At 38.9% G+C, this 243793-nt stretch overlaps 3 protein-coding genes and 1 pseudogene across 15 annotated transcripts; 1 reads left to right on the top strand and 3 right to left on the bottom strand.

Annotated features, from left to right (window-relative positions):
• Positions 1–2341: 2341 nt before the first annotated feature.
• On the bottom strand, positions 2342–155122 carry SLC41A2 (solute carrier family 41 member 2). Of its 11 annotated transcripts, none has more exons than XM_081249449.1 (11): positions 155099–155122; positions 111018–111742; positions 91821–91928; positions 77106–77177; positions 73705–73849; positions 70382–70528; positions 58455–58602; positions 53183–53262; positions 40769–40900; positions 39592–39740; positions 2342–5997 (listed from the first exon to the last, which is right to left on the bottom strand). In XM_081249449.1, exons 2-11 carry the CDS (start codon positions 111570–111572, stop codon positions 5812–5814), a joined length of 1722 nt encoding a protein of 573 aa, XP_081105575.1. In that variant the 5' UTR covers positions 111573–111742; positions 155099–155122; the 3' UTR covers positions 2342–5811. The 11 variants fall into 11 exon arrangements, with proteins under 11 accessions (XP_081105575.1, XP_081105580.1, XP_081105579.1 ...); XM_081249454.1 differs by lacking the exon at positions 155099–155122 and adding an exon at positions 136378–136519; XM_081249453.1 differs by lacking the exon at positions 155099–155122 and adding an exon at positions 136290–136378.
• Positions 155123–155324: 202 nt separating this feature from the next.
• On the top strand, positions 155325–161533 carry NOPCHAP1 (NOP protein chaperone 1). Its single transcript, XM_081248384.1, has 4 exons — positions 155325–155479; positions 157127–157213; positions 159294–159430; positions 161285–161533. Exons 1-4 carry the CDS (start codon positions 155365–155367, stop codon positions 161516–161518), a joined length of 573 nt encoding a protein of 190 aa, XP_081104510.1. The 5' UTR covers positions 155325–155364; the 3' UTR covers positions 161519–161533.
• Positions 161534–165057: 3524 nt separating this feature from the next.
• ALDH1L2 (aldehyde dehydrogenase 1 family member L2) lies at positions 165058–222955 on the bottom strand. Of its 2 annotated transcripts, XM_081250033.1 has the most exons (23): positions 222797–222953; positions 213821–213965; positions 208299–208533; positions 206416–206581; positions 204620–204721; positions 204318–204407; positions 201728–201862; positions 200448–200573; positions 199580–199671; positions 197085–197232; positions 193067–193186; positions 192357–192484; positions 190704–190854; positions 188411–188481; positions 188229–188334; positions 181891–181978; positions 181320–181413; positions 180049–180148; positions 178962–179060; positions 176376–176541; positions 174390–174495; positions 171466–171665; positions 165058–169440 (listed from the first exon to the last, which is right to left on the bottom strand). In XM_081250033.1, the coding sequence occupies exons 1-23, from the start codon at positions 222842–222844 to the stop codon at positions 169385–169387; spliced, it is 2772 nt and encodes a 923-aa protein (XP_081106159.1). In that variant the 5' UTR covers positions 222845–222953; the 3' UTR covers positions 165058–169384. The 2 variants fall into 2 exon arrangements, with proteins under 2 accessions (XP_081106159.1, XP_081106160.1); XM_081250034.1 differs by lacking the exons at positions 165058–169440; positions 171466–171665; positions 174390–174495 and adding an exon at positions 177364–177537 and having other exon boundaries at positions 176490–176541; positions 222797–222955.
• A 3996-nt stretch (positions 222956–226951) lies between these two features.
• On the bottom strand, positions 226952–227518 carry LOC308624973 (large ribosomal subunit protein uL22-like; annotated as a pseudogene). The gene has a single exon. The product of its transcript is annotated as a large ribosomal subunit protein uL22-like (transcript).
• Between the last annotated feature and the right edge of the window lie 16275 nt (positions 227519–243793).

Raw genomic sequence — 243793 nt, 5'->3', positions numbered from 1 at the left:
TTCATCTTCTCTGATTGCTGTGGCTAGGACTTCCAAAACTATGTTGAATAAAAGTGGTGCAGAGTAGACATCCTTGTCTTGTTCCTGCTCTTAGAGGAAATGCTTTCAAATTTTCACCGTTGCATATGATATTAGCTGTGGGTTTGTCGTATATGGATGGCCTTTATTATGTTGAGGTATGATAAAACCTGGAGATAAAAACTCTGGAGAGTTTTTATCATAAATGGGTGTTGAATTTTGTCAAAAGCTTTTCCGGCATTTATTGAGATGATCATATGGTTTTTATTCTTCAGTTTGTTAATGTGGTGTATCACACTGATTGATTTGCTGATATTGAAGAATACTTGCATCCCTGGGATAAATCCCACTTGTCCTGATCCTACTTCATCAGGACGTCCTTGGCGGTCCAGTGGTTAAGACTTCACCTTCCAATGCAGGGGGTGTGGGTTCGATCCCTGGTTGGGGAGCTAAGATCCCACATGCCTCACAGCCAAAAACCCAAAACATAAAACAGAAGCAATATTGTAACAAATTCAATAAAAACTTTAAAAATTGTCCACATAAAAAAAGTCTTTAAAATAAAATCCCAGTTGATCATGGTGTATGATCCTTTTAATGTATTGCTGGATTTGGTTTGCTAGTATTTTGTTGAGGATTTTTGCATCTATGTTCATCAGTGATATTGGCCTGTAATTTTCTTTATGATATCTTTGTCTGGTTTTGGTATCAGGGTGATGGTGGCCTCATAGAATGAGTTTGGGAGTGTTCCCCTGTAATTTTTTGGAATAGTTTCAGGAGGATAGGTGTTAACTCTTCTCTAAATGTTTGATAGAATTCACCTGTGAAACCATCTGGTCCTGGACTTTTGTTTGTTGGAAGTTTTTAAAATCACAGTTTCAATTTCAGTGCTTGTGATTGGTCTGTTCATATTTTCTATTTCTTCCTGGTTCAGTCTTGGAAGATTGTACGTTTCTAAGGATTTGTCCATTTCTTCCAGGTTGTCTATTTTATTGGCACAAAGCTGCTTGCAGTAGTCTCTTATGATCCCTTGTATTTCTGTGGTTTCAGTTGTAACTTCTCCTTTTTCATTTCTAATTTTATTGATTTAAGCCATCTCCTTTTTTTTTCTTCATGAGTCTGGCTAAAGGTTTATCAATTTTATCTTTTTGAAGAACCAGCTTTTAGTTTCATTGACCTTTTCTATTGTTTTCTTCATTTCTATTTCATTGATTTCTGCTCTGATATTTATGATTTCTTTCCTTCTACTAAGTTTGGGTTTTGTTTGTTCTTCTTTCTGTAGTTGCTTTAGGTGTAAGGTTATGTTTTTCTTGTTTCCTGAGGTAAAACTGTATTGCTATAAACTTTCCTTTTAGAACTGCTTTTGCTGTGTCCCATAGGTTTTGGATCGTTGTGTTTTCATTTTCATTTGTCTCTAAGCATTTTCTGATTTCCTCTGTGATTTCTTCAGTGATCCATTGGTTGTTTAGTATGGAAATACAAATGTGGAACTCGGGTGAGAGTCTAGATTGAGAAATTTAGGAATAATAGGTATAGATGGCATTTGAAACAATGAGATAGGTGAGGTCACCTAGGGATAAAAAAATAGAGAAATGGTAATAAAAACTGAGCTGTAGGGCATTCCAACACTTAGAGATTGAGAGGTGGAGGAACCACCAGCAAGACAGAGAGGAGGCTTCCAGCGGTGCAGAAAAGAAAGCAAAAGGCAGACTTTTTTGTAAGCCAAGTGAAGAAAGTATTTCAAGGAGGAAGGAGACTCTGTCATATAACTTTAGAGGCTGAGTAAGATGAGGATTTTTATTGAAAACTGATCTCTGGATTTGCAACATGGAGACTGCTGGTGACCCTGACGGGGGTACTTTCAGTAGAGTGGTGGGGACAAAAGCCTGATCTCCCAGAGAGTGAAATGATTAGAGAAATAGGGGAGGCTGCTGGGCAGTTGAGGGTTAACTTGATGTCTGAGGTTATGAATGTAAAGATCTGTCCTAGCAGTCATGGGTTCTTCATGAAACATATTCAGCTGTTCAAATGTAGGCAAAGGATAGGCATAGAGCTGTATTTAACCAGAGCTGTCCAGTAAGTATGAAGGAGGCAGTTGAGGATGTACAGGTTGATGGGCCAAGGAACCTAAGCTGAATAATTAGGAGAGAACCTAACAGTGAAAAAGTGGTAAAGCAATGGAGTGGAGCTCTAGGTATGGTCAGGGCCCAATTTATTATGCTCATAAACACAACATATATACACAGACCACCCAGTCTCTCTGGGTGAGTTCCACACAGGCTCAGTGTTCATCTGGTTTATCAAGAAGTAAGTACAACAAGGCTGGGTAAATATACCTTAAATTTTATTATTTGGTTTACAACAATTCAAAGATGGCAGATGCCTTTTATAAATGGGTATACTATACTAAAGCTATATTATAAGGCAAGGAAGCCCAATTACTGAAAGACTCTTCAAAATGTACTTCACTTGGCTTCATCATTGATAGTCTACGTCGTGGAATTTTTGATGTCTCCCAGAAGATACATTAGCATCAGTTTCTATTTTATTAGGTTTTAAGAAACTTTATTTTTTAAAGAAAAAAATGATTGTAGGGAAAAATAAAAAATGTCTTTGAAAAGACTACCTGTATTTAAATAAAGTGCCTGATAAATTAGTGAAGCGAAGAAGTTCAGAAAGCAAACTTACGTTGTATAAAAATAAATATTGTGAATTCGCTGTATGTAAGACTGATAATAAATGATTTTTGTGGGTAGGCAAAGTTATCTTATTGGTTCCATACTTATGTAAAGGCTTTCAAGAAACGAGTAAAATTTTTTAAAAGGAATTTAAACCTCTTTTATAAATTAATTCAGCTAGTTGGTGACTGATTTTTCCATGTCTTTTTTTTTTTCTCATTACATGTCTTTTAGACATTTTGTTGCTGTAGCCAAGATTGGGTAGCAAAAGAGAGAGGGGACAGAACTCATATCAGTCATCCTAGTTATCTGTTAGCATCTCATGGAAAATGGCTAGATCTGGGAAGGGTGGTGGCAATTAAATATTCTATGAAATAAGGCATTGTTCTTTCTTCCAAAGTATTCATTTATCTTTGATTTCCTTGGTCTTAGGAACATGAATAATTTAGAGTTGGCTATACTTACCATCAAGATATATTAAATGAAGATTTACCTGTCTGAAATTGGAGAGATGTATCAATACTCTATTCTATTTTAGAAAATCCTGTTTCTCTAGTTGATTTCCTCTCAATTAATGAGTTAGGTACTCTTGGTACATTTGGAGGGTCACAGAAATAGAACTGGCTTAGGAGACTGGAGACCTGTACTTAATCACAATTTGGGTACTCTGTAGCTGTGCAACATTAAAAATGTACCTTCTCTGATTTTCAGTTTCTTCTGCTGTAAAATAGAGATAGGAATATCTACCTGACCTATTTCACATGTACTGTTGTGAGTACTAAATAATACATGTCTTTGAATGTGTTTTAGAATATGTAATGCACTAAAGTTGTTGGTAAATGCTTTAAAAATGTGGTTTGCTGTGCACTTCTTTAGGTTAAAAAAATGAAAATAGAAATCACTGGGAAACATAAATCCTTCTGAATCATATAGCCCAAATGTAAAAAAGCAATTTACAAATGCTTTACAATAAAATCAAAGAATTTATGGATATTTTAAAAATAAAAAATCTTGCAGCTAAATATTCATCAACTTAATCATTCTTTCTTTTATAAGAATGTTCACTATGTGACAATATAACTCTCCAAAGGAGAAATTCTATAATTAGTTCAGTTCTCTGCCTCAGTAGCTTCATTATAAGGCAGAAGAGTAGAATAAAGTTTCAAAATAAGCAAAAATATATAACTCTAAACCAGTCCCCTTATTTTAAAGAGCTTAATAGGAACACTCCCCCAATATATTTATAAACAACCTACTACTTATATAATGTTAACACTAATTGACAACTTAAATCACAACAGTCAAAGTCGATGTGCATTTCTTCTTCCCTTTATCAGTTAAATTATTAAATATCTGACAGTCTTGAGAGATTCCACTGCATTTTTTTTTTTTTTTTTTGCGGTACGCGGGCCTCTCACTGCTGCGGCCTCTCCCGTTGCGGAGTACAGGCTCCAGACGCGCAGGCTCAGCGGCCATGGCTCACGGGCCCAGCCGCTCCGCGGCATGTGGGATCTTCCCGGACCAGGGCACGAACCCGTGTCCCCTGCATCGGCAGGCGGACTCTCAACCACTGCGCCACCAGGGAAGCCCCTCCACTGCATTTTTTTAAAAAAATGAACTATATATAATATAAAAATGCTTACCTATTGAATACCTAAGGTGTTGGTCAAATGTTCAGAATACAATCAGAGTTTTAGAAAAATATTTGAGAAACATAGCAGTGTACCTGATAGTCTCCCACGCAGAAGTCAGCCTGTGCAAACAGATGATGTGCACAGGCATGAGCAATAACCGAAGTAACCCCACCAATTTTTCCTTTAAAATGGTAAACCTACAAGTTTCAATAGAGTTCTTAAGAGGAGCGAGTGAATCATTTGCTCATTCTAAATCTTATGATAGCTTGGTTATATTAAATGGTACAGTTTTTTTTAATGAAAAGAAAGTATTAATTATAAGGTAGGTAACAAATACTAAATTCTGGCCAGAAGCAAAATTTTTGCACCGCATGACAAAAGCATACCAATAAAATGTGCTAAAGAATAACCACAGAATGCTAATATCCCACTATGATCTTTGCTATCAACAATTTTTAGCAAAGATTTAGCTCTCCATCAAAAGCTTCTGTCTCTCTTTCACACACCACACACACACACACACACACACACACACACACACACACACACACACACGATTTCTCACATCATCTTGTTTCTACAAACACAGCTCAGGTTATCTCATTTTGGACTATTAAGTCTTCAGAAAAAGATCAACATTCTTTCAACAAATCAATGATCAAAAATGGCCCACTGGTGGGATGTCCCTGGTGGTCCAGTGGTTAGCACTCTGAGCTCCCAATGCAGGGGGCACGGGTTCGATCCTTGGTCGGGCAACTAAGAGCCCGCATGCCACATGGCACGGCCAAAAAAGAAAAGAAAAAAAAAAGACCCATTGCTTTCATTAAAGGCCGTTCTGTGTTTAAGGGGTAGCCTGCCGAGAACTTGCAGAGTTGAAATTAAATTAGCATCAGCACAGGGAAATTCATACAAACAGGTAAAAGTGAGTTTATCTCATACTCAGCAGAACATATTGAGGTCAGGTTAGGAGCAAAGTAATTGGTAAATGGATCCTCAGCTGGCAGAGAGGTGGGCTTAGTTAGAACTATTACAAGTTTGGTTGGGCCCCTTTCATTTTAAAGTCTGCCTTGCAGTACAACACATCTGTGAGACAAGAAAGGCTAAACCAGAACTCTGTTTCCTTTAACGTGGCATTATGAGTTAAACAGTAATACATTACATTTCTGCTATGTCTGTGGTTTTAAAATTATTCATTGTAAACATCCTATATTCTTTCCTATTTATTTCAGAGCTTGAGATTGTGTCTATGTCTATGTCAAATTATCATTTATTCTATGAAAAGCAGCACAAATACTGTTCATTCTGGTTTCAGCACAAATTCTTTAAAAATAAAATGTTAAGGCCATTTAATGGAACCAGGGCCAACTGAAGATTACCCTCGCAGAAGTCAAACTACTGAATTAAAATTTTTGAAAAAGAGCCATAAGTGGTTGTCTTTGTGTTTTCCTTCTTGGCAACTTGAGAGTGGTTTGTAGGATTTATTAGTCTCCAACATCTCCATCTCGATCTCCGATAAGCCAAAGAAAATGAAAACTTAAGGCTAACAAGGCTGTGCCAAGCAGATCACCCAGTGCCGTCAGATAGGGGATGGAGAAGCTATCCGGGTCCTTTCCTTTCCTCCAGAAATGACGGACCATCCAGTCAGCAATCCACAGCAAGGTAAACACCTAGAAAAGAGCACCAAAGATTACTCCCGTTGCCTGGACAGTCCTGGCCCAGTAAACACGGCCGTAAGCCTAAGCCACTGCTCTCTGAAGGGAACAGCATGCGTCTAAGTCAAGAACCTCACTGGAAAAGAAGAAAGAGTTAATTGACAGTAACATGTTCTTTTCACAAGAAAAATACTATGTATTGCTGCAATTAATAAAGTTTTTCTTCAACTTGTCACATATATCTTCTCATTTTCTTCTAGCCTTCCCCAAACCACCATGTTCCTTATATTTAATAGTATTGTACATTTTGCCAAACCACTGTTGTTTCACCTTCTTCCTATATGATAAATCTGTGAAGAAGGAAGAAGACATATGAAGAAGGAAATAAAAATTAAAATAAGGAATAACATTCTCCTATTGCAGGTATAATCAAATAAAATAAAAATGGAGAACTGACCATTTACTTACTAATTATAAGGCCACTGATGGCTTGTCAAGGAAAACTTCGGTTCAATGGTAAGAACAGTCACCAGAAGGTAAGTGCACTGAGGAATGACTTGTTGATACAGATACAGATATATTTATAGATAGACAGGGTCAAAATATTTCAAAGGGCTATTCATATACTAAGGTGATATAAGTATCTTCTAGGATATCAGGAATATTAAGACCTTTGTAATGCTTTGAATTTGGGGATCAGATAAATGATTTTTTTCTTTCATCCATTTAGAGTAAGAGGATTCTCTAATTTTCAAACACCTAAAGTATTAAAAGGGATTTGGGATTAGAGAGGTTAATATTCACTGGTTTAGGACAAGTTGGCAAGTACGGGATACTGGTTAAGAGCATACCTCTATACCTGCTGGCTAACTATAGGCAAGTTACTTAACCTCTCTATGTCTCTAAATGAACATTAGAGATGATAATGGCATCTACTCTCATGAGCATGTTGTGAGGATTAAACAACAGACTGAGTAATTCAGTGCCTGGCACACAATACACTTTCAACAGACGTCTGCTATTAGTTGATTTTAACAGTGTCATTGCTATTACTTTGCTATTTGTGGTAGTGAGAACACTGGTACGTATACGAGGAAGCCTGCCTAGGTCTAGCCGAGTCCAGGGTCTGTGACCTTTCACTACTCTGACAAGTAGGCCATGAAGGTGGGGTGTCTGCCTTGGGTTCCAAACTTCTGCGCTGTGGTTTAGCTCTGACACCTTTACCAGGAAGGATGGTGGCTTGTCCAAGCTGAGAGCCATATACTTAATCCAAAGGAGGGAATTTCACATGTCTTTGGACATCAGTCAGAGAGAGAGGTTGTACTTTAAGTCCTGTTTTCTTTTGTATGAGGCTGATTCTTCCTTAGTGTTTCATGGCAAAGACTGTTTTGGAATCATATTGTCCTATTCTTCAGGACAATCTGTTTTGCATGTGGAGGAAGCACGGAATGTTAGAAATAATCCTGGATTTGGAAGTCATAAGATCTGGATTTGATTTCCACTTTGGCCATTTATCAGCTATATGACTCTGGGCAAGCTTCTTACCATTAACCCTCAATCTCCTCATTTGAGGAGAACAAAACCAAAATGGGCCTGATATCTGCCATACTTACTTTGAGATAATTAATAAGAGCCTCAGTTTAGGAAGATGAAGAGAAAGGTAAAAAGGCAGCACAGTCTCAAGTTACATTAATAAAAGCATAGTGTACAGACCGAGAGAGTGTCACCCACTGGACCCTGGATGGGTCAGGCCACAGCTCGGCAGTGTGTTAGGAACTTGTTCACCCCTGTGCTTCCAGCACCTAGCAGAGTGACTAGCTCACAAAGTAGACCCTTGATATCTGATTGAGGGCATAAAAATCAGCGGGAGACAAGGTCTTTCATATAAGAGACTCCTATGAGAACAAGAACTGTTTGTCCTGGGCAAGGAGGGCAGGAGATGTAAACTTAAGAAGGTTATTGGGTCAGGAGACACTAGTTTATAACACACAGTGTCAGAGGGTAGAGTTTTAGGGTAAAGGGTAAAAGTTACCAAAAGTTATCAAAACAACTTAAAAAAAAACCAATTTGGGCTGTCTATAAATGTAACAAATTATGTAGTAAACTCTGTAATACTGGAGTATATGAAGGTTCAATAAAGAAATTTGTTGATTGTGTGAGTAATACGTGCTGGAGGAAACAAAATTTTTAAAGAGAATGAGGGTAGCTATTTTCTCTGGGATTGGCAGGAAATACAAACAAATAAATCCATATTGTATATTTTTAATAACATTATGTATTTATATATTAATAATGAGTATATTTATATAAATTTATATAACATACATCATACATATGTGATATATAATTTACTAATTCGTGGTATAACATTTACACTGAATGGGAGATTTGTCTATAACAGGGGTTGGCAAACTATAGCCCATGGGCCAAATTCAACCTGCTGCCTGTTTTTTGTAAATAAAATTTTATTGGAACACAACTCTACCTATTTGCTTACTTATTGTGTATTTAGTCTATTATTTAATCCTCACAACCTTCTTATTAAGTAGGTACTGTTATCATCTCTAATGTTCACTTGGAGAAGGTGAGTCAGAGAGGGTAAGAAACCTGTTTTAGTACTACGATGACAGAATTATGTAGTTGGGACAGAGACCATATGGTCCACAAACACAAAATAGAACTAAAATGGCACCCTTACCTCATACTCCCAATAAATTCCAGGTAAAGACAAATATAAAAAGCAATACTTGGACTTCCCTTGTGGCACAGTGGTTAAGAATCCACCTGCTAACGCAGGGGACACAGGTTTGAGCCCTGGTCTGGGAAGATCCCACATGCCATGGAGCAACTAAGCCCATGCACCACACCTACTGAGCCTGTGCTCTAGAGCCCACAAGCCACAACTACTGAGCCGGCGCACCTAAAGCCCGGGCTCCGCAGTAAGAGAAGCCACCGCAATGAGAAGCCCGCGCAATGGAATGAAGAGTAGCCCCCGCTCGCCGCAACTAGAGAAAGCCCACGTGCAGCAATGAAGACTCAATGCAGCCAAAAACAGATAAATAAATAAATTTATTTTAAAAAAAAGCAACATCTGCCTAGGCATATCTTACCCAAAAAAAAGCAATACTCAAAAAGTTTTATAAGAAAATGTAAGAGAAGGTCTTTAAGACCTTGATGTAGGGAATGATTTCATAAATAAAATGCATAATATATTAAAGGAACTGTTTATAACTTACATTAAAGATTCCTGTGGTTCAATAAATACCATAAATAAAGTTAAAAATCATGCCCCAGACTTGGAAAAAGATCTCTGCACTACACATAACTGACAAAAAAATTAGTATTCAAATACTAAGAGAATATCCAGAGAACTCCTGCAGTTCATTAGAAAAAGAAACAATCCAACAGAATAGAAGAGGAAACCTAAAGCTCTAATAAACATGTGAAAAGATGCCCAACCTCACTAATAATATGGGGACGTAAATTAAAACCACACTGAACTCTGTTTCATAACCATCTGACTGACAGAAAGCACCTTTTAAACAACAATAATAGTGAACATTGTTTTTGAAATGGCTGTTTATGGGGCCATGCGGTATTCAAAGAGGTTAACGAGTATGAACTGATTTAATGTTCAAAACATCTCTGTAAAATGCTATCGATTTTTACTATCCCTATTTGAGCTATGAGGAAACAAAGGCATTTATAAAGTATAAGAAGTCTGCCCAAGATCACACAGCTCATAGGGAGTCAGGCTCAAACTCATCCACTCAAGTTTAGTCTAACACTAAAGCCCAAGTTCTCATCCATCAGTGAAGTACATTGTCTTGGTAAAAAAGAACTCCACATTGGCAACATGCACAATTATTAATACTTTGGAGAGCAATGTGGCACTGCGTGTTAAGTGTGAAGATGTGCAGCTCCTTAGTTCAGCAATTCCACTAGAAACAATGATTTTTTCCCCTCTTGAAACCCTAAAAGGATAAAACTATGTAGGCTAAAGAAGGCTAGCCTGAGGGGCTCTGCTGGGCCCAGATCCCATGTGGCTACCCAAGGACCAGAAAGACCAATATCTTGGTGTACTGTATGCATGCATACTAAGAGAAGTGTGCAAGGATATTCACTGCATCACTGTTGTAAAAGCCGAAAATTGGAAATAACCTGAAATGTCTATTGAAACAAGAAGGGCTAAGTTAACTCTTAGGTCATACAACTGAACACTTACATAGAAGCTAAAATGAATGAAAAAGAGGGACTTCCCTGGTGGCATAGTGGATAAGACTCTGTGCTCCCAATGCAGGGGGCACGGGTTCGACCCCTGGTCACTGAACTGGATCCCGCATGCATGCCGCAACTAAGAGTTCTCATGCCACAACTAAGGAGCCCTGGAGCTTCAACTAAGGAGCCTGCCTGCTACAACTAAGGAGCCCATGTGCTGCAACTAAGGAGCTGGCAAGCCACCACTAAGGAGCCTGCCTGCTGCAACTAAGACCCAGTGCAACCAAATAAATAAATACTTGAAAAATAAAAAAATAAAATGAATGAAAAAGAGCTACATGAATCAATATGAGTATGTCTCAAAAGCATAAGGCTGAATGAAAAAAGCAGTATAAATAAATGATTCTAATAAGGTTTATAAATATGAAAAACAATACAATATGTTATAGATACACACATCTGTAGCAATAGTATAAAAACATGCATGGCAACGATACATACCAATTTAGAATGCTAATAACTGCTAGGAAGAGAATGAAATAAGACCAGGAAGGGATATCTAGGAGGCACCAACCATAGGTATGATGTATTTTTATTGAGCATTTTGAAATAGTTGCTTAAATAATTTGCTAATGGTTGATAAAGCTGGGTGGTAATTACATGGTTATCTTATTTCCTATAATTTCCTGTACATTTGTGTTTCGTAATACAAAGTGTAAGCAGCTTGGGCAGCAGCAACTCACTGACTAGGGCTGCCTGGGCCACTATTTAAATACCTACCCAGGGGGATGCCTGAGAAAGGAAGGCAGTAAGTATGCCCTGTAGAATCCATGACAAGTTTGGACTTGTAAGGACCAAGTAGTGCTGAGGCTAACACCAAAGGATTATTATAAAGTCTGTGAATGACTTTTCACGAAGATGGCGCCGCAGTGGAAGAAGGAAGCCCTTGACCTCACAAAGACGAAGCCAAAACAAAGCCTTTGAAGGTCAAGAAAGCAGTGTTGAAAGGCATCCACCGCAACAAAAAAAAGATCTGGATGTCATCTGCCTTCTGATGGCCCAAAACACTGTGGCTCAGGAAGCAGCCCAAATATCCTCAGAAGAGCACCCCTAGGAGAAACAAGCTTGACCGCTATGCCATCACCAAGTTCCCCCTCACCACTGAGTCAGCCATAAAGAAAACAGAAGACAATAACACACTGGGGTTCACTGTGGATGTCAAGGCCAACAAGCACCAAATTAAACAGGCTGTGAAGAAGCTCTGTGACACTGACATGGCTGAGGCCAACACCCTGATCATGCCTGACAGAGAGAAGAAGGCATATGTTTGACTGGCTTCTGACTACAATGCTTTGGATGTTGCCAACAAAACTGGGATCATCCAAACTGTGTCCAGCTGGCTAATTCTAAATATAAAAGTTTTGACTATAAAAAAAATAAAAGTCTGTGAATGGAGTAAGCAAATGTCTGCAATCTCTCATCATTCTTTCAACTGTCCTTCCCAGGTGGGAGAATAAAGGGCTGTATTCTAGAGAAACTGAATGGGAATGACTCAGGTCTCAAGGATACCAGACATTATGAGGTATTGGCAGAGGACGAGGATGAACTGGAAGTCTGCACAGTTAACAGGGGGATTCTTTCAGACCTTTATTTTGTTCCAAGAACAGAGGCAGGCGGAAGTATAACTCCCCAGAGAGGAGGCTTAGATGTTCAAACTTGGAGGGCTCCCCGTGAAATGGCCAACTACCCCCGATCCTCCAACAGTAAAGTGCCCAGTCAACAGACTTCTCCCACCTCCAAGCTACTTAACCTCTCCATGCCTCAGTTGCCTTCCTGTACAATAGGGAAAACAATCCCTCTCTCATAGAGATGATGAGATGAGCATTAAACAGGACAGAGCACTTAGAACAGTGCTGGACACATAGAAAGAACATGACAACTATTTGCTATGAATTAAAAGAAACCAGGTCATATATGAGTAACAAGAATCTGACTTTTCAACAGCTGCACTAGTAGAAAAGGGAGCAATACCTGCAAAATCCTGAGAGAAGAGTATTTCCAGTCTATAAGTCTGTGCCCAATTTATCAACTGAGTGTTGAGGGTAAACTATAGTCATCTTAAGACATGCAGGCACTCAGAAAAATTCTCCCATGTTCTCTTTGGAACTTTCTTGAAAATGTTTTGATGCAAAATGAGGGAGAGAACCAAGAAAGAGAAAGACCTGAGATCCAGAAAATAGAAGTGCCAACCTAAGAGAGAGTGAGGGAAACCTCCAGGGGAAGAGCTGTGCAGTGGGCTGGCAACAGACTCCAGACAGAGCTGGAGGGTGGACTGCTCTGGAAATGAAGTCCCAGGATAAAGGCAAATTGGTAAATTATCTGATATAACAGAGTTGGGGGAAGGGACTAATTATAGGTGGGTGATAGTTGTGAGGGAACACTTGAAAAAAATCAAGGATGGGGCTTCCCTGGTGGCACAGTGGTTGAGAGTCCGCCTGCCAATGCAGGGGACGCGGGTTCGTGCTCCAGTCTGGGAAGATCCCACATGCCGCGGAGCAGCTGGGCCCATGAGCCATGGCCGCTGAGCCTGTGTGTGCGGAGTCTGTGCTCCGCCACGGGAGAGGCCACAACAGTGAGAGGCCCGTGTACTCCAAAAACAAACAAACAAACAAAAAATTCTCTGGAAGGAATCAACAGCAGAATAACAGAGGCAGAAGAATGGATAAGTGAGCTGGAAAATAAAATAGTGGGTATAACTACTGCAGAGCAGGATAAAGAAAAAAGAATGAAAAGAATTGAGGACAGTCTCAGAGACCTCTGGGACAACATTAAATGCACCAACATTCGAATTATAGGGGTCCCAGAAGAAGAAGAGAAAAAGAAAGGGACTGAGAAAATATTTGAAGAGATTATAGTTGAAAACTTCCATAATATGGGAAAGGAAATAGTCAATCAAGTCCAGGAAGCACAGAGAGTACCATACAAGATAAATCCAAGGAGAAACACGCCAAGACACATATTAATCAAACTAACAAAAATTAAATACAAAGAAAACATATTAAAAGCAGCAAGGGAAAAGCAACAAATAACATACAAGGAAATCCCCAAAAGGTTAACAGCTGATCTTTCAGCAGAAACTCTGCAAGCCAGAAGGGAGTGGCAGGACATATTTAAAGTGATGAAAGGGAAAAACCTACAACCAAGATTACTCTACCCAACAAGGATCTCATTCATATTTGATGGAGAAATTAAAACCTTTACAGACAAGCAAAAGCTAAGAGAATTCAGCACCACCATACCAGCTTTACAACAAATGCTACAGGAACTTCTCTAGCCAGGAAACACAAGAGCAGGAAAAGACCTACAATAACAAACCCCAAACAATTAAGAAAATGGTAAATGGAACATACATATCGATGATTACCTTACATGTAAATGGATTAAATGCTCCAACCAAAAGACAGAGACTGGCTGAATGGACACAGAAACACGACCCATATATATGCTGTCTACAAGAGACCCACTTCAGACCTACGGACACATACAGACTGAAAGTGAGGGGATGGAAAAAGATATTCCATGCAAATGGAAATCAAAAGGAAGCTGGAGTAGCAATTCTCATATCAGACAAAATAGACTTTAAAATAAAGACTATAACAAGACACAAAGAAGGACACTACATAATGATCAAGGGGTCAATCCAAGAAGAAGATATAACAATTGTAAATATTTATGCACCCAACATAGGAGCACCTCAATACATAAGGTGAATGCCAACAGTCATAAAAGGGGAAATCGACAGTAACACAATCATAGTAGGGGACTTTAACACTCCACTTTCACCAATGGACAGATCATCCAAAATGAAAATAAATAAGGAAACACAAGCTTCAAATGATACATTAAACAAGATGGACTTAATTGATATTTATAGGACATTCCATTCAAAAACAGCAGATTACACTTTCCTCTCAAGTGCTCATGGAACATTCACCAGGATTGATCATATCTTGGGTCACAAATCAAGCCTTGGTAAATTTAAGAAAATTGAAATTGTATCAAGTATCTTTTCTGAGCACAATGCTATGAGATTAGATATCAATTACAGGAAAAATATCTGTAAAAAATACAAACACATGGAGGCTAAACAATACACTACTTAATAACCAAGAGATTACTGAAGAAATCAAAGAGGGAATCAAAAAATACCTAGAAACAAATATCAATAAAAACATGATGACCCAAAACCTATGGCATGCAGCAAAAGCAGTTTGAAGAGGGAAGTTTATAGCAATACAAGCCTACCTCAAGAAACAAGAAACATCTCAAATAAACAACCTAACCTCACACCTAAAGCAATTAGAGAAGGAAGAACCAAAAAACCCCCAAAGTTAGCAGAAGGAAAGAAATCATAAAGATCAGTTCAGAAATAAATGAAAAAGAAATGAAGAAACAAAGCAAAGTGATAAAACTAAAAGCTGGTTCTTTGAGAAGATAAACAAAATTGATAAACCATTAGCCAGACTCATCAAGAAAAAACAGGAAGACTCAAATCAATAGAATTAGAAATGAAAAAGCAGAAGTAACAACTGACACTGCAGAAATACAAAGGATCATGAGGGATTACTACAAGCAACTATATGCCAATAAAATGGACAACCTGGAAGAAATGGACAAATTCTTAGAGAAGCACAACCTTCTGAGACTGAATCAGGAAGAAAGAAAATATAAACAGAGCATCACAAGCACTGAAATTGAGACTGTGATTAAAAATTTTCCAACAAATAAAAGCCCTGGACCAGATGGCTTCACAGGTGAATTCTATCAAACATTTAGAGAAGAGCTAACACCTATTCTTCTCAAACTCTTCCAAAATATGGCACAGGGAAGAACACTCCCAAACTCATTCTACGAGACCAACATCACCCTGATACCAAAGTCAGACAAAGATGTCACAAAGAAAGAAAACTACAGGCCAATATCACCGATGAACACAGATGCAAAAATCCTCAACAAAATACTAGCAAACAGAATCCAACAGCACATTAAAAGGATCATACATCATGATCAAGTGGGGTTTATCCCAGGAATGCAAGGATTCTTCAGTATACGCAAATCAATCAATGTGATACACCATATTAACAAATTGAAGGAGAAAAACCATATGATCATCTTAATAGATGCAGAAAAAGCTTTTGACAAAATTCAACACCCATTTATGATAAAAACCCTCCAGGAAGTAGGCACAGAGGGAACTTACCTCAACATAATAAAGGCCATATGTGACAAACCCACAGCCAACATCATTTTTTTTTTTTTCTGTATGCGGGCCTCTCACTGTTGTGGCCTCTCCCGTTGCGGAGCACAGGCTCCGAATGCACAGGCTCAGCGGCCATGGCTCACGGGCCCAGCCACTCCGCGGCATGTGGGATCCTCCCGGACCGGGGCACGAACCCGTGTCTCCTGCATTGGCAGGCGGACTCTCAACCACTGCGCCACCAGGGAGGCCTGCCAACATCATTCTTAGTGGTGAAAAACTGAAACCATTTCCATGAAGAGCAGGAACAAGACATGGTTGCCCACTCTCACCATTATTATTCAACAGAGTTTTGGAAGTTTTAGCCACAGCAATCAGAGTAAAAAGGAAATAAAGGAATCCAAATCAGAAAAGAAGAAGTAAAGCTGTCACTGTTTGCAGATGACATGGTACTATACATAGAGAATTCTAAAGACTCTACCAGAAAACTACTAAAGCTAATCAATGAATTTGGTAAAGTAGCAGGATACAAAGTTAATGCTCAGAAATCTCTTGCATTCCTATACACTAATGAGGAAAAATCTGAAAGAGAAATTAAGGAAACACTCCCATTTACCATTGCAACAAAAAGAATAATACCTAGGAATAAACCTACCTAAGGAGAGAAAAGACCTGCATGCAGAAAACTATCAGACACTTAGTGAAGAAATTAAAGATGATAGAAACAGATGGAGAGATATACCATGTTCTTGGATTGGAAAAATCAACATTGTGAAAATGACTATACTACCCAAAGCAATCTATAGATTCAGTGCAATCCCTATCAAACTACCAATGGTATTTTTCACAGAACTAGAACAAAAAATTTCACAATTTGTATGGAAACACAAAAGACCCCGAATAGCCAAAGCTATCTTGAGAAAGAACAACAGAGCTGGAGGAATCAGGCTCCCTGACTTCAGACTATACTCAAAGCTACAGTAATCAAGACAGTATGGTACTGGCACAAAAAAAGAAATATAGATCAATGGAACCGGATAGAAAGCCCAGAAATAAACCCACACACATATGGTCACCTTATCTGTGATAAAGGAGGCAAGAACATACAATGGAGAAAAGACAGCCTCTTCAATAAGTGGTGCTGGGAAGACTGGACAGCTACATGTAAAAGAATGAAATTAGAACACTCCCTAACACCATACACAAAAATAAACTCAAAATGGATTAAAGACCTAAATGTAAGGCCAGACACTATAAAACTCTTAGAGGAAAACATAGGCAGAACACTCTATGACATACATCACAGCAAGATCCTTTTTGACCCACCGCCTAGAGAAATGGAAATAAAAACAAAAATAAACAAATGGGACCTAATCAAACTTAAAAGCTTTTGCACAGCAAAGGTAACTATAAACAAGATGAAAAGAAAACCCTCAGAATGGGAGAAAATATTTGCAAGTGAAGCAACTGACAAAGGATTAATCTCCAAAATTTCAAGCAGCTCATTCAGCTCAATATCAAAAAAACCAAACAATCCAATCCAAAAATGGGCAGAAGACCTAAATAGACATTTCCCCAAAGAAGATATACAGATTGCCAACAAACACATGAAACGATGCTCAACATCACTAATCATTAGAGAAATGCAAACCAAAACTACAATGAGGTATCACCTCACACCTGTCAGAAGGGTCATCATCAAAAAAATCTACAAACAATAAATGCTAGAGAGGGTGTGGAGAAAGGGAACACTCTTGCACTGTTGGTGGGAATGTAAACTGATACAGCCACTATGGAGAACAGTATGGAGGTTCCTTAAAAAAACAGAACTACCATACGACCCAGCAAAACCACTACTGGGCACATCCCCTGAGAAAAGCATGATTCAAAAAGAGTCAGGTACCACAATGTTCTTTGCAGTACTATTTACAACAGCCAGGACATGGAAGCAACCTAAGTGTCCATCGACAGATGAATGGATAAAGATGTGGCACATATATACAATGGAATATTACTCGGCCATAAAAAGAAACGAAATTGAATTATTTGTAGTGAGGTGGATGGACCTAGAGTCTGTCATACAGAGTGAAGTAAGTCACGAAGTAATAAACAAATACTGTATGCTAACACATATACATGGAATCTAAGAAAGAAAAAAAAAAGGGTTCTGAAGAACCTAGGGGCAGGACAGGAATAAAGACGCAGACGTAGAGAATGAACTTGAGGACATGGGGAGGGCGAAGGGTAAGCTGGGACGAAGTGAGAGAGTGGCATGGACATATATACACTACCAAATGTAAAATAGATAGCTAGTGGGAAGCATCCGCATAGCACAGGGAGATCAGCTCGGTGCTTTGTGATCACCTAGAGGGGTGGGATAGGGAGGGAGGGAGGGAGAAGCAAGAGGGAGGAGATATGGGGATATATGTATATGTATAGCTGATTCACTTTGTTATAAAGCAGAGACGAACGCACCATTGTAAAGCAATTATACTCCAATAAAGATGCTAAAAAAAAAAAGGATGAATTGATGTCTCCACAGTCTGTTTTAGCTCTAAAGTACAAGGTTAAGAAATCTGTGGTCATAAACCACATAGTGATTGCTCTCCTTATCTCTGCATTTCTTCCTCCATCCCTCCCACATTCTTAGTCTCATAATTGAATTTAAGTTCCCTTTCCATGCAATTTCTTTTTAAAGGTATTGTGATGACTTAAAGGTCAAGCAGGTTTAAATTTATTAATTTTTTTACAAGTTAACAAGGATATCAGTGTTTCCTTGGAACACTGTGTATAAATGAATTATTAAAAGCACAATAAGTATCAGATACTTCTTAATGAAACATGCTTTATTTTCAAACTAAATGATTATTTAAGGAATGTATGCTTTTTTACTGGGAAAACACATCAAAAATCTAACCAAGCGTAGACTGTATTTTACATGGTCTGTTTGTTTTTTATGAAATATGCACAACTTCTTTGAGTAAATATACCTCCTGAAAAGGCAACTTTGTTGCTCCAGCTAATTATGCATGTTCTAGATGTATTACTTGGAATTTAAATAAATATATAGAACACACGAATATTTATTTGCTTTGGATGATTGGTTCTCTCGGCCAGCTCCTTCTCTGAGCTAGAATCAACATTCCCATCCACTAGCATCCCTTCAATGCCCCACTGCCAGTAACAGCCTTGTGTATCATGTGACGAAAGATGATTTCTTTGGGAGAGGAGTGCTTAGAAATATGATACAAATAAACACCAGGAATAGCAAATTAGTACATTTCTTCCTAAGCCTTACAAAAGCTGAATTCATTTTCCCTATAAAAATATGCTTCCCTAATCCAGTTTCCAGACTGCTAATGCTACTCATTAAAATCTAATATTTAAATGTCGGCTAAGAATTTAGGATTATCAGTCAACAGGAATTCAATCTACTCCTGATATACAGATAAAATGTCTTTTCTTTGGCCTGAATTATTTTTGTGAGGTGGCAGGTGGGGGAAAGTAGGAAACAAACAAACCTTATTTTGAGGAGTCCCTAATAATCACCAAACTTCCCAAGGAGTCCATGGCACAAAAATGGTTAAGACTTTCTGTCCAAAAGAAACCCTCAGTATGTGTTCAGGAGACAATATAACAATATTCACAGCCTTGATTTTTAATAGCAAAAAACTACAAACAACCTAAAAGTCCATTAAAAGAAGAATAGATGAAAAAATCATGGAATATTTATACAATGGAATACTGTATAACTAAAATAGATGAACAACAGTTACCCATATGAATGAATCTCACATACAATGCTGAGCAAAAGAAGAAAGTCACTTAAACACAAATTCATTGATTCCATTCATAAGTTTCAAAACCACGCAAAACTAAAACCATATATTTTTAGGTATCCAAATAAATGTATAATCATAGGGAAGAGCAAAAACTTTTTAGCCATACAATTCTGAATCAATAGTTTGCTTTGGGGAGGAGGGAGGAGCAGATAGGTAGCTTTAGAAGGTATAGGTACTAGGGTATTGGTAGTGTTATAATTCTTATGCTGACTGGTAAGTGTCCTGGTGGTCACTGTATTATTACTCTTTATACCTTGTACACATCATTATTGTTTATCTATTCAATATTTAACATGCAATTAAAAAATTTTAAAGGGAATTCCCTGGTGGTCCAGTGGTTAGGACTCCACACTTCCTCTGCAGGGGGCACAGGTTCGATCCCTGGTCAGGGGACTAAGATCCTGCAAGCCGTGTGGCGTGGCCAAAAAAAAAAATTTTTTTTTAATACAATAATTTTTGGCTGGGAGTTCGTTAACCCTGGCCTAGTGATCCTCCCTCATGTGACCATGTCATTCTGTTCCAATCATGCAAAGAACCAGTGATGGCCAATGTCACTTAATATTATGAAATGACAACCTGAAAATCAAGAAGAAAGTCAAACTAAAGATGTTTCTTAGTTTAGTAATAATAAGCAAAAAAGATGGAAATAAAACATATACAAACTGCTAGAGGAAACTAACATTTATTGACTGTCTCTTACATGCTAAATAAAATTACTTTAATGCTGTTAATACCCATAGAATATTAAGGAAAGATGCAATCAGCAGAGATCAGGCTCTGAACAACTTAGGTGTTCCCTCTTCACCCTCTGCCTGTAGCCCAAAGATGGCTCTACTTCTAATACCATCCCTTTTCAAGTAGGAAGACTTTGTTGCCCAGCAAAACATTTCACTGGAAAAAGGAATATTCATTCATTTAAAACTATTTATTGAATGCCTTTCTAATATATTACTCAAGTTTGAGAAATAATTTTTTGAAGTAGCACAACAAAATATTTGTGGTGGTGGTCTTGAGTATGGGGATTATGGACAATTTTACAATGATGAACATGTGTTGCTTTATAAGAAACAAAACTCAATAAACTAAAAAAATCCCCATAAAACAAGACCAAAAACCACTTCCTTGCCTAAGCTCAGTATGGAGATCTGTTTTTTCCCTTTACTAGGTGAGATATCATCTCAGAGAACAGATTTAAAAGGATAACTTTGAAATCTATAGGAATTTAGTAATGGATATTGCTAGAAAATGAAACTACCTGAAAAAAATTTTAATTGCACGTAAAAGGAAAAGAGTCAGAAATACAGCTCTGAACTTCTTTGACATAAGTAAACAAACCCTGAAAGGAAGACAACTCATTTTTATGGGAGGGGATAAAAGTAAGGGGAAAAGAAATAACTGAGATATTTGAAACCTAGAAAATCAATCTTTTCTTGATACTAGAAGGGTCTAAAGTCATTAGTTAGAGACAGAATATGGAGAAGAGCAGAGAATAGAACTGGATGTACAAAGGCAAGGAGCATGCTTAACTAATTAACATTTTAGAAGAAGCAGCTATGAGAAGAGACAAGTGTCAAAACCCAGATATGATCAACCTGGACTTCTGGAAGGTTTGAGATACAGTATCAGACAAGGAATCATAAATATAATTACTGCTGCTGTTGAAATGCTAGCACACTAAGAACTCTAGGCTAAGCGTAGAGAATAAAAGGATGTTGATTTGGAATCACAGAGAGAAACACATCTACATTAGATTTGGGTGTTCGGCATATTTATACCTGTAAAAGTACAAATACTCATGGAAGTGAGCTGAGATCTACATAAAGAAGAGAGTTTGCAATTTAAAATGGTTTAGAAAAGTTAAGGCTTAAAAGCAGCAAAAGAATAGACATATAAATCAATGGAAAAGAATACAATTTAGAAGTAGACCCACATATAGTAAAATCGTTTTTGACAAACATACTAAGGTCACTGAAGGTGAGGAGGACAGTTTTCCCAACAAATGGTGCTGCAACAGCTGGGTATTCACATGGAAAAATATGAACCTCAATCTGTATTTCACGCCATATATAAAAATTAACTCAAAATGGATCAGAGATCCAAATAAAAGCTAAAACCAGAGAATTTCTAAAAGAGAATATCCCTAAAACTCTAGGGATCGGCAAACATTTCTTAGGACACAAAAAGCACTAACCATAAAGAAAAAATTGATAAACTGAACTTCATTAAAACTGAAACTTCTGCTATTAAAATATATGATTAAGAAAATGAAAAGACAGTGCACAGATTGGGAGAAAGTATTTCCAGTGGCTATATCTGACAAAGGACTTGTATCCAGAATATATAAAGAACTCTTACAACTCAATACCAATTAAAAAAATGGACCTAAGATTTGAACTTCACAGAAGAAAGCATGAATGGCCAATAAATCCATGAAAAGATAATCCATACTATTAGTCATCAGGTAACTGGAAATTATGATCACCATGAGATTACCACCAATACACCCATGGGAATGGGTAAAGGTAAAAAGACTGACAATACTAAGTGATGGTGAGGATGTGAGGCATATGAAACTCTCGAGCTAATGGTAAGGCAGAATGGTATAATCACTTTGGAAAACAGCTTGGTAGTTTCTTATAAAGTTAAACATGCACCTTCCACATGATCCAGTAATTCTACTCCTGAGTATTTACCCAAGGAAAATAAAAACATATGTCTATACAGAGACTTGTACATGAATGTTAATAGCGGCTTCATTCATAATAGCCCAAACTGGACACAAATCAAATGTTCATCAGCAGGTGAAAGGATAAACCAGTTGTGATATACTCATCCAATAGAATGCTAAGGAGCAAAAATGAAACAAATTACTAATACATGTAACAATATGGATAAATTCCAGAAATATATGCTGAGTAAAACAAGGAAACAACAAAGAGTACATACTTTTTCATTTATATGAAATTCTAGAAAAGGGAAACCTAATTTATGGTGACAGAGAACTGATCAGTGGCTGCCTAGAGCCAGGGATGGATGGGAACTGACTGCAGAGAAGCAGGAGGGAGCTTTTTGGGGGTGAAGGTAACGTTCTATACATTGACTGTGGTGGTGGTTATATGGCTGTACACATATGTCAAGACTCATCAAACTCCACACTTTACATGGGTGTATTTTACTGTATGTAAATTATATCTTAACGTTATTTTCCTTTAAATTGCTTTCGTAGGTTGGAGAGGTCATCTTTGTATGTCAAGTAGCAGTGGAGCACACAGGAGAGGTTTGACAAATATCTGTTGAGCTTTTGAACCTGTTTAGAAAGGGAATGCCTAAATATATACAAGGACTCTGGTAGAGTTTTCTTCCCAGCAACAGCCTAGAGCAGGAGTCAGCAAACTACAGCCTGTAGGCCAAAATTGGCCCACGACCTGCATGGCCCATAAGCTAAGAACGATTTTTACATTTTTAAATGGTTGAAAAAAATCAAAGGAAGAATAGTATTTTGTAGCCTGTGAACATGATACAAAATCCAATTTTCAGTGTCCATAAGTAAAGTTTTTTGGGGACACAGCCATGTTCATTTATTTACATATTGTTTATGGCTGCTTTTGTGCTGTCTTGGCAGATTTGAGTACTTGTGACAGAGACCATAGGGCCCGCAAGGCCTAAAATGTTGATTACCTGGCCCATTACAGAAAAAGTTTGCTGATCCCTGCCCTAGTATCCTCTTCCCATCATCCTCCACTAATGAAATTACCAGGTTAAGTTCTTGACTCTTTTACTTATCCTGTGATGGAGTAGACATAACAAAGCCTTTGAAGTAATACAAATCTAAGTTCAAATTTTATCTACTACTTAACTACTTCTATTACTTGGGCAAATTTTCAACGCTTTCAGCTTTTATATTTGTCACTTGAGGAGTAGGGAAGACAATACACATCTCAGAGGACTGCTCAAAGGATTATATGAAATAATGTGAATAAAATACATATTGTCTGGCAGTTAATAGACATCATAAATATTAGTTCATATTCTCCTTCTAAATGAGCCATTTAAGAACAGTGGCTTGTCAAATGGGGCAGAGGAAGAGAAAGAATCTGATCACCCACCAAAAGTTATTGTTCCCTACTTTGCCTCAGTTCTACCCTGGCAGAAGCTAGTTATCAACCTTCCTTTACATTTTTTTTTAGCTGTTAATGCCTATTTCTATACTTACTATAAATGCAATCACATATTATGTGCTCTTTTTGTGTCTGGCTTCAACCTTATGTTTGTGGGATTCACAATATTGTTGTGAATATATTGTTGCACAAAGTGGAGATCATTCATTACCCTTGCCCTATTCATTGTGAAATACATTTTATTTCATTGTGAAACTTTGTTTTTTAAAATAACTTTAAAGTTTAGCATTCTGATCAAAAAGAATAAAATACCTAGGAATAAACCTACCTCAGGAGGTAAAAGACCTGTACCCTGAAAACTATAAGATGCTGATGAAAGAAATCGAAGATGACACAAACAGAAGGAAAGATATATGATGTTCTTGGATTGATTAAAAGAATCAATATTGTCAAAATGACTATACTACCCAAGGCAACCTTCAGATTCAATGCAATCCCTATCAAACTACCAATGGCATTTTTCACAGAGCTAGAACAAAAAAATTTTAAACTCGTATGGACATATAAAAGACCCCAAATAGACAAAGCAATCTTGAGAAAGAAAAATGGAGCTGGAGGAATCAGGTTTCCTGACTTCAGACTATACTACAGAGCTACAGTCATCAAAACAATATGGTACCGGCACAAAAACAGATATTTAGATCAATGGAACAGTATAGAAAGCCCAGAAATAAATCCACGCACCTATGGTCAATTAATCTAAACAAAGGAGGTACAAATATACAATGGAGAAAAAACAGTCTCTTCAATAAATGGTGCTGGGAAAACTGGACAAATACATGTAAAAGAATGAAATTAGAACATTTTCTAACACCATACACAAAAACAAACTCAAAATGGATTAAAGACCTAAATATAAGGCCAGATACTATAAAACTCCTAGAGGAAAACATAAGCAGAACACTCTTTGACATAAATTGTAGCAATAGTTTTTTGGATCCGTCTCCTACAGGAATGGAAATAAAAACAAAATAAACAAATGGAACCTAATTAAACTGAAAAGCTTTTGCACAGCAAAGGAGACCATAAACAAAATGAAAAGACAACCCATAGAATGGGAGAAAATATTTGCAGTCATGCAACTTATAAGGGATTAGTCTCCAAAATATACAAACAGCCATGCAGCTCAATATCAAGAAGCAAACAACCCAATCAGAAAATGGGGAGAAGATCTAAATAGACATTTCTCCAAAGAAGACACATGTGCTTCTCCAAGAAGCACAGGAAAAGATGCTTCTCCAAGAAGCACATGAAAAGATGCTCAACATCACTAATTATTAGAGAAATGCGAATCAAAACTACAATGAGGTATCACCTCACACCAGTCAGAATGGCCATCATCAAAAAGTCTAAAAACAATAAATGCTGGAGAGGATGTGGAGAAAAAGGAACCCTCCTACACTGTTGGTGAGAATGTAAATTGGTACAGCCACTATGGAGAACAGTATGGAGGTTCCTTTAAAAACTAAAAATAGAGCTACCATATGATCCAGCAATCCCACTCCTGGGCATATATCTGGAGAAAAACATAATCCAATCAGATACAAGCACCCCAATGTTCACTGCAGCGCTATTTACAATAGAAACAACCTAAATGTCCATCGACAGATGAATGGTAAAGAAGATGTGGTACATATATACAATGGAATATTACTCAATCATAAAAAAGAATGAAATAATGCCATTTGCAGCAACATGGATGGACCTAGAGATTATCATACTAAGTGAAATAAGACAAACAGAGAAAGAAAAATATATGATACCACTAATATGTGGAATCTTAAAAAATGATACAAATGAACTTATTTTCAAAAAGTAGAAACAGACTCACAGAATCAGAAAATAAAGTTATGGTTACCAAAGGGGAAGGACAAATTAGGAGGTTGGGATTAACATATACACACTACTATATATAAAATAGATAATCAACAAGGACTACTGTATAGCACAGGGAACTCTACTCAATATTCTAATAACATCTATGGGGAAAAAGTCTGAAAAAGAATAGATATATGTTTATGTATAATTGAATCACTTTGTTGTACACCTGAAACTAACATAATATTGTAAATCAAGTATACTCCAAAATCAAAAATTTTTTAAATCCATTAAAAATAATAAAGTTTAGCATTCTGTTTAAGTGGTTAAGATGTTTAAAAAACCTACTGTTATAACACTTAAGTAGTCATTTATAGAATATTTTGTTTGTACTTGTTAACACGTAATATTACGTTTTAAAAAAGCATCATCTTCAAATTGTTTTATGTATATGTTTCACCTCTCCATCAGATTTAGTCTCTATTTTAGATGAGAAATCTTGTCAAATATTTGCCCTATCACCCAAACAAAGTACACTCAATATATCTGGAATCCAATTTAACAAATATTTATTTTTATCTAACATAGAGAACACTGTGATAAGCTTTCTGGAGCATTTAGAGAAGAATAAGACATGGTTATTGCTTTCAGTGAGATCAGAATCTAAATGAAAAAATATAATTGAAACGCCAAAAATAATCCAAGAATAATATAAAGCTGAATATTCATTTTATAAATATTTACTGTACCAGGCAGGGGCTGAATGCTGAGTCTAAGATGATGAATAAAACATAATCCCTGAATGAGCCTGAACTGGCAACACAGACTGCTGTCCTCTGGGAAAAAAACAGAAGAGACCTTTAGCAGAGCTGGAAAGTAACACCATAGGGAACCTAAACGGAAGTTCTCCAGAGCACTTCCCAAAGCAGATGACTCACGGAGGTTGATTATTAACCAAAGATTCTCAGATCAAAGAGATGAGCACACAAAGTAGACAGCTTCCACCTAAGACCAGCAAAGTAACAGTTATGGTTACAGATAAAAGAATGGCTTTGGACTTTCTTTTGGCCAACCAGAACCATTGCCAACACTTCATATTATACCTGAATTAATGTTACAGATGAAATAAAACAATCTGTATCTAAGTGAAAAGAAAAGGCAGTATGGCTCCTAGGGAATCATTAGGACGTGTTTTCTTGGTCAGGCCTGAAAAATCTTAGGTTATGGGAGTGAAATATATTCCACTCCCTTCTTACAATACTTCTAATTATTCTTGTTTATCTCACACTTAATGTTTATTGTCCAGTGTCTCAAATGTTTCAACCCAGCCACTGTCCCATCATATGTTTCAATAAATAATTCAAAGACCCCTCGTCCCAAAAGGAATTACGCTGATGGACTCAAACTGAAAACCAGATACCCCATCTTCAAGAAGAATCAACAACAGAGGTGAAGGTCTGGACAATCCTTAATGAAATCCTGCAGCTTTGACTGAGTGAGGAACAAGAGTGGAGACTGAGAAAGTAAGAAGTTCCCACACTCCCAGGAAAAGACTGATCTTTAGCCATGGTAACAAGAAGCCACCAGAACTGCTTTTAAATTCATTCGATCAATAAACAACTTGCCTTACTGAATGCATTTAGAAGGCAGCCGATCAATGATAGTCCTTGCTTCTGAAGTAGGCAATTAGGAACAAATCCGGTTCAATAAATATACCTCTGAGGACCAACTAACAACAGAAGTCACACCCAAGTATCCATATCTCTACAGTTGACATAGGCCTACTCAAGCTTTTGAATATCTGCCCATCCCTGAACTCCAGGCATCCCTAAAACCCTATAAAAGATCAGTAATTTGCTCTGCTTGGAGAGATTTCCCCTGATCCTTTACAACAGTGAGCAATAAATTCAATTTTGTTTTTTTACTTTGGATATTGAATGATGGTCTCATCATCTTTTGACACCCTTTAAACACCCCTTTTAATAAATGCAAAAATCTTTAGAGACCTTTGCTTTTACACATTTCCCTAGATGGTACAAAAAAACCACAACTTAGATTAGCCTTGTTATGCAGAACTAACACAGACATTTAGCTTTAAAATAAAAAAGAAGTATGGTGCTAAACATCTATTTTTTTAAATAGCAAAAAAATTTAAATGATCGAATCATTCAAGTCAGTATTTTCTGGCTGAATATTCTGGGGTCACAATCAACCAAGATTTTTTTTTTTTTTTCCTGCGGTACGCGGGCCTCTCACTGTTGTCGCCTCTCCCGTTGCAGAGCACAGGCTCCGGACGCGCAGGCTCAGCGGCCATGGCTCACGGGCCCAGCCGCTCCGCGGCATGTGGGATCTTCCCGGACCAGGGCATGAATCCGTGTCCCCTGCATCGGCAGGCGGACTCTCAACCACTGGGCCACCTGGGAAGCCCCAACCAAGATTTTATTCTGGCAAATTTCTTTAAAAATAGTTTTGATGCTTTCCAAGTAAGTGCCTTCACATAGCTGTGTTGTAAGTTTTTTTTTTTTTTTTTCAGATGATGTGAAAATTCCTCTAAGTCATGTCTGCAATTGCAGCAGAACTCGGAGCACAGGCAGTAACATCCTAACCAGCACACTAGAAAAAGAGGACTCGGCTTCCCTGGTCCTAACTGCATCCTCATCAGGCTTGACAGGATGGAAAAAAGCTCCCTTTCTGAATGCCTTGCTCCACAGGGCTCTGGCATGCCGTGCCTCCAATGAGGCAGGTAGTCATTTCATCTTCTGTGCTTACTGGCCTGGAGCCCAAGCATACCTGTCCAGAGAATTAATCATAAATATGGATTTAGGAAAGTGTATCAATTTTAAGACCCTACAACCTAAGCTATAATAGCATAACACACTGTTGTATCACAAAAAGGCAATCCCAGGGCTAAAAAGGAATCTCAAAAAATCACCTGTTTCAACTTCCTTCCTTCACCATATTAATCAACTCCCAAAGTTAAAGTAGCTATTTTTGCAACTAGAAAAAAAATTCTTGGAACTGTAGGTCCTCCCTTTACATTTCCTTTATCATTCTCTTCACACTTTCCATTCAACCCAAGCTGACAGACAGAAACCACTTAAGAGACAGAGGCAGAACAGTCACAGAAAGAATAAAGAGATCCTTACTTTCCCGTTGGAATCTGGTGGACTTAAATCCTGAGGAATGAGTGAAGTCAGGCAACCTGTTAAAATCTCCTGGTTGCTTAGCTCTTTCCTTTGAGATGCCATCTGGGAATAGGATTTGACTCAATGTTGTAATAAAAGAAAAGACATAACCACACCATTTAATAGGGGCCTACTATGTGCCAGGTATTATACCTGCTGTGCAAAGAGGAATCATTATCCTCATTTTACAGGCAAGAACAATAAGACCCCCCAAGGAATTAAGTAACCTGCCCAAGGCTAAGCCAATTAACTTGCTCAGCTATTGGGTGGGTATCCTGGGATTCCAATTATGGCCACGTTACCACCATATGGCTACATTTTCCTTACTTAGAAGAATGACTCCAAGGAATGAGTCGGGTATTAGAATCATGGTAGAGACTCAATGCTAGATTCCACAGGATCTGATCCACTCAGTGATACCCTAAGAGACTCACTGCCCCAGTAATCCACAGCTATTAGAGATGATGATATTAAAATGATAAGACAATAATAGCACCTTACATGCATTATCTCATTTCATCCTTATAACAACCCACAAAGCAGGTCTATTCTTAGCCTCTTTTTACAGCTGAGAAAACAGATGAGAGATTACCTTGATCAAGGTGACACAGGCAGTGGGTGGTGGAAATCAAAGCTCAAGCCCTTCCACATTATATGACACTGCATCAGAGGAATGTGTCAGATCTCTCAAGTTTGTTGGGAGTGGAAAAAATGTTGAAAACCATCGTTCTATAGAATAAAATGAACTCTTCAGTCTGGTCTACAAGATCCTTCATGATCTTGTCACAATCTGTAGTTTTCAACCTTATTTTCCATCACTCCCTTTCATAAACCCTATGCTCCAGAAATTTTCTTAGTATTTCTGTAAATACCCTGAGTCTTCTCATTTACTTAATGCTACTTCCTTTTTGCTGTAGTGGCATTTTCTGTGGATTCCACAAAACAAAATTTTATCCATTATAAAGGTTCCCTCCCTACCTAGAAATATACTCTCCCACTACTGAACTTCTGCAGCACTTAGTCCTTCTCTCAGGACCTATTCACGTCCTTGACTGGATTCCTACTTGACTTCAGTAGGCACAGATTCCATATAAATTCTGTGGAACAAATGCAATTTGGAGGCAAAACACCTGGCTGGAAGAAACATGAAGATCTAATGAAACTAGAGAGAAGAGGCAGCTTTAAGCCTCCAAGAACTGCCATCCTGAAAACGATGACCCTCACTAAGAGCAAAACAAAATGTCAAACTTATTCTTGTAAAACACAGTGGTTAGGATTGTAGACTGGATCTGGACTCCATCTTGCTGAGTGGACTTGGACCAGCTACTCAACTTCTCTCCAGGTCAAGTGCCTCATGTGTAAGTGGGAACTAATAGTATAACTTACCTCATTGGGCTGTGTTAAGTACTCAGTGAGTTCATACATGTAAAGTACCTAAAACAGTGCATGGCTCAGAATAAATGCTATATAAATATTTGCTATTACCATTTTGGAAACTCTTAAATATATATATTGAAAAAGTGGCTCAGAACACCAAACCTCAAGAAGGGATCTGTCAGAGGTGGAAAATTTTCAGAAAGAACAATTTAGGTGATAAGGAGATAAGCCGGCTTTTAATATAAGAGAGCCAGTACTCTTTTCCTCTCAAAAGTTGCAGATCAAGAGGAGATAAAGCTGAACACTATAAAATAACAGAAGTCAAATTATGGCAGAAAGAGGCAAATACAGACTTCTAGGTAAAATACAGAGATATTAGAACACAGAGTGCACCCAGGAACCTGAAAGAGACTGTTTTAGGCTGAACAAATGTAAAAATAGATAGCTTCTAACTTAAAAAGACCAATTCAAAATTAGCTATTTGGACTTGGAATACAATTTTTAAGGAAAACAACATTTTATGTATTGCCTGGGTTCTCTGGCTAACCCATAAAAGCCAATTTAACTTAATATTACCTTAGCAGCAATTATAGATTTTAATATTAAAGACTGTTTTAGTTGCCAAATAATGTTAATATTAGCATATACATTATTAATTATGTACAACAATGCTTTGTAACAAATCACCTTTACTGTAGGAGTGGGAATTCACAAAGTCAGCTATTAGAAATGCAGGGAGGGATCTCAGTGATCACTAGGACCACTCTACTTCCTGGTTTGCCCCGGATTGTCATGGTATGCTTGTGACTCTAATCATAATTATTAACAGCTCCCTTTCATTCTCGAAAGTGTCCTGGTTTGGACTAAAATTATATGGTTACCTTAGTGTTAGTATCTTCACCCTTGTGTTACAAGTGAGGAAATCAAGCCACAGAGCAGGGCTGTGTGTGACTTAGACAAAGTTATGGACTTAGGAAGGGACCTGACTTAGAACCCAGAAATATCTAGGAGTCTTCCTATTACACTGCCTGGACTCACCAGTAACAAGGTGATGGCAATGACTGAGATGGGCAGGATTTGGACACCAGCCACACACGTGAGATATAAAGTCTATGCGAGCAAGGCTCTCCCCATCCTGGAGGAACTTTACAGGGTCAGGAGCTGAGGGCTGAGAGATTTAGGGGATCTTTGTGTACCTAAGCCTGGCCTAGTTCTCTGTGCACTTGTGGCTTCTTGTCCACCACCCCTACTGATGTGGGAAAGATTATGAGGGAAATAAATTAGTTTTGGACATGTTAAATTTGAAACAACATTTCAACATTTAACTAGAGATGTAGAATAGGAAGCCAGACTGGAGATATCAGTTTGGGAGTTAGCAGTGAAAGGGTGGTATCTGAAGCTTAGGGCACTCATCAGAGGAGCAGGAAAAAGAGTTCTGCAGTAAAGAACAGGGGTCAAAAGGAAGGTGAATGGTGAGGAGATGAAAAAGGCCTTAGCGCACTGAATAACCAGCTCCAAAAATGAGAGGAAAACAAAAATAATGTCTACAACAATAATGATGATAAACTGTAGGTACTACCATTACTGGAAACTTTTTACGTTCCAGCAACTCTACCAAGTACTTTATATACATTAGCTTAGTTCTCATTACTATCCTCTGAGGTAGGGAAAAAAAAAGGCCAGAGATGTTAGGAAACTTGACTGAAGTCACAAAATAAGCAGCAGAGCAGAAATTCAGACTCAGCTCTGCCTCTAAAGAGCTCTGTGATCTTTCTACAATGTTCTACATATTGGATCTTATCTTCCCTCTTTTCCACTTTGTCCTTTGTACGTGATGATTTATAAGGCTTATATTTTTCTTCTGTGAAAACATTTATTTGTATGTCTTTGTAGTTAACATAATGACACTGAGTCATGTGAATGTGACGTCAGAACTAAGATGTTGCCAATGCTTCTGTTAGCAAGTACGTGGACCATATTTCTGCCCCAAGCATGTTCTACTAGATGAGAAACGGAAGCTGCTTGCTCTTAATTTGCACTATTTGTGCTGTGGGTGTGTTCATGGTACAAGCATAGGTTTCAAAACAACCACGAACTATTATTTATAAAACAGAAACACTTTTTAGAAAATTCATAATTCATTATCCAGATTATTAATTTTATTATGAGGGTCACTCATTTGCTCATTTAAGTTTGGCTTGGGCTTTGTTGACAATAATTTTTCTTAAGAACACAAACTTGTTGGGAAATGTTAGATAGTGCAATTTGCACATAAGTATAAAATGAAAAAACAAACACTGCCTACTGAAAGGCAGTAATAAAAACTAAGGAGACTTCTGCTTTCAAAATTATATTAATAAGAAGTATAAGTATTACTATTTTGCTAAGAGCAGTTTTATATTTATTGACATTAATTCAAGTTTCTCATCAGCTGCAGTATATATTCTGATCCTCCCCCCCCCAAAAAAACAAAAAACCTATTAAAGCACTTTTAAACAATGAAATCCAGGCATAACCACAAAGTATTATTCTTAAGTTACACAGGAAGATGCTTATAACTTACTGTTATAAGGAGGTAAGTCTTAGGCTCCTCTCTAATTATTTTTTGCATTTAAGTCTCATCTCCCACAGCTAAGAGAAGATCCTAAAGGGCAGGGACAATATCTTCTATTTCTTTTGTACAGTGACTAGCAAGATAATGTGCACTATACAGTTGAAGATAATGTGTTTGGAAGATAATGTGCACTATACAGTTGACAAAATCCCGATATTTATATTTTTAACTTTACGAAATGAGAATTTGTCATTCCACCATTTAAGGGAACCATTTTGCCTCTCCCAATTAAAAAACAGATACAGCCAGGTTTTCCACAAGCTTTCACATGAATTTCCCATGGAATTTGGTACTGCTGGAAGTTTAGAAAAGTTCTTAGTAACCTAATTTTCTATATGAAACAATCAGTGCCTAAAAGAGGGTATTAAAATTTTCATTTAGAAGTGTTTTTGAGTCATTCTTTATGAATTATATTAACAAACACTTCGTTGGAATTTAGTAGGCCTCTAGGACTAGAAAAGCCTCATTTTTCTTTCCTACTGAAATATTTTATAGCAGAAAAAATATTAACATACTCCATATGTGCCTATCTTTTTGCCTTTTGTCATCCAAAGTTTAAGCTTTTATCTCTTCACAGACAAAGGAAGCATATTTAGGAATTCAAACACAAAGGAGAACTAGTAGAGGCTTTAAATTAAGTAGGGAAATGAACTACAATGTACTGCTGTTCCTTCTTTGCTCAAGAGATCATCCATCTGCTTATTTGATTGATAGTTATCATTGTACCTTCTCAGGTTTATTATGCTGTCCAGGTACTATGTCCTTGAAAAAAAACTGCAGGGAATAAGGCAAATAAAAGAATTAGAGACAGAAAACCCTGAGGAAGATATCAAAATTCCCTTCTGTACATCTTACTTTTTTTCCGGTACGTGGGCCTCTCACTGTTGTGGCCTCTCCCGTTGCGGAGCACAGGCTCCGGACGCGCAGGCTCAGCGGCCATGGCTCACGGGCCCAGCCGCTCCGCGGCATGTGGGATCTTCCCGGACCGGGCCATGAACCCGTGTCCCCTGCATCGGCAGGCGGACTCTCAACCACTGCGCCACCAGGGAAGCCCCTTCTGTACATCTTAGAAGGAAGGCCAACAAGGTCCATCACAGCCTGGAATTCCTTATTACGCTTTTGATATCACAAATTAACAGGTTTTGAGCAGTCAATGGAGCATCTGAATAAGAAAGACGTGAAGGCAGAGGAAATGACTGCTTAGAGAGAAAGAACCCAATCATCTCTAAGTTTGTAGAAGAAAGTATACTCTGGTTCTGTGAAATCAAAGTTGTGGGTTCAGTGGGCTAATTTGTTAACACAGATGAAAAATTCTGTTCTAAAGCCAGTGACTGTACCCTTAGCCACAGCTAGCAGTCTCACAAATGCTGACTGATGGCACAGAAAGAAGAATGGGTAATCAGCATGGTCAGCTTGGTGCTGACTCATCATTAATGTTGAAAAAAAAAAAAAAACTCTTAAAATGCAATGTGGTTGGTGGTGTACTAAATATGGATGCCTTTTGCACATTACTCCAGCCTTGACATATTCCAACTACTATGATTGCTCTTGGGCACCGGGCGGGAACATCAGTAAGAGTATAATCCATCACACCTACTGACTGTGGTTCAGTGGCCTTAATGACACATAACAAAAACACATTTATTAGGTTCCTTCTAATTTCAAGACACATAATAAATACCTAAACAATGAAATGTGTGATATTTAAGTAGATTTTTAAATTTAAAAACTAGTTTCAAAAAATGGAGTCAGGGCTTTCCTGGTGGCGCAGTGGTTGAGAGTCCGCCTGCCGATGCAGGGGACATGGGTTCGTGCCCCGGTCCGGGAGGATCCCACATGCCACGGAGTGGCTGGGCCCGTGAGCCATGGCCGCTGAGCCTGCGTGTCCGGAGCCTGTGCTCTGCAACGGGAGAGGCCACAACAGTCAGAGGCTCGCGTACCGCAAAAAAAAAAAAAAAAAAAAAATGGAGTCAGTGTGCACTTAAGATGAACAAGACATGAACTCAACTATTCTAAGTCTCAAACAATTTCAAACTCAAGTTTACTTTATACTTTTCACTTTAAGTAAGAAATAGCTACAGGACCAAAATTAGGAAGTCAATATGCTCTGAAAGGGCTTCCCTGGTGGCGCAGGGTTGAGAGTCCGCCTGCCGATGCAGGGGAGATGGGTTCGTGCCCCGGTCCGGGAAGATCCCACATGCCGCGGAGCGGCTGGGCCCGTGAGCCGTGGCCGCTGAGCCTGCGCGTCTGGAGCCTGTGCTCCGCAACGGGAGAGGCCACAACAGTGAGAGGCCCGCGTACCGCAAAAAAAAAAAAAAAAAAAAAAAAAATGCTCTGAAAAAACCTTGATTTAAATAACTGCTTACTATGCAAAAATTCAAACATGCACAAAAGTACACAGAATACTACACATTATCCCCAAGGCAGTCTCACATTCCATCCTTCAGCTTAATCAATTTTCACCTCATTTCCAATTCCCTTTATCTAAAGCCAACCTTGCACTTGCCCTGGATATCAAGGATGTCATCTCTAAACATTTCAGTAAATCCTTATAATTTTGACTAAATCCTGATAGAATTTGTGGTATTTTGTTTTATTTTTCATTGCCTTTTATTTTATTTCTTATTTAAAAAAAATTTAAATACCTAGGTCAGTGAAAGAGAAAATTTGAGCAAGGAGAAGAAAATTTAGATTTTTCAGTTTTTCTGGAATTTCTAGTACCTAAATACAGTTGTAAACTTTCTTCTTCCTGAAGGGGGTGACAGTGCTAGCAAGATACAGTCATTCAGTATAACAAATACTAATTGAGGACTAGGAATGGGGCTGGGTGCTAGAGATTAAAAAAATGTGTAAAACAAAGACCCTTTCTCTAGAATGGGTGAGACAGACACAGGAACAGGTTATGTCAATGTGAAGTAGAAAAGCTAGGATAATGGTATTCACAAGGTACCATGGGAACAGAGAATAAAGGCACCAAATTAGGTATTCAAGAAAGACTTCCAGGAAGATGACATCTGAGTAAATGCAAAAATACTGCAAAGAACTGTCATGATGTCATTATAATAAATCCAATATAAAGCTTCTTTCAAGTGGATTTCCTTCATTCAGTTGGTTGGGGAAATTAGGTGGTGTGGGGAAATTTCCTTAAAGAACGTTAGTCTGGGAAGAGAGTGAAATATCAAGAATTCAAAAAACAACGACTCTATCATGTCTCGTGGAGGATACCAAAAGAAAAAAGTCTTGGTCTCTCCCCTCAAGGAGGTAGGAATCTAGGCGGAGAGAAATTAAACAGGTATTAGAAAATTTTACTATATAATATTCAATCAAAATATAGAGTCTAGTGATGGGAAGACTGGTGTGGACTGAAATATTTGAATAAGGGCTGGGACTTAAACCAAGGTTTTGAATATAAATTTAATCCAGATCCAAAAAGGAAGTCAGTCAAGTAAAGGATATTAAAAGATGAGTCTTAAGTGGTGAAGGAGTCTTTGTCTTTAAAAAGTACATATTTAGGGACTTCCCTGGCAGTCCAGTGGTTGAGACTTCGCCTTCCAATGCTGAGGGTGTGAGTCGATCCCTTGTCGGGGAACTAAGATCCCACATGCCTCATGGCCAGAAAAACCCCCAAAAAACATAGAACAGAAGCAATATTGTAACAAATTCAATAAAGACTTTAAAAAATGGTCCACATCAAAAAGAAAAAATCTTTTAAAAAAAGTACTTATTTATTCTGTCCATCTTTGGACTGAGTGAAGTAGGCAGGGAAAGGTCAAGATTTTTTATCTCAACCTCAGTCTCTAAAGAGATGTGTGAATGTGTGTGCTCATGTATGTGTTATATATGTCAGTGTCAGAGCATGAAGATTTGATTTGACAATTTACAATCTGATTCTAAGCTATTGCATTGAAATAATGCACAATGTCAGGTGCAAAAACAAAGATCTACTCTGGCAGATTATCTGATTCTTAGGGAGAAAGTAAAAACTAAAACCCATAAAAATGAAAGTTGTAAAAGACACATAAGAAAATTCAGTCAATACTATAAAATTTTTTAAAAATCCAACTGTTATTCAGAGATTAATGGCTCACCATTTACAATTCCATGTTAATAACGATAACAACAACAATAGTGTCAGCTAACACGCATATAGCATCTACTATGAAGCAAGCTTTATGTAATTAATTCATTTAATCCTCAAAAGTGACTATGAGGTAGGTAATACTATAGATCTTCCTTGACTTATGATGAGGTTACATCCCAAAAAACCATGATAGCTGAAAATACTGTAAGTCGAAAATGCACTTAATACAACTACCCTACTGAATATTGTAGCTCAGCCTAGCCTGCCTTAAACATGCTCAGAACACTAACATTATCCTACAGATAGATGGGCAAAACCATCTAACACAAAACCTATTTTATAATAAAGTGCTGAATAGCTCATGTAGTTTACTGAATCCTGTACTGAAAGTTAAAAACAGAATGGTTGGGTACAGAATGGTCTTAAGTGGATCGGTTTATCGGTTGGTTGCCCTCATGAGCACGTGGCTGACTGGGAGCTGTGGCTTGCTGCCGCTGCCCAGCAGCATAAGAGAGCGTCATACCGAATATCACTAGCCCAGGAAACGATCAAAATTCAAAATTCGAAGTACGGTTCCTACTGAATGCGTTATCGCTTTTGCACATCATAAAGTTGAAAAATCGTTAGGTCGGACTGTCTGTATCCCTCCCACTTTACAGAGGCGGTAACTGAGACACAGAGAGATTAATAATTACTCTCCTCAACTCTAGTTTTTCAAACTTTACTGGTCAGAATTTAGGTCAGAGGTTAACAAAAGACATATAGGAATACTGTGAGCATAAGGTTGAAATCTAATATTTTTATGAATTCAGAAAAATTTCTTATATCCTTCATGAACTTAAGAGAAATGATGCATGATAGTATGTTGGCACAGAACCATAAACATCAAATCCATCCATGAAGTGAAGAGGTAAAGTTACAAATAGGAACTTGCTCTAAAAATGAAATGTTTACAAACAGACCAAAGAATAGTCTCTTAAATATTTCCCATAGGATTGAGGAATGCATCTTTTTCATAATACTTACACACATGGAGAACATAAATTATAATAAATGACCATATCATATGTAGCAATAAAGATGGCCAGTAGTAAAAATGCATTTGAAGTAACTGTTGTCCCTACTGAATAGTAGAAAAATAATACTCCCGAGGTGGAGTTAGTTGCTTTTTCTTCCAAGCTCTGACAGCAAATTATGTGTAGCTATTCCCAGCATTTATATTCTATTACAGTATAATATAGTTATTTGTTCATGTAGTAGTCTTCCCTCCAGGCTATGAGTCCTTGAGGATAGGGTCTGAATTTATTCATCCTGGGATTTAAAACCCATCCCGACACCTAGTAGAATGAAGGTTTATTGAATGAATAAATGAATGAATGATTTGATAAGTGACTTTTAACAAAATCTTGGGTGCTATAAAGCATTATAGAAAAGTTTAAAATATCCATTAAGTCATAAGGGTTTTTGTTATTTTATGAGCGGATTCTTGTCTCCTCTGCCTGGCATTTAAGGCCTTCCTACATTGGCCCTAATCTACCTTCTTAACCTCATCTTCTCTTCTTTTAGTTAAATCCTCTGTATGAATTACTTGCTCTTTCTGGCATAAGCTCTGTGCTTTCTCATCTCTATGCTTTTACTCAGTAACCTCCAAAAGTTTTAGCTTATGCAGCCCTTTCAATATAAATGAGTATACTTACGTAACACTGTGCTAATGTTTACTGTAAAGCAATCATAAAAATAGGAGAAAATAGACATTTTAAACAAATGAGGTAGACATATATAAATAGAAGTTTTAATCTTCTCTTTCTGTACACAATGCATTGTTTTGCACGTACTTCACTTTAAAAATCACTGATTTGTATCAGAAGGACAAATCTCAGAGAGTATTTGTGAGAATGAAGTAAATCTGTACATGTAAAGCACTTAGAACAATGCTGGTCATACAGGAAACACAGTAAATGTCAGTTACTTTCATTAACATCATTATCATCAATGCAGTTTCTTTCCACATACTTATCCTCCAGCTCCACTCCTACAAACCCCCTGAAGCGGGGGGGGGGGGGGGTTTATCTTATCTTTTCAAAGAACTATTTGAATGCATCTCTTAAGTTAGGATTTCTCACTGTAGGAGGTACAAAATTCTACAGAGCTTAGCAAGAAGCCATGGCTAAGAAGACAAAATAAAGTTGGAACAGTTAGAAAAAAATTTAGGATGGGTTTATGGAAAATGAGGCAAATGGAAAAAGATGTGATTATTAACCCAAAGAAAAGTAAAATACACAAAAAGGAAATATAATACATTATCTGGCTCTATAGTAAACAATGTTTAGATAGACCCAATAATAGAAACATTGACTACTAATTTAACCAAAAACTGTTATATAACCATATGGGAAAGATATGGCATTATAACAGCCCCCAAATCCTCAACTTTTATTAGCAAAAGTCTAAAGGAGATTAATCATGAACTAGAAATTTAGGCATATTTCTTTAAAACTTATAGATAAATACCAGAAGAAATTTAAGAACAATAGGGAAAAAGAGAAGATTTTCTTTCTAGAAGCTTCTAGAAAGATAAAAGTAGATCTGTACCATGAGATCAGCAGTGAGAATGGCATGCGTTGTTCTTTCCAATGGTAGTAGGAGAAGTTAAAAAGCAAGGAAGCAATGCCTTAAAAATTCTAAAAGAAACAATTCTATATCCAGTCAAGCTATTCATGTAAAAGCATTTTACAAAATGCAAAGACTCAAACATTTTTCTCCTATGCAGCAGTCTTTCTCAGGAATTTATCTGAAGATGTGTTCATACAAAAGAAGAGAACAAATAAAAGGGAAGACACAGAATCTAGGAAACAGGATATTCAACGGTTCTATTGATCAAATCATATTAAAAGTTACTGGTTTTAAGAAAATCAAATCAATATGAAGGCATTCAGCTGATTTTTGAAATGTTAAAATATTTCTTATGCCTTTAGATTCACAGTTACACTTTACATCAATCTGAGCATAAAAGAGATTGCAAGAGGTTTCAACTCTTACCTGTAACACAGCAGCAAATAAGTATACTACTACGAAGATTACAGTTAAAGAAGTGTGACCACTTTTCATCAAATGAATAGTGTAGAGGAAAATTAAATGCCCAGGTATCACTAAAAGCAGTAGAACTTGAGCAGACTTATTATTTACTCCTGTAATACAAAATGCAAAAGTTGTTAAAATCATATTGTGGTGAATAATAGGTCACAGTTGTTAAAATCTGAGGATTACTTCTAGTTACTATATTGCATAGAATCACATAAAATTCAATTGCTAAAAATAAATTTTAACTATTTACAATTCAATTAATTTTTAAAAATTCTCCCTATATGTTATATATTAATTAAATAAAAGGTGGTTGATAAAAACTTGCTATGAAGAACACTGGTCAAACTATAATATCTATTATAAAAACAGAGGGAAGACAAAAGAAAAAATATGAAGTTCTTAAAGTACTGAAATGTGTTTTTTCCCCTACATCATTTAATTCCTTTTTATTGACCATTTTAATGACTAAATGACATCTCATGATCTTCTAATAGAGGACCTTTGGTTATGAAATGTTTTAATTTAAGTTTTCTTTTAGAATTCTTTCACTGCAATTAAAAGACTGGGCATTTCTGATCCTCATTCAAAAGTTACATTTATTACATTACATTTATTTTCATCAGAAAAAAATTTGTCAAGAATTTAAAATTGTGGTTTAGTTTTTTGGACATCATATGCCTGCGACATAATAATGTCCTTGTAACTGAGGTTATCCCCTCTCATTCTGCTTGTTTGGGATCAAATGCTTACATTTAGAAAGGTCCAAAAGATTAATATACAAAAGACAGATGGTATATCTGTCTCCCTAAATCACCTAACAGTGCTTTCTTATATGCACAAGGTTCCTCTTTCCTGACTCCTAAAACAAGATATACCAGAGAAAGAGAAAAGAGAAAAACTATATAAAGCTCCTCAGCAACTGCAGAATTGATCCAAATTGTTTTTTTGCTGTTGTTCACTGAGATTTAGTGAACAAAATCTATTCTAGTATTTAAAATCTATTTAGCTCTCAGAAATGGAAAACTATGCAATATTCACAAACAAAATATGTATTCAACAAATGTTGCCTGCCTATACTCATAGAGAGCAACAGTTCCTGAAATAAAATATGCAAAAATCCACAAGCACCTACCTGGACCAAAAAAAGTTCTAAATGGGTAGTAACCACCTTTGGGTTCATCGGGCAGTTCTCCTGGAATGCTGTGTAAATGGAGGTAAGTAGAAATCCTGCTAGCCTGAATGGCTACCAAATTACCACCAATACCTGAAACATAAGGAAAAATAAACAAGGTAGTTATCTTCATATTTTAAATAATGTGCATACATTCAACTGAATACAAGCCTCTTTATGTCACATCCTGGGCCAAGAAAACAAACAAAGAATTCTTCTGAAATGTTGATTTATTAAATGTTGAGGTAGATATTCCAAAGACATATAATCACTGCTGTGAAAGACTCATTCATTATTTTTTCAGATCTAACTCACTGTTTGGTCTGAAAGCAGAGTAAGTAATTTTTAAAAATTACTATCACAACCAAGATATAAAACTAGGTAACAAGATATTTCATGTTTATCATCTTAATGACAGGGAAAACAAGCTAGATTTATTCAAATAGACAAGGCTTGATACATGTCTCTCAGGTTACTAAAGAAATGGGTATAAGACACTGAAAAAATTACTCAAGAAAGTCATCTTTTAACCTAGATTATCCTCTCATATACTCAGAGGAAGGGGAGTTGATGCCTAGAAGTGAAATGAATTCCAAAGGGTGGTAAGTGCCCCCAAGGTAAGTTGGGACACCCAAACTCTTTCTCCTTTGACAGATTATGGGAGGAAGAGGTAGTAGTCATAAAAGCAAGTAGGAAGGAAACAACTGAAAATTTCAAATTCTTTAATGCTGAGTGTGGGCTAACACCTGGGAACCCTAGACACAAGGGGAGTCTACATTCACGGGTCAACTATTTCTGCAAGCCTCCCCTGGGCACTTGTGAGACAGACTGAGGGAGGACAGAACACTTGAGAGAGCCGACCTTGGTGGCACACAGCAAGAAATCACACCCATTTCTGACTCCCTCTCTCATATGAAACAAAAGCTGCTTGAGGTGATGAAGGAAACACTCCAGCTACCCGACCCCAGGCAAAGATCAACTGCCACTAGAGGAAGAGTAGAAGCAAAAGCTGTCTGCTGCTGGAGAAGTGGAAGGAAATCTTCCTGCTTAAGACCAATCTGAGTAATTCATTGGTCTTAAGAAACATTGAGAAGGCCTCACCTCTGTGGACCAAGTGCATAGGAACAGCCTAAGATTGAGACTAGTGCAAGAGAATCCCAAATCCCATCCCATGCCTTGCACCATGTAACAAGCATCAACAAGCTACCGTGAGAAGAGAAGCAAGAGCACAGATAGTTAAGCCTTTCATGCTCCAGGCATACAGCGCTCCAAGCTTCACACTGAGCATAAGGTAGCAGGAGCTCATTGATAAATCTGAAGTCAGTGGTGCACTGAAGGTAACTATAACAACCACAAAAACCAGACCCAGCTCAACTACTGATGAGACTCACACAGTCCTCCATACTAATGACCTAATAGAAGAAAAAGCCTGCCTTTAAGGCGTAAATAATATTTATCTCAATCTCCAATGTTCTTTTATACACAATGTCCAGCATTTGATAAAAAATTTCTGAGACAGTAAAAAGCAATAAAGAAAACAGACTATTGTCAGGAGTTAAGAAGTCAATAGGACCAGACTCAGGACTCAGGTGTTGAAACTATCTGACAAGAACTTTAAAATTACTATGATTAATATGTTAAAGGATCTAGTGGGAAAGAGGTTACAATATGCATTATTAAAAGATGGGAACATAAATAGGTTAAAAGTAAAGGTACGGAAAAAGATATACCATATAAACACTAGGGGAAAGAAAGCTAGAGTGGCTATATCAATATCAGAAAGATGAAAAAAAAGACTTTATAACAGGGGATGTTACCAGAGAGAAAAACAAACACTGAATAATGGCTGAGGAGGTCAACTCATGAAAAAGACATAACAACCTAAATGTAGTTGCACCTAAAAAATAGATCTTCAGAATACCCACAGGAAAAATTGATGAAACTGAAAAAAAACCCAAAAAAAAACAGACAAGTTGGTATTTATACTTGGAGACTTTATCACTCTTCTCTTATTAACTGGTAGAATACATAGATTTTTAAAAAATCAAAACTATACAGGAGGGCTTCCCTGGTGGCGCAGTGGTTGAGAGTCCGCCTGCTGATGCAGGAGACAGGGGTTCGTGACCCGGTCCGGGAAGATCCCACATGCCGTGGAGCGGCTAGGCCCGTGAGCCATGGCCGCTGAGCCTGCGCGTCCGGAGCCTGTGCTCCGCAACGGGAGAGGCCACAACAGTGAGAGGCCCGCATACCGCAAAACAAACAAACAAACAAACAAAAACTATACAGGAGATTTTAACAATAATAACAACCAACTTGATCTACAGGACGTTTATAGAACACAACACCCAACAAAAGCAGAATACATATTCTTTACAAATATACACATGGAACATTCACGCAGATAGACCATACTATGAGCCATAAAACAAGTCTCAATAAATTTGAAAAAACTGGAACAGATAAAGTATGTTTTCTGGCTACAACAGAAAAGATAGATATTTGAGAATTCCCCCAAGTGTTGGAAAGCAAACAATACACTTCTAAATAACCCAGAGGTCAAAAAAGAAATCACAAAGGAAATTTTAAAATATTCTGAATTTAATGAAAATGAAACACAACATATTGAGATTTGTGCACACAACATATTGAGATAAGTACTGCACATAAAGCAGTCCTTAGAAATTCACAGCATTAAATCTTATATTAGAAAAGAAGAATGATCTATTATCAATGATCTAAGGTTCCCATCTTAAGAACCTAAAAAAAAAAAATTAAACTGAAAGAAAGCATAAAGAAGGAATAAGAAGTATGAGAGCATAAATCAATGAAATAGAAAACAGAAACAATAGAGAAAAGAAATGAAACCAAAAGCTGCTTTGAATAGATCAAGAATAAAAGAAGATACAAATTTCAATATTAAGAATGAAAGAGGAGTCATGACTACAGACTATGCAGGATTAAAAGAATAATATGGTTATACCATGTTCCAGCTTTATGACAGAAAATAATAGCTTGGGTGAAATTTAAAAATTCTTTGAAATACACAAACTATAAAAACTCACTTGGCAAGAAATACATAACATGAATAGCCCTATACCTATGAAGCAGTAGTTCTCAGCTGGGGGTGATTTTGCCACCAATAATCGACCCCCAATCCAAAAAAAAGAGATTTGGCAATACCTGGAGACATTTTTGGTTGTTGTAATTTGGGATGTTTCATTGGCATCAAGTGGGCAGAGGCCTGAGATGTTCCTAAACAACCCACAGTGCACAGGATGCCCCCCCCCCCACAATATGAAATTATCTGGCCTCAAATATCACAAGTGTCAGGATTGAGAAACCCTGTATTGAGGAAATTGAATTCATAGTTAAAAACTTATTCATGAAAAAAACCCTTCAGGGCCTGATGCCTTCACTATCTGGAAACTGAGAGAACATGCCTTTAAATAACTTGTGAATTAAAGAAGAAATCATAATAGAAAATTTTAAACATTTGTATTTGAATGGAAATTAAATATTACATACAAAAGCAAGTGGGGTGCAGCTTAAGCAGTAATAGAAGCACACTTAAAGTCTTAAATGCATATACTTAAAAAAGAAGGAAGACTTACTGACCTAAGCATCCATCTCAAGAAGTTGGAAAAGATAGAAATATAAACACAAACTAGAATAAGAAAAGTAATGAAAGAGAAAAAAGTAAGAAGATCAATAAAGCTAAATATCAGTTATCTGAAAAGAGAAAAAGAGTAGGGACAAACAATAGGAAAAAAAAGGAAGTCATAATTCCAATTACTACCAATATTTTAAAAATAAGATTATGAACAACTTTATGCCATTAAACTTGAAAATTTAAATGGGAAAATATTCTAAAATATATATAACTTAACAAAATTAATTCAAGAAGAAATAACAAAACCTGAATCATTCTATGGCTAAAGAAATTAAATCTAAAATTTTAAATCTTCTTCAAAAAATCACCAGGTCCACATAAGTTGTTTGCTTTGTTGTTGTTGTCTTTTTCAAGTGAGTTCTACCAAATATTTAAGTAACAAATAATAATAAAAAGAATAAATTACAAAATCTTACATTACTTTACAGTATAAAGTGCATGAGTAAGTATATCTAACTCACATAATGAGACTAGCATAACTCTGAGTTCAAAATCCAACAATGACAATATGAAAAAGGAAAATTATAAGCCAATCTTATGAATAAAAATAAATGTAAAAAAGATATCAAACTGTTGGCAAGCCAAATCCAGCAAAATGTTAAATGTGTAATATACCACAACAAAACTGCATTTATGCTAGGAATATAAGGCTGATTTAATCATTGAAAATAATATAATATGGTACATTAACAAATAAATGAAGGAAAAAATAATATGATTATATGAATAAATGCAGAAAAGTTGATAAAATTCATCATTTTATTATTCATTATTAAAAACTCTTAGCAAACCAGGAATTGAGGGGTACTTTTTAAATCTGATAACTAAACATGCACACATGCACTCATACACGTGAAATCTGTGATATACAAAAGAGGTATTGCAGATCAATAAAGAGTGGTATAGATTTTTCAATAAATAGTACCAAGACAGTTATTAATATGCCCCAAAAAACCTATGAAATTGGACCCCTATTCTCATACTATACACAAAAATCAGTTCCAAGTAGATTAAAGGCATCATGTGAAAGGCAAAATAATTAACATAATTAGTGTAGAGACTTATTAAAGTTTTAACCTCTCATGAAGTTAAAATCCCACCATGATCTCATCATGATCACTGGTTATATTTTTAAACTACAGCAGAATGATTACATTGGAATAGCTTCCCTTAATGTCAGAAATGCTTTCTCACTATCACGACATACAATACACGTCTATTAAGAGCAAGTCTATCAGCATTTCTTTTAAATTACTTAAATTTCTCACAGACTAACTGCACTACTAGAGCTAGTAGAGAGCATTTAAACATTGTCACATAAATTAATAACATTAATAAAAAACAGATTTCCAACATACTAAATAATTAGTGAGAGCTTTCAGTATCCAGAAGACCTAATTTCTAAGTGCCTTATTGCTAGAATGAGCTCCACTGATAATAGAAAGTTTGATAGTATGAACAAATTCAGAAGGTTCATCAAAGGACTGCTTTAAAATCCAACTTCATGTTTTATTAAATTTAGAAATATATGTTTCCAGCAAATGTTTAGCACAGAATAGATTTCACACCATAGAATATATTTCAAATTATGTCAATAATTCTTTTGGGCATTCCTAAGGGAACCTGAAGTAAAAGTTCATTTTGTTCGAAAGCAAAGCCTTACAATCAACAGCACAGCAGATCTAGTATCTTCCATATATACCTACATATTTTGGCCGTCTCCACACATCTCTGCATTTTCACCTCTCCTCCTTTCATGACTCTTTATCAGAACTCACACACAGGAACTGCTCTTTTAGTTTCAAGACCTCTAAATGAAGGCAGGTACATTCACCTCTACCACTTCCTTCCAATGTACGTGTCGGCAACCTGATGAGTGACTTACAAGGTCTCCAAATTTTCTGCTTCCCTTACCCTAGATCATGCATTCTTAGTGGGGACAAAAATTTGTTCTTGGGGGGAGAAAAAAATTTTTCACTCATTTTATGTATAAAGCACGGATATACATACAGTATAGAAACGGATAAATTGGATAACTGTGATATTAAAATTTCATGGGTGGGAACATTTAGGGGAAAAAACGTTTTAAATGGCTCCCTCAGAGGGTCATAATGAAAAAAAGGTTGAGAAACACTGCCTCGATCAGAACTTCCCAAACCAGGATGCCTTGAATAGTTTACAGCTGTGTCAAGATACTGGCCTTCAAAGCTCTGCAGGGGCAGGCTGGTTGCCTCTGGTTCCAAGTGGCCTCCTTCTTCTCCCTAGTGTGCCGTCTAATATTACAATTTTCTGTGTGTGTCACAACATGAAACAGGTTTGGAAATCTATCTACCTTCTTGGGACAACTGAGAATGTCATTATAGGTAAGGCCCTTCACCTTAGTCTCTCTTCAGGACTCCTTTTCTTACCACATTGAAGTAATAAGGGGTATCCTTTTTTTCCAAGGCTACTTTGTAGCCCATCATTCTGTGGACTTCGCCCCTCCCTTCTTCACCATCTCTCATGCATCCTCCATCTTTCCTTTTCTATTACTCCTTTGCCTCCTTGTCAATAAACATACCTATATCCCTCCTACCTTGGAAATTCTTCATTTGGACACCTAGCTGTTATTCTAATTCTTTTCTTTTCATAGTCAACCATTTAATAAGAAATCTAAAAGTGCTACTTCCAGGATTTTTATTTTGTACTAAATATTTAATAGATACAGAAATAGTATTTATAAAATACATATAAGCTATAAATAACCATATTGCAAAAACACCCATGTACCCATCACCCAGTTTAAGAAAAGGAATACAGCATGACTTTTACATTTGAAGTACCCTATGTGCCCTCCCCAATCCCATGCCCTTCCTCGTCAATCAGAGTAACTATCCTGAATTGTTTTTCATTCTCTTGTTTTCTGTGTTATGACCACATATATGTGTATTCCTAAACATGCTTTTGAACTTTATAGAAATGGGATAATTCACATATATTAAGTTCCTGAAATTCATCCTTGTTGTTATGTGAAATGTAATTCTTTAATTTTGATTGTTCATAACATTCTATCTGAGGCTATACCTTCATTTATTTAGCCATTGCTACTACTCAACAAAAACTGAACTCTCAAATGACTTTCAAACCACTGAAGAAATGGTTCCTTCTGAATCATTTCCCCTGGCTACACTAACTGAGCTCATCCCTCTTCTAACCAATTGATCTCTAGCTCAACTCTTTCTGTCCACAAAATATTCACTCCTGGGATTGCTAACTTCTTTCAGTATCTAAAGAGCTCTTATCTAAATATTCACTCTGGGCTTTCCTGGTGGCAGTGGTTAAGAATCCACCTGTCAATGCAGGGGACAATGGTTCGATCCCTGGTCCAGGAAGATCCCACATGCTGCGGAGCAACTAAGCCCGTATGCCACAACTACTGAGCCTGCTCCTAGAGCCCGTGAGCCACAACTACTGAGCCCGTGTGCCACAACTACTGAGCCCGCAAGCTGCAACTACTGAGCCTGCGAGCCACAACTACTGAAGCCCACGTGCCTAGAGCCCGTGCTCCTCAACAAGAGAAGCCACCGCAATGAGAAGCCCGCGCACCACAACAAAGAGTAGCACCCACTCAATGCAACTAGAGAAAGCCCGCGTGCAGCAACAAAGACCCAATGCAGCCAAAAATAAATAAATAAATTTATAAATATTCACTCCTATCTAAAAAGCTTGTAGAATATACCAAAGAGGAGGAAATGCTGAGAAACCAATTTCTATGGTTACACGCAGGAGAAGTTGTTAAGGAAAGTAATAAACGTTGCCATCACTGCTAGTTTTTTATACAAATAGTAAGAACCATTTTTCTATTTATTTATTTATTTATTTATTGCCTTTTTTTAATGCACTTCACCAGTTCCTAAGTATATGAAATGTTTCGGGTATAATCTAAGTTGTGTTATTTAATAAGATAACTTCAAATTCGGTGACATGTACTTTGCAGCAAAACAAAGCATGTTCCTTAACTCATGCATTTATTCATCCAGCAATTACCAAATCTTAACATGCTAGGCACTATCTCTAGGCACTAGAGAGTCATACAAAAAAGAATCATCATACAAAATAATTATGTATGTTAAAAGTATGCTGTGGAAGCATAGAAAAGAGAACTTTTTTTTTTTTTTTGGCCATGCCGCATGGCTTGCGGGATCTTAGGTCCCCAACTGGGGATCAAACCCATGCCCTCGGCAGTGAAAGTGCAGAGTCCTAACCACTGGACTGGCAGGGAATTCCCAAAGGGAACTATTTGGCAGAAGAGGTGACATTTTAATTGGGTCTGAATGAATGAGCAGAACTTGGTAAGTAAAAGAAGGGAAGTGAGACAGAGGGAACATCAGGTACAAAGGAATGGTGTAGAGAAATGACATGATCTTTTTGAGAAAGCAACAAAAATTCACCAAGATGAGAATTTTAAGAATTGGTGGAGCGGTGGAGAAATGAGATTAGAGAGGTGATTTGAGGGCAGATTGGGCTTACTGAGTATATTACGCTAGATAATTTGTACTTTATCTCCAGGAAACTTAACTGTGATCTTTAAGTAAGCAAGGGACAGGATCAGCTTTGTTGATTGGGAAGCTAACTCTAACAGCAGTATGGAGGATGGATAGGTTACACTGGGTGATAGCAGAGGCAGGGAGACAATTTATGCAGATGTACCCAGGGAAGATGAATGAACAAAGCCAGGGAGCACGGGGAGACAAAGCGTTGAGACTAACTCAGAAGGTATTTCAAGAGCAGATAAAAAGAGAGAGCATTTAGAGAAAGGGAGTATGTGGCTTTGGGATGTTTTGTTTGGGTAGGTAATAATACCACTAACTGACAGGAAACCCAGAAGGAAGAGCAGGTTTGGGGGGAAGATAATGAGTTCAATTTGGAGCTTTGGATCTTCCATGTGGAAATATCTGTTGAAAGTATGGATCTGGAAGTGAGAGCTGAAGTCACATAACTAAGACAAATGGTTCTCAAACATTTGCATGTGTCAGAATCAATTTGCATGTGTCAAAGTCAATCTACATTAGAGTTTCTGACATGGGAGGTCTGGGCTGAGGCCTGAGAATCTTCATTTCTAACAAGATCCCAGGTGATGCTGCTAGTCTGGGGACCACACTTTGAAAACCTCTGAACTAGTCAATATCCCTCATAAAGAAGGTGAAAAGTGAGAATAGAAGATGATCAAGAACAGAGTCTGGAAGAATACAAATACTTAAAGAGACAGATAGAAAGGAGGAGTTAGTGAAGGAAAATGAAGAAGAATTTTCAGAGAATGGGATGAGAATTGGGAGAGGTGCAAAAGGGCAGATTAACTAGTATCAAACAGCTGAACAGAATGAAGACTGAAAACAAGTTACTGGATAAAGTAATGAGGAGGTCACTGTGGAGCTCAGTAAAAAAAGTTATGTAGAGTGAGAGGGATCAAAAACATTGTAAGAAATTTTACAAGTACAGGCTACACTTTGAAAAGTTTGGTTGTAAAGAGTAGAAGGGAGAAAATAGAAGCTTGAGAAGGCAGAACATTGTGGGAAAGGTGATTTAGAATGAAAGAGTCGAGCACAATTGTAAACTAAAGAGGAAAGATGGAAGAGAGGAAGGTATGGAAGATACAGGAAAAGTTAAGATAACTGGGAGTAAGGATCCCATTGGAGGTGTAATGGTCTTAGATAAAAGAGTCAGCTCTTCTGAGACGGAGTGAAAAAGGTTAAGAGTAGACACTGTTAGAGCTGAAGGGAAAGGAAGGAGAAGGAAGGTGGGAGACACCTGCCTAAAGCCTCTGTTTTCTCTGCAGAGCTGCCCTATAAGAAACATTAAAGGTGCTTCTTCTGGAAGATGGAAAGCAATGCCAGATGGAAATCTGAATCTACACAAAGGAAAGAAGAGTGCTGAAAATGTTAAAAATGTGGGGAAATGTACAAGATACCATCCCCTCATTTTTTATCTTTTTAAAAAATACTTGTTTAAAGCAAAAATAATGTTATAGGATTTATAACAAAGTAAAACGTATGACAAAAAGAGACCATAAGAGTGAAAATCCAAGTATACTGATATAAGGTTCTTATCCTTTATGTAAAGTGATATATTATTATTTGAAAGTAGACTGTGATAGAGATATAATAAGACCTAGATCAGTAGTTCTCAAAGTATGGTCTAGGGTTTAGAAAGAAGATTAGATCCAGAAATTCCAACCCCTCTCTAACAAAAGTACCAGAGGGGAAACTCACAGTATCCTGTGGAAAAGAAATCTTTTTAACCTAATGTTTCCAAAACTTAGCTGACCACAGAACTCACTTTTCAACACCTCAAGAACTATTGTTACATGAAATATATTTTTAAAAAATGTTACTGGTTCTGAGAGATGTTAATAAGCATTAAAAGATACCCTCATCACAGTATCAACACAAATATGCCTTACTTTAAACAAAGTGTGTATTCCTGTATCTAATACAACAGATAAATTAGTAGCTGTTCATTTTGAAGGAAAAAGTCACAGGCCTTGGGATATCAAGCAGATCTGGGTTTAAACCACCATTTGCTAGATATGAGACCTTACCTTTATTTGAGGATTAAATAACATAACATGCGTAAAAGAACTAAAAGTAATCTGCCACAGAGTAAATACTCACTAAATAGCAAATGATGGGGACTTCCCTGGTGGTACAGTGGGTAAGACTCTGCACTCCCAATGCAGGGGGCCTGGGTTCGATCCCTGGTGGGGAACTAGATCACACATGCATGCCACAACTAAGAGTTTGCATGCAGCAACTAAAGAAGTCTGCATGCCTCAACTAAGAAGCCCAAATGCCACAACTAAGAGTCCGCATGCTGCAACTAAAGATCCTGCAGGCCGCAACGAAGACCCAGTGCAGCCAAAATAAATTAATAAATAATAAATAAGTAAATGAATATGAAAAAAATAGCAGATGATGATGATGGTGATAAAACAGGGAGGGGTCTTTTAAATAGTACATCTCAGCACACTTAAAACGAAATTCAATTCTCAGAAGTTACACCTTTTTTGAGAAGCACGGAGTGAATCTTCTCAATCAATGTTTTTAAAGAGCATAATGTAACATAAGATGTGTTCACTGTGATACCCAACTAAGAGGTTTACTTACTGAGATAGAAAAAAGATTTTACCACTATGCCATGCCATGCACAGACTTCCAATGAGGGCACTTTAGCAAACTGTTTCTTGTAAAAGGCAAAATAACAGAGATACTCACTAAAATCTTACTAATAACGGGGTTGTAATTTAAGTTAAATTTCTCACTGAGATGCTGGGCAATAAAGTTCTAACAGTCATTGTTGGGTAATATTCATGCTAGTGAATTCATCAAGTAATAGTCACTGAAGAGGATTCAGACAGGGGGAAAGAAAGTGATAGTTATTCCAGGCAGTGAAAATTAGACCTGTGTATGGCCACAATGCAAGAAGCAAGTCGCAATGATAAAGGATAAAGTTGTGTGCGTCCAAGAGCATATAGAGAGGGCCTTGATAGCTAGGCAGAAGAGTTCTAATTTGATCTGACAGGCAGGAGGAAACCACTGTCAAGTTCATCATCTTAAAACTAATGTAATAAAAACAATGTTTAAGGTAGACCCATCTACTAGTGACGTTCAATTTGCATCGAATAGGGAATGAGTCAGGAAGACTACTTTATTACTTGAATGATGGTTGAACTGAGACATTAGTAGACTACAGTACTAAGACACATTTGTTATATAAATAAATGAACAAGTGAATTATGTTAATGTACAAATAGACAAGATTTGGTCATTATCTCTTCAAAGAGGATGAAAGAGCCAGGTTGAATCAAATGGGTCCATGATGTTAAGGGCAGCTGATGGGGAGAATGGTGCTGCCAGGAAAACTGGGAGGGGCATCTCTAGGGGAAATCTGTTCAGGTACCCCACAATTAAAATGTTCAGTAAAAATTTTAGATATGAAATTAGATTTTAGAGAAGTTGCCTTTATAGAACATATTTCCTTATCCATAAATATACAAAAGTAATACATATTAAATGTGTCATATATCCTGTGATACGGTTTTCCCCAGGTAGCATTATTTTAAATTATATTGGCTTAGGCTATACCGAAATCCAGTTTAATGACTGCCAGCCCAAAAGCCAGTAGGACTGGATTAAATTTGTCTTTTTAAATGGAATTTATATAAAAACCCCTGTGAATTTAAGTATTATAATTCCCATTTTATAAATAAGAAAAAATATAAGGCAGATTTGAAAGGGATCAGCAGAGGAGTGATAGATTTTAATGGAGTGAATTGACTCCAGCAATGCTTAAACATAGCTAACTCTAGTTTATCCACAAAAATTGACAGGGACAGCAACACAGCAGCACAAGAAAGCAGGTAAGCCCAAAGTTAATGATAATAGAATTGGAATATCCTATTTTGCCACAGGAATCTTAAAAATCAGGTATGTCTGATTCTCAAACTAATATCTAGAGATAAGATTAAGTGAGAGTTCTTTTCAAAAATGTGTTCTGCATACTGAGAACATACAGTGTAGTTTCCACCATGAGCAACAACCTGGGATTGAAAATCAAATGAATAGAATGGGAAGGTAGACCTCTTAAAATCTGAACTCAAAGGTTCCTGTTTGTACCTAAGAATATAGAGAGATAGGATATCATTATGAAACAGTATATCTAATTCTTACCATTAATAACTGGTGTGTAAACAACAATCCCAGCCAAGTTTGGATCCGATACAGTTGTGTCCAGAATAAGGCCCCCAATGCTGAAAGAAACAAAAGCATATAATTTAGGGAAGAGGAAAGGAAATGTACTAATTTGAAGTTGTTCTTTATATACAAACACCCCTACTTTTAAACATAAAATATTTAGACATTTTAAAAGTTGAATAAAAAGAAAAAATATTTAAAGTAAAAATCACTGTCAAAAGCAAAATGTTGAAAACAAAACATGGCATAAGCTGTAGCCCCACGTTTCAGGGCTCTCCTTCTGGTCTACATGTTTACATACGTTACATGTAAAAAAGAAAAAAGCATATACTTTAAGTGCATTAAAATGTCTGGAAGGACACTTAAGAAATTATTAACAATGTCCACCCCTAGGGGTGACACTGACAGGAGACTCATGGTCATTTTATATCCTTCTGTACTAATTAGTTTTTTTAAAACCGTGTGAATTTTTTTTTTTTTTTTTTGCTATACGCGGGCCTCTCACTGCTGTGGCTTCTCCCGTTGCGGAGCCCAGGCTCCGGACGCGCAGGCTCAGCGGCCATGGCTCACGGGCCCAGCCGCTCCGTGGCATGTAGGATCTTCCCGGACCAGGGCACGAACCCGTGTCCCCTGCATCGGCAGGCGGACTCTCAACCACTGCGCCACCAGGGAAGCCCCCCATGTGCATTTATTACCTTATAATTTAAAAAAATGTTTAAAGAGTATCTTTTCATATTTGAAGTAAGCAAGCCATTAAAGAGATGACTTTTATATTGTTAAAACTAGATATGGTAGATTACAGTGTCTGACCATTGGTAAATTAAAACAATGAGTTGCAGCCATAGAAAGAGCTGATCTGAAGAACAGAGGTCTGGAAAAATAACATACAGCTATACAGTGGCAAGATATACACTCTCAGTGTCTCAGTGGAGCTTGGAGATTTTTTGTTTGTTTGTTTCCAAGACCATTATCAATTGGTTAACTTCAGTCTGTTGGTCTACGTACTATAAAACAGTGTCAGTCCCAGTATTTCATGGGATCCTGTTGCCAAATCTTCCAGGAAAATGCAATTCACATTACAGAAAAATGAACTATATGCTGTCAGAGAACAGGGTTGATGGTCAAAGTATCAGATCAAATGTTCTTACCACTACCTGATAGTTAATATTAGGAAATTATTAAATCTTTACTATTTTAATTCTTTAATAATATAAATGAATGGCTAAATATGCCTAAACTGCTAGGAGTTCCCATTAAAAGGTATACGATAAAGTCTAAAAAGTCATCCTTAGAAATATTTTACTATGTAGTTTAAAAAAATATGTATTTCATAGAATAAACTAGTTATGTATCAAAGAATAAATCTCCCTGCCAAAACACACATATCATGCTGTGTATATAACATGAACACTTGCTAAAATACATTTTTAAATATTTTTATTACCCAGGTGATAAAAACTTATCATAGAAAAATTAGAAAATACAAACAAAATGAAGAAAATAAAAATCAACCATAGGGCTTTCCTGGTGGCGCAGTGGTTGAGAGTCCGCCTGCCGATGCAGGGGACACGGGTTCGTGCCCCGGTCCGGGAAGATCCCACATGCCGCGGAGCGGCTAGTCCCGTGAGCCATGGCCGCTGAGCCTGCGTGTCCGGAGGCTGTGCTCCGCAGCGGGAGAGGCCACAACAGTGAGAGGCCCGCGTACCGCAAAAAAAAAAAAAAGCCCACCATAGTTACATCATTCAGGGTTATACTGTTACCATGTTGTTATATAGCCTCCCAGACATTTTTAAACATGTGTATATATATATATATATATATATATTTTTTTAAATAAAGTTATTTATTTTTGGCTGTGTTGGGTCTTTGTTGCTGCACACGGGCTTTCTCTAGTTGAGGTGAGCGGGGGCTACTCTTCGTTGCAGTGTGCAGGCTTCTCATTGTGGTGGCTTCTCTTGCTGTGGAGCACGGGCTCCAGGTTCACTAGCTTCAGTAGTTGTGGCATGTGGGCTCAGTAGTTGTGGCTCACGGGCTCTAGAGCACAGGCTCAGCAGTTGTGGCACACGGGCTTCGTTGCTCCGTGGCATGCGGGATCTTCCCAGACCAGGGCTCAAACTTGTGTCCCCTGCATTGGCAGGCGGATTCTTAACCATTGCACCACCAGGGAAGTCCAAAACATGTATAGTTTTAAAAATAAAAACTCAAATTGTAGAAGTAGTTTTCTTCACTTTTATTAAATTTTATTTTTATCAAAATACGTGCATCATTTAAAAGGAGAAAGTACCACAAAGCTTATAAAATAGCCCCTAGCCCTAACAACACATCCTGCTCTCCACTAGCAATTCTTTATAACTTCTTTAACTGTTTCTTCTGGCATTTAACCCTCTATTTCTAAACAGCATGTTTATACTGCTATTTCTTGCTTTTTAATTTTAGACATTTACCTAATGACGTCCACTATGGCAGGTGAGCATTTAGTCTCTCTTCCCCTTCCCTCCCCACTTTAGTCCCTTCACAATTCCCTTCCTTCCTATATCCTGCCAATTTGGTTATATTATAATTTTTGGTGAAATATTTAGGTTTTACTTTATTTTAACAATGAAATCATTATTCACAACTGGGCCACAAAGTGTGTTATGAGATCTCCCCATTTGTACTGTTTTGCCTTGTTTCATATTTTTCCTAATTTTTTAAGGTACTTATTACTAATTCAGAATCAAACTTGGAACAAAGTTAATAAATGGTCTCTGAATACATATTCATCAGGTAACCAATCAGTTCTCCCTTTTTTTTCCTTAGAGACATTCCTTCTTAAGGTCACTGTCTTGCCAACCTGGACAGTTGCTCTGTAGGTCTGATGCTCAGCTGTCATTCTGTACCTTCCCTTCACCTCCCTACGATGGGTCTCGGTGTATGTACGATGACCAGGTCCCAACATTTCATGGGATCCTGTTGCCCAAATCCTCCAGGAAAACACAATCTACATCATAGAAAAATGAACCACATGCTGTCACAGGTTTCCTCATTCTCGTGTCATCTTCCTTCTTGATTATTTCCTCATTTTGATAGACATCTTCTCTCAGCTTTTATATGAGAGGGTATATGGTAAATAAATTTTTTGAGATCCTACACGTCTGAAAGCTTCTTGAGTCTACCCTTATGTTTGCTTGATACAGTGGGCACGTTTTATGTTCAAAACAATTTTCCCTCAGAATTTTGAGGGAATCACTTGGTGTTGCAGCTGGACATCATTCCAATTCCCAATCCCTTATATGCAACTGGACTTTTCTCTCTGGAAGCTTTTGGGATTTATGATAATGTACTTTGCTTGGGGTCCCTCCTACTCATTGTGTGAGGTATTCAGGGGGCCTTTTAAATCTGGAAGCCCATGTTCTTCAATTCTGGGGAATTTTCTTGTATTATTTCTTTGATAATTTCCTCTCCTTATTGTTTGCTCCAATTGTCCACCTCTTTGCTTTCTGGTCTACTTTCCAGGATAGTTCCTCAACTCTACCCTCAAGATTTTTCTTCTGATTCTTTTTGTTTCTACTATTTATACATTTTTAAATTCCCAAGAGCTCTTCCAATTTTTCAAATCCTCCTTATTAGAGCATTCTGTTCTTACATTATAGATGCCATAACTTCTCTAATTTCTCTGAGGATACTGGTGATCGTTTTTTGAGACTTTTCAACTATGCCTGCAATTTTTGGGGAACCTTTTTTTTTTTGTCTCTGTCATGTTAAAAGCCTTAATCAAATGTCTGGTGACCGTTTACTGTCTGCTCCTCCTTAAGGGATACTGCAGAGCATATCTGGAGCTCTCTGTGCACAAGGGCAGAACTTGTCAGCAGGCGGGCCTCACTGAAGAATGATCAGATGGGCAGGTAGCTCTTTCACTAAAGGATCCACAGGGTCAGTTTTTGTGGGTTTTTCTTTTGAGCTGATGAGTTTCCCCAGAAAGGAATTATCTAATTTTTTGCCTGGGGGTAAAACCCAGAGTGTCAGCATTCTATGAGAAAAGAAAAGGAAGTGGGATCAGGTTTTCATTGTTCAGCATGTAGACTTTTCCTTAATTCTTGTTTTTTATACAGTGTTTAATCCATAGCCTCACTGGTGCAGGTGATTCTAAATCCAGAGGCTCTATGATTTAGCCTCTCCAGGGTTAATTCTTGTCTTCTGTAGAATGGGAGGGGGTAGTCACCTGGGTGGTCAAGCTAGCAAAGGGCTTTTAGGTTCTAATTGCTTCTTACTTTAACTTTCAACCAATCTCCTTCATTTCAGCTTTCAGAAGTTCTTAGTGCCTCTAAATCCTCCACCTTTTGGGGTGTCTGAGGCTCAGTTCAGCTTGCTTCTTATCAGTGTCCCCTTGTCCTGCAGGCAGTTAGGTTTTAGCTTTTTTCGTTCTGATAGTTCAGTTAACAACCATAGAACCGATTCCTATCTTACTGATTTTGTTAAATCTTTCACCTAATGTCCTCTCTGCTCCCCTTCTGTTTTTGTGGTTGTATAGCTTTTTTATTCTTTTACTGTCATTTTAATAGCTTCAATAAGGAAGAAGATAAACATGTCAATCTACCATCTTTAATAGGAAATTCATATTCTTTTCTAGCTTTCTCCTTTCACCAAATGTATAAGGAACACCTTTCCACATCAAAGGAATGTTACAATGTTACTCTTGATGGCTGACTAATATTCCATTTTGTGACTATGTCACAATTTATTCAATCAACATCTGATTGCTAGACATCTAAGGTGTTCTCTCTCTTTTTTGTTATTAAAAATTCCACTGTGATGAAGATCCTTACAACTTAATCACTTGCATAGATCCATAATTATATCTTTAGGTCCTGTCGGAGTCCTAGAAGTGGTGTAGTCAAATGGTATGTACATTTCTAAGGTTTTCTGATACTTATCTGAGAATTTACTGTTCAAAATAAGTAATGTCCTTGTCAGGTTAAAACTCACACAGACAAAGACAAACGCCACCAAATTTTAATCATCAATCTGGTAAGGATTTGGTTGGGGAAAAGTTTGAAACTGGTAGCAAATGAGGTTCCATATATCCACTGATTTCAATAACTCTTGTCACTATATCCCTATTACTTGGGATAATAAAGACTGACTGTATAAAATGATTGACCTAAGAAATAAAAACAGGCAATTGGTTTGTTTTAATATATACATAGGTACATGCATATAGAATAACTGCCCCCCACACGCACACACAAACACACACTTTAATACTAACCTACTTATAACCATAGCTGTTATCACAGGCTCCCAGCCTGAGTGGAGAACCGTCCTTGTGGCTGGATGTTTGGCAGCTATTATAATCCAGATAGGAGTTAGAGCCAAGAAAAAGACACCAACTAATGGAGGAATGTAGTAATAGGTCTCTAAAATTCAAAAAGAGACAACATTTCAATCTCTCTTATAACCATGTAGCAAATGTAAGTATTAAAAGTTTACCAGAAGATATGTTATCAAACATACTCATGCTATATACTTTCTATAAATTTCAAACAAAATTGAAAACTATAGATAAGGTAAAAATGTTAAATAATGTAACTGAAAGCTAATACATTAATTCAACATTTATTGAAATAGTTATGTGACCTAGATGTGAACAACAACAGTAATAATAACAAGAATAACAACAGTAAAAAATCTAACATTACTTGGCTCCTACCATTTGCCAAATATTGTGCTAAATGCTTTATGTTCATTGTCTCACTTAATTGTCCTCACAGGTATGAGGTAGAAACTCATTCCTACCTTATGAAGAAACTGAGGCTTAGGAGCTTAAGAGCACCACTAAGAAATAGAAAGAACTGGGAGAAAATGACATCTGTCTGACACTGAAGTTAGTGCTCTTAACTCCAAACTATAAAGTCTAATAGGACATTGATTTTACCCATCAGGATCTTATAGCACAAGCATTCCATGGAATATTGGCCGATGGATTGATAATAGATATCCTCCTAATTCTGAATAGTGTTCCAATATCCAAAATGAAATTGAAATACTAGGTTTAATAAACAGATTTCTTCACTGCAAAATTACTCAGAACCTTTAATATGCGAAGACAGAATACAGTATACTATATGAACCAGAGTTTGGCCAGACTACTTAGTTTTACATCTGATGTTACAACTTACCTTGGATGAGAAATTTAACTTCTAAAAAGAAAAACAATATCGTATATTAACGCATATATGTGGAACCTAGAAAAATGGTACAGATGAACCAGTTTGCAGGGCAGAAATAGAGACACAGATGTAGAGAACAAACGTATGGACACCAAGCGGGGAAAGTGGCGGGGGGTGGTGGTACGGGATGAATTGGGAGATTGGGATTGACACATATACACTAATATGTATAAAATAGATAACTAATAAGAAACTGCTGTATAAAAAAATAAATAAAATTAAAAAAAGAAATTTAACTTCTATAAATTTAAATTTCCTTATCTATAAAATGGTAAAAATTATTATAACTATTTCATGGGGTTATTGTGAGTCTTAAGAGAATTAACACATGTAATTTAACTAGAATAGCACCCAGGCACATAGTTAACATTTACTGAACACTTACTAGCATCATAATCATCACTGCCATTGTTATTAACATCTTTCTATTTGTGACATACTCAGATAACAGATTGCCAGGATTTTTTTTATACCTCTCTGTGGTAGATTGTCTTACTTGAACACAATTATTCATTCTCTCCCCATTCTTGTTAATGCTTTCCTATAAAGAGATTTTAGGAAAGCTTATTGACCTTGGGCTTGGCTATTTGTCTAGCTTTGTAGACATGACGTATGCCATCTCTGAGCCAAATCTGAAATGTGCTTTTGGAAATTACTAGAAGATTTATAAATATATGTAGATAGATAGATAATAAACTGTTTTCAGACACTGACAAGTGGTATTGCAGGACTGTGATCCCTGAGAGAGGGGAAAGAAATGAGATAAGCCCTACAATAGCCTGAGCTTTCTGACTAAAGGCACATTCCAGACCACAGCTCAGGAAGGGAGAATTTCAGCAGAGTGAGTCTAACGCAGCAGGAATTTACAGGGAAGAATACTGGAGAAGAGGAAGCTATTTGAGAGGGAGCTTGCAAACTGAATACCAAGCCATGCATGCATAGGGTGAATTCCACAAGGCTAAGCCAAGACAACTGGGGAGTTGTAAACTAAAAAAATTCCCAGAGTGTACAAAGGGCTAGAAGTCATTTGAGATCTAACCCCCTAGATAGGAGCGCCTCTTTCAAAACTGAGAACATTCAGTGGAGACCAGAGAAGGGACACTTCTTAGTAGTAGGGTTAGCCCTCTTTGAAAACTGATAACATTCAGTGGAGACCAGAGAAGGGACACTTCTTAGTAGTAGGGCTAGCCCTAGTGTAACGGCTACTCTAGATCTATTCCACAATGCAAAGTACTAGCCACTATATGATCACAGCAAGATCTAGTCCAGTGAAGCTTAAAACCAAGCCCTGGGGCTTCCCTGGTGGCGCAGTGGTTGAGAGTCCACCTGCCGATGCAGGGGACATGGGTTCGTGCCCCGATCCAGGAGGATCCCACATGCCGCGGAGCGGCTGGGCCCGTGGGCCATGGCCACTGAGCCTGCGCGTCCGGAGCCTGTGCTCTGCAACGGGAGAGGCCACAACAGTGAGAGGCCCGCGTATCGCAAAAAAAAAAAAAAAAAACCCAAAAAAAACAAGTCCTGTAAGGCTCAAACTAATCCACAAACAGCTGCCTACAAGAACAAAGTCCATGAAAACTATAAGATGCTGATGAAAGAAACTGAAGACGACACAAACAGATGGAAAGATATACTGTGTTCTTGGATTGGAAGAATCAATATTGTTAAAATGACCATGCCACCCAAGGCAATCTACAGATTCAACACAATCCCTATCAAATTACCAATAGCATTTTCCACAGAACTAGAACAAAAATTTTTTTAATTTGTATGGAAACACAAAAGACCCCAAATAGCCAAAGGAATCCTGAGAAAGAAGAACAAAGCTGGAAAAATCACACTCCCTGACTTCAGACTATACTACAAAGCTACAGTAATCAAAAAAGTATGGTTCCAGCACAAAAACAGACTTATAGATCAATGGAACAGAATAGAAAGCCCAGAAATAAAACCACGCACTTATGGTCAATTAATTTACAACAAAGGAGGCAAGAATATACAGTAGAGAAGAGACAGTCTCTTCAATAAGTGGTGCTGGGAAAACTGGACAGCTACATGTAAAAGAATGAAATTAGAACATTCTCTAACACCACATACAAAAACAAACTCAAATGGATTAAAGACCTAAATGTAAGACTGGATACTATAAATCTCCTAGAGGAAAGTGTAGGCAGAACACTCTTTGACATAAATTGCAGCAATATTTTTTTGGATCTGTCTCCTAGAGTAATGGAAACAAAAACAAAAATAAACAAATGGGACCTATTAAACTTAAAAGGTTTTGCACAGCAAAGGACACCATAAACAAAACAAAAAGACAACCCACAGAATGGGAGAAAATATTTGCAAATGATGTGACTGACAAGGGATTAATTTCCAAAATATACAAACAGCTCGTATAGCTTAATATCCAAAAAACAAACAACCCAATCAAAATATGGTTAGAAGACCTAAATAAACATTTCTCCAAAGAAGACATACAAATGGTCAACAGGCACATGAAAAGATGCCCAACATCGCTAATTATTAGAGAAATGCAAATCAAAACTACAATGAGTTATCACCTCACACCAGTCAGAATGGCCATCATTAAAAAGTCTACAAATAATAAATGCTGGAGAGAGTGTGGAGAAAAAGGAACCCTCCTACACTGTTGGTGGGAATGTAAATTGGTACAGCCACTATGGAGAATAGTATGGAGGTTCCTTAAAAAACTAAAAATAGAGTTACCACATGACCCAGCAATCCCACTCCTGGGCATAAATCTGGAGAAAACCATAATTCGAACAGGCACATGCACCCTCAGTGTTCATTGCAGCACTATTTACAATAGCCAAGACATAGAATCAACCTAAATGTCCATCAACAGATGAATGGATAAAGAAGATATGCAATGGAATATTACTCAACCATAAAAAAGAATGAAATAATGTCATTTGCAGCAACATGGATGGATCTAGAGGTTATCATACTAAGTGAAGTAAGTCAGAGAAAGACAAATATCATACTATATCACTTATATGTGGAATCTAAAAAAATGATACAAATGAACTTATTTATAAAACATAAATAGACTCACAGACACAGGAAACAAACTTATGGTTCCCAAAGGGGATGGAGGGGGGAGGGGTGGGGGGGACGGGGGGGAGAGATAAATTAGGAGTTTGTGATTAACATATACACACTATTATATATAAAACAGGTAAACAACGAAGAGCTACTGTATAGCACTGGAAACTATACTCAATGTCTTGTAATAACCTATAATGGAAAAGAATCTGAAAAAGAGTATATATATATATATATATATATATATATATATATATGTATGTATATGTATAACTGAATCACTTTGCTGTACACTTGAAACTAACACAACACTGTAAATTAACTATACTTCAATCTTTTAAAAAAGCAAAAAGGAGAAAAAATACTCTGTAAGGAAAAAACAGTCAAGCACTTAACATTACATTCACAATGTCTAACATCCAACCAAAAATTATTTTTAAGAGTTTGAAATTATATTTGGTTGCATTTATAAACCTAGTTAAATACCCTGAAATATTCTATTTACTTTAGACATTTCACTTATCTCACAAAAGTTTCCTAGTACTTAAAGTAACCTTTCTAAATCTAATAAATTATATGTACAAATACAGTGAGTCTTATGTTTTCATAAATATTCATGCAATGTATATAAATTTGGTAAGATTTCTATTTAACAATCACAAGGATAAATTAATTACATAATTATTACTTTTAAAATGGAATCAGAAGACTGACATGTTACTGTAATGGGCTAAGTAACAAGTATATTTAAAAATGTGTACTGTCTCTTTACCATAAAATCATTCATACCATAAATTTGATTCTCAAATATTTTTATACTTAGTTCTAAGTCTCCCTAGGGTTAAAAGTTGCCTACCCATTCTTGAAACAGTTGCATCATCCCAAGACATTTTTGGTAATATCATTTTAGCTGATCGAGCTTTTATTATTGTCAGACATCTCAGCCAGGACATTCCTGCATTTTTCTCAAGGACTCTAGTACATATTTTGTATGGTAGGGAATCCATAACTTAAACACAGAATTGATCTCACAGTCTTTGTAGCCTACAGCCTTAGATTTAAGTTAAATGTTACTAAATTTTTCTGACATCTCACAAAATTCTTCAACTGTTATTCACACCCTTCTCTTGGACTGAATTTTATATTTTATCATTTTAACATATTTAAAGATCTCCTCACCTATGATTAAGATGTGTAAATTAAATAGAAACTCAATTTTTTTCAAATCAGGTAGGAACAATTACTATAAATATTAAAATAATACCCAAACAAATTTTACACTCATGGCTTTAGCTGGATTTGCCATCACATCTTCAAAATAATTATGCTAACAAAATTCATTTAAATATTTCCTTCCATTTAAAGGGACATGACTAGTGCTACATATACAGTCATTTTCTCCATAGCTTTTTAAAAGATGAAAAAACTTTTATTGGATGGATTTCCAGTTCTCCTTGCTAAACCATTAGATAGGGATAAATAACATTCCAATTAGGAAGCATTCTTACCTCCTAAAACAACTAAGGTTACCAACAATCTCTTTATAGACTCAAACAGCAAACTAAAAGCATTAAACTCCACTAAACACAACTGAAAAGAACTATTCTGCTAGATTGTCTTAGTATTTCATCTTCAGGTAAAGAGAGGAGCACCATGCCAGGCTTTTAATTTATTCTCAACATCACATCTCTGGAAGGACATCTTAAGTTGAAGAAAACTTTCACCATCCTAACTCCAGAATCATTGCCCTGAATTGTCAAAGAGGGGGAAAATTTTCTCAGGAAAGAAATAAAAAATTATGAGTGGGCAGCTCCTCAAAAAGTTAAAGAGTTATCATATGATCTAGAAATTCCACTCCTAGGTATATACCAATAGAATTGAAAACATATGTTCACACAAAAACATGTATAAAAATGTTCAAATGGCATTATTCATAATAGCCAAAAAGTGGGTGCAACCCAAATGTCCAACTAATGGTAAATGGATAAACAAAATGTGATATATCCATACAATGGAATATTATTCAGCCATATTATTAACCCATACAATGAAATATTATTCAGTACTGCATGGTATTCAGAACTGATTTATGCTAAAGCATGAACCTTGAAAACGTACTAATTGAAGGAAACCGGATATAAAAGGTCACATATTGTATGATTCCATTTTTTGAAATGTCTAAAATAGGCAAATCCATAAAGACAGAAACTAGATTAGTGGTTGCCAGTGCTGGGGGGAGGGTGGGATGGGGAGTGACTGCTAAAGTTTCTTTTTGGGCTGATGAAAATATTCTGGAATGAGATAATAGGTTTCACAATCTTTTAACTATGCCAAAACTACTGAATTGTGCACTTTTTAAAAGGTGAATTGTATGATGCAATTGAATTATATCTCAATTTTTAAAAATTCCAACAATGAAAAAAAAGGAGGGGGTACTATATTCTTTAAAAATGTCAACGTTATAAAAGATAAAGAACATACATATATTCATACAGACAGATGGACAGAATAAAAGATAAAGTAAATGGAGTAAAATGTTAACATTTGGTGAACATGGATACAGGGTATACAGGGTTTTTTGTACTATTTTATTTTTGCAACTATTCTATAAGTTTAAAATTATCTCCAAATAAAATTTTTTAACATTAAAAAAAGTGGGAAAACCATGGTAAAATCAAAATATCTAAAATGATTTACTGCAAATGTATTCTATTTCAATTTCCTGCAAATCTAACATGCCCACTCCCACTAAATTAAATCATATGTTTAATTGTATAGGACCCTCTTACCTTTTCCCTGGCTAAATTCTATCCAAGAGTTAGGTGGAAATTACAAATATACAAAAAGGGAAAGGTGCTAAAATATTCCTCTTTTTAGGATATATTGGTGTTTTATAGATAATTAAAGAATTACTTTTATAAACCACTAATGACACAATCAGTAAGAGAACCTGGTTGACTAAAAGCCAACCGTGAACTTCTGCGTTAATATCAAAACCTAAAAGTGTCTGCCTTCTAAATCAAATACACTTAAATGACCCTAGTCAAAATAATATTTTGTATTAATTTCTGGGTATATCATCTTGTGTAATGTGGTAGGCTGAATAATGGTCCTCAAAGACATCCACATCCTAATCTCCAGAACCAGGGAATGTTACCTTATATGGCAAAAAGGGGCTTTGCAGATGTGATTAAGTCAAGGATTTTGAAATAGGGAGATTATCCTGGATTATTTTAGTAAACCCTAAAGTAATCACAGGTGTGTACTTATAGGCAGGAAGTAGACAGGAATTTGACTACAGAAGACAAAATAATGTGACCACAGAAGCAGAGATCAGTAATGTGGCTGCAAGCCAAGGAATGCTAGTGCTACCAGAAAATGAAACAAATTAAGGAACGATTCCCCCTGAAACCTCCAGAAGGAACAAGCTCCGCCGACACCTTCATTTTAGCCTTGAATAACAAACTCATTTTGGACTTTGACCTCCAGAACTGTACGAAAATTAATTACTGTTGTTTTAAGCCACAAGGTTGTGGTAATTTGTTACAGCAGCAATGGAAATGAATACAGGACTATAGATAAAACTGTAGAATTTTAAGCCTAATAAATGTCTGTGTACCTCGGTACTGATTCCATGATATAGGTAAACTACAGAAAGGTAAGGATTAACACAGCTAAAGTGGTTCAAATTGCTATGATTCAACTTAACTGCGAAACATAACTGCCATCTTTTTGATTCATGGCTTTCACATTTATCTAGATTGTTGGTGGCATTTTGTAACTGCTGTTACATAATTTCATTAATAGCATTCATTATTTTCACCCTAAATTCTTCTGAAATATGTGGCTGCTATGAGTGACATTTTTATATAATAGCTGTTTGTGTGCAAACAAGAAAGCAATGGGCATGGAAAGTTGTAAACACTTTTTAAAATGCCCTTTATAATAACCATTAGAATTTCCTCACTAGACTGACCTTCTAGGAATCACTCTAAACTGAGATCAGACGGTGCTACAGAACTCTGCAGAAGAGTGACATGCACAATAATTTTACATTCTACTTACATCACCACATCAAGGCAGTGATACTCTAGAATGTTTTGTAAATAACCAGATGGCATCCCTGTTAGTCTCCACAGGACCCAAGTAACAATCTGAGGCGGACTGTTATTGCTCTTAGAGCTTATTGCTTCTTAGGCCATCTTTTTAAAGTTAACCTTGAGGAATGAGAAATGAATCAACATTTTGCTTCTCAGATCTTGCCTAAAGAGAGAAAAGCTGATAATTTTTCAAATCAGTATATATCATGTACATACAAGAATTACATAGCCATGTAGTTATAAAAAATTGAAAAAGAGTCTTTAAAATCCTCTTAAAATTATGCATACAAGAAAAAGAAAAGGCAACAATCATTGTGTACAGGTATTTCAGTTACTGGCCCAACGTTAGATCCTTTTAATAGTTTTTAAAAATTACTACATGTTTAAAGATTACCATATGGATGAATAAATGCCTTTATACTTTTTCTGCAAGTCATACCTAAGCATATCATAATCTAGAGCTTAGATTACTCTCTAAACTGACTTTCTATTTCCTCTTCTATTTTCTTTTTTTTTAAGATTTTTTTTGATATGGACCATTTTTTTCTTTAAAGTCTTTATTGAATTTGTTAGACTATTGCTTCTGCTTTGTGTTTTGGTTTTTCGGCTGTGAGTCATGTGGGATCTTAGCTCCCAACCAGGGATTGAACCTGTGTCCCCTGCATTGGAAGGTGAAGTCTTAACCACTGGACTACCAAGGAAGTTCCTCCTCTTCTATTTTCATTTGAAATAGATTTTTTCTAGCCACGTGTTGCCATTTTTATTTTTTTATGGTGATACTAATGTCTAGATACTTTCTGCTAAGGCAGTATACACTATTTTCCTAATACTATGTCCTCATTGAAAGGATCGTTTTTTCATTACAATCTATTATGTTATTGGACAGGTACTGTGGCAAAGTCATTTAGAGGGATAACTCTCCTTCATTTTCCATACATATACCACTTCCTGGATAATTTCTATTCACATTAATTGGATGGCTTTCAAAAGGAATAAAACATTTGGTGAAGTGCTATTTATTTAACATCCACTATGTATATGGCACTATGGGATCAACAAAACAAATAAATAAAATAAAGACACAGTTTTGTCCTCAAGAGGCTTATACCATCATAAGGGAAGATACTACATTTACTGAAAAAGCTATAATGACTGGCTAAATATAAAGAATGACTTAAGAGAAGTGTCAATAAAGTGCTATAGGAATTCAGAGGAGAAAAAGATTACCTAAGATTAGGGGAATTTATGAATTTAGTTTTGAAAAATGAGGATTCTGACTGGCCTTCATGGAGGAGGGGAACGACATAAGAAAGAAAAGACAAAAATCACAGGTGGCGTACGAGAATCAGTAAATGGCTGAGTTTGGCTGGAGTACAAGAAAGGCAAGAGGTACAAGAAAGGGAGGGGCAGGCAGGAGCTTGAGAAGGTAAGACTCCAGGAGGCCTGAACACCAAGTTAAAACTTCAACCTTGTTCACTAAGCAATAAAGACTTCCTCAGGGTGACTACAAAAATAAAGTCAGTAACAGTAAACAAAGCTTTGTTTCTTTTGTCCTTTTTTGAACTGGAGAGGTGAGAAGGGGGAAATTCCATATTTACTTCAGATATCAGAAATCAGCACGTTTTATCAGGAGTGAAAGAAAGGTAGCACATTGAATGAATGTAGAGTGAGCCTCAGTACTTGTACCGAAGCTAACAGAATGCCAGGGGAGCTGTTCAAAGTCATTTCTGAATATCCAAAGCTCTAAGTAAGGAGTTAAGTGAGACTTTTCTCAATGTCCAATTCTTTGAGAGCCACATAATTCACGGCCTCTATTTATAACCAAAGCATATGGCTGCCATGAAATCCTCTTTTTATCTCTAAAGACAGCTAAGTATTTCCAGTATAGTTCAGGAATTGAACTCTGTCTCCAAGAGCTAGGCATCCCACTCAGCAGGATGAATGGGATCTTGGAATTTAAATATGCCCATTCCTAATCTCTGTGTTCAGAATACCTCCAATGAGAGGCTTCCAACTGCTGGTCCTATGAGGCCCCCTAGTGCTCAAAATGCAAACACTTTATTGTAGAAATCCAAAACACCTTTAAATTAACTGTGGAATCAATCAGTAGCCCATTAAAAAATATAATTTTAGAGAAACAAATGATACAGATGAAATGTAAAAGATCCTGTTTTAATTAGTTCATCTTGAATTACTTTCAGCCAACTTTCAGAAGACAAGTAAAGGCCTAGAAAAGGCTAAGCAATATTTAATAATAAAATTATTTTACAAAATTATGGTCTCATTACATTTCACTTTTTAAATTTCCTGATCTAGTTAAACTACTAATATATCATCTATAACACTCAAAATATTGAAAGCTTTAGAGAATAACACATTATGTTAAGTCTTTTATAAGGAGTTTATCACTTGTGTAATTTTTAAAAATAAATTCCACAGAAGTTGATTTATCTTATGGAATATCGTAATAGTCTGTATCATTGTAACAACTGTCATATTTATTATGGTAACATTCTTCGGTGGCTTCAACTGGTGGAGACACCCTGGTATTTGGCAGGCAGCTGATATCATGGTAATTTAAGTACCCAAGTCTGCAAATAATATACTTTTCTTTTTTATGGGAACAAGATCTTACATTTGGGCCATTGATCATTTACTGTCTTCTACCTCACTTCAACTAGACACATCTTATCTTCTGTATGAGAATTTTCCTTTAACATACATATCAAGTCTTAATGAGTATTGTTTTTATGTCATTAAATAATTTATGGTAATTTTATATACTACATGAAACTTCTCTTGATATCTCCAAAAGTAGTAGAAAATGACTGCCTTTGACAGGTTAAAGCCCTCTCTTTAGTTCAAAAACATTTATCTGAGACTCTTACTTCTACAAACCAAATATACTTTAGATTTATTCTAAAGTATACCATAAATCTGTCTAGAATCCATGAATATATATGAGGATATGTGATTAAATGTTTGCTTCTGGCTTGGCTTATAAACTCTCTCTCTCTTTCTCTCTGTCTCTCTCACTGTTTTTTTTTTTTTTTTTTTTTGTATTACTGTGGGTTTCTATTTTCTTTTAATTTTTTTAAAATTTGGCATCAAAAAAAATGAAACTACAACCAACTTTTAGCACTAAACCTATGCTCACAAATCATATACATCTACATTGACAATAGCCACACAGTATAAATTTGCATTAAAACAATCCATTACATTCTATAAATACCCTATTACTATTATCAGGAATCACATATATAAGATGACTCCAAATTCACACAGCATTCAGGCTCATTTTCATGGTGATTTTTGGTTGTTAGTATTAATTGCCACATTGGTTTCTGAAAGGTGGAAAAATCACTAAATTTCAAACTCCACCGTAACTTATGTTTTGAGATAACAGTGCAACACATATATCAGAATCCTGTGGGTTGACCCATCAGTGGCTACACATTCAGAGGAAAGGGCAGAATTCACAGACTATGACAGATCTGTGTTCAACCTTCCTACCAACAGTGGGTAACACACATAACCTTTATGATCCTCAGTTTTCTCATCTGAAATTAGAAATCATAATCCTTATCTTTTGAGTTTTAAACTCTTTAAGAAGAGAAAAATATGCGAGAACCACAACACATAGTAGGTGTACAACAAGTAACAGTTATTGTTCTAATCAGCCTCAACTACAGTTCTAACACAGATGAAGGCCACCACGGAGTCATGACATTGCTGCAACAATGTTTATTTAAAGAGACTCTGAATAATGCATTATAGTTAATTTCAAGTCAACTTACCAAGACAGGAGTACAAACCCTGACTTATCCAAGCTAATATGGCAAGAGTTATAAGGTCGCCAAAACTAGCAGCAATGGGTGTAGCAACATTATCGGGATTTATCCCAGTCTTCTTTGAACCAACGATAACCCCAACCATTATTATTCCTAGAAAAAAATAAAGCTCATTACTTTTTCTGCTATAATTTAAAGAAAATCAATCCCCCGAAATATTGAAATACATAGGCTAGACAAACAGTGTATCACTTCCGGTTAGACTGCTTAGATAAGCTGACTAAAGCAAACAAAACATTTTACTTGAATGCTTTGGCAAAATGTTTTTCAACAAATTCCAAGTGGGGATCACAAAAGATCTGAGAAGTTCAATGTTGCATTTAGAGACCTGAAGAGCTACTGTAAAATAACATTAAAGTTCCAAATTTAGTAACATGCATGTCTTAGATGTAATGTATTCATGTGTATCAAAGCCAAAGATTTTATTTTAACCCTCAAATAAAGGATGTCAAAGAAAGGTGAGTCATATTTAAGGACTTCCCTGGTGGCAGAGTGGTTAAGAATCCGCCTGCCAATGCAGGAGACACGGGTTTGAGCCCTGGTCCGGGAAGATCCCACATGCCACGGAGCAACGAAGCCCGTGTGCCACAACTACTGAGCCTACGAGTGACAACTACTGAAGCTTGCGCATCTAGAGCCCATGCTCCGCAGCAAGAGAAGCCACCACAATGAAAAGCCTGCGCACCGCAACGAAGACCCAACACAGCCAAAAATAAATAAATAATAAATATATTTAAAATAAATAAATAAATAAAAAGGTGAGTCATATTTATACACATAGCAATTGGGAAGAAGGCCAACAAAACCAGATTTGTTTACATAGTGGTAGCCAGAAATGCTTGCTTCATTTTATTATTAAAAAGTGTTGAAGTATTAAGAAGAGGGAAGTAATTAAATTTAACACTGCAGGCCAGAATACAAGAAGCAGTCTTTGTAAAGGATATTCTTTAAACCCCAAGTTTCTGTCTATGAACCTATAACAACAGAAGATGAAAATGTGACTGTGTACTTATACTTTTAAATCCTTATATTCTTGAATATAGAAATGGGAGAAAAATGATAGCATAACAGCCATACCCAATTGTATAGATTTTCTCATGCCAACACATTTAAGAGGATGCAGGGCAGAGAAAATTTAAGATTAGTTCATTTATGTCTTAACCATAAATCAATATGGAAGCCTAAATATGGCTATAGACAAAAACCAGAATCTCACTGCATTTTTAGACTGAAAATGACTCTAAATGATTTTATTCTAACATACTCACTTTATAGATTATAAAATTGAGGTCCTAGGAGTAGGTTTAAATTCTTGCATAAGGTCCCATAGCTTGTAAGTAACAGTGTTTTTTCTACTACCCCGTAAAGCCAAATTATTGAAAGTAGAATTTTTGTTCAATGTCTCACGTCTTATATTCTGGAGGCTTTTTCAATCTATGGACTTACCTTTCCCATAATATCATTGTAAACAGAAAAAAACAATAGCAGGAAAAAAACTTAAACATTATACAGTAATCAGTCAAGATGTGATCACATAAATTATTTTTTCAAAATCAGCACATTTAAAGATCAATGTGGAAAGTTCTCCTGTGAAAGAATGCTGTCTATAACTTTTCAGCTGAAAACAAATATTTTGCCATCACGGGCCAGTGGAAAGAGCTGGGAGGCAGGAAATGGGTTTTAATTATGAATTTTCTGTGAACAAGCTGATGAAATTGGACAAGTCACCTTACCTAAGTCAGTTTTCTCACCTACAAAAGGTGGTCAATAGTATCTGCTCTACATATATAAAGGTCAAGTTATCATAAAATTAGAACACACATTATTAAAAGTAAGAAGGCTAACAAATATATTTTTAAAATCTGAATTTTTATGGTTTTAAAAATCCCAGGCAATACAAATACTTGTTAGTCTGAAAAGTTTTAAACAATTTTTTCTAAATGAAACAATATTAGAGAGAAAACAGAAGCAAATGAGCCTAAAGAAACAGAGTGCTAATGCTTTAACACTTTTTTTTTTTTTACCAGAAATTAGTTTCCCAATAGCATAACTTCACTATGCTTTCACCAGTGTTAACACCATTCAATTCTAGTAATTCTATATAAAGACAAGAAACTACCCCTGGTACGATTTAAGTACTAAAATAAAATGCTTGAAAATATTTTGGTAGTCAGGTCTTAATTTTAAGAGTTTCTAAGTTACCAGAACCTAGCCGAAAAAGTTAGCTTTGTTGTATGATCACCTGACAGTAGAGTGTTCGATTTTTAACCTTGCTGATGATCTAAAATGAGAAGATGGTAATAATAAAATAAAAATTACCAAGTCTTTCTGATTACTGTTCCATAATAAGCTAGTTCTCTAGTGTAAAGTTGATATTAATAAATCAATATAAAGAATGATATCCCAACTAAAAAAATTATAATGTAGTTAAACGTTAAAACCTTCTGGCTCTTTAACGTTCTATAGCCAACAATATGCTGTGTTAAGCATATGGTTATACTTGTATTGCCACAGAAACAGTAATTTTTTTGAAATCTGAAACTTAAAAAAATTTCAACAGAGGGACTGCTTTTTTTAAAAAAATTAATTAATTTATTTATCTTTGGCTGTGTTGGGTCTTTGTTGCTGCGCGTGGGCTTCCTCTAGTTGCCGTGAGCAGGGCTACTCTTCGTTGTGGTGCGTGGGCTTCTCACTGAGGTGGCTTCTCTTGTTGCAGAGCATGGGCTCTAGGCGCGCGGGCTCTAGAGCGCAGGCTCAATAGTTGTGGCACACGGGCTTAGTTGCTCCGCAGCATGTGGGATCTTCCAGGACCAGGGCTCGAACCAGTGTCCCCCTCATTGGCAGGTGGATTCTTAACCACTGCGCCACCAGGGAAACCCAGAGGGACTGCTTTTAAAACTCAGAATTCCTGGAATACTTGCTACTCAGATGACAAGCTGGTAAATCCTCTGCACGATTTCCAGACAGGAGATTCTCAATTAATTTAAATTACAGAAACAAATGAATATCTAGACTATTTTCCTGATCTTGTCTGGGAGATGCACCAGGGGACCTAAAGCTGGGACACAACCTCAGAAAGCTTGCTCTATACTAAGGCTTACGTATAATATATATAAATATATCTGAAATAATCTATTTTAAAAGTTTGTAGATAACTTTTCTCTGCTTTTTATCATGAACAAGTACCATTTAAATAAAAATAGTTAACATGGAAAATAAATAATTAGAAAGTAAAATATTATAGAGTAGACATTTATAAATGTACTTACCCTGCAGAAGAGATGCAATGAAGGCAGTTGCTACACTGCTAGAGCACAAAAGTATGGAATGATCAAGATAGTATTTTCCCTCTGGAATCCAGCCCAATATAATGGCTGCCACAGCTGCTAGAAAGCCAACTACTGTTGCTTGAACCTTAAAAAAGTTTTAATGAAATCCAACAGAATTATTCATTTTGAAAACGCATTTTTTATTTTATGATGTAAATATGCATACAAGGAGTCAGAAGAAAGTATGATATACGGTAATTGAGCTGCCTTACCTTTTGAAGAAGCTACTGTATTTTATTTTACTATTCCCTAAGGTGATGGGTTCTTAAAGTGCCCTGATCTGGCAGAAGTAGGTATGGAATGGGATCTAGGAATCTATTCTTAACAAGCACCCTAAGTGACTTGGATGGTGTAACCCACAGATCACCTAAAAACTACCAACCTGAAGACTGAAAAGTACCCAATCCACATAACTAAGTCTGACTCTAGACACAGTATTGGCAAAAGATTGGATTCTACAATCAAATGGTAAGAGTTTGATTCCTAGCTATACCACTTAACCTTGTGGCAAGCTATTGAAATTTATTCATCCAACAAGCATCAATTTAGGATCTACTATGTACAAGGTGCTATGCTTAGTGTTGGGCTACAATGGTGGTCAAAATAGATTTATTTCCTGCCCTCACAGAGCTCTTGGTCAATGGGAGGGACAGACATTAAAAAAATAACCTCACAAATCGTCACTGTTGTGATTAGTGCTATAAAAACCTTAGCTCGTAATCTGAAAAATGATAATGATAATATCGAACATGAACGGGTTATTTTGATATTTAAATGAATTACATAAATATATAAAGTACTTCCCACAGTGGTGGCACAAAGCAACCCTCAGGAGAAAAGAAAAAAATGCAGTTACTCTTAGAATCCTATTAGTCGAATGCTAGAACTAAAAGAAACCCTGAAGGAATCTCCAGTTCACTGATTCTTAACTGTGTTTGTGTCATAGACTCCTTCGACAATTTGGTAAAAATTTTATAGATTCTTCCCTCCACGAAAACACAGATGCATTCAATATTTTGAGTAGAACTTCTGGGTGCTTAGACTCTCTGAAGCCAATCCATGTACTGGAATCCAGGGCTCCAGGTGAAAAACCCAAGTAGTCTGATCTTGTCATAGAGTAAATTAATGGAAAAGCCTGGGCCAGCAAGTCCAGATATCCTAGATTCCAGCCCCACATCTTTCATTACAGCAGATTCAGAGCTGAGAGTCAAGCTGTAAGCACCATTATGGTTGTACCAGTTGCTAAGATACTTCAGCATTCTCTTACTGGTGAGTAAATAATATGGTATGTAAAAGAAATAAAATTAATTAATAATTTAAATTCTAGCACCGTGATTCCAAGGTTTTTCTTAGAAATAAAATATAGTGCTTTTACTTCTTGGAAATGAAATACAGAGTTAGGGAGCCTATGTAAGACTTACAGCATATGCGCATGCACACACACACACACACACCCCTGAGATAAATAAGTCCTATTCTGTAAACCTGCAAAGGAAATGCCCCGTTGTACCCAAGAGAAGAGCAGAGTCTGGGTTAAGGAGTAGCTGGGGAGGTTAACAGGAGCCATAAATACATGTGAGCGCAGGGCACATCCCTCCTGGTGAGGTAATGATTCTTCAGTGGGATTGGGAGCTTTGCTTTATTTGACAATTTATGGACAGGTTGAAGTGGCCACTGTGTACAACTGTGGAGAAATCTGTGACAGATCATCTGCTTAGTGTCCCATTTAATAGTCAGAAGAACACACCCCAGCTAATGCCAGCATGAGCCTCCTCTGTCCTTTCCATCGCTCCCCACCTCTACCCTCCATAACTAGCCGCTAGTCGAAGGAACACTGCTAACCCATCCCACGCCCCTCCCCACGCCATCTACTCCCTCACGAGCTTTAGCGGATAAAGCCTCAGAGATAGCACAACTGCCACCCCCCACCTGACCTTGTTTTCTTCTCCCCTCTGCTTCTGTCCACAGGTAACTGGGCTCCAACCAGTTGCCGCCTCACTGGCTGGCACCGACTATGTCCTGATGGGCCTGTGTGGGGTTCCCTGTTTCTCATGCATCCTTGGTGGAGTGAGACAAAGACACAGACTTCAGGCTGTGGCAACTAGGATCAGTGAATCCCCGGCCATCACTGGCTCCCATCCTGACCAACAGTTGTGGGGAGAGAGGATGACAAGGGAAGGGTAGAGACTAAGAGTGAAAGGAAAAATTAAAAGCAGAGATGGAAAACTATTAGAATAATTTGATGAATAATTTATAGTACAATTCATATAACTTAGTAAGAGTTTAGGGTATTTAAAGAAAAAAATGGAATATATTTTCAAATTTTAATTTATATATTAATTTATAGTTGTCTACTGGTTGTTAGATATTTTGGTTATTACTCCGGCATAGATTCCTACAGTTTTGAGCTGAAAAGGATCATGCACGTCTCTAGTGCAATACTGTGGAAAAGAAGAGGAAAATAAAGCACAGAAAGGTTAAGTTAACAAAGGTTATATAGCTAGTTAATGTTAGAGCTGAGATTAGATACCAGATTTTCTTATTTCTAACCCTGTGATCTTAGAAGCAGTTGCACAGATATTTTTTTAAAGCCTATATTCCAAAACTTCCTTTATTTCTTTGTCTTTGAACATTACATGAAATAAATAGTTTGCCACATGTTCTCAACATTATGTCCTAGTTGAACTAACATTAAAATTAGTGAGCATTTCCTAAGCTTGCACTTGCTAAAGAGGTGCTAGGGGGCTGCAGTCTTGTGTCTTGGGGATAGGGGAGGGTGGTGGGAGAGACAGAGATATTCCCCTGAGATTAGAAAGAACTGTAGGTAATCTATATATCATTCATGTATATGTAATTGACAATTTAATGTGCTCATTTTTATTAACACTGATAACATTAACAAATTAAGGAAAATTCAGCTTAAACAAACATCTTACCATAATATATTTTAAAAGTTGAGTTTAATTAAATAGAGGATTTACTTTTAAAAAAATCAAAGTAGAAAAACAGCACCTAAGCCATGAAGTGCTAAATATTTATTTGTACAGATATTAACTCAAATTCTGGCTCTATTATATAATTATGGTAGAAGAGATTTCATATATTTATTCTATATTTTGCACATTATACATTTTTCATATTTAGAAGAATCTGATCAGTTTCTAGAAAAAGAAAACTTTCAGAAGCCATGGGTATCCATTTATTCTATCACTTGTTCATAGTACCCAATTATTATTTTAGGCCCCCTGAAACAATTAAATGGTAGACTTAAGAGCACTAAAATTTATTCCATTCTTATAGGTAAAACTCAAGATCTGTAAACAAATATATGCATCACTTACCTGTTTTAAAGCCAAGTTGCCAATTATTAAGTTCCACTTTTCAATAGGTGAATCCATCTTCCCAATATTTACCTGTTAAGATGGATAGTTTCATGTATCACTGAATAATCCACATGCTCTGTACTCTTGTTTAAACAGCGTATGAAGTCTTAAAGCCAAAAATAATCCTTTAGTATACTCGGTGAGCTCACATTGCATGTTAAATATAATTTTAAATTCACTACAAGTCTTGCATCTCACACTCAGCTTGCCTGGGACGTTTAGAAAAAAAATTTTTTTTAACTTAATTACTAGCTCATAAGAACTAGTGGGCCAGTTAGTACTATCTACCTGCCCTCTGATGTTATTTTACAACTAACATCAAGTGTCATACTAACATGTCAAATTTTGTCTATTGAGGCCTAACATAAATAATTACATAATTTTTAGCTGCTAGCGTTTAATTCCACATCATGAAACTTATGTAATTTCAAGAATTATTGACCAAAAAACCCAGATATAAATAAATCATTCATATTACATAATTTATATTTGAGTCATAACTAAAATTGTTATCAATAAAAAATTCATTCAGTTCACATATGAATTTTTTTTTTTTTTCCCTGCAGAATGCGGGCCTCTCACTGCTGTGGCCTCTCCCATTGCGGAGCGCAGGCTCCGGACGCGCAGGCCCAGCGGCCATGGCTCACAGGCCCAGCCGCTCCGCGGCATGTGGGATCCTCCCGGACCGGGGCACGGACCCGTGTCCCCTGCATCGGCAGGCGGACTCTCAACCACTGCGCCACCAGGGAAGCCCTCACATATGAATTTTGATAATGTACTTCACTATTAAAATGTATACATCTGTTGGCTAAATCAAAGAATAGCCTCTAAAAAATAATATTATTATTCACATATTCAATTGCTCTGTAAGCTAAATCATACTTCTCAACCACTTAGGATTCAAAAACTGTATATCCAAAACAGATAAGTTTTTCTAATGCAGTCATTTGGAAAGCAAAGCAATCATCATTAAAAATATACTAAGCCAGGTTTCAATGATTCATTATATGGTTGTTCACTGAAGACAGATGAATGGGTAAAGTGGGAGATATATAAGGGTAATTATTTATGGGTAGTTAACCATGGACAAACTAGAGTTTAGTTCACTGGCTTCAAACCAACAGGTTAAGTGCTACATCAACACTTCCTGTATCAATGTGGAAAACAGATTCTATTCTCTAACTTCACTCTCGACTGTAGTCTCAAAGTATCAAGCAAATGCACATATTAAGATTTCTCAGTGTTTCCGAATAATTATTCCTGCTGTCTTTACTTGTATTATTTCCTTCCTAAGCCTGAAAGTCTAAATTATTGAAAAAATTTGCGTTTGCAGCTCTAGCAACCTGAGTCTCTGCTCTAGTGAACAAGGTACAAGCAACATTTAAAAAGTGAACCTATCTTGGGTTTAGTGTTCAAGAAATAGGTATGAGAGAAATTAGTTATTTTTTTATAACTTTTAGAAAGATGTCTGTAGGTATAGGAAGCAATCTAAAATGATTCTGTGAAAAAGTACAAGATGTCAAGACTCCACGACTGCTTGATGATCAATGGAGACACACATTCATCATGGTCTAGGAAAAGATTAAGAAAGGTGAAGGTGACAGAATGAATGAGCACCATGAATTAGGTAAGCAACTGTGCCAGATTCACTTGGTATCAGCACTACCAGTGATGGCTGCAGTGACATGCCTCAAAATCCCCTTCTCTAGAGCTTCAGCTTACAGTCTGCCAGTGAGAAGAACTTGCCTAAGATTTGAAAGGCAGAAGTGAAGGAGAGGCCATTATTTTTGGAAGGTCTCATTGGTCAGATACAGTAGCATCCAGACCTCTTCACTACAATGCACCCATGGCTTTCTTCCCCTACTCCAGTGCTTCAGGTTGTTTCTCTGATCCTCCTACTTCAACTTCTCCCACATTTGTGTAAGCCCAGATTGGTCTATTAAACTCCTTATTGCCACAATACATAACATGGCTCTGTTTCCCTGACCAAACCCAACTGACAGAGCAACTTCACACTACTCAGTTAATTGTATTATAAATGATGATGATCACAATCTCTAAGTCCCTTCCAGTCTAGAAGTCTCTGAACCTGTAATCCTTTTAGTGTAAGATAAATAATAAACAGCAAGTTGATGTATGATGTGAAATAAAATATATTTCATATTTATGAAATATAATTTATGATGTAAAATTTAAAAAGTAGAATATATTCACAAACAATAACTTTATTTTACAAAGAAAAGACTTTTAGAAGAATTTAAAAAAGAAAATAAAACTAGAGAAATGTTGACCCATTTCCATAGTTAGGAAGAACAATTACAGTATGGGCATTAGGGTGGGGTATGGCAAGACACAGAAAATTGACCCTAGTTGCCTCCAACTTGTAAAAACTGTACCAAGACGCAGGCTAACCCACCCTACTGTCCAGAGCCTAGGATTAATGTGAACTATCTATATTTTTTCAGAGTAGAGAGGGAGAAGCATGAATGTTCTATCTAAAGGCCTTTGCTGGATCTATTTTTATTAGATTAGTTGACCTGATGGTGCTCAGCTAGAGAAACTAAGAACTTGGAAGGTGATAAAGCACATTAGGGCAAGATCTGATAAAGACTTTTGTGTAATCCAGATTTATTTAAATTACATCTATCTTAAAGTACCAGAAAAACAGGCCACTATTTCTGCAGATATACTAACTAGTCTTTTAGGAAAGAGTAGAGCTGAGACAGCCAACAGCCTGAAGATGTGCTCTGTTTGGCCAACACAGTGGTTTTAACTTTCTGAATCTGAATGCCTTTAGGTGGAGTCTGCAGTCTTTACTTTTTATAATCCCTACACCCTTCCCCTCCATAAATGTGTATGTTATTTGTCTGACCCTCAAGTATATGAGTTATGGGTAGGACCCAAGATTTATTGGGGCTAAAGGTAAAAGTGGGTTGAGATGACCTTGCAATATAAATACAAATATAGTTATTATCATTGTTATAATACACAAATATAGTTATACATATACAAATATAGTTACTATAATTGATACTAGAAAATGTACATTTAATTTGTAAATACTTGAAACAAGGGTACTGAAAGTCTCCATTGGAGTATTAGTCTTTATTTTTAAATTAAAAAAAATTTTTAAACATCTTTATTGGAGTATAATTGCTTTACAGTGGTGTGTTAGTTTCTGCTGTATAACAAAGTGAATCAGCTGTACGTATACATATATCCCCATATCCCCTCCCTCTTGTGCCTCCCTCCCACCCTCCCTATCCCACCCCTCTAGGTGGTCACAAAGCACCAAGCTGATCTCCCTGGGCTGTGCAGCTACTTCCCACTAGCTATCTATTTTACATTTGGTAGTGTATGTATGTCAATGCTATTCTCTCGCTTCATCCCAGCTTACCCTTCCCCCTCCCCATGTCCTCAAGTCCATTCTCTACGTCTGAGCTCAAAATATAGGTATATTAAAAAAAAAACTATTGTTATTTCTGGGTGATGAGTCTATGGATGATTTTTATTTTCTTAGAGAATTTTTCAAATTTTCATCACTAAAAAAATAATACTGGTATAATGAGAAATTTTATTTAAAAACATTAATTGGTGAATTAAAACACTGGCAACTAGAAAAGAAATAATCTCAGCTTTTTGTCTAAATGTAGGTCTTACAACATAAATAACATTAAAATTCAAAGAGTATTAAGATGAAAATCATGATATAAACTAAGACCACTTTAAAAATATAAGGAGCTGGAGGGTAGCTAAAAAATGGCCTATATCCAGTAAGACACTAAACATTTGGAAGAGAATAATAGGAAGAATAAAAAAGTGGAAGGAGTAGAAGGAAAACAAAGAAATGGGAAGAAAGTGAGGAAAGGCTTTTAGGAAAAAAATGTTGCCCTTTAGAGAAGTGAGCATAAAATGCATATAATCCTTGAGTGTTAGCCACTGATTATTGGTACGTTTTCCCCAGAGGCTGTAAAATCTGCTCTTCTGAAGTTTTAAAACAGGTTGATTCTCATCTATCTAGAAGGACACACTGGCAGTCTTGCACAAAGTATGAAGATTTGACTAAATGACTTCTCTCATGAAGACCACAAATCAAATTTAGAAATATACAAACAGTCCTGTAAAATATTAGTGTTAGTGAAAATGGTACTTCTTGGGTAGTTATGATGTTAAACTTTATTACATAAAATAAATAAGCATAAAGTCCTTTAAAAATATCAGCTAAAATGATAGAAGAAAATAACATAAACGTGGAATCTAGAAGTAGTAAGGAACTACCCAGCTTAAAAAGCCTAAAATCTCTAAATACTATTCCCCACTAAAACCAGGCTCCTTAGAGAAATGGCTGGTTCCAGGGCTGGGACAGGGAAAGTATAAGATGAGCCTGGAATATCTTGTGCCAGAAAGTAACAAAGTGCTCAAAACATAACAAGGGCATGTCAAAACAACACAGGAACCAGTTTGAAAGGGCTTCCCCCTAGCCAAATCTGAGACAATCTGGGCATCAAAATGAATAATAGCAGTAATGGATTATGACCCATTGAATAAAATAAGAGTCTATTGAGTCCATACTGAGAGTGGGTGGGTGGGTGGATAGATAGATAGATAGGTAGATAGATAGAGGTAAGGGAGAGGAGGGAGAGAGAGAGGGAGGGACGAAGAGAGGGAGAGAGGGAGATAAGAAAGACAGGGAGATCTTTTCCTTAGTAGAATGCTAAGTATAAATGTAGAAGGAATAACAGTTAGAAAATGACAATTCAGCAGCCTTCAATGTAAAAATGGATTCAGACAAAAATCATTAACATATGCTAAGATAATTGGCTAAAGTTTGTTAAGTAACAGGATATGTCTGCAGTCTCAAAGTACCTTCCTACAGGTTATTTAGTAATAAAATATATCAAGAGGTAAAATGTAACTTTATAATGAAGAAATCTGGCAAACACTGTTACTCAAATAATCAATGAGAAAAATTATGATACTATTTATATGAAATCCTAAACTAGTGAATGAAAGGGCAGTGATTACCTGAGACCAGAGGGATTACCTGGCAGTGGGATTAACAGCAAAGGAGCATAAGGGAACTTTTTGGGGTGAGGGAAATATTCTATATCTTGTTTGTGGTGATAGTTACACATTTAATATATTTGTCAAAACTCATCAAACTGTATGCTTAATATGGGCATATATTATTACATGTAAATTATACTTCAATAAAGTTTAATTTTAAAAAGATAATTTCATTCAGCAGTAATTGCTTTTATGCTTTTAAAAAATAACATTTATATTCCCACTATCTGGTTTTGTCAAATACTAAAATTTTACCATATTTAGTATACCAATATATCACATATATGTTTAACATCATTATATTGTCAGATATCCAAGGCTTTATTTATATTTATTCAATTTTTTCCCCTCTGTTTTTCATATTGAATAATTTCTATTGATCTATCTTCAAGTTCATGAACTCTTTCTTCTGCTATCACCAATCTGATACATTCACTCATTAAGACACGTTTGCTTAATTCTTGGAACATTTTTTCCCTTTAGTTCTTTGAACATATTTCTACTAGTTGTTTTGGAAGATTTTGTTAAATGCAACATCCAGGCCCACTTTGAGTCACTTTCCATTGACTGAATATGAATCACACTTTTGTGTTTCTTTCCACATGTAGTGATTTCAGTAGAAAACTAGACAGTGTAATAATGTTATAATAACTCTGGATAATGTTATGTTCTTCTGAGGATAACTGGATTTTCCTTCTAATAGTCAGTTAATTTGCCTAGACTCAAACTGCAGAACTGTTGTCTCTTCCACAATGTGGAGCAGCTCATATCTCTGCTTGGTTCCTTCAGCTACCAACTTTTAGTCCAGCCTTTTGGGGATCTCCCCTGCACCTGTGTAGTTTAATGGTCAGCCAAAGATTTGGAGAGAATTAATACTCAGATTTTGGGGCTCATCGTCTCTGCAGTTCTCTGCTGCTGGGATTTCCCCATAAATTTCCACCTGCTCTGTCACCTCCAAGCTCTGTTACCTGATAATTCAAGCCAACAAAACTTCAATTTTCGGCCACTATAGCTGTGCATAGTAACAGAAGGCACTTAGTCAAAAATGCAAAAACTCATACATTTTAGCCAGTGTGTTTGTCTTTCAAGTATGGGACCCTCTCACATCTCTGCCTATTCTTCTTCTTTTTTTTTCATTTGCCAGACTCCCTGACCTTTGCCACCTCAAGCTGGTAAGACTGTGGGTTTTCTACCACATGAGACCCAAGGATTGGGGAATTCCATCAAGCAAAAAAAGCCACAAACTTTGCAACTCTTACCCACTGTAGTTATGGTCTTTTAAGGGTAAACTCTAGTTTCTACCTGCTTTTGATCACTTTCCATTGCCTGCAAATAATTTATTATCCAGATTTTGTAAATGTTGTTCTCTGGGAAGTTTCACTCAACCACTTTATTCTGCCATTAACTGGATTGGGAACGCTATTAGAATTTTACACGCTTGAAATATTTGATAATAAAACAATATACTAAAACATGCACGCACGCACACACACTCACACACATACACACACACACCCTAATATCTTTCTGAATGTACAGGGGTGATGCATCTGTTCACAGTCTTGATTGTGGTGATGGTTTCACAGGTACATACTGTGTACTGAAACTCATCAAATTAAGACTGAATTTGTGTGGTTTCTTGTATGTCAATCATACCTCAATAAAGCTTCAAAGAAGGGAGAGAGCTAAACATCTAGTTGATTGAAACAGTTCTAGATTAAACTTAAGCAGTTCCACTCCACAAAGCTATGACTATGGGTTGGTATTCATAACTTAAGAAACATACCTCAAAATTAAGAACAATAGAAATATGCAATCTCATTTGTATTTAATAATCAGGATATGACAAGAACACATATAATTTAGAATTATGCCAAATTTAAGAAATAATACTGAGACTGTGATGGTACATAAATTATGCCATAGTTATTATGACTCTATTTTTTTCTTTATTTTAGAAGTTTCACAGTGTGAATGGGAGTCTAATGTAAAATTATTAGGGAAAGAGGTTTTTTCCAACTTCGCATGCCTCCACTGGAATGTGAGCTCAACGAAGGCAGGAACATTTTCTGGTTTGTTTATTGCAGAGTCCCTAGCACACGGAGTAGTGCTTGGCATATAGAAAGGGCTCAAAAATATTTTTTCAATTAAAAAGGTAGAATGTTTCAAAGTAATTTCAGAAAATAAAGGTTTGAGGCAACAAAAATCATTTTTGCCTAGATTGGAAAAGTGCTAGGCAATTTACTCCTGGAAAATAGTTTTAAAGACTTTAAAAAAAAATCCTGTCATTAGGACGGTGAGTATCATTCCTGACTCTTTTAGATCTAGCATTCAGAAGCAGAAAATTTTAGACCTCAGATAACAGAACTTAAACCCAGCAATTTATAGAATCACTGTACTTGGTTTATTTTTCAATTATATACTACTGTTATATATCTGTAAGAATATCGACTATAACATAGTAGATAACATACTACTATAACATATATGTACTGTTGAAAAGATAAAAATCTAGGAAAAATTATTCAAGTTAATCATTATACCTTTAGAAATAAATTTTGACTGAAGTAAAAGAGGGAGAGATAAAGTTGATTTGGATTCATCATTATTAAATCTCCCTTGTTAAAACAGGAAACATACTTTATTGGAATATCTTTTTTATCTGTGAACATCGAATCTTTAGCTTCATAGAAAAACAAATTTGAAATACAACTGACCAACAGATTGGGTAAGTAGGCTGTATCTGATATCTTATGTCTTAAGTTCTCTATCTTTATAGGCCTTCCTTAAAATCCTATAAGCTTGTTTAACCTGATTCTACTGCAGACAGTCATAAAAATGAGAAAAGACTTTAATGGAGCAAAAAGATTAAAGTAATCATAGACTGGCCTTCTATAGCTATAATGATTTTTACTCCTACTTTCACAAATGAAAAAAAATTTGTAAGATTTTTAAAAGAATTGCATTTTGACCATAGATGAAAGAGCTGACTTTCAAATTGTGCTTGTTTTAAGTTTTTTAAAAAATTATACTCATCCATCTTTCTCCCTGGCACAAGGGAGTACAGTTAGAAATCTGCTACAGCATCCCAATTAGAGACAATAGGCAACTAAATTAAGGTGGTGGCAGGTGGGGCATAAGGGAAAGGGACGAGGATTTCACAGGTGGAACTGACAGTCTAGAGAGTAACTAGATAGAGAGAGGGGAGGTGATTGGTAACATTAATAAACTGACAAAAATGATAGAAAGCACAGAGTGAGAGAAGATAATGAGTTTAATTTTGAAGGTAGTGAGTGGTGCAGTCCGCTCCGGAGGACAGGAAAGAGACCGGAGATACAAATCTGAGAGTCAGCAATGTGCCAGGATTGGTGGACTACACGAAATTACTGATGGAGAACATGTAAGACAAAGGTACTGAAACTTCAAGAAAACCTCAAATCAAGAGGATGAGCAAAGAAAAAAGTAAACTAAGAAGAAACCATGAAAGAGGTGAGTGAGGAGAGTGTGGGGTCTCAAAGTCAAGGGTAATAAAAATTTCAAGTAGAGAACAGTCAGAGAAGGTGAGGCTTTGGGGTTTTTGTTGTTGAGAAGTCATTAAGCCAGAATTGCTTTAATAGCAAATAGAGCATCAGAGCTGGAATACAGCTGACAATGATTCTCCAGCACTCTATCAGAGTGGTAGTACTCTGCCTAGGAAACTTGAGATCAAATTCTCTAAGCAATTAAAACACCACAAACTAGATGAATATTCCATGTCATTTTAGCTTGATGCCACAAGTTGCTAGCTTTCCATCTTCTAATTTGGTTACTTTTACCCCCCTCAGATCCAGAGAAAATTTCAAGTGACAACTCCTGGTCTTTAATTTCAGCTAGTCAATCAGCCAATTCTGACAACTCTCTTTGAAAATGAGTTCTGGACTTCAACTATGTCTCACTACATCCCCTGTTACTACCCCACCCTGATCCAAGCCAACCTCATCTCTGGCCTGCAGTATTATTCCAATAGACTCTCAACTTGCCTCCCTGCTTTGGTCTTTGGCCTCTTACAGCTCTGTCTCAACACAACAGTCAAAATAATCTGTTAAAAATATCTATCAAATCACATCACTCAACTGTTCAAAACCTTCCAAAGGCTTCCCATTTCACACAATAACCCACATCCTCACAATGACCCACAGGTGATCTCACACCCTGTGATTTTCCCCCTCTCTCACTTGGTCCCAGCCCAATCGGCCTCCATGCTGTTCATGTAACACAGTGGTTCTCAAACTTTGATGTGTATCAGAATCACCTGGAAAGATGGTTAAAATACAGATGTTGAGCCACACCCCAGAGTTTCTGATTCAGTAGCCTTGGAGTGGGGCTGGGACCTTGCATTTCTAACAAGTTGCTGATGCCGCTGTTCAGAAAGACACATTTTGAGAACCACTAATATAACAAATCAACAACAGTCCTGTCTCTGGCCCTGGTGGCAATAAAAGGGACATTCTTATCTCAAATAGCCTCAAAAAATAAAAGTAAACAAATTAGGAGATGGAAAAGTAGTAACTCGTGGCATCAAGCCATGATAACATGGTATATTCATCTAGTTTACGGTGTTTTAATTGCTTAGAGAACTGAGTAATTCCTTTAGTTTACGGCTCAGATATCTCATAATCAGTGACCCAATTCTTGACCTATGGAAAATAGCGACTCCATCCCATCTCCCCAAAGAAAGGTCCAGCTAGATGACCCTGCAGTGAACACCATGAGCTGAGCTTCTAATCAGCTTTGGAGTTCTCCTGTCTTAAATATGAACAGACAAATAAATATAATCAGACATTTGATAAAAATATCTAGTATAAAATATAGGCACCACAACAAATCAAGTTCAAATAAAAAGATTAAGATTAAATTCAGCTTTAATGGTAATACATAATCAAATTAAACAATTTAATTTGCAGCATATTCTTTTTTAACCAGGTTCCCTACAGCATGGCTTATTTCAAAATGGATTGGCATGTTTAATCTGTTATTTGAATCTAGACAAATGCTGGGTAATGCTGAAGAATGTTGCTTTTAGAAATATTTTCTTTGAGGTAAGTTAGCCAAAATTTCAGTTTTCCTGGCAAAGTTATCAAGTTGCTTAAATATTGGTATGCCTAACTATATGTATCAGAACAAAGTTCATTTTCTAACAAAATGTAACTAAAGCCACCTTTTAACTCTCATTCTAATAACTTTCTTCCCCCTTAAATGTTGCCACTCTTGTTTTTCAAGACCTCTTCTTTATTCTCCTCTCCTGTCAAAAAGCCTCTTGGATTGAGTTCTATCTAGGTAACCCATCAGTTCTTAAAACATAATGCAAGGGTAGATCACTGGGAAAAGATGGCAGATGGAACACATGCATGTAATTTCACTAACTTTGAAAACCTTAGTAAAACGACATAAAAGTTTTTGTTTTGTTTTTGAAGACAAAAGCTAGAGGTATACTAGACACACATTCCAGCTGGATGCCAAATGGCCAAGTGTTAAAATCAATATTCAGCTGACACCAAATGTCACCATTATATGATGAACTTCTAGGAGATTAGAACAAATGTGAAATTTAATCAAATTTTTAAAATCTTATTACCACCTTATTATTAAATTTTTGAGAAATAAGTTCTTAGCACTGAGGGCTGCTAGATTGATCCTGTGGTCACTATACTTCATATTTGTAATACTATATAGATGCCCACTTTCAAATGAAGTCATTAAACAATCAAGAATGTTTTTGGCTACTTTTGCCAGTCTAGATACTGCTGAGAATGATGGTGTTATCAAATTATTAGGCTTTCTTTCCTAAATATTATATTAGGAAATAAATATAATTGATAAAGGACTTATATCCTCTTTAATTCCCAGGTTTGACATTTTGGTTAATAGTGATGATGCAATTTCATTGAAATAATTGCATAAACTGAAATTTTGTATATTGCTTGATGATGATGCTTTCTAAATATTTTCAGATGAGTCAAAGGGTGTTGTCCTAACACATTTTTAAATTTTAATGTTTTTACACGTACTTACTGCTTCCCATGATCACTTGAGAAAAATTTGCATTTAAACCTTGGATCTAAAAGTGTAACAACGGAGCCATGTGACTGGCTTCCAAGACACCAGAAAGTAGTAAATTTCCATTTATATCTCAGCTTTTATTGCATTCACGCCAATTTCAGTATCTTCTCAAGAGTAGAATGATAGGACAGATATCATGTAAGAGATACTTGTATACTTCAAGGTACAGCCATTTGGTTACTTAAGAAGGTTCCAATAAAAGAACTGCTTTCTCTGTAGGCAACCACTGGTTATTAGTAAGTCCTGTGACTGCTACCTTCAGAGTATAATATTACAGCTATTTTGCTCAAGCAACCCTTCTTAATATACAACTTTTCCATCCTGTTTTAATATCTTGCAGAAGTACATCACAAGGAAGCTTCTAAATCTCTTCTATGTCATATAATTTTCCTTAGGCTAAGAGAAGTTTTCACTCCTGGAATCTAGAATCGGTAGTTCTCTAATTCTGTAAGAAGGACTTCAGCTCTGAGACCCATGGCTTAGAAGGCCCCACTTTGGCCCTCCTTTAGCTATGCCCCATTCCTTAGGATGAAGAGTGCATAGGGCCCAAGCAGTGTGCCCACTTGAAGCCTGTGTCTCATCCTCTTCTAGGCCACACTCCAGATACCTGGGATCATAAAGCTCCCTGACTAAATGGCCTAGAGCCCAATGGCCTCTTCCTGAAGCCAATCTTCCTGAAGGCAGACCATGCCACCACTGGTGCATGCCCAAGCCAAGGAGCGCTCAAGGGCTGACTGTTTGTTGGGGGTATGGATGAATGTGAGGTGTGAGGTATGTGTGAGGTCTTTCAAAGTACAGGACATAGGGCCAAGGGTGGAGAAGGAAGGGGGCATGTGTCAGACCAGGGGCTGGCTCTCTCCATATCACTATGTTCCAAAATAGAACCCAAGAAGTCCAAGAATTCTAAATTTGATCTTGGACTTCCAGATCATCAAAGGATATACTGTATTTGCCAAGGCAGAAAGATAGAGATTTTTTTAAAAAAATAAATTTATTTATTTGGGGCGGCATTGGGTCTCTGTTGCTGCGTGCAGGCTTTCTCCCTAGTTGTGGCGAGCGGGGGCTACCCTTCGTTGCAGTGCACGGGCTTCTCATTGCGGTGGTTTCTCTTTGTTATGGAGCATGGGCTCTAGGTACACGGGCTTCAGTAGTTGTGGCATGGGGGCTCAGTAGTCGTGGCTCGCAGGCTCTAGAGCTCAGGCTCAGTAGACGTGGCGCATGGGCTTAGTTTCTCTGCGGCATGTGGGATCTTCCAGACAAGGGCTTGAACCCGTGTCCCCTGCATTGACAGGTGGAGTCCTAACCACTGCGCCACCAGGAAAAGAAAGTCCCTAGAATTTTTTTTTAATTTGTAAGCTTGTTGTTTAATTTTAAGCTACATAGACATACGGTTACATGGGCCTCTGTTTACTACACAGACATACAGTTACACAGGCTCAACTGTGAAAGTGAATCTGTACAGAATGCTTATAAATATTTGACATTATTACACTGACATCATTACACTGATTAGATACAATGTAACCTGGAATGGTCGTTTCCAAGATTTTGATATGGCTGACTCACTTTTATTATTCAGGCTCCAGCTTACACACCACCTCTCAGAGAAGTCTTCCCTAACCACCTAATATAAAATAGCTCTTAGGATTCACCCTTCATCACTCAACTGTTCGAAGCCTCAGTTCCTCCTCTGTAAAACAGGAATAGTGTTTATCTCATAGGGTTGTTAAGAGACACCCTTGTTAAGCAGTTAGCACAGTGCTGGCACATTATGAGAGCTCACTAACACCCAATACTTCATTACTGCCTGGGCAGAGTATGGCTGTATGACCTTTTATATGTAAGGAAAGGGCTTAGAAATTTCCATAGGGCATATGTAGCGTTTTCTCTTAACTGAGCAAGCCAATGATAATGTTAATAAAACATTATTTAATGCATTTCCTTTCCAAGCATCTGCTTCACTCAAGAAACCTTAGGGAACTCACAGCTGCCTGGGGAAAAATGGGGAGAGGGGAAGAGGAGTGAAAGAGGGCTCCCATCAACAACATGGTCGTTCAGCTTCCACATCTTGGTTACCTTTAGATACACAAATGTTTTTTCCTACTTCATAGATTCATTTGTTGTACCTTCTTTAAGGAAAGAAACAAACTTCATATACTAACAGCACTGCCATCAGTAATGATGGCTTAGTTAATTTTTGGCTAACATTCCGTGGGCTGATGGCTCACTGAAGTGAACCTCACTATCTACATGGTTTTAATGATAACTTGGCTCCACAATGGTGAACCCCCAAAGAGTGTTATAGTGAGAAAACAATGTCCTTTTCGGCTACTAAAAAGTCTCAGAACCCTGCTGGTGGCAGTATTTTCAAAAGTGTTTAACCTTTATGGATGACAATTCTGCAATATGTGGCTAAAGCCTTAAAAGTATACTTTTTTTTCCTGTACAGTAATTACAATCCTAGAATTTGCCCAAAAGAAATAAGAATGTAAAACTGTATGTATAAGAATATTCATTACAACATTGTTTATAACAACAAAACATTAAAAAGAACCTATATATTCAGTAACAGATGATGGATTAAACCGTGGTAGAACTATACAACAGAAAAACACACCGCCAATAAAAATGAGATAGGTCTACATTTATTGATATGGAAAGATGATCATGATGTATCTACAAATGGATATCACAGATTATAAAAGAGAATTCCAGTTCTTTTAGAATATACAGTATGGAGCTTTCCTGGTGGCGCAGTGGTTGAGAGTCCGCCTGCCGATGCAGGGGACACGGGTTCGTGCCCCGGTCCGCGAGGATCCCACATGCCGCGGAGCGGCTGGGCCCGTGAGCCATGGCCGCTGGGCCTGCGCGTCCAGAGCCTGTGCTCCGCGACGGGAGAGGACACAGCAGTGAGAGGCCCGTGTACCGCAAAAAAAAATAATAATAAGAAGAAGAATATACAGTATGTATCTACATTATGATATACCTATGCATAGGTAGAGATATCCAAGTATACAAGGATATATATCAAAATATTGATAGTGATTATGTCTAGGTAAATAATTGGGGGTAGTTTTAAATTTTCTTCTTGATACTTTTTTCCCTTTCCTGCAGTTTGTATAATAAACATGTATTACTTTTACAATCACAAAAAGTTTAAATAACAGTTTACCAACCATCGAACCATAAAGGATCTCAATATCTGACTTGCCCCATGTTTTAAGCACTGATGATAATTGCCAGAACTCCCTGGAATGAAAGGGGGCAAGAATGCTACTTCTTCTCAGGATAAAGGAAAGCCTATAATCCCCAGATTAGACAACCCAAGGAGCTTTCAGGGCATGATTAACAGGCATAACTACTTAGCATAGCCCTGAGGTTCAGAAATTTACCAGTAGACAGAGGAGAAAATTACTTTCCTGATGCAAGTTCTCCTCAATAGAGAGAAACAGTATATGTTTATGTATAGATAAAACAGTATATGTTTATGTATAGGAAAAAACTTACTGCGGTGGATAATCTGGATGCCAATGTCATTTCCAAGTTCCCTTTGAGACCAAGAAGTGCAGGAACTAAAATGAAAACTTCTGTTACCTTTTTGAACACCTCCCAGTGCTGTAAGAAAACAAAAAAATAGAATTTTCTGACATCCTTTAAAAAACACTTTAGAATAAAGATTTCTAAAAATCTCAGCCTTTTTTTCCGATGTTGCATCTACATTTTGAATAACTACACAGGTCGTTTAATCAGTGAACATTTAGCTTAAGCCATTCTCCAGAGTTCTAAAACCTGGAGTTACTTTAGAAATTCAGTTAGGGTTGGAAGTAATAGCTGATACACTCACTGTATCTCATAGTACATCTAGCTTGCTACACAACTCTGTTACTCTTAAAGTCTACTGTATCTCTTTATGATGGCAAGAGTCAGTGTAACTAGTGGTTTAAAACACAGATTCAAGAACCAGATAACCTGTATTTGAATCTTGTTTCCAACACTAATTACAACCAACTCACAGGAAAATTACAGTAATATTATTAGCTCGTTTCACAAATGAAGAAATAAGCATTCAGAGAAGTTAAAATGATTTTCCCAAGATCAAAAAATGGGACCTAGAATTGACTCCAGGAGTTCTGAGTCATCCCATGTTCTGCTCCCCATTTTAGGGTGTGAGGCAAGGGGCTGCAGAGCACAGGATCATAAAAGAGCACGAAATTGGAAATAAGAAAATTTCTTATTCTAGGCACGGATCTGTCATAACCTGGCTGTGTGATCCTGGATGAGTTATGTACCATTCTGATCTCAGTTTCTTCATCCATGAAATGAAGATACTACCTGCCCTGTCTAGCCTATGAGGAAATACCATAATAAAGAAAACAACAGATAATAAAGTACTTCATAAACTGAAAAGACCATACAAATGGCTGGATAGCACAAAATGCTATTTTACAAGTGTTATTAAGAGGTGATTGTCCCAAAGGAGACTTTAGGGACTAGGCATATTAATTTATGCCAAAAAATATCAAGAATACAGTCTTGTCACTAACACCAAGACAGGTGAGAAAAGTAAGACAAATCCATCGGATAAATGAAAGAAAATTTCAATTTGTCCCCAAAGTTTCCCTAGAGGCTGTTCCAAATAGGTGCAGAACTAGGCCCTAAAGAAGCTTTAGGAAATGTTTATCAGACCAGTCTTTGGTAAAAACCTGGTTTAACAGTTTTACAAGAGAATCCCTCCAGGGTTCAAGTCAATTAAGGATGGGCCTAAAAACAGCACTCGGGGTCCAGTAGCCTCTCAGATTCCTTAACATGTCAAAAAACTAACAAACAATTTTGTCCATGTTTATGATAGGTAAGAATTCTGCTGTGCTAGTGGAATATGCATCCTCCAGAGATGATGGTGATGATGATGAATAGCAACAGATAATATAATAATAAATATTAACAACAGTCAACATTCACTGATTGCTTGTTAGTGCCAGGTACTATTCTAGGCTTAATCATTTAATCTTCACAACAAACTTACGAGATAGGTATTGTTTTTATCACAGTAGACATAATTTGGGATTACCTAGGTCACAATATTAAGACACCTACCTACGCAATTTTAGAAACGCCAGAATATCCAAATTTCTCTATCAGTCACTGCCATCCCACTTTGGATCTGTTGGGATGCATCCCTTTGGGTTACTACCACCCTTTCCAAGTTCAATTCAAATCAAATGCTCCTGTGAGAATTACTATGAAAACACTTACACCTTAGCATTGATATAACAATAAGAACTATCACGTATTGATTTCCAACCTCATGCCCAATAAATTCTGCATTCTTCTCTCTACACCTGCAGAGGTGGGCTTTCAGAAGTTCTCAAACTTTCTCAGCTCACAGCACCTGTAGTATCTCAGAAATGTTTTCATGACAACCCTAGGCCAAAAGAAATATCTAATAGTCCTACTAAGTAGCTAGGTCCAAACAATTTAATAAGTATTTATTTCCTAACAATTTGGTAGCCATTTGAAGAAGTAACACAAATAAATTGAAAGAATAAATCATATTTTTAAGTCATGTAACCACAAGTACTTACTAACAGGATGTGTGTATCTGTTGGGCACTGCACAGCGTCTCAAACCTTGGAATTTGGAAACTACCACCTTCATTTCTTGTTCTGTATTGATTTTTGTGTGACACTTGCTTTTTTTTCCCAGCACCGCTGAAAACGTAGCTTTGCAGAGGTATGTCAGATGGAGTGTGATCTAATGTTGATATGTTGAACCACCTCGAGTCAGTGGTCTGTAGAGTGTCCAAGATATGTCACTGTGTTTCCCTCAAAAATTTAACATATCCCACAGCAACCCTGGGGTGTCCAGACACACAGCTTGGGAAATATGAGAATAGTGAGAAACAGTACAGCACGTTAGTCAAAGAAAAGGGCTCTGGAATCAGATTATCTGAGTTGCAATTCTGATACTACTTTTACTGTATGACTTGAGCAAAACTATGCTTTACTTTATTCATCTAAAATTGGGTCATAAGTGTACCTACCTCATACGGTTGTGCTCAGGACCATGCCTGTACATAGTAATAAATAACAATATTGAGGGTTTATTAGCTATAACACCAAGATATATTATCAGTTAATTTTCCTGTCAGGAAGAGGTAATGTCAAAAAATAAATAAAAAGGTCCAGAAAGGGGATGCTGAGGCAGCCAGTGCCCCAAATAAATTTCACCTACTTATAAATTTTGCCACAATACAGACATGTCCTCTGAGGCTATGTAGATTATTATGCACTGCTAAACTTCTCCACAAGAATCCTCCCTACAGGAAATCAACTTCTAATCTTATCTAATTTTAGATGTCTGTCTATACCCAGAATCTTAGGTAAGCACCCATACCTCAAACATAATGTCAGATTGCTTACATATGTCCTATACTTGAAACCTAAGAATCTATTAATGTCCAAAAGGACAAACAAAAATGAAACTTAAAAAAAAAGAAAAATAAATAAAATTAAAATTTAAAAAAAGAATAAACAAGTTGAGGAATACATCCATAGAGTCCTAACTTAAAAATAAACAGAAAAAGTTTAAAAATAACTAATTGGTAAAAGAAGCTTATGTAACTTTTAAAAAACTTATATATCCCAGAGCTGGAGAAGATTTGTTTCTCATTTTACTTAGTTTTAAAAAACTAAACCCATTCACTTTTAGACATATGACCCAGGGACCAACCTCACTCATAATTTTAAAAATACAAATTAAAAGGTGATCAATTTTCTTCTGTGAGATTAGTAAAGTTCAAAAAGTTGGATAATACTCTGTCGGTAAGAGTATAAGGAAATAAGCACTCCATTACACTATTGGTGAGAATGTAAAGGTTTAACTTCTTTGAGGGAATTCAGCAATATCTATCAAATGTAAAATGCACATAATTTTCAACTCAAAACTCTACGTCAAGGAATTTATCCTACAAATAAAGTTGAACGTGAGTTCAAACACATACATATAATGAGTCAACTTCATCACTGTTCATAATCACAAAAGATTTGAGGTACTTTAAATCTCCTTCATTAGGTCACTTGGTAGAAAAACAATGATACATCTTTGCAATAGAACATACCAATAGAGCTCTCCAGAAAAGACTTTGGTAAATCTGTGTGTATCTATAAGGAAGCTCCAAGATAAATTAGGAGCAGAGTGAAGAGCAGCATTATAGGATGTTTTTTGCTTGTGTTTTTTAGTGAATACACACACACACACATATATATATATTAGCATATATATATATATATGAATGTACATGTATTTAATGTCACTGGAAGGAGACAGAAAAAAATAATACCAGTAAATTCTAAAGAAGGGAATAGGGGAAGGGCACAAAGAAAAGGAGACTTCTGGTAGCTTCAACATGGCGGAAGAGTAAGACGCGGAGATAAACTTCCTTTCCAAAAATACATCAGAAATACATCTACATGTGGAACAACTCCTACAGAACACCTACTGAACGCTGGCAGAAGACCTCAGACCTACCAAAAGGCAAGAAACTCCCCCACGTACCTGGGTAGGGCAAAAGAAAAAAGGAAAAACAGAGACAAAGAATAGGGACGGGACTTACACCTCGGAGCGGGAGCTGTGAAGGAGGAAAGGTTTCCACACACTAGGAAGCCCCTTCTCGGGCAGAGACTGCGGGTGGCGGAGGGGGGAAGCTTCAGAGCTGCGGAGGAGAGCGCAGCAACAGGGGTGCGGAGGGCAAAGCGGAGAGATTCCCACACAGAGGATCGGTGCCGACCGGCACTCAGCAGCCCGAGAGGCTTGTCTGCTCACCGGCCGGGGCGGGCGGGGCCTGGGAACTGAGGCTCGGGCTTCGGAGGTCGGATCCCAGGGAGAGGACTGGGGTTAGCTGCGTGAACACAGCCTGAAGGGGGCTAGTGCGCCACAGCTAGCTGGGAGGGAGTCCGGGAAAAAGTCTGGACCTGCCTAAGAGGCAAGAGACCATTGTTTCGGGGTGCGTGAGGAGAAGGGATTCAGAGCGCCGCCTAAACGAGCTCCAGAGACGGGCGTGAGGTGCGGCTATCAGCGCAGACACCACAGATGGGCATGGGACGCTAAGGCTGCTGCTGCAGCCACCAAGAATCCTGTGTGCAAGCACAGGTCACTCTCCACACCTACCCTCCCGGGAGCCTGTGCAGCCCGCCACTGCCAGGGTCCCATGATCCAGGGACAACTTCCCCGGGACAGCGCACGGAGCACCTCAGGCTGGTGCAACGTCAGGCCGGCCTCTGCCTCCGCAGGCTTGCTGTGGGGCACTCTGTACCCCTCTGTCCCACCCACCTGAGTGAGCCAGAGCCCCCGAATCAGCTGTTCCTTTAACCCTGTCCTGTCTGAGTGAAGAACAGAGGCCCTCAGGCGACCTACATGCAGAGGCAGGGCCAAATCCAAAGCTGAACCCCGGGAGCTGTGAGAACAAAGAGAAAGGGAAATCTCTCCCAGCAGCCTCAGGAGCAGCGGATTAAATCTCCACAATCAACGTGATGTACCCTCCATCTGTGGAATACCCGAACAGACAACGAATCATCCCAAAGTTGAGGTGGTGGACTTTGGGAGCAACGATATACATATATATTTTTTTCCTTTTTCTCTTTTTGTGAGTGTGTATGTGTATGCTTCTTTGTGTGATTTTTCTGTATAGCTTTGCTTTTACCATTTTTCCTGGGTTCTGTCTGTCCGTTTTTGTTTGTTTGTTTGTTTCTTTAGTATAGTTTTTAGCAGTTGTTATCATTGGTGGATTTGTTTTTTGGTTTGGTGGTTCTTTCTTTCCTTTTTTTTTCTTTTTTTAATTACTTTTTATTTTTTTATCTTTAATAATTTTTTATGTTAATAACTTTATTTTTTCTTTCTTCCTTCCTTCCTTCCTCCCCCCCCCACCCCGTCTCTCTCTCTTGCTCTTTCTTTCTTTCTTTCCTTCCTTCTTTCTTTCTTTCTCCCTTTTCTTCTGAGCCATGTGGCTGACAGGGTCTTGGTGCTCTGGCCGGGTGTCAGGCCTGTGCCTCTGAGGTGGGAGAGCCGAGTTCAGGACATCTGTCCACCAGAGACCTCCCAGCTCCGCATAATATCAAATGGCAAAAGCTCTCCCAGAGATCTCCATCTCAACGATAACCGAGCTCCACTCAACGACCAGCAAGATACAATGCTGGACACCCTATGCCAAACGACTAGCAAGACAGGAACACAACCCCAACCATTAGCAGAGAGGCTGCCTAAAATCATAATAAGGTCACAGACGCCCCAAAACATACTACCGGACGTAGACCTGCCCACCAGAAAGACAAGGTCCAGCCTCATCCTCCAGAACATAGGCACCAGTCCCCTCCACCAGGAAGCCTACACAACCCACCTAACCAACCTCAGCCACTGGGGGCAGACACCAAAAACAATGGGAACTATTAACCTGCAGCCTGCAAAAACGAGACCCCAAATGTAGTAAGTAAAGCAAAATGAGAAGACAGAAACACAGCAGATGAAGGAGCAAAGTAAAAACCCACCAGACCAAACAAATGAAGAGGAAATAGGCAGTCTACCTGAAAAAGAATTTAGAGTAATGATAGTAAAGATGATCCAAAATCTTGGAAATAGAATGGAGAAAATACAAGAAACGTTTAACAAGGACCTAGAAGAACTAAAGAGCAAACAAACAATGACGAGCAACACAATGAATGAAATTAAAAATTCTCTGGGGGCTTCCCTGGCAGCACAGTGGTTGAGAGTCCGCCTGCCAATGCAGGGGACACGGGTTCGTGCCCCGGTCCAGGAGGATGCCACATGCCGCAGAGTGGCTGGGCCCGTGAGCCATGGCCTCTGAGCCTGTGCGTCCGGAGCCTGTGCTCCGAAACGGGAGAGGCCACAAGAGTGAGAGGCCCGCGTACTGTAAAAAAATAAAAATAAAAATTCTCGGGAAGGAATCAATAGCACAATAACTGAGGCAGAAGAACGGATAAGTGAGCTGGAAGATAAAATAGTGGATATAACTACTGCAGAGCAGAATAAAGAAAAAAGAATGAAAAGAATTGAGGACAGTCTCGGAGACCTTTAGGACAACATTAAATGCACCAACATTCGAATTATAGGGGTTCCAGAAGAAGAAGAGAAAAAGAAAGGGACTGAGAAAATATTTGAAGAGATTATAGTTGAAAACTTCCATAATATGGGAAAGGAAATAGTCAATCAAGTCCAGGAAGCAAAGAGAGTCCCATACAAGATAAATCCAAGGAGAAACACACCAAGACACATATTAATCAAACTAACAAAAATTAAATACAAAGAAAACATATTAAAAGCAGCAAGGGAAAAGCAACAAATAACATACAAGGAAATCCCCAAAGGTTAACAGCTGATCTTTCAGCAGAAACTTTGCAATCCAGAAGGGAGTGGCAGGACGTATTTAAAGTGATGAAAGGGAAAAACCTGCAACCAAGATTACTCTACCCAACAAGGATCTCATTCAGATTTGATGGAGAAATTAAAACCTTTACAGACAAGCAAAAGCTAAGAGAATTCAGCACTACCAAACCAGCTTTACAACAAATGCTACAGGAACTCCTCTAGCCAGGAAACACAAGAGAAGGAAAAGACCTACAATAACAAACCCCAAACAGTTAAGAAAATGGTAAATGGAACATACATATCGATGATTACCTTAAATGTAAATGGATTAAATGCTCCAACCAAAAGACAGAGACTGGCTGAATGGACACAAAAACACGACCCATATATATGCTGTCTACAAGAGACCCACTTCAGACCTAGGGACACGTTCAGACTGAAAGTGAAGGGATGGAAAAAGATATTCCACACAAATGGAAATCAAAAGAAAGCTGGAGTAGCAATTCTCATATCAGAGAAAATAGGCTTTAAAATAAAGACTATAACAAGACACAAAGAAGGACACTACATAATGATCAAGGAATCAATCCAAGAAGAAAATATAATAATTGTAAATATTTATGCACCCAACATAGGAGCACCTCAGTACATAAGGCAAATGCTAACAGCCATAAAAGGGAAAATCGACAGTAACACAATCATGGTAGGGGACTTTACACCCCACTTTCACCAATGGGCAGATCATCCAAAATGAAAATAAATAAGCAAACACAAGCTTCAAATGATACATTAAACAAGATGGACTTAATGGATATTTATAGGACATTCCATCCAAAAACAACAGAATACACATTCTTCTCAAGTGCTCATGAAACATTCTCCGGGATAGATCATATCTTGGGACACAAATCAATCCTTGGTAAATTTAAGAAAATTGAAATTGTATCAAGTATCTTTTCCGACCACAACGCTATGAGACTAGATATCAGTTACAGGAAAAAATCTGTAAAAAATACAAGCACATGGAGGCTAAACAATACACTACTTAATAACCAAGAGATCACTGAAGAAATCAAAGAGGAAATCAAAAAATACCTAGAAACAAATGACAATGAAAACACGATGACCCAAAACCTATGGGATGCAGCAAAAGCAGTTCTAAGAGGGAAGTTTACAGCAATACAATCCTACCTTAAGAAACAAGAAACATCTTAAATAAACAACCTAAACTTACACCTAAAGCAATTAGAGAAAGAAGAAAAAATAAAAACCCAAAGTTAGCAGAAGGAAAGAAATCATAAAGATCAGATCAGAAATAAAGGGAAAAGAAATGAAGGAAACGATGGCAAAGATCAATAAAACTAAAAGCTGGTTCTTTGAGAAGATAAACGAAATTGATAAACCATTAGCCAGACCCATCAAGAAAAAAAGGGAGAAGACTCAAATCAATAGAATTAGAAATGAAAAAGCAGAAGTAACAACTGACACTGCAGAAATACAAAGGATCATAAGAGATTACTACAAGCAACTATATGTCAATAAAATGGACAACCTGGAAGTAATGGACAAATTCTTAGAAATGCACAACCTTCCGAGACTGAACCAGGAAGAAATAGAAAATATAAACAGACCCATCACAAGAACTGAAATTGAACCTGATTAAAAATCTTCCAAAAAACAAAAGCCCAGGACCAGATGGCTTCACAGGCAAATTCTATCAAACATTTAGAGAAGGGCTAACACCCACCCTTCTCAAACTCTTCCAAAATATAGCAGAGGGAGGAACACTCCCAAACTCATTCGACGAGGCCACCATCACCCTGATACCAAAACCAGACAAAGATGTCACAAAGAGAGAAAACTACAGGCCAATATCACTGATGAACATAGATGCAAAAATCGTCAACAAAATACTAGCAAACAGAATCCAACAGCACATTAAAAGGATCAGACACCATGATCAAGTGGGGTTTATCCCAGGAATGCAAGGATTCTTCAATATATGCAAATCAATCAATATGATACACCATATTAACAAATTGAACGAGAAAAACCATATGATCATCTCAATCGATGCAGAGAAAGCTTTTGAAAAAATTCAACACCCATTTATGATAAAAACCCTGCAGAAAGTAGGCATAGAGGGAACTTTCCTCAACATAATAAAGGCCATATATGACAAACCCACAGCCAACATCATCCTCAATGGTGAAAAACTGAAACCATTTCCACTGAGATCAGGAACAACACAAGGGTGCCCACTCTCACCACTCTTATTCAACATAGTTTTGGAAGTTTTACCCACAGCAATCAGAGTAGAAAAAGAAATAAAAGGACCAAATCAGAAAAGAAGAGTAATGCTGTCACTGTTTGCAGATGACATGATACTATACATGGAGAATCCTAAAGATGCTACCAGAAAACTACTAGAGCTAATCAATGAATTTGGTAAAGCAGCAGGATACAAAATTAATGCACAGAAATCTCTAGCATTCCTATACACTAATGATGAAAAATCTGAAAGTGAAATTAAGGAAACACTCCCATTTACCACTGCAACAGAAAGAATAAAATATCTAGGAATAAACCTACCTAAGGAGACGAAAGACCTGTATGCAGAAAATTATAAGACACTGATGAAAGAAACTAAAGATGATACAAATAGATGGAGAGATATACCATGTTCTTCGATTGGAAGAATCAACAATGTGAAAATGACTATACTGCCCAAAGCAATCTACAGATTCAATGCAATCCCTATCAAACTACCACTGGCATTTTTCACAGAACTAGAACAAAATATTTCACAATTTGTATGGAAATGCAAAAGACCCCGAATAGCCAAAGCAATCTTGAGAAAGAAAAACGGAGCTGGAGGAATCAGGCTCCCGGACTTCAGACTATACCACAAAGCTACAGTAATCAAGACAGTGTGGTACTGGCACAAACACAGAAATATAGATCAATGGAACAGGATAGAAAGCCCAGAGATAAACCCACGCATATATGGTCACCTTATATTTGATAAAGGAGGCAAGAATACACAATGGAGAAAAGACAGCCTCTTCAATAAGTGGTGCTGGGAAAACTGGAGAGGTACATGTAAAAATATGAAATTAGAACACTTCCTGACACCATACACAAAAATAAACTCAAAATGATTAAAGACCTAAATGTAAGGCCAGACACTATCAAACTCTTAGAGGGAAACATAGGCAGAACACTCAATGACATAAATCATAGCAAGATCCTTTTGATCCACCTCCCAGAGAAATGGAAATAAAAACAAAAATAAACAAATGGGACCTAATGAAACTTAAAAGCTTTTGCACAGCAAAGGAAACCATAAACAAGACCAAAGACAACCCTCAGAATGGGAGAAGATATTTGCAAATGAAGCAACTGACAATGGATTAATCTCCAAAATTTACAAGCAGCTCATGCAGTTCAATATCAAAAAAACAAACAACCCAATCCAAAAATGGGCAGAAGACCTAAATAGACATTTCTCCAAAGAAGATATACAGATTGCCAACAAACACATGAAAGGATGCTCAACATCACTAACCATTAGAGAAATGCAAATCAAAACTACAGTGAGGGGCTTCCCTGGTGGCACAGTGGTTGAGAGTCCGCCTGCCGATGCAGGGGACATGGGTTCGTGTCCTGATCCAGGAAGATCCCACATGCCGTGGAGTGGCTAGGCCCATGAGCCATGGCTGCTGAGCCTGTGCGTCCGGAGCCTGTGTGTCCGGAGCCTGTGCTCCGCAACGGGAGAAGCCACAACAGTGAGAGGCCCGCATACAGCAAAACAACAACAACAACAACAACAACAACAAAACCCTACAATGAGATATCATCTCACACCGGTCAGAATGGCCATCATCAAAAAATCAACAAACAATAAATGCTGGAGAGGGTGGGGAGAAAAGGGAACCCTCTTGCAGTGTTGGTGGGAATGTAAATTGATACAGCTACTATGGAGAACAGTATGGAGGTTCCCTAAAAAACTAAAAATAGAACTACCATATGACACAGCAATCCCACTACTGGGCATATACCCTGAGAAAACCATAATTCAAAAACAGTCATGTACCAAAATGTTCATTGCAGCTCTATTTACAGTAGCCAGGACATGGAAGCAACGTAAGTGTCCATCAACAGATGAATGGATAAAGAAGATGTGGCACATGTATACAATGGAATATTACTCAGCCATAAAAAGAAACGAAATTGAGTTATTTGTAGTGAGGTGGATGGACCTAGAGTCTGTCATACAGAGTGAAGTCAGTCAGAAAGAGAAAAACAAATACCGTATGCTAACACATATATATCGACTCTAAGAAAAGAAAAAAAAGGTCATGAAGAACATAGGGGCAGGATGGGAATAAAGACACAGACCTACTAGAGAATGGACTTGAGGATAAGGGGAGGGGGAAGGGTAAGCTGTGACAAAGTGAGAGAGTGGCATGGGTATATATACACTACCAAACGTAAAATAGATAGCTAGTGGGAAGCAGCCACATAGCACAGGGAGATCAGCTCGGTTCTTTGTGACCACCTTGAGGGGTGGGATAGGGAGAGTGGGAAGGAGGGAGATGCAAGAGGGAAGAGATATGGGAACATATGTATATGTATAACTGATTCACTTTGTTATAAAGCAGAAACTAACACACCATTGTAAAGCAATTATACTCCAGTAAAGATGTTAAAAAAAAAGGAGACTTCTTTCTCCATTATATATTGTTTCATACAGCTTAAATATGCTTTACCAGATACATAATGTTTTTCATTAAACTTTTTGAAATAATTATACATTCACTTGTGGTTATTAAAAATAATAGAGAGATCCTATGTATCCTTTATCCAGTTTCCCCCAATGCTAATATCTCGCAAAACTCTAGGACAATCTCACAACCAGGATATTGATATTGATATAGTCGAGATACAGAACATTTCCATCACCACAAGGATTCCTCCTGTTGCCCTTTTATAGCCACGTCTACTTTTCTCCACTCCCAGCCCCTTCTTAATCCCTGGCAACTGCGAATCTGTTCTCCATTTCCATAAAATGTTGATTCAAGAAGTTTTATAAATGAATATAATATGTATAACCTTTTGAGATTTGCTTTTTTCACTCAGCATAATTCTCTGGAGATTCATCTAGATTGTTGCATGTGTCAACAGTTCATTCCTTTTTGTTGCTGAGTAGCATTCCATCATATGGATTTACCAGAGTTTGTTAAACCATTTGACTTTTGAAGGACTTCTGGGGTGTATCCCAGTTCTGGGCTATTATGAATAAGGCTGCTGTAAACATTCACGTATAGGAGTTGTGTTAGCATAAGTCTTCATTCTCTGGAATAAATGCCCAGGAATGCAATACCTAGGTTGTATGATAGTTAATGTTTAGGTTTTATTTTTTTTTTTTTTTTTGCGTTACATGGGCCTCTCACTGTTGTGGCCTCTCCCGTTGCGGAGCACAGGCTCCGGACGCACAGGCTCAACAGCCATGGCTCACGGGCCCAGCCGCTCCGCGGCATGTGGGATCCTCCCAGACCGGGGCACGAACCCGTGTCCCCTGCATCGGCAGGCGGACTCTCAACCACTGCGCCACCAGGGAAGCCCCTATTTTTTTTAAAGAAACTGTGAAAGTGTTTTCCAGAGCGGCTCTGTCATTTTAAATTCCCAACAGCAATATATGAGTGATACCATTTCTCTACATGCTCAGTAGCATTTGATACTACCACTATTTTTTATTATAATCATTCTGATAGGTACACAGTGGTATTTCATTGTGGTTTTCATTTGCGTTCCTCTAATGGCTAAAGATACTAAATATCTTTTCAAGTTTATTTGCCATCTGTACATATTCTTCTGTGAAAGGTCTCTATGCTTTTTTTTTTTTTTTTTTGGCCTATTTTCTAACTGGGCTGTTTTTGTTAAAATGTTGAGTTTTTGAGAGTTATTTATTCTAGCCTTTTGCCAGATGTGTGGTTTGCAAATAATTTCTTTCTCTCTATAACTTGGCTTTTCATCCTTTCAACAAGGTCATTCACAGAACAAAATTTTTATTTGATAAAGTCCAATTTATCCATTTTTCATTTTATGGATCACGCTTTTGGTGTCAAGTTTAAGCGTGTCTATCCCTCCACCAAATACCACAGTCTTGATTACTGTGGTCATTTTAATAAGCTTGGAATCAAGCAGACTGATCCTTCCCACTTTGTTTTGATTTTTAAAAAGAAAATTCTATTTTCTTTCTCTTTGCATATACATATTATTTATTCTATTAAAAAATCTTGTGGAGATTTTTAAAGTTCTGTTAAACATGTATATCAGTTTGGGGAGAACTGACATCTTTATTACGTTGAGTCTTCTAAGCCATGAATATGGCAAGTCTCTCCATTTATTTAGATCTTCCTTGATTACTTTCATCAGTGTTTTGTAGCTTTCAGCATAGAAATCCTGTATGTGTTTTCTAAGATTTACATCTAGGTGTTTGTTTTTTGAGTAAATGTTATTGTATTTTTAATTTCAATGTCCACATACTCATTGCTAGAAATAAAATTTATTTTTTGTATGTATTGTGTATCTTGGGCCTTACTGAACTCATTTATCAGTTCTTGGAGTTGTTTTTTGTTTTTGTTTTTGTTTTGGTAGATTCCTTGGGATTTTCTAAGTAGACAATCATGTCATCTGCAAATAGGAACAGTTTTATTTCATCCTTTCCAATCTGTATGTCTTTTATTTCCTTTTCTTGACTTATTGCACTATGTTGAATAAAGGTAATGAGTGTGGACATCCTTGCCTTGAACCTGATCTTAGGGGAAAACCACATTTGGTATTTCATCATTAAATTAAGTATAATGTTGAGGAAGTTCCACTCCATTCCTATTAATTGACTTTTTAAAATCATGAATGGGTGTTGAATTTTGTCAAATGCTTTTTCTGTATCCTTTGATGTGGTCATGTGATTTTTTTCTTTAGCCTGTTAATATGGTGAATTATATTGATTTTCAAATAGTGCACAAGACTTGCATCCCTGGAATAAAACTCATTTTTCATGGTGTATAATTCATTTTATACGTTGCTAAATTCTACTTGCCAATGTTTGTTAAGGATTTTTTTGGTCTATATTCAGAAGAAGTATTGGTCTGTAGTTTTTTTGGTTTGTTTTTTGCATTGTCTTTGGTTTGGTATCTGGGTAATACCAGCTTCTTAAAATGAATTAGTAAGTGTTCCCTCCTCTTCTATTTTCCAGAAAAGCTTGTGTAGAATTAGTGTTAACTCTGCTTTAAACATTTGGTAGAATTTTCAGGTGAAACTATCTGTGTCTGAAGATTTCTTTTTTGGGAGTTTTTAAAATTATGAATTCAATTTCCTTAATAAGTATAGAGCTATTCAAATTATCCACTTCATTTCAGGTGGATTGTGGTAATTGTGTTTTTTGAGGAAGTGGCCCACTTTAAGTTGTAAAATTTACATGTGCAGAGTTGTTTGTAGTACTTCTTTACTATCCTTTTGATGTCTACAGGATCTGTAGTGATATCCCCTATTTCATTCTGATCTTGGTAATTTATGTCTTCTCTCTTTTATTTTTCATTGTCAGTCTTGCTACAAATTGTCAGATTTATTGATCTTTTCAAAGAACCAGAAGTTAGTTCCACTGACTTTTTTCTACTGTTTTCCTGCTTTCAGTTTCATTGATTTTTGCTTTTATATTTATTATTTCCTTTCTTCTTCTTGCTTTCGGTATATTTTGCTCATTTTTTCTAAGCTTTACTGAGGTATAATTGAAAAATAGAATTGTAATATATTTTAAGGGTACAGTATGATGACCTGATATACATATACATTATGAAAGGAATTCCACCAACAAGTTAATTAACATATCTATCACCTCACAGAGTTACTTTTTTTTTTTTTTTTGGTGAGAATACTTAAGATTTACTCTCTTAGCAAATATCGAGTATACAATACAGTATTATCAACTACAGTCACCATGCCGTACATTAGATTCTCAGAGCATACTTACCTTGTAACTGAAAGTTTGTACCCTTTCACCAACTTCTCCCCATTTCCCTCACCCCCTCAGGCCCTGGCAACCACCATTCTACTCTGTTTTTCTGAGTCTGACTTTTTTTTTTTTTAAGATTCCACATGTAAGTGATACAATGCAATATTTGTCTTTCTCTGTCTGGCTTATTTCACTTAGCAGAATGCCCTCCAGGCTCCCTGCTGGGCCTTTGCTGATGTGGATGTGGGTGAGGCCACGGTTTTTTCTGTAGTGTTTGGCTAGAGTAGAACAGTTATTGTCTAAAACTGTTTTGTCTTGCTAGGGTGTCCCTTTCCTAGTCCTTCAGCTACAAAGAGCAGGCTTTTGTTGGTTTTGTTTTGTTTTGTCTGCCCTTGTTGGCATTTCTTGGTTGCCGGCTTCTTTAGTTCTGAGTCTGGGATATATGAAGCAAAATAACTAGAACGAACCCAACTAAAAATGTAAAAGACCTGTGTTCAGAAACTGTAAAACATCAATGAGGGGAATTAAAGATGACCTAAATAAATTGAGGCTATTATTCCATGTACCTGTGTTGGAAGACTAAACAATGTAGAGTCAATTCTCCCCCTTATTATATCTGAATCACAATCGCTACTACTTTTTTTGAAAACTGACAAGCTTTTATACTAAAACATACATAGAAATGCAAAGGGAAAAGAATAACCAAAGCATTCTTCAGGAAGAATAAAGAGAGAACGTTCTCTACTAGATATCAAGATTTATAAACTAGAGTAATGATGATGGTGTGGCATTCACGACAAGAGACATAAATACACCAAAGGAACAGAATTGAGAGCCCAGAAATTGACCTACACATAAATGGCCAAATATTTATATTTATAACAAATATTTTGGTTATATAACAGTGCAGAGACAATTGGAAATCCATGTGAAAAGGAAAAAATATAACCTCTAACTCACACTCTGTACAAAAACCGACTCCCGGTAGGGAATGATCTAAATGTAAAAGGCAAAACAAAGCTTCAAGGAGCTATTATTAGAGAATATCTTAATTCAGAGGGTATGGAAAGATTTCTTAAACAGGAGACAAAAAGCACAGACCATAGAAAAGTAGGGAAAAGGGGACTGTATAAAAATTAAGAACTTCTGCTCATCCAAACACATAACTGAGAGAGTAAAAAAGCAGGCCACAGAGGGGAAAAAAATTTTGTGATACATATAACTAAAAGGCTTACATCCAGAATATGCAAATAACTCCTATAAATCAATAAGACAAAGATAAACAATCAAATAAGAAAATGGGCAAAGAAACTTCACCAATGATATCCAAATGGTCAGTAAACATCATTAGTCATCAGGAATATCCCAATTAAAACCTCCATGAGATGCCACCCCACATATGCCAGAATTTCTAAAATTAAAAAGACTTCTAATACCTTGTATAAATAATAATATAGAGCACTAGACCTCTCATATACTGCTGTATTAGTCTGTAAATTGGTACAGCCACTTTGGAAAACCATTTGACAAATGCTACATTTAAATATCTGCATATTCTAAGACCTAGAGATTCCATTTCTATATATATACCCAAGAGAAATGCATGCACATGTACAGCAAGAGCCTGGAAACACCATTAGGCCCAATGTCCATCAACAGTAGAATGGATTAAAAAAATAGTAGAATGGATTTTAAAAAAATAGTAGAATGGATAAATTGTGATGTATTTATACACTGGATTACAACACAGCAATAAAAATAAATGAACAACAGTTTCCTAAAACTTAGGTAATGTTGACCAAAAAAACCCAAACATAAAAGAATACATACTCTATACTTCCACTGGATAATTTTTGAAAAGAATTAAGTAAAACCAAGCAGTGGTGCTTAATAATACATGCTTATAAAGACAAAAAAGTTCTTATAAAAATCAGATTATTTAAAAAAAATCAGACTTGATTATCTTTGGTGATGGAGAAAAAAAGGAAGCTATTGGAAGGGAGCACTAATGAAGACTAATGAAGTATAGGTAAGAGTCTATTTCTTGACCCAGGTGATGGTTATCTGGTTGTTCATGTCATGAAAATTCACTGAGCTGTATGTTTTTGTTTTCACTGAGCTGTTTGTTTTCACCCTGTATGTTTTAAATTTCACAATTTAAAAGTTTTAAAAACCTCATTCAAATGAAATCTTTCAAAACATTTACATTATGTCTTTATGACTTTTAACACTGAAGTTTAACACTATAAAGTCCTTAGGGCTAGCAGTATTAAAGTTCATAAAATCATAAAAGGAACTTTTCCCAATTACACATGTGTTCTTCTCTCAAATAGCATCAAGAAATAAGTGAACATGCACCAGAGGAAGGTACATAATGAACTACGTAAATATTCTGCTTAACAGTCTATACTCTAACATATTTTTCCTATAGATGTTATCATCCTATAGCTAAATGTTGAGTGTTTCTTCAGAATAACTGGTATATGAAGAAAAAAAAAGTCAACCCAAAACAGCATATTCATTTTAGCAGCTATGATACTATGGTAATAATTTGAAACAATTATATTTCAAGTGGACAGATAGGTTTGGTCTCCCTAGAGTATTACAGTCTATTCAAAAATTCAATATACTTAACACAGTATATCTTTTCATATCTTTTCTCCATCTGATGGTGGAAAAATTATGTTTCTATTTATGTACGTTTTCCATTTAGATAAAAATGTTATCTGTTTAAAAGTGTCTTAGAGTCACAGATAACCTGAGGTTTCTTTTAGGGAGCAAACAATGAAAGACAAAGGCACATGAGGATAATGTTTCTAACCCTTTTCCAGAGCCAAGCTTTCTCTGACTGATGAATGAAAACTGATAGTAACAGAATGCCACCTTTTAACAATTTACTGCTTTAGAAAGGTAATTATATAATAGGTAATTTTGTAATTTTATATAATACTACATTAAGAACTCCTACAAGTCAATAAGTAATGTACCCATTTTTTAAATGGATAAAAGATACAAAACAGTATATAAGTAATATTCATAGAAAAGGTAAGAATGGCCATTAAACACATGAAAAGATCCTAAGGCATTAATAATAATTAAAGAATGTTAATTAAAATATGATAACATTTTCCTATCAATTGGCAAAAATGAAAAAGATCAAGAATATCCAATGTTGATAAGGGTATGGATAGATAAAAGTACTTATATACTGATGGCAGGACTACAAATTGGTACAAACTTTTTGAAAGGCAATTTGACAATACCTATAAAATTTTAAACACAGCTACCCTAATTAGCTGCCCTAATACCCAGCAATCCCATTTTTAAAATCTATCCTATGAAAAAATTAGTATGAGTGTATAAAGATAAATTTATAAGGATATTTGTTATAGCACCAGCATGGGAGAATGAATAAGTAAATTTTGGTATATATATACAATGGAAATATCAAGCACTCTTTTTAAAATGCTGAATATCTTTGTTACTAATTTGGAAAGATGTCCAAGATACACTAATAAGCAATGCAAATAAACTGCAGAAAAATATATATAGCATTTTTTTTTTTTTTTTTTTTTTTTTTTTGGTGGTACGTGGGCCTCTCACTGTTGCGGCCTCTCCCGTTGCAGAGCACAGGCTCCGGATGCGCAGGCTCAGTGGCCATGGCTCACGGGCCCAGCCGCTCTGCGGCATGTGGGATCTTCCCAGACCGGGGCATGAACCGGTGTCCCCTGCATCAGGCAGGCGGACTCTCAACCACTGCGCCACCAGGGAAGCCCTAGCATTTCATTTTTATTTTTGAAAAAAGACTCTGCACATATGCATGTATATAAGCATAGAAAAAAGTCTGCAAGTATATACAGCAAACTCTTAACAATGGTAACCTCTGGAGGTGAAGAGAGTTTTGGTTTGGAGATGAGGAATAGGAAAGACTTATCTTTTATTTAATCCTCTGCATTGTCTGAATTCATTTTAATGAGCATATATTAATTTTTATTTTTAAAATAAGGATGTATTTAAATATAACATTTATTGAGTTATTCATTTAGCTGATTTACCCAATTTGGGATTACTTTACTATTTAATATTTTATGAAAAGTTACTTTATGGTCAGAATGAGACAATTCTCTTAGAACTTCTAAAGGAAAACAAACAAAAAAACAGAAGTAGCAGATTCTTCACCAAAGTCAGCATCAGTTCATTTTAACTAAGGGATAAATTAAATCTAAATATAATGTTTGAGATTAGCAACCAACACAAAGCACTTTAAACAACAAAGACAGTGAAGTTAAACAAAGATGAAAACTCACCTGGACTATATCCAAAACCATGCCAGCTGAGACTGTTCCAAAGCCAGCTAACAAAAATGGCACAAGTATTTGCAGTGCCATGACACCACTGGACTCCTTTGGTAATTTCTGGTTTGCTTCCACAATGACATCTTCATCACCATCTCTAGATACATCTTCATCTTGTAACATGGCCGTAGTTTCTGAAGCCTCCCTTCCATCACAATAATTGTAGTTGGTGTAGTCATCATACTTTTGGCTACAGCTTGATGGCGTGTGCCCACTGTTGCCATGAAAAGATGGCTCTGAGAAACTGTGATATTCCATGTGTTGTTCAGATCTATTACTAAAAGTTTGTGCTGCAGTTGATAACCCATCTTGCCAAATGCTGTTTCCTTTTTTGTGCCTGTCTTCCTGGTTTTTCTGGTAAATTACCGGAACCATACTCAACAGTAAGTTTAAAAACTTATCAGATTGAATTGTATTTAAACTTAAAGTCCAGTCTACAAAACCTCCTCCACTACTTGGACCACCACTTGTTCTGTTAGTAATAGATCTTCCTTTACTATTAGTCATATTGTCATCGCAAAAGACCCTGTACGCCTTAGATCTCAAGCTTCATGAACCATAGCAGATGAATCAGAACCACATGAATGCTGGTTTAAATTAAGATGTTGACTTCATTGTGTAGAAAACAACGTTTTCACTAACAGAAGATGTTTAGAAATTCCACAGAGGGATTGGATCTGGAAAAATAAAATAAAACAATTTTTAAAAATGAGATTAACTATTTTGATACTTCATAATTAAAGGTATAAAATAACACATGTTCTTAAACCAACCCTCATGTACTGACATTATACCCTTTGGGCTTAACACATAACTGCTTTGTACACAGAAATGTAGTATACAGCTTTTTTGTGTGTTCTATCTTGGTTAAAAATGCTTATCTTTGCATACTTTATGTAATTAATACCCATGTAAAGTCTTCAAATGTCTCTGAAATTCTACAATAGACAAAGTTATTAAATAAAGTAATGGCTTCCATTACTTATACTGAGGTCTCAGAATCAAATTGCTACAACCCTTTACATATGCAGGCACAACAAAGGTAAAGTATATGACATTATATTTTAAACATATTAAATAATAATCCGTGTTACTTTATTTACAACTTAATATAATATACATTTTGTTATTAAAATATGAAGAAACGATGATAATGTTTGCCATGAAATTATTTGATAAATATCCTAAATAGTGTACATGGCATTTACTTCACATGTAAAATTAGGCTGATGTCATATTTGTAGTTTCTGACATACAAAAAATTCATTATAGTTGATTTAGGAATATAATCCCTCTGTTACCTAAGAAATAACCAAAATGAAAAGGGATTACAAATATTCACTTAATCCTATTTTGCAAGCCAACCAAAAGAAAGCTTGCAATGCACTTATTACTTATTGCCCTTCTCAAAGTCAGCTCTGACCCTTAATCCCAGAGTATGCTCCTGATTGGCCGGTTATGGACAAGATTCTCTCTAAAGATCCTGAACTAAAGACACAGACACATTGTGTAAGCTGGTTTGAGAGTGACAGGCACTGAAGTTGTGAGGTCCTACATCACCTGCCCAGGTAGGTGGGACAGCTGCCACCACGTAGGTTTTCAAAGTTATTAGGGTGGGTGGGTCTAAGACCTCAGGTGTTTCTCAGGAATGCCCAGCCCTGTCTTACATTTGTAAGAGCATCCAAGATCAACAAATTGGCTCTGATTTGATAAGGGATAGATGGCCCACTGCCTAACTGGACTGCCCACCCACCAAGCTAGGCTAAGAATTGTTGCTACAATACTGCTGCTTTTAATGAAAACCATTCTATTCTTCAATATTTGTTTTCAGTTTCTTAGAATATCGATCTCCTCTCCTTGGATAGGAAGATCAATAACAAGGAATGGCAAAGGGAAAAAGAAAAGGGGCTATGTTGGGGACAAGTGGATACTAGGATCTGGTTCATCTATTTCATCATTCACTCACTTTCCTTTCTTCCCTCTTGTGATTATGGAGGGGTCTGGGAATTCCTGCTGGGGAATATTCTTAAAATATAGATTTCTAGGACTCTGGACCTACTGACTCAGAATATGTTTGAGGCATATAAACCTTTTTTTTTTTTTTAAGCTCCCCAAGTGATTACAGTACAGACATCCTGTGGACCTGCAGAGAATCCAGTGAGATTAAGTACTAGTTGCCATTTTTGCCACTTGCAGGCTGATCAGTATGCAGACAAAGGCAGTGTTTAAAGAAAATCAAAGGAATGGAAACAATGTCCAGAGTGAAGCAAAGAAGAGCCCAAGCAGTCCACAAAGAGGAAGAAAGCCAGAACAGCTGCCTGAGAACTTCCCACGTAAGAAGGGCTCAGCTGTATGTCTGGAACTTATCAGATTCCCAGCAGCCTTACATGAGTCAGATTGAATGGGTTTCTGTTCCTTCAACCAATTCACCTCTTTTTATTTTTTATTTTATTTATTTATTTATTTTTTGCGTTACGCGGGCCTCTCACTGTTGTGGCCCCTCCCGTTGTGAAGCACAGGCTCTGGATGCGCAGGCCCAGTGGCCATGGCTCACGGGCCCAGCCGCTCCGCGGCACATGGGATTTTCCCGGACCGGGGCACGAACCCGTGTCCCCTGCATCGGCAGGCGCACCCTCAACCACTGCGCCACCAGGGAAGCCTATCACCTCTTTTTAAGTAGTGAGCATTTCACTGCCCCAGAGAGATCTCTAATCAAAAAAAAACAGAACAAACTTCAAAGAGATAAAGCTTTAAGACAAGTCTAAAGGGCCAGTGATGGATATAGGCAATTTCTTCTTCCCCTTGAAGCAGAACTATAAGGATAATCAAAATGGAAATGCAGCGAAATGTAGATAAACAATAAAGGAAGATGACAGTATGTATATCACCATTCAGTCACCATTCAGCTCAAAAAGCATGCTCAGGAAAATTGACCAGCTAACACTAAATAGGAAAATGGAGTGAGGAGGTTAAAAAAAGAGGAATTTCCCCAAACAAGTCATCTCTCTTAGAGTATTTGCAGGACCTGGTTAAGCACATAGTCTGCACTGAGTTGGCCAGCAGGATCCAGATGCAAAGACACATCCAGCTTTTACTTTTGCCCCTAGTATTCTTTCTTTAGAAGGTTAGATGGAGAGGTGGATATTCTGTACACACGGCCACTGTGTACAGAGACCAGATAGAGCCTTTGGGTAAATTTAAAACAGTACCTCCTGGAAAAAGGAAGCCACAGGAATGGAGTCCCCGGCTGGATTTCAGCCCCCCTCCATCCCCTCAGCCAAGCACCTTCAGGCACTGCAGGATCTGCAACAACCTTATACAAGACTGGGCAGTTGGGTGAAATGGTAAACTACACTTAAAGAGCATAAAACAAACAAACAAAAAAACACATTTTTATTGTTGTTTCCTCAGCATGTTTCCCCAGTTTTTCAGCTCATGGTATTTCCATCTCCCACGTAAAACCACACTTGCCCTGTTCCATGAGGTTCTGGTAGGCCTAGTGATCACAGTCCCCTCCCATCCAGACCACATAATGACAAGTGCCTGGAGCAGACCTGAGTCCTACCCTGGAATTTCACATATTTGTTGGCTTATTATTTCCTGAATGGCTACTAGATCCTGAGGTTGCCCCATTAACAAAAGAGGCACTGTTCTTGCTTCAAGGATTTTTCCTTGTAGTGGGGAGGAACAAAAATCAGGTGAGCAAATAAATAAATAATTTGTGGTAAAGGCAGTGAAGGAAACAGTTGATAGAGCAAAGAGTGAATGACTTACAGGGCTACTTCAAAGGGGAAGGCCTCTGGAAGGGTGTTTTCTCACCTCCTTTTGCAATGAAATAATTCTGAAGCTGTCACTCTGTCTTCCTCCTCAAAAAGCTCCCTCTACCACCACTACCACCACCACCACCACTAACACTTGGAGGAAAGCTCATCTATGTTAGAAAAGGATCCACAGAAACAGAGAATCAGAGCTAGGAGATGATGAGAGGGTTCTGACATCATGATGAGAATGTCTATCTCATTTATTTAAAGCCCGTTCCATCCCTGTTCTTCCCAATTATATGGGCCAAGAAATCTCCACTGCTTAAGCTAGTCTGAGTGGTGTTTCTGTCGTAACATCTGTTTTTTAAATAATGCAATTTGTAAGTACTAGGAATTACCTTGCTACCAGTGCATGCCACAGACCACATACCACCATCTTGCACTGAGGAAAATGTGCTTATTTTTATTTATCCTTCATTTTATCCAGTTAATGAGTGATCAGTTACTCTAATGCTGGCATATTGACAAGGTCTATTATCTCCCTTAAAGACTCCTTAAATTTTCTTCCTTTAAAGAAATCACTTAGAAACTCATTGAATAATGGTTACAATCAAAATACTTTGTGGTTGATTTAAAATAGGTAATGTACACATATACCACTAAATAAAAAGTTGGTTGGGTTGCTCTATATTGTTATTCGTCCATGAATGAGTAAAAACAACTAAAAATTTAAAAAATAAGTGAATAGAACTGGGCAAAGTTTCCCGTGGTTTTAGGTGCTTTAAGTTAAAGAATACCAGTGGAGATATTTATGGGTTACTCTTTAGCTACCTAATAGGTTATTTTAATCTAGTACCAACATAGCCGAAAATAAACAGTGTCTTTAAAAGTTTAGGTTTAAAAGTTTAGGTTAGGGCCCCTGGTGGTGCGGTGGTTGAGAGTCTGCCTGCCGATGCAGGGGACACGGGTTCGTTCCCCGGTCTGGGAAGATCCCATGCGCCGCGGAGTGGCTGGGCCCGTGAGCCATGGCCGCTGAGCCTGCGCGTCTGGAGCCTGTGCTCCGCAACAGGAGAGGCCACAACAGTGAGAGGCCCGGGTACCGCAAAAAAAAAAAAAAAAGTTTAGGTTAGTTAGGTTTAAATTCTCAATTCTCTTTGTAAGTTATAAAGCAAGCAATCTCTAGGAAAAAGGAATCCACTACTTTATTGGCTAATGGCCAATGTTTGCACAAAACAGAAGTTTCCAGAAAAAAAAAAAAAGCATCTGCAGCAGGTAAAACAAGTACAGTGATTAACATTGTGGCTTGGGTTTTTTTTTTTCCAAATTGCTACATGAAAAAAAAGTATTATCTATAGTGCTCATGTAAGGTCAATAAAAATATCAGGCATGATTCAAAAACCCTAGATTGAGCGGCTATATCAGATGCTGTTATGTAGCAATTTTGTTCCAAAGATTCTTTAGGTGTTATGTGGAGCCAACACAGGGGCAAGTCTACTTGAGTGTCTTAAACCCTTGTTACTCAAAGTATGGTCCACAGTGCAGCAGCACTGGTATCACCTGGGTGGTTATGAGAAATGCAGGATCTCAGCTCCCAAGCATAACACAACCTACTGAATCACAACCTGTGCTTTTAATAGCATCTCCAAGTGATTTATGTACACATGGAAGTTTGAGAAGCACTTGCCTGAACAGTCAAAAAAGAATCTGATTTACACCCATTAGACTAAAAATTACATGTTGTCAGACTTTCAAATGTGAACAAAGACATGAGAACTGGTAACACATACAACACCACTAGTGCAAGTGTACACTGTACCACCATGTTGGAAAACAATTTGGTATTATTTACTAAAACTGAAGAGGCATATGCCCCACATTCCAGCAATTCCACACCTAAGTACATACCCTGAAGCAACTCTTGCTTTGTACACCAGGAGACACATAAAAGAATATCCTTAGCAATATTTTCACACTAGCAACAAAACTGGAATTAACTCAAGAAAAAAGACAAATGGCGGGAGAGTCACACAATGGAATATATGAAGAAGGGGATGATAAGCAAGCACCAATTTCAAGAGAATGGTTACATTTGGGGAAGTAGTACAAAAGCACACAGGGAACTCCAGAAGTAGTGGTTATATTTTTTAAGCTTGGTAGTAGATACGTGTTTATTATTATTATTATTTTTTTTTTTTTTGCGGTACGCGGGCCTCTCACCGCTGCGGCCCCTCCCATTGCGGAGCACAGGCTCCGGACGCGCAGGCTCAGCGGCCATGGCTCACGGGCCCAGCCGCTCCGCGGCATGTGGGATCTTCCCGGACCGGGGCACGAACCCGTGTCCCCTGCATCGGCAGGCGGACTCTCAACCACTGCGCCACCAGGGAAGCCCCGATACGTGTTTATTATTGTTTTTTAAACATTTTCATTACATCACATGAGTGCTTCAGTCACATGAGTGATATTGTGACAGATTTTCTTACTCCCATTTATTGCTCCCCTCCTATAAGAGGATTGTTTTCTTCACCTGTTGCCATGTTACCTGCAGGGACTATGGGAGGATTATACTGCCTCACGTCCACTGGCATCAGGTTTGGGCATCTGACTCATGATGGCAGCAACATCTACAAACAGAAATAGTTCACCTATGGCTTCTTTTCCATCTGACATGGGAATGACATGTCCTAGGGAAGTGCTGCTTCTTCAGACTGGGTCCTGGGACAAAGATAACACACAGAGCTGCAGCAACCTACAAGCAACATGCAACACGAGAAAGAAAGCTTTGCTGATGAAAGCCACTGAGAGTTCGGAATTGTTTACCTCCACAGCATGATCTAACAAAAGCTAACCAAAAAAGTAAATATTTTAAAGAAGAATCTGACCCACAGATTCCCAACTAGTTTAGTTTAAGAGAGTCTCTCTGATATATGAGCACATAAGGATTCCGTCTATGGTTAAAGAGTTTGAAAACAGCGTTTTCCAAACATTCAGATCTCATTAACCAAATTTCCCCCCAAATTTTACCAATTTAAAAATGATCTTCCTTTAAAAATAAAAATGCAGAAAGGACAAAATCTTGGACTAAAAGCCTTTCCATTGAGCACATTTAGATTTATCAAGAACTCACTTCATGCTCCCTGTGAAAGCTTTGTCATGGGCTAGCATTAATCTATAGACCTGTGTCAGGGAACCACTGACTTAAAGGAAAACAAACTAATACAAAACAATCCTGATGAATTCAACTGTAGTTACAAAAACAAAAAAACATTAATGCTAAAATTACTTGTTTTTAGAAGAAAAAGAATTGTATTTTATGTGTGTTGATTTACTAAATCAGTATCTCGGAGAAAATCTGCCTATCGTGCTGGAAGAGGCATTCTGTTCCATTGCAAAGGTTAAATAATACACTTGAAAAATTCATCAGAGCTGTGAGTTAGCAGGCCTAAGTCACGCCTCATTACTAAGAGAGGCAATAAATGGAAGTTTAACACTTTGTTATCTTCCCATAACAACAACAAAAAGATTATCGCATTTAGTCGAAAATCTCAAAACTTGTTGGGGGGGTATTTTACATTTGCATAAGCACACATAAAACCACAGCACTATCACACACATACACACACACACAAAATAACCTAGAAGTCAAGGCAGCTTATGGTTACTGTGTATTCTTAGTTTCACCACTCTGCAAGTGTGCATTCTGCTTTTTTTAAAATTTATTTATTTATTTTTGGCTGCATTGGGTCTTTGCTGCGCGTAGGCTTTCTCTAGTTGCGGTGAGTGGGGGCTACTCTTCATTGCGGTGCGTCGGCTTCTCATTGCAGTGACTTCTCTTGTGGAGTATGGGCTCTAGGCGCGCGGGCTTCAGTAGTTGTGGCACATGGGCTCAGTAGTTGTGGCTCACGGGCTCTAGAGCGCAGGCTCAGTAGTTGTGGCGCACGGGCTTAGTTGCTCCGCAGCATGTGGGATCTCCCGGCCCAGGGCTCAACCCGTGTCCCCTGCATTGGCAGGTGGATTCTTAACCACTGCGCCACCAGGGAAGTCCCCATTCTGCTTCTTTCATTTCCTCTGAATATATGTCTTCTGTTTCTGTTTGTTATGAAGATGTAGATAGTCACCAAACAGGATGTGTTATGCAGTCAGTTAAATCAGATTTCAGAGTGGTCATGCCAGCCAAAACTAGCTAGACCTTAGCCTATATTGCACAAATTATTTTCTTGTTTTATAAAAAATTTTGGTACATTGTTTTTAATAATATCCAGTAAGTACTTAATTGTTTAACTGAATAGCAGGTTCACACAGAAGGATTATGTCTATTTAATTTGCTTTTTACAGCACTCAAACCGCAGGCTGCCTTTACGGCTGCTCAGTTTTCTTCCACTACGTTCATTTAAAGAATGAAACTTGGGCTTCCCTGGTGGCGCAGTGGTTGATAGTCCGCCTGCCAATGCAGGGGACATGGGTTCGTGCCCTGGTCCGGGTATATCTCACATGCCGCAGAGCGGCTGGGCCCGTGAGCCATGGCCTCTGGGCCTGCGCGTCAGAGCCTGTGCTCCGCAACGGGAGAGGCCACAACAGTGGGAGGCCCGCATACCGCAAAAAAAAAAAAAAAAAGAATGAAACTTGTGTAAACATAAATCCTCACTGATTTCAATGATTAGCTCTTTCCATTTAAGCAAAAACTATTTTTAAAAGTCTCAGTGGCCTTTTAGATTGCAGTCTCACATCTGAACTCCTCAGCTTCCCCATTCCTCATCCCAAACTCCCTTTTCCTGAAGAATTGACCAACAAATCACTCTTCTCAGCACATATCCCAAACAGCTCTGAACTAATCACCCCTTTGGTTTTCTCATGTTCACTTTGACGCCACGTTCTGCTGTCCTGCCATGACCTCACTGACAAACGCTTCTCCCTTGAGAATGCATCAGAACCATGAAGTCACCCTAGTCCCATTCATGGGGATCACAGACCTTGACTACTAAATCGCACTGAAGAACTCTCTTCCCCATTTGAGATAGTCCTACAGCTATGACTAAAACCATTTCTCATTTTTAACCCTTTGATTTCACTATTCTCCACGGGGATGCCTACATTGTTTATTTTTCCTAATTGTTTCATACTGACGCATTGCCTTCTACTAGATTTCCTAAGTCAGCTAAATTACTACCTCTTACTCTTCTCTAAGCTTCCTCTATTCAATCAAATTTCCTTTATTCAGCTTTCCCACCTCTACACTTTCTGCCAAATTCTTCCTAATGTCCAGAAACTTTCACCTCGTTCAAAAGGTCACAATAAAACTTACCACCTCAAAGAAATCTACCCAAATTAATGCAGGGTTGAGGGTACAGAGAGGAAAAAAACAGTCAAAATTAAATGCCCAAAACAGTTAGCAACCTTCCTCAGGTACAGTTAAAAAAAATTTTTTTTTAAATGAAAGGTGTCCATTTGGTCTCCCACTGCCAGTTCTTACACAGCAAAGATGACATCTTGTGTCTCCGATGATATCTGATACATCACTTGACCCTCAAAAGTTAAAAATCAATATGGCACTGTAAAAGAAATCTCCAGAATTCCAAATGTACTACTGCTGCTTGCCAGAGGTATAATTCGATATCCAGTTAAGAATGTATAACTAGAAAAAAAAATGTATGGACCTCTTTTGCTCATTTCCTGTAGTTAACGAAGGAAAAGGAACTATCCCAAGGCAACAATTCTAAAGAATGAAGATGAGTCCAGTCAGTAACTATTCTGCAAACTCCATATGCTGTTAAGTCTCAAACTGGTCCAAACAACAGCTGAGTTATAGCAATACACATACCACAATTTTGATCATTGTTCAGGTCATTTAAAAGTACTTGGAAGGGAATTCCCAGGCAGCCCAGTGGTTACAGCTCCGCACTTCCAATGCAGGGGGCACAGGTTCAGTTCCTGGTCGGGTAACTGGGAACTAAGATCCCACATAACGTGAGGCAGCCAAGAAAAGTACCTGGAAACCGAAATAGAAAAACTGCTACCTCAGGGCTTCCCTGGTGGCGCAGTGGTTGAGAGTCCGCTTGCCGATGCAGGGGACACAGGTTCGTGCCCCGGTCCGGGAGGATCCCACATGCCGTGGAGCAGCTGGGCCCGTGAACCATGGCCGCTGAGCCTGCGCGTCTGGAGCCTGTGCTCCGCGACAGGAGAGGCCGCAACAGCGAGAGGCCCGCGTACCGCAAAAAAAAAAACCAAAAACAAACAAAAAAACCCCTGCTACCTCACAAATACTGTCCTCCCCGATTAAAAGGCTCACCTCCAAAGTGGAATCAACGTACCTCCCCCCTCCTTTTTTTGCTTTGGTTGAAATGCATAGAGTTAGCTCCTAGAAAAAAAAAATGCTGACTTTTTGGCTTAAGCTGGAAACTGTCTAACTAAACTGAATTCAAGCACTCACACAGGTTTCATTTAGGTAACAGGTAGTGATGTCAAGCTTTCTTGATTTGGTAGTCCTGATATTCTTTAACAAACACAGAAGCTTGAGAAATCATGGGCATGATTCAGCTCCTGATATCCCAAAGCTAAAGGACTCCATAAAACAATCACTCATTTCTAAGACTGCCCACTGATAGAAAAGAGTAACATCATAAAATTTATCAATCCTAAAGTTTCTATAGGCCTAAAAGACAGCCAAACATTTGTAAAGAATTTGTTTGAGCCCAGAGAAAGAATCAGTGTGTATAATAAATCTTTGGTATAATAAATCCTCAATACATCTCAAATAATGTTTCAAAGAAAACCAGAACCAGACAACTGATTAATTTTCAGAATCACAACACTCAACCCCACTTAAAAAAATAATTTTTTAAAAAGAATGCTTTATTTGGAAGAAGGATACACCGAAGACAAGCCAATGAATCAACTAAAACAAAATCTGCAGTTGAACCATTTCTGCTTATTGAGAAAATGTTGACAGAATAAATACAGTGTGTGTCCAAAGAACTAAGTGTACTGCATAAACAAAGTACAGTTCATTCTACCAAGTGCACTGACTGATAGTTGGTAGAATGAACTTTGATTATATTTATCCCCTATCAAATCAACTGAAAAGTGAAAAAAAACCCAATCATTTAACTAGATTCTGATTAGATTAATAGCAATACAGTTGTATAATACAGGTAGTAAACAATGACCAGAAATATCACTTAGTACTACTGTTTGAAGCAACTCGGTGAATAGTTGGCAGCAAAGGAGCTAAATCAGAGAACTCTGTTTTGAAACCGAGAAACTGCTTTTAAACAACAAAAAAGTATATTTCTCCCATTTTAAAACATTTCTTACATGTACCTTATTCAAAAAAACTACTTAACCACTCCCTTGCAATTAACTTGCAACTGACATTCCTTAATTTCCTGCAAACTGCTGCTGAGAACATCACCACCTTATCAATCACCCTAGATAAAGTCACATGAAACTACTTAGAAATTATAGCTACAGAAAGCCCTGCTACTGAAAACTGGTCTTTTTCTTTTTCTTTAATGAAGATTGAGCCACCCTTTTATTTTACTTCAGCAACAAGGAAACTTACAGCTACATCTGAAATTCACATCTACGATCAATTTATTCATCTTAATGTTACACTCCTAGTTTTATTTTCTCTGGTACTGGTTTCATAACTTTTTTAAAACCCAATATTTCTTGTAAATGTTATTTTTTATAAAGTGACTCAACACCTTTGTGTAAAAGGTAGTGTACATGAGGATAAAACATAAGTAATACATTTCCTTACTGGTTTTCCCTGGCACTTATAAATCTGAAATAACTAAATTTAGAGACTAGGTAACTGGAGTTCAGCATTTCAAATGAAGACAAACTATTACCCAGAACTCACCAAAAAGTATACTTTCGTACTTTTAGAATTAATACATCTTTATACTCTTAAAGAGAATTCCATTTTTAAAACGCAAATACACTTCTAGGGCCAACTTAAAATATACACTTTATTCTTCGTACAATTAAAGTGAAAACTGAATATAAAATCTTAAAGAATTGTAAAGTGCAGAATGGATAACCATGTGTCAAAGTAAAAATCTTCTTTCTAAGAAAAGGAAAAGGGAAAAATGATTTGCCACGTGTAAGGTTAACATTTTTCTTCTACATTTGAAGACCAAGAGTGCCCCATAATTTTCATGGTGATACCATTCCAAATATTTACTCAGAGCCATTCTCCCCCTCCAGGGGCCCTTCTCCCTCCCCTATCCCTGAGGTGAAGCAGCACGCTACACCCTGCTGAGCAGGCCACATAGAATTACACTGCCTTCTACTAGGTGACGGAACGGAACAGGACAGCTCCCAAACCGAGTGAGGTCTTCCTCAGGTGGTGGCCTACCATCACCTTCCCTCGCTGGGACACCTTCACAATGGTACCACCAGGGAGATGACACCGATCTTCCCCGTTCCCAAACTGTACTTTCCCTCAATACTGCTCCCTGGTACACAGAGCTGTGAAGGCAGGCCAAGTGCACAAACTCACAGCAAGAGGCTCTATTAGATTAGGTGAACCACAGGTACACAGTGTTACGTTACTCAACTATTTTGGCATCAAACTGAAACAATGATCTAACTCTTTCAGTATCTTTACTGTCTGCAATCAAGTCTCTCCCCTACCCTTTGGTCAGAGCTGCGTACTTTTTAATTCAAATACCAGTTTAAAAAAAAAAAAAAAAAGGAGCCCAAGGGCTCTAAGTCCAACTTGAAGTTCAAACTAAAACTACCCTCAAAACCACCCCAAAACAACTTAGTTGCCACATACTGGCCTTTGCTCATAAAAATATCCTGACTACCTTTCTTTCCCAGCTCATTTGGAAATGGTGCTTCTAACATCCACTGGCATAGAGTTCTCTTTTATTGTTTTTCTATTTTTCACAGAAGCGATATGTGTTCAATGCAAAATAAACAAATAAATAAAGGCCAAGGACAAACAAAGTTGTTTATTCTGGAAACCCACCATCCAGAGATAATCACTGATGATATATTAGTGCATATGATAACTCTATTGTTGATATATTTTTTCTATATCTATGTTTAAAACAAAAATTGGTTCATATTACATACAGTTTGGCATCCTGCTTTTTGCATTTCATAAAATATCAAAAAAGAGTGTCTTATCAGTATCCTACAAAGTTATTTTTAATGGCTACTTAAAATTTCCTCTTTCTGAAACTCCCAGGGGCTCTAAAATTTCTTCTTTCTTACTTCTCCCCATCCACAGTTTCCTAGTAGGAACACAACTAAAAGGCAACATTCATTTAATTAATACATCCTAAACACTTCCAGAAAACTAACATTCCGCTGTATTCACAGCAATTATTTCATTTATATTTTATATTGTTAGATGATCATGAATAAATAACTGCATCTGTGCCACCAAGTTCCAAGGCAGGGCCAGGCTGCCATCAAGTCTACAGTGTGTCTCCCCCATGAGCCATGACATATAATTCAAAATGATAACTCCAAACAAAATAAGAGTCACAACAAGGTACAACTTTTCCTAGAAAGACTATTTCATTGTTCCTTTAAAAGTCACAAAACATTAACAGATGGCCAACAGGCACATGAAAAGATGCTCAACAACATATTAGAGAAATGCAAATCAAAACCACAATGAGGTATCATTTCACACTGGTCAGAACGGCCATCACCAAAAAGTCTACAAATAATAAAGGCTGGAGAGGGTGTGGAGAAAAGGGAGCCCTCCTACAGTGTTTTTTTGTGGGAATGTAAATTGGTGCAGCCACTATGGAAAACACTATGGAGGTTCCTTTAAAAAACTAAAAACACGGGCTTCCCTGGTGGCGCAGTGGTCGAGAGTCTGCCTGCCAATGCAGGGGACACGGGTTCGAGCCCTGGTCTGGGAGGATCCCACATGCCGCGGAGCGGCTGGGCCCGTGAGCCACAACTACTGAGCCTGCGCGTCTGGAGCCTGTGCTCCACAACAAGAGAGGCCGCGACAGTGAGAGGCCCACGCACTGCGATGAAGAGTGGCCCCCGCTTGCCACAACTAGAGATAGCCCTCGCACAGAAATGAAGACCCAACACAGCAAAAATAAATTAATTAATTAATAAACTCCTACCCCCAACGTCTTCTTTAAAAAAAAAACAAAAAACTAAAAACAGAACCACCATATGACCCAGCAATACCACTCCTGAGCATATCTCCAGAAAATATGAAAACTCTAGTTCACCTCAGTGTTCACAGCAGCACTATTTACAAGAGCCAAGACATGGAAACAATCTAAATGTCCACTGACAGATGAATGGATAAAAAAGTGGTATATATACACAATGGAATATTACTCAGCCATAAAAACAAATGAAATATTGTCATTTGCAGCAACATGGACGGACCTAGAGATTATCATACTGAGTGAAGTAAGTCAGACAGAGAAAGACAAATATTATATCACTTATATGTGGAATCTTAAAAAATAATACAAATGAATCTATATACAAAATAGAAACAGACTCACAGACATAGAAAACAAACTTATGGTTACCAAAGGGCAAAGGGAGGGAGGGGAAGGGATAAATTAGAAGTATGGGATTAACAGATACAAACCACTATACATAAAAGAGATAAGCAACAGGATTTACTGTTTAGCACAGGGAACTATATTCAGTATCTTGTAATAACCCATAATGGAAAATAATCTGAAATATATATATTAAAAAAACTGAAAAAAATTTACAAAATATTGAATTATTTAAATTTTTTTCTCTCTTTTGGTGCCCCCTTGCTAATGCTCAAACACATGCTTACATTGTCTATTAAGCACTGCCCCCAGGGATTGAGAAAAGAATAGGTTTTGTTCCAAGGAATTATATGAGTTTAAACTCAGATGATAAAATCTACGCACAATCAAAATCCCAGACTTGAGCACACAGATTTCAGTCAAACACATTTTGAAACGGAGATTATTAACTGCTTGTTCAAAGTTGTATTATTCATGTGGAATCACTGGTAAATGCTTTATGCTATGTTTGAAACTGTACAAAGCTTCCCGAGATATATGCAATGTTTTCATTATATGAATAAATCGATAACATGATTTGCATTGAGTGGTTTTACAGGGGAATTTCAAGTGACTTATTCAGCAAATCTCCACACTTCAATTAAAAGCGACGATTTGCTTCCAAAAAATTAAATGTGAAGAAGAATTAAATGTGAAAATTCAATTCTTCCAAAGAATTAAATGTCAACACACTAATGATATTGACAGTAGTTTAGAGGCTAGGTTCTAAAGTCAAACTGCTTTGGCTTAAATTCTGACTTTCACTAGCTATGGGATGTATGCCTCTATACTTTAGTTTCCTCATGAAAAAATATCTCCTCCATTGGGTTACTGTGAGAATTAAATGACTTAATACATGTAAGGTGCTTAGAACAGTGTATCGAGCCTTCAGTAAATATTAGCTAGTTACCATCATCATTATTCATTATTATACATTTTTGTAAAAGGCTCAAAATCTACTTTCCACCTCTTTCTCCCTTTACTAAGGAACAGACTAGACCACAGAATCACAAAAATATTATACATTGCTGTATTAAACCCCTACCTTATAATTTTCAGATCAACTGTTTTGTTCCTACCTTCTTTAAAAAATAAACTGAAGTTTAATATTTACATTGTATACACTGCACTCATCCTATTTTTCATTAAACTGTCAGCATGCTATAAAATACTGTATATCTATAATGACCAGTATATACACAGAACAAATGGTACCTATATATACTGAACAACACAGGTCTTCAGGAAACCACAATGTTTTAAAAGGAAAAAAGAAGATGAAAGCTGGAATAGGAAGTAGCTCTAATACTGTTGTTAAATTTAAATATCATACATAATGTACTTTTTTACTTTTAAAAAGATATCTAAATAACATTTTTACAATTTACAAATAAAACAGACTACCTTAAACCATTACTGTAAGGTTTATTCTAGACTAGAGAACTAAGTCTGCTCAACCAGAACGAGAAATATTACATAGAATCCATCATGAGTTTGCCTGGGGTTATTCTGAAACCTATAATCCAGAAATGACAGACAAGAGTTCTCTGACTTTTTTTTTTTTCCAAAGAGTACTAGAACATTACCATAAAAATTCTTTACTGTTTGTTATGTAAAAGATAGAGGAAAGTGGCAGATAAAATGAAGAAAATAGGCCAGGCTTTGGACTCTGAGCCTACCTAGTAATTTTGCTTTCTTGATCATAGATATAACAGGCTGCTTTAAATCCCAGGAGAATACACTGGTTAATAATGAAAAAGATTTATTTCCCCACTAAATGTTCTTTGGCCTTATTACTTTCCTATATTGTTTATTCATACCTTACCAGGAATATGAAAAGCTTATCAAAAAGCCACTCTCAGAATAAAAAAAAACCACTTCTTCAAAGAACTGAAGTCTAGGGAATTCCCTGGAGGTCCACTGGTTAGGGCTCCATGCTTCCAATGCAGGGGGCATGGGTTTGATACTTGGTCGGGGAACTAAGACCCTGCAAGCCATGTGGTGTGACCAAAAAAAAAAAAAAAAAAAGAACTAGAGTCTAATCCTTAAGTCCTCCCAAATATCTAAAAACTTAAACCCCAAAGAAAGGAGAACAATCACCCATTCTACAGAACATCAAAACCACTGAAAGCAAAAAGAATAGACTTTCTTTGTATGTACTTGTATAATCTTTTCTGAAAACCTAGGAGGTAGACATGTTCATACACTACAGTTCAGGAAACTGAGTCTCAGAGAGGTTAAGTAATATGCTCAAGTTATAAAGTCAGTAAAATAAAGACACAGGACTCAAATTCACAACTTTCTTACCAGTTAATGATAAAGCAGAAATGACAGGCATTCCCTGTACACCAGTGTGAGGGGCCACAGAGACGAGGATTACAGAACAAGTCCTTCAGTGCTCTCTCCCAACTCCATGCCCTACACCAGAATCTAGCAGGTTGGATTCAAGTTATTTTTGAACACAGTTGATTGCTCAAGAATGGAAACAGCTCCCTCCCAAGTCTCACCCCCTAATTCACAGGTGAATTCTCTTCTGCATTATCTTCTGTTAATAAATAAATGAGCAATTATTTACTGAAGACCCAGAAATGTAACCATACCATAAATTGCCCTTTTTATAAGTGCCATATAAGGTAGTGTAGAAGGAAGAGATCACTTATATCTTTAGTATCTGCCCCTCAAACGCTCTTGCTTTATAATACATAATTGCACTTATGTACATGAAGGTTGCTCTTTACTAGTCTGTGAGCTTTTGATACAAAATTCTGCATATCCCCCACTCAGTATTAGTCAAAATGTAGGTGGTGTCCACTAAAAATGTTGAAAGAAGGAGTGAACGAAACATTGACGAGTTGAACCTTAAATAACAACATTTAGAGAGATGGAGAAAAAGAAGGGGAAGTATGTCCTAATGAGGTGGCTGGCAACCAGGCAAACGACTGCTGGGGAAATGGATAGGCAGGTCTGAGTAGAAGATCCGTATCACCAAGCAGCAAAAAAACAGTAAACTGGAAGATCTGGAATTCCTGACTGCGGGGTTAGGACTTCATTTTCTGAATTAGGCCCACCAAGCAGCAAAAAAACAGTAAACTGGAAGATCTGGAATTCCTGACTGCGGGGTTAGGACTTCATTTTCTGAATTAGGCCAACTGTTTTTGAACATTTATTTTTAATGCAGGGGAATGCTTTGTTTAAATTAAACCCTACTCGAAACCCCAATATAGAAAACAGGTAAAAGCAAAGCAGTACCGGTTGAAGCCCCACTCAGTCCCCATCTTACCTAATTGAGAAGCCCCCAAAGCCCCTCCTTGGAGCACAGTTTGAAAACCACTGGGTTAGAAAAAGGTCTGGAAGGACAGATACCAAAGTGCTCAGAGCACTGACTTCTGGAGAACTGGGTTGGCCTAGGTTGAGGGAGCAGGGTAAGGAAGGACTTGAAATACTATTTTCACTTTTTAAGTCTTGCATTTTTTAATATTATTTGAACTTTTGCTTATATTGAGCACTTTTTACTTTTTAATTTAAAAAGAAATAAGATACCATTGATCTAAAAAAGCATTTTGAATGGTTAAATTTCTTCAAGAGAATTGCCACATTTTAATGAATCATTTCCTTATAGCAGGATATTTTCTTGACTCAATTATATTGCCATGAAAATGAACATCTTTGTGCATAAGACTTTCTCATATTTAGAATGATTTTCTTAGGATAAATTTATACAAGTTAATGGTTTCCATTTAAGTTCTATAATACACTGCTTAAAATAGGACTCTCTAGAACATAAAAATATAAAATTCAATTAGTATTTTTTAAAAGTCATCCTATAGGGACTTCCCTGGTGGTGCAGTCATTAAGAATCCACCTGCCGATGCAGGGGACACAGGTTCAGGCCCTGGTCGGGGAAGATCCCACATGCCGCGGAGCAACTAAGTCTGGCCGCCACAACTACTGAGCCCACGCTCTAGAGCCCGTGAGCCACAACTACTGAAGCCCGCGTGCCTAGAGCCCGTGCTCCGCAACAAGAGAAGCCACCGCAATGAGAAGCCTGAGCACCGCAACGAAGAGTAGCCCCGCTCACCGCAACTAGAGAAAGTCCGTGTGCAGCAACCAAGAACCAACAGAGCCATAAAATAAATAAATAACTAGATAGATAGATAGATAAATAAATAAATAAATTTAAAAAGCCATCCTATAGTAGCAAGATTTGATCCTAGCATGCATGTTTAAGATATATAAAATCTAATTTACAAAACTAATTAGCAAAGTTTCCATACCTCAAAACATGTATTAGGGCCTCCCTGGTGGCGCAGTGGTTGAGAGTCCGCCTACGGATGCAGGGGATACGGGTTCGTGCCCCGGTCTGGGAGGATCCCATATGCCGCAGAGCGGCTGGGCCCGTGAGCCATGGCCGCTGGGCCTGCGCGTCCGGAGCCTGTGCTCCGCAACGGGAGAGGCCACGACAGTGAGAGGCCCGCATACCGCAAAAAGAAAAAAAAAAAAAAAAAAAAAAAAAAAAAAAAAAAAAAAAAAAAAAAAAAAAAACATGTATTAAAGGGAAATCTGAAACAGAACTTGAAGTCTCTCTTTCATGAATTTTCCATAACTTCTCTTGCCACTTATCAAAACCATACACTGAAACAATTTTCCTTCACAGTTGGGTTTCACGATCCAATTCTGTGAAGTCACAGTACTGGGACAGTACAATCACTCTCTGGCAACAAACTGACACCATTAAATTCTTAACTGTAAGTCCTGTTGGGTATATGGATGTTCTATTTTTACTTCTAAGATCAAAATCTATTTTCTGTTGCCTCTCCATTAAGCTCATATGATTGATACATTTTCTTTTTCTTGGACAAGGAAGTAGGATTTATTGGTGGGCGTGAGTAAGGAGGGGACAGTGCCAAGGCTCTCGCGAGCGCAGGGCCCGCCATCCGTCCAGGGGGCCACGACGAGGGATGTATTGGACCCCACAGCCATCCGGGATAAGCCGCTTTTCTGCCACCATGTTTTCAAATTTGTCTGCATTAAACTTAGTAAATCCCCACTTCTTGCAGATGTGGGTCTTCTGGTGGCCAGGGAACTTGAACTTGGCCCTGCTGTGGGCCTCAATCACATGTTCCTTGTTCTGTAGCTTGGTGCAGACGGACATCATGACGTGGCCAATGTGGACCCTGACCACTGTGCCCTGGGGCTTTCCAAAGGCACCATGCATACCTGTCTGGAGCCTAGATTGGGGACAGCATGCCAGTCATTAATGTCCACTGGAAAGGGCTGTCTCCGAGGTCCCTTAGGGCAACCTATACAGGCAACAGGCTGCATACACTACCGAGGAGGCTGCTGCTTGCCGCCATTGCGCACCAGGCCCCCATGGGGAAAAGAGCACAGTCGGCTGGATTGGCTGCAGATGACTGATACATTTTCATCAATGTATTCACTTTGTCCCCAGCCATCTTTATAAAACTGCCTTTTGGTGAGTGCTCAGAGAATGCCTATCTGTTCAAACAAAACATAAGTGGTTGCCCGACTGCCCCCTCCTGTGAACAGCCTGCAATGTTCTGTACTTCTTGAAAGCAGAAACCCCAGAGTCAGAAAGTCTGTTGTTCTTTTTCTTATCTCTACTACTGTTTTAGTATAACAAAAGTACTTTTTGTTAAATTAACTTTTTGTTAAATAAGTGAATGGAGTTCTATCACTAATGAATCCAACTGGGCAAAAAGAATTTCTAATAAAACCTTTTTCTGGCTTCCCTGGTGGCACAGTGGTTAGGAATCCACCTGCCAATGTGGGGGACACGGGTTCGAGCCCTGGTCTGGAAGATCCCACATGCCGCGGAGCAACTAAGCCCGTGCACCACAACTACTGAGCCTGCGCTCTAGAGCCCACAAGCCACAACTACTGAGCCCACGTACCACAACTACTGAAGCCTGCGCGCCTAGAGCCCGTGCTCCACAACAAGAGAAGCCACCACAATGAGAAGCCCGTGCACCGCAACGAAGAGTAGCCCCCACTCACCGCAACTAGAGAAAGCCCATGCACAGCAACGAAGACCCAACACAGCCAAAAAAAAAAAAAAATTAATAAAAATTAAAACAACAACAACAAAAAACCTTTTTCTTTTTCCAAAAGCAAGGATTGCTAGAAACATCAAGGTCACTTCTACTACTATGTAACAGTTCTAATAGTCAGGGTATTTAGACCCTATCAGCAAAGATTTGCCTAGTCCCTACTGGGCATGGGGCACCATGCTAAACGCCAGACGTTCAATGTGAACAAGACAGAAGCAAGGCCTTCTCTCATAGATCTTTCCCTCTTGGTGCAAAGGCACTTTGGCAAACCACAAATCTTTATGAAATGAGAAGTTCCAGTACCAAAAATAGAAATATTCTTTAGAAGAAAGAGACTGGAACCAAACTTTGGAATACCCGTAACACTGGGCCGAGGAATGCAAAGTTTATATTTGAGTAGAAGAAAACGAGGTATTCAAAGGGATCCTTAGAAAATATTAATCTAATCAGGCTCTGATTAAACCTTTTCAATGGCTTCTCATTTCCTCTAAGATAAATCCAAAATGTTTAAAAAGGGTAACTAAATCTTGCATCACCATTCCCACCTACCCAAGATCTTTGGCTGTGGTCATACTGTCCTTTTTCTCTGTTTCTTTTATTGTAGGGATTTTATACATCACAATCTAGTAAAGTATCTATGTGTGACATGCTTATTTTCTATTTTATTTCTTTTTTAAAACATGCAGTTCGCAACCACTAAATTAATTTTACAATCTCCTGGTCGGTGCCTAGGTGCCTGCAGCTTGAAAAATACCACCTTGGTATATACCACACTCTCTCTCTCTCTCTCTCACTTCTTGGCCTTTCCACACATTCTTTTTGCCGGAAACATTCTTGCTCATCCTCCTTCTTGCCTTTTTCTGGCTACTTCCTATGCTACTTTGTGACCTGAGCTCTTAAACATCACTTCCCTGACCCTCTTAGATGAGTTCCCCCTCCTCTGCGTTCCTGAAGTGCTTTCTAACATTCATTAAGCTTTACTGTAATTGTATGTGTGCTAATTGTCTTTCTAGGCTGTAAACTCCATGAGCGGCGGGACGCCTTCTTGGTCTCTGCTGAATCCTGAGAGCCTAGCCCAGTGCCTGTTACTTACTAGGCACTCAGTCAATGAGGAGTAAAGCAAGTAAGGAAATGGACTTGAATAATCTATATATTTAACCGCACAATGAAATAAGCACCCACTTAAAAACTGTTAAGAGGTTTAGCCAGTTCAAAGGAAAATATATTCTCAGTTCCAATTATACAAATGGTGATTAAGTTCCTAAGCTAGCCTACAAAACGCTATTACCCACAAGCACTTAACTGATGAGAGGGTGGCTGCTTATTTGCCTCTCTGCAAGGACAAGAGAACTTTCATTCCTCTCAGTAGGAGAAAACAGGATTAAAGGGACACCTTGCTTTCTCCCTATACTATCCGTTCCTCCTAGAGCAAAGTGACTTATCTAATGGCTGAGATAAGAATAAAGGTCAATATTCCAGACAGGCCCCAGCCCTGAGCTCTCACTGGCTCTTGGATTTATCTGTCTTCAAGAAGAGAAGGTTCTCCTTTCCCTCCCAACTCCTATGAGGAAATCTCCCCAAGACAGGAGTTTCCCTGCCTGCAGGGGAGACCTGCAGTTGTTTAGGTGCTCTAGAATCGTGTGGGTAGATAAATTAAGAAGGAACAGAGGAAGTGTGGCTCTAAGCGAAATTCTCCAATCCAGCTTTACCAGAAATGAAAATTAAATGATATTTTAATAGTACTATAAGCCTCATCTGGCTTCTTGAATCTGATCTCAATTTGCAGAATCTGGAGAGAGAAGAGATGTAATCAGCACACTGAAAAGCTCCAAGAGGAATACCAGTCACCCCAGTCTGATTTCTGGGTTCTGATTTCTGAGTAGCACAGAGGAACAAGGTGGAGCAAAAGGGAAGGGGATGAAACGAAGGAGAAGAAGGTTTCTTTCACTTTTCCTCGTTTGACTTTTTCTTGGGCAAAAATGTCTAAAGAAGTTGAACCTATCGTTGTATCCTACAACCTTCCCCTCCAAATTGTTTATCATTCTTGCTTCTCTTTTCTCGTCTTCCAGACCTTTTATGCTGCCCATAGATCTCCATTTTCAACACCCACACTTTTAGAAATAGAGCAAGTTTTCCCCAAACCTCCAAAATGTTCCATGATCCCATACCACTGACGTCTCCTATCCCTCCTCACGTCAAAACTCCCATTTCCTCAGTGCAGCTGATCTGGAGGAAAACAATCTGATTAAATTCGTTCACATTAAGATAAAATAACTGGCTAACAGGCTAGCCAGCCTACTAGAGATACATATATTTTTTATTTCATACACACACACACAGACATTTTTAAGCTAGAGAAATCTAACTACAGTAATTTCAGAGAAAAGATGAGGGGTGCCTAAAAAGCTCCCATAAAGGAGGCAGCTCCGCTCTGATCAGCATTTCCCAGGGATCACATCCCCAAAGTTGTTCCCACATTTTCCCCAACTTTCAGTCCTTAAGTGACACTAAAAACCCCAGGGGGCAGAGAAAGCCAACTTGGGAAAGCATTTGTAACTACAGGATATTTAGTCATCCATTCATTCTATTAGGTAAAACAAAAACATATACTCAGGTTCTATATTGCAATTATTACCTCATTCTACTAATGAGGTCAATGAGGCATAAAGGGGTTAAATAACATTTCCATTGTTTAAAGTTTAGTAGTTGAAGAGCAGGACTGGACGGCTCTTCACCCACTTTGAATCAGTTGTTTATCCATTAATTCCACTTGAAAATCTCTAATTTTATTTTCCATAATGTTTCCGAAATTTGGTAGTGTACTTTAGAACAGTCATAAAAGAAAAATGAGCTTGAATTCCTGGGAGGCAAACATCATGTCTTTTTCAGTGGTTTTTGTACGAAAGACCTGAGGCTGATGCTGAATTTGTGTGTGCTCAGAAATTAAGCACGAAATAGGCAAAGTAGCATTCATTCAGCTGCAAGTGGCTCTTAACTTCAGCGCCATAAAAGATACTTATTTGCCACCCAAATATGAATATAGCTGTAATAAAGACTACACAAACTTAGGATAATAAGATCTTCTACTTTGCCTGAGAAGTATACGAAATTTTAATTGAGTAATTGGTGTTTGCTATTTTTTATTAGTTTGCTTAGCTAGCCACCCAAATAAATTATTTGTAATTAAAGCGATAACTGGGACTTTCCAAACCAAGCACAGAATACATGAAAATGCTAACTGTGTGTGTTCTCTCTTGACTTTGGTCATGAACACACTTTTTGTGGCTTTTCTCAAAATACCAAAAAGGGTAAAGGGGCAGTAAGGCACCCAAGAAATGACAGTTAGCATATTCTGACAGACTTAAATGGCACTTATTCACTTCCCCCAAGTAGAAGCATTATGTTGCTTGGTATCAGGTTGGTTGGGTTTTTCGGTCAGTGCTCGTCCCCCAAACCTAGAATTTTTTAAATATAATTCAACAGTAAAAAGACAACCCAATTAAAATATGGGCAAAAGATCTGAATAGACAGTTCTCCAAAGCAGATACACAAGTGGCCAATAAGCACATGAAAAGATGCTCAACATAATTCGTCATAAAGAAATGCAAATCAACACTACTTCATACCCACCAGTCTGTAATAAAAACTAGCAAATAGTCAATAACAAGTGTTGGTGAGAACGTGAAGAAACTGGAACCCTCATACACTGTTTGATGATAATGTAAAATGGTGCAGCTACTTTGGAAAAGTCTGACAGTTCCTGAAAAAGTTAAATATACAGACCCAAAAGAATGGAAATCATATGCCCACATAAAAACTTGTACACAAATGTTCATAGCAGCATTATTCACAATGGCCAAAAAGTAGAAACATCCTTAATGCCCATCAACTGAAAATGGATAAACAAAATGTGGTATTGTGGTACACCAATACAATGGAATACTATCCAGCCATAAAAAATAAGTACTGATACATGCTATACATGGATAAACCTTGAAAACATGCTGTGTGAAGGAAGCCAGACACTAAAAGCCACATAATGTATGATTCCACTCATATGAAACTTACAGAATAGGCAAATCCATAGAGACGGAAAGGAGATTAGTGGTCGCCAGGGGGTGGGATAAGGGGGGAATGAGGAGTGACTTTTAATGGGTATAGGGTTTCATTCTGGGGTGATGAAATGTTCTGCATGGTGGTGATAGTTGCAAAACTCGGTGAAAATACTAAAGGCCGCGCTTTAAAAGAATGAATTTTATGGTATGTGAACTATATCTCAATTTTTTAAAAAAAATTCTTCATTTACAGAAAGAAATTACATAGACACATAATATACCTACAAATGTATTACATACATATACGTATTCTCTTTCTATGAATCAACGTTTGGGTTTTTTTTAGTTGAGATATATTTCACATATATAAAGAAAGGAATGAAAGAACACGGTGACACGGAGCAATTGTGAGCCCTAAAGCCTTGGATATGGGGTGTGCCCCAGCCTGACTCGCAGGGTCTCCATCCGTCCTCACCTTCCACTCATCACTCAGCCACCACCCGCTGTCCGGTCCACTGTCAGGGCCGGGGACGACCAACCACGGCTGCCCGGCTCCGTTGCGGGCGCCCAGGGCCGGCCAGCCCTCCCGCCCGAGGTGGGGCTGCCGCGGCGGGCCGGGCTCGGGCGCTGCCTGTGGGCCCGGAGGGGACACGGCGGCTCGGGCGGGCCCCGCCGCTCGGCCGCTCCCCCTGCCCTGGCCTCCCTACGCCCCGGCCGCCGGGTCTCAAGCCTCCCTCCAGTACCTGGGATGCGCCCGAACCCCGCGCCGCGGCCAAAGCCGAGACTTTCCCTCCATTATCACCTGCCCCGGAAAGCGGTGCGAGGAGAGGGGACCCCGCCTCCTCAGACGCGACCGAGGCACCGTGGCAGGGGACGGAAGGGGCATTCACCTAGTCCCCCAGCGGCGGCGGCGGCGACGGCTGCCCAGCGTCCGTGGCTCCTTCCTCTGGCGCGCCTCCTCGCGCCGTCGCACCCCGCGCTGACAGCCCCGGAGCCGGCGCCCTCCGCCCGCGGGCTTCCAGCCGCCCGCCCCGCCCCCGCGCGGCCGCCCAGCGCAGGCGCAGCCGCGCCGCCGCCCGGGGGAAAGCGAGAGCCTGGTGATGTGGCCGCCTGGTTGGCGACCTGGAGCGCGAGCGCCGCCTTCTCCCGGACCTTTGGCCGCAACCTGACGAACGCGGGCCGAGAACCCGATAGGGCAGAGCGAAAGGGGACTATTTCAAGGGAGGCTACTCAGCAGAGAAGAGCTGTGGCCTTCCTTGTTCGTCAGCCCCCTCCATCCCCACCGACCCACGCACATCCACATCGCTGGCTGCTCCTCGGTCCGAGCCCCCAAATCTATGACTCATGATTTCTGTTCTCAGACCAGGGACCTCCTTCTGGCTGTCTTCGTATTTCCTTCTCGCAGGCCGGGGTTAAAACTGTGTAAGCCTTTCTTAAGAGCGGTGCAGAATGGACTTGATCCGAGGTAGGAGAGAAGGGGAGCGACCCCCAGGAGAATGAGATTTAGAGCAGCTCCCGGCAGTGGGAGAGAGGTGTACAGGCAAAGTGCGTGAGCCCTGTGGAGGTGTCTGGAATGCCACACTTCTCAAGCTTGCCCGTGTTTGTTTTGTAGTCTATGTAAAAGTGAGCCACAGTTTGCAACGTAAAGCCGAGAACTCGTGTATTTTATTTAACAACTATCTTTTGTAGGTAATGGGCAACGCCGCGGAGGTATTCCAGTGACCCAAACAAAGGTTTCCGTCCTCAGGCTCTTCTTCTAAAAGAGAGACTGTCATTTAAAAAATTAAACAGCAAATGACACTTCCCCCAATCAAAGCTTCCACCAACTCTAAGTCACTCCAATGATTTAGTAGCAGATTTTCAGGTGCTAAAGGATATCAGAGAGTACATTGATCCCGTTTGTTTCTTCTGCTTTGCCATCAGAGTTTTGACCTTCACCTTCAGGGTGCTTCTGTAACAGTCTTGGCCATCTTGGGTAATGCTTTTTTTTTTTTTTTTGCGGTACGCGGGCCTCTCACTGTTGTGGCTTCTCCCGTTGCGGAGCACAGGCTCCGGACGCGCAGGCTCAGCAGCCATGGCTCACGGGCCTAGCCTCTCCGCGGCATGTGGGATCTTCCTGGACCGGGGCACGAACCTCTGTGCCCTGCATCGGCAGGCGGACTCTCAACCACTGCGCCACCAGGGAAGCCCTGGGGTAATGCTTTTTATAATGGCCCATGTAAGTGTTCTTCACCCCTGAACATCATTAGGAAAGAAAGTATAATTGCAAGGAATATGGAAAAACAGTGTTTTGACTGCCTTTTTAAGTGGTTTCTGTTCTTAATGCTTTGAATTGCATATCACTCAGAGGTAATTAGCTGCTGTTGAAAGTTTGCCAGAAGTAAAAGTTCCAAAAAGATGTGTTCCTCCTCTGGGTCCTGCAGTCTTTCAAGATTTCTGCGCAAAGCATACAGAGGAGAGGCCACCCTCTACTGGCTTTGAAAATTCTACCAACATTTCTTCTCAGAGAGCCGATGGCTTCCATTGCCCTGAATTTCATTAGTGGTCATGTATGTAGCAACCTTCTGCTTATACAGCACGCTTCGCTCTGTATGCCACAACATAGAGTATACTTTTTTAGTTATTTTAAGCTTCAAGCTGGAATCCAAATTTAAATTAAGTTTCAACCCTGAAAATAGCTCAGGGTGGAAGCTGACCAAGAGCTACCCCCTTCTGAAAAGTTAGGTCCCGATGTGTGCAGGCAACATCACATTACTAGTTCATCTTCTACCTGACAGCTGGCAACCCTAAATGTGAAGCAAGTGACTTAGAGTGGAGGATATGTAGTAATCACTGTTGGATGATTGCTAGAGAAAAGGCTGGGAGTTATGAAAGTGTGTAACAAAGGAACCTGTCTGTTCTAGCAGATAAGAAAGATCTCTTTGAGGAAGTGACATTTAATCTGAGCCTTGAAGAATAAAGAGGAGGAGGCCCAGCAACAAAGGGAAGGGGGTGGGGTGGGGAGTGTGCCCTTGAAGCTACAGAAACTGCGGATTTGAAGGCCCTTTGGTAGGAAGTGGTTTCACCTGTGGAGGCCTTGGGATAGGGCCACTGTGGCCAGAGTGAGATGGCTCGTTCTGCAGGACAGGCCGGCAGGAGCCTTGAGGGCCACGCTGAGGACTTTGGATTTATTCCTTAAGACAAAAGGAAGCCACTGAAGAGTTGGAGAGGGTCCATTTGGACATGATCAGATTTGTATTTATGAAACACATTGCTGGTCGTAGTGTGGACCAGGAACAGGAAGGGAACAGCAGAGGAGGCGTGAAGACCAGTTTGCGGGCAATGGGGATTAGGAGGTAGTGGGTCAAAGAAATAGATCAGGGTTAGAACTGCAAAGGCTTGATCTTTGACTGTGTGTGGAAGGTGAAGGAGAGGAAAGTGTCCAAAAATGACTCCCAGGTTTCTGGCTTGAGCTTATCTTACTCCCTGAGAGGGAGAACCTGGAGGAGGAAGACTAAAGGGGACCATTCCGAGTTGCTTTGGATATGCTGGGTTTGCAGTCTCTATGAGCTATCCAAGTGAAGATGCTGCGTATATATTTGGAAAATAAATCTGGAACTCAAAGTAGAGATCTGGACTGAAGATAAAGCTAAATTTTAAGAGAACAGGGAATATGATTTGTTTGTAAGAATTTAACCTCTAAGGTTTAGAGAAGATGAGCAGAAGCAAAGGGAATCTAAATTTACTACTTGTGAGACGCTTCACAGAGGTTATTTTATTTAATCCTCACCCCCTATGAGGGTGGTGTTATAATGCCGGTTTTCAGATGAGGAAACTAAGGGTTAAATCCTTGCTCAAAATTACTTAAACTCCCAACTAAATAAGAATCTCTGCGGGTAGTCTTGATGATCACTGAGGTTCAAGAACCACCCTGTGGACTGTTTAAAAGTGGTCCCACAAACCGTATAAAACACTCATAAAGAAAAGAGGATTAGAGGAAAGCATGATTCAGAGGACATGCAGCCCATGTTTGCAGACGTATGTCCCATTTCTTCCCCCTCCCCTGCATCCTACAATATTCACACTCCTCCCAGGAATCTCTAGAACATTCATTTGTTCATTCAATCAACAAGTAGTCATGGTAGACCTACTATTTGCCAAATAATCATAATAGTAGTCATTCATTCATTTACAAATATTTACTGAGCACTTACCCAATGCCATGCTGTCTCTGTTCTGTGCTCTGGGAATAGAGCAGTGACCAAAATGAACAAATGCCTGCCTTACAGAGTTCACATTCAAGTGGAGAAAGACAACAAACAAACAGACATATGCTTGTATATGTATATTGATGGATAGACAAATGTATATCCCATATGGTGGTAACTACTATGAAGACAAAGAAAACATGGTAAGGAGTTGGAGAGTTTGGGGGCAGGTTGTGGGGATGTGTAGACAGAAAGGGAGACTTTCTGTCTATAGGGTGATCCAGGGAGGTCTCACAGGTCTGAACAGAAAGGAGTGAGGGAAGAGCTCTGCTACCTGGGAAGTACAGCAAGCACAAAGGTCCTGAGGCAGAAGTGTGTTTGTTGTGTTCAAGAGACAGCAGAGCCCTGTGTGGCTGGAGTGATGTGATCAAGGGGAGAGTGGTCACAGGTGCAGGCAGAGCAGTGGCTGGAGGCAGGTCACGAGGCTTGCAGGCCATGGTGAGGTCTTTGGCTTTCACTCTGGGTGAGACAGGAGCCACTGAAGGGCTCTGAGCAGAGAAGCGGTTTAGGGTTCAACGGGATCCCTGGCGGAGGACTGAATGAGACTGTGAGAAGAAAGGAGACAGGAATGAGGTCACCTGGTGAGGTCTCGCTGTTCTAATCGCCTTGTCGGGGTGAACTCACCCAGTCTTCGTGACAACTCTACGTTAAGTACTGCTGTTATTCCTACTTTATGGGTGAGTAACTGAACCATTACAGTGTGCCTCAGATTCCACAGCTGTAAAATGGGGATAATAAGACTCCTGAGTTTACCACTGCATTGTCTGTCAGGGAAGACAGACAACTCAGTAAACAATTACAACAATATCTGGAGCTGTGAGGGAGAGTCTGAGGGGCTGCAGTTGTACAAAGCAGCAGCATCTTCCAAAGTTTGGGGGGAGGGAGGACAGGCAGGAGTCAGGGAAGACTTACCGGAAGAAGTGATAGTGAGCTGAAATCTAAAGGATCAATAGTTAAAGTAAAAGCCATTTTAGGAGGTAGGATAGGAAAGGAAGGAGAGTATCCCAGGCAGACGGAACTACTTATGCAAAAAAGGGGGGGGGCTCCCCTGGTGGCGCAGTGGTTGGGAGTCCGCCTGCCGATGCAGGGGATACGGGTTCGTGCCCCGGTCCGGGAAGATCCCACATGCCGTGGAGCAGCTGGGCCCGTGAGCCATGGCCGCTGAGCCTGCGCGTCCGGAGCCTGTGCTCCGCAACGGGAGAGGCCACAGCAGTGAGAGGCCCGGGTACCGCAAAAAAAAAAAAAAAAAAGAGGGGGGACAGGGCTTTTAAGGAATTGAAGAATTTCAGTGTGACATTTGTATCTCTTTTAGAACACCTTGTTGATGGGTCCCTACTGAGAGTTTTCCTCCACGAGCTCATGGTAATGTTTCAAGGGTTCCCTATTCCTGGTGTCTTTAGAACGTATCTCTGAGAAAGCAGAGGTCGGCTATCCTGGAATACTCATCAGGGCCCTGTCGTTCCTCAACCATGCCCATGGGTTCCTGCCTCCCAGCTTCGGGGCTTGGTGTTCTCATTAACTAGGACACTCCATTCTCCCATAAGCCTTCCCGGGTCTGCACCCACCATCTGAACTCAGGGTCTTCGCTCTTTGCTTCCATGACGGCCAGTGAAGGGCATGATCATGGCACTTAATTAAAATACCAGGTTGGAAATGTTTACTTATCTGTCCATCGTTCTACTAGGTTGTCAGCAGGGCCTTTAAATCTCAGACCAGCACACTGTTGTTAGCCTTGAACAGATACTCAATAATTTTCACCCTGAAGTGAATAAATAAATACATTTTAATTGACCTTCCTTTACTTATAGTGGTGCTGCTACCAGCATTTTGATTTTCTGTTCCAGTTCCACTCCCAGCAGAATTATTAATAGATTTTATTTTTTTTATTTTTTATTTTTTTTTTTTTTGCTGTACGTGGGCCTCTCACTGTTGTGGCCTCTCCCGTTGCGGAGCACAGGCTCCGGACGCGCAGGCTCAACGGCCATGGCTCACGGGCCCAACCGCTCCGCGGCATGTGGGATCTTCCCAGACCGGGGCACGAACCCGTGTCCCCTGCATCGGCAGGCGGACTCTCAACCACTGCGCCACCAGGGAAGCCCAGATTTTATTTTTTTTAATTTTAAAAATAAATTTATTTATTTATTTTTGGCTGTGTTGGGTCTTCATTGCTGCGCACGGGCTTTCTCTAGTTGCAGCGAGCAGGGGCTACTCTTCGTTGCGGTGCGCGGCCTTCTCATTGCAGTGGCTTCTCTTGTTGCAGAGCACGGGCTCTAGGCGCATGGTCTTCAGTAGTTGTGGCACGCAGGCTCAGTAGTTGTGGCTTGCAGGCTCTAGCGTGCAGGCTCAATAGTTGTGACGTACGGACTTAGTTGCTCCGGGCATGTGGGATCTTCCCAGACCAGGGCTCGAACCCATGTACCCTGCATTGGCAGGTGGAACAACTGCGCCACCAGGGAAGTCCCTTAATAGATTTTAAAATGTAATTATATATGGCATTGTTCTGGCTTCTTGAATCTGACTTTTCGGATTTTGTTGGGAGACAAGTTTTCTGTAACACTGGATGCTGATGGCTGAGATATTTTTCAGGGACATCTGGGTATTGACTATTATTCTGGGGATGAGGATGTGGCCTTGCTGATACTGTTTGGTTTAAGGACCTGGAAAACCCAATATTTGTTTTTGGGTTTTTAAAATTAATTAATTAATTAATTAATTAATGGCTGTGTTGGGTCTTCATTGCTGCGTGCGGGCTTTCTCTAGTTGCGGCGAGTGGAGGCTACTCTTCATTGTGGTATGCGGGCTTCTCATTGTGGTGGCTTCTCATGTTGCGGAGCACGGGCTCTAGGTGCATGGGCTTCAGTAGTTGTGGCATGCAGGCTCAGTAGTTGTGGCTTGTGGGCTCTAGAACTCAGGCTCAGTAGCTGTGGTGCATAGGCTTAGTTGCTCCGTGGCATGTCACATCTTCCCAGACCAGGGCTCGAACCGTGTCCCCTGCATTGGCAGGCGGATACTTAACCACTGTGCCACCAGGGAAGTCCAAACCCAATATTGTCCAAACCCAATATTGTGACCATTCCCTTAAATAGATGCTCATATATCCCCCCCCACGAAAATACTGTATAAAACCATTCATAGATACAGACTCACATATCTAGAGAACAGACTTGTGGTTGCCAAGGGGGAGGTGGGGTAAGGGAGGGATGGAGTGGGCATTTGGGATTAGCAGATGCAAACTATTATATATAGGATGGATAAACAACAAGGTCCTACTGTATAGCACAGGGAACTATATTCAATATCCTGTGATAAACCATAATGGAAAAGAATATGAAAAAGAATATATATATGTATAACTGAATCACTTTGCTGTACAGCAGAAATAAACATAGCATTGTAAATCAACTATACTTCAATAAAATTAATTAATTTTTTTTTTTTTTTGCAGTATGTGGGCCTCTCACTGTTGTGGCCTCTCCCGTTGCGGAGCACAGGCTCCGGACGCGCAGGTTCAGCGGCCATGGCTCATGGGCCCAGCCGCTCCACAGCATGCGGGATCCTTCCGGACTGGGGCATGAACCCGTGTCCCCTGCATCAGCAGGCAGACTCTCAACCACTGCACCACCAGGGAAGCCCAATAAATTTTTTAAAAAACTGTTCATAGCAGCTTTCTCATAGTTGTCTAAGACTAGAAATAATCAAAAGTTCATCATAGGAGAATGGAAAAACTAATTTAATAATAGAATTACTCCACAATGAAATGAAACAAATTATGGATATGCTTAACAAAATGGATGAATCTCACTGACACTATGCTGAAAGAGAGAGAGCCTTGACAGAAAAAATATACATACTATGCATATTTGTTTTCCATTGCTGCTGTGACAAATTACCACAAACTTAGTGCCTTAAAACAAAACATTTGTTATCTTATAGTTCTGTAAGTTAGAAGTCCAAAATGAATCTCACTGAACCAAAAGTAAGGTGTTAGCAGGGCTGCATTTCTTCTGGGGGCTCTCTTCTAGGGGAGAATCCTTTTCCAGCTTCTAGAGGCAGACCTCATTCCTTGGCTTGTGGCCCCCTTCCTCTGTCTTCAAAGGCAGCAGTGTACACAGTGTCTCTGACCCTCCTTCCATCCTCTTTTCTGACTTTTCCTCTTTTCCTCTTTTGACTCTTTTCTGCCTCCTTCTTCCACCTTTAAGGACCCTTGTGAGTACATTGGGCCTACCCAGACAATTCAGGATTATCTCCCTATTTTAAAGTCAGCTGATTAGCAACCTTAATTCCCTTTTGCCACGTAACGTGTTTTGAATAAATATATTGAGAATAATGAAAGTCAGATTTCCAGTGGTACTCTGCTAAACTGGTTCTGTTGGTGGGGGGGTAAAAAAAACAAACTTGATTTGCAGCATTTGCCAATTGTGATGGTATAAATGCTCCCATAGATGATTTCAGACAACAACCAGCTCACAAAATTACAAATAGCTAGTAATCAGCCCTCATGAGCTGGTTCATGCTGGTTCCAACACATTGCTGCAAGTTTCTCATTCTTGAAGCTTTTAAACATAGATAAATATAGAAGTAAATATAGATATATTGTGGATAAGAGAGTGTATGTGTGTGTTTCCTTGCCCTCTACAATGGGAAGGCCTAAAAGCTAGGACACATCAGTAGCAATTAACACACCTAGCTAACTAACACATTCCGATCTTACTTTCTAAATATCATTCTCAACATTAATAGGAACCAGTGCTCCTTGGAGAAAAGGTTAATTCCAGGGCTGGGACAGGGAAAGTACAAAATGAATCTGCAATAACTTGTACCAGAAATTAAGGAAGTGCTCAAAGAATGATGGGGATACATAAAAAGGAGAGATTTGCAAATTGAAAAGGCTCCTGCTGGGACAATTTTAGTATCAAAATAAATTATAATAGTAATGGATGAAAGCCCATTAAATAGAATAAAAATCCATGAGTCACACAGGTATAAATAAGTGAATAAATAAGTAAATAGGAGAAAAGAAATCTCTTTCTCACAATAGAATACCAACTAATACATAGAAAATCATCTATAGATGTAAAAATTAAGGAGTGAAAGTTTAATGAGACGATATGTTTACATATCTCCCCACAAATACTTGTTAATTGAAAATAAATAACTAGTAATTTGACAGTGCAGAAATTTCACAAACACCTTAACCAAGTGATCAAAGTTAACATCACCAGTAACGAGGCAAAACTACATCATGTGCCTCCTGATATGATGGACTGAGAAGGACCTAGTATCACCTCTGTGGTTTATTTGCGAAAAATATATAATTTGAGTCTAATTGCAAAGAAACAGGAGAGAGACCCAAATTGAGGGACAGTCTATGAAATGTCTGGTCTATCCTCTTAAAAAATGTCAAAGTCATAAAAGAAAAAATGACTGAGAAACTGTCACAGATTAATAGAGAGACTGAATGCAGTGCATGCTCTTGTGCTGGATCCTCGACTGGCAAAAAAAAGTTAAAAAGGACAGTATTGAGACAATTAAAGCTTGAATACAAACAATGGGTTACATAGTGGTACTATATTCATGTTAAACTGTCTGATTTGTTCATTGTACTCTGGTTATGTAAGAAAATATCCTTAGGATTTATACACTGAAGTATTTATAGGTTAAACAGAGTAGGAAGTCTACAATTTGCCCTTGAATTATTCAAAAAAAGGATTGTGTTGTATGGTGTGGGGAGAGAAAGAAAAATATGACAAAGCAAAAAACAAATGGAGCAAAATATATCCATTTTTGAATCTGGGTAAATGGTTTACAGGGGTTATAATACTGTTGCAACTTGTCTATAAATCAGAAATTTTATTCCCAAAAAAGTGACAAAAAATTGAGATGGGGGAACAGGGACGTAAAGAGTTATTTTGGTAACATCCAGCCAGTGCAGAGGTAGAAGCCATACAAAAACGTGCTAGTTCTGCTTCTGCTTTCTGTAGCCACCCCTCTTTTGATACCTTCTGTATTCTTGGCTAAAAAAAAATCAGGAACTTCTAGCTAGTGTGTAGGTGGTCTGTTTGGGCAGCTTCAAAGGAAGACAGCTTCTGTGAAAATGAAAGTATTCATTTCAAAATAATAGAGATCTCTCTGTCCTGGATGGCAATTTGGGGGCCCCGTCATAGTTTATATCAGAATGTCTAAACTTGCAAAGTGTTCTTAACATAAGATAGATGAAAGAGGTAGTGTAGGATGAGAAAAAGGGAACAGTACAAACTGTACACAATTTACCAATGTTTTAAAAAAAAAAATTTCCTTCCAGTCCTCTCTCAGGAGTTAACTCATGGGTGTTACTTTTGGTTCATTAATATTTAGCAGAATTTAACACAGATCTCATTTGTTCCATAGTATGGAAAGAACTTTGACAAAGAAACGACACCTTGCACTGTATACAAAATTCAAACCTTAAAACATTTTTTTTTCTAAATTCCAGCAGGTGCGGCAGAGAATCAAGGTTTAAGCCAGTTTATTTAAGGTGGCTACTCTTCCGAACTAGAAATAAAATCCTGTTCCCCATGCCTCCCTACTCCCTCCCCCTGCGTGAACATTTTATGTTCTAGAAAATAAGGCATTTCTTTGACACAAATGTTTGATTTTATCCGTAGCATGAAATGGATGAATTATGAGGTTAACCAAAATAAATTATTTGCAATGTAATTACACCATAATTTTCAGCATTAAAATATCCATGTCTCTAGAGATAAAATAGTTTTGATTTGCAAAACTGGGTAATTAAATTAAACAGATAATTGTTCCTATGGGCCTGAGAGCCAGGTGATAGCAACTTGAAAAGCTACCAACATAAATAATCAGTTTGGTTAGTCTGCTGAAGATAAAAAATGAGTAAAATTTACCTCTTGGGAAAAAACTCTCAAAATAATAAATCCCAAATATTATTGGCTGCAGTCAACATGTGGATGCCTCCCTAATTTCCTTTGCACCCTCTCCGTATAACAGCAGCTCTGCCTTCTGGGTGATATTGACCCACCTACCCCCAGCTAGAGGGGTAGGCCCTGATTTGCCTAAACTAATTAGGGTCATCTTAATGGTCTCAGCTAATTCAATGGCGAGCCCACAGCCCAAGTTGTTTATTTTACATTTTAACTTTTGGATAGCAATCTTAATTCCAATTTCTTGGACAAGTTTTAAGGTAACACCCAATCAGCAATCAGGGGCTGCTTCCCGTCTCTCATGATTAGAGCTTGCCCATGATAATAACTATAACCTATATGCAGGTCAACCAACAAGTTTCTTATATTTATATGCCTTTTAAGTATCTTAAAATTTAACAGTTCATCTTCTTTTTGTATGATTTTCCCTTTGAAGAAAACAGAAATTTAACCTGTACAATTTCCCATATTCTAGATTAGGCTGATTGCTTCCTTGAGTAGTTTCACTTATCCCTCTATTCCTCATATTTCCTATAAAATGGTAGTTAGAACTAGGCGCTTGATTTAGAAAAGTTGTCATTATTTTACAAAACGTATTAGGTGGTACTGTGCACTTCCTAATGCATTAAGGCAGCAGGGCACAAACTGGTTGGTCACACTTTTAGTGATGTCAGAATGGTTGGCAGATCCAGATTTTGTCAGTTTGGGCTAGTGGGAATTTCTGGAGTTAGTTCCAGATTCCTTTTGACGTGACCCCAATAGTCTTTGAGCGCTTCCTTGTTTTCTGGCTCCATAGGTGTCCCAGGTTTATATTTCCTGACCCAGACTTGAAATCAGCCATTTGTCTAAGAAGCTCTATTCCTTTTAGTGGGGAAAGGTATTTAACAGGCACCATCTGGGCTCAGGGATACTTGTATGGTGGGTTGCTATTTTTTCTAGACCTTCCAGTGGAACAAGCTAGGGAATACGTAGTTTTTCAGAAAGAGAAAAGGAAACCATGAATTTATACAGATATTGCCAATTCAAATTTAAGATTACAAGAGGGTTTTGCTTTTATTTCTTTTCTCTTGAACAAAAAATCTAAGCAGCAAATGGTGTTAATATAATTACTTATTTGCTCTATCTAAAATATTTACATAGCAGTTTCAAAATAGCCATACCAATAGTAGTACGAAAAATTAAGATGATTGAATACAATTTAAGATTCCTCTGAGGGTATGTAGCTATTGTCATCATCCTTAAGATACATCTTACTAAGGATGTACCGTCCAAATATTGAGGTTTAAAGTCGCCTAAAATAATTCTTTTCTGTGTTGTTAGGCCACAAACTTGATATATAGTTAAATTCAGTTATTTCAGTCTGTTTTCAGTTTTGGGTGGGGATTTTCTTTCCTTTTGTATTTAATTTTTTTTTAAGTATAAAGTATTTACATGATTCCAAAGACAAAACTATTAAACAGCGCAATTGGAGAAGGCTAATACCTTCCCTGTTTCTTCCTTTCCCCTATAGGTAACTATTTCATTCTTTTTTGGCTTATCCTCCATTGCTTCTTTTTGAAGACATAAGTATATGGGCATATGTATGTGTGTGTGCATGTATATAAACATATTTAGGTATTTCCCTCATTTTATTACACAAAAGGCTGCATATTATAAACACTCTTGCATTTGCTTTATTCACTTATCAATATATCCAGAAAATCACTCCATAGCAGGATATACATATTTTTCTCATCTTTTACATTGCATAGTATTCCATTTTGTGTTTATTCAACTAGATCCCCAATGATAGACATCTGGGTTATTTTAATTTTTACTATTGCAAATAGTGTCACAGTGTGCATGTTATCTTGAATTTTTTCCCAGAGTATTGATAGGAATTTCTGGGTATAAAGGTAAATGCATATGTGTAATTTTACTAGATAATGCCTATTCCTTCCCATAGCAACTCTACCATTTTGCATTCCCAACATTAGTGTATGACAATGTCTGGATCCCCACAACTTTGCCGGTAGGTATGTTGTAATTTTTTTATTCTTGCCTTTCTGATAGATGAGAAATGGTTCTCCAGTGTCATTTTCTTTTGTGTGTTTGTTTGTTTAATATGAGTTTGAGCACCTTTTTTTGTTATATATGCTTGAGCATTATTTGTATTTCTATTTCTGTGAATTGTTGGTTCATTTCTCCAACCCGTTTTCCCGTGGAGTTATTGGTCTTTTTCTTCTCAGTTTTTAGAAGCTTTTAATGTTATGAGTATTGACACTTTCCAGTGAGATAAGTTGGAAGTCTTGTTTTCAAGCTTGTCATTTGCCTTATTACATTGCTTATGCTGATTTTTGTTATATAAAATTTATTTTTGAATTTTTATATAGTCAAATCATGGATCTTTTCTCTTACTGCTTCTATATTTTGAATGATAGTTAAGAAAAATTTCCCCATCGATTCCAGTTATAAAGAAAATGTTTTCTCCCTCCCTCCCTCTCTCTCTCTCTCTCTCTCTCTCTCAGTACTTTTAAGGTTTCATTTTTTAAATTTGAATCTCTAATACATTTTGAATTTATTTGGATGCATAGTGTGTGGAATGGATGCAAATTTCCCTTTTTTTCCCAAATGGCTATTCTTTTGTTCCAATGCCACTTATTAAAAAGCCCATCTTCTCCCTACTGATCTGAGATGCTCCCATTATCTACACCAAATTTCCCAGTGCTCTGGGATCTCCTTCTGAGTTTTCTTTTTTGTCCCCTCTTTTGTTTGTGTACCAATACTGTTTTTAATTATTATGCAGACTTTATGTTTTTAATATCTACCAGGGGTAGCTCCCCCTTCCCACTATAGCTTTTCCTTTTCAGAGTCTCCCTGCTGCTACTGTTTGTTCATCTTTTTGTATGAACTTTATAATCTCTCAAAGAGAAAAAAATATCTTTTGGTATTTATATTAGGATTGGGAAAACTTCATAGTGTACTTTAGGAGATTGACATGTTTTGACGTTGAATCTTTCTATCCAAGACCATGGATTATCTATGTTATATCGTTCCATTTACTGAAATCTGTTTTTTATATTTCCAGAATGTTTTATGGTTTTCTTCATACATTTTTTGCAGATTTCTTGTTAAGTTTATGACGAGGTATTTTATCTTATTCCTCTTATAAATGGGTTTTCCCTTCCACTATATTTTCCGACTGGGTGGCATTTTTGTGTGTTTATTTTATTTCTTGCTACTTTACCAAATTCTCTTGTTAGTAGCAGTTTTTCTGATGCTTCCCCCACTCCCACCCCCTGGTATACTGTCATAACATCTGCATCTAGAAATAGTCTTACTTCATGCTTTCGAAGTCTTGTTTCTCACTGTTTCCTCTTATGTAACTGTTTTGGCTAACATTGCCGATTCAGTGTTTAGGTACTAGTGAAGACTCTGAACATCCTTGTACTTCGTCTAGAGACTTCAGCAGGAAAGCCCTGTATTTCCCCATTAAGTTAAATGCTGATTTGGGGGCAGAGGTATACACATTTTATCATGCATAATGGGTATCAATTTTCATCTTACTGAATGTTGAATTTTGTCAAACATCTTTTTAACATCTATAGAGATGATTATGTGATTTTTCTTCTTAATTCTGTTAAACTGATGTATTATATTAATGACTATACTACTATTTTAATAAATATACTAATTTCTCCTGGAATCAGCATCTCTTGTATGGCATCTATTTTTTAATGTGCTCTTGGATTCTGTTTGCTAGTATTTAATTTGTTGCATCAGTATTCATAATTAAGACTGGTCTTGAGTAAAGGCTGTCAGTGCCTCACCCATACCATGTTGGCACTTACTATTTGTGTACACATCTGCCCAGTTTTCAGTGACCAGCATTTACAACTCTTTGCCTGAAGATATTCTCTGGCCAGTGGAGCCCACTTAACTAGAGAGCAAGGAGCAGGCCAGAAATGCTGGGAAATTTGCACCCCCTTGGAGCAGCCCTCAACCAATGACTAACATGAGCTGGTGGATAAATACCTAGGCTCACCCAGGATAACTCTGGGAATTTCCCAGCAGGATTAAGTTCCAGTTGCCCTTAGCCACAATTTGCTTGACAGTAACACATTATTGGTTCCCTTCCTTCCTCGTTTCTCTTTCCCCCTCTGGCTCCCAAGCTACTTGCACTTGAACCTCGCCTCTAGATTGGCTTTCTAGGGAAACCCAATTAAGCCAGGTGTATAATTTTCTTCTTCTTTTTAACTTTATTTATTTTATTTATTTATTTTTGGCTGCATTGGGTCTTCGTTGCTGTGCACGGGCTTTCTCTAGTTGCGGTGAGCGGGGGCTACTCTTCATTGCGGTGAGTGGGCTTCTCATTGCGGTGGCTTCTTCTGTTGCGGAGCATGGGCTCTAGGTGCACGGGCTTCAGTAGTTGTAGCATGTGGGCTCAGTAGTTGTGGCTCGCGGGCTCTAGAGCGCAGGCTCAGTAGTTGTGGTGCACAGGCTTAGTTGCTCCACGGCATGTGGGATCTTGCCGGACCAGGGTTCGAACCCGTGTCGCCTGCATTGGCAGGTGGATTCTTAACCACTGCGCCACCAAGGAAGTCCCTAATTTTCGTTTTTGTACAGTCATTGTGAAGTTTGGGTATCAATGCTATATTCATTTCTTAGAACTTGGGAAATTTCCTTTTATTTCCCATACTCTGAAGTAGTTTAAGTAGCATTAGATTTATCTGATCTTTAAAAGTTTGATAGAAATCCCCTTGTAAAACCAACTGGGCAAGGTGTTTTTATGTGGGAGCTCTGAAAACCTTCTCTGTAACGTCTATAGAAATTGCTCTCTTTAGACTTGCTATTGATTCTGGGGAAATTTTGTAAATTATATATTTATGGAACATTAACCATTTCAAATGGTTTCATACAGGTTTTCAGTTTTATTTGCATAGAGTTGTGCAAAGTAGTGTTTATAAGCTTTTATATATTTCCTCTGATTTTATGGTTATTGTTCCATTACCTTTTATTTCATATGTTTATACCTTCAAACCTTCCTCCACTCCCTATTTTGGTTTAGGTTAGCTAGTGGTTTGTCATTTTCTTGACTTTTTCAATACTTAGCTTTTGGGGGACACAGTTTCACTTTCACTATTTCCTCTTGATGCAAGGATTGATTAGCAGTGTGTTTTTACAGTTTTAGGTGGAAGAGATTTTTTTAATGTCATTATTTGCCAGTTATATAGAATTGTGATCACAGAAGGCCCCTTATATCATTTACATTTTTGGAATGTATTGAAATTTTCTTTGTGGACTATAATATGTCAATTTGGTGAATTTTCCATGTGACTTAGAAGAAAGTTTAATCTCTATTATCAGGATTCAGTGTTTACATTTATTAAATCTACTTTGTTTATAATTTTGTTTAGGTCTTCTGTATCCATAAAAATTTTTTGTCCAGTTAGGTCTATTCTGTTCTGAAAGGGTGTTAAAAATTCCAATTATTAGAGTTTCTGCTTATTTATCTTTGCATTCTTTTTCAGTTTGCTTTATAATACTTGTTGCTGTTTTATTGGGCACATGGATATTAATGATAGTTTCCTCTTTGCAAATTGCAGTATTTAGCATTATAAAGTGTCTTTTTGTTTCTTTTTAGGGGGAACAAGGCTGGATTCTTGCTTGTCTAATAATAAAGTCATGACCCGGTTTTTTTTTAATTGAGATATAATTGGCATATAACATTGTATTAGTTTTAGGTGTAGAACATAATGATTTGACATATGTATGTATTGCAAAATGATTACCAGAATAAGTTAACATCCATCACCTCACACACTTAAAAATTTTTTTCTTGTCATGAGAACTTTTAAGATCTATTCTCTTAGCAACTTTCAAATATACAAGACAGTATAGTTAACTATAGCCACCATGCTGTACATTACATCTCCAGGAATTACTTATCTTACTAGAAGTTCACCCATTTCACCCACTGCCACTCCTATCCTCTGGCAACCACCAATCTGTACCTATGTGTTCTATTGTTTTTTTTTTTTTAGATTCCACATATAAGTGAGAACACAGTATTTGTCTTTCTCTGTCTGACTTATTTTGCTTAGCATAATGACCTTGAGGTCCATGCACGTTGTTACAAATGGGAAGATTTCCTTCTTTATATTGCTGAATTTATATAAGTATCACATTTTCGTTATCCATTCACCTGTTGATAGACACTTAGGTTGTTTCCATGTCTTGGCTATTGTAAATAATGCTGCAAAATATGGAGGTGCTGATATATTTTTGAGATAGTGATTTCATTTCCTTCAGATAAACACCCAGAAGTGAACTTGGTGGATTATATGATAGTTCTATTTTTAATTTTTTGAGGAACCTCCATACTGTTTTCCACAGTGGCTGCACTGATTTATATTTCCATAAACAGTGTTCAAGTGTTCCCTTTTTTCCACATCCTCACCAACACTTGCTGTTTCTTGTCTTTTTCATAATAGTCATTCTATCAAGTGTGAGGTGATATCTCATTGTGGCTTTGATCCCCCACACTCTTTTTTAAATTTAGGTTTTATTTAGAATGGTTATAGATATAACAGGTACACTTAAATTTTTTTTTTTTTTTTTTTTTTTTTTTTCAGTATGTGGGCCTCTCACTGTTGTGGCCTCTCCCATTGCGGAGCACAGGCTCCGGACGCGCAGGCTCAGCGGCCATGGCTCACGAGCTTAGCCACTCCACGGCATGTGGGATCTTCCCGGACCGGGGCACGAACCCGTGTCCCCTGCATCAGCAGGCAGACTCTCAACCACTGCGCCACCAGGGAAGCCCCACTTAAATTTTTAAAAACACCATCCTTTTATTTTTACCATTTTAATCTTATATTTTAGGTAAGTCTCTTCTATCCAGCATAGAGTTGGATACTGACTTTTTATCCACTCTGAAAATCCTTTTCTTTTTATAGGTCAGTTAAGCCCTATTGCATGTATTGATACAATTGATATGCTTTGCTTCAGTTTTGTCATAATCATATAAAGTCTTTACTATGAAGTCTGTTTTATTTCTTTCTCTCTATCTAATTAATTTGGGTATTTAGGAATATATTTATTTTGTTCTAATACCTTTACTCAATACCATTCAGTCCCCCCTTTTTTATATTGTCTTACCACTATGAACAATATTGTAATTTGCAAGTCATCTCCTCTTTCTCTTCTCTCCTTTACCCCCAGCATCTAACTTAAAGTATTACCCTTTTAGTCCCAGTTTTTAAAAAGCCAGATTTTCTCTTCATATAGTCTCTGCTTTCTCCTCATTTTTCATATTTGTGTTATATCCGTATTATCAAAACCTATATAAATTAAATACTATTCTTTCAACCTTATTCTCACTGTTTCTCCCCAATTCTACTGTAAAATGCTCACCACCAAAACTTAAGGTGAAATTCTCCAATTATTTTCTGAATCGTATTCTCTAGTAAATTCTTTAAAAAGGATATGGGAACAATATTTCCTGAGTCCTTGTATGTTCATAATGGTTTATGTCTCCAAAACATTATCATATATCTGATAAGAATATGTAAATAACTCATACAATCTGAGTTAAAATGGGCAATGGATGTGAATACACATTTCTCCAAAGTATATATACAAACGATCAGTGAACACATGAAAAGATGCTCAACATCACTCATCATTAGAGAAATGCAAATCAAAACTACAATGAGTTATCACCTCGTACTGACTAGGATGGCCACTGTAAAAGAAAGAAAGAAAGAAAGAAAGAAAAAGAAAATAAGCATTGGTGAGGATGTGGAGAAATTGGCATGCTTATGCCCTACTGGTGGGAATAAGATGGTGCAGTCACTATGGAAACCAGTACAAAGGTTCTTAAAAAGTTAAAAATAGAATTACCATACAGTGAGTAATCACACTTCTGGGTATAAATCCAAAAGAATTGAAAGCAGTAACTCAAAGATATATTTGCATACCTATGTTCATTGCAGCATTATTCACAATATCCGGGAGGAAGCAACCCAGCTATCAAGGGACGAATGGGTAAAGGAAATGTGGTATGTGCATGGAATGGAATATTATTCAGCCTTTAAAAAGAAGGGAATACTATTACTTGCCACAGCATGGATAAACTTTGAGAACATTATACTTAGTGAAATCTGCCAGTTGTGAAAAGACAAATATTGTATGATTCCACTTATATGAAGTACCTGAAGTAGTTAAACTCATAGAAACAAGTTAAAATGGTGGCTGTCAGGGAGAAATGGGGAGGTTGCTCAGTGGATATAGAGTTTCAGTCTTGCAAAAAATTCTACAGATCAGTTACATAACAATGTAGAGTTAACATTTCTGAACTGTACCCGTAAAAACAGTTAAGATGGTACATTCTGTGTTATGTGTTTTTTTCAACCACAATTTAAACAAAAAATAAATGAAAAGGAGGGCAGCCCTACCGTACGCTCTTCAGGTTTAGCTAAAAAGCCAGCCTTGTCAGCTCTTCATCCAATCACAGGGTCTCCAGACCCTCCGCCTTCCTTTTCCCACGATAGGAATGGCCTCCTCATTCTGCTAGGGGCCGCCCTCGCCGCAGGCCACCCTCGCTCCGCCCTCGCCCCGCCCCTCCGACTTTCCTCTAATCATAGTCCTGGCCCCGCCCCCTTTCCCAGCCTTTTTCCGGCATCCGGGGCTGGAGGGGCTGCTCTGAAGACGGGCGAGCAGCATGGAGGCCCACGGCGAATCCCAGTCCGACGCGAGCTGTTCGTCGTTTTCCCGGGACGGCTCCGGGGTCTCAGTGTCCAGGGAGCTGCTGACGGCGGGCAGCGGCGGCCGCGGAGGTGACGGGCGGGGTGGCGGCGGCGTGGGGCGCGCACGTGCGGCAGGGGTCGCGCTGCCGGAGCAGCCGGGGACCGGTCGGCGGCTCCCTACCCAGGCCCGGCCCCACCGAGGGACCCCCGGGGGTGGCCGCAGGACTCGGTGTGGGACCGGGCGGCGGGGGGCGCGCACCCGGCCTCGGGCCTGGGCGTGGTTCCTGTATCCCGCACCGCGGTGAGCGCCCACTGCCGAGCGCCACAGCAAGACACCTCCCCTAAGGGGACGGCCTTAGGGTCGGCTCTGGGTCCCAGCAGTTGACTGGTAAGGGGAGCGGATGAGTATTAACCACCCTTCCTCCTCAGATGCCCACAGAGCCCCCTTAATGCCTCTCTCTAGAGGAAGACGGGTACAGGAAATCCGCACAGGATTTCAGACACCATAATAGAGAATTATAAAGCAAGGATTCGAATCCCAGCCACACGAGTTATTCGCTATGGAACTTTAGGAGAGTTGTTTACATTCCCAACGCCTCAGTTTTTACATTGGGAAAATAGAAGTAGTAGTATCTATAGAATTTGTTTTTCTTTTCTTTTTTTTTTTTTGGAGAAGAATAATATATATAATAATATGCCCTAAGGTCTTGGGCATATTCTCCTTAAATATTATTTTGAAGAAAAGAGTCTGTGAGAATCCAGAGCATCCAAAGAAGTTATAATGATAATAGCCAAAGCTTTCTTAGTGCCTGCTTTGCCCCAGGAATGAATTCACAAATTTAATCCTCACAACCACCCTGTGTAGAAGGCTCTGTTATCGCCATTTATAGATGAGGAAACTGAGACCTGGTGTATCATACAGATGAGTAACTTGCTGGAGATCGTGTGGCTGGGAAGTGGCAAAACTGAGATTTGAATCCAATCAGCGTGGCTCCAGAGCCCATGCTCTTTGCACTAATCCAATTGCTAGGTCTAAGGTAGTAAGCAAGGAATGTTGAGCCGCTGCTCTGAGGGTGAATGGGATTTTTACACCAGAGTGAAGAGATTTTCCAGGTGTTGGAAACACGGTGCGCAAAGCCTTGGGTTTTGAAAGACAAGTCCTGTTCTCTGAGCTCTGATGGGCTGGAGAGTTGGGTTGATTTGAGGAGTTGTGAATGTAAGGCTGAATAGATGAGTTGGGAGTGGGGAAGTTTAAAGAGCTGTTTTGTCTAGGTTGGACATCTTTACTGAGGGGGAACTAACCTGGCAGGCATGTTTTATAAACGAAGACATTAATGCTCAAAAAGCTTAGGTAATTTGTCCAATATAATGCAGCTGGTAAACCATTTCTGGCTTCACTTAACCCTTATGGTACTTTGTGCTGCTTCTTGTGTCCTGTCATTGCCGACCCACATTTGTCACTGATGGGTTTCTGACCCAGAAAGGTGCAGTTCAGTGTTCATTTATTACCAGGCATTGGTGACGCAGAGATGTAGGAGACAGATTTAAGAAAGGGGAGATCTGTGTGCAGAACTAAAGTGTTGTAATGGAACTTGGAGTGCTTCTTTTTTTAAAAAAATGCACTGGAAAGTGAGGAACGAATGGTCAAAACCTGAGGGCTTGAGGGTGGTCTTGGAAAGTTTGCTGATGGGCTCCTATTTCTTTACGCTATAGTAAATGAAGTATGTGTGTTTGCAGGTATATGGGACAGGTTGCTTATCAACTCCAAGCCTAATTCCAGAAAGAATTCCACTCTTCAAACAGTTCGGATAGAGAGGAGTCCCCGTAAGTACTCTTCCCTCTCTTTCTCTCTTCCTTTCTCTCTCTCTCAAGAACCCTCTGTGATGTGAAATTCTGCCTAATTAAGCGCTTATTTGATGGGACAGTACCTGCCTTTGTTGTCAGATATCAAACCACAGAGAGTGAAGCCGAACAAGTCTTACTTGGGAATTACGTTGTGAATTCAGTGCACGGGGATCATACATGACTCCCCTGCTTTAAGAGGGTAACCCTGCCCAGAAAAAATCCTTGTGGGATGGATTTTTGGAAATCAAAACCAATTATTGTTAATCTCCATGGGAAATTTTTCTAGAGGTTACTGAGTCCCGAGTTCAATATTCATGTGTGGGAAAACACTACCAGATCCCATTAAATTGGACATAATTGCTTAAGTAGTAAATGTTCCTCAGAACATAACAGGGCCAGTTCTCTTCATTGATTAACTCTGTCATATTGCTGTACTACACGCTCATAGACCACTCAGACTTTGTTCAGGTAGCATTCATGTAATACTCAGGTTCTGTGTAATTCACTCTGAATGTTTAAAAAAAAGAATAAAGACAAGAAGTAGTAAAAACAATGTAAATGATGCATGAAGTTATCATGTCTATAAACTAAGAAATCATGAGTATTCCTAGAGGGGAACTTAACTATAGTATGCACTAAATCTACAAGAGCTAAAATGGCTGCATGGTGGCTCCCCATGCAAATCCAAGCTTTTGTGTGGACATAGGTTTTTATTTGGGGGGGGGTACATATCTCTGAGTGGAATTTCTGGGTCATATGAAAAGTATTCTTTAATAAAGAAAAAATTGCCAAACTCTTTTCCAAGTTGGGTATGCCATCTGGAATCCTTCTAGCCGTCCTGTTTCACAATTAAAGGCCATTTCTTGACCTTCACCTCGACTTTCTTCTCTTCTTCCATCCTCTGGACATTTCAGTCTGCTGTCCTATGGTTGTATCAGTGACTTAAGGAGTTCTGAGAGCCCATGATGTGCATAGTTATGTGCCGGGCCTCTTTTGAGAGCTAAAGAAATTAGAAATCCCTTGTTCATTGACTCCCCTGTGCTTACCATAGTGCCTGTCAGTTATCATCCCTGTTTTACAGGTGAGTAAACTGAGGTTTTGATTGGTTAAATTAAACGTATTAGTTAGACTTCTGTGGTTGTAAATGACTGAAACCCAGTTCACATTGCCTTCAGCCAAACGATGTTGGCTCATTTTGTTGGGGAAAAATACCCCAGTGATTTCAGGTACGTCTGCATCCAGGTGCTTGGCATCATCTGGGATCTTCTGCTCTGTATCTCTTAGTTCTGCTTACCTAGGTGTTGACTTCATCTAGAACAAGCTCTTCCCCAACGGGTGGCAGGTGGGCCAGTTTATCAGCAGCTCCAGGCTTACATTCAGCAGCTCACTTAGTCATTTACTCGGAAAGAAGGGATATTTCTCTCAACAGTTCCAACCAGAGTCCCAGGGTTATCTTGATTGGCCTGACAGATCACAGTGTCGTTAAACCAAATCACAGTGGCCAAGGTTGTGGAACACGTCGGCATGAATGGGGTAGGGACAAGAGTGACTAAGAGTGACAGAGCTTAAAAGGAAAGTCATCGTTATATTATCAGAAGAAAGGGGAACATATGTTGGGCGGGTAAAAACAGCCATTGCTTCATTAACATGCCCAAGGTAACTCAGATAGTAAGAGGTGGTACTGGGGTTCTATTATTAACATCGTCGGTCTGACTCCAAAGCCTCGGAGCCTCGTGCATTTAACTATTAAGTCCTACTGCCTAGTTATTCAGTTACTGTTTGTTGAATGCCAGCCTTCTAGGAATTTCCAGTCCTGGGCATATATGAGAAACACAAAACATTGAGAAATAATTGCTGAATTGTGTAGTCCTACCGTTTTAAGAATTCAGGAGAGGATGGGAGTTTGCAAAACGGAAGGAATTTGAAAGATTTTATTATAATTATTGTTATTATTCCTGTCAAATCTGGAAGTGTTTTTACAGGAAATTCTGGATTTAAAAATTTGAAGTTTGGCCAAATACTAACATAAATATTGATAAACTATATTTTCTCTCTTTAGTATTGGACCAAGTACAGAGCTTTCTCCCACAGATGGCTCAGGCAAATGAAAAGCTAAGGAAAGAAATGGCAGCTGCACCACCTGGTCATTTCAATATTGAAAATATTGACGAGACGCTCGAAAAAGTTATACAGATGGTAACTATGCTTTGTTTTCATTTCATAATGTAAAATTACCAGTATGCCTCATCACCTGAAAAAGATAACTTTTTAGTTTTAATTCTGCATGTTTTTTTCCTTCTTGCAAAGTCAGCTCATGTTTCCAGTACTGCAGAGATACTCGGTCATTTGATGATTAAGGATCTCATAGGTCAGTAAGCTTCCCTGGGTGAAGTTTAGGAATTTAGTAATTCAGCATCATAGGAAGGCTTTTTCAAGTCAAATAGTACATTTGTTATCTTGAAGCATTTATTTCCTAAGTGTTCTAAATGGATTTTTTTCTTATTTTCCCATCTAAGGCCCAAAAGAGGTAATCATAGTCTGATTCATTGAGAATGCAAAAGTAAATGATGTGTATAACAATAACTGATCACATAAGCCGCATGTGAAAACTGTCTCTCAGTTTAGGCTCATATCTTATTTCTACACTGGAATTCCCTGTATAACACTCGTGTCTGGACAGCGCTGACACCACTGTTAAGAATCATATCTGATTCATCAGCAGATCGGGCAGCTCTACCTCCAGAACACATCCCCAATCCAGCCATTTCCACACGGCATCCACTACCCTTTCTCTAGGTGATTACGGTCTCCCCTCTGGATTATCCCAGTAATTTCCCAGCCAGTCTTCTTGCTTCCACCCTTTCTTCCCAGAGTCTGTTCTTCACCCAGTATGTGTGGCCCGCAGTTTGGGAACCAGGGGGCTTCCCATCACGTTTCTAATTAATTCACAGTCCTTCGTGGGCCTGTGTGATCCTGCCTCCAGTTCTCTGTTGACCTTGTCTCCCACCAAGGACCCTCAGTGACTGCACTGCAGACTCCATCTCCTTGCTCCGGGCCTTTTCCCTCCTTGCAGAATGCCCCTCCCCAGATTCCTGCGTCTTGACTCCTTCCGTCTCTCATCACCTGTCACCTTGAGAGGCCTTCTTGGTGGCTCTATCATTGGCTTTTATTGTTTTTAATTTTCACTGCCCTACACTATGCTTTCCGTGTAATTGTTTATTGTCTTTCTTTCCCAACTAGAACAGAAGTCAGCAAACATTTTCTGTAGGGGGCCATATAGTAAATACATTAGGCTTTGTGGGCCCTACTGTGTCTGTTGTGACTACTCATTTCTGCCATTTCGGTGTCTAAGCAGCTGCAGATGATATGTAATGAATAGGCAAGTTTTATAAGCTTTATTTACCGACACCGAAATTTGAATTTCATATAATTTTCATGTTTCATGAAATATTACTCTTTTGATTAGTTTTTTCTACCACTGAAAAGTGTAAAAACCGTTCTTAGCTCAGAGCTGCACGAAAACAGGCAGTGGGCTGGGTCTGCCCTGCAGGCTGTGATTTGCCAACTCCTCCTCAAAAACATAAGTTCCACAAAGGCCAGGATTTTGTTGTAGTTGAGCCACTAGTGTGGTACCTGGTTCATGTTGATACTTGTTAATATTTGTTGAGTGAATTGTGTTGAATATAATCAGGATATATAGAATTCGGTTGTGGGGGACTTTTTAGACTTGTAGTAAATATAAATCATTATGGCAGACTCTGGCAACTGAAAGAATAATAGTGCCATATTGTATTATGAACTTCTCTTGTCCGGGGGAATTCCCTGGTGGTCCAGGGGTTGGGGCTCCATGCTTTCAATGCTGAGGGCCTGGGTTTGAGCCCTGGTCGGGGAACTAAGGTCTTGCAAGCCACGTGGCACAGCCAAAAAAAAAAGAACGTTTTCTGTCCTGCGTGCTTCTTGGGCTAAAGGTTGGTCCCTTCCCAAAGTTGTTATTGTAACTTTTTAGGGAACTACCCTGAAATAAATTTCCCACATGGTGGTGTTTTGCAGGATGTGGCCTTGTTTGAGATGAATCAGTCTGATTCAAAAGAAGAGGACAGTTCAGAAGAGAATTCACAAGACAATTCAGAGGACAGTTCAGAATCTGAGGATGAAGACGATAGCACCTCTTCTGAAGGTGAAGTCACCATCGATACCATTAAGCTTCCTCATTCAGAAGATGGAAAAGGCAAAATAGAGGTTCTGGACCGTCCTGCCAGTGAAAAAAAAGAAACAGGGAAATAAACAATCTGAGAAACAGGTGATAGATGCCTGCTAATTCTGTGAAAAAGAATGTGGCTTGCCGGTTATTTTGCGTTTCAGATACCTATGGTGCTTTTTTGCAATATTGAATGTATTTTGCTTCTTGGAGAAACAGAAGCTGGCTTTTAAAGAGTTGGAAGAGATAGCATTTGGGGATCTTCTAAGAGCAGACTGTTGTTGATCTCCTGCGAAAGAGATTTAGAAAGCTTAACTTTATGTATGGTGATAAGTGAATTTGTTGGCATCGTCTTTGATCAGCACAGACTTAAGAAATCTCAAACCTATTTTAAAGTAAAGGGGCTTCCCTGGTGGTGCAGTGGTTGGGAGTCTGCCTGCCAATGCAGGGGACACGGGTTCGTGCCCCGGTCCAGGAGAATCCCACATGACGCGGAGCGGCTGGGCCCGTGGGCCATGGCCGCTGGGCCTGTGGGCCATGGCCACTGGGCCTGCGCGTCCGGAGCCTGTGCTCCACAGCAGGAGAGGCCACAGCAGTGAAAGGCCCATGTATCGCAAAAAAAAAAAAAAAAAAAAAAATGGGCAAAAGACTTGAATAGACATTTCTCCAGAGAAGAAATACAAATGTCCAATAAGCACATGAAAAGATGTGCTTTTATATCATTAACATTAGAGAAATGCAAATAAAAACCACAATGAGATACTACCACATCCACTGGGACGGCTATTATAAAAATAAAACACAGAAAATAGCAACTGTTGACTAGCATGTGGAGAAATTGGAATCTTTGTGAATTGCTGGTGGGAATGTAAAATGGTGCAGGCCCTCAAACCAAAAAATGTAGGGACTTCTCTGGTGGCACAGTGGTTAAGAATCCATCTGCCCATGCAGGGGACACAGGTTCAATCCCTGGTCCAGGAAGATCCCACATGTTGCAGAGCAACTAAGCCTGCGAGCCACAACTACTGAGCCCACGCGCCACAACTCCTGAAGTCTGTGCACACTAGGGCCCATGTGCTGCAACTACTGAGTCCGCATGCTGCAACTACTAAAACCTGCATTCCTAGAGTCTGTGCTCCACAAGAGAAGCCACTGCAATGAGAAGCCTGCGCACCGCGACAAAGAGTAGCCCCCCGCTCAGCGCAACTAGAGAAAGCCCGTGCACAGCAATGAAGACCCAATGCAGCCAAAAAAAATAAATAAAATTGAGGAAAAAAATGTAGAATTACAAAAAAAAGAAAAGAGCATAAAATTCATAAATATTTAAAACTAGTGGGTGGCAAAGAAGTTTAAAAGTCAAGGGACAAATTGGGAAAAATAATTTCATTGTAAGGCAAGAGTGAGTGTTATTAGTATATAATGGGCTCTTAAAAATTAGTAAAAGAAAAAAAAAAGACTAATATCTCAATAGTGAAAAGGCCTTAGGACTTGAACAGGTAATTCACAGGAAAAAAATGTTCAGTCCCATTTCTCAAAGAAATGCAAATGAAACCAGTGTTGTATTTTTTACCTCTCAAAGTAGCAGATGAAACAACAGCTAGTACTTAACTGAGCCCTTTTTGTGTGTCAGCCACTATTCTGAGTGTTTTATGTTTAAGAGTTACTGCCACACACACACATAAAAATTTCTTGAGTTACACACTTAACATCGGTGCACTTTATGTGTGTTATACCTTAATTAAAAAGCTGTTTTGTTTGTAAGCAGTGTGCTCTACAGTCTCTTGGAAACTAAATCACCATCGTGCTTTGGTTGGTCTGACCCTATGGGTTCTCTGCCTGATGCTTTGGTGTGAGGTGATGGCCGCCATTTGGAGAACAGTTCTGTTCCTGCTAAGGCTGATGAAATGTTCTCTTCAACCTTGTGTATTATCTTTCTATGGCTCTTTGACAGTCATAAATCAGAAAATTAGGTGTATTGGTCTTTGTAGCAAAAATATTCTTAATGAATCTCCTCTATCCTCCTAATACTTTTAATTGTGCATCAAATACGGTACTTATAAAAAAAAAGTGCCTTGCAGAGTAGCTCGTATTCCTGTGCCTGAGTCCACTACTATGGTAAGAAAGACAAGTAAAGAGGTTGAGTCTTTCATTTGTATTTCCCTCAGTGCCTGGCATGGGGCCTTTCACTCGGAATGTACGATAAATATTCGTGAAACTTTTTTTTCCTCTTGATGCCAATAAAGTAATACATCTTAAACATCAGTGGCTCACAATCCTGAGGAAAGAAAGACAGGTTTACTATCTTTTGATTGGTAGACTTTCCCCAAAAGTTTAACGGTGGAATCTTTGTGGTTGCTTCCCCACCATATGTTCATGGAAGATCCTTGCCAGTGATTGGCTCGGGGGTGGGCATGTGACAACCTTCCCCAAGAGGCACAAGCCGAGTCTTGTTAGTAGACTTTTGGAAAGGAGGATCTCTCATGCCTAAAAAAGAGGTACATGAAAAGATGGCTGCTTTCTTTTGGAACATGGATAACTTGTGACTGGATATGATTCCTTGAACTCTGGCCTAGTGGCCATAAATGGAGCCAGTTCTTGAAGGTACAGTTGGCACGTCAAGGATAGCAAAGAGAAGCAAGGAACATCACTGAATTACTGCATCAAATAACTCTGTAGACCAGACTATCACTGGGTTTCTTGTTTTGTGACACAATAAATTTCCTTTTTGTTTAAAAAAAAAAGACCACCATCTTATGAGATATTCTCTTGTACCTACTTCACAGATTTAAAGAAAAAAAAAGTAGCAGGGAGACGCTAAGCAAATTTTTTTAAAGCCTTAGAATAGGTAACTGGTGGAGCCAACTTTTAAGTTCAGTCAGCCACATCCTGCCATTGTGGGCCTACCAGTCACTATGCCACAAGCATGGGCTCGGAAGCTGGATCGATCCCAGCCCAGCGACTTTCCATTTGTAAAATGGGGATAAGAGTATCTCCCTTATGAGGTTTTAGTAAGAAATTAATGAGTTAATACTCATGTGCTTAGAACAGTGCTTGGTAAGTGTGAGGTATTATGATGCTGTAAGAATAATGCATAGGGCTTCCCTGGTGGCACAGTTGTTAACAATCTGCCTGACAGTGCAGGGGACACGGGTTCGAGCCCTGGTCCGGGAAGATCCCACATGCCATGGAGCAACAAAGCCCGTGTGCCACAACTACTGAGCCTGTGCCCCAGAAGCCCGCGTGCCACAACTACTGAAGCCCATGCGCCTAGAGCTGGTGCTCCGCAACGAGAGAAGCCACTGCAACGAGAAGCCCGCGCACCGCAAGAGAGTAACCCCAGCTCACCTCAACTATAGAAAGCCCGCGTGCAGCAACAAAGACCCAATGCAGCCAAAAATAAATTAATAAATTAATTAAATTAAAAAAAATAATGCACAGTGGTGGCAAAACTTTGGAGAAACTTGGTAAGATTACAGATTGCTATATCCTTTTAATCAGATTCCACCTCTAGGAATTTATTCTAATTAAGCAAATAACAGTTTTGTTCACAAATTTCTATCTAAGATTGACTGTGACATTTAAAATAGCAGAAAGCAAATATAAATGTCCAACAATAGAGAACAAGTTGAATTAAAGCCACTGAACATATGCAGAGGTATGTTTATTGACATAGAAAGATGCTTACACATTGTTAATTGAAAAAAGCACGTAAAGTTATGTACAGTATTATACTAGTTCTAAAAAAAAGTGTATTCATAGAAAAAATCTGGAACATCTCAAATATCATCTGTGGTTATTTGTGGAGAGTATGGTTGAATCTTACCTTCCCATTTTATTATTTTTACAAAATTAGGTCTTAATCGTTTAAAAAATCTGCTTGGGTGTTACTTGCATAATAGGTATAATAATAATAATCCACCCTATCTATCATGTCTCATGTCTGATAATCTACTTATAGCCCAGGTTTCCCTTGATAGCTTCTATTTTCTTAGAAGGGAGGTATGGGGGAACCAGTTTAGTTCCTTGCCCTGTCTCTAGTCATTTCCACAAAAGCTCTTGCAGTTAATGTTCACTCTGCTTAGCTTTTTACTTTGACAAATATTTAACATTTGCCTACTATTCATTACTGAGGGCCTGATTCAGGCATTGGCAGTAACAGCATCTTAGCTTGGTTAAGATACCAGCTTCATTGCTTGAGTGCCTGTTCTGCCACTGAATGGCTGTGTGATCTGGGCAGGTTTCTTAACCTCTTTCATTTGAAAGCAAATATTTATTGAGCTCCTCCTACGCGTTAGACACTGGAGATACGTCCTTGAACAAAAGAAGCACCTGTTCACGAAGCTTACATTCTAATGGGAAGAAATCGATGATAATAACTATGCCGGGTGGTGGTAAGTGCTACAACAATAAGGCAGGAGAAGGAGACTAAAGAATGAGGACAGATGAGGTGTGAATGTGGGGATCTATGTGCTATTTTAGGAAGAGTGGTCAGCAAATGGATCTCTACTAAGATGATGTTTGAGCAGAGACTTGGAGGAAGTAAGGCAGCCACCAGCTGGGGGTGGTGTGTGGGGAAAGAGTTCCAGGAAGAGGCAGTGGTGTGCTGGCACTGGCCCACACTTGTTCTAATTACACGCATCTCATCCCAACTCTGCGTTCAGTGAAGTCAAGTTGGTAGCTTGAAATCAGCCTTGGTGAGAGCATCTGTACACAGAAATCAGCAAATGCTACAAATCAGAGTTTTCTTTTCCTCTCAGAGAGCCACTTGTTAAATACCTACCAGCCCACCACTGAGAAGAAGGAGCAGTAAGTGCAAACGCCCTGAGGTAGGAGTGTGCTTGATCAGTTGGAGGAACATCAAGGCAGCCAGGGTGGCTAAAGAGAATGACAGGGTGGTTGATAGGAGATGAAGTTAGAGGTAGCTGGGAACAGAAATGATAGAACTTTGCAGGCACAGTAAGTACACTGGACCTTATTCTAAGTGAAATGGGGGCCATTAGAAGGTTTTGAGCAGAGGAGTGACACCATCTGACCCAAGCTTTGAAGAGAGCCACACAGGGTGGAATCGGGAAGGCCAGTCAAGAGACTGGCAATAACCTCTTGGTAGTGGTGGAGCCAGGAAAAAGAGCACCTTGATCTATTCATCTTTTCAGATGTTGTGAAGATTAAGTTGGCTTAGCATAGTGACTAGCGCACAGCAGCCCCTCAGTAAATGACAGCTGTTGTTACAGATGCCAATCCTGGGGGTGGGGGAGGGGTGCTCATATCTAATTAGGAAGACCAGTAATTCCAGCACCAAGTGGTAAGTACTATGTTCCAGACAAGTGAGAGGATAGAGGAGAGACTTACAACCAAGTTGGGGGGTAGGAGAGGCCAGGGAGGGTGTATTTGAGCAAAAGGCCAGGGGGGTGGGTGGGTGCTGGGGGCTGCTTTAGCAAAGGCACTGGGAAGTGGACTTCGAAGGAAAACAACTTATAAAAGTGTCTACACCTCCCCAACTCTCCAGTTCGGGGGACAGATCACAGTTTTGTCCTTTAGATTAGCAAAATAATCAGTGATCTGAAGAAATGGTGATAAATTAATTACTCAGTGTGTTAATTAAATCACCTTGTAGGCTGTGCATCCTTATGTTCCAATTCAAATTCACTGGTAATTTTATAAATTCCATGGAGCCTTTGATTCTGGTCAGCAGTCGGATATAAAAACTCAAGCTGCTGAGAACTTTAGAACTCGCTATGGGAAAAGGGAGTTCTTAATCTGGAGGTCAAGCATGGGTTTTAGGAGGTCTGTGAATCTCTTGAAGGTATTTGCAGAACTAGGTGTGTACGTGTGAATTTGGGACAGAGGAGATCTATAGCTTTATTCAGATTCTCAAAGAGGTTTGTGGCCCAAAAACTATTAAAAGCACTGCTACTGAGAGTAATATTAGAGGGTAAAGGTCATTCTGGAAGAAATGGCCAGGTTTTTGTTTGCCATTTCATCTATCATTAAAATATCTCGTAAAGTGATACTTTAAATCACATGAAATCAGTTAAAACACTGCATTTAAAAAGTGGTTCCTTTCTATTAAGAACATTGTCATTTTATTCAAATATGAACTTTCAGTTTGAACCCGGCTGGGTCCGCATTTAGAATTTCACCTGTGCCGAGCTCTGAATGAGCTGTGGTACAATAAAAAACGCTTACAGGCAAAATTTGCTCTGTTGATCATCCAGGATCATGCCTGATATTCTTCCTATTGAATGTTTTCTGCCCCTGATTTTTGTTATTGTTGTTTGTTGATTACTGATTCCCTACATTCTTCTGACATTAAGCTGCCGAGTTTCCGAAGTAACAAGTAATCCCTAAGGGCTTCTTCAAAGCCAAAGAGATAGAGATGTTGACTGAAATTTTACTTTGAAAGGATTCATGGAAATTAATTGCTCTGACCAGCTGCCAAAGACTCTTCAATTCAGGATCTCACCTTCTTCTAATCATACATGGATGGTTAGAATCTACCCACCTACTTTTGTCTGACAATGAGCAATTACGTGAGTACTGCATGGGTTGTAATAATTCCTCTTTCTTGAGTGCAGAGAATGGTCCAAACACCTTGTTGAGTGCGTTATGTATATTATCCCGCCGGATCCTTACAACACCTAATGAGATAGGGACTTTGTCCCTGTGTTATAGATTCCAAATCTGGGCTTTGAGATATTAGGTAACTAATTTGCCCAAGATCACCCAGCTAGTGGACGGCAGAACCAATTGGTAGGAGAATGGAAAACCAAATGTCCTAGAAGGACGAATGAGCTGCAGAAAGAAAAGCACCCTTTTCCTTGTACCACTGTCATTTTTCACTACATGGTATTTTCCAGTGCTGCTGTATCAGGTGCTGGGTCAGACAGTGGAGGAGAAAAGCAGCATAGGAATTGATGACTACTGGAAAGGGTTGTAGGGAAATTAATTCATTTAACTAATATATCTCACTATATTTTTAAAATAGTGATGGGGAAAGCACTTAACTTTTATTGAGTATCTGAGTATTTACCACAAACAAAGCCCAGTGCAAGGTGCTGTACTAAAACTATTGCATTGAATCCTCATTATAAGGCTTCCGAGGGAGGCACTACTGTCCCCGTTTTACATATAAGGAGACTGAGGCTCTGAGAAGTTGCATAAGTTTCCCAAAGTCACATAGATAGCAAGATGGTATGATATGAACCAAGATCAGCCTCCAAAAGCTATTTACTTTATAATACATCATACTGTAAAATCCACTTTAAGAGCTATTGACTAGAATTTAAACTATTTGGGGCCAAAGATCATGTCATTAAATTTTGTATACTCCTCAGGACATAATGTAGTACCTCATACTTGGTAGGTACACAAGAACTGTTTCTGGGTTGGTCACTCATCACAGTGGGTTGAAAAATAGAACATCAAAGGCACAAAGATGTATCTTATTTCCAAAAGGGAAAAAAAAAAAAGAACTTCCTTCACATTCCTTAGAGGATATACTGTTCCTTGAGAGCAAAATTACAGAAAATCTTTTTAACAACCCCATATGCCTGGTTCAGAGGTTAAAACCTGTACATATTATACAAGGGTTCCTAACAATGCACTGTCTGTATTATAACTGCATGATATTGACGTCTGCAAGGTGAACAACCATGACTAGGTTAGTCTTGGTGGGGAACAAAAAAAGCAGCTTGATATTTTAGAAATATGCGTGGTATATGACATAGTCAAAACCCAACAACTACACATCATTTTAAGGTATAAAAGGGGTATTAGAAAATACTCAGGAACATGTGTAAATGCTTAGACACGTGGCCCGACCCTCTTCGTGGTCCTTGTGGTTTTTTACAGCTGGTGGCTGACACCTCCTTCCTCAGCACAGCCCGGCTTCTTCAGTGTGGAGAGCTGTGGAGCGGTGCTGTCTGCGAGGGGTTCCTGATGACGGCACTGCTCTAGTATTCCAGTGTTACGGTCTTGGTTTTGAGGTATTCGTTTAGAGCTTCCTCACCTAGGGAAGAGAAAAGCAGCTGATGGACCACGTTCACAGGTGGATGTGATGTCGCCAGATCTTGGACACAGGCGCAGGCATATCAGTCACCAGGTGAATAGAATGGGGCTGAGGCAGTGCTTCTCAAACTTTAAATTTCATGTGAATCACCTGCAGATCTTGTGACACTGTAGATTCTGATTGGATTAAGTCCAGCAGAGGCCCCAAGATGATATGTTTCTACCCATTCCCCGATGATGCTGAGGCTTGTGGTGCACAGTTTGAGGAGCGAGGGTTTAGACCAGCTACCAGGCCTTCTAAGGACCAGAGTGTTGGCTTATCACTTCCTACCCCAAACCCTGCTCCTTTATTTCCCAGCTTGATGACAAATCTCCATGTCTATTCCTTGCCCATTTAGGCTGAACAGAAGTGATCAGGATACTGTCCTTCCAATTAAATTAAACGAAGCAGAATAGAGCAAAGAAAGTTTGAGATCATTTGGTCTCATCTTATTTTAAAGATAAGGGAAAGGCAGTTTTCCTGACTTACATAGTATGTTAGAGACACAGGGGCATATCCAGGAAAAAAATAAATAGGTCTGCCTTTCTGTTTCTATTCTGTTCCTATTTTGAGCGACCACAGTCATTGATTTCTACATCAGTTAAAGGGCATGAATACCACAGGTGAAACTAATGAGTATATGATTCTGGAAGTTGAGCTAAACCCAGGCTTCTTAATGTTAAATTAGAATCACCTTAGGGAGCTTTTAAAATTCCTGATCCCAGGTCATACCCCAGACCAATTAAATCAGCATCTTTCCTTTTTTTTTTTAAAGCTCCCAGGTGATTCTAATCCAATGTGCACCTGGGAACCACTGGGCTGAGGGAGTTTCAAATTAGCAGAGGAAGAAGCTGTTAGACAAAGTCTACTGCTTTATAATAAAACAGACATGAAGTGTGTCGATCATTCTCTATCAAAAGACAAGTGGAACACTGTTGCCTCGCTTTATAAAAATAATTTCCCTAAGAAAATCTCCCCATGTGTTTTGGATCCAGGGATGAAAGCCAGATTGAAGACATGAAAAAAAAAAGACTTTACCTTCAACTCAATGGAATTTAAAACGAGAGCCACTTTTATTGTTGCGAATACACTGCCAAAAGTCTTCAGGAAAGAGAAAATGTAAAAATACCCCAAATTAACCCAATTTATGTTAGCAGACTGTAATTGCAGTAAATCACAAGCATTTCAATTTTTGAAACAACCTGCCAGACTGACTGTGGGGCGTGAGAACATGGGCTGCATAGCCAACTGTCTGGCTTTGCATTCTCTTTGCCAGTGGCTGGCTGGCTGACTTTGGGAAAGTTACCCCAAATCTCTGAGCCTCATTTCTCTCATCTGTAAAATAAAGATAATAATAGTACCTACACTCCCATGGCTATTGTGAGGACTGCTCGTGCTATTACAGGTAGAGTATCAGAATAGGGCCTGGTACATATTTAGTGTTCAAAGTAAGCTGTAACTGGAAATGTGATAGTGTTACTGCCCACGGTGAATTACATTTTGGGCTCTCTGCAGACTCTCAATCTGAGCTCCCAGATGCCCAGAATACTCTGCCAGTTTCAGTGTTGTCTCTGAAAGACTGCCAGGTGGCTCAGGGACAGGATTTATTCTTGGGGCTAGCTGGTTATTGCCTTCTACCCATTTTCCTTTCTTGGTTCCACTTGGTCCCATGACATCTAAACCAAGTTCATGCTGAATGTCAGGTTAAAAAAAAAAACCTAACATATTTTAGCTAAAAGATATTGTCAGGGTTTTCTTTTCAACATGAATCTTCTTTTTTAAAAGGAAACACTTTTCCACACAATTTGAGTACTTTCCTATATTTACGTTATGTTCAATAAAAATGTTTAACTTTGAAAAAAATCAGTACCCTTGAAAGCCCAGATCCAACTGCCATGTAGGAAATGCCCTTTAAAGCAATACAAGAGTGTTGCATGAAGCGGACTATTCTGTGATGTGCAGTAGAAAGGTAAGGCATATTCATACCTAAGTCTTTTCCAAAGCCAGACTGCTTAACCCCACCAAAAGGGGCTGCCACATCCGTCTTGTTGTAGGTGTTAATAAAAACAGTTCCTGCCTCTAGCTTTTCACTCACATACATAGCTTTATTTATGTCTCTCGTAAAAACCCCCGAGGCCAAGCCGTACTCTGTATTGTTTGCTCGCTGCAACACTCCATCGATGTCCCTGCAAGATGTTTTTAGGAAGACATAAAACCTCATTAAATGCAAAAGCAAAACACTTTCATTTTCTGTTCTAATGTTTTTCCCCTCTGTGCTAGAAACTGGAAAACATTACTGCCAATGTGCTTACATTTTTATAAATGAAATATTCCAGGCTTACACCAAAAGAAACTCCCAATGAAATATTACAACTCTAGTATTATATTTTTCACATATATCATGAAACACCTTTTAAAATCTGAAGTCATCTTTTCAGTCTTCTTCATGGCTTATTCTTCATGACTACCCCATTTGTTTTCCTCTCCCTTGAGCTCCATTTACAGACATATTCTCAGAGCACCCACAGTGTCCCCCCATCTATCCAGATTTTACATGCACATTTCAAGGCTCATCATGCGATGCCTCACCCTGAAGCCTTCCCAGATCCCACCAGTGCCACTGTGTAGGCAGTGTAGTGTAGTGGCCCGGTGAGGAGGCTCCACAGCCAGACTGCCTGGGTGACCTTGGGTGAATCATTTCATCTCCCCTGCTTTTGTTTATTCTTGTGAAAAAATGGAAATAATAATAATAGCACCTGTCTTCTTGTCATGAGGATTCAATGAGCTAATAGTGTCTGGAACACAGGAAATGCTCAATGAAAGTTAGCTATAACAGGGTAGCATATATTCCTACAATTCAGTATTTTGGTTTACCTTTTTGTGTATTTGGTGTTCACCCTCCAACTAGACTGGAACCTCCTCGAGGGCAGGGATAACATTTTACTTTTCTGTATACTAGGGTGTTGCACCATCAAGTGAGAGTGAACGCAATTAATATGCCAATCCAATAAAAGGGTAGTGAAATCATCCCTTAAATGGGTCTGGTGACTTCCCTGCCTTTTTTTTTTTTTTTGTCTGTACGTGGGCCTCTCACTGTTGTGGCCTCTCCCGTTGTGGACACAGGCTCCGGACGCACAGGCTCAGCGGCCATGGCTCACGGGCCTAGCCGTTCCACAGCATGTGGGATCTTCCCGGACCGGGGCATGAACCCGTGTCCCCTGCATTGGCAGGCGGACTCTCAACCACTGCACCACCGGGGAAGCCCTTCCCTGCCTTTTGACTCAGTATGTGTACACATCAAGTAAGTGCAGATGTGAACCTGCTCTTCTCTCAGTTGGGTCCAGTTCCAACATGCCTGCCATAGTGTGAGTATCTCATCTTTATGAGTGTCATACTAATGTTAAAAAAATGCATGAATTTTCTACAACATGGCCAGCAAATGTAAGCCAAGATTTCATCTGGGGCTCTGGCAAAGAAACATGATTTCTGTTCAAAACTGGAGCAAGAATTAGTTGTGCTGAATTCTTTGAGAGACAGCATAGGCTTCAATGTGGTGTCTTCCCAAGGGATTTTCAAAGGTAATCTTGACTATACACAATCTTCAACTCTCATGAGAAATGTGGAATCTAACTTGGAGAGGCCTGAGGCTCTGCTAAAACTCTCACACTTGATGCATTGCACCTGATTGCACTGTGAATACTTATAGCGTGGACTAAGGCTGAAAGATGGCTGTATGCCATTGCCCATTGAGGACTACTGAGACGACATAGCTTCACAGCACACCTTGCCCACTTTTAGACTAATAATGAGTGTAATGACTGCAATGTCACCAACAGCAAACACTTGACTTATTTAACACTTAGAATGACCCCAAAAGGTAGATCCTATTAATAACCCAACTTCACAAATAGATAAACTGCACAAATAGAGAAACTTAATAGAGGAATTAAGTGGCCCAAGCCCACAGAGGTGGTCAGGGCAGACTCTACCCACTGCACCTCCCACCTAGGCCCTCTGGGGTAATTGCCCGTCTCCTTGTCTGTCTCCCCTATTAGATGGTGACCTCCTTGAGGACAGGAACCGTGACTTATCTAGGCTTACATCCCCTAAAACTGGCTTCTAATATCTGCATATTTAACACAAGGACCATCCTATGGGGGAACTTATAATAAGGAAAAGAGGGTAACAGGGCATCCTTGGATCAGTATGTCAAAAGGTTACTCACTACAGCTTAGTGTCCCCAAAGGTCTCACAGTATGTCTGTCCAAGACCAAGAAGTCCTTCTGAACTCTGTATTCTGTTTTCTCTTTGGTTAAAGGAAAACTAAAGCCAGAATTCTGAAGAATTGTGTGCAGTATACCATGAGAGTCTATTGTGTTAAAGATTCTGATATGAGCTCAGTTACTATACGGCCCTCTTTGATATGCTAAACACTGAGCATATCAAAGTTTCAGGCACCATAATAAACCAGTATGTCATTCACGGTTGATTATATGGTGATTGTGGACATTTCTACAAAGAGTTGAGTATTAGGCTTTTGGGGGCATGATCCCCTATGGAGAAAACACTCTTTGGGAAAATCAGATTTCATAGATGCTGCCTTCCCTAGAAATGTAAATGCGAAAACCAGTTCTGTTATTCTCAGTTACTGACCTTATTCCAGAGACACTTCAAATGCTGACTGTACAAAAACTAAAACTTAGCGAACATTCCATAATGTCAGCCATTAATTTAAGCTAAGGAGCAAAAATATATTATAATCTACATTGGTTAGCATTCTCTTCTAATTATTAAGACAATTATTCTTACGGTAGAAAATTATATGTTCATTGATTTTATGCTCTGTACATAGCACAATGACAGAAAAAAGCATCTAGGCAATCCGGTCAAATTATGCCTGAGGAACATACCCATTTTGGAATTTAGAAATGACCATAATAGGCCCGAAGGATTCCTCTTTGGCAAGATACATGTGGTCTTCCACATCTGTGAAGACAGTAGGTTCCATAAAAAAGCCTATTTGAAAAACAGAAGAAAATAACATCAATTAAAGGGTAATTTTCAATTAGTAGTTCTCTTGTTTAATTACATTATAAATTTTTTTCTTCCGTTATGGGTCAGTAGAACCAAGAAGACTTTCATTTTCCTATTTGGTGTTAGCATTCCTAGGTTATTAAATTATTTATTATGATATTACAAAACTTTCAAACATATGTAAAAGTAGAGAAAATAGTATAATGAATAGTAAAATAAATCTTTATGCATATTTTGCCATATTTGATTCTTTTTTTTCTTGCTGAAATAGTTTAAAACAAATTCCAGAGATTACAATTTATACTCCACAAGTATTTCGGTACAAACCTGTAAAAAACAAGGACATTTTATTACACACCACAATACATTATCACACCTAACAAAATTAACGCCAATTCCTTATTCATAGTTTATATTTCAATTCCTTTTTTTAAGTTCCAATTTTTTTTTGCGGTACGTGGGCCTCTCACTGTTGTGGCCTCTCCCGTTGAGGAGCACAGGCTCCGGACGCGCAGGCTCAGCGGCCATGGCTCACGGGCCCAGCCGCTCTGCGGCATGTGGGATCCTCCCGGACCGGGGCACGAACACGTGTCCCCTGCATCGGCAGGCAGACTCTCAACCACTGCGCCACCAGGGAAGCCCTAAGTTCCAATTTTTTAATTGAGATGCAATGACATATATTAGTTTCAGGTGTACACCATAATGATTCGATACTTGTATTCAATTCCTGATTTCTGGAAAATATCTTTTTATAGTTGACTTGTTTGGTTCAGAATTCAAATAAGTTCCACACTGCATTTGGTTGTTAGATAGCTTAAGGTCCATTAACTCTAGAATATTTCTCCCCTTTACCCTGCCCCTTATTTTTCATGCCACTGACTTGTTAAACAGACTGGTTCAGTTGTCCTGCAGAATATTTTATGCATTTCAGATTTGTCATTGCTTCCTTGGGATGATATTTAATTTGTTCCTCTATCCCCTGTATTTCTTTAAATGGAAAATGTGACCTAAAGGCATGATTAGGTTCATGGTTAAACATTTTTGGCAAGAATACTTCATAGGCGATGCTGTGTTACACACTGGATCCCATAGGGCGCACATCATAACCAGTTGTCCTGCTGGTGCTCAATTTACCTACAACAGTAAAACATGAGGTTTTCCAGTTGTTGTTTGTTTGTTTTTCTCTCCTTTTGGGTATCATGACATTGAGCCATTCACATACTTCTGTAACAAGTACTACGTTAGACAACAGAAATGAATCCTTCCCAGGCTAAGCGGGCTAAGATTAAATCTCACATTGCCAGGAATGAAAATCACCAGTGCCTGAATAACACCGTATCCATTACACTTGTTTACTTACGCAGCTAAGGGCCTGTCACATCCATTTTATTTGATTCTAATGGCCTCGTAAAGCAGGATATGCACATTTCATCACATTTTACAACTGAGGCTCAGAAGAACTGTTGTTGAAGGTGTCACAGCTTATAAGTGGCCAAGCAAGATCTAGAAAGTAATTCTTCTTATCATAACGTAAATGACACTACTTTTTTATAATTTTTTTTGGCGGTACACGGGCCTCTCACCGTTGTGGCCTCTCCTGCCACGGAGCACAGGCTCCGGACGCACAGGCTCAGCGGCCATGGCTCACGGGCCTAGCCGCTCCGTGGCATGTGGGATTTTCCCGGACCGGGGCACGAACCCACGTCCCCTGCATCGGCAGGCGGACTCTCAACCACTGCGCCACCAGGGAAGCCCAATGACACTACTTTTGAGGCAAGATGGTGCTGCAACAAAAACTGTTACCGTTTATTCCAACATAAGAAGCCAGGCCCCCAGCATACCTCCTATGGAGGTGGTCTTACCTGGCCTTTGGACTTGTCTTCCTCCGTACACCAAGGTGGCCCCCTCTTTCACTCCAGCTTCACAGTACTGCAAGAGCTTTTCCAGATGGGCCTTATGATTTTGGGGCCCGTGATCAGTAGATCTGTCAAGTGGATCACCAATTTTCATCTTTTTAATTTCTTCCACCTGTATGTCACCCAGTTCACAAAACACAATTGACTGTTAGTAATAAGAATGGATACCCTTGACCGAGTTTCTACTGTGTGATGGGTGTTGTACTAAGCTGTTCAAAGATGTGTCCTCATTTAGTCTTCAGTGGCACTGGAGGTAGATATTTATTATTTCCATCTTATATGAGGAAACCGAGGATCAGAAAGGCTAAGTGACTCGCCCAAGGGCACACAGCCACAAAATACTGTAGAGTTTTCTTGCCCTGAAAGCCCAAGCTTGTAACCGCTGAGTTTTAAAATTATCCCGAATGTTAATTCGTTAAAATAGCAAACCTGATGTTCTGGAATTTTTGTTAATACAGCATACCTACACTCTTCATGGCAAAATAATTTCTAAAATGGCCACATTGCTGTCTTTTTCCTTTCCCCAAATGTGGCAGACTGCCCTTGTGAAATTCTCACAGTACAGCCACACCAGAGGATATACTAGAATATTCCAATGAAAAGCCATCTTTATCGAAGAATGTTCATCACTGACATGTGTTCCTTGGTTATCTTAATCTATTTCTGCGTTTCCTGATGTTAAGTCCAATTCTACTAAGGAGAAAGAAAGGGAGTTACCATCACCCCACAGGGCCATGAATTTGAGTTTAGGTCTGGCAGTAATCCCTCAGTAAGTGCTCAAGAAATACCTGCTGAATGAAGAAATGAATACTGTTCATATGTGTGCAAAACATGTTTGTTGATGGACTGATACAGCAAATCCTTGACATTTCTGGTTTCAGCATTTTAAATTTCAACAAGTTGTTGTGAAAGCCCATGACGTGTAGTGCTGTACCTTGCATTTTACTCAGGCACAAAACTGAATTATGGGGATGTTCATGAGGCAGCCACTGCCCTCCATCTGCCTCTCCATATGACTTCCTTGTTTTCCACTCTCATGAGGAAACATGCCTTTGCTTCTTGGGGGGTGGGATGGGGGAATTGGCTCTGAAGGAAAAAAGGCTGGGTGCTGGTTTTTTAAACAGAAACAAATTCGTGATTACTATTACCATAATAATGATAGAGTGTAGTATTTCTTTTATTAATTAATTAATTTTATTTTGGCTGCGTTGGGTCTTCGTTGCTGTGCATGGGCTTTCTCTAGTTGCGGTGAGCGGGGGCTACTCTTTGCTGCGGTGCGCAGGCTTCTCATTGCGGTGGCTTCTCTTGTTGCGGAGCACGGGCTCTAGGCACGCAGGCTTCAGTAGTTGTGGCACGCGGGCTCAGTAGTTGTGGCTCACAGGCTCTAGAGCGTAGGCTCAGTAGTTGTGGTGCACGGGCTTAGCTATTCCCCAGCATGTGGGATCTTCCTGGACAAGGGCTCGAACCCGTGTCCCCTACATTGGTAGACAGATGCTTAACTACTGCGCCACCATGGAAGTCCCTGTGTAGTATGTTTAGAGTTCATTTTAGCCACAGAATTCATCTTAATAGTTCTATGAATGACGTTTAGTCTCATATTTATGGAATCATGACCAACTACGGGGGTATGTATGTATGTATGTATGTATGTATATATCTGTCTATCTATCTTAGTGGAGGAAATTATATGCTATCATTTAACTGTAAATTCAGGATTTGTAAGCATCTAGTGGTATATCTCTCATAGTCAATTTAGGGATGTATAATAATCTAGGAGTATATCTTCTACAAATATCAAGGATCTAATATACTATAAATGCAGAGCAAGGTATAGGTAGTAATAGCTCTTAAGTATACTTTATCAGGTTTTCTAATATACACCTATAACTTTTTACTATGAAAAATTATAGGGACTTCCCTGGTGGTTCAGTGGTTAAGAATCCTCCTGCCAATGCAGGGGACACAGGTTCGAGCCCTGGTCCAGGAAGATCCCACATGCCGTGGAGCAACTGAGCCCATGCACTGCAACTGCTGAGCCTTCACTCTAGAGCCTGTGCTCTGCAACAAGAGAAGCCACCGCGGTGAGAAGCTCGCGCGCCGCGACAAAGAGTAGCCCCCGCTCACTGCAACTACAGAAAGCCCATGCGTAGCAACGAAGATCCAACGCAGCCAAAAATAAATAAATAAATAATTTGTTTTAAAAAAGAAAAATTATAAACATATAAAAGTAGGTAAATAATATAATGAAACTCCACATACCCATCAGTCAGCTTCCACAACTGCCAACTCATGACCAATTTATTCCCCCACTTACTTCCTTCGCTTTTGTATTATTTTGAAGCAAAGTCCAGATATCATAATCTAATCTATAAATATGTCAGAAAGTACTTCTAAAAGATAAGGATTGTGTTCTTCTTAAAAGATATAACCATAGCACTATCATCACATCTAAGTTCATTAATAATCCCAGAAGTACTTTTAAAGTAAAGGCAATTTCTATACAAATCACACAGCAAATTTGAAGACACTTACCACTCTTGTCACAAATTCATCATGGATGGATTCTTCCACAAACAACCGACCAGCTGCAATACAGTTCTCTCCTTTGTTGAAAAACACTGCTCCCATGCCCTTTGGCAGCAAAAGAGAAAATACTGTTATTGCTTGGGAAGTCAAGATTGTCATAAAATTGCACACACTGAGAATTAGATGTTATTGGAAGACAGCAGACAACACAGAGAAGACAGAGAAAAACACAAGCCCTTGGCCAAGTTAGTGTTGCTTGGAGATTCTTGGTTTTGATATTTTTAGGAATTTTGCTTCTCCTTTCCCCTTTTGGTCCATGAGTACTTTTTAAAAAATGTACATAACATGAAGGACTTAGTGATAAAAAGAGATTTTGTGTTACAAGAAAATTTAGATTATTCTATACATTTAAATGTAATATTTCTATACCAAATTTTGCTTTTAAAAATCTCTACATCAGTTTAAATAAATCATGAATGTTTATAAATCTCTACATCAGTTTTAAAAACCTGGCCTCCAAGTTTCAAAAACATGTTTAATTATAATGACATTATTTTTTTAAATTAAGTGCCTTGAGCAGTCCCAAATCTAAACATAAAGAGAATGGTTTCTGTTTCTGATTAGATAGAACCAAGCATTGGGCTTCCCTGGTGGCGCAGTGGCTGAGAATCTGCCTGCCAGTGCTGGGGACATGGGTTCGAGCCCTGGTCCGGGAAGATCCCACATGCCGTGGAGCAACTAGGCCCGTGCACCACAACTCCTGAGCCTGTGCTCTAGAGCCTGCGAGCCACTACTGCACACCACAACTACTGAAGCCCACACACCTAGAGCCTGTGCTCCATGACAAGAGAAGCCACCACAATGAGAAGCCCTTGCACCGCAACAAAAGTAGCGCTCACCACAACTAGAGAAAGCCCATGTGCCGCAACGAAGACTCATCACAGCCAAAAATAAAATCAATTAACTAATTAAGTAAAAAAAAAAAAACCAAAAAAAACCCCAACCAAGAGTCATTCTAAGGTTCCTGATGAGAAGGAGGTAGAATGTGTTTCAGAAGTGGGCACCTAGTTAGGTGGACTTGACCTACTCTTACCATTCGTACGGCCTTGTCAAGTTCACAGTCACTGAATATTATAAGTGGGGATTTGCCACCAAGTTCAAGGGAAACTTTCTTCAAGTTGCTCACAGCACAGCTAGAGAAAAATAAAGGGAATATGAGCATTTAGTTTGTCTATCAGTTTCGCTCTCTGTTTCCTCAACCATAAATTACTACTTAGCATGGAAAATATAACTGAGCCTCAGAAATATTAAGAAACTTATTCAAAGACAAAACATGAATGGTAGAATGGTGATAACAGTTGAAGCTGGGTGATGAGCACACAGGAGTTCATTACACTATTCTGTAAGCTTTGTGAATATTAGAAATCTTCTGTAATAAAAACTGGTTTCTTTTTAAATTCTGTGGTCAAAGGATTAGAGATTATCATAGGTAAATTCAGATTCTTTAGGTGTAAGAATTTTGGTTACATAAAGGCCTGGCAAAGAATTTAACCTTTAACCAGATTACCGGCACATCGGGGGAAAAAAAATCAATTTTCAGAAGTATACTGTTTATTTATCCCTGTTTGCAAAAGTATTGTTATTTAAAGTGTTTTAAAAATACTCTTAAAAATTCAGAAAGAAGGAAAAAAATCACAGAATTCCACTCCATGGCTCAGTAGCAACTTTTTTTTTTTTTTTTTTTTTTTTTTTTACCATTTTGATATACTTATTTCTGGTCTGTATCCAAGCACAGCCTTTGTCTTATTTAATATAGTTAGGATTACCCAATATATACAATTTTATACTTTATTTTTCTTTCCATTTACCGTTTAACACTCCAATGTTACTAAAAATTCTACGTGACTGCACAGTATTCCATTATGTTAACAAACTTTAACCACTGCCTTATTTTGGACATTTAGATGGTTTGCATTTTTTTTGAACGAATGTTACTGCTTTTTAGGAATTAATTTTATAAATAATCCAGATTTGATTTGTCTTTTGTATGTCTTTTCAATTTCTTACTTATGCTCCAAAACCAATTTGGGCTACAGCTTTAGCACCGAAAATGTTTTGTGCTTAATGATTGTTAAAGCTATCAGAGCTTTCAGTACAACTCTGGTTTTGGTGACTCTGGGCTTTACACTTTGGAAAGTATTTTATTGTATTCAAACATTTCAATACTCTGCTGTGGTAAGATTTCTCTTCTAAATTCGATGTTATTTTTCTCCCTCCAAAAGCACCTTATTCAAAAAAGCAAAAACAAAGCCAAAGACCTGGTTTTACAGGATTTTTAGCAAATCAACGCACTAAAACCAATACCTCTTCATGATCTGTTTGCCAATCAGAGTGGAACCAGTGAAACCAAGTTTGCGGATATCAGGATGTTCAGAAAGGCGCTGTCCTGCTATGCCTCCTGTGGAATTATGGAATAAAACACAGATTAAAACATTATCGAGTTCTTATGGTAAAGGTGGCTTTGAATTCATTGAAGTAGATTTCTAAGCTCTCATTTAAATCTCAGTTTTACATTTTCTATACTAATAACAAAGTGACAAAAATCTGAATAATATCCTCCATGCAATTGTCAGTACCCCAAAGATGGGTATGCCTTGATTTTTTAATCTTCCAAAGCGATTTTTAAAAATTGAAATGGGCCACTGTAGGGTGGTTTTACAATGTTGTACAATTTCCACCCCTCCCACCCTACTCATCTGCCACTGTATTTCCACTTTCAGATTTTAGCACATGGTAAGTATGTTTATACTTAACTGTTTGGTAAACTGTATTTAGTTTTAATATAGTTATAAGTCAGGACAAAACACCAGTGGGAAAACTCAGCTACCCTTGAACCATTCATTAGTTACAGCAAAGTGGGTCCTTGTTGGCTTACCTGAGCCTGGAATGATGTTGATTACCCCCTTTGGAAAGCCTGCTTTAACAGAGAGCTCTGCAAACTTCAAAGCACTCAAGGGCGTGACCTGAGCAGAAGCAGACAGCAATTACCTACTTCAGATTCTGTCCTGTCCTTTAGATCAGCACCCAGCTTTCCTGCTATGGCCATACCAGAGTTCATTTTATTTTTTCTTTTATTGTGACGTAATTTCTGACTTACAGCAAAGTTGCAAAAAATAGTACAAACAATTCCTATGTATCCATCACCCAGATTCCTCAAATGTTAACATTTTACTACGTTTGCTTTATCCTCTTTCTCTCTCCCAATGTTTTTGAACTGCTTAAGAAGTAAAATTTGATGTGTCCCTTTACCTCTAAATAATTTTGTGTACATTTCTTAAAAACAAAGGATTCTTTTACATAACCACAATACAATCACCAAAATCAGGAAATTAACAACTGCTAGAATACCTAATTTACACTCTTTTTTCAGTTTTCACCAATGGTCCCAATAATGTGCTTTATAGAAAAAGAAAATCCAAGATCATGCATTGCATTTAGTTACCACGTCTATAGTTTCCCTTCCTCTGAAAGGGATTCTGAGTTTTCTTTTATATTTCATTACACTGACGTTTTCAATAAAAACAGACCGGTTATTTTGTACAATGTCCTTTTGTCTGGATTTGCTGTTTCCATGTGATTAGATTCAGGTTATGCGTTTTTGGCAAGAACACCACAGGAGTGATGCTGAATTCTCCTCAGTGCATCATATCAAGAGGAACATGCTATTGAATAGTCCCAATGTTGGAAAGGTTAACTTTGATCCTTTGGTAAGGGTGATCTGCCAGGTTTTATCACTGTAAGTTACTGTAAAAAGAAAGGGAGCTACTTTGAGACTTTACTCTTTGTAGTTAATAAATATTTTTTAGGGAGCTACTTTGAGGCTATTTAAATATTCAGTTACTCCTCAAATTTCCACTAGTTTTAGTATCCATGGATGATTCCTGCCTGAATCAATCATTATTATGATGGTTGCTAAGTGGTGATTTTCTAATTCCATCATTCCTTCTACATATATTAATTCGTTGGCTTTCCACTATAAGAGCTTTCCTTCCTATTTAATCAATTAACATCAGTGTGAACTCATGGATTCTTACTTTATTCAAATGGTTATAATCTTTTACTACTGTTACTTTTTTTGAGGTTCAAATTGTTCCAGCTTTGGCTGATGGATCCTGTGTGGATCCTCTGCCTTTCTGACATGTCTCGATCATTCTTTGAGCATTTCCTTGCTTTTTGGCCCAACAAGATGTTCCAGGCACACCTTGTATTTTCCCTGTTCCAACCATTTTTTCAAGAGGCCCAGGTTTCTTTTAGTGCAGAATAGTATTTTAAAACTGTGATATAATGGGAAATATATATTTGGTCTTTGCCTCTGGGTCCTGGCACAGAGTTCCTAAAACCTTGGAATCTCAAATGAAAAATGCCTTCCATATACTAATGAGATGGCTGGCAGCTGGGAGCCCCTTAGGTAGCTTCAGGATGGGTTTTTGTGGCCAGAAAGATCAGGCCATGATTAGAGAGTTGGAACTTTCAGCCCCAAACCAGGGGAGAGGGGCTGACGTTTGAGTTCAATCACCGACAGCCAATGATTTAATCAATCATACCTATGAAATGAAATTTCCATAAAAACCTCTTAACAGTGGGTTGAAGGCTCATTCTATCCTTCTTTCTGTTCATATTTGTAACTCTCTTCAACAGTGAAAAACATAGCTCCCAATATCCACAATATATTTACTTGTTTGCTTAATCCTAAAATGTACAGAAAGTAATTTGAGAATTATTAAGCCATGTCCCTGTGAAAAAGAAGCCTACTAACTTCAATACTTATTTTCAGTGTTTTTGCCTCTAGTCTGAGGACATAGAGTGCAAATGTCATTCACAAGTTACTTGGGTGAGTGCTTCCTCACTCCCTTCGGCGTGGTGATGTTGTTCATTTGAAATTCGGCTTGACTGATTTTTTTTGTATTCGATTTTGGCCTCATCTATGTTGATTATGTTTCTTTTCTTTATTTGTTCATTTGCTGTCTTGTTGAGTATGGGAAACATGCTTCCAAAAGTGAGGACTAGGGCTTCCCTGGTGGCGCAGTGGTTAAGAGTCCGCCTGCCGATGCAGGGGACACGGGTTCGTGCCCCGGTCCGGGAAGATCCCACATGCCGCGGAGCGGCTGGGCCTGTGAGCCATGGCCGCTGAGCCTGCGCGTCCGGAGCCTGTGCTCCGCAATGGGAGAGGCCACAACAGTGAGAGGCCCGCGTACCACAAAAAAATAAATAAATAAATAAAATAAAAAGTGAGGACTATACAAAAGCACATTCAGAGAAGTGTTGTTCTCCTGGCCAACCACCTCCCACCCCCAGTCCTTTCCGCTGCATCCTCTCCAAGTCTTGTAGCTAATCAATCTCATTAGTCTCCGGTTTATCCCTCGAATGTTTCTTTTTGCTCAAATGAAAACATACTTATTTTCCCTTTCTTTTTACCAAAAAATTGGTATAGTTATGGATCTCAGTTTAAAGATCTATTACAGCAATGCATACCTCAGAAGCAAAATGAAAGTCATATTTTTACACTCTTAAAAAGCAATGCTGATGAAGTCTTAAATTAGTACTTGGTTAGCTTGGTCTCAAAAAATTATAGGGCAAAAATTGAGCTGTGAATAGAAAATAGTAGAGCTATTTTATTTTGTATATTTTAGCGGAAGAAGATATGAAATAAATCAAACATAACTAACATTTATTATGTGGCTGGATAATGGTACTCTCACTCTGTCTGAATGAAGGTCAGATGGTCACTGGTCACAGAGGTACGTGTGGTATCCTAGGAAAGAATAGGAGCTCACAAGGCCAAGGGAAAAACAGTGGTTTCCTCACTTGCTCCTGTGCTTTCAGAATATTGCCGTGGGTTGACGTTTACAGGCCAGGTTGCATGGGTTCATAGACTGTTGTTGTTTTAACTAAAGCAAACTTCATAAAATGATCAAGTGACTTAAAAAGAATCTACATAGAAACTGCATAATAAATAATACTAATAGAGCAAATACAAGTAAACAACAAGAAAAAAGCAGGGTTAACATTTTTCCTCCTTCTAGTAACAGGTCCATGACAATGACATTGTGAGGTTTAAAAAAAAATGGCAATCTAGTGAGACTTGACAAGAAATTTCAAATGCCCAAATATTTGAAATTGTCAAGAAGCTATCTCAAATAGTGGATTTATACCTACTATAGTTAAAGACAATCCTAGACCAAAGTGTATATTATTATGCCTTAGTATGAAGTCACCATGATTAGAAAGACTTTTTTAAAAACTATCCTAAATTAGTGATAAGTTTTTTAAAGTAAGAATAAAAAGATTTTATGCCATTAATAAATAAAATAAAACAAATTGTTTCATCTTTATCTCATCCCTTTTCATTTTATTGATTTTCTTCCATTCGGCTAACCAACTGGAATATAGGTTTATACTATGGCAGGATTATAGGTTTAAATGATATAAGTGAAAGCATTTAGCAGTGTTCTGGGCATGAGTAGGTCATTATTAAATATTAGATTAAAAAAGGTGTTAGAGCCTGACAGGCCTGACCAGTTCAGACCATGGGCGTCTGTACTTCTTACTGGTAAAGGGGGGAAAGCCAACTGATTCAGCCCTCCTGCCATTTGCACAGGGCCTTAATACTATCAATGGTTTCATATCATAATAAAAAGATATCTCCCACATAACAATGGCAACTTTGGGTCTTTCATTCTCAGGATTAAAATTATCATCAATCATTAAACTATCAGTTTTAAATTGCAGATAGAGTTAGACTGTAATTTCCACAGGAACAGAAATTTTATGTCTTTGTCACTGATAATATGCCTGGCAAACAGTGGGCACTCAATACATGTCTGTAAATTTTGAACATTCTATGTAATCACTAGGGTTTTCCAATGCTTAGCACTCTCTTTGGATGCCATATAGTGGTTCTCAACCCTGACTGTACCTTAGAAACTAATGTGAAGATTTTAAGTAATACCAATGCCTGGCCTCTGACCCAGACCAATTAAATTAGAACCTCTGCCAATGGGGCCCAGATATCAGTATTTTTAAAAGAGAACTCCAGGGCTTCCCTGGTGGCGCAGTGGTTGAGAGTCTGCCTGCCGATGCAGGGGACACGGGTTCATGCCCCGGTCTGGGAAGATCCCACATGCCGCGGAGTGGCTGGGCCCGTGAGCCATGGCCGCTAAGCCTGCACATCCGTAGCCTGTGCTCCACAACGGGAGAGGCCACAACAGTGAGGGGCCCACGTACCACAAAAAAAAAAAAAAGAGAACTCCAGACGATTCTAATGTGCAGCCAGGATTGAGCACCACTGGGCTAGGTTATCTGCCTTCTCTCTTCACTTTACTAGCTTCTTGCTGTTTAATGAATGTTGCTGCTTGGGAGAAACAGCACTCATACAGGATGCTGGTGAACTGTTCCATTCCCATGGCAGGATGAGCCAGCAGCTATCACACAAACACATGTATCTTTTAACTAAGTGATTCTGCTATTAGGAACATACCACCCTATAAAGATAATTGCACATGTGCATGATGCCATATTTAAAAGGTTATTAACTGCAACATAGTTTATAACAGCAAAAAGATGGGAAAATCTCAATATCTATTAATTAGGTATTGGTTAAATAAAATATTGTTTATCTACACACTGGGAACTGTTTTAAAAAAAGAAGTTTTGGGGACTTCCCTGGTGGTCCAGTGGGTAAGACTCCGAGCTCCCAATGCAGGGGGCCCGGGTTTGATCTGTATTTGGGGAACTAGATCCTGCATGCATGCCGCAACTAAGAGTCCACATGCCGCAACTAAAAGATCCCGCATGCCGCGACTAAGACCCGGCACGGCATAGATAAATAAATACATACATATATACATACATATTTTAAAATTTTTTTAAATTAAAGAAAAAGTGCTTAACACAGCATGTGGCACATACTAAATGCTCAATAAATTTTTTTTTTAAAGTTATTTTTTCCCCCTTTGGTAGTATGTATAGAATACTACTATTTTATTTTATTTTAATTTTGTATTGCATTATGGTTAGAACACTTAACATGACATTTACTCTCTTAAATTGTTAAGTGTACAATACAGTATAGTTAACTACAGGCAAAATGATGTGTAGCAGATTTCTAGAACTTACTCATCTTGCATAATTGAAACTTTATGCTTGTTGATTAGCAATTTCCCATTTCCCCTTCTCCTCCTGTGTGTTTTTTAATTGGTTAAAAAATATTTTTTAAAAATTATTATTTATTTAATTTAAAAAATATGTTTGTATACACAAGAGAATATTTCTGGAATACCTAAGAAACTAATAAATAACAATAACATTGGTGGCCTCTGGGAGGTAAATTGGAGGGCTGGGGGAATAAGAGGGAGACTTTTCACTATCTACCTCTTGGTATCTTTTGAATTAAAAAAATTTTTGAATGTATACCTGGTTTTTTTACTGAAATTGTTTTTAATGAGGAAAACAAGATGGCTGTGGTCACATGACTATGTAGTTATGACAAACGAAACTGTATTTTTTTTAAATCCTAAAAGAAGAAATAAAAGAATAGTTAATAAGTAACAAACTGTAAACTCTTCTTGAATAGAGACCAAGTTTTCTCCGCAACTTGGGTACCTCAGAATGTCTACCACTGTGCACTGTTCAGAGTAAATGCTGAGCCAGGTGTTAAGTTGGCTACCATATTCTTTTCTTGAAAAGCTACTGTAGCATTAAAAAGATGTTTTTGAGAACTCTATCATCTGAATTATTTTTTCAATTATTTCCTCATTTTCCACATGTATATATTTCCACACAGCTGCCACAATTACATGCATTCTTTTGCATGCTTGTCCCTCATCTTGCATAACTTTACAATATTTTTGATAATGAAAATGTGAATGCCTGCAAAAAACTTTTTTTTTTTATATGTCGAAGCTACTCTAAATCACTACTGGGCATGTGGCATTTTGCAAGAATTGAATTGGTTTGTAGAAATTTAATGGATTTCACTGACATACACTATGCCTGCTTCCACTGTCATGGAAGTTCTAAATTTTGGAATCCCCCTAGGATACACTGGGTAGCTATTAAAAATCAATATTTACTAGTATGAAAAGATGCCCATGATATATGAAATGATGTTGTGATATATGATCCCATTTTTGCTTAAAGACATAATATTTGTAAATGTACGTTGCTGGTACATGGGAGAGGAGGAGATGCTGTACCTTGCTCTGCGCGTCTTACCTGCGCCGGCTTGAGCACTAAGGTGTTGCCTGCTGCCAAGCACGCGGCACTCTTCCACGCCAGCATCATCAGCGGGTAGTTCCAGGGGATGATAATGGCACAGACACTGCCGGGGAAGAAAGAGACATCCTCAGTCCTCTCGAACTAACACAAGTCACTCAGAAGCGCTCTCCTTGTCTTACCCAAGTGGCTCCTTCCTGGTGAAGGTCAGATTGCGATTTGGACGGGCCTGGTTGATGGGAATTGTAGAACCCTAAAGAATGAAAAAGGTTGATACTATTTTACTAATTTCAGTGGGTAAAATTAACGAATCCATTTTCTGTCTGCCTCTCTTGCTTTTTCTTAGCTGATATTAAAAAAGCAGTGTTCAATTTATGAGAAATACATCTACACCTAAAAAGGAACTGCTATGTCTTTCTCAAAAGAACTGAGACACAGGAGAAAAAAACATAATTCTAATTTAATCGCCTCCATTCCCAATGACTTGGCATGGCAGAGAATGTTAACTGCCTGAGCAATATCCATTCTCCCCCCCGTTCTTAGTAACAGAAACCCTATATTAATAATGGGAATGGCAACGTGCCCAGATAAACTACTACGTTCCCCAGTTTCCATAGCAGATAGGGATGGCCAATGGAGGACGTTAGCACAAAGCACTGAAAGGGGAACACTCTTTAAAGTAGGCTGACTCAGCTTGGACAAGTGCTCTTTTACTCTTCCCCTCACTCTCACTGTTTCCTTCTTCCTGCTCAGAATGTTGCTAAAAAGGCTGGCACTGCAGTGGTTATCAAGAGACCAAGATGCAGCCATGAGGGTAGAGATCATATGGTATAAGGATGCCCTGGCAAAGAAAGAGCAGGAATCTTTATCTCACACACTAGACTTGATTGCCTGCCTTTAGACTCCTGAAAGTGAGATAAAAACAAACTTCTTAGTTGGGTTTTCTATTATACGCAGCCAAATTTGATCCCAACTGATTCATGACAGTCGTCTTTAACTGAAGCTATACATCTGTTTTGCCACATAAAATATTATTGCTGTTATTAATACAAGTAAGTGTACAGTCTCTTATCTGAAACCCCTGGGGCCAGGTGTGTTTTGGGATTCAGAATTTTTTGACTTTAGAAACATAATATAATGTATATACCTTATACAATGTTATTATATCTATAACCTCCAATAAGGCCTGGGGAAGCCCCCCATAATCAAGCATATTAATATTTATTCAGTGAAATATATGAATATTCACTCTAAGTGATATGAATAAAGATTATAGACTCATCTTGGTTCAGGTCATGTTTTGGTGCCAAATGAGTCTGAACCAATCAAACAAATCAATTTTCAGGTTTCACAGCAATTTGGATTTCATAATTGAGGATGAAGGATGGACTTGAACTGCTCTTACTAAATACTTATATATGTATGATTTTGTGGCTGAACAATAATAAAAATGACATTTATGTGCAAGACCTACTATGGTGTAGACTTTAATCCTCTATTATATAAACACTTGTTTCTAATTCTCATAACATAACTTGCAAGGTATGGATTATTGTGACCATTTTACAGACAAGGAAATTAAGGCACAGAGAGGTAAATAACTTTTACAACAATAGCTGGTAAGTGTCAAAGCTGAGGCTTAGAACCGGTTCTCTCTGATTCTATATTAATGGTTTTGGCAGCAATGTGCCCAGATAAAATATTATGTTTCCCAGTCTCCTTAGCAGAGACAGCCAATGGGAGATGTAAGCACAAGGTGTAGGAGGATCGGAATGCTTTTTAAAGTCCTTTACCTTTCTCCCTCTTCCCCACTTCCTCCTTGCTGCTGGGAATGTGGCTGTGATGGCTGGTGCTTCAATGGTTACCATGAGTCTATGAGTGGCATGCATTCTGCTGTTTGCTACAAGCCCTATTTCCCTCTGTATCCTAATACCAAAGCCACGTATAGTTGCCATTTATCATCACACATGTAATATTTATTTTCTTGTAGAAAAAAGGAAATGGAAATTTTTATCAAACTCATGTCTTTAAAATCTTTTTCTTATAACCAGTCTGCATAGCCCATCTATGTTAGCTCTCTGACCTCTATAGGTATTTGAGTTTTCAATTCCTCCATGATACCAGGCTTCTCTCTATATGCCAACAAGACTGTTAGATGCTCTCAAGAGACATTATAGTAAAGTACAAAGAACATCATTAGATTTTAGGTTCAGAAAATCTTGAGTTCAAATCCTAGCTCTATGGTTTACTTACTGTGTGACCCTAGGTAAGTCATTCATTGTCCTCAAGCCTCAATTTCCTCGCCTGTAATAAGAGTTAATAGATATCCACCTACCTCAGATGATTGTTATAAGGATAAGATGATAAAACCTACATAAGGGGTGGCTCTGACAAAGTGTCTTTACAGACTAATAAACATTCGTCCCTTTTCCTCTTGGAATGATCTACATGGAGACAAACAACATTTGCACTTACTTGAATTTTGTCACACCAGCCAGCAAAATATCTGAATGTTTGCACAGACATTCCAATGTGAGTCTTCAGAGCCAAGGTGTAGACAGCCCCTGAATCGAGGGCTTCGATGGTTGCCAGCTCTTCTTGGTTCTCTTCCAGTAGGTCTGCTAGTCTGTATGCATAAAGAAATTCATTCAACAAATATTGAGTCTCTACTGCATTTAATGCATCATCCTAAGGGCTGAGAACTCAGAGGTGAACACAAATGAACCAGGTCTCTGTCCTCATGGAGAACATGGTCTAGGAGGGAAGACAGACATTCAACAAAAAATTTCATTAATAATTTGTTTTAAGAGTTATAATGAAGAAACAGAGGGTGTTGGAAGTCTGTATCATTTGCATCATAGATGTATAAGCAGTAAAATAGTGATTGAGCCACAGTAATCCAAGGAGATAAATGACAGAAAACAGTGGGAATGTGGATAGTTCATGAATATACTGCGAGATGTTACGGGGCAAACCACACTCATAGAGAACCCAGGAACACTTGAGGATTTCTGGTTGGGACAGAAATATTTCCAACACTAGCTGAAAAGGACAAAGACAGAAAAACATGGAATGAATGATAAACACTGCAACAGGTTTCTGTTTGGTGTCTAGTTTCTTCGGGAAGATAAGTACAGGACTGTCTAATGACTATGGAATAGTCAAAGTTCATCTTTTGTGTTCACCTCCTCCTTTTGTTTTCCTTCCTTCCTTTAGTGGTTCTGAGATGTTCCCTTTGGACCATTCCAAAGTCAGGCTTGAAATCCTCCTCCCTAACGTTTCTTTCAGATCCTGTTCCAAGAAATCTTTGGACAAAGTCAGCGATTTGGCTTTTAGCAAGTAGAAAACTGAATTTATGATCGAATCTGATTACTCTTGGCATACTCAGCTACCGATTTATAATACCCTTTCCGGGCCTTAGTGTTTTTCCTCCTTGCTTCTACTCCCTACACAGGAAGTAGATTTAAAATTTCCCTTTGGAAACAGCAGGGTGCTGGATGCTCTCCCTGTGCTGCTCGTCTCCACCCTGCTCTGTCATCCCTGGAGGATGACCTTTAGAGACTACATCACAGGCTCCCGTGCTCTCTCACTGGGCATGGCTAATGAGGGGCCAGTGGGAGGCACCCCCAGGAGACTGGTGAACTGGAGGATAAAAGGGTCTGGGATTTGACTCCTCTGGTTGCCTCTGTGATGGGCTGTAGATCGGCAGATGCTGCGTCCCATTACCCAAACCCGCTGTAGTGTGGTCTTCTCCTACAGCTATAGATCTTACCTGATTCTAGTAACAGCTCCTTCCTCTGTCCCCCCAGGCCTTGGAGTAAGAGCACCTTCCCCCTGTTCTACCCCTGCCTGGGTGCTTCATTATCCTTTGACGGATTCCCTTGACCTTGCTCACATCTTTACAAATACATAGTCCTTTACTAAACTTCTTCCGGTACAGGGACACTGACTGAAACAAGCAACAGTACAAAAATCAGGAACTCATACATATGGGATTTTATAGGATGCAAGGAGCAAAAGACATGCTATATAACAGGTGCATGCTAGAATGTTCTGAAGAAATTTTTAAAATCTCGGCAATGTTAGTCAGTATCCAAAGGCCACAGGCTGTGCTCTTAAAAATCATACCTGTACATCAATATTCCTCTTTCTCGTGCATTCATTCTTCCCCATTCACCATTTTCAAAAGCATCTTTGGCTGCTGCTACTGCTTTATCAACATCCACCAAAGAGGCGTAGGATACTTTGCATATCGTCTATTTCAAGGTAGGAAAAAATCGGTTCTAGGTCATTTATATATGGAGATATGCAATTAGGTTTCTTGAGATTAATTATTATACTATAAAATTCAAAGAATTTTTATGATGGAAAATCAATACTTCCAGTAATATAGTAAAGAAAAAAAACAATTTTAACATGAAAACTATGAGCCTAACCTTTAGTACTTTGCATGTCACACTACACTATGAGAAGACACATTTAGGAAACTGTATTTCTTCTCTTGCTTTGGGGAAGCTGAATTTCTCACCACGAGCTTGCAAAGTCTGAGATTTTTTTTTCACACATATAGCTTTATGTGGAATTGTGCTTCTGATGTGTATACGTATAGTGATCCATCTAAATTCATCATAAATATTCATTCTTTAAAGTTGGTTACTGTAGTTAACAGCAGCCAGTACCAGAAATGAATAGTTGAAAGAAATGCATGAAGTACATTTATATTAAGTGCTCAGGGGCAGAGTAATAGAATAAGTAACTTTTTAAGACTGTTTTATAACAGTGTATAAATGAAAAAATCCATGATCAGTGGTCACTACACACGCTAAGAAATTACTCACAGATCCATCTGTTGGGTTGATGGTGTCATAAGTCTTTCCATCATCGGCATCTGTGAACTGTCCATTTATGAAACACTGATATGGCATTTTTACTGTCATTTCATTGACCTCCTTTGAAATCTAAGAGAGAGAATTATATTAATAGATTCAATGGATTTCTGTGCATATGCATTTGATACCAAATAGCAATAAAGAAGCTTATTCACTAATGCAGAAGGAGGCGTTAAGTCAATGGGATTCTAGTGCTAACTGTCCAGAAGAGACAAGTGTATGTAATATTTAGGCCTCATGATGCTTAGATTGGCCATTGAGACAGGAGGTCAGCTTCTGTGATGACCAAAGTACTCTAGGGAGAGCTTTATAAAGATCTGTTTTCTTCTTCATAGAGATGAAATATGACTCAGAAGTCCTCAAGATAATGGAAACACCACCATCTAGCGGCAACATCTGTGGAGTGCACCAACTGCTATCATTCAAAGTTTTGAAATTGCCTGTCAATAGGTTTCCTTTTACACTGGTGCCATTTTAAGTTTTCTTTCCAGTGTTCTTCCCCATTTTCCCTTTCCCTCTCTTACATATGTGTTGCTTAAATTGTACTCTCTACTATTAGCTGGCAAGTGAATTTAGATTAGTCCATTAACCTCTATAAATCTCAGTTTTTTCAACAATAAAATGGGGATAATATACCTGCTTCATACAGTTATTAAGAGACATAATTAAAATTATATATGTGAAAGAGCATTATTGGCATAAAATCCCACATCAATGAAGGCATTAAAAAGGAAATTTACTGATTTCAGAAATTATTTTACATAGAGAAATTAATGATGCCTAGAAAAGAAACAAAAAATAGCAAGAGCGTAGCTTGCTCCTCATCATCAGTAAGTATTAGAGAAATACAAATCAAACCTACAATCAGGTACCACTCACATGGGTCAGAATGGCCATCATTAAACAGTCTACAAATAACAAATGCTGGAGAGGATGTGGAGAAAAGGGAACCCTCCTACACTGTTGGTGGGAATTAAATTGGTGCAGCCACTATGGAAAATGGTATGGAGGTTCCTTAAAAAACTAAAAATAGAGTTGCCATATGATCCAGCAATCCCACTCCTAGGCATTTATCCAGACAAAACTCTAAATTTGAGAAGATACATGCACCCCAATGTTCATAGCAGCACTATTTACATAGCCAAGACATGGAAACAACCTAAATGTCCATCAACAGATGAATGGATAAAGAAGCTGTGGCATATATATATGCATATACATATAAACAATGGAATACTACTCAGCCATAAAAAAGCAATGTGCAATAACTGAAATTTTAAAAGTCACTGGAGAGGTTCAACAGTAGATTCAAGCAGGCAGAAGAAAGAATTAGCAAACCAGACAATGGGTCAATAGAGATATCTGGTCTGAAAATAGGAGGGAAAAAGAATTTAAAAAATGAATAGAGGGACTTCCCTGGTGGTCCAGTGGGTTAGATGCCGCACTCCCAATGCAGGGGGCCCGGGTTCAATCACTGGTTGGGGAACTAGATCCCACATGCATGCTGCAACTAAGAGTTCGCATGCCACAACTAAGAGTCTGCATGCCACAACTAAAGATCCCACGTGCCTCAGTGAAGACCCAGCACAACCAAAATAAATTTTAAAAATAAATAAATAAATATTTTAAAAAAATGAATAGAGCCTTAGAAACCTGAAGAACACCATCAAATGTACCAACACATGCATAATGAGAGTCCCAGGAATGAGTGGAGAAGGGGAGAGGGGCAGAAAGAATATTTGAAGAAATAATGGCTGAAAATGTCCCAAATTTGATGAAAAACATTAATCTGCACGTCCGAGAAGCTCAATAAACTCCAAGTAGAAAAATCTCAGAGATCCATCTTAAACACATCATATAAAAATTGTCAAGAGCCAAAGACAAAGAGGGAATCTTGAAAGCAGCAAGGGAGGAGCAACTCATCGCATAAAAGGGATCCTCAATAAAATTAACAGATGACTTATCCTCAGAAACCACGGAGGCCAGAAAGCAATAGGATGATATATTCATAGTGCTGAAAGAAAGAGACTGTCAACCGAAAATTCCACATACAGCAAAAATACCCTCCAAGAACAAAGAAGAAATTAAATCATTCCCAAATGAACGAAACTAGCACATTGCTAGCACATGAACATCGCTAGCACACTGCCTTTCAAAAAGTACTAAAAAGTGTCCTTCCGGCAGAAATGGAAGGACACTAGGCAGTAATTTAAATCTACATGAAAAAATAAAGAACACTGACAAAGGTAAGTATAAGTCAGTATAAATGTATTTTTGTTTTTAAATCCTTTTCTTCTTCTATCTGATTTGAAAGACAACTGCGTAAAGCAATAATTATAAAACTATGTTGGTGGGCTTATAATGTATAAAGATGTATTTGTATGACAGTAATAGCACAAATAAGGGGGTAGGGAACAGAGCTATACTGTAGCAAATTTTTTCTACACTATTGGTATTAAGCCGGTATTAATCTGAGCTAGAATGTTTTAAGAAAAACGTCTCTTGGAATCCTCAAGGCAACCATTAAGAAAATAAAAATATATAGCAAAAGAGATTAAACTGGCAAACTAGACAATATCCATTTAACAAAAAAGAGAGCAGAAAAGGGGTGGAGGAACAAAAAAGGCAGAAAACAAGACAGCCCAGGTGGCAAAAGAACAATCAGATTAATTGGACTTAATCAAATTTTAAAACTTTTGTGTGTTAAAGGACACTATCAAAAAAGTGAAAAGAAAACCCACAGAATGGGACAAAATATTTACAAATAATAAATCTGATTAGGGTCTAGTATCCAAAATATACTAAGGTCTCCTACAACTCAAAAATTAAAAAGACAAATATCCCGGTTAAAAAAGAAGCAAAGGATTTGAGGGAATTCCCTGGTGGTCCAGTGGTTAGGACTGGGCGTCCTCACTGCCAGGGGCCTGGGTTCCATCCGTGGTCAGGGAACTAAGATCTTACAAGCTGCTTGGTGAGGCCCAAAAAACCAAAACAAAACAAAAGAAACAATGACAAAAAACAAACAAACAGGTGAAATATTTGAATAGGTATTTCTCCAAAGAAGACATACAAGTGACCAATAAGCACATGAAAAGATGTTTATCATTAGTCATTAGGGAAATGTAAATCAAAACCAGAACAAGATATCACTTCACACCTGCTAGAACAGCTGAAAGAGAAAAGACAGACAATAGCATATGTTGGTGAGGACGTGAAGAAATTAGAAGCTTCCTACACTGCTACTGGCATTGTAAAATGGTGTAGTCACTTTGGAAAGCAGATGGGCAGTTCCTCAAAAAGTTAAACATAGAGTTACTATATGACTCATCAATTCCACTTCTAGATATTTACCCAAGAGAACTGAGAACATATGTTCACACAAAAACGTATACATGAATTTTCATAACAGCATTATATATAATAGCCCAAAAGTAGAAACAGTCCAAATGTACATCAACTGAGGAAAGGATAAACAAAATGTAGTTTATCCACACAATGGACTATTACTTGGCTAGGAAAAAGGAACGAAGTGATAATCTACTCTACAATATGGATGAACCTTGAACACATTATGCTAAGTGAAAGAAGCCAGCTGCAAAAGGCCACTTATTACATAATTCCATTTATATGAAATGTCTAGAATAGGCAAATCCATAGAAACAGAAAATAAATTAGAGAGGAGAGCAGAGAATGACTGCCAAGGGATACAGGGTTTCTTTTTAGGAGGTGATAAAAATGTTCCATAACCAGATAGTGGTGATGGTTGCACAACTCGGTGAATATACTAAAAACCAATGAATTATACATTTTAAAAGGGTGAAATGTATGGTAACTGAATTATAATCTCAATAAAACTGTCATTTTAAAAAGGTTGTAAATGTAAAAACAAATGGATGAAAGGTACAGCATTCTTTTATAGTACGAAGGTCTTAATGATTTAGGTTTTCAACACCATGGACAGGCTTACATAATCCACCACTAGCTCCACTTCTTGATCTTCTCCTCTCAGTTTCCTCACGACTTTTTGGATGAAGTCTTCAAACTTGGTGGCCATATAAACATCCTCATTCTGTAACTGAAGTCCTCCACATTTCTGTCTTATCTCTTCAACCAGCCTGAAAGGAAGAACCAGCTCATGTTACTTACATTTTTAAAAGAGCTTAGAGGGACTGTGATTACATTTAACATGCTTTGAAGTAAGGACGTATGTCACATGCCTATTTATATCCCATGAGATCTTCTATGATAATAATCAGAGAAATTGATAAGATTGGGGGAAAAATTTTTTTAAGCTGTCTTGAAGGACTGTGGCAATTTTTTTTTTTTTTTTTTGCTGTACGCGGGCCTCTCACTGCTGTGGCCTCTCCCACTGTGGAGCACAGGCTCCGGACACACAGGCTCCGCGGCCATGGCTCGCGGGCCCAGCCGCTCCGCGGCATGTGGGATCCTCCGGGATAGGGGCACGAACCCGTGTCCCCTGCATCGGCAGGCGGACTCCCAACCACTGCGCCACCAGGGAAGCCCTGTGGCAATTTTTAAACTTTTTATTTATTTAAAAAAATTTTATTTATTTTTGGCTTTATCGCATGGCAGGTGGGGTCTTAGTTCCCCGACCAGGGATCGAACCTGTACCCCCTGCATTGGAAGTGCAGAGTCTTAACCACTGGACTGCCAGGGAAGTCCCAGCAATTTTTTTTATACATGACTAGAAATACAAGAAATCAAGGCAAAGACATTTTAATTACTTTCAAGCAAGATGATAATGGGCACATAAAATCAGTTTCTTTGCTTTCAAAATACCCAAGGAATAAGAAATAAGGAAAATGTCTGAACTGTGACGATTATAAGAAACCAAAGTCATACCGTAGAATATTTTCTCTAGATCCTGTGAAACAATAAAATAAACATTTGTTTGTGTTACATGGCTAAGATAGGTACTAAATAGAACCATCGGGAAGGTTAATATAACTTGTAAAGTCCTTTTCAACCCTTTGATTTTTCACTGTTAATTTTTCAAATCATAGCTCTAATTTGATATTTCTTGAGTAGCAAAGGTGTACCAGACAGAGGTGTACTAGAAAGCTCACCACAGGGGTTGCTCAGCCATTTAGTCCCTAAAAGAGATGAGGTGCCTTGGTAGTCCAAGATAATAATATCAGATGATTATGGTAAGTCAGACACTCAAACAGGAAATGGGTAACTCCTGCAGGGGTATCTTGTTAGCAAAAAACTAGAGTTAAAAGTACAATGTTGCGGGCTTCCCTGATGGCACAGTGGTTGAGAGTTCGCCTGCCGATACAGGGGACACGGGTTCGTGCCCCGGTCAGGGAAGATCCCACATGCTGCGGAGCAGCTGGGCCCGTGAGCCATGCCCACTGAGCCTGCACATCCGGAGCCTGTGCTCCGCAACGGGAGAGGCCACAACAGTGAGAGGCCCGCGTACTGCAAAAAAAAAAAAAAAAAAGTGCAATGTTGAAATCTTTAGTTGAGCAAATGAGAAGTTTCTGGGAACTCATGAACCATAGCTGAGAAATCTGTAACTTGAGGAACCAAAACTTTTAACTTCTGATAATGATATTTGCTCTTGAGAGGATTGTTTTTGATGATTGGAATAAAAAAGATCCACGAATGAAGGGACTTTGTCTTGTTCATGACTGTATCCCCAGTGCAAAAAACTGTTCCTGATGTCATAAATGTTCAATAAATTTTGTTAAATACATGAATGAATAAATAAATAAATAGAATGTTCATCAAGAACACTTGCTTTGCCGACATGAAGGATTGTCAAGAGGAGTTTACCTTGTTTATTTAGTAAATGGCCATAGTGTGGCCCTCAAAGAAAAAGCACCTCTGCCAGACTTGCCACTGTTAGGATCCTGGTCTGTGCTTCATGCCATACAGGGTGGCTTTCTAGTCCTCTCGCCCTTTCTACTTGTTTGAAACCTCTGTAGAGAAATTCTGACTGTAGAGTGATTACCCTCACTCTTGCAAGAAGTCTGACAATCCTCCTTCTAGATATATCATACCGGGTAACTTAGGGAGATAGGAGAAAAAGATTGGGGGTAAGCATAATCAATGTTAGGTATCCTTTCAGGTGAGACTATATAGGGAAATCCTTTTTAACATTCTCACTCAGAACTTCCCAATTCTAACTGGAGGAGAATCAACTAAGAAATATGAAGACAGACTTTTAAATGAAACAAATAATTAGAAGCATTATTTTCTAGGTGTATAGTAAATATGAAAATAACTCCTGGTTAGCAACAAAGAGAAGGGAACAAATACATGTATTTGACCGTGGAAACAAACAAACCAAAAACGATGAAGAAAAGAGAAATACAGTAGATGGGTACAATAGAGTGATAACAACCAGTACAAAGGATTTCGATTTGATTTTCAAAGTCAAAGTCAAAGTCAAAATCCCCGGTGGAGGGGTATGAGTCAGTAAGGTGGTGGTTTTACCTGACAACATCCATTGAGCTTGCTCCAGATTTAAAGAAATCTGTTGAATCTTCAATAACAGGGACGTTGCTTAAAATTCCAGCCCAGATGACCTACACAAAGGAAACTTTTATGAGGGAGCTGCCATGTAGAACACTGTGGCAGAGACTAGTTAGCTTCGCACCAAACCTACTTCTTTTCCTGGACTGATTACAATTCTCAGCATCTCTTCAAGTTAGAGGCGGCCGTGTGACTGACTTCTAGCCGGTGAATATGAATATAAGTGACCTGTACTCCCAGGTTTGTCCCATGAAAAACCTCCTTCACACAATTCTCTGTGTTCTTGTGCTCTTCTTGGCTGTCTGGGATGGAGATGACCCCCAGCAGGACCTTGAAGGTAGCCCAGCCTGGGTTCCTGCTTGACTCCACCCCTAACCCTCATGTTCCAGCTTCACCCCTAACCCCCAGGCCAACCTAGAACTGCCTTGGATTATTTATGTGAGGGACAAATGTGCGTATAAATTTTGGCACTGATTTCCTTTTGCAGATAATATGAAAGAGAGGAGATAAAAGTTCCATCCCAACTACTTTGAGGATTAATGGTACCAGTTAACAAAAATGGTTTCGTTTTCCAAGATAAGAGTAACATTAAGGGCTTCCCTGGTGGCGCAGTGGTTGAGAGTCTGCCTGGCAATGCAGGGGACAGGGGTTCGTGCCCCGGTCCGGGAAGATCCCACATGCCGCGGAGCGGCTGGGCCCGTGAGCCATGGCCGCTGAGCCTGCGTGTCCGGAGCCTGTGCTCCACAACGGGAGAGGCCACAACAGTGAGAGGCCCGCGTACCGCAAAAAAAAAAAAAAAAGAGTAACATTAAGAACTTCACGTGTTCACCTTGATGGTCTCCGCCACCTTCACCTCTTCGGCTGTAAGTTCCACCACTGATGTCTCACCCGCTGAAAAGTACTGAGAGGCAGGAATCATTTTTCCATCTTCAAACTGCAGATTTCTCACCATCAGCTATAAAATAACAACGAAACAAGCAGAAGAATTGAGGATCAGGACAATTCAAAAGTGAGACTGGTTGGAGGAGTCTTATATGGGTATAAGAAGCAGCTTATTTGACAAATATAAAAATATGGATTAAAAGCACTCACCGTTATGTGTAAAAGGACTGAAATGGTATTTCAGCCATGGCGGCAGAAAGGAGGAAGTTAAGTCTACGGGTAGATAGATCTCAAAATGGATGATAAGCACCCCCAAAATTGACATTCGGATATAGGTATTGGGTCTAAAGCCTACTGCGACTACCACTGCTACTAGTACAAGTACTACTACTACTACTCCTCCTGCCGTCTTCTGAACACTTACTCTGCAGCATGCACTGTGTTAAGTACGTATATGCTGAAGTATCTTATTCAATCCCATAAATCCTGATGGAGGCAGGTGTCCTTATTATCCCCATTTTACTGATGAGGAAATAGAGGCTCAATGAGATTAAGTACTTTGCCCAGTGCCACACAGCGAGTAACAGAGCTGGGGTTACAACCCAGGACTAGATGGACTCTGAAGCCTTCAATCTTAGTAACTGATCTATCCTGTAAGCCATCAGAAAGTGCCTGTGAGCTGCAAATTCCCTTTTGCTTTCTTCACTGGGCAGCTGCCCAAGAGCCCAGAGAGGCCCAGAGTCCACGCTCCCAAGCACAGGCAGAGTGGGGGGGGGCGCCTGCCTGGTGAGCAGAGGAGGGAGCCTCTAAAGAGGGCCACACCATCTAATCCTCCCAGACTCTGCCAGTGGGAAGGCAGACAGACAAGATCACTCTCTCTGTTTTACAGATGCGGAAACTGCGCCTCCAAGGGGAGAGGCGTCCTGCCCAAGACCAGTAAGTGGCAGAGCAGGGATTCACAACCTGTTTCCTGACTAAACTCCAAGCTCTTTCTACTGTATCACAAACCAGGCTGTGCGGGTCCTCGGGGCCCATCCTGAGAAGCCTTCTTCTCATCAAGGTACCTAGAACCAGATCATCCCCAGAGAGAAATGGAGCACAGACACCTTGAGCTCCCACATCCCACTGCAAAGCCAGACTACCCTGTGAAAGCTAGTCCCTCAATAGCTTGGGTTATCAAAGGAAACCAAAAACGTTATTTGAGAGGTAACCATGTTGAACACTCACTGCTTTTCCATCGTTACCAAAAAGAACAAGGCCGCTTTTGGTAACAAGACCAGGCTTCTTGGCACCTTTAATTTCCAGTGGTTCTCCAGGAGGGATGGAGCTATTCAGTAATGATGAGCTGTAGAGAGTGACCACCTAATAAAGAGATCAAACCCAGGTTGTGAAAGGGGGAAGTGAAGGCTGGTTATAAGGGTGTATGCGAGCAGCACTCCTGGCAAAAAAGCTGAAGTTGCAATTCTCATTTATGACAAAATTAGGGACCCCCCACCCCCAATGATATCAAGCATCTATGGCAATGACACAAAGCAAGAGACAGTCTGTGAATGTGTGATTGAAGATTTAAAAAAAAATGCCGCACATCCAGGTGACATGAGTATACATTTATCATTTATGCACTTTGACACAAAGGTGAATGAGATAAAAGCTCTCACAGACTTTGCAGCCTGAAGGTAGGGTTTGTGGGGGGAGTGGAGGTGTTGGTGGGGTATCAGGGAGGGCAGATGCAGAGTAGTAAACAAACTATTATATTGCAGTGGGATGTACGATGGGAGGTACAGGTGCTTTGTGGGTCGGTTTATGGAAAGAGGACTGGATCCAGACTGTAACTAAGAGAACTGGATGCTAATTGATTTGTTGTTATAATTATTGTTATAAATTCTATGGCCATTAGCTATCATTTATTGAGCAGTATAATATTTAATATTTATTGAATACTCATTCTATGCCAGGGACTAACTACTTCGATGAATTAACGTGTATTAACTCATTTCATCTTCACAACAACCCCAAACCTATAAAGGAGGCACTATTATTAGTCTCATTCTCAATGAGGAAAGCAAGGCACCCAATGGTTAAATAACCTGCCAAAGGTTACGCAGCAAATAGTTGCAAAGCCAGAATTTTAATGGAAACATTCTGGCTTCAGATCCCACACTTTTTTTGTGAGTATATCTGCTTTGAAAAACCGGGTATTATCAGTTGTGGTAAAATATATTCAAATGCTATGATGATGTCACTCTAGTCTAAGATATACACCCAGTACTAACCATGTGATCAAGGGTACATGTGCAAGGATGTCCATGGTAGCATTATTTATTTTTTTATTGAAGTACAGTTGATGTATAATATAAAGTTACAGGTGTACAATATAGTGACTCACAATTTTTAAAGGTTATACTCCATTTATACTTATAAAATATTGGCTATATTCACTGCATTGTACAATATATCCTTGTAGCTTAATTTATAAATAATAGTTTGTACCTCTTAATCCCCTACTCCTATCTTGCCCCCCAGCCCTTTCCCTCTCCCCACTGGTAACCACTAGTTTGTTCTCTGTATCTGTGAGTCTGCTTCTTTTATATTACATTTGTTGTACTTTTTAGATTCCATATATAAGTGATATCATACAGTATTTGTCTTTCTCTGCCTGACTTATTTCAGTTTCCATAATGCCCTCCAATCCCACACTTCAAGCACTGCACTAAACCTCTTCCCTTGGCCCTTCGTTGAGCCCACATATTTTTTTTTTTCTTTTGTGGTATGCGGGCCTCTCACTGTTGTGGCCTCTCCCATTGTGGAGCACAGGCTCCGGACGCGCAGGCTCAGCGGCCGTGGCTCACGGGCCTAGCTGCTCCGCAGCATGTGGGATCTTCCCGGACCGGGGCACGAACCCGTGTCCCCTGCATTGGCAGGCGGACTCTCAACTACTGCGCCACCAGGGAAGCCCTGATCCCACATATTTTTATTGACACCTAATATGCACGAAGAAACCTGTGTAAGTGCTGAGAGTATCAAGACAATAACATGATGCTCTTGCCCCTGAGGGGTTCACAGTCTATGGGGGTAAGAGGGATAGATACATAAAGAGATGCTTATAGTATATAATATACTGTGTCAGAGCTAGGCAGGCAGGGCGTTATGGGAACAGAGAGAAGGGACGCCCAATCCCGCCAGGCTGGGTGTGTGAGGTCAGTAGACTTCCTACAAGAGGTGAAACCTGAGAAGCTGAGTTGAGAGGAGATCCCACAGGGATTAGAAGGTCTTTCCTGCCCCCTGCCCACCGCCCCTGCTGCATCTCTCCCCATGCCTCTCACACCTGATCCTCACACCTGGCGCTACAGCTTCACTGAACTCTACTGCGAGTCCCTGTCCAGGTAACATGCTCTCCTACCTCTGGGTCTTCAACTCTTTGACTCATTCTCTACCTGTTGACCTCTTCTCGAAGTGCAAGCAAAACAGTCAGCTTTTCTAGAAAGCCTTTCCTCAGACACCTGAGTCTGGGCCTCAGTTACATCATTTGTCTTACTTCATTGTGCGTGTTTATTCACTTCTCTGCTTTCTCCATAAAACTCCAGTCTCCCTGAGAGCAGAGGCTGTGCCTAGTGTCTGCTTCACACCAAATGCTCAATACATGCGGAGCAAAGAGGGAGGCGGTCACGTGTACCTAGAACTCTTTTAGCTGGTCACATGTATCTAGAGCACAGACTCTCCTCACAACCAAAGGAAGAACCAGAGGAAGCCTAGACTTATGTGTAATACCTCTTACAAAGGTTATATGCAAAAAAAAAAAAAGGGTCCTAGAACATACCTGTCCATTTATCTCTGTCCAAGCTCCAGGGACTTTATCATGACCTCGGATCCAGTTATGTAAAGCTTCAGCAGACTGATCCCAAGAGATCTAGGAACGCACAAAGCACAGGTTGAACTTCCAGTGTTGCAAGTCTCAAAGGCAATAGAAACATTTCTCTCCACCAGTGGCGGACATGAGTAGGGATGGGGTAGCAGCCTCCCCTGGAGATCTACCTTCTGGTGAGGAAATGGTACACTGAGAACTGCTTAAAGGTGGACAACAATGAACTCTGAAGTGTGTTACTGAGTTGATATAAATACCTCAGCATTTTCCTTTTTCTGGATACCTTCATATGTTGCAGCTTCTTCTGACTGGGGCATACGAGTAGCTTTTCCATCGGCTATGAGCTGGACAGCTTCCACCTAAAGCCAAAAATGTTACCTGTGTTAGAGCCCAGTGGTCAACAATGGCATGGCCTATTTAACTGACGTTTCTGTTGAACAGAATTACTACATATAAATCTGTCCAGAGAGTCAGACTTTGATAAAATAACTACCATTTCTTTGGATCCATAATTATGCCAGGCAGTGTGGTGGCTACTTTATATAAAATATCCCTTGCAGCATCATACCAGTCCTACAACATGGGTATATTATTAGTCCTGTTTTACAGATGAGGAAACTGAGGCCTGCAAAAAGCCTCAAGCTACTAGCTCGAGAAAAAGCAACTAGCTCAAGATCACAGAGATTTCTTGTAGGTGGTAGAAGCAGGATCTGCATCCAGGTCTATCTACTGCCAATATCCATCCTGTACTTTTTAAAATGACCCCTTTATTCAAGCAAATTTCAATCTCCCCTTGGTGTTTCAATGGACATTTCAGGAATATAATTGTAAAATAAGTCATTGTGGGTTATTTCTGCTCCTCATGATGATTCTAGAAAGTCATATTTAAGGAATTCAACTGGCTTTCTAGCTTAGGACACCTGGAATAAAAAAACAATTAAAACTGTCCATGAGTTTGATTGCCTTTGTGTCCTACATCCCCTTCCATGCCATATATACGTTTACCTTGAGTTGAGAGCCTCTCTCCTTCACTGGGAGACCTATGTGAGCTCAAGTTCTCAGTTTTCTCTCTAAGTACTCACAGCTGAGTACTCCAACCTCCACAAGAGGACGTGGTGGGAGCCACCTGGGAACAGGGCCAAGTTTACAGCTCATTCATTCCACCTATTTCTGGCTATAATATCACCAGGTACAGGATCCAGGCTTGCTCGAATGCTACTGAACACACAAAATACTATTTTGATTATAATGATCATTTTGAGCACCTATATGTGCCAGATGCTTTACACAAACGTCATTTAATTTTCACAACAACCCTGTAAGTCAGGCAGTATTAGCCACATTTTATAGATGAGGAAACCAAGGCTAAAGAGGCTAAGTGACCTGCCTATTATACAACAAATAAGTGGTAAATGAGAACTACTCTCTTAATCGTTAAATGATACAAAGCACTGCTCTCCTCTCTCCTAAATCAATGGCTGCTTCTTTATATCATCTTACTGTCCATCTCTGTGTTGTACTTCTACCATATCAAACTATAGAAGACATTAAATGACACTGAAATTACCTTTCAATGTTTTTACAGGTTAATATATTTTTTCTTTGTGGTGCACATGTTTTGAGCCTTTAATCCAGAGCATATCTGAACAAATTAAGCAGTGTTAAATTTCACCCTTTTACATAGACTGATTTTAAATGTTTTTGAAGAAAGCCCAAATTACATATCAAAATTTCTTAAGATTCTGCCGCTTCTTTACAATTAGTCATTATAAACAGGGTTGGAGATTCAAATATCTGGTAAAATGAATGAAGGAGTTTGATTACTACTTTATCCACTTGATCACTGTTCTCAGAAGAACAAGTCAGACTCATAGACTAAGAAATTCTAAAGTGCAGTTTTCCACCCTCAAATACCATCCTACTGGCAAATATAAAATCTAATCTTATTTTGGGGCTTTTTATTTTTAGTAACAAATTCACAGGAGCAAATTCTCAATAAAAGAAAAACTTTAAAGCGTTACTAAATTCTCCTTGATAGCATAAATATACTGACCATCGCCTTGATTCCTTCAGGAAAAAGAAATCGATTATAAAGTGCATCCACTGTATCATTGGGTTCGACATCACATGACCTCTGGAGGAGGATGGGTCCTGTGTCTAAACCATCATCAGCCCAGAAAACAGAAAACCCAGCTTTCTTATCTCCCATGATTAGAGTCCTGGGAAAAGAAGAGTTTCAACTTAAAATGTTGGTTAACTGTATCATAAGGTGATAAATTAGTGACATTAAAGTACAAGGTATTTACAATGGAAAATAGACAGTGAATGAAACTACTGTGAAAACTACAGCAGAGCTGGGAGACGTAAACACTCATAAAAAGCAGAACTTAATGGTACTGCTACTTTATACAACCTCATCTCTGTAGTCTTTCTTGTTAACACATACTAATGACTTATAGTCTACTCAAAAAGCCATTAGAGACCATCACTACTACCCCTCACTGATTCCCAGGTGTCGGCTTTCTACTGCAGCATCAAGTAATTCTGCCCACCCATGTCCAGTTCCTACATCGTACCTGACCCTGTATTAGGCAGAATAAGATAATGGAAGATAAAACAGAAGATGATCAGTGCAAGGTGAAAAGGAGAACTGATTATTAATTTAGGTTGTGTAATTCAGGTACAAGCATCACTTAGAGCTAGAATTAGTTCTAGATTAGCTATAAGTTGCAGTAAAAGATGGTTGGTTAATTCAACTATTTGTATTTTGTATTCTATAAATTTAGCCTCAGAAGAAATGCTGGCCCTACAGACCTTATAATACATACAATAAACCAGATATATGGAAATACATACATAAAAGGATATCAGAGAGCAGGTTAATATAGACAGAGTATGAACTGGTAGGTCAGCCATGCTCTCCATCTAATCATTTTTACCTCTCTGAGCTACTAATCAAGCAAGACCTAAATCAATCAACCAACCAGTCAATCAACCACTCTTTTCAGAAATATTGAGAAATGAATTGGCATTGTGTTATCTAAGAGCCTTGAAAATATTCATGTATTTGGACCCAATGTTTCTGCATGTGCAAGCAATGTGAACTGAGAAAAAAATACATGTTTAAGTACAAAGATATCCACTATAGTTCTATTTACAAGAGCAAAAAAGAAATCAATTCATGTAATTGTTCTTAAAATACAATGAAATGCTTTTTTACCACATTTAAACTAAGTATAGATTTTCTGCCTATCTGATAACTTGACACTAAGAGACAGCTGGGAGATGTGCAGGTAAAGGAGAAAAGGTAGAGAAGGTGGGAAAGCCCCACCTTGACCCGCAGTATAGTATACCTATAGGACTGGGCACCTACAGTATACCAGGCAGTGTTCTTGATACTGGGACATACGGCAGTAAAAATGTTAGACCAGAGTCCTATTTCCCCTCAAGAGGCTTAAAGTAGAATGGGGGAAGTCACACCATGAGAAAGATAATTTCGGGTCATTCAGCATTTCCTGAAATGTACTTGAGATATTCTATGCAAAAAAATGTTCTACGGCCAAATAAGTGTGGGAACACTTTGTACTCAGATTCCCTCTTGGAGATTATGGTGCCCACATTAAAGCACATATTAAATCTCTAAGTCCAGAGATAAAGAAATCCAGCATAAACCAAACTTGTCTAACCATAGGACCTTTTCCTGCTCAATACCTAGTTACAGCTGATAGAGCCAATACTCCATAAATTATTCTTGGGAAACGCTGTTCTGGCTTATGCAGTACCTCTAGATCTCAGGGGGAGTTTGTGCAACAGTAGCAATCAATCGGGACCTCACAATTGTTCAAGCATACCTAGTTCCTTGATCACCTAGGTAAAACACAGAAAGATTACAAGCAATGGGGATGGGACCATCTTGGTTATGTAAAAAAATCTCACCAGTTGATAGCAGAGGCTCCTCTGTGTCTGGGAAGGATAGATGGGTGATAAATGATGGAACCATGCTTAGGGCTGTCAATTACATCCATGGGGATGAACTGTGTGCAGAAGGGAAGCACGTTTAGCTCAGCACCCACGGATCTGTAGGCCTCCGCCACCTCCTTTATGGTCTTGCCCTTGACTCTCCATCTAGGGAACTTGAACACAGGGGTCCCATTTTTCTCTGCAACCAAAGCTGAGCAAGAAAGAGAAGATTATTTTCATCAAAAAAGTTTTAGCCATAATTTTGTATTACTATGGATCTACACATTGTAATTTCATGAAACATTTACAAATAAAACATGATAAAGAACAATTTAGATTCTGACCAGGATTTGACATGATACGATTTTATCAAGATGCATCTATTTTTCTAATGTGATTTTTATCTATATATTTAAGGCATAATATGTTTCAACTCAGAAGTTTGTGGCTAGACAACGTTTTGAGATCTTAACTGAAGCTGCTTCTTTTATAGATCAAAAATTGTACCTTGGGCCTCCCTGGTGGCGCAGTGGTTGAGAGTCCGCCTGCCGATGCAGGGGATACGGGTTCGTGCCCCGGTCTGGGAGGATCCCATATGCCGCGGAGCGGCTGGGCCCGTGAGCCATGGCCGCTGGGCCTGCGCGTCCGGAGCCTGTGCTCCGCAACGGGAGAGGCCACAACAGTGAGAGGCCCGCATACCGCAAAAAGAAAAAAAAAAAAAAAAAAAAAAAAAAAAATTGTACCTTTATTACTGATACAGCCATTTAAATGACATTTGCTTGTTTGTTTCTTATGATTTGGAGTCAAGTGCCAAAACATCACCACCTCAATTAGACGTAGCCTCTGGTACAGATGGAAAACCTTGATTCCCTTCCCACACCTGTTTCCTGGAGGGAAGTCCCTTTTATCACAGGGCAAACTGTAGACTGGAACACACTCTCCCTGCCAAACAGGCAGATCCCAAAAGATAAATGGAGAAAGTGATAGGAATAGAATAAGATAGTTACACAGCTAGAAATCCCACTAGGGGAAGATAGATAGAGAGAGACTTCAGGAGATCACCATAAGCTAGACACCAACCAGAAAATGCCCAGACCATCGGGCAGCTAAGCAACAATCAGAACATTTTGAAACTAAACAGACTTACTTAGGCCAATACCACAGAAAAACAGATATAAGCCTGCATTCGACCTTGGGAGGTCTATAAGATAACAGACGCTGAGAAAGACTGCATTCTTGCATGTAGCCAAGACAGGTAAACAGGTGAAAGGGGAAAGAAACTGGGTGGAAAGGGACATTATACCGAAACCTGAGACAAATTACCATATTTTAGTATATGTTACCACCCTTTTGCTAATATGCATATGATTTAAATAGCGCCATGACAGTCCCGGTTAGACCATGTAGGGTCGAAGGAGGAACTAATGATGTAAGCCTTGACATCTACACAAAATGAGGAAGAAGGTGGTCTTCTCCCCTCCCATTTTTTCTTTGACTATAAAAATGTAGCCCTCTGGGGACTTCCCTGGTGGTCCAGTGGTTAAGACTCGTGTTCCCAGTGCAGGGGGCCCAGGTTCGATCCCTGGTCAGGGAACTAGATCCTGCATGCATGCCGCAACTAAAGATCCCGCATGCCGCAACGAAGTTCCCGTACTTGGCAATGAAGATCCCCCACGCCGCAAGCAGTGCTGCCAAGTAAATAAATAAACATTAAAAAAAAAAAGTAGCCCTCTTTGTTCTTGGGGCCACGCTCCCTTGCTGGCCTGCTTGTATCTCTCAAGCCTCCTATGCTAATAAACTCAGTCTTTGCCTGCCACTTTGCCTCACCCTGAACTCTTTCTGTGCTGAGACAAAAGAACCTGAGCTTCAGTAAGTCCTGACACCAGGTAAGCGGTTTCAATGAAAAGACAGTGGGTTCAAGTCCCCTCCTAGGTCAGGGATTGTGGTTCAAGTCCCAGTCCGAGGTGTGGCTGGGTTTGAGTCCCATCTGAGGAGGAGTGTGGTTTCAAAAGTAGCTGAGTTGAGCTGCGTCTGTCTAGTTCCTTCTCCTAAATTCGCCCCTAAGATAAGTTAGTGGAGGAGAGAGGCCAGGAGTGGAGAACCCATGCTCCCCGAAAGGGTTTGCCCTACTGAAGCAGATCCCAGGCTCTTTGCTAAGGAAATGTTGTCCCTTCTGAAAGGAATGACTCCATCCTACCTCTGTGTGAATTGGAATGGCCCTCCAAAGTACAGACAGCACAAGCTCATTTTTTCCATAATAAAATAGCACTTTTACTAACTATATACCTTACATATATTAAGTATATATATATTTATTCTCCATCAATAACACAAAGAAACTACATTTTCGGCAATATCCAGAAGTCTTAACTAAGGCATTTTACCTGCATGTTCTGGCTTCCTTTCCTTTCTCCCCATCTAATCATCAACATTCATAGACTCTGGAGGGGATGATGCCTCCATGAAGGCTAAAGGCCAAAGCTTAACAAGTCCTAAAATGGCCCTGGCCTTCAAAGTGATGCTTTAGTCAATCCATTTGGGAGAATCTGAGAGACCAGTATAATAATGTTTACAAAATGTAAATGTTCCTAAAACGTTCAAAAAGCTGTGAACAAAACAAAATGTCAGATGATAGGAAAATGGGTAAATGGTGGTGAAAGAAATGTGGTGAGGGCTTCCCTGGTGGCGCAGTGGTTGAGAGTCCGCCTGCCGATGCAGGGGACACGGATTCGTGCCCCGGTCCGGGAAGATCCCACATGCCATGGAGTGGCTGGGCCTGTGGGCCTTGGCCGCTGAGCCTGCATGTCTGGAGCCTGTGCTCCGCAACGGGAGAGGCCACAACAGTGAGAGGCCTGCGTACCGCAAAAAAAAAAAAAAAAAAAAAAAAAAAAAGAGTCTTGAAATTGGGAGAAAATTGTGAAAGGTTAGATTGGGAAAGAAAAATGGGGTGGAAGAGACTTAGAAGTCTTCATTTGAAAAATCCACTCCACTGAGACAAGCTTGAGCCATTCAGGTGTTGCTCCCCCATATTGATTTTTGGCTGCCCCAGGACTATTTTTTGTTGCTCTAGTTGACTATACTGACAACAAAAATCGCCGCTGTCATTATTGATCCTTTTTATGAATCAGGTGCCATGCTGAGCAGTTTACATACATTATCTCATTTAATCCATGTGAGATGGGTATCACTGAACTAAGCTTAATGAGTTTAAGTGACTTGTCCAGGGTCACACAGCTATCAAGTGGCAGAGTCAGAACTAGATTCATGATTCTAGAACATACACTGTTAACCATATGCTGGGACCAGGCACCAGGGAAAAGTTCATTTCCCAGGAAACACTCTGAAAGGAGGTGTAAGAGTCACATGCTTGCAATTCTTCTGAAGTTCACTGTACATGGTAGAGACTCTTAGTTGCCCCCTTTCCTCCTTTACCAAGGATTGCTCTACTTTAGCTGAACACACGGCCACCCCAAATAAAATCTGTATTTCTCAGCCTGTTCTGCAAATAGATTTGGCCTATGACTAAGTTCTAGCCAACAGGATACAAGTGGGAGTAATATGTAAAACTTCTGGATTATGCCCTTAATAAAGGCTTGCCCTCTGCTTCCCATCTTGCCCTTTCTGCTTGCTGGAATGCAGAGTTGATAGTGGGGGCTGAAGCCACTACCTTGGACCATGAGATGGAAGCCCAGTGTTGATAATGACAAGACAACAAACCGAAGTAGCCTTCATTGTGATAAATACCTGGCTGCCACAACAGCTGTGATGGTCAATCCAAACTTGAGAAAGGGACTTCTATCTTATTTAAGCTAATATTATTTGAGGTCCTCCTGATTCAACAGCCAATCGGACACCCCAAATGTAAGTCCTTCCAAACAACCCACACACAAAGCTGGTGGTAATAGATAACGATGAGACAGGTAGTCCCAGCGACGGGAATCTGTCCCCTTCTGCCCTTGGAGCCAAGTATGAATTCATGAGGCAGATTCCCTCAGAATTTCCCAGGTTGAGATAATCTTTTTCTTTTTCTTTTTTTTTTTTTTAAATAAATTTATTTATTCATTTATTTATTTATTTTTTGCTGAGTTGGGTCTTTGTTGCTGCACAAGGGCTTTCTCTAGTTGTGGTGAGCGGGGGATGCTCTTTGTTATCCTGAGGTGCGCAGTCTTCTCATTGCGGTGGCTTCTCTTGATGCGGAGCATGGGCTCTAGGCGTGTGGGCTTCCGTAGTTGTGGCTCATGGGCTCTAGAGCGCAGGCTCAGTAGTTGTGGCGCACGGGCTTAGTTGCTCTGTGGCATGTGGGATCTTCCCGGACCAGGGCTCGAACCCGTGTCCCCTGCATTGGCGGGCAGATTCTTAACCCCTGCACCACCAGGGAAGCCCGAGATAATCTTTTTCTGAAAGACAGATAATTTCTAAATCAAGTGGTTAAATCCATGTGCATATGTGCTCTTGGCCCAACTCTTTTTAGCTTGACTCTTTTTTTTTCTTCCAGTTTTACTGAGATATAATTGATATACAACACTGTGTAAGTTTAAGGTGTACAGCATAATGATTTGACTTACATACATCATGAAATGATTATCACAGTAAGTTTAGTGAATATCCATCCTCTCAGATAGATATAAAATTAAAGGAAAAGAAACAAGCTTTTCCCTGTGCTGAGAACTCTAGGAATTTACTTTCTTAACAACTTTCACATATAACGTACAGCAGTGTGAATTATATTTATCATGCTATGCACTACATCCCTAGTCCTTATTTATCTTATAATGGGAAGTTTGTACCTTTTGACTGCCTTCATCCAACTAACCCAGTAACAAGAACTAGAATAAACCCCAGAGCTGATTCCTCCAAGAAAGAAAAGTAAAATTTTAGGGTTATCACAGATATTGTTTCCCAACCAATGTACTGCATCATACTAGTGATTTATAAAGATTCAAGTCATAAGTCACGATTTCTAGATGCTAGTTCTTATTCCCTACCTGTAGACTGTTTCTTGCACTCCTTCTCAACATAACTTTAGTGTGCAAATCAGAATCACGCTGTAGGTTTGCTCTGAGGATGGCTATTTTCTTTACCTACCTTAATAACCAAGCAGTCATAGCTATAATTTTTTCTGAGATAAATGTATTCTTTATGACCCCACATCAATTGCTATTGTTGGGTGTGGCCTTCCCTGCATTCCTATCGGCACCTCTGCAACAGACATTATTCTAGATGTCCCATAGCACCTTTGGAAAGTCACAAGTGTAATTCAGGAAAAACACATGCTTGGAAATTCCTCTGAGGGTGATTCCTCCTCTGGTGATTATCATGGAGGTAAGTGGAGAAACTTAGTAAAATAGGGGCCGGCATCTTTGTCTTGAGGCCCACAGAGAAGGGAGAGTTTCTGGGTCTGTATCTACCACACAAATAGATTTGGCCTGAGAAGGCCTTCAACAGGCAGAGTGGAGGCCAGTGCAGTCCTTGATCCGGTTGTTCCAAGATACACTCACCCAGTGGGTCAGCTTTTCCATCCTTATCTGGAACTGTGAACACTCCCACAACTCGGTGGCCCTCTTTGCAGAGGTGGCTGTAGACTTCTTGTCCAAAGAGGCTCTGACCAATAAGTGCCACCTTCAGCTTGTTTTTGAAATAAACCTGAGAAGCAATTCAACAGTGACAGGTATTAGTATGGGTAGAAGACATATGGATAATAAACACTCTTTTTTCAATCATACAAGATGACTTGAGCATTACAAAAGGCTCAAAGATCTACACAGTCAAATAGTTATTGACATACACTGAACTCAGACTACATGCTATATAGGTAGTAGTGAAAATAATTTCACACCTAAGTATTCCTCATTTTCCCTTTGCTCTAACTCCCTTGATTATTCATTATAATCATTGGGATTGCATATATTTTTATAAGGCATTTCAACTCCTTGATGAAATGAGGCCAGATGTTAACAAATAAGCATAAGTTTCATAGTTAAAAGGGGTGTAATTCTGAGCAAGATCTACTTCAATATGACAATGCTTTTATGCCCTGCAATTTTTTATGCCCACCTCCAAAAGAGGCCAAGAGCTAACATCTAGTATAACATAGGGGTCAAAAGCAGATCCTAGACTATCTGAGGTCAAACCTAGGGTCACCCACCCCTAGTTAGTTGTGTGACCTTTAGCAAGTAACTAACTTCCATTTGCCTTTTATTCCCCTCATCTGTAAAATTGGAATAACACCAACTCACACAATTCTGATTGAGGTAGATGACAATATGCATTAGGCTTAATGCACTGACACAAAGCACTGTTTAAGTAAAAGCTTTAATAATGTTTTAAAGGCTTTCCTATATACTAGACAATTCTATGTTTTTTCACACGGTCCAGAATTCTACAATCCTTGGTAAGTGGTGTAAACTCATTTGGTCTTAAGACGTGGACTGAACTAATGAAATGTTCTTTATAGTCCTTGTAGGTTTCTTAGAAGTTAATGCAGTCATTTGGCTTCAAACTTGACCTGCACTGATAATGCCACTTACAGTCTTTACTTATAGTATATTGTAATTTGCTGCAGAAAAGTCAATGTGCTTCATTACAGATACTATCCCAGACCCTGCTGTAAATTGTGCATAAGGTCCTATGTGCCATATTGACCTTCTCAAATGCGAATGATTCTGAACCCTACATTTGGCCCCATTGATTTCAGATAAGGAATTGAGGGCTGCACATAATTTCATTTATTTTAATCCTCACAACTATCCTGTTTTCTTATCCCCCATTTTGTACCATTTTATGAATGAAGAAACCAAGACTTAGAAATATCAAGTATATCTCCAAGGTCATACTAGCAAAACAAGGGAGAGGTAGGATTTGAATTCAGGGCCATCTGACTCCAAAACTCGCGAATGTACTTAAAAATAAAATGAGCCACTACTGCCCATCTCTTCCATCTCCTTTTTTAGAACATTAACACTGATGCACAAAAATGCAGTGATTGTCAATAAATATAAACACCACATAGATAAGAGTGGCACTAAAGGAGTTAAAGTTTTTAAGGACGTCTTTAAGCAATTATGCCTTCTGTAAACTCTCCCAAGATGAAACCTTTTCACAAAGCTTAAGGTAACATGTTGACATGATGATTGCTAAGATGGTGATGAAGAGCCACCAGGTGAAGCAGAGGGTCACGACCTCCTATGAGCTTCCCGTCTTGGCAAAGAACCAACCCCAGCTCCCCAGAGTTCTTTCCATCTTTCATTCCTCCACATTAGAATACGTCTCCACAGGATTTGGATTTAGAATATTTTTCCTTCAATCTAAATGGGATTCATTAATGTTCCAGAAAGTCATTCTAACTGAGTAAAGCCTCACTGTTAAAATCTGACTATGAGGAAAACAATTTTCCCTTATTTCCCATTTTCTTAAGGACATAGATGGCATCCCTTTTTAGGCATAAACTTAAAAGCCTACAGGTTCAGGGACTTCCCTGGTGGTGCAGGGGTTAAGAATCCGCCTGCCAATGCAGGGGACATGGGTTCAAGCCCTGGTCTGGGAAGATCCCACATGCCGCAGAGCAACAAAGCCCGTGTGCCACAACTACTGAGCCTGCACTCTAGAGCCCACAAGCCACAAATACTGAAGCCCGCAAGCCACAACTACTGAAGCCCACGAGCCACAACTACTGAAGCCTGCGCACCTAGAGCCCGTGCTCCGCAACAAGAGAAGCCACCGCAATGAGAAGCCCACGCAACGCAATGAAGAGTAGCCCCCGCTCGCCACAACTAGAAAAAGACTGCGTGCAGCAACAAAGACCCAACGCAGCCAAAAAAAAAAAAAAAAAAAAGCGTATGGGTTCACATTTTCCCTGTGAGCTGATAATTAAACAATTAAGGTTCTGGTATAAAAATTCTTTTCCATGGTCAGCCAAAGTTTCTATCCCAAAAGAGCCTAGAGCTTCAACATCTAACAGATTCTTGCAAACAGATTAACTCTGTAAGAACAGCACAATTTGCCTGCAGATAATGCATGACTATTTCATTTCCTCTCATCAAAAATATCAAAATGTTCTGTAAGTATTCTATCTTCAAATCCTATAATTAATGCTGTTGCTTGAAATAGAACTGACCTGATGTGTTGGCTATCTTACAAAATTTGGCTTTACCTCATACCATTACCAACACCAAATATTTTAAGACTTCTAAAATTATTAGTCTTAAAACATACAAGAGCCAAGAGGATGAGCTGACTCAATTGTAATGTGCTGTCAGCTGTCATCTGCTAATTGGGAGTTCAATTCCAGAGTCAACACTGTCCCAGAAAGACAGTGTTTAAAGAAACCATGTCAGTATCTCTGGAAATTCTACATTCACTGAAACACTTTCTGAGCTTAGTGGTAAAACTGAAACTATAAAGGTGAGTTTCTAGCAGTGAGAAAAAATTCAGAGTTTAAGATTTTAAGTACTTATAATGAGTTAGTATAATTCCAAAGAACTGGACTGGGATATTTCACCTTAGTCTTATTTCTCCAAGTATGATCTGAGGGCTGACTGCCCGTGTTGGCAGAATCAGCTGGGAGGAAATGTTAAAAATTTGTTTTTCTGGGCCCCATCCCTGATCTATTGAGTCAGACCCTCAGGAAGCTGGCACCAACTCAAAAGCATATGAGGAGGTTTGGATCCTGCCTCTGCACTTTATTAGCCCAGGAAGCTGCATTTGAACAAGCTCTCCATTGATAGACAGGCACACTAAAGTCTGCGAATCTCTGCTGTACAGAGTGTGTGTCCGCCCCCTACAAAAAAGATTTTGCCCTGGGCAGTTTGGGTCAGGAAAAAGTGGTGGAAGTAACAGCAAACAGTTTAACAAGACCCTGGTATGTGTCAGGTATTTAATATGTGTTACTTCATTTTGATTGCCCAATGACTACCAAGAGGCAGACATTAATAAGTCATTTTACAGATGGCTTTACAGATGAAGAAATTAAAACAAAGAGAGGTTAAGATACAGCCTGGGGATTCCCTGGTTGCCCAGTGGTTGGGAGTCCGCCTGCCAGTGCAGGGGACACGGGTTCCATGCCTGGTCCGGGAGGATCCCACATGCTGCGGAGCAACTAAGCCCGTGCACCACAACTACTGAGCCCACACGCCACAACTGCTGAAGCCTGCGCGCCTGGAGCCCATGCTCTGCAGCGGGAGGGGCCGCCGCAGTGAGGGGCCCCCATGCCGTGGCGAGGAGTGACCCCTGCGAGGACCCAATGCAGCCAAAAATAAAATAAAATAAGTGAATAAAAAAAAAAGAATGAAAGGGCTTCCCTGGTGACACAGTGGTTAAGAATCTGCCTGCCAATGCAGGGGACACGGGTTCAAGCCCTGGTCCGGGAAGATCCCACATGCCGCAGAGCAACTGAGCCCGTGTGCCACAACTACTGAACCAGCATGCCACAACTACTGAAGCCCATGCACCTAGAGCCCATGCTCCACAACAAGAGGAGCCACTGCAATGAGAAGCCCGCGGGCAGCAGCAAAGACCCAACGCAGCCAAAAATAAATATAAATAAAATAAATAAATTTATTTAAAAAAAAAGAAAGAAAGAAAATGAATGGTATTAAAAAAAAAAAAAGATACAGCCTGGAGTCAAATCACTACTCAGTGGCAGCTCTGAGATTCTAATCTAGTTATTACCCCAGTGCCATTGTTTTTCTATAACACCAGCTGTGCGACCTTGAGCTCAGCCTCAACAATTAAAATCTGAATAATAATAGTACCTATCTCACAAGGTTGTTAGGAGGATTTAGTGGGATAAAGCATGTAATGCATTAGTGCAGTGGGTGGCAATAACAAAGGCCCAATAAATGTCAACTAGTATCATTATCATACCACAAGTAATACCCAGGTAAATAAAAATGATGATAATGGATCTTCCCTACTGGGAGTGTACCATAAGGCAGGCACTGTATTGAGCCTTCTTCAGTGATTAAAAAAAATGTATCAAATCCTTATCATATGTCTTTTTTTTTTTTTTTTTTTTTTTTGCGATACGTGGGCCTCTCACTGTTGTGGCCTCTCCCTTGAGGAGCACAGGCTCCGGATGCGCAGGCTCACAGGCCCAGCCGCTCTGCGGCATATGGGATCCTCCCGGACCGGGGCACGAACCCATATCCCCTGCATCGGCAGGCGGACTCTTAACCACTGCGCCACCGGGGAAGCCCAGCCCCTTCTTTTTTAAAAGGAAAATTTGGCGATCGTTTGACAGGTCAATTATGGGAAATAGTTCCATCAGACTTTCTAAGGGAATATCATGGTGGACCTGACACGGGAGACAGCACCATTCATGAAAGGATTAGGCTGATGACGAGAGAACATACTTTAAGGCACTATCAGTGCCTTGTTATATTGGTGAGAAAGACGAAGGCGGCATAAAATGACCCACAGCATTTCTAAATCCGGGTGATAAATGCTGTTATCTTGAGGTTCTCTAGAGATAACATTCTGCCTTAGAAGAGCCTTTTGCAGGGAATAGAGCTTTTGTTTCTTAAACTATCAAATATTGCATTCCCAGCCTATCCACATCCGGGTGAAATTCTTCGGGAAGCAAGTTAATATGGACTCTGATTATGTTCCAATGGTTTAAAGAAAAATACACACAGTCTTCTCTGGAGAACTTAAGGGCACAGTGCTAAGAGTCTGTGCTGATCCGAAGCCCTTTTGTGAAGCAGATGTTACCTTAATAGAACCAACTGAGCAGGATGTAAAATAAGGTCAAAGCTGTCCACATGAGCAATTGTGAGAACTGGCAGTTTTCCTAATGAGAACTGGAACGGAGAAAGGACCTTCCCACAAAAGAATAAAACAAAATAAAATTTTCTGAGACACTGAGATGCCTAACTCTTAATGGACCATCTGGCACATGGTTCCCCAAATCGTGCCTGATGGTGCGCAAGATCTGTTCACCAAGCACGTTTTGAGCATTTGCCAAGCTCTGGGCACAGTGCATGGTGGGGCTGCCATCAGTGGCCTGGCAAAGAGGATTTTATTTGGCCCACAGAGCATCTGCAGAAGAACTGTGGTAAGATTTTTTAGGAGGTTTCACATTAGCAGGCTGAATTTCTGACTTCTCTTTAAAAATCAGGAGGTTTGTCAACCATGGTCGACATTCCCATGTGGAAATGGTCGGCTGCAGCTGAGCAGGGGCTGCTCCCTTTAACTCTGAATGTGGCCTTTCACTCTCTCCAGCCCAAATGCTACATCTGTCTTACCTGTTTGGCCTCGGGGGGTGGGGGGTAGGGGTTTGTTTGGGATCCCTAAGCTCTAGGCACAAGAGTAGTCCCCACCCTAGTTTGGTTGAGTGCCTTTTCATATTTTATTGCCCACTTGTATTTCCCTTCCGTTAGTATCCTTTACCTAAAGGCAAGTTTAATCATTTGTCCCACTAATCTGTGGACCCCTTGAAAGCAGGGACTATTTATCTCTTGTTTATCGTTTTATCCTTTTTGGCTGTGAGACTCTAAAAAAATTATGTAACTTCTCTGGGTCTCAGTTTCCTGATTCGTAGAACAGGCATTATAATAGTACCCACTTCATTGAGATGTTATGAAGACCTAATGAGTATATGTAAAGCATTTATAATAGTGCCTGGTGCATACAAAGTCTTATATCAATGATACCTATTATTATTATTATTATTTCTTCAGGATTTAGATGAAGTGCTCAGTACATAATACACAATTTAATATGGTTTGAAGTTGAATCTGAAGGTCCTAAATCAAATTAGATGCCAAAGCAGAGGGTCAGGCAATAAGGAAACAAGTTAAGGACCTGGTTGCTAGAACCAGCGTATAAAGCCAGTACTTGGTTTCAAGAAGCAGGGAAGGGTCCAGCCTCTTGAACTGGATCATAAAGTAACCCTAAGTCCTGGAACCAGGCTATGAATCCAGAGCAACAGCCAGGCTTGTCCCAGACACTGGCAGAGGAAATAACAGCTAAATAACAGAGTGCCAAATAAATATTAGGGCTAAATAGTTCCCACCCTCGGGAGAAATTAAGAAGCAGTGAGCCAGGCAAGATACTGGAAGTGGACGATAATAACTAATTGACAAAGGGTCTTATTGCTATATATAGTTGCACTAGTTAATAAGATCCAGTCATATCATTAAGCTGAGATCATTAAATATTTCTAAGTCCATTTCTTTAAGACAGAGAATGGAAAAATTAATTATATCAGGAAGTGTTATGAACTAATTTCCTCCTTGGATTTTGTTAAGTTCTGAGAGATTTTTTTTTTCATTCCTCCTTCATTCTGCTTTAATGCCAAACTCAAAAGCGCTGTGTGATTTAAAAAAATTTTTTTCATACGAAGGTACAATTTACATACAATGAACACACCCTTTTCAATGTAAAATTCTTTCAGTTTGGACAAACACACAGTCATGTAACCACTGTTACAATCAAGATAAAGAACAGTTCCATCACCCCCCCAAATCCCCTCTTGTCCCTTTGCTGTCAATCCCTCCCCCTATCTCCAGCCTGGCCTTTTTTCCCATCACTATAGGTTTACTCTTTCCAAAGTGTCAGACAAATGGACTCATATACATATGCAGCCCTTTGAGTCTGTCTTCTTACACTTAGCATACATATTTGAGTTTCATCCATGTTGTTGTATATATCAGTAGTCCATTCCTTTTTTTTTTTCTGAGTAAGATTTCACTATATGGATGGATATACCACAGTTTGCTTATCCTGCCACCAGCTGAAAGACATTTAAATTGGTGATTTGAATAATCCCTTTGTAAACATCCATAAATAGGTATTTGTGTGAACGTAAGTTTTAATTTCTCTTGGGTAAATACCTATAAGGGCAACTGCTGGGTCATTTGATGGGTTTATGTTTAATTTTATATAAAAAAAGTCGGTTTTCCAAAGCAGCTGTACCATTTTAAGCTCCCACCAGCCACGTCTGATTTTGAACAATTCTTATAGAACACGGTCCAAAGGATGAATCTCCATTTTCTATGGAGTAAAATATCCCAAATTCTTCATTTATTATTCCATGTCTTCCTTTGGCCATTGAAGAACCTGCCTTCTTCCCAGCCATATGGCACTGCTCTCCCACATGTATTCCTGGAGATAGACTCAGGGCCCTGACCCCTGACTACACCTGGCGCTTCCCCACAAGGGTGTTTTTGTTTATGCCATTTGCCACCTGGGATGTTCATCCTTTATTACTGAAATCTTTTGTAACCCCATTATTGGCATTTTTCCATCCTTCAGGAATCCCTTCTGCTCCTCCAAAAAAAGACAATTAAATGAAAGGTGTTGACAGAGGAGGCCAATAAAACAGGCATGCACAAGCCCCCCTTGTTCTCTGTGCCATCCAACCCAGATTCCCGTGTGCCACGTGGCAGGAGAAAGCTAGGAGTCCAGAGCTCTGCATAGGAGAGCAAGCAAAATATCTGCCAGAGCAAGTTTCTTTTTGCTTATTTAAAAAAAGGTGAATACTCCCAAAATAACTAGAACTGACTGCACGGGATAAAGTGAATTCTCATTACTTGTGGCTGTCTGGGGGACAAAAGCGTTTTCATTTATGCAACTTTGGGCCAGTTCTTGATGCTACTCAAGACTTCTCTCTGCTCCAAGTTTTTTACATCTGGATATGTACACATGCGCATATGACTTCGGCAGAGAAGAGGAATCAAAAAGCAAATTCTTTTATAACACAGCAAACATGCACTTCGTATAAAAGAGATGATGTACATGGGGTGGACTTTTTCTTCCCTAAACAGCTTGGAGTCTGCCTAGATGCAGGGAGGCATCTCTCCTCAGGCCCCTGAAGTGCTGAAGGCAGCGCCCCATGCAACGTGTCCTCCTCCTTCATTCCGTTTCTGGAGAGGCTGATGCAATTCCAAGGCGCGGGGCTGGGCCAGGGCTAGGTTTTTGCACCATAGTTTACTAATGCTCCAGGGTGGCTGCTTCTGCAGCGCCTGGTGATCCTAGAAATCTTGCCGCCTGCCGCTCAGGAATAATGAGCTTGCGGTCACCGGCTCGGAGTGCCATTATCTGAATGGGCCCTGCATGCCAGTCGGGAGCGCTCACACCTCTCAGGCCGCGGAGGAGGACCCGGTTGACTTGATACCACTCTCCTCCAGGAGGTGGTCTCGGTCCTGTACCTCGGCTCCATCTCGTAACCAGGCAGGGATCTCAAAATTGAAATGAAAACGGAAAGGGAACCGACTCTGTCCCTCTTGCCGAGTGACTGTTTCCACCCTGTCAATCCCAGCCAGACATCCTCAGCCCCGTCCCGGTAGAAGACAATGGCTCGCTCGACAAGCCCCATTCAGGACCCTCCCCGGACCCTTCTCCTCACTCTCCCGGTTTTAAAAACGTCGTCCTGGCCTTTAGCAAAGTAAACACAGCTGCCCTCCCTCAGCCCCGCCGCCCGGCCCACCCTCTCCGGATCTGCAAAGCAGCCCCCGGGTGAGAGCCGGGACGCTCACCTGGCCGGTGGAGAAGCGCCGGAGCGCCTGGTTGCCCTGCCACAACATGCTGGAAAGGAGCGCTCGTGCGGGCGGCGCAGGAGGCAAGCGGGAGGCACGCGGGGACGGCTCAGCCTAGGCGCGGCCTGCAGCCTCGGAGTCCCGGGCGAGTCCCGGGACCTAGTTCGCGGCCCCGCCCCCTCATCTGTCAGGGCTCCCGCGGCCAATCCCGAGCGACTGGGCGGGGCGTGCTCCAGTCTCCCGGAGCCACGCTGGTGCCCAGCCCGAGGGACGGCTTCTGGCGGCTGCCTCGGTGCAGTCTCACTAGCTGTGGGAATCTTCTCCCAGTTACTCACACCCTCTGAAGTACATAAGGATCTGCCTTAAAAGTCAGTCTGACACCCCAGGTCATGCCCTTAACACAGTCCTGAGAAGACAACAGGCAAGTGCGTGGAGCCACGAAAGATAAACGGGTGAGGGCACCTTCGCGACGTAAGGATCCTGATTCCTATCTCGTAGTCTGACAAGAAGATTTAATGAGAGATTGTGTATAAAGCACCTGGCAAAGGGCTTGGCACAGAGTTGGTCCCGAAAGATGATAGACAAATAGATGGGTAGATAGATGATAGACACCCGACAGCCTTTTCCCTCACCTCTCTGAAGAAACGCTCAAGACATGCTTTAGCTGAGCACTTGTCTCAAACAGAACTCCTTAGCCTGGCATTCAAGACCGTCTGTAGTTTGGCACTTACTCTTATTTCTCGCTGCTCTTTTGCACATGTAATTCATTGTGACCACGGTACTTACCTATTCCTTCCTGGACAACGTTTCCCAGGAAAGCTTGCCACCTGTCACTTGTCACCATCTAGGCATGACCAAATTCCTTCTCTTCTTAAAGGTATAGCTCAAATGCTGCCTCCTACAGGTATTTTTCCTGATTCTTTCCTCCCTAAGCTCCTTACTTCCTCAAAGTAATCTTTCACTCCTCTGAACTAGGAAGGATTTTTGTCTATGCAGCTCTTATGAAGCCTCAGTCTGTTACTACTATTTATGTAGCAGTCATCTTCTCTACTGGAAGCCCTTTGCAGGCTGACTCCATGCCTTATTTATCAAGATTTACAGTACTTAGCACTAAGTAGAGCTTAGAAAATACTTGTTGAGAAGGTAGGAAGGAAAGAAAAAGAACCACTCTTTAAAAAATTTTTTTTAATTGAAGTATAGTTGATTTACAATGTTGTGTCAATTTCTTCTGTACAGCAAAGTGACTCAGTTATACTCAGTTACATATATATACATATTCATTCTAGAAAAAGAACGATTCTTAAAGCCTGGAGAATTGTAGCAAACATCCAGGGTTTTGCTTTAGGAACTGCCCCTTGACAATTCACCCCATTTCTCTGACTGCATTTCTGTGACTTCTTGCTTCTCTTAAACTTCCAAATATTGATATTCATTTTATTTGTTCTAAACCAGGGAGGGTGGGCAAGGACTGTGGTTTCTCCTGAGTGAAGATTCCATAGTTATATACTCCAACTCCCAACTTTAGAAAATGAGCTTATGTTTGCCCAAATATAAGAAAATATGCATGATGTCTAAGAATTTCTTCTTTAAGAAACAAAAATGTAATCCTCTTGATAATTGGAGGTTAGGCCAGATACAACTAGAGAGTTTGACAAACAAAAAATTGCCTGCCGGGCTTCCCTGGTGGTGTCTGCCTGCCGATGCAGGGGACATGGGTTTGAGCCCTGGTCTGGGAAGATCCCGCATGCCGCGGAGCAGCTAGCCCCGTGAGCCACAATTACTGAGCCTGCACGTCTGGAGCCTGTGCTCTGCAACAAGAGAGGCCGCGATAATGAGAGGCCCGCGCACCGCGATGAGGAGTGGCCCCCACTTGCCGCAACTAGAGAAAGCCCTCGCACAGAAACGAAGACCCAACAAAGCCATAAATAAATAAATAAAAATTAAAAAAGAAAGCAAAAGAAATCTGAGTGAAGTATGGTCTTAAAAAAAAAGAATAAATAGCCTTTAAAAAAAAATTGCCTGCCAACCTAGACTTCTCTTGCCAGCAAAAATGGAGATGAAATAAACTTCAGAAACAAAAACTTGAGAGACTTTGTCATCAGCAGACACACAATAAAGGGAATATTAAAGTATCCTTCAAGCAGGAGGAAAATTACCTACTTGGAAGCTCCGAAATGCAGGAAGGAATAAAGACCAACAAAAAAGGCAAAAATGTGAGTGAATTTAAGTAAACATTGACGATATGAACAATAATAATAATAAAATCTTGTAGATATATATATCCACAAGATATATATATATATATATATATATCCATGAAAGTATACAAACAATAATAAAAAATTGTTGGATAGGGACTTCCCTGGTGGCCCAGTGGCTAAGGCTCCACGCTCCCAATGCAGGGGACCCAAGTTCGATCCCTGGTCAGGGAACTAGATCCCACATGCCGCAACTAAGAGTTCACGTGCTGCAAGTAAAGATCCCACACACTGCAACGAAGATACTGGCACAGCCAAATAAATAAATAAATAAATATTTTTAAAAAGTGTTAGATAAGTTGGGAGGGTTGGGAGGAATGGAATATTCTTTAGGCAGAAAGATAATAATCCTAGATGGAAGCTCAGAAATGAAGGAATGAAGAGCTTTAGAGAGGGTAAATACAAGGACAAATTTTAAGTAATATTGTCTAAAATGCTTCTAATAATGTTCTATGGAGTTCAAAAATATGTATAATTAAAATACATGACAACAATAGCATATGATTTTCAGGGAGAAAAGGTTAAGTTAAAGGTTCTAAGCTTGCAGCATTGTCTTGGAAATAATAAAAGTACTAATTTATGTTAGACTTAATAAGTTAAGGATGCACATTATAATCTCTAGTACAACCACTAAAAGGATAGTAATACAATGTATAACTACCAAGTTAATAGAATGTAAAATTATTAAGACAATAAAATGATAAAAAAATCAATCCAAAAGAAGGCAAGAAAGGAGAGAAAAAGGAACACGGAAGAGGCGTGAAAAATAGAAGGAAATTAGTAAGATGTTAGATTTAAGCCAGTAATTGCGGTAAATGAAAATGGACTAAATTTTTTTTTTTTTTTTTTGCGGTATGTGGGCCTCTCACTGTTGTGGCCTCTCCCATTGTGGAGCACAGGCTCTGGACACGCAGGCTCAGTGGCCATGGCTCACGGGCTTAGCCGCTTCATGGCATGTGGGATCTTCTGACCGGGGCACGAACCCGTGTCCCCTGCATCAGCAGGTGGACTCTCAACCACTGCGCCACCAGGGAAGCCCCAAAATGGACTAAATGTTTTAATGAAAAAACAAAGATCATCAGGTTGGTTAAAAAACAAAACTCTGATGAGAGAGACTCATAAAATATAAAGATTCCAAAAGCACTCATAAAATATAAAGATTCCAAGTTTTTAAAAAAACACTCAAACACTAGCTAAAAGAAAATGTTAATCTGACAGGAAGATAAAAATTCTAAGTTTGTATACACTTAATAACACAGCCTCAAATTTTATAAAGCAAAAATTACAGAACTTCAAGGAAAAATAGACAAACCTGTAACCATACTTGAAGATTTTTTAAACATTGTAATAATTTTTTATTGAACTATAGTTGATTTACAATGTTATGTTAATTTCTGCTGTATAGCAAAGTGATTCAGTTATATATATATATATTCTTTTTAAAATTTTCTTTTCTATTATGGTTTATCACAGAATATTGAATATAGTTTCCTGTGCTATACAGTAGGACCTTGTTGTTTATCCATTCTCTATATAATAGTTTGCACCTGCTAACCCCAAACTCCCACTCTGTCCCTCTCCCACCTCCCCCCACCCCATGGCAACCACAAGTCTGTTCTCTATGTCTGTGAGTCTGTTTCTGTTTCATAAAAGTTCATTTGTGTCATATTTTAGATTCCACATATAAGTGATATCATATGGTATTGGTCTTTCTCTTTGACTTACTTCATACTTGAAGATTTTTAACATACTTCTCTTAATAACTGATAGAAACAGGCAAAATATTAGCAATGATACATGAGATGATTAATGCATTTGGCCTAATTAAAACACCTAGAAGCACCCAACTACCAAATACACATTCTTTTTATTTATTTATTTATTTTTAAAACTTTTATTTGCGTTTATTTTTTGCGGCATTTATTCCCAGGCCATAAGTTTTTGTTTCTTCTGGGATGTCTTTTTCTTCTGGGCAACCTCCTCTTCTGGTTTAGGAACAATCTCTTCTTTTTCAGTAAGGATCATCTCAATGTGGCAGGGAGAGCTCATGCATGGGTTGATCCAACCATGAGCTCTGTTAAGTCCTGTGCTGCATCCTGGGGGCTTTGTTCACCTGGATGTGCTCAATGACCAGAGAATCCACATCTAAGCCCTTAAGTTCAGCATCACTCTCTGCATTTCTGAGCATGTGCAGTAAAAATTCAGCACTTTTTTTTGGGCCACCGACCTGAGTCCAGCTCCACTGTTTGGCCTGGGCACACTTACCAGCTCCACCATTGTAACGACGGAATGGCACACACTACTTTAAAGTGACATCCTTCAGATACTTGGTGGCTTTTCGGATATGCATACCCTTACTGGCCTGGGCAGTTTCACGAGTGTTCTGAAAGTGAACACGAAGATTTGAATCTCTTTACTTGCATGAGTTTGTGGGGTTTTCTGAGTCAAGTGAATAGCAAACCATTTTTTAGAGGTCACCGCGAGACACTGGACCTCCAGAGTTGTCACCGACCACAGCCTGCCTGTACCCCTGCCAGCCCCATTCCCAGCCATCGAGCCCCTCTGCGGCCCGCAGAGGCCTGAGAGCACGGGGCGCCAAGCCAGGGACTCCAACACATCCTCCTGCACGGAACTCTGCTCCGGAGGGTCTCGAAATCAGCACCGCCAAGGCCAGGATGGCAGCGATAACCAGAGGATTCACCACTTGAGAGAGAGGCCTCACATTCTTTTTAAATACATACAAAGCATTTTCAAAAATTCACCGTATGCTAGGCTATAAAGAATGTAAATCATAGAGTTTGACTCTGGCTATACTGGAATGGAGCTAGAAATCAATAACAAGAAGATAATTAATGTAATCGCCACTTCTTTGGAAATTATGAAATACACTTCTAAATAATGATAGGGGGAAGTCACTGGAAGAGATGGCATGTTCTTTGTTTTTCCCAGTGTCAGGTGTATGAGGGAGCCCTGGATCTGCAGACATTCCCACATCTTTGCTGAGATGAAGAAAATGAGAGAAAAAGTGCCTAGTCTAGAGAAAAATGAAGAAGCAAAGTTGAAAGCGAGCTATCTTCATCTGAGATGAAAGTCTGGGGCCAGAGCTCTTGAGGAAATAGTTGCAAAAAAGCCTTTTAAAAAATTCTGAGAATTACAACATGGATAAGGCAAAAATGAAGATCAAGCAATTTCTTTTATTATTATTATTATCAAGGTATAGTTGATATACAATATTATATGTTTCAGGTGTACAAAAAAGTGATGCACAATTTTTAAAGGTTACACTCCATTTATAGTTATTATAAAATACTGGCTACCTTCTCTGTGTCGTACAATATATGCTTGTAGTTTATTTATTTTGTACACAGTAGTTTGTACCTCTTAATCCCCTGCCTCTATCTTGCCCCTCCCCGCTGAAGATCAAGCAACTTCTGCAGCCTCAGATGAGACATAGGTGTCTAGGGACCATGTCTCCTACTCGACGGGAATTTCCAAACAGATACCATTGCTGTGGCTAGTGAACTGTCTGGCTGAGTATAAGAACTGAATTGGGAATCTTCTCATTTTTATTGTTTCTTCTTAATATATTACTTCTCAGCTATTTGTTTCCTTTCATACACTATGTCATTGGGACAGCTTGATAGGTAGCAGTGAGATGTGCTGTTTCTTGAAGGGGTATAATCTTAAAATTTGAAGGTGTATAATTTTTGGATTAAACAATGCACCAATGAAAAAGACACATCAGAGCAGTATAAAGTAATTTTCTGAAAACAACTGTATATATTTCCTATTTTCTAGTGTAGAACTAGTTCTAACAAGTAATAAGCAAATTTTATGATTTTAATGTTTTGGGTTTCCTCACTTAATTTTAAACTTCTAATATTTTTCTTATTTCATATAATCTCTATTGTTACTTTCCTCTTTTTCTTTTTGGATTTTGTAAGACAGAAGTTTAAGACCACAAAATAGAAGACATCACATATTTCAAGCAGATATGAAAGACTTGTGTCCCTGTAGTTGAACTTGATTTGCCTTAAACTTTGTTTCATTTTTAAAAATAGAATTTTTCCTGGGCAATATTTGCCTATTCTGCTGTAACCTTGTGTGACCCTAATGCTTACGTAAGAGAGCCCACGGTACCTAGTGTTTGTCACTTCTGTAGTGTTAGAATATCTTTTTGTTTTTGTTGAAGATGTGAATGAAGTATGTACATGCATAGACTGTTGAATTCACTTTTGTGCCATTTTTGTAAATACAGTAACTTGTACAACTTTTTGCATATGACTGAACTGATTTCACACATTAGGTGATAGATGATGTGCAAAGTGGAAACCCAAGAATTCCCACAAAAAACTCTGTGTGTAGAGCTGTGTATAGTAAAAGTGATTTATAGTCTTGAGCTTCTAGAATATCACACTGAAATCTTTACTCAGTCTGCCATGGATAAGTGTTTACTTTTGTGACTGATATCTGTGACATTCAGGGGCCTTGTTCAAATACGATATGTTGCTCAGGGATCTATTTTGTCCTAGATAGAACATTCATTCAGAATTTTATGAAACTGCGAGTCATAATTTATAAACTTTTTAAAAACATAAATTTATTTATTTGTTTCTAGTTTGGGCTGAGTTGGGTCTTCGTTGCTGTGTGCGGGCTTTCTCTAGTTGCAGCGAGCCGGGGCTACTCTTCGTTGCGGTGCACGGGCTTCTCATTGTCATGGCTTCTCTTGTTGCAAGACACAGGCTCTAGGCGCATGGGCTTCAGCAGTTGTGGCACACAGGCTCTAGAGCGCAGGCTCAGTAGTTGTGGTGCATGGGCTTAGTTGCTCCGTGGCATGTGGGAATCTTCCTGGACCAGGGATCAAACCCGTGTCCCCTGCATTGGCAGGTGGATTCTTAACCACTGCACCACCAGGGAAGCCCTAATTTATAAACTTTTTTAAACATAGAAAAATTTTACTTTCATAGTCAACTTCAGGACTTTAGAATAAAATTCTAGGAGTTTTCATACTCTTGTTTGGTTGCTTATTTGACTCAAACTGATGTGCAGCCATTTTTGCTATTTGGAAACATAGCTGTGTGTATTTATTTATTTTGAATTTGTTCTACTGAATATTCTATGTTATTCATTTTTAGAATGGTGTTTTCTTTATAAATTCTCATTTTAATTAACACATTCTTGAACCTGTATTATTATTAATGTTTGATTATTGTTTAAGTGAAAATAACTTCATGATAAAACAAATACTTGAGAGCAGTGGCCGAGGAATCTACAACAGGAAGAACTGGAGTTAGGGGCCAAAAGGCAGAGCAACCAGCAGATTTCAGCAATCTCATGGCGGTACAGAGAACAAATGGAGTTTGAGCAGCCAGGACTTGAGCCAAGATCTTGGCAATAAGGGAACTACAGAGGTGAACTTAGCTCCTGACACTCACTTGATTTCTGCTTTTTTTTTTTTTTTTTTTTTTTGGCTGCGTTGGGTCTTCGTTGCTGCGTGCAGGCTTTCTCTAGTTGCAGCGAGCGGGGCTACTCTTCGTTGTGGTGCACGGGCTTCTCATTGCGGTGGCTTTTCTTCTTGCATAGCATGGGCTCTAGGCGCCCAGGCTTCAGTAGTTGCAGCACGCAGGCTCAGTAGTTGTGGCACGTGGGCCCTAGAGCGCGCGGGCTTCAGTAGTTGCAGTGTGTGGACTCAGTAGTTGTGGCACGTGGGCTCAGTAGTTGTGGCACGTGGGTGCAGTAGTTGTGGTTTCTGGGCTCTAGAGCACAGGCTCAGTAGTTGTGGCGCACACAGGCTTAGTTGCTCCATGGCATGTGGGATCTTTCCAGACCAGGGATCGAACCTGTGTCCCCTGCATTGGCAGGTGGATTCTTAACCACTGTGCCCCCAGGAGAGTCCCCTGACACTTGATTTCAGTTTCAGGTATGTGCTGATTCTTAAGATACATGGATTAGAGGCTATAGAACCAAGCAGAAAATGGCTAAAAAGCAAAGCAGAGTTTCCAGTACCCAGAAGTTGGAGCTGAACATCTGTCAGAAGGAGGTAATTCAGGAAACAACTCATCCCTCTCAACTGATACTCTTGGAAGGCATCCCCTGAGTGTAATCTAGAGGTAGAGAAACTGCTGTAAGGCTGCAGCCCAGCCTCATATGAGCTCAGCCCTCACTGTAATGAACTGATCTGCCCTACTTTAGTTGCCTGCCAAAAAATAAGGTCAATCTTTTCTGTAGAAAGATAAGATCATCTAGAATCTCTGTAATTGTTTATTTTCCTGCATTCAATCAAAAGCCTTCAGGGACAGCAAGAAAAATGGCCCAAAGAAATAAACTGTATCATATGAGAACTGCTAGGGTAGAAATGACCACCACCGCTTTCATATTCCCACCAGTAATCTCTGTGCAATAAATAAATAATATATTGTTCCATCATGTCTTCCCCCACCAATTCATGTCAATTTTAAGGACAAGTGTTCAATAAATAATTTTTGAGTACCTACCATGTTCTAGGCTCTGTGGTAGTTGGTGGGCATGGAGAGATGACGAGACAGAAGATTCGCTTCCCTCATGCTGTTTATAGTCCAGCAGGGAATGGCAAATAAGCGAAGTTGATCAGTGCTATAAAAGATGAAACAGAGTTTTATGGAAACACAAAGCAGGAGGACCTAACTCAGGGCTAGTGTGCTGATCAATCTTGCACCCCAGTCCTCAGCATAGTTCTTGACACATGGAATGTATGTTTATGGAACACAGAAATCAATGAATCTAGTGACTGGATAGAGGCTGAGGAACAGAGAAAGGAGTGACTAGCTCAGTTTCACATCATAAGGGAGGATTTCACAAAAGATTCACCACCCTGCCCACTATGACCCCCCTCACACTAAAAGGTAAGTTTTGAAGGGGAAGAGTTTACCAAAAGATAAAGGTGGAAACAGCATCAGAGGTACAAGAAACAGCAAGTGAAAGTTATGAAGGAGAGAAAGAGCACGGTAAGATCAGAAAATGCTTTCTTGATGGTAACTGGGATAACCACTTTTAAACCTTTAATTAGAAGCAAAATACATTTTTTAAAGGAAATATCATGCAAAAAGCCCAATACATTAAGAAATAAAAGGCAGGGGCAAGGGGATCCTCTGAGTGAAGGAGAGCCCTTAGTCCCCTGCTGTGACCTCCAAGGCACTTCCAGGAAGAGACTTTGTTAAGCTCATTTTTCTTTCTTTCTTTCTTTTTTTTTTTTTTTTTTTTTGCGGTACGCCGGCCTCTCCCGTTGTGGAGCACAGGCTCCGGACGCGCAGGCTCAGCGGCCATGGCTCAGCGGCCCAGCCGCCCCGCAGCATGTGGGATCTTCCCAGACCGGGGCACGAACCCACGTCCCCCTCATTAGCAGGTGGACTCCCAACCACTGCGCCACCAGGGAAGCCCGTTAAGCTCATTTTGTAAGCCACTAGTCTACAGAGAGTATTCGCTGGAGTCAGGGGGAGTAGGCCAAGATGGAGAGGTGGTGTGGGGTCTCACAGGGCCTGTATACCATGCTAAGTAGGTGACGGAAAGCATTGAATCTTTTTCTTTCGCTCATTACTAAATATTGTAAAATGCCAAAATGTATAAGAACAAAAACATCAAATCATCAATCCCACAGTTCAAGGATAACTACTCAACATCTGGGTCTTTTTCCTCACTGAAGCATAGTTAAGCAATGCAGGGAGGAAATTCCATTGCATTTTAGGAAAATGCTTTTCTTAACAGTATGGAAGGTGGTAAGTGACACCGGAGGCCGTTTAAGAGAAACTGTAATAGGCCAAACAAGTCATCCCCATTACAGTGGGAAGGACAGAGGGATCAATTTGAAAGACATTGTTAAAGTCAGCTGAACCCTGTGACTGACGGAGGGAGGGAGAATGAGGGCTTCTGTGGGAAATGAAACCATTTACTAAGACATGGATTGCACACAGGATGAGAAGCAGGTTTTGGAGTGGAAGCTCATGAGTTCACTTGTAGGCGAATTGAATTGGATAAGATGCCTGTGGGAAGTTCCTGTGGAGCTATCTAGCTGACTACAGAAAAATCATGAGGGATATACCTAACACCATTGTGAATCTCAAACTTTGGTAATAGAGAAAACTTTCCCTCACACTCCTGAGGTTCTCCAAACCATATTCCTGCCAAGTGAATTTCTTGTTTAAATCATCACCCTTCAAACTGATCACCTTTCAAATTTCCCCCCCAGTTTTTTCTCTCTTTTGATAATCTTCATTTTGATTAGAGAAAACAGTTAATTGCATAATTCCTTTGAGAACCTGTAATAAATTATTAAAATCTTAGAAGCTCTTTTATCCTGGAGCCTAAACATAAGAAGCATCTAAATAATGAAATTGTTCTAAAAGGAATTTTGAAATGGTGGTCTTTTAAAAAAAATCATCCTACTGTAATAATCAAATAATTATTTGCTCTAGTACCTGGCAAATAGTGACAGTGTGATCTGCTTGACTGCAAATGACCAAATGGCTGTTTAATGTAATGGCCATGTAATGCTTGTGCCTCCCGCCATCTGAGCCCACATCTTGGGATAACAGTACTCTGGTTTTCATGTGAGGATCTGTTTCCCCTCCTGTCTTAGGCCATGTGGTTTCTATGAAGTTACCTCTTCCCCTAAACCCCCTTGGAGCCAGGGGTGGAGCACATGATCTACACTAAGCCAACCGGGGCATCCCTCTCACCCTCTTAATTACAATGATTGGTTAAAAATGTGCAAAGTATCCTTGTAAGGCTAATCAAGGCCTACAAGACAATTCTGGGACTTCTCTTTGAGCTATCAGTTAAGCATGCTCTTTATCTCTCCTTTGCTGGATGTGGCATTGTGTTGATATGAGCCTGAAGTTGCCAAGGGCTAGCATATGCAACCTGAAGAATGTAGCAAAAACTGCAAGAGATGGAAGAGAGACAGTGAAAAGTCAAGACCTGACATCATTTGAATCCTAGAATCCTAGAAGAAGGCCAGTACCACCACTATGTTTTAAAATTAACATACAGTAAAATTGACTTTATTTTTGGTATACAGTTCTATAAGTTTTAGCATATGTATAGATTTTGTATAAGGAACACCAGAATCAGGATACAGAATAGTTCCATTCCCCTAACACTGCCCCCCCAAATTCTTGCCCTATCCCTTTGTAGTCATGTCTACCAACCACCCCTGAACTCTGATAACCACTGACATGTTCTCTATCCCTGTTGTTTTACCTTTTCAAGAATGTCAAATAAATGGACTCATGTAGTATGTAAGTTATTAGACTGGTTTTCTTCATTCAGCATAATGCCCTTGAGATTCATGCTAATATTTAGAAATTTTCCATTGTGGTCAGAGAATATAACTGTAACATTTCAATCCATTTAAAGGTACTGAGACTTGTTTTATGGCCTAGCATGTGGCCTGTCTTGCTGGGTATTCCTTGTATAGTTGAAAAAAATGTCTATTTTGCTATTTTGGGGTGAAATGTTTTATAAATATCAATTAAGACAAGCTGGTTGAGAGTATTGTTCAGTTCTATATTCTGTCTACTTGTTATATCAAATACTGAGAGAGACGTTAAAATGTCCAATTATAATTATTTTATCTATTTCTTCTTTCTAATTCTGTCAGATTTTAGTCAGTTAAAATTTACCACTTGTAAAAAAAAAGTAAGTTCATTGACATTCTGGATTCTGTTACATTCTTAAGAAAATTATTGTGGCTTTAGTTTAGAAAGAAGTAAATTTGCCTGGACTCAAACCCTGTAGAGTGTAGTAGCTTATATTTCTGCTTAGTTTTCCATTTAAACAAAGATTTGGCCAATGTTTTTGCTCAGATTATGGGGTTCACCCTCTTCGCTATTCCCCTAATGATCAGTTTTCCCTTCTAAATGTCAAGCTACTGTCTCTGCTAGCCCTGTCTCTGTTCTCTGCTATCTTAAACCCACAGGGCTTCAGCTTTTGCTGCCTGAGGTGCACATCTGTTGGGGAATATATGTTGTCAGAGGGCAGCAAACACACCTCTCACCCAGTGCTATTGTTTTCCAAGGACTCCTGATTGCTATTGCAATATTTCAGCAGGTCCTGGGCATGTAGTTGAATGCAGCCAAGGATTTTGGCAGAGTTTTTACTCGGATTTTGGATCTTTTCCCTTCTGTGGGTCCTTTGTTTCAGGACTCCCTCCCAAGTTTCCAAGTTCTCTTCTAACAACCTTGAACTTAGTTTGCTACCACCTTGAGCCAATAAGACTTTAGTGTTGGGACTTCCCTGGTGGTGCAGTGGTTAAGAATCCTCCTGCCAATGCAGGGGACACGGGTTCGATCCCTCGTCCGGGAAGATCCCACATGCCGTGGAGAAGCTAAGCCCGTGCACCACAACTACCGAGCCTGCGCTCTAGAGCCCGCGAGCCACAACTACTGAGCCCGTGAGCCACAACTACTGAGCCTGCATGCCATAACTACTGAATCCTGCACACCTAGAGCCAATGCTCCATAACAAGAGGAGCCACCACAACGAGAAGCCCGCGCACCACAAGGAAGAGTAGCCGCTGCTCGCTGCAACTAGAGAAAGCCCACGTGCAGCAATGAAGACCCAACGCAGCCAAAAATAAATAAATAAACATATATACATATTAAAAAAAAAAGACTGCAGTGTTTCACTCCTGTATTTGAAAGTGTGAGGGACACTGTCAGGTAAAAAGCCACAGATTCATAATTATCACCAGTTGCTGAGTAAATTCTGTGGTTTCTGCCTAAATTCATTGTCTTTCAGATCTTTAAAACGTTATCTTTATTATATTTTGTCTACTTTTCTTTGTTATTAGCTGCACGTGGGTTCACGTGACTGCTTTAGGCTGCCACCAGTGCCTCTTGAGAAGGACATAGAAGTATCTTTGTGGATTACTTTAATATGTTGATTCTAAGATTTTTCTAAGGTAGTTATTTTTTTAATTAGGTTATTTCAACCCACTTTGTAAACTAAAACTTATGTAGAAAAACATATATATGTATGTGTGTATATGTATATTGTTCATTTTGCTCTTTTGGAGTTAAAACAAGGGTTGGCAAACTTTTTCTTAAAGGGCCAGATCGATATTTTAGGCTTGTGGGCCGTATGGTCACTGTTGCAACCACTCAACCCTGCCATTGTATTGTGAAGCAGCCATAGACAAAAATGCAAATAAAATGGGCATGACTGTGTTCCAAAAAAAACTTTATTTACAAAATCAGATAGTGGATCTGCTGACTGTACTTTGCCAATCCCTAACTAAAATTATCTTAATAATATATCTTATCAGACAACTGGGCTCTTTGGAAGATTTTAGTCACTATAGTATATCAAACAGAGAAGGTCCTGATTAAATACTGGCGGAAGAAGTGACTATTTAAAAAGCCACTTTATTAAGTGATTTTTTTTTCCACTTACACATTCTTTAACCAACAATGCCACCTCCTAAGAGGAAATAATTTTCCTGTAAAATGAATATTATAGAGCAATTGAAAAAATAATTATTGGTTTATTCTTTCAACAAATATATATAAATATATATAGTATACCAAGCAGTATACTTGGCATTGAACTGTATCAAAGAGACATGGATGTTTATAGAGTTTATAATCTAGTGGGAGAGATAAGCAATGATTAAGCAAGTAACCCCCAAATAAATGATCCAAAGTTTTGATGAGAGCTACAAAGGAAAAAGTATACAGTGAATTTCATATAATAGAAGTACCTATTTGGGCTTGTGTAGTCAGGGATGTCCTCACTAAGGAAGTGATATTTAATCTGAGATATCAAAGATAACTGGAAGATAGCCAGTGGGGGGTAGAACTTTCCAGGCAAAAAGAGGGCACAGTATGTGTACAGGCCTTCATGTGAACAAGAGCTCAGTTTGTTGGAGGAACTAAAAGACCAATGTGGCTGGATCATAATGAGTGAAAAAGAAAGAGCCTGAAGAGGATGCTGGTGAGGTAGACAGGTTTTTCCTATAGATGCTGTATTTTATTGTAGGCACAATTGGAAGCCACTGATAGTTTTTTAAACAAAGGAGTAGAATACTCTGATTATATTTTAAAAATCAAGCTCTGACTACTAAGTCAAGAATTAGTTAGAGGGGGAAAAGAATGGAAACAGGGAAGTAAGCAACTTTATTAAAAACAAAAATAGAAAAGCCTTCATGGCTTCTGGCTATGACTGCCTAGCTTATGTCAGAACAACCCTCTCGCTGAGAACAACTAGAAGAGCTGGTAAAATATATTTTAAAACCTTTCTGGGGGGAGAATTTTTAATTGTGGTAAAAAGCACATAACATAAAATTTACGTTTTTAAGTGTACAGTTTAGCAGTGTTAACTATATTCGCATTGCTGTGTAACAGATCTCTAAAATTTTTTCATCTCGCAAAGCTGAAACTCTATACTCCATAGCACAACTCCCCATTTTCTCCTTTCCTCAGCCCCTGGCAACCACCATTCTGCTTCCTTTTCCATGATTCTGACTACTCTAGATATCTCATATAGGTAGAATCATATAGTATTTGTCCTTCTGTTATTTGCTTATTTCACTCAGCATAATGTCCTCAAGGCTCATCCACTGTTGTAGCATGTGGCAAAATTTCCCTCTTTTTATTTATATTTATTTATTTATTTTGGACTGTGTTGGGTCTTTGTTGCTGCGCGTGGGCTTTCTCTAGTTGCGGAGAGCGGGGGCTACTCTTTCTATGTGGTGCACGGGCTTCTCATTGCGGTGGCTTCTCTTGTTGCGGAGCATGGGCTCTAGGTGTGCAGGCTTCAGTAGTTGTGGCGTGCGGGCTCAGTAGCTGTGGCTTGTGGGCTCTAGAGCACAGGCTCAGTAGTTGTGGCGCACGGGCTTAGTTGCTCCGCGGCATGTGGGACCTTCCAGGACCAGGGATTGAACCCGTGTCCCCTGCATTGGCAGGCAGATTCTTAACAACTGTGCCACCAGGGAAGTCCCTTTTTTAAAAGCTGAATAGTATTCCATTGTATGTGTGTACCACATTTTCTTTATCCATTTATCTGTAGATAGACATTTGGGCAGCTTCATCTCTTGGTTATTGTGAATAATGTGCGCTGAACATGGGTGTGCAAATATCTCTTCAAAATCTTGCTTTCAGTTCTTTTTGATATATAGCCAGAAATGGATTATATGGTAATTCTAATTTTAGTTTTTTAAACGACCCTCCATAATGCTTTCCATAGAGGCTGCACCATCTTACATTCCCTCCAGCAGTTTATAAGGATTCCAATATCTCCACCTTCTCATCAACACTTGTTATTTTCTGTGTGTTTATTTAAATTTTTGTATAGTTGCCATCCTAATGAATGTAAGGTGATACCTAATTGTGGTTTTGATTTACACTGCTCTAATGATTAGTGATGTTGAGCATCTTTTCACATGCTTGTTGGCCATTCGTGTACCTTTTTTGTGAAGTGCTTATTCAGATCTTTTGCCTATTTTTTAATCCGATTACTTTTTGTTTTAATGGTAGAATTGTAGCAGCTCTTTGTATATACTGGATATTAACCCCTTATCAGACAGATGATTTGCAATTATTTTCTCCCACTCCATAAGTTGCCTTTTAACTCTGTTGATCATTTCCTTTAACGTGCAGAGGCTTTTAAGTTTGGTGTAGTGTCTCATCTGTCCATTTTTGCTTTTGTCGCTAAAAATCTTTTTGAAGGCACTGGAGACCTAGGTAGGTGAGGATTTGAGAAATAGAGATTCAGGAGAGAAGGTCCAGAGAGGTGAACCTCAAGGCATTTGCTGATTTGTAAGTACCAGAAAGCAGCAACTGTGAGGTTGAAAAGCTGAGCAGAGGTTTGGCAGGACTTGCCCAGCACCCCTGCAGAGCTACATCCTAGGACTAAGATGATACAGAAATAGACCAGCCCTCACAAAGACAAAAACGCAGCTTGGAATCAGAACAGTCCTAGACTGGGTTAAAGTAGTCTGCCCCTATTCTAATAACCTTCCAGAAGAGATAGTAATCCGCTCTGGAGGAAGATAACACCATCCAGATCCTCAACTTATCTCAGTAATTTTTCATACTTAAAGACCAGGATGCACTAAAAAATTTATCAGGCTTATCAGGAAACAAGACCAAATGGTGGAAAACCAAGAGGTGGAGAAAAAACCCCCACACACATACCAAACAACATAGTAGAGACATACAGATAAATCCAGATATTAGAATTATCAGAAAAGATGTACTATATGTACAGACGTGAATAATAGACTTCCAAATATGCCTATGTCCTAATTTCCAAACCTATGTTTATGATAACCTATGATTATGTTACTTTACCTGTTTAAAGGGACTCTGTGGATGTGATTAAGTTAAGGTTCTTGAGAAAGGGAGATTATCGTGGATTGTCTGGATGGGCCCAGTGTAATTGCAAGGGTCCTTTTTTTTTTTTTTTTTTTTTTTTTTTTGCGGTACGCGGGCCTCTCGCTGTTGTGGCCTCTCCCGTTGCGGAGCACAGGCTCCGGACGCGCAGGCTCGGCGGCCATGGCTCACGGGCCCAGCCGCTCCGCGGCATGTGGGATCCTCCCGGACCGGGGCACGAACCCGCGTCCCCCGCATCGGCAGGCGGACTCCCAACCACTGCGCCACCAGGGAAGCCCCTGCAAGGGTCCTTATAAGAGGAAGTCAGGACAATCAGTGTCACTAGTAGATGTGGTAGCAGAAGCTAGAGACTGGAATAATGCGTGGAAAAGCCAGAAAAGGCAGCAAAGGGGATTCTCCCCTCAGTGTCTCCAGGGGGGACCAGCCTGGCCAAGACCTTGACTTTAGCATGGTGAGATTCATGTCGGACTTCTGATCTCCCCAGCTGTAAGATAATAAATCTGTGCTGTTTTAAGCCACTGAGTTTGTGGCAATTTGTTACAGCCATAATAGTACCTAGCCTAACAGGGGATACAGTTACACAAACATACAATTTCAAAGTAAATACTATGGAGGCACAGGGCTGGAGTGCTCAGTGCAATCCGGGATTCACAGAATCAGGTATGATGGTAACCTACGTGATCCCATAATCGTTGGTCATCCATGAGTATAGGAATCCAAAAACCCAGCTGAATGGCAGATTTTTGGAATAATCAGGAGGCTGAAACAAAACTTCATTGTATCTCTAATTAAGAAGTTTGCTTTGATGAACATAGTACTCTGCATTCAATATTTAAAGAACACCTCTTTTTTTTCAGGCTCACATCCGTTTTCTCATTTCACCCCTTACTAGGCTACAAATTAGGATATAAAGGAAGTCTCATAATATTTGAAAGAATCGATATCACACAGACCATCATCTCTGACCATATGAACTTGAGTTAGATATCAATTTTGAATGATAAATCAAAAATCCCCATGCATTTGGAAATTGAAAAACACATTCAAAAGCACAATACAAATAATTACTGTGTCAAAGAAAAAAATTTAATGAATATTGAACTTAATAAAAATGTCCAGATGGTAGTGAGCTAGAAAGCTCTAGGAGACGTCTGTAGGATGATGAAATTAATGGAGCACCTCAGGCATCTGAACATCCTGAGAGGATATTTAGACAATTGGTGAAGACTTTCAGGTTGAATTGGTAAAAACAAAACTAAGCAAACAACATTAAAAAAAACCCAAAATAATTATTCCAGGAAAAACAAAAAGCTTTGCATGGAAAAAATATCATAGTCTACTACATGGTTCAACTATGAGTTGCGTTAATAGAGTCATAACACTGAATATTGATCTACCAAAATTATTATATAACTATATTGGAAAAAGCGTGGGATGGCAGAGATATGGATGGTGGGGTGAGGGAATAAAGATAGTTACATCCTCATCTCCCATAGTGGGAAGACAATATATAATTCCCAAAGTTGAAAATTAAAGAATATTGTCATCATGCTATTTAGAGAAATGGAAGTAAGTATTAAAATAATCAACTAAAAGAGATAGAAGTGGTTGCCTTTGGGGACAGGAAAATGGGGGAGGGGATGGGTGAGACTTTGCTGTTTTTCACAACAGACTTTGTATAACTGTATGATTCTAGACCAGGGGTTGGCAAATCTTTTCTGTAAAGGACTAGACAAGTAAACATTCTAGGCTTTGCAGGCCATACGGTCTCTGTTGCAGATTGGAAAAAAGCCTTGTATTCCATCCTATGAAGTGTAAACTCCATGCCAAGGACAATGGAATTCATTGATGGACTTAAAGTGGGGCATTCCCTGATCAGATAGGTTTTGAGAAACTTCACTCAGTGGTGTGGACAATGCAAAGGAAAGATCTGTCATGATAGGTTTAGGAAGACTCAGACTCCTGTCCAGGTGAGAGATTATTTTGTAAAGAGATATATGAATTACCATATTAGGTATCTTTTTGACAGATACACATAGGACTCTGACAAATTACTAAGAGAAATGCCTTTAGTGAATTATTACCATAGATTTTCTATTGTAGGAAACATACTTTAAATGTATATTAAGAAACAAGTTCACCAAGACCTTAGCACTGTTTTATACACACACACACACACACACTCACTATGTTTTGGTACAGAATAAACTGGTACTTAAGTTGTGGGTATAAGGGTTAAAGGCAAGGTGCCAGAAGGCAGGCACATTCTGAAGGCAACTGTTCTAAAGTTCTCTGAAGCTCTCAAAATAGCACAATACTTCCCCTTCTAGTTCCAAGCTTGCCTTTCAGAAAGTACTGTTAAGAATGAAGAAAAGTAGAAAGAAGGATATTTAAGTTTTCAAAATGATTATTTGCCTTTGATAGCCTAGGCCTGGGAAATATAGAACATCTATTGTAATAAATAACTTTCAGATAGCACATTTCAGTTTACAGTGAATGTGCTTTATTTATTTATTTAGGATGTGGACCGTTTTTAACATTTATTTTTATTATTTATTTATTTAGGCTGCGCTGGGTCTTAGCTGCAGCACATGGGATCTCCGTTGCGGCATGTGGGATCTTTAGCTGCAACATGCGGATTCTTCATTGAGGCATGCATGTGGGATCTAGTTCCCCAACCAGGGATTGAACCCAGGCCCCCCACGGCGTCTTACCCACTGGACCACCAGGGAAGTCCCTGAATGTGCTTTAGATTTAGTATCTAACTTGTAATTCTCTAATAAAATTGTAAATTCTAGGCATGGAATTTGATTTAAAGATATGTAACCTGAAGACAGGCAATCCCTGACATGTCCACATTGCTATATTTAAAATGGACAACCAACTGAGGACCTACTGTATAGCACAGGGGACTCTGCTCAATAATATGTAATGGCCTAGATGGGAAAAGAATTAGAAAAAGAACAGATACCTGTATATGTGTAACTGAGTCACTTTGCTGTATACCTGCAACTATCACAACATTGTTACTCAACTATACTCCAATATAAAATAAAAAGTTAAAAAAATACAGGCAATCCCTGAGATTTCTTTTAAAATTAAGGATATGATGAGTCAGAACAGCAAACATTTCTATAGTATGTGGCTGGCATTGCTCTATGCCTCTTACATGTATGAACTAAATTAGTCCTCATAACAATCCTATGAGGAGTTTACTATTATTATTCCCACTTTACAAATGAGGAAATTGAAGCAGAGGTTAAATTACTTGGCCCAAAACCACATGGCTAGTAAGTGGCAGAGCTATGATTTGGACCTACACAATTTGACTGTAGAAACTTGTGTTTTTGATTATTACACGACACTGCCTCTTGCACTGATTTAATAGATTAGTGGATATGCAGAGTCAAATTGCTCTGACCTGTAATTTCAATGTATCATAATGAGCTATTGGGAGATTAATTACAGTGATTAACACAAATGTGAAGAATACAGCGAAGTCAAACTCACGATCACACATAAGTAAAAGGAAAAATGTCTGCCAACTGTGAGGCACTGATGTTACCTGTCATTTTCAAGTTTCCTTTCTTTTTTCCTTTCTAAAATGCCCACTAAGACTGCAAGCACCATAGGGGTGGGATCCACCTTTCTTGTCTGTTTTTTCATAATAATCTCTGCATCTAGTATGGTACCTGGTACCTAGTGGGCACTCAAATATTTGACCTACTGCAGATTCAAGGGCCTCAGGGAATGCTCTTCAAGAGGCCGTTTACTAGCTTTGATTAAGTTAGCTATTTTTGGTCCTTTTTAAGACTACAGAAGACCTTCATAAATTCTCACTGTTAAAGATTTAAAAACATGTAGGTAGACACAATAAAACTTGAAAATTCACTTTCTAATCACCAACACATACTCTTTTCCAGTTGACAACTGTCCTGTTTGGTGTGATCTGAGTTCTCTTTCTATGCATCTACATGCACACATGCCAGTACACGTTTATATAAAAATACAAATGTAACCACAAATACACATTTTTCTCCTGTCAGTTTCTCATGTCTCTATAAACCTACTTCATTTCTTTTAACAGTTATCTAGCATTTCGTATTATGGACATATTAAACTTTATGTAATTACTCCCTATTCATGGACGTTTACCTGGATTCTTACTAGTATCTATTAAAAACCATGCAGCAATGAACACTGCTGTGCAAATACCTGTAAACATGTAGCCTTACTGGGTAACACAGATCCTTGTTCACCGAAAAGCCAGTTAGCAGGTAGGCGGCTTTTAGAACCCACTTAAACAGCGCTTCTTCTTTCCCCCTGCCTTTTTAAGAAGAGGTGGGTAGAGAGCCGGTGAGCGCAAGATTAGC

The sequence above is a fragment of the Mesoplodon bidens genome (assembly GCF_964165515.1).
Source record: "Mesoplodon bidens genome assembly, chromosome: 11".
Classification (NCBI taxonomy): domain Eukaryota; kingdom Metazoa; phylum Chordata; class Mammalia; order Artiodactyla; family Ziphiidae; genus Mesoplodon; species Mesoplodon bidens.
Note: the sequence above shows the minus strand (reverse complement) of the source record. Positions and strands in the feature narration are given on the sequence as shown.

Excerpts from the sequence above, each read along its gene's own strand:
- SLC41A2 (XM_081249449.1), bottom strand. The coding sequence starts at position 111,572 with ATGACTAATAGTAAAGGAAGATCTATTACTAACAGAACAAGTGGTGGT. Across the intron at positions 91,929-111,017 it reads TGGTTTTGGATATAGTCCAG|CACTGGGAGGTGTTCAAAAA; the intron begins GTGAGTTTTCAT and ends GTTTTCTTACAG. Across the intron at positions 73,850-77,105 it reads GCAACTTGGCTTTAAAACAG|GTTCAAGCAACAGTAGTTGG; the intron begins GTAAGTGATGCA and ends AACTTTTTTAAG.
- ALDH1L2 (XM_081250033.1), bottom strand. The coding sequence starts at position 222,844 with ATGTTGTGGCAGGGCAACCAGGCGCTCCGGCGCTTCTCCACCGGCCAG. Across the intron at positions 190,855-192,356 it reads AGAGGAATATTGATGTACAG|ACTAGCAGACCTACTGGAAG; the intron begins GTATGATTTTTA and ends TTATGCATACAG. Across the intron at positions 180,149-181,319 it reads GGCAAACAGATCATGAAGAG|CTGTGCTGTGAGCAACTTGA; the intron begins GTATTGGTTTTA and ends ATTTTTCTCTAG.
- NOPCHAP1 (XM_081248384.1), top strand. The coding sequence starts at position 155,365 with ATGGAGGCCCACGGCGAATCCCAGTCCGACGCGAGCTGTTCGTCGTTT. Across the intron at positions 157,214-159,293 it reads TCGGATAGAGAGGAGTCCCC|TATTGGACCAAGTACAGAGC; the intron begins GTAAGTACTCTT and ends TTCTCTCTTTAG. Across the intron at positions 159,431-161,284 it reads TCGAAAAAGTTATACAGATG|GATGTGGCCTTGTTTGAGAT; the intron begins GTAACTATGCTT and ends GGTGTTTTGCAG.